Source organism: Ambystoma mexicanum, chromosome 3q (assembly GCF_040938575.1).
Source record: "Ambystoma mexicanum isolate Mex_15411 chromosome 3q, UKY_AmexF1_1, whole genome shotgun sequence".
In the NCBI taxonomy this organism is placed as follows: domain Eukaryota; kingdom Metazoa; phylum Chordata; class Amphibia; order Caudata; family Ambystomatidae; genus Ambystoma; species Ambystoma mexicanum.
Window position 1 is genome coordinate 712,519,478 of NC_090926.1, and position 288,358 is coordinate 712,807,835.

General features: G+C 45.8%; 1 protein-coding gene across 1 annotated transcript; it reads left to right on the forward strand.

The window, feature by feature from the left end:
• Positions 1 to 93,782: 93,782 nt before the first annotated feature.
• On the forward strand, positions 93,783 to 219,566 carry CD7 (CD7 molecule). The gene is made up of 4 exons (XM_069654623.1): positions 93,783 to 93,875; positions 125,115 to 125,465; positions 166,919 to 167,022; positions 214,853 to 219,566. Exons 1-4 carry the CDS (start codon positions 93,803 to 93,805, stop codon positions 215,078 to 215,080), a joined length of 756 nt encoding a protein of 251 aa, XP_069510724.1. The 5' UTR covers positions 93,783 to 93,802; the 3' UTR covers positions 215,081 to 219,566.
• Positions 219,567 to 288,358: the final 68,792 nt, after the last annotated feature.

Below are 288,358 nucleotides of genomic sequence, written 5' to 3' on the forward strand. Positions count from 1 at the left end.
GTCCTCTGCTGTGATTTGTGGGGTGCAGTCTGGTACCCCTAAAGAAGCAATCCCGGGTAAAGAAGATGCCCATTCTGATTGGATTTTATAGATTTTGTCCCTAATACATTGAGTTAGATTATCACATAAAATATGTGAAGGAATGAAGTTTATCGCTGGCACTATGCTCTTCTGCTTGAGAGATAACATTTGCTCTGATCTGAGATTGCCTAGTACAGGCCTAATACAGCAGGTCATGCCACAGGAAGTGAAAGAGGAAGACTTGAGGAATGTTCAGGATTGCACTTTGTTGCCCAGCAATGGAACGTATGTTACAGTGAGCACTGGATCACCTGCTCAATTCCCCACATATATTATTTTTAATGTCGGACTGGAATCAGCAGTGCCAGCCCAACAGGCAGTATGAGGGGGTGCACCATGAAGGAGGAGGGCTGCAAGGGGGATGATCATCCAATAATCACCACTAAGCTATGTGTTGTCCAGGGCAATTAATTTAAAAAATGCCACAATGCTAAATTCAGTGGGAGGATATATGTCAGACACTGTAATATGCAGCAGAAAACAAACATGGAACATGGTCAACTACACACCAATCAGTGTGTGATCATGTTGTCGAACAATGAGGTCCTGCTTTATTCAGGATTACAGTGAGGTTATTTGGGAAAGCCATGATTATAATCTAAAATCTGTGCAAACAGCCCTTGAATGACTGAAACAGCATCTTCCTTCCCAAAACCGTCTCATTTGTCACAGATATTAACTGCTGTATATTTCTTTGTTTCACTCAAAGGGCACCCCTTACAAACATCATTAATATTTACCTGAAGGGTAACATCTTGGTCAAAGGCTCTTGAGGCACCTTCTCCTCTTTTATAGATGCTTCCCGTGCCTCATCAATTTCCTTTCTTCTCCTGCTGTCCCCTCTCTTCCCTCCACGGCTCCCTTGGCTCCTCCTGCTGTCTACTCCTTGGCTACCTTTGCCTCTCCTCCTTCCTCTTATGAGCCTCCTCTGGCTTCTTCTACACCTCCGCAGGACATACCTCTGATCTGTACCCCTCCCCGGAAGTCTTTCAAGGATGGCAACCTCCTCCATATTGCCACTCTAAACTCTCGCTCAGCTGTCAAACACTCCTCTGACATCTGCCAACTCCTGGAGGAACTTGACCTCAATGTCCTCGGTCTCACCGAGTCATGGTTCATGGCCAGCTCTGTCACAAGCTTTGACACTCTCCTCCCTGATGGCTACAAGATCCTCTACATGCCCAGATCCAACCGTTCAGGAGGGGGTGTAGCCCTGATCTTCCCTGAGTGGATTCCTGCCTCCATCATTCCTACGCAGGCTCTACTCCTCTTTTGAATGCCTCATCTGCAGGCTCTCTGTTTCTGTCCTGGCCATTCCTTTACTGTGGTTACCATCTATTGGAAAACTGGTCAGATCTCCTCCTTCCTCTCTGAGTGGGCGGACCTCTCCTCTTCCCTCTTCATCTCACCACTCAACTCCTCCTTCTTGGAGACTTCAACATCCACCTGGATGCTTCCAGACCTTCCACTAGACTCTTTTGTGACCTCTGTGACTCTCTCTCTCTCTCTATTCTCTCTTCTGGCCCGACTCACTCTGCAGGGCACATGTTCTGATCTCTTCAGACCTTCCCCTTTCGATCTCTCTTACCACTCCGCTCTCCTGGAGTGATCACCTTCTCCTTTCCTCCCATCTCACCCTCTCTATCCCTCCGGCCAAGCCAACTCCAGCACTGCAACCTACCTTCTCGGTTATCCGACCCATGAAGTGTGTGTCAGTTGAGGCTTTTGCGCCACTTTCTCCCCCCTCGCTCCCCCATTGACTAATTCACACCCTGACACAGCCCTTTCCATGCTCCACTCTGCTATATCTGATACTGTCGATGTTCTTGTCCTTGTCATGAGGATCTGCTTGAAAACCAAAGCCAAGTGCAACTCTTGGTACGACTCTGACCTCGTCACCCTTAAACGCAAGTGCAGGGTGTCTGAGAGGAAATGGTGTGCTTCCGGTACATCCTCTGACAAACTGACCTGCCGCCTGCTCCAAAGCCAATATCTGCTCTCTGTCCGCACCAAGAAGAGAGCCCACATCCAAGCCAGCATCTCTGCGTCATCTAACAACTCGGCCAAACTCATTAAAATCTGCAAGGAGCTGGCCGATTCTGCTGCAGTCTCAACCTCTCCTGCCCCTTCCACACTCTCTGCACGTCCCTGGCTTCTCACTTCATATCTAAAACTCACGACATCCTGTCCTCTCTCTCTTCCTCTACCCCTCCTCCCTCTACTCCATGCTCTTCCTCTGACCCTTCTTCAGCCACTTCTCCTCTCTCCTTCTCTGACTTTACCCTTTTCTCCTCAGACAGGGTTTCTAGACAGGTCCGATCTATGAAAGTGTCATCAAAACAGGTTCACCCCTGTTCCTCCAAAACCACCAAGGACCAAATTGACACCATGGCTCCTGCCCTGGCTGATTTCTGCAACCACTCCTTCAATACTGGAATCTTCCCCTCCCCTATGAAGTACTCCCTTGTGCACCCTCGTCTTAAGAAACCCTCTGCAGTCCCCTCCTGCCCGGCTAACTTTTACCCAATCTCCATCATTCCTTTCCTGGGCAAACTCCTGGAAAAGCTGGCCATCTCCCAGCTTAATCTTCACACTGAATCTGTTGATTGTCTCCATGACCATAAGTCTGGCTTTCCGCAACATCTGTGAAGACCTGCTCTACAACCTTGATTCCAACACCCACTGTGTCCTCATCTTACTTTATCTCTCTTCTGCCTTTGACACGGTCAATCACCATGCCATCCTGCTCAACCGTCTCTGTGATAACCTGGGTATTACCGATCAGGCCCTGGCCTGGCTGGCCGCCTTCCTTTCTGATCAATCCTCAAAGGTCCACCTTGGGTCCTTCCTCTCCTCTATCTATATCTCTACCTGTGGTGAGACACAGGTGTCTAACCTATCTCCCTGGCTGTTCAACCAATACCTGGCACTTATTGCCCACCGCATTGCCGCTCCCTGCCTAAACTTTCAGTCCTATGCAGATGACACTCAACTCATTTTCAGGCTCCCTTCCGCCACCTCTTCTCCTTCTCTCATCTCTGACTGTTTGTCCGTCATCCAGGAGTTGTGTGCCGCCAATAATCTCTGCCTTAATGCCAGTAAAACTGAGATTCTCATCATCGGCACACCTGCTCCCTACATTCTTGTCACTCTCTGGCCAGCCTGTCTTGGCCCGCTTCCTGCTCTCACCTGTGAGGCTAAAAACCTCAGCGTCATCTTTGACTCCACACTTTCCTTCTCTCCTCACATCTCTGACGTCTCTAAGAAGTACCACTACCAGCTGCACCTCCTCAGAGGTATTCTTCCTTTCCTCTCCTTCTCCCAGAAGCTAACTGTCTCCAGAGCTCTGGTTCCCTCTAGGCAGGACTACTGCAAAAGCCCTTTTTCTAAATCTGCCTTCCTCTACTCTCCGCCCTCTGCAACTCATCCAAAAATGGACTGCGAGATTTGTCCTTGGCCTGAAGCCCATGTATCGTATCTCTCCAGGACTGAAATCTCTGTACTGGCTCCCAGTGGCGTTGAGGATTAAGTTCAAAACCCTCTGCATTGTCCACAAGGCCTTCTGGGGCCTGAGACCTCAATACCTTCAACTTTCTCTTCTTAAATATCTTCCTTCTCGAGCTCTTCGCTCCTTCGCTCCAGCTCCCTCAGGGTCAGTCGCTTCACCAAGCAGTGTGTTGGTGGTAGATCTCTGTCTTCGGCTGGGGCTTCCCTCTGGAACAGCCTCCCTGCCTCTCTGAAACTTGAGGAGAACCATCTCCGGTTCTGGAAGCAACTCAAGACCTTCCTCTTTGCTTCTGCTTTCTCTCCTCCTCCCCCTGCTGATCTCCTGGCTGAATCTGAAAGTGCACTGGTTACCTGGCTACCCTCTGATCTCGGGCCCAGGTCCCCTGCCCACCAGTTGCACACCTGCACTGCCACCCGGGCATCCTTTGCACTCTGGGATTGTTTCTGTATCCCTACAGCCCCTACTAGCACTTGACCCCTGATGCCTGCACTTACCCATGCACTTGCCACCAGCTGGCTGCACTTTTATTTATTGTCTTGATTTATTTTCTGTTATCCTATGTACTGCACTGCCCCTGCCCTGCACTTGCGCAATCTCAATGTCACCTGGCCTAGTAGGACCGTTTTCTGTCTTCCCTCTTTTTCCCCTCCCTTGCCTCGTCGTGCCTCCAAACACTTGTGTATAGGCGCATTATAAATGCCATATCATATCAGTGCCACCCCACATATCTGGGGGCAAGACACAGGCAAATTTAGGACTCAATATTTTGTTTTATTAAAGTACAATCAATGAAAAGGGGGTACCTAAGCATTATGCGGGAGAAGTCACCACAAAATTTCACAATCACATGTAGCTTGTCTACGAAAACGCAACTAAACTGCCTGCCTAAATCTCACTATTATTTACGCACAGGCATCCATTTTTTGTAATCAAATTAAATCTATATGTTTTATTCTGAATAGCAATATGCATTCTAGTACTCATTTTGCTGTTTTTCGGTCCCTGTATCAAAACTCTCTTGACTTAAAATCATTTCTAAAATACACATCAAATTATTGAGCTGTAGGTGGCTAGTATGTATGTGCTATTTCAAAGTATGTTTACAAAGAGTTGCATCAGAATTCTGCAGCTTTGGGTGTGAAAAAAGTGCTATCAAGTCAGTCAGGTCAGTCCACCCACCCAAGATAGGAAAATGTTTTTTTGCTTTTTATAAAAGGATTAGTACTACTCCCACTTCCCTTGTCATATCCCGTGTCACTAGTAGGACGCCCTTTCCCTTCTGTGCAATGTCAAGAGAGATGAGGGGGTGTTTTTATATTGGGATTATTTTGCATGAAAATGGAATTAGGTTAAACTCCACAAATTATTTTTAATTATCTACACATTTTGCAGATAATAATAATAATAATGATATGATGTGTTATTTATATAGCGCTTTACAGAGCACACATTTACATCAATATAACCCAAACGAAATTGCTACTCATTTATCGACCTCGGAAGGATGAAAAGCTGAGTTGACCATGCCGGGATTCGAACCTGCAGATCATGCTCAGATTGCAGCAGCGAGCGCTCAACTCATTAGGCTAGGGGGACGTGGCTACACGGCCACAAGCTAAGGCGTAATCTGTGAGCTTCCATGATCCGACAACGATCTGGCGAAAAATAGGCATTTAGGGGCCGATTCATGGAACAAACGTGTGCCGAAAATCTATGCGCAAGCAGGCGCAAGCAGGCGCAAGCAGGCGCAAGCGGAAAAAAAGAGGCGCAGGTGCACGCGTGCGATTCATGGAAGTCCCTGCGCGTGTCTTCCTCGGGATGTGCGCCAATCCCGTGCATGGCGCACACGTCACTGCAACATCGCGAAAGGCGTGCGCGACGCGCACAGTGAAAGCGCACAACCGCAGCGCACACACCAGAAAGTGGGCGGGACATGGGGCCTAACGCGCGGAATGGGGAACAACACGCGAAAATAAGGGCGTAACTGGGGATGTACTGCAGGGAAGCAGACGGAACGCCCACATGCACTCGAACCACACGTATTCATGGAATCGAATAGGGCAAAGCCACGCACAGCCAAAGACACGCACAAGCTGAAACACGGCCGCCACACGAAGGCAGGCGGTAGAGTCCCAGCGCATCAAAAAAGTGGCGCGCGGGAAGTTAAATACGCGATTGAGCGGGTACGTGGATTTCAGGGGTGCGCGAGAAATTCTACACGCGATTGGCCTGGGTACATGGATTTCAGGGGTGCGCGAGAAAATCTACACGCGATTGGCCTGGGTACGTGTATTACAGGGGTGCGCGAGAAAATCTACACGCGATTGGCCTGGGTACGTGTATTACAGGGGTGCGCAAGAAATGCTACACGCGATTGGCCTGGGTACGTGTATTACAGGGGTGCGCGAGAAATGCTACACACGATTGGCCTGGGTACGTGGATTTCAGGGGTGCGCGAGAAAATCTACACGCGATTGGCCTGGGTACGTGTATTACAGGGGTGCGCGAGAAAATCTACACACGATTGGCCTGGGTACGTGGATTTCAGGGGTGCGCGAGAAATGCTACACGCGATTGGCCTGGGTACGTGGATTTCAGGGGTGCGCGAGAAAATCTACACGCGATTGGCCTGGGTACGTGTATTACAGGGGTGCGCGAGAAATCCTACACGCGATTGGGCCTGTGCGAGTGGGGCAGTGTATTACGTGGGTGTGCGGGAAGTTGAAGAGGTGAATTGCCAGTGTGGGTCCTCCCAGGTCTCCCCTCTACCCCCTCCACGACCTCTGCAGGCAGCCCACACCACAGGGGATTACCATGCACCCCTGGTCATGTCCCGCAGGCAGCCCATCCACCATGGGCATGCCCCCCAGCCAAGCCACATGTCCCCTTGCACCCCCACCCCCCAGCACCGTGGGGCACCTGCCAGCAGGCCCCCAACCATGTCCCACTCATGTCCCCTTGCCCCCCCCCCAGTCACCAGGGGCAGCCTCCACCAGGCCCCCACCCATGTCTCCCACCACCCCCACCTCTCCAGTCACCAGGGGCAGCCGCCACCAGGCCCCCACTCATGTCCCCCTGCGCCCCCACCCCCCAGCACTGTGGGGCACCTGCCAGCAGGCCCCCAACCATGTCCCCTTGCACCCCCACCCCCCAGCAGGCCCCCACTCATGTCCCCCTGCACCCCCACCCCCCAGCACTGTGGGGCACCTGCCAGCAGGCCCCCAACCATGTCTCCCACCACCCCCACCCCTCCAGTCACCAGGGGCAGCCTCCACCAGGCCCCCACCCATGTCTCCCACCACCCCCACCCCTCCAGTCACCAGGGGCAGCCTCCACCAGGCCCCCAACCAAGTCTCCCACCACCCCCACCCCCCAGCAGGCCCCCACTCATGTACCCTTGCACCCCCACCCCCCAGCACTGTGGGGCACCTGCCAGCAGGCCCCCAACCATGTCCCACTCATGTCCACTTGCACCCCCACCCCCCAGCAGGCCCCCACTCATGTCCCCTTGCACCCCCACCCCCCAGCACTGTGGGGCACTTGCCAGCAGGCCCCCAACCATGTCCCACTCATGTCCCCTTGCACCCCCACCCCCCAGCACTGTGGGGCACCTGCCAGCAGGCCCACAACCATGTCCCCTTGCACCCCCACCCCCCAGCAGGCCCCCACTCATGTCCCCCTGCACCCCCACCCCCCAGCACTGTGGGGCACCTGCCAGCAGGCCCCCAACCATGTCTCCCACCACCCCCACCCCTCCAGTCACCAGGGGCAGCCTCCACCAGGCCCCCACTCATGTCCCCCTGCGCCCCCACCCCCCAGCACTGTGGGGCACCTGCCAGCAGGCCCCCAACCATGTCCCCTTGCACCCCCACCCCCCAGCAGGCCCCCACTCACGTCCCCCTGCACCCCCACCCCCCAGCACTGTGGGGCACCTGCCACCAGGCCCCCAACCATGTCTCCCACCACCCCCACCCCTCCAGTCACCAGGGGCAGCCTCCACCAGGCCCCCACTCATGTCCCCCTGCGCCCCCACCCCCCAGCACTGTGGGGCACCTGCCAGCAGGCCCCCAACCATGTCCCCTTGCACCCCCACCCCCCAGCAGGCCCCCACTCATGTCCCCCTGCACCCCTACCCCCCAGCACTGTGGGGCACCTGCCAGCAGGCCCCCAACCATGTCCCCTTGCAACCCCACCCCCCAGCAGGCCCCCAACCATGTCCCCTTGCACCCCCACCCCCCAGCAGGCCCCAACCATGTCTCCCACCACCCCCACCCCTCCAGTCACCAGGGGCAGCCTCCACCAGGCCCCCACCCATGTCTCCCACCACCCCCACCCCTCCAGTCACCAGGGGCAGCCTCCACAAGGCCCCCACCCATGTCTCCCACCACCCCCACAACCCAGTCACCAGGGGCAGACTCCACAAGGCCCCCACCCATGTCTCACACCACCCCCACCCCTCCAGTCACCAGGGGCAGCCTCCACCAGGCCCCCACCCATGTCTCCCACCACCCCCACCCCTCCAGTCACCAGGGGCAGCCTCCACAAGGCCCCCACCCATGTCTCCCACCACCCCCACCCCTCCAGTCACCAGGGGCAGCCTCCACCAGGCCCCCACCCATGTCTCCCACCACCCCCACCCCTCCAGTCACCAGGGGCAGCCTCCACCAGGCCCCCACCCATGTCTCCCACCACCCCCACCCCTCCAGTCACCAGGGGCAGCCTCCACAAGGCCCCCACCCATGTCTCCCACCACCCCCACCACCCAGTCACCAGGGGCAGCCTCCACAAGGCCCCCACCCATGTCTCACACCACCCCCACCCCTCCAGTCACCAGGGGCAGCCTCCACCAGGCCCCCACCCATGTCTCCCACCACCCCCACCCCTCCAGTCACCAGGGGCAGCCTCCACAAGGCCCCTACCCATGTCTCCCACCACCCCCACCCCTCCAGTCACCAGGGGCAGCCTCCACCAGGCCCCCACCCATGTCTCCCACCACCCCCACCCCTCCAGTCACCAGGGGCAGCCTCCACCAGGCCCCCACCCATGTCTCCCACCACCCCCACCCCTCCAGTCACCAGGGGCAGCCTCCACCAGGCCCCCACCCATGTCTCCCACCACCCCCACCCCTCCAGTCACCAGGGGCAGCCTCCACCAGGCCCCCACCCATGTCTCCCACCACCCCCACCCCTCCAGTCACCAGGGGCAGCCTCCACAAGGCCCCCACCCATGTCTCCCACCACCCCCACCCCTCCAGTCACCAGGGGCAGCCTCCACAAGGCCCCCACCCATGTCTCCCACCACCTACACCCCTCCAGTCACCAGGGGCAGCCTCCACCAGGCCCTCACTCATGTCCCCTTGCACCCCCACCCCCCAGCAGGCCCCCACTCATGTCCCCCTGCACCCCCACCCCCCAGCACTGTGGAGCACCTGCCAGCAGGCCCCCAACCATGTCCCACTCATGTCCCCTTGCACCCCCACCCCCCAGCACTGTGGGGCACCTGCCAGCAGGCCCCCAACCATGTCCCCTTGCACCCCCACCCCCCAGCAGGCCCCCACTCATGTCCCCTTGCACCCCCACCCCCCTGCAGGCCCCCACTCATGTCCCCCTGCCCCCAGGTCCTGACGAAACGCAATCATGGCAGTAATGGGCAGCATACCCAGCACAAACACCCAGCCAAGGATTGCATCCACCCACATAGTAGATGCAATTACATGATACAACCCCAATGGCAAGTATGTAAATGAACACATGTCTGTCACACACACATACACAATGGGTGCAAGTGAATGTCAAAACCCATATCATGACATGCATGAAACCAATGAGAAAATACCACAAATGTAAGTAATAAATATATGTATTAAAGATGAAAATGAAGTAAAGAAATAAAACACACAACAATGGGGATGACAAAACAAATGGTCCATGTCCGAGAACTAATAGAAAAAATCAAAAAACAAAGGAATCCAAAAACTAATGTAGTCCAAAGCAAAATAATGGGGGGAAAAAATAAGGAAAAACCATTGCCTCATGGTGAACACAAATATAAATCCAACAAATGTTTTCCAAACATCAAACTATGTACAAGAATAACCCAGGGTCCATGAGCCCAACACCATAAATGAAACCTACTACTACTAACTAATACAAAATATATATACAGAAAAGTGGCCATTGTCCGAGCGGTCCAAAAAAACCTTAAAAAATAAAGGAAACCTAACACTAACTAACTAAAGAACTATATACAATGGCAGCGGGCAAGTCCTGCGGCTCACTCTGTGATGTTGCTGGCCAGGGCATCATCGAACTCCATGTCGATGTCGCGGAGGCGGGACTCTGTCCTGGCCCCGAGGTCTCGCAGGGACAACCCCGTGTCCACCTCAAACTCCCTGCGAGCTTCCTCGAGGCACTCAGCCCGCCTCAACGCCCGACGCATGGAGAACTCCGCCCTGACCATGGTGAGCCGCTCCTCTTCCGCCCGCTGCCGCTCCGCACCTATCCGCTGGACCAACTGCTCCCACACGGAAGACACTGCCATCCCAGGGTTCTCCTGCCCTCCGGCCGATGCCTGCCCCTCTGATCTTGATGGCCCCGAGCCATGATGCCTCCCACGTCGAGCCTGCTGCTGCCTCCGACGCCACTGCCTCTGCCAGCACGACGGCATCCAGGCTGATGGAATCTACCGATGCCGTCGTGCACGTGCCCTGCCAGATGATGCCGGCACATCCTCCATCTGCAGGGGGACAGTTGCTGGTGTGTCCACCCCTGCTGGACCTTCGACTCCCGACTGTGGCAGGGATGGGGTCCCCACCGAGCTGGCTGCGTTGGTCGGGGCAGGTCCACAGGGGGCCCTGGTAGCATCTGGTCTGGAAGACGGCATGGAGCACGACTGGCGCATAGCCTCCACAGAGGAGGAGAGGGTCGCCAGAAGGCCACACACATGTAGGAAACCCCCGACCATGGCGGCTCCCAAATGGTTCACGTACGCACGGTGCTCTTCGTGATGATGTGCATGCTCCTCCCGGGAAGCATGCACCTCATCACGAATGCCAGCCGTGCGCAACGCGACACCAATCAGGACCCTCTCCACACGGCCAGGGGTCCCCTCGTCCGCAGGTAGAGGAGTGTCAGATGACATGGACATCTCCCCTACCTGCGGACGGGCCTGGGATGGGGCATCCCTGCTGGTGCATGGTGGTGCAGTCACAGTGTCAGGGACAGTGACATGCACAGGCACCTCCACGGCGACCTGTGCTGCCTCCTGCCCCTGGCCCTGGACTGCACCACTTGCACCAGCGGGGATGCCCCCACCAGGCCCCATGTGTGGCTCAGTAGCGGCCTCCTCCCCCTCTGTGGAAACCACCAACCTGGATGTCTCCACGCCGTCTTCCGCCGGTGCAAGCCCCTGTGGGGGCTCACCCACCCCTTCCGCTGCAGCCGTGGCGGCATCCCCGCCGCTCTGCTCCACAGCGCCTTCTCCGCCCTCTTCTTCACTTGCCACTGTGTAGAGGGAGACATAGAACACAAGCATCAGGGTACTGTACAATGGTCCCCTAGACAGGAAGCAACAGCAGATGAGTGGCACTGTCATACATCACTTCCATCATGTCCCTCCACAACACATGGGTCAGTGCAGGCAAAACACATACAGTAACAGGCATGGCGCATGCCATGGACATTGGCATACATGACCAAGGGACTCATGATTCATGCAATGTTGGTTTTAAACTCACATGCATCATGGGTCTTGCCATCACATGCACACACCTCACCGTAGTTCCATCCATCTGGCCTCGTACACCACAGACGCAGTGGATACAAGGATGACTAGGCTGCATCAGTGAATCTGAACATTGTCACAGACATGTGTCATGCATCCATGGCAGTTACAGGTCACAGACACGCATGTCAGACACACACACATGGACACCATACGTGTACATGGGACCAGCACCCATCCCTCACCCCCACCCATGTCCAGGAACAGAGACTGCCATGCTTCCATGTGTCCATTCCGCACAGAGCCCCCCCATGTTGCAATAGAACACATGCACCAACCATGTGGTTCACACATCACTGTACTCACATGCCTGACCATGATGTCCCTGCACACACACATACGTACATGGCCTATGTCACACATACAGGCAGGTATCAGACAACCAGCACACTGCAACATGCCCTGTCTCACACAGTAATGCTTGGCCACTTACCGGCCAACTCCAGATGGGTCTGCCTCCGAAGGATCTGGGCGTGGAGCGCTGGGTCTACGCGTTCCAGGACCCTCATCTGGATGTCACTCTGGCGTGCCCGGCCCCCCTCCGCGAGGCGCCGGGCCTTATTGAGGGTCCTGGACCTCAAGTCCTCCCAGCGCTTCTTGATGTGCTTGATGTCGCGGGTTGCCACCCCCTCCGCGTTGATGGCAACCACTACATCGTCCCAGATCCTCTCCCGTCCTTCCTTGTTGGCGCGTGGTCTTCCGAAGAGGGCATCATAATGCCCCAGGACATGCTCCACCAGGACACCAACTTCCTTCTCACTGAAGCTGGTGGCCCTCTGCCTCTCTGGCTGGGGGTCGCCACTGGTCTCAGATGGTGCTTGCCCCGACATGGCGACCCCCGAGGCAGGCGTGGGTGGGCAACTGGGTCCTGGGGCTGGGCTGTGGAGCGATGGTATCCCAGTCGGGAGTCTACTGTTCCAGCAGGGGTGGACACAGCAACTGGACCCCTGCAGATGGCTGATGTGCAGGCACCAAATGGCAGGGCACGGTGGCAGCAGGCAGGCAGGCAAGCAGGCAGGCAGCAGCAGATGGCACGTGGGAGGCTGCTCGGGGCACTGGGGGGCAGTGATTCGCCCTTCTGGGCAGGAGCGTGGTCTTCCGTGTGTATTCGCCTGGCCAGCTTGATACGGAGTGATTTGGCACGTGAAAAATCTGCACGTCAGCGTGTAATTCGAGGAAAGGCCCTTAGCGCGTAAGCGCGTCTGCACGCATACGCATTTTCATTGGACCAAAGGCCCTCAGCGCGTGAGCGCGTCTGTGACGTGTCGTGCGAGGGTGTATCCCTCATTGCACGTGATGACAGAACACACGTGGATTTCAACCAATCGCGTGTGAAAGTTCACGGCACCCCGGAACACACGTACCCAGGCCAATCGCGTGTAGATTTTCTCGCGCACCCCTGAAATCCACGTACCCAGGCCAATCGCGTGTAGCATTTCTCGCGCACCCCTGTAATACACGTACCCAGGCCAATCGCGTGTAGATTTTCTCGCGCACCCCTGTAATACACGTACCCAGGCCAATCGCGTGTAGATTTTCTCGCGCACCCCTGTAATACACGTACCCAGGCCAATCGCGTGTGGAACTACCCGCGCACCCGGAAACACACGTACCCAGGCTAATCGCGTGTGGAAAACTGCATGTCCGTGTGTAATGCGCGTAATCGTGCGTGAAAAACTGCACGTCCGCGTGTAATGCGCGTAATCGCGCGTGAAAAACTGCACGTCCGCATGTGACGTGACGCGCGCGTGCGTTTCCCTCAGCACGGGTTAAAGGTGAGCGGGCCCAGCAGTTCGCTGTACGTGCCTTCCGTGGAGACCGACGTGTGTTGCTGCTTCCAGTTGTTTCGCGCGCCATCTACTTCACAGCTCTCCAGGACGTATCTCTTCTTTTGGCGGGGGTATTGGCTACGCGTGTTTTTCTGCATCGCGCTAGTCAGACGGTGAGTCGCAAACGCTCCTTTTCCCACTGCGGGTGCCCCTGTGTATTGCACCCATTTTCGATGTCATCGTAGCCTGCGTGTCCCACGCGTACGCGTTATTCGTGTTACTGGGTGCCACCGCGTACTGCGGGAGGTTAAATCCACGCACGTAGGCTGCAGGGTTGCGTGCAGGGTTTTACTGCAGTTTTGGGGTGCCTGAGCGTTGCGTGACCCGTCACCACATCACCGGGGTCACATACAGCCTTGCAGGTGCAGGGGGGCTGTTAACATCTTGCTTCCCTCCCCCTTCACCCCAATTGCCCAGGTCAATTGTGCTGTACACCTCCCATTGGCACCACTCCATCTGTGCCAGCACTATTACATCTGTGCCATGGTTGGGAGGCCACCAAAGGTGAGGGGCGCCTCAGCTGGGCGTACTCCTCGTGGCGGGCGTGGTCGGGGACGTGGCCGTGGTGACCAGGGAGTAGGGGGACTCCAGGGTGTCCAGGGCAGCCACAGAGGGGGAAGAGGCAGGGGTGCGCCACTTGAGCACAATGTTGTGCCATGTGTTGGTGCAGCCATGCCACCACCCCCTGTGGTTCCGGGGGATGCAGCTCCTGCATCTGGCACTGGCACCCGTATGACCCGGCAGTCCGTTCCATCGACTGCCACGGGCCCAAAGGTAGCGGTAGCTGCAGGTGCAGCTGTGGACACCGCCACCCAGGCTCAGGGTCTGCCAGCGCAGGCTGCGTTGGCACTTGAAGAGCCCTTGGTAGATCTCCAACAGGACAGGGGGGAAACCATAGGGGCACGCCGGGCTGCTCAGACCAAGACACGTGTCCCTGGGGCAGTCATGTCATCTGCTGCCCCGAACAGCCGGGTGTTGGCAAGTGCAGGGGCAGATGCACCCAACAGCACCCCGGTTGTGAGTCTGCCAACCAGGACCATTGCGGTCAATGACCCTGCCACAGCTGATGTTGCTGCACAGGGTCCATTAGTGGGCACCCAGCTGCCACTGACACGAGTCAGGCCTTTGGTCATACCTCCACCTGCCACTCCCTCGGCTCAATCCACCGAACCCACTGGCCATACTGGTCAGGGCGGCATTAGCCAGCCAGGGTCTGCGCCACAGTCCAAGAGGAGGAAGGTTGCACCTGCAGCGCAGGCTGGGACCCCACACACAGCCACGACCTCCTGCACTTCGAGGAAGAAGCCTTTCTGTAAGCAGGAACTGGCCTTCCTCGTGGACTACGTGCGGGGACACAGCCGTGACATGCTAGTGGGTGCCAGTAGTCAGACTACGGCTGCCCAACGTGACACCCACTGGAAGCATGTTGCGGAACATGTCAGTTCATTCGGCCATGAGGTGCGCACGGCGCAGGAGTGCAAAAAGCGCTGGAATGACATCAAGCGCAGCACTAAGGCTAAGCGTGCCTCAAATTACAACTTGACTCTGGTGACTGGCGGTGGGCCTGCACCAGAGGAGGAAGAACTCACTCCGCATGAGGCTCTCGTTGCGGAGTTCATACCACCAGAATTGGTCGAAGGTGTGGGAGAGATGCTGGACTTTGATGCCCAGTCCAGTGAGTGTTGATGCGTAGTTGTTGAGGACGTGTGTGTTTCACTTGTGGGATGTGTTGTGCATGATTGCTGCTACATGTGACGTGTACATGGTTCTGATGTGTAAGTAATGCAATGCTACCGTCATGCATGTCTCCTCTGCCTGCATGCGGGACTCCATGTGGGCATGCTCCCTTGCCCCTCCTCCGCCACTCTGCACTCCAGTTCCACCTTTGCACTGGTCTGCTACATTCTTGCCAATGTGTAGTTTCTTGTTCATGTGTCCTGTGTAGATGCTAACTTCCAGCTTAGAAACTGCCACACATATGCTGTGTGGTACAGCCTTAGTACTCGATGCAGGGTATCCCACTTGTACTGTGCATGGGTCAGATGTCCCGCAGGGACATGAGTGCCCATTCATGCTCCATGTGCATTGCACGCATGCCCCTATGTGTCCTTGACTGGATGATCACTGTAATATGAGTCCTTGGTTACATACATTGCCTGCCATATTATCGGCCTCCCCATGTCAACTGTGGCTCAGTCCTGCGTTGCACACATGTTTAGGCTCTGACAATCTGTGTGGCTCACAGGCCTCAGCCTGTTCAATGGCCAATGACTCTGTCCAACTCTTGTCGTGTCTTCTTCACACGGGGCTGGCCTCCGGATCTTCCATCATGTGTCCTGCCCACTGTCCCAGCATCATTTGCAGTGTTGTAATTTGAATCATATTAAGCTGTTGATGCCAGTCAACACTGCTTGTCAATACACAGGTGTATGGGCAGCCTTTTGATACCATGCTAGGCATCCCTGCTTTGGTACTGGGGTGGAGGGGTGCTTGGCTGCTAGACATGGTACACATTGAATACACAATGCACGTGATGTCTGAATTTGACATTGCACTGCCTTCACATTTCCTGGCACACACCATGGAGTGCTTGTATATGTAGGTAGTGAGTGGCGTACACATTTTCAGCACTGCATAGACCCACTTCCATGCAAACTGCCACCTTTCAACAGGTCTGATCACAGTAGCTATTCAAAGTAGACACAGCATGCATGCCAGGTCATATGTTGTGTGTCACATGTCTGCCGGATGCCTTTGCTGTCGGTGTGTGTGTGTATTGTGTGCTTCTGACATGTGTAGTGACCTTTTCCTCTCTATTTTTCAGGTGATGACGCAATGGATGCAGAGGATGGCGTTGTCATGCCAGACACAGGGTTGGTAAGACCACATCAACCCGGCACTAGTGGGGGTCGTGGGGTGGTAGGCCACGAAAACCCCCAAGTGCTGCAGTCCATCCTGTCTCTGGCTGCCTATGAGTCCAGCCTTGATGACGACTCTGACGTCCATGTTGAGGTGGATGACCATCAAGTCCATGTGTCAGGGTTGAGTGATTCTGATGTGGACACTCCTCTGTCTGCGACACCTGCACTGAGGGATCAGACAGTCTTGGTTCCTCCGCCCGTGGTGGATCGGGACGCAGGGTCACCCTCCACACCAGTCACTGATGTGCCTGGGACATCACGTCGACGGGGGCATGTAGTCGTGCAGCCGCAGGCGGTGCCAACACAGCGAGGACCTCCGGTCCTTGGGTCCCGCAGGGGTCAAGCCCGGCAACGCGGTCGCCGCGCGCAACCGCTGTATACTGAGTGGGAGCAAGACATGACTGCCAATTCCGAACGGCAGGGGGCAGCAATGGAGAACATCGCTGACAGCATGGAGCATGTGGCCCGATCTGTGCTCCCCCCTGCTAGGCAGGTGCTTCTCCAGCAGCAGGCGGCACAGTCCACGGCCCGCTCGCTCAGGCTGGGCATGGCGGCCTCAGACAGGGCACGCCAGGCTGAAATGTCGTCTCTGCGTCAAGCAATTGCTGCTCACGCAGAGGCGCACATGGATGCCCTGAGGGAGGAGTATGCCTCCCTCAGATCCACTCTGGGTGTCCTTATGATGTCCCAGAGGCAGCAGGCAGAGGAGAGGTTTGCACAGCTTGAGCGCACCATCTCGGCTGAGCTACAGGCTTGCCAGGAGGTGCAGCGGTTGTCCAGCCAGGCCTTGCAGGAGGAACTCCGTGTTACACGTGCTACCTTGCAAGCGGAAGCACGTGTATCACGTGAGGTTCTGCATGCAGACCTATGTAACATCGCCACACAGAACCAGGCTCACCTGTCCGGCAGACTTGCTGCCGACGAAGGGCAAGCTGCGGCTAGGCGTGGCCAGGCTACTGTGCCACGTCCTCCTTTCCGGGATGAGCCAGACTCGGACGACCATCTATCTCCCACATAGGTCGTGCTGTGCAGGCGTTGAGCCCATGGAGGTATTTTTTTTTGGCTCAGCATCATCGCATGTGGATGTTGAGCAGCACCCTGTACCTCCCCCCTCCTGGGTGCCTCCCCTCCCCCCCGGGTCGTATGTGGCCATTTTTGATTTTTCGTTTAGTTTAGTTAGTTAAGTTTCTGTTTGATAGTTAGTTTAAATAGGTAATGTAGGTTTTCCATAGTTAGTGTAATTAGTTAATAGTTGAGTTAGTTTAAAATTTGTAGTCTATTGTGCTTTCATGTGACAGTGCGGTGCCTTGTGGTTTTTGAAGGCATCCACTGTCTGTTCCAGCTGGGCCCTTCATGGTTGTCTTGTGTATGTGTTTGCTGCTTGGGTTCCTTGACTCACATATGCCACTCCTGCCTCCCTTATCCATGGGCTCGCAAGGATGGTTCGGTGTTACAGAATTTTACACAAGGGCTTTGGACTGTCATATCTGTGGCATGTCTGGTGCTTTGTGACTTGTGTTGACACCCCTAGTGGGGATGATTTAGGTGTAATTGTCCACTGTTCAGCTTTTGCTAGATGGGGTGTGTCATGATTAATGTGGACATTGATTGCTATGCATTGTGTATTATGTCTCATTTCTTTCCTGTACACGTGCCTGTTGCAATTCATGCTGTAGATAGTGTTCCACACTTTGGAAGTCAAAGACGGACTGATGGTGTGATTTGTGATGTGACTCTCTGACATGGTCAAGTAATGAGATGCCTGATGAGACACACACAGATCACTTTGATGCATTAATCATTTGTTTCATGCACTTTCTGCAGGGGGATGAGGCACCAGAGCACCTTTGCCAGCAGACATGGCCCATTGGACGAAGGAATTCCTGACCCGTTTGTTGGTGCCCACATGCACATGTGTGCACGAGCAGAGCCACAGTGATTGCAGACCCACATCCTAGAACTGCTGACATGTTCCAAGGAACTCCAGGCAAGGTGAGCATCACAGGGGGGCCACGACACAGCAAAGCTTGCACCAGGCGAGTTGCACATGCAGGCTTAGTCACAGCACTGAGGGTGAGCTTAGACGAATATTGGTGTTGAAGCACACAATGCAGCTCAGATGTGTTTGTGGACTGATGGCTGTTGATAGTAGGGTTGTCTGGGACACATGCAGGGGCAGTGGCACATACCCTGCGGTACACCAATGTTCATTGAGGCACTTGTATCAACCATGTAGCCTTCCGAGACATGGAAAGGGGCAGCTCACAGGGACATACAGCAAGGGACATACTTGGGTGCAGTGCATGTCTATTCCACGTACTTCATGATAAATACACTGCCAACTTTGTTTTGGTCATGGTGGTACGCAACTTGCTCTGTAGTCATGGCTTGCCATATGGGTCTGTCTGCTTACCCAGGGAACATTGCATGTTGTGTGAATTGTGACACATTGGTGTTCCATTTGCCACGCACCCACCAGCGCCTGACTTACTGCATTGACTGTGTATGACCCGTCACAGGGGTGATGTTATATATGGGTACGAAGCATCGAGCACTGATTGTCTGTTTGTAGAGTAGTTTGTTGCTATGGGGCATGTTTTGTGTTGTGTTTTCGTGTAATTGACACATACAGGTTGTTGACTGTGTCTCTCTTTGCAGCATTGGAGTGCTCCTGTAACCGGCCCTGAAAGTGCGCAGGCAGGAGGCCAGTACTCAAAACCAGAGCTAGGTGTCTTGTTGTTTTCCTTACAAACTGCCCTGCATAGGCTTGCTGGGGAGTGTACTGATGCATGGATGTATGTGTGGTCCTATTTGGTATGTTTTTTTCCCTAATCACCCGTGATCCTATGCAATTATGAAACCTGTACCCTCTACCCGGTGTTCCTGCTTCCCGTGCCTATCCAAGCAACGTTCCCTGACCCTCTTTCCCCACTGGGGTTGCGGATGCCTGTGTAAGCCCCGAACTTGCAGGCGCCAAAACCCTAGAGGGGGTGGTTGGTTCGTACCACTCCTGAGCCTGGACTACAGAAGGCCATGACAATGATGTCCAAGTTTGTTTGGATTGTGTATGTGTTCATGCAGGTTGTACATTTTCGTGCATTCCCTAGTTTCATGTGTCATTCCTCCTCCCCTCACCTGCCACTCATTCCAGTCATCCAGTGTGTCTACACCTGTCCCGACTGCATATCCCTGAACCTCATTCCCCACCATGATCTCAGGGGCCTGTGTGAGTTTGACCTTGCAGGCACCCGGGACATGGTGTGGGTGGTTGTTTCATGAGACTCCCGCGCCTGTACAGGGGACCTGTGACAGTACACATCCATTCATGGTGCATCATCCTATGTCATGTACCACACATGTCTCACATCCTGTCGTGACATTGTTCTGCTGTGCTACCTTGGTTGTTGCATCATTGTGGTAGTACTTGGCGTTTGTGAGGTACTGCTACGTCAAGTCATCTACTGGAGGGTGTTTGGGTTCGTTTTCATGCCTTGGATTTTGTGATTTTGGAAATGAGTGTGGATTCTGAGGGTTCAGGCATCTTTTTACACACAAGGTGGGAGATGGACACGAAGGGTAAAGGTGATCCTGTGGCCAGGTGGAAATGAGGGTTGGAGGCTCCATGACCCAGGTGCAGTTGTTCAGTGGGTCATGGTCATTTGCGCGGGAGGGGGGGGGGTTGTTGATAGTTGCATTGCCCTGCAGTGTGATGGGAACTCTGACATTGTAATGTTGTTGTCCTATGTACATGTTGTGTTCTGCTGATCAATGCCTGTTCATGTGTTGTGTTTTCCTTTCAGGTGCGAGGGGATAGTTGTGGTTTGACATGCTGGGGTGTACACATGGTGGATGTTCACATGTGATGTGTAGGGAACACTGATGGTCACTTGAGTGCACATGCATATGTGGAGTGCATGTCCCTGCAGAACCACACACTTGCACTCGGATGCACTCCATGTACTCCCACCCTTGCATATCCACATGTACACTGTTTGCCTTCTGGTGCCCACTGTGTCCCGGCAGCACATGTTCTGTGACCGATTATGGTTCCAGTACATGCCAAATTTGATGTTTGATGTAGTCTGTCACTTAGATGTGATGCTCAGGGTGTGCATCACACGCAATGGCTGTTCACTGTGCTGTGCGCTGAGCAGTGTGATGCAGGAGTGGGACACTGCACACATGAGCTGCAGTGTTGATTTTGCAATGCATAATGTGCATATAGACAGGCATTCATTGTGATGTTACGTCTACGACTGTTGCAATGCATTTGGAAACGACTTATTTTGGGTGGGACATTTTGTTGGTCTGTCATTTCATCTGATTCCGGGTCAGGCATCATTGTCCGATGCCACTGTACATTTAGGACATGGCAATGTGTACCTTATTGTTACTGCGTCAGTGTATGGGTATTGCTTGCCATGTCATGTTGATGTTTGGGAGGGTTTGACTGACATGACAGTGATGGCCATGGCCTGTTTTGCAGGTGTGTGTGATGCACACCTTGCATGTCCAGGTCATCCGCTTCTCAGAGCAACTAGCTGGGGGTAGGTTTCTCTCCGCAGCAGGGCCCTCCCCCTGGAACAGACTTCCTGCCTGACTTGAACTTGAGGGGAACCATCTCCAGTTCTGGAAGCACCTCAAGACCTTCCTCTTTGCTTCTGCTTACTCTCTGCCTCTCCCTTGCAGAATTCTTCACTGGAACTGCACAGGAGCTGCTACTGGGACACTCTCACCAACCTCGGTCCCTGGCCCAGCCACTGTCCACTTGCACTGCCACCCTGGCAACCCCTGCAATGCAGTACTGTCTCTCTATCCCTACAGCCCTCCCTTCCCAGCACTTGTCTGCACTTATCTTTGCAGTTGCCACCAGGCGACCTATGTATTATTCTTTTGGCCTACTTCCCCTGTACTGGACTCCCCCCCACCCTTCCCCTTGCACTTTTCCCTTCCCCCTACCCCTGCACTTGCACAATCTCAATGACACCTGGCCTAGTAGTACCGTTCTCTGTGTTCCCTTGTTCCCCCCCCCGCCTCATTGCGCCTTGGAATACTTGTGTATGGCCCATGTCATGTCACATGTCATATGTGTGCATTTTGGTTGCACAGGATAGCTTGTGTTTAAGTAGCTAGGGATGCAGACGATGTGGCACTTCCATGGCAACTATCTCAGGGTGGTAGGGTTGTGACAGTTGACTGTCACTTTGTCATCATCGATTGTCACCTGGTATGTGCCAGGCCTGTGTGCACTCCGCAGGGGTGGGAGTTTAGGTGAAAAATGTGGCCACAAGCTGGGTCCGGGCTTCCTCGCCACGTGCCCTGTCCCCTCCCATGGGCAGCGCCTGTGCCTGTGGTTGGGGATGTGGGGGCACCACCATGTCCACCGGGACGCCCTGCCGTGTTGCAACATTGTGCAGGACACATGCTGCCACAATGATCCTGCACACTACTGGTGGTGCATAGAGTAGTTGCCCACCAGAGCGGTCAAGGGAGCGGAAACGTGACTTGAGCACTCCGAATGTGCGCTCCACTATGCCCCTGGTTGCAATATGGGCGGCGTTGTATCTTACCTGGGGTGGTGTGGTGGGGTTCCGGATTGGCGTCATCATGTGGTTGCTCAGAGGGTAGGCACTGTCCCCTGGGGAGGTGATAATAATTGAGATTATTAGGGTTGGGATATTTGTCTGTGTGTGACTTGCATGCATGTGCAAGGGCATTTGTACTGACCTAGGAGCCATGTGTCGCCATGCTGCCCAGCTTCCAGGGCCCGGCTCAGGGCGGACATTCTGTATATGAAACTGTCATGGGTGGAGCCAGGGTAGTTTGCATAGACAGAGGTGATGATTCCCTTTGCATCGCATACCACCTGTACATTGATGGAATGCCAGTGCTTGCGGTTTCGGTAGATGTGCTCAGTGGCCCTAGGTGGACGTAGGGCCACATGGGTGCAATCTATGGCACCGAGCACTTTGGGGAAGTGTGCCACCCTGAAAAAATCTAGGACAACGGCCTGCCTTTCTGCGGGTGTTCTGGGCATGTATATGTGCCTGCGGACTGAGGGGCGCGCTGTCATGATTGCCAGTACCTGGTGTAGGCAGCGTGACTGCGTGGCCTGTGAGACCCCCCCCACTATGGCAGTGGTCCGCTGAAACGACCCAGTGGCCAAAAAATGCAAGACATTGAGCAGCTTCTCCAAGGGGCTCAATGCTTGGGAGCAAAGGGCGGGGGATGTGAGGTCATCTTCCCACTCCCTGACCAGGTCTAGGATGATATGGGGTGGAAACCTAGACCTGCCGTAGACCTGGTCGTCAGGCATCCCAAAAAGGCTTGTCCGTGGTGCAAAAATGCGTGCCCTGGCTATTCTCCTCCTCCTGCGGTGTCCCACGATCAGTGCAGCAACAAATGGGGCATTCATCGTCGCTGTATATACGCGTTTGTTGTTTGCGCGCACTTTTATGCTGTCCGAGGGACGCCTCCGTGTGGGCGGACTCGTTGACGCCTGTGCACGTCTTTTGCCGTGCACGTGTTTCCCGTACTCGGGTGTCATCGCTTGTGATCGGAGGGGAGCGAGCGTACACGCGATTGGCCTGGGTACGTGTGTTTCCGGGTGCGCGGGTAGTTCCACACGCGATTGGCCTGGGTACGTGTATTACAGGGGTGCGCGAGAAAATCTACACGCGATTGGCCTGGGTACGTGTATTACAGGGGTGCGTGAGAAAATCTACACGCGATTGGCCTGGGTACGTGTATTACAGGGGTGCGCGAGAAATGCTACACGCGATTGGCCTGGGTACGTGGATTTCAGGGGTGCGCGAGAAAATCTACACGCGATTGGCCTGGGTACGTGTGTTCCGGGTGCCGTGAACTTTCACACGCGATTGGTTGAAATCCACGTGTGTTCTGTCATCAAGTGCAATGAGGGATACACCCACGCACGACACGTCACAGACGCGCTCACGCGCTGAGGGCCTTTGGTCCAATGAAAATGCGTATGCGTGCAGACGCGCTTACGCGCTAAGGGCCTTTCCTCGAATTACACGCTGACGTGCAGATTTTTCACGTGCCAAATCACTCCGTATCAAGCTGGCCAGGCGAATACATACGGAAGACCACGCTCCTGCCCAGAAGGGCGAATCACTGCCCCCCAGTGCCCCGAGCAGCCTCCCACGTGCCATCTGCTGCTGCCTGCCTGCTTGCCTGCCTGCCTGCTGCCACCGTGCCCTGCCATTTGGTGCCTGCACATCAGCCATCTGCAGGGGTCCAGTTGCTGTGTCCACCCCTGCTGGAACAGTAGACTCCCGACTGGGATACCATCGCTCCACAGCCCAGCCCCAGGACCCAGTTGCCCACCCACGCCTGCCTCGGGGGTCGCCATGTCGGGGCAAGCACCATCTGAGACCAGTGGCGACCCCCAGCCAGAGAGGCAGAGGGCCACCAGCTTCAGTGAGAAGGAAGTTGGTGTCCTGGTGGAGCATGTCCTGGGGCATTATGATGCCCTCTTCGGAAGACCATGCGCCAACAAGGAAGGACGGGAGAGGATCTGGGACGATGTAGTGGTTGCCATCAACGCGGAGGGGGTGGCAACCCGCGACATCAAGCACATCAAGAAGCGCTGGGAGGACTTGAGGTCCAGGACCCTCAATAAGGCCCGGCGCCTCGCGGAGGGGGGCCGGGCACGCCTGAGTGACATCCAGATGAGGGTCCTGGAACGCGTAGACCCAGCGCTCCACGCCCAGATCCTTCGGAGGCAGACCCATCTGGAGTTGGCCGGTAAGTGGCCAAGCATTACTGTGTGAGACAGGGCATGTTGCAGTGTGCTGGTTGTCTGATACCTGCCTGTATGTGTGACATAGGCCATGTACGTATGTGTGTGTGCAGGGACATCATGGTCAGGCATGTGAGTACAGTGATGTGTGAACCACATGGTTGGTGCATGTGTTCTATTGCAACATGGGGGGGCTCTGTGCGGAATGGACACATGGAAGCATGGCAGTCTCTGTTCCTGGACATGGGTGGGGGTGAGGGATGGGTGCTGGTCCCATGTACACGTATGGTGTCCATGTGTGTGTGTCTGACCTGCGTGTCTGTGACTTGTAACTGCCATGGATGCATGACACATGTCTGTGACAATGTTCAGATTCACTGATGCAGCCTAGTCATCCTTGTATCCACTGCGTCTGTGGTGTACGAGGCCAGATGGATGGAACTACGGTGAGGTGTGTGCATGTGATGGCAAGACCCATGATGCATGTGAGTTTAAAACCAACATTGCATGAATCATGAGTCCCTTGGTCATGTATGCCAATGTCCATGGCATGCGCCATGCCTGTTACTGTATGTGTTTTGCCTGCACTGACCCATGTGTTGTGGAGGGACATGATGGAAGTGATGTATGACAGTGCCACTCATCTGCTGTTGCTTCCTGTCTAGGGGACCATTGTACAGTACCCTGATGCTTGTGTTCTATGTCTCCCTCTACACAGTGGCAAGTGAAGAAGAGGGCGGAGAAAGCGCTGTGGAGCAGAGCGGCGGGGATGCCGCCACGGCTGCAGCGGAAGGGGTGGGTGAGCCCCCACAGGGGCTTGCACCGGCGGAAGACGGCGTGGAGACATCTAGGTTGGTGGTTTCCACAGAGGGGGAGGAGGCCGCTACTGAGCCACACATGGGGCCTGGTGGGGGCATCCCCGCTGGTGCAAGTGGTGCAGTCCAGGGCCAGGGGCAGGAGGCAGCACAGGTCGCCGTGGAGGTGCCTGTGCATGTCACTGTCCCTGACACTGTGACTGCACCACCATGCACCAGCAGGGATGCCCCATCCCAGGCCCGTCCGCAGGTAGGGGAGATGTCCATGTCATCTGACACTCCTCTACCTGCGGACGAGGGGACCCCTGGCCGTGTGGAGAGGGTCCTGATTGGTGTCGCGTTGCGCACGGCTGGCATTCGTGATGAGGTGCATGCTTCCCGGGAGGAGCATGCACATCATCACGAAGAGCACCGTGCGTACGTGAACCATTTGGGAGCCGCCATGGTCGGGGGTTTCCTACATGTGTGTGGCCTTCTGGCGACCCTCTCCTCCTCTGTGGAGGCTATGCGCCAGTCGTGCTCCATGCCGTCTTCCAGCCCAGATGCCACCAGGGCCCCCTGTGGACCTGCCCCGACCAACGCAGCCAGCTCGGTGGGGACCCCATCCCTGCCACAGTCGGGAGTCGAAGGTCCAGCAGGGGTGGACACACCAGCAACTGTCCCCCTGCAGATGGAGGATGTGCCGGCATCATCTGGCAGGGCACGTGCACGACGGCATTGGTGGATTCCATCAGCCTGGATGCCGTCGTGCTGGCAGAGGCAGTGGCGTCGGAGGCAGCAGCAGGCTCGACGTGGGAGGCATCATGGCTCGGGGCCATCAAGATCAGAGGGGCAGGCATCGGCCGGAGGGCAGGAGAACCCTGGGATGGCAGTGTCTTCCGTGTGGGAGCAGTTGGTCCAGCGGATAGGTGCGGAGCGGCAGCGGGCGGAAGAGGAGCGGCTCGCCATGGTCAGGGCGGAGTTCTCCATGCGTCGGGCGTTGAGGCGGGCTGAGTGCCTCGAGGAAGCTCGCAGGGAGTTTGAGGTGGACACGGGATTTTCCCTGCGAGACCTCGGGGCCAGGACAGAGTCCCGCCTCCGGGACATCGACATGGAGTTCGATGATGCCCTGGCCAGCAACATCACAGAGTGAGCCGCAGGACTTGCCCGCTGCCATTGTATATAGTTCTTTAGTTAGTTAGTGTTAGGTTTCCTTTATTTTTTAAGTTTTTTTTGGACCGCTCGGACAATGGCCACTTTTCTGTATATATATTTTTTATTAGTTAGTAGTGGTAGGTTTCATTTATGGTGTTGGGCTCATGGACCCTGGGTTATTCTTGTACATAGTTTGATGTTTGGAAAACATTTGTTGGATTTATATTTGTGTTCACCATGAGGCAATGGTTTTTCCTTATTTTTTCCCCCCATTATTTTGCTTTGGACTACATTAGTTTTTGGATTCCTTTGTTTTTTGATTTTTTCTATTAGTTCTCGGACATGGACCATTTGTTTTGTCATCCCCATTGTTGTGTGTTTTATTTCTTTACTTCATTTTCATCTTTAATACATATATTTATTACTTACATTTGTGGTATTTTCTCATTGGTTTCATGCATGTCATGATATGGGTTTTGACATTCACTTGCACCCATTGTGTATGTATGTGTGACAGACATGTGTTCATTTACATACTTGCCATTGGGGTTGTATCATGTAATTGCATCTACTATGTGGGTGGATGCAATCCTTGGCTGGGTGTTTGTGCTGGGTATGCTGCCCATTACTGCCATGATTGCGTTTTGTCAGGACCTGGGGGCAGGGGGACATGAGTGGGGGCCTGCAGGGGGGTGGGGGTGCAAGGGGACATGAGTGGGGGCCTGCTGGGGGGTGGGGGTGCAAGGGGACATGGTTGGGGGCCTGCTGGCAGGTGCCCCACAGTGCTGGGGGGTGGGGGTGCAAGGGGACATGAGTGGGACATGGTTGGGGGCCTGCTGGCAGGTGCCCCACAGTGCTGGGGGGTGGGGGTGCAGGGGGACATGAGTGGGGGCCTGCTGGGGGGTGGGGGTGCAAGGGGACATGGTTGGGGGCCTGCTGGCAGGTGCCCCACAGTGCTGGGGGGTGGGGGTGCAAGGGGACATGAGTGGGACATGGTTGGGGGCCTGCTGGCAGGTGCCCCACAGTGCTGGGGGGTGGGGGTGCAGGGGGACATGAGTGGGGGCCTGCTGGGGGGTGGGGGTGCAAGGGGACATGAGTGGGGGACTGCTGGGGGGTGGGGGTGCAAGGGGACATGAGTGGGGGCCTGCTGGGGGGTGGGGTGGTGGGAGACATGGGTGGGGGCCTGGTGGAGTCTGCCCCTGGTGACTGGAGGGGTGGGGGTGGTGGGAGACATGGGTGGGGGCCTGGTGGAGGCTGCCCCTGGTGACTGGAGGAGTGGGGGTGGTGGGAGACATGGGTGGGGGCCTGGTGGAGGCTGCCCCTGGTGACTGGAGGGGTGTGGGTGGTGGGAGACATGGGTGGGGGCCTTGTGGAGGCTGCCCCTGGTGACTGGGGGGTGGGGGTGGTGGGAGACATGGGTGGGGGCCTGGTGGAGGCTGCCCCTGGTGACAGGGGGGTGGGGTGGTGTGAGACATGGGTGGGGGCCTTGTGGAGGCTGCCCCTGGTGACTGGGGGGTGGGGGTGGTGGGAGACATGGGTGGGGGCCTTGTGGAGGCTGCCCCTGGTGACTGGGGGGTGGGGGTGGTGGGAGACATGGGTGGGGGCCTGGTGGAGGCTGCCCCTGGTGACTGGAGGAGTGGGGGTGGTGGGAGACATGGGTGGGGGCCTGGTGGAGGCTGCCCCTGGTGACTGGAGGGGTGGGGGTGGTGGGAGACATGGGTGGGGGCCTGGTGGAGGCTGCCCCTGGTGACTGGAGGGGTGGGGGTGGTGGGAGACATGGGTGGGGGCCTGGTGGAGGCTGCCCCTGGTGACTGGAGGGGTGGGGGTGGTGGGAGACATGGGTGGGGGCCTGGTGGAGGCTGCCCCTGGTGACTGGAGGGGTGGGGGTGGTGTGAGACATGGGTGGGGGCCTTGTGGAGGCTGCCCCTGGTGACTGGGGGGTGGGGGTGGTGGGAGACATGGGTGGGGGCCTTGTGGAGGCTGCCCCTGGTGACTGGAGGGGTGGGGGTGGTGGGAGACATGGTTGGGGGCATGCTGACAGGTGCCCCACAGTGCTGGGGGGTGGGGGTGCAGGGGGACATGAGTGGGGGCCTGGTGGAGGCTGCCCCTGGTGACTGGAGGGGTGGGGGTGGTGGGAGACATGGGTGGGGGCCTGGTGGAGGCTGCCCCTGGTGACTGGAGGGGTGGGGGTGGTGGGAGACATGGGTGGGGGCCTGGTGGAGGCTGCCCCTGGTGACTGGAGGGGTGGGGGTGGTGGGAGACATGGTTGGGGGCATGCTGGCAGGTGCCCCACAGTGCTGGGGGTGGGGGTGCAGGGGGACATGAGTGGGGGCCTGGTGGAGGCTGCCCCTGGTGACTGGAGGGGTGGGGGTGGTGGGAGACATGGGTGGGGGCCTGGTGGAGGCTGCCCCTGGTGACTGGAGGGGTGGGGGTGGTGGGAGACATGGATGGGGGCCTGGTGGAGGCTGCCCCTGGTGACTGGAGGGGTGGGGGTGGTGGGAGACATGGGTGGGGGCCTGGTGGAGGCTGCCCCTGGTGACTGGAGGGGTGGGGGTGGTGGGAGACATGGGTGGGGGCCTGGTGGAGGCTGCCCCTGGTGACTGGAGGGGTGGGGGTGGTGGGAGACATGGGTGGGGGCCTGGTGGAGGCTGCCCCTGGTGACTGGAGGGGTGGGGGTGGTGGGAGACATGGGTGGGGGCCTGGTGGAGGCTGCCCCTGGTGACTGGAGGGGTGGGGGTGGTGGGAGACATGGGTGGGGGCCTGGTGGAGGCTGCCCCTGGTGACTGGAGGGGTGGGGGTGGTGGGAGACATGGGTGGGGGCCTGGTGGAGGCTGCCCCTGGTGACTGGAGGGGTGGGGGTGGTGGGAGACATGGGTGGGGGCCTGGTGGAGGCTGCCCCTGGTGACTGGGGGGTGGGGGTGGTGTGAGACATGGGTGGGGGCCTGGTGGAGGCTGCCCCTGGTGACTGGGGGGTGGGGGTGGTGGGAGACATGGGTGGGGGCCTTGTGGAGGCTGCCCCTGGTGACTGGAGGGGTGGGGGTGGGGGTGGTGGGAGACATGGGTGGGGGCCTGGTGGGGGCTGCCCCTGGTGACTGGGGGGTGGGGGTGGTGTGAGACATGGGTGGGGGCCTTGTGGAGGCTGCCCCTGGTGACTGGGGGGTGGGGGTGGTGGGAGACATGGGTGGGGGCCTTGTGGAGGCTGCCCCTGGTGACTGGAGGGGTGGGGGCGGTGGGAGACATGGGTGGGGGCCTTGTGGAGGCTGCCCCTGGTGACTGGGGGGTGGGGGTGGTGGGAGACATGGGTGGGGGCCTGGTGGAGGCTGCCCCTGGTGACTGGGGGGTGGGGGTGGTGTGAGACATGGGTGGGGGCCTGGTGGAGGCTGCCCCTGGTGACTGGAGGGGTGGGGGTGGTGGGAGACATGGGTGGGGGCCTGGTGGAGGCTGCCCCTGGTGACTGGAGGGGTGGGGGTGGTGGGAGACATGGGTGGGGGCCTGGTGGAGGCTGCCCCTGGTGACTGGAGGGGTGGGGGTGGTGGGAGACATGGGTGGGGGCCTTGTGGAGGCTGCCCCTGGTGACTGGGGGGTGGGGGTGGTGGGAGACATGGGTGGGGGCCTGGTGGAGGCTGCCCCTGGTGACTGGAGGGGTGGGGGTGGTGGGAGACATGGGTGGGGGCCTGGTGGAGGCTGTCCCTGGTGACTGGAGGGGTGGGGGTGGTGGGAGACATGGGTGGGGGCCTGGTGGAGGCTGCCCCTGGTGACTGGAGGGGTGGGAGTGGTGGGAGACATGGGTGGGGGCCTTGTGGAGGCTGCCCCTGGTGACTGAAGGGGTGGGGGTGGTGGGAGACATGGGTGGGGGCCTGGTGGAGGCTGCCCCTGGTGACTGGAGGGGTGGGGGTGGTGGGAGACATGGGTGGGGGCCTTGTGGAGGCTGCCCCTGGTGACTGGATGGGTGGGGGTGGTGGGAGACATGGTTGGGGGCATGCTGGCAGGTGCCCCACAGTGCTGGGGGGTGGGGGTGCAGGGGGACATGAGTGGGGGCCTGGTGGAGGCTGCCCCTGGTGACTGGAGGGGTGGGGGTGTTGGGAGACATGGGTGGGGGCCTTGTGGAGGCTGCCCCTGGTGACTGGAGGGGTGGGGGTGGTGGGAGACATGGGTGGGGGCCTGGTGGAGGCTGCCCCTGGTGACTGGAGGGGTGGGGGTGGTGGGAGACATGTGTGGGGGCCTGGTGGAGGCTGCCCCTGGTGACTGGAGGGGTGGAGGTGGTGGGAGACATGGGTGGGGGCCTGGTGGAGGCTGCCCCTGGTGACTGGAGGGGTGGGGGTGGTGGGAGACATGGGTGGGGGCCTGGTGGAGGCTGCCCCTGGTGACTGGAGGGGTGGGGGTGGTGGGAGACATGGGTGAGGGCCTGGTGGAGGCTGCCCCTGGTGACTGGAGGGGTGGGGGTGGTGGGAGACATGGGTGGGGGCCTGGTGGAGGCTGCCCCTGGTGACTGGAGGGGTGGGGGTGGTGGGAGACATGGGTGGGGGCCTTGTGGAGGCTGCCCCTGGTGACTGGGGGGTGGGGGTGGTGGGAGACATGGGTGGGGGCCTGGTGGAGGCTGCCCCTGGTGACTGGAGGGGTGGGGGTGGTGGGAGACATGAGTGGGGGCCTGGTGGAGGCTGCCCCTGGTGACTGGAGGGGTGGGGGTGGTGTGAGACATGGGTGGGGGCCTTGTGGAGGCTGCCCCTGGTGACTGGGGGGTGGGGGTGGTGGGAGACATGGGTGGGGGCCTTGTGGAGGCTGCCCCTGGTGACTGGAGGGGTGGGGGTGGTGGGAGACATGGTTGGGGGCATGCTGGCAGGTGCCCCACAGTGCTGGGGGGTGGGGGTGCAGGGGGGCATGAGTGGGGGCCTGGTGGAGGCTGCCCCTGGTGACTGGAGGGTTGGGGGTGGTGGGAGACATGGGTTGGGGCCTGGTGGAGGCTGCCCCTGGTGACTGGAGGGGTGGGGTGGTGGGAGACATGGGTGGGGGCCTTGTGGAGGCTGCCCCTGGTGACTGGGCGGTGGGGGTGGTGGGAGACATGGGTGGGGGCCTGGTGGAGGCTGCCCCTGGTGACTGGAGGAGTGGGGGTGGTGGGAGACATGGGTGGGGGCCTGGTGGAGGCTGCCCCTGGTGACTGGAGGGGTGGGGGTGGTGGGAGACATGGGTGGGGGCCTGGTGGAGGCTGCCCCTGGTGACTGGAGGGGTGGGGGTGGTGGGAGACATGGGTGGGGGCCTTGTGGAGGCTGCCCCTGGTGACTGGAGGGGTGGGGGTGGTGGGAGACATGGGTGGGGGCCTGGTGGAGGCTGCCCCTGGTGACTGGAGGGGTGGGGGTGGTGGGAGACATGGGTGGGGGCCTGGTGGAGGCTGCCCCTGGTGACTGGAGGGGTGGGGGTGGTGGGAGACATGGGTGGGGGCCTGGTTGAGGCTGCCCCTGGTGACTGGAGGGGTGGGGGTGGTGGGAGACATGGGTGGGGGCCTGGTGGAAGCTGCCCCTGGTGACTGGAGGGGTGGGGGTGGTGGGAGACATGGGTGGGGGCCTGGTGGAGGCTGCCCCTGGTGAATGGAGGGGTGGGGGTGGTGGGAGACATGGGTGGGGGCCTGGTGGAGGCTGCCCCTGGTGACTGGAGGGGTGGGGGTGGTGGGAGACATGGTTGGGGGCCTGGTGGAGGCTGCCCCTGGTGACTGGAGGGGTGGGGGTGGTGGGAGACATGGGTGGGGGCCTGGTGGAGGCTGCCCCTGGTGACTGGAGGGGTGGGGGTGGTGTGAGACATGGGTGGGGGCCTTGTGGAGGCTGCCCCTGGTGACTGGAGGGGTGGGGGTGGTTGGAGGGGTGGGGGTGGTGTGAGACATGGGTGGGGGCCTTGTGGAGGCTGCCCCTGGTGACTGGAGGGGTGGGGGTGGTGGGAGGGGTGGGGGTGGTGGGAGACATGGTTGGGGGCATGCTGGCAGGTGCCCCACAGTGCTGGGGGGTGGGGGTGCAGGGGGACATGAGTGGGGGCCTGGTGGAGGCTGCCCCTGGTGACTGGAGGGGTGGGGGTGGTGGGAGACATGGGTGGGGGCCTGGTGGAGGCTGCCCCTGGTGACTGGAGGGGTGGGGGTGGTGGGAGACATGGGTGGGGGCCTGGTGGAGGCTGCCCCTGGTGACTGGAGGGGTGGGGGTGGTGGGAGACATGGGTGGGGGCCTGGTGGAGGCTGCCCCTGGTGACTGGAGGGGTGGGGGTGGTGGGAGACATGGGTGGGGGCCTGGTGGAGGCTGCCCCTGGTGACTGGAGGGGTGGGGGTGGTGGGAGACATGGGTGGGGGCCTGGTGGAGGCTGCCCCTGGTGACTGGAGTGGTGGGGGTGGTGGGAGACATGGGTGGGGGCCTGGTGGAGGCTGCCCCTGGTGACTGGAGGGGTGGGGGTGGTGGGAGACATGGTTGGGGGCCTGGTGGAGGCTGCCCCTGGTGACTGGGTGGTGGGGGTGGTGGGAGACATGGGTGGGGGCCTTGTGGAGGCTGCCCCTGGTGACTGGGGGGTGGGGGTGGTGTGAGACATGGGTGGGGGCCTTGTGGAGGCTGCCCCTGGTGACTGGAGGGGTGGGGGTGGTGGGAGACATGGGTGGGGGCCTGGTGGAGGCTGGCCCTGGTGACTGGAGGGGTGGGGGTGGTGTGAGACATGGGTGGGGGCCTGGTGGAGGCTGCCCCTGGTGACTGGAGGGGTGGGGGTGGTGGGAGACATGGGTGGGGGCCTGGTGGAGGCTGCCCCTGGTGACTGGGGGGTGGGGGTGCAAGGGGACATGAGTGGGACATGGTTGGGGGCCTGCTGGCAGGTGCCCCACGGTGCTGGGGGGTGGGGGTGCAAGGGGACATGTGGCTTGGCTGGGGGGCATGCCCATGGTGGATGGGCTGCCTGCGGGACATGACCAGGGGTGCAGGGTAGTCCCCTGTGGTGTGGGCTGCCTGCAGAGGTCGTGGAGGGGGTAGAGGGGAGACCTGGGAGGACCCACACTGGCAATTCACCTCTTCAACTTCCCGCACACCCACGTAATACACTGCCCCACTCGCACAGGCCCAATCGCGTGTAGGATTTCTCGCGCACCCCTGTAATACACGTACCCAGGCCAATCGCGTGTAGATTTTCTCGCGCACCCCTGAAATCCACGTACCCAGGCCAATCGCGTGTAGAATTTCTCGCGCACCCCTGAAATCCACGTACCCAGCCCAATCGCGTGTAGATTTTCTCGCGCACCCCTGAAATCCACGTACCCAGGCCAATCGCATGTAGAATTTCTCGCGCACCCCTGAAATCCACATACCCAGCCCAATCGCGTGTAGATTTTCTCGCGCACCCCTGAAATCCACGTACCCAGGCCAATCGCGTGTAGAATTTCTCGCGCACCCTGAAATCCACGTACCCAGCCCAATCGCGTGTAGATTTTCTCGCGCACGCCTGTAATACACGTACCCAGGCCAATCGCGTGTAGAATTTCTCGCGCACCCCTGAAATCCACGTACCCAGGCCAATCGCGTGTAGATTTTCTCGCGCACCCCTGTACTACACGTACCCAGGCCAATCGCGTGTAGATTTTCTCGCGCACCCCTGAAATCCACGTACCCAGCCCAATCGCGTGTAGATTTTCTCGCGCACCCCTGTAATACACGTACCCAGGCCAATCGCGTGTAGAATTTCTCGCGCACCCCTGTAATCCACGTACCCAAGCCAATCGCGTGTAGAATTTCTCGCGCACCCCAGAAATCCACGTACCCAGGCCAATCGCGTGTGGATTTTCTCGCGCACCCCTGTAATGCACGTACCCAGGCCTATCGCGTGTGGGGACACCCGCACACCCCTGAAATACACGCTCCCCGCTCTGCGTTTGCTGCTGCCCTTTGCGCTGGATTGGGGATTTTGATGGCTTTTCCCTGCGCGAGGGGCGTTCTTGGGGGCGTAACTGACGCTGCTGCAGGGTCGCTGCGCCACTCTGCGCCACAGCTGGTTGTGGATGTTGGAATCCATGAATACGCTGTGCGCCTGAATGTGTTTCGGCGCACGCGGCTGGCGCAGACTACCGCACGCGCACACTGTGCGCCAGCCGCGTGCGCCACTTGTGCGCCGAATTTTATGAATTGGCCCCTTTATGTACACAGAAACAAGTGGACCTGGAGCTACAGCAGGATGAACGGGAGGAGCATGCTGCAGAACAAAGCCCGAGAAGAATCGTGCTTGCAGGCAGGAATATAGAGGCTGAGATGTTTGGAAGATCCCTTGAACAAATAACTAAAATGGCGCCCATCCAATAGAAGAACAAAGGCTCAATGCAGAAGGGCAGCTGATGCAAAACAGAGCGCAGTTCCGTTTGGAAATCAGACATGGTGCATTAGATTGGAGCGGGAACATAGCGACCATAAGGACACACTGTAACGGGTGTGTGGAAGGCTGCTAATGCATAGGGGAATGCAACTCATCAGTGTTACATTGTGGCACCCGGCCGAGGCTGGGAAGCAGACAGACAGTCGAGGATAACAGCCAGCTGATTGACGCGTGACCTGGGGCACCGGTGAACTGCAGACAGCTGTATAGGTACATGTAGGAACGAACTGCATGAAGACAAAGGAATATGCACCTGAGGTGACACGCGACTCGTGCGTTGCAAGCAGAACACCAGGAGCTGCTCTACATTCGCCAGGAGAAACGGAACAGCGCCGGACAATATTGGGGCCAGAACGGCAGGACCGCTGGCAACAGAAGTACATGGCCCTCAGAGATGAACAGAAGCTAATGCGTGCAGTTGAGGAGAGCACCCTCTAGGAAGGAGCTCCCACGCAGTAAACAGAGGCAGTAGAAACTAAAAGAGGACGCTGGCAGGCGTGTGCATGAGGATGGAATAGTGCAGAAGGCACTCAGACCGTAGATGGCTAAGTAAGATCCCTCAAACACTGCGTGACTCACAAAGAAGTAGCAGGGACGAGACGGTCTACCAGAAGCAGATGGCAACAAGATCAGACGCCTGCAACAAAGGCGCATGAGCTGTATGGCCGCACGGTACAAAGCAGGAACCAGCCTCTGAAGCTAAGAATCGGGGAGGCGCCGCAGGGGAATGGAAGAGCCCAGCATTAGGACACCATAAGAAGCAAGGCAGAGTGGCCACCGCAGAGTCCTGATTGCAGCAGGAGGGGGCGAGTGCAAAACGTAATACAGCGGACCAAGTGGTCCTGAGGCAGACGCAATCAGGCAGTAACAAATAAACACTGGTACATAGATCCCCAGCATTCCCCCTCATAATAAGCAGGGAAAAAACAACAGGAAAAAAAAGTGCGAGGCGGATCATTAAAAGTGATACCAACAAAGGGCATGAGGCCTGGTGACTGATTATAGCCTGCAAGCCCAAAGAGCAGCAGATATCTGAGCAAACAAAGATGCTAGGGGAATAAGTCATACCCCAAAACACACAAAGGCGCCAAAGTGGGCCACACATCCAGTATTAGCCAACGTGCTCCAGAGACGCATTTCCCAGGAAATCCCCCAAATGGGCAGCAAACCAAGATGCACAGCAATTAGAGGAATGAAGCTCGAAGTTGGAAACAGCAAGAGGACCCAACAGGGCGCACTCGACCGCACTACCTAACGGAAGCTGGATGGACACTTGCTCTCCTCGCTCAAGATTCCTTAAATGCACGTTGAAGCGAGAACAAAAAAAGGAAATAAGCAGACGTCTAGAACATAGTAAAAGGACAAGCCACGTGATGATTTTGTAATATGCCTCGGGCCACAACGAGGTGAGGAGACCAAGGAGAGACAGTAAGGTGGCACAGGACAAGTAAAGAGCTTGAAAAACAAGCCTCCAGCTGCATCTCTCAAGGAGAAGAACATAGCAAGACTGGCCTAGGCACGGTGGGCAAGACACTGTGAAGGTGTAAATCAACAAGGTCCCGCCTAAGAATGCCAGACAGCATCCACCCCCACTGAGCACGGTGCCAGCAGCCAGCACCACCACAGATGCCGGGAAGAAAAAAGAGCACCAGAGAGAAGGCAATAGCGATGTCGTCTAAAGCAAACAATAATAAAGAAAAACAGACATCCATGGACACATTTACCAGACCGGTGCAAATGATGGAGGGAACAAAGTCGCAGCCACAAGAACCAAATGAAAGAGATACACAAGGATGAATGGACAAGCGAATATTGGTTGCTATAGTGTCCCAAGAATTCAAAATAGACACAATGCAGATAGACATAAATCCTTTGAGGCAAGACATCAGAGCATTGTCAGAACACACTGGGGCGCTAGAAAAAGAGGTGCAGGCCAATACCAACAGTTGCAAGGACAACACCTCGGATGTCTCCATCTTGAAACAGCAAGTACAGAACCTGGAAAACAGGGTGGAAGAAGCAATAGGCCGTGCAAGGCGCAATAACATGCAGATCATTGGGCTACCAGAAGGCAAGGAAGGTCAGAACCCAACCAAATACTTAGAGGACATGTTCCTGCAAGAAATAGGAGCGGGCACGCTCACCCAGGGATTCACAATGGAACGGGCACACAGAGCACTGACGAGGAGACCACAAACCGGTGCCCTGCCGAGGCCAATAATAGCCAAAATACTGAATTACAAGGATAGGGAGAAAATATCAGAACATTTTCGGAAAGGCGGCACCATCAATACAGATTCAGCATCCATCATAGCGTACCCGGACTACACCTTTTTGGTACAAAAGCAACGGATAAACTACCGAACGGTGAAAAGAAGACTGAGTGCCGCCCAACTCAAGTTACTGCTACGGTATCCGGCAAAGATGAAGGTGCTGTAGAAAGACCGAGCCCTGTTTTTTGAAACCCCAGAAGAGGTCAACAGTTGGTAGGATTCTCAGAATATGCCGTAAGAGCAGCAGAGAGGAACAACAAGGAAAGTGATAAGTGATACGTCGATGGGGACCCTAATGTACAACCCGAGGGGAGGAGGAGATAACAAGAGTGGTGGCTATAGAGACACTTGGACTATTAGATAATCATGCTTTCAGACCTATGACTATTAACGGAATGTGGGAGTAACATGTGCTGCATAAGAAAGGGCAGCGCAGGAACCGCTCTTATCCCCAGTAGGTTAGTTAGTTGTGATACTGGTAGCACAGTATCCACCTGCTGCGCTGTAAGTACCGGCAATGGGCCGAGAAAGGAGGGATAAGCAGGGATGCCTGAGATTCCATTTTTGAGCTGGGCAATTGTTAAGGTTAGTTCAGGGGGTTTGGGGGGAAGTTGGGGAAGTTATAAAGGGACAGGCCTACAGACATGCACAAGGAAATGAGAGGAGGAGGGTGGGAGATGGGATGGGAGGGCTGGAAACTGGATAAGATGGGTGCAATGAGGATAGCAACCTGGAATGTCAGGGGGCTACATAACTATATCAAACGTAATAAGGTTATGATGTACTTGAAATAACAGAAAATAGATATAGCACTGCTGCAAGAAACCCACCTAACCAAAGAAAACCAGGACGTGGTAATAAGGAAATGGAAAGGGGCAACCGTAGGAGCAACCTACTCAGCATACGCCAGATGGGTCATAATGGAGATAGCACCTCATGTCCCATCTAAGCTACTGCAGTCCACGATAGATAAAGACAGAAGGATGGTATTGATAAGGGGGTTGGTGGAAAATAAAGAAGTGTGCATTATCAATGTGTATGCCCCGAATCAAGATACTACAGCCTACTTCAGAACCCTGTATATGAAAATAAGCCCTTATATTGATGGAGCAGTGGGGTGGGGCTCTGACTTTAATTGTACTCTAGACCCATTGAAAAACAGGTCGGACAAGAAGTTGGCACACCCGACCCCGACAGCTAAAGCCCTAATTGCCATGTTACAAGCCTTTCGGTTGGTAGATGTATGGAGGCTGCGCCACCCACAAGATAGAGAATATTCACATTGTTCCGCCCCACAATATGTGTATACAAGGCTGGATTATATATTCATCAGTACAGACTTAATAAAGGAAGCGACACGAGCAGAATACATAGCTATGGTCCTATAAGATCATGCCCCGCTGGTGGTGACATGTCAGATCCTGCCACCCAGAGCCAGAATCCCGACATGGATACTCAATTATTAAAAGATACAGTGTTCCGAGAGGACCCGAGGGTGGAGATAGAAGAGTACTTTAAATACTACACAGGCTGTGTAGACTGTAAGAGGATTCAATTCAGCACTACAGCTAAGTTAACGCCTAGTCTAGAATACTGAATGAAAACCCTTATTGATATATCTTTAGGTCCAGTTCATGCGTTCTGGATGACTACCCTTATATAACACCCCTCTCTTGGAATCCCCCTGACCCCACTGAGCCAAGAAGTAGTTCTGTTTTGCAAGTTAAAAGGTTTATTTGATAAATTAAAATATATATATATATCACGCTTTATAATAAATTAATAATTGAATAGCACACTGAATCTGATATGATAAAGATCAACAACGGAGAATCTGGCACTAGCACACTTCTTATAATCAATAAGGAGTTGACATGAATGGATAAGGTAGCACACTGGTAAATAGGAACAAAAGTATAATGTGGTAGAGGATGCTTTATGTAAGCTCAGGTGGATGCAATATTCAATGAATGCAGTACAGAAAATACTCAATATGATTTCAACCAAACAATGTAATCACTTTTCTCTGGCTATTCACTCCCCCCCTCTTTATGCAATGCAAGGGAATGGAAGGAAGCACACAGTTCTCAGAAATGCAATCAATGTAATCAGTTCAATCCAGCAAGCTTAGACAACAGAAAACAGATAGGAGTTTTGAAATCACAGGCCCAAATTGCTTTGATATGTGCTGGCAATGAATTAAAAAAATATGCTAAACGCTTTTAATTCCCTTACAGAGGTTCAGGGTGAGTGGTATCTAGTTAATATTAGTCCAGGCTCACACTAGCAATGATGCAGGGATAGTTAGCAGGTTAAACGAATTTCTGGCAAATGGAAAGCAAACAGCAGCAGTTTTTACATGTGAAGAAATTGCAAATCGCGGTAAAATTCGCGGATGCGTGTTCCGCGATTGCGGTAAAACTACAAGGGGTAGGAATGTGGTTCTTGGTGCGATTCAAAGCTACGATTCTAAGCTATCAGAGGAAAGTTGCTGCAAGTCTCTAGCCCAAACGGTCGCGGAGATATGAGCGATTTAATAAAGGTCGTTTTTGGGTTTGCAAATTTCAAAAGCTCAAAATGACAAGTGCAGCTTGCAACTAGAAATGACAGGTGACAGCTTGGAGGCAGTTCTACTTAGGTTAAATAGATTGAATTAGATGAATTTAAACTAAGAGATTGGTTCTACACAGTTCTGCTGGGTACTCACACTATATTCTTGAATTAAATGGGCCTCATCACGGATCTGGTCAGGGTTTTAGACTGGGTTCTGGTCACTCTCTCTGCTGGTCTGGGTCTCTCTGGTCTGGTCTCTTAGTACAGCACTGCTTTCTCTCTGGTCTGGTCTCTTAGTACAGCACTGCTTTCTCTCTGGTCTGGTCTCTTAGTTCTGGATAGATTGATGAATTTGAAGTCTGGATCTCTGGATGTTGTATGGAGGTAAGTATGGATTTTTCCGGCAGAGCGTCCCGCTGCAGATGGATTTGGAAGGCCCCTATCTGTCCTGTCTGTCTGCTTTTATGTGTTTAGAATGTGGGCGTGTTCTAGCATCACTGACCCTACCTCTCTCTCAGCTTCTAATTGGTCAAACTTCCATTTATCATTTGATTGGGGAATGAACTGTGAGTCAGCGTGATGTCATTTTACAGCCTGCAGAAAGTCCACTCCTCCTGTCAACTTACACACAAATCTAGATTTGAAACAAATACATATTTGCAGAGGTACATATTGTTTTAAAATCATATGCACCCATCATGCATTACAGGAGGTATCCCCTGTTCAAACTCTGCTCTTCCTGGGAGCTTGCATTCAGAAATGGCACATATTTCACTTTTTAACTGATTTTTCAATTTCTGACATTGACCCAACTTTACATACATGTGCGCAGGGAGTAGGGACATTAACTGATGAAGTTTCAGATTTTTAACATGCATACATTTAGAGTTATATCCACTTTTCCGCTGACACCCCCCTGAACATGCCACCGGGTCGAAAAACCTCTTAAAATGTGGGCAGAAAAATCACAAGAATTATGGTGTCCTTTATAAAATTTTCACATGTCCGCTCTATGAGTTATTCATCTTTTTAAAGTTATGTTCTGGCTCCAAAGGGGTGTGGTTTACCCTCAGCACAAGGTTGAATTTCTGGTTAATCCAGTTCTGCCAAGCCAGCTTGCTCTCACAGGCAGTGCCCCTCCCAGCTCCTGCCAAGAGGAAGCTACATTTTACGACTGCGGTAATAAAAACCTTTGCCTGAGTGAAGAGGGCTTTGTTCACTCTCCTGCAGAGCACAGATAATTCAATTATCAGATAGATGGCATATCCTTAGTGTGGGCAGCAAAAGGAAGGTTGGCCTGGGAACACAGCTGTGACTCAAGTTTCCCTTCTGATGGGGGTAGTTGCCAGGCAGAATTCAGTTCCTTAAGCCAGGTTTCAGATAAAATGTCACTTTTTGTTCCCCAGTTCCTGCATTCAAATAAAACTAAACATTTTCACATATGCAGCTAGAAGGCTGATTCTAAGTTTAAAACTATGACATTTAAACAATTGCAACCTATGTGATACTCAAAAGTAGGTCACTCAGTCAATTTAAACATTTTCAATTTTAGTGTCTTTAAATCCAGTGCAACTTAAACTGCTGACTCCATAGCAGTTTTGTTATAAGCATTGTTTTGGGCTCTTCATTTCCCAGATTTTGTAGGCACACAACACTCCATTCTGCCAAATGTCTGCTGGTGTTCAGTAAATATTTTGCACATATTGCAATGTTTGAAATAGGCACTTTGGCTTGCCTTCAGAGAAACACAGGGTGGTTTTAAACTGCCGGCTTTTGGATAGTGGTGAGCACTGGTACTGCACCCATTTTTGGGATTTAAGAAAATGAATTCCCAACAATTCTAGGTTGCATTTGGCAATCAGCATTGCCATTCCCAATGGTTTCAGACTACTGTGTGGGTAGTCCAATGGTGGTTTTAGGCAGTGTCCTTCTGTGCCCATAACATCGGCAAAAATGAGTGGCAGCCTATTCTTCATGCATTTCCCTGTGCATTTTCTGGGAAGCTCTGGCCATCATGATGTTTTCATGTCAGTACTGCACAGTTTTGAGGTAGGGCTCGGATGCATGGGTAAATACATCCCACAAGCCCCCCTCTTGCGATGGCCATTCTATTTCACGAATGGGACTCGCAAGACCTGGGATGTTTCCTCATCTTCTTCCAATAGATGGCACAGTTCAGCATCTTCTTCTCCATCCGGTACTGATCGATCGGTTCTCCTCGCCGGTCCTGATGGGAAGATTGGGCGGTACCCCGGGCCCATTGGATCTTCGTTCCTGGTCTCCGGATTGCCCTCCTTGGCCCGTCTTCAGGTTTTCTTTCTCCTAGGACGACAAAGGAAGAGCGGCAATACCTACTCATAGACGTTTTTCCAACACTGTTGAGATAGTGGGGCAGCATATGCATTTCATCATAACGAAACATTACATTCTTATTTTGAAAAAAAAACAGTATAACTAAGAGACAGTTTCATGCAAATCACAATATTTTAGAGACTAGATGTGGTATGTTTTATGGTTGGAACTGAATTAGTCTGAGACAGTACCCGCTAGGATTCCAGAGGATTCCTCCAGTTGTTGCAGAGTGTGCCTGGGATGGCAACATTTCAACTGGTTTATGTGGACCCACTTGTCTTCCCCCGCTGCCAAAGGACCTTTGGGGATGTGGATTTTGTAGGCCACAGGGGAGATTTTGTCTATGATCTCGAATGGTCCCTTCCATGTAGGCAAAAATTTGCGCTGCTTGGCCTGGTTCCTTTGGAAGTTGTATAGATAGACCCGGTCTCCCACCTGATATTCCTTCCTGGAAGTTTTCAGGTCATAATGGGTCTTCATGCTATCAGCTGATCTTTCTAGATTCCGCTGAGCGTAAGCAAAAGCATGTTGAAGGTGTTTCCTTAAATTCTCCACATACTCATGAGTAGTGGAGGCATTTATTAGTGTCTGCTCTTGGGTCCTGTAGAGCAAATGCTGAGGAAGCACCATCTTGCGCCCAGTCATCAACTCAAATGGTGACATTTTGGTTGCAGATGAAGGGGTAGATCTGATGGCCATTAGGACCAGAGGTAATCGGATATCCCAACTTGGCCCAGAATCTGCCACAAACTTCTTTAATATGCTCACAATTGTCCGGTTATATCTCTCTACTGCCCCAGAAGAAGCTGGCCGATAAGCAATATGCAACTTCCTTTTGACCCCCAGTATCTCCCACATCTTTGTCATTACTTCACTGGTGAAGTGGCTACCTCTGTCTGACTCAATCCTTTGAGGTAGACCAAAACGGGAAAAGATGTGGTTAATCATCAAGGCAGCTGCCGGTTCTGCCTTGCAATTTGGGGCTGGGAGACATTCCACCCACTTGGTAAACAAGCATGTCACAGTCAACATGTACTTATTCCCCCTAGCCGAGCGAATCACAGGGCCTACAAAGTCGATTTGTAAATCTGACCATGGCAGTGTCATCCCCCGCTTTTGTAAAGGTGCCCGGTGTGTGAGGGATGTCGGCTGAAATTGTGCACACACAAGACAACCCTTCAAATATTGGTTGAGGTCCTGGCCCATGTGTGGCCAGTATGCCACCTCTCTTAAGATTTCCAGTGTTGTGTGAAACCCCCTATGACCGGCGGTGGCCGCATCATGGGCGTGACTTAACATCAGGCTTCGGAATGAGGTAGGAACCACCCACTGATCGTGGCCAGCTTTGGATTTCCTTACCAGCAAACCGTCTTGGATCCGGAACATTTTTGGACATTTCATCAACACTCTTAGGTCCTCTTTCCCAATGTAATCGGTATCCGTCAGGGGAAAGTTCTCAGGGTCCTCAAGGTGCTGGTAAAATTTACCAATAATTGGATCCCCCTTCTGAGCGGTAATCAAATCAGCATCAGGGGTCTCCTTACTCCATTGTGCAATAGAAAGGTCGTTGTGAGCATTTGTCTGGGACCTAGTGATGGCAGTGACCTGGATTTCCCCCAACAGGGACTCAATCTCAATTAGATCCCCTTGGATGGCCCCGGTTTTGGCCAGCTGATCAGCTAAGTCATTTCCAGTTTTGTCTGGTCCCTCTACTTTGGAATGACCCTTGATCTTTTTCCAATAGATGGTCATCTCATTCGAGGTGACCAGATCATCAATGTTTTGGATCAACTTCCCATGTTTCAAGGGTTTGTTGTTAGCACATAACATGCCTCTGGTTTTCCAATTAACCAGGTGCTCCACGAACCCGTTCCGTACATAATCCGAATCTGTGATTATGACCAGTTCGTGGAGTTGATGCTGGACAGCAGTGAGGATGGCCTGATGCACAGCCATCAATTCTGCCACCTGACTACTTCGGGGACCAATTTTGTATCCAGCGGAGGGTTCTGGGGACTCATTCACCCATGCATTCCCTACGCCAGCCACCAGTTCTTTCTCCCCGTTGTTGTCAACATGGTAAGAGCATCCATCCACATACACAGTGGGCATTCCCTCACACTTGTCTTCTTCAAAGACTTTGTGGGGGGAATTAAGGTATGCCTCCATGTTGTCCTTTATTTTTAGACTTTCGTCCTCGAGACAGTTTTCTCTGGCACAATCATGCAATTCAGCCAGACCTTGCGCGAGTGGACTCTTCTTGTTTTGGCCATATCTGACCTCCACAGGAAAGCCTTGCATTGACAGAATCCAGGAAGTAATTCGGGAATTACTCACATTTCCGGCCCGGATTCTGTCACTTTGGAGATATTGCAGAGGCTGGTGTGGAGTCTCCACTATGATGTGTTCCCCCTGGATAAACGGGCGGTAATTCTTCAATGCCCACACCGTTGCCAGGAGTGCCTTCTCACAATCGTTGAATTTTTCCTCCACAGAGGATAAAGTTTTGCTCGCATATGAGATTACTTTATTGACCTTGTCATGCTTTTGGTATAATACTGCCGTCAAGCACGTATTAGAGAACCCCGTCTCCAGGAAGAACTCCTTGTTTCTGACAGGGTAAGCTAGGCAAGGCGCTTGTGAGAGGCTTCTCTTGAGTTGTCTTACTGCCTCGGATTGTTCTGGACCCCATTCCCACTTGACCCCCCCCTTCAGGAGATGAATCAGGGGTCTGGTGATCTCTGCGTAGCCCTCAATGAACTTTCTGCTGTAATTAGTCAGTCCAAGGAGGCTCCTTAGTTCCCGCAGAGTTGTGGGGTCTTTCAGTTTCTGAAGTGCTTCCACTTTCTTTTCCTGGGGACAGAGGCCCTGAGGAGTAATCTCATGCCCCAAGAAATTAACACGGGTTCTACACCACTGTGCTTTCTGAAAGGAAAGTTTTGCTCCGGCGGCCCTCAACTGTGTCAGAACATAACGGATCTCCGCTATATGTTCCTCCACAGATGAACTTTTGATGAGGACATCATCTACATAAGCCAGGTTACCCCTTGCACCCAGGTCGGGCATGGCCTTATGTAGGAAAATATTGAATTCATTGCCGGAGTTGAGGTATCCGAAGGGAGTCCGGGTCCAGGTGTACTGCTGGCCCCCAAAGGTAAAAGCCAGCTTGTATTGGTCCTCCCTACTGACAGGCACAGTCCAGTATCCATTGGTCAGGTCTATTGCAGTGAATACCTGTGACCCCTGGATCTGGGCCAGCCCTTGGTCAATGTAGGGCAGAGGCCATCGGGAAGTATGGACCCGTTTGTTGAGCTCCCTAAGGTCGGCGCAGAGTCTCCACTGGCCGTTTGGCTTCAATATTCCCAGCACCGGATTATTGAAGGTGCTGTGGACGGGACGGATTATTCCCCGGGACTCAAGGTTCTTAATTATTTCAGTAAGGGATTCCATTGATGCGAGAGGCAAGCGATATTGCTTCACAAACACAGGAGTCATGCCAGGGTCCGTGGGGATTGTTGTTGTGTGGATGTCAGTGCGACCACAGTCATATGAGTCTATCGCAAAGAGATCTTGGAAATCCAAGAAAACTTGTTTCAACTTTTGCTTTTGTTCCAGAGTCACACAGGCATCAGCTAGGTTGACTCTCTCCTCCACCATCTGCCTGAAGCCTGGAAAGACTTCTGGTTTGGCTATTTCCGCGGCCTCCTCCAGCTGGGTGGAGAAGTCCATGGTCAGAGTGCTGATTTGGACCGGAGGCTTCAAGTGGGAAAGGCAGCCCTCATGTACCTGGAAGATCACCTCATCCCTCCTGAAGTCACACGTCACATCTTCCTTACCATAGGGGCAGGAAGTGTACACCAGGAAGTTCCCCCCATGCCGGGTGAAAATCCTGTCTGGTGTTGTATTGTCCTCACTGTCACTGTCAACACAGTCCTTGGGGATTGGTCCTAACAGATCATTTACAAGATCAATGGAGAAATGTTGGTCATCAACCGCCATTCCAATAATGGTGCCTGCGGCTAGAGTAATACTCTTTAAGTCGCTGTTATCCACCTCTATTGGAATGGTGTCATGTTCTATGTTGACTAATGGTGTTGGGTTTACCCCCAACCCTTGCTGTTGGAGAGAAGCATTTAGATGTATGTAAGCATCAGGGTTTTTCAATTCTTGTCCCCTTTTGACTTTCACTTCCAGGGAGAATTGTCGGGTCCTTTCCGGGATGGTGACTTCCTCTTTAACCTGAATTTCAACTGCATAAGGTAGCAATTGAGCTGACCTAAATGCTTTTTCTGGATCATCAAAGCCCATGGGATTATCCGCTAATCGGGACCAAGCTTTGAAGTTTATTAGGTCCAAACTAATGGCAAAGCGATTGAGAATGTCACTGCCTAAGTAAAAGGCGGCAGTGACGTCTCGCACGACCCAACAATTATGGACTATGCTCTTGTTGCCAATGGAGATTTTGAGCATACACCTGCTTGGCAGGAGATGTTTTGAATTGGGTGCTTCCAGGTCCATTTCCCATTTGTCTATCAGTTTGAAGGTGGGAATGGCTGGATCTTTTGGAAGTTGGCGAAACATGGCTTCGCTGATGAAGCTCTTACCGTTGTTCACACACACTCGAGCGAGAACAGAGTCCTTCCCATCATTTAACTGAACAGGGATGAACAACTGCTCTCCAATTTGCTGAATATCAGCCAGGCTTTGAGCTGATTTCACATCTTTCTGGACTATAGGAGTGGGAGTTTCAGATTGTGGATTGGTATAGAATTTCAGAGTGTTTCCTTCCAGCGTGGAATACCACCTTAAACTGGAAGGAAGGTTGATTTTCAGAAATAGAGAGGACCCCCCATCACCAGTCTGTTGTCCTACTGCTATTACTGTCACGTCTGGAATTTGGCTATTCTGGAAGTGAAATTCTACTTGGTCAGATTTTTGTTCAACCATGTGGCATGTGCCGTTTAAACTAACATGGTTGACACTCTGTTTTAATTTTATTGGTCGGCTAGTCTGGGTCCAGAGGACCTTGTTTACACAATCTATCAGGGGTGACAACCTTCTCAGGAGGTCATTCCCTAGTAAACAAGGGGTGCTCTCTGGGGTCACAACTATGACCGGGTGTTTCAACTTATGTCGCCCAATTTTAATGTCCAAATCTGCAGTCCCCTCAACAGGAATTTCCTTCCCGTCAAAGTTCTGGAGTTGTCCAGGAAGTGAGGTGAGAGGAATTTGGTAATTCTCTCCCCTTCCTGCATTCAGTTCATCAAAGGCCCTTCTGGACAGAAGGGTAGCTTGAGATCCAGTGTCCACCAGTGCCGAGATTGTACCCTGCCCCTGTACTTGTACCGGGGCATAGTATCTTCCCTCCTTCTCCTCAAGGGGGCACAGATAATGTACATTTTTGGACAACTGGTGGGCTAACTTTCTGGTTTTGGACATCGCTAGCGAAGAGATTTGGGCAGAATTCTGTGGAGAGTCTTGGGAATCTGAAAGAAAAAGTTGGCAACTGGAGATCAGAGCCATTGTGGGTTCCCCTGGTTCCGGTTCTGGGCCGCCCCCCCCTTTTTGGAGGCAGTCCCCAGTATGGGTTTAAACCAGGGGATTTTCTTGCTGTTGGTTCTGGGATGAGATGGTGGGCGGCGGTAGCTCAGTCTCCACATCTCCCCAGTCTGGATTTGCATTCTTAGGGACCCATTTTTCTTTGGGAGGAGTTCCCCCCTCTCTGAAGGAGAAGATCCTTTTCTCAGGATCCTCTGAGGATCCCTCTCCCTCAAATTGGAAGATCTGTACCTCCTCCTCAAACTGAGTCTGTTTGGGTCTTTTGTTTCTCCTACCCCCCCTCTGCTCCTTAGGAGGCAGACTTTCAGGGGCAAGAGATTTTGTTTCCGGTTCCTGGGTTTCCAGGGGCTGTTTACAAGTGAGGAAGGAAGCTTCCTCCAAGGCTTTACACCCCCCTTCCCTTTGTGCCTCCTCCCTGGGAACCGGTGAGTTATCGGGGTGCTGCCCCCGTCATTGTTCTGGAGCACCAGGTCCAGAGTTGGGTGCGTTCTGCGCCGGCACGCCCATCTGAGGGTTCTGCTGAGCCCTCAGTATGTGACCCAGATCCCGCGCCATGTTTTGAACCTGGCGCTCTAACTGGGAAACCCGCTCAGGCTGATACGGGGCCCTGTTTTCTCCCCTGGGCTGATCCCGGGAAGGGTAGCTGTCCCTCCTCTGGTAATACCCCGGGTTGGGAAGGTTTGGGTACCCCTCCACCCTTGGCCTCCCCTCTCCCGGATTCAGTGGTCTGGGCTCAGGGAATTGGGGAAAGAAGGATGGATGGTTTTGGGGCTGAAAGTCGGGTGGATATCTGGGGAAAAAGTTCTGCCCAGGGTTTGGTAAATTTCTGCCCTCCGGTGGGAAGTTTGGAGGGAAGTTCCCTGGGTTAGGTGCTTGGCTGGATCCCCCCCCTTGGGCTGGAGGAGTCCACACATAACCCAGGATGGGTCTGTTACCTTTGTAGCGAGGACTTACATAGTCAGGAGAGCGAGGGACCCCATTTGTGGGGCTGCCTCCCTGGCTCCCTGTCTGTGACTGGCCCGAGGACCTTCTGGGCCTAGCATTATTAGGTGCAGGTAGGTTTTTAGGCCCCCCCATCTCCAAATCCAAAACGGGGGTGACCTTTACCTCTGCCACCTTGGCAGCAGCAGGGGTGCTGTTGGCTTTGGGGTTTTTCTGGGCATTGCTTTTATTTTCTATGGGCTTCTGCACCTCATAGATCCGGGTAGCCTGTTCAATGACCCAGTCTAAAGATCTTTTCTCATGAAAATCTCTCACGAGCTGGGTCATTATATATTTGGGCAAGGCATGGAAAAACGTATTGACAAACTCTCTACTATCTGTGCGCACCCTTCTGGTGGTTTGCGCAAAAGCACGCTTTAACTCCTGCACAAATTCTCGTGGGGCCTGATCCTCCCCACATTGCAAATTGTAGGCCGCCTTGCGAGCCTCTTGAGGATTTCTGTGAACAGAAAAATGTTTCAGGATGGCCGCCTTATATGTGGACCATCTTAAATGATTTTGGTCCTCCAGCCCCGCAAAGAAACTGGAGTATTCCGGGGAGAATGTCCACTTTACATATTGAATACAGCTTTGGCTGTCCTTCAAATGGAAAGTCTCCATCATTTGTTCAAACAACTCTAAGTGCTCCCAAACAGAATACTTAGCGTTCTTATGGTAAGGCGTGATGACGCTCCTGATCGCCTTAATCTGCTTTAAGGGGTCCTTAAGCAAGGCCCTTTTTGCCTTATTGGCCTTTTTGGTTCGGGTAACCCTTGTCCATTCTTCCTCGGACTCAGAGGCACTGCTCCCAGAGGTTCCCGTCTGTTCTTCCAGGTTTTCCCGGATTCTGCGAGCCTGGGAATGGCTGGCAGAATGTGGGGACCTGGTCTCCTGTGTCCTGCGCAGTTCAGAGGAGTCTTCAGATTCCTCCTTGCTGCCAGGATTTGATGGGTACCCCCTCCACTGACCTAACTGGGCAGAGGTTTTCAGGATGTCCTTAATGGGCCTACTCTCCTGGGGTTCCCCATTGAACTGTACTGTACTTGGGTGCCCATACCCGGATGCCCACCCCTCCATTCCTGAGTGGTACTGGCCTATGAGCCCCATACTCTTAGCTGGATAGTGATCTGCCATCCCTGCGGCCCTGTGCTCATGTGCGCCAGGGGACATGGGGGTGGTAGAGTCCAGGGACTGGGGGAGATGAAGGCCCCTGGTGTTAGGGCTCCTGCGGTTATGGTCAGGAATCTCTCTTTCCCAGCGGACCTCATCTCTATCCGCCCCTGCTCCCTGTTGCAATGCAAGAGCCTGCATTTGTGCTTTCAGTTCCTCTGTTAAGGCCTTACTCGACTCTATCAGTTTCTCCTGCATCGCTACCTGTTGCTGGAGCCTATCATTGTGTTGACAGAGGGCCTCATTCTCCCTCTGTGCTTCCTGGTTGGTCCTGGAGAACTGGGCCAGTCTTTGCTGCAGGAGGTTTACCTCCTGGGCAATGTCCCTATTGGCCTGCTCCTTTCTTGCTAGAGCATCTTCCACCCTTCTGGTGTGCTCTACCAAGTTCTGGTTTTCTTTTTGGAGATCACCCAGCCCCTGGTGGGCCAGGTGATTTTCTTCCATTTTTCTTTTTAAATGGCAGACTTCCTGGCCTAAGGCGTCTCTTTCCTGACTAAGAGCCTGCATTTGTGCCACCAGGTCGTCCCTTTGCCTTTGGAAGGCACCAGCTTTCTGGCGCTCCTGATCAAACTCTGCCTGGGTATCCAGGTCTTTCAGAATCAGTTTATTGCTCTCCTCCTTCACTCTATCTAGGTGGCCTTGCAGGGTGACTACCTGCTTAGCACATGCCCTATTGAAGTCTAGCTTTTGCTCCAGCTTTTTCTGGCTTTGCAGTAGGGAGTCCAAACCTTCTTGGTGTTCCTTCTGCAAGGCCAGAAATCTGGTATCCTGTTCTGACTTTTCCTTTTGCAGCACATCCATATCCTCCTTTATTTTAGTGATGTACTGTCTGGTCTCATTTTCTGACTCCTGGCTTCTGTGCAGCCTTTGCTCAGAAGAGTCCAGATCAGATTGGGCCTTCTCTAACGCCATCTGTTGCCTTTTTGCCAGATCATGGCCTTCAGCACATTTATTCTGTATGGCTCCCATGTATAAATATAAATATGCCGCTATCCTAACAATCTTGTCGTGCTCATCTTTGGCCTTCGGAGCCATATATAGTTCACTCAGGGCCACGTGTAATGGACCCTGATCTCTATATATATCTGACCCTGTTTCAGTGACCTGTTGCGTGATGGCCTGCAACCAGACTGTTTGGTCCTGGTGAGTCCATTCACCTCTCACAAATAGTTTGTGTAAGAAGTGCTCTCTGGCTATTTTCATATCTACCAAGGTCGTCATTCTAGAGATTGGTCTCTGTCCTGACTTACGGAAGTTAGTATTTTAGTTTTGCAGAACAGAACTTTTCTTGGAGTGTCCCTTTTGAGGAATGCTTCACAGCGTAATGCAGCGTGGTGATCCGACTGGATGTATGTATCCCGTCAGTTAGCACACTGTATTAAGCTGCACAAATGGTAAATCTAACCCAACGTCTCGGCTCGAGCCCCCACTTTGTAAGAGGATTCAATTCAACACTACAGCTAAGTTAACGCCTAGTCTAGAATACTGAATGAAAACCCTTATTGATATATCTTTAGGTCCAGTTCATGCGTTCTGGATGACTACCCTTATATAACACCCCTCTCTTGGAATCCCCCTGACCCCACTGAGCCAAGAAGTAGTTCTGTTTTGCAAGTTAAAAGGTTTATTTGATAAATTAAAATATATATATATATCACGCTTTATAATAAATTAATAATTGAATAGCACACTGAATCTGATATGATAAAGATCAACAACGGAGAATCTGGCACTAGCACACTTCTTATAATCAATAAGGAGTTGACATGAATGGATAAGGTAGCACACTGGTAAATAGGAACAAAAGTATAATGTGGTAGAGGATGCTTTATGTAAGCTCAGGTGGATGCAATATTCAATGAATGCAGTACAGAAAATACTCAATATGATTTCAACCAAACAATGTAATCACTTTTCTCTGGCTATTCACTCCCCCCCTCTTTATGCAATGCAAGGGAATGGAAGGAAGCACACAGTTCTCAGAAATGCAATCAATGTAATCAGTTCAATCCAGCAAGCTTAGACAACAGAAAACAGATAGGAGTTTTGAAATCACAGGCCCAAATTGCTTTGATATGTGCTGGCAATGAATTAAAAAAATATGCTAAACGCTTTTAATTCCCTTACAGAGGTTCAGGGTGAGTGGTATCTAGTTAATATTAGTCCAGGCTCACACTAGCAATGATGCAGGGATAGTTAGCAGGTTAAACGAATTTCTGGCAAATGGAAAGCAAACAGCAGCAGTTTTTACATGTGAAGAAATTGCAAATCGCGGTAAAATTCGCGGATGCGTGTTCCGCGATTGCGGTAAAACTATAAGGGGTAGGAATGCGGTTCTTGGTGCGATTCAAAGCTACGATTCTAAGCTATCAGAGGAAAGTTACTGCAAGTCTCTAGCCCAAACGGTCGCGGAGATATGAGCGATTTAATAAAGGTCGTTTTTGGGTTTGCAAATTTCAAAAGCTCAAAATGACAAGTGCAGCTTGCAACTAGAAATGACAGGTGACAGCTAGGAGGCAGTTCTACTTAGGTTAAATAGATTGAATTAGATGAATTTAAACTAAGAGATTGGTTCTACACAGTTCTGCTGGGTACTCACACTATATTCTTGAATTAAATGGGCCTCATCACGGATCTGGTCAGGGTTTTAGACTGGGCTCTGGTCACTCTCTCTGCTGGTCTGGGTCTCTCTGGTCTGGTCTCTTAGTACAGCACTGTTTTCTCTCTGGTCTGGTCTCTTAGTACAGCACTGCTTTCTCTCTGGTCTGGTCTCTTAGTTCTGGATAGATTGATGAATTTGAAGTCTGGATCTCTGGATGTTGTATGGAGGTAAGTATGGATTTTTCCGGCAGAGCGTCCCGCTGCAGATGGATTTGGAAGGCCCCTATCTGTCCTGTCTGTCTGCTTTTATGTGTTTAGAATGTGGGTGTGTTCTAGCATCACTGACCCTACCTCTCTCTCAGCTTCTAATTGGTCAAACTTCCATTTATCATTTGATTGGGGAATGAACTGTGAGTCAGCGTGATGTCATTTTACAGCCTGCAGAAAGTCCACTCCTCCTGTCAACTTACACACAAATCTAGATTTGAAACAAATACATATTTGCAGAGGTACATATTGTTTTAAAATCATATGCACCCATCATGCATTACAGGAGGTATCCCCTGTTCAAACTCTGCTCTTCCTGGGAGCTTGCATTCAGAAATGGCACATATTTCACTTTTTAACTGATTTTTCAATTTCTGACATTGACCCAACTTTACATACATGTGCGCAGGGAGTAGGGACATTAACTGATGAAGTTTCAGATTTTTAACATGCATACATTTAGAGTTATATCCACTTTTCCGCTGACACCCCCCTGAACATGCCACCGGGTCGAAAAACCTCTTAAAATGTGGGCAGAAAAATCACAAGAATTATGGTGTCCTTTATAAAGTTTTCACATGTCCGCTCTATGAGTTATTCATCTTTTTAAAGTTATGTTCTGGCTCCAAAGGGGTGTGGTTTACCCTCAGCACAAGGTTGAATTTCTGGTTAATCCAGTTCTGCCAAGCCAGCTTGCTCTCACAGGCAGTGCCCCTCCCAGCTCCTGCCAAGAGGAAGCTACATTTTACGACTGCGGTAATAAAAACCTTTGCCTGAGTGAAGAGGGCTTTGTTCACTCTCCTGCAGAGCACAGATAATTCAATTATCAGATAGATGGCATATCCTTAGTGTGGGCAGCAAAAGGAAGGTTGGCCTGGGAACACAGCTGTGACTCAAGTTTCCCTTCTGATGGGGGTAGTTGCCAGGCAGAATTCAGTTCCTTAAGCCAGGTTTCAGATAAAATGTCACTTTTTGTTCCCCAGTTCCTGCATTCAAATAAAACTAAACATTTTCACATATGCAACTAGAAGGCTGATTCTAAGTTTAAAACTATGACATTTAAACAATTGCAACCTATGTGATACTCAAAAGTAGGTCACTCAGTCAATTTAAACATTTTCAATTTTAGTGTCTTTAAATCCAGTGCAACTTAAACTGCTGACTCCATAGCAGTTTTGTTATAAGCATTGTTTTGGGCTCTTCATTTCCCAGATTTTGTAGGCACACAACACTCCATTCTGCCAAATGTCTGCTGGTGTTCAGTAAATATTTTGCACATATTGCAATGTTTGAAATAGGCACTTTGGCTTGCCTTCAGAGAAACACAGGGTGGTTTTAAACTGCCGGCTTTTGGATAGTGGTGAGCACTGGTACTGCACCCATTTTTGGGATTTAAGAAAATGAATTCCCAACAATTCTAGGTTGCATTTGGCAATCAGCATTGCCATTCCCAATGGTTTCAGACTACTGTGTGGGTAGTCCAATGGTGGTTTTAGGCAGTGTCCTTCTGTGCCCATAACATCGGCAAAAATGAGTGGCAGCCTATTCTTCATGCATTTCCCTGTGCATTTTCTGGGAAGCTCTGGCCATCATGATGTTTTCATGTCAGTACTGCACAGTTTTGAGGTAGGGCTCGGATGCATGGGTAAATACATCCCACAAGACTCAGCTGGGACATTATGGGAGGCATTTAAGGTAGTAGTGAGTGGAGCGGCAATGGCTAAATCCAAGGGGTTGCAAAGCATCATAACAAGCGAACTGCAAAACGCAGAACGGAAGTTAGAAACGACAATGTGGGAGGGCACAAGATCCCCAGAGGAGGCCAAGACCATAACCCAATTACAACAAGAATGCAAAGACCCCTGGGAGAGACTAGGCAACCTAAGCTATAGGAAATATGTAGAGAGGCAGCATGCAGAAGGAGACAAACCGGGCAGATTATTAGCCTGGTTGTATAAAAGCGAGACCTCCAGGCAGACTATTAGAGCGATGCAAGGGATGGATGGGCAGATACGAGAAACCCAGGAAGGAGTAAACAAATCATTTTTGGAATACTACAAGCGACTGTAAGCAGATTCCACTGAAGGGGAAGAGATAGACATACGGGAAGCATTGACAGAGATTACACTCACCAAACGCGAGGAAGCAGAAAGAGAAAGTCTAGAAATCCTGATAACATCGGATGAGTTATAGCAAGTAATCAAGCTATTGCCCACCAGCAAGGCCCGAGGTGCAGATGGACTCCCTAGCAAATTTCATAAAGCTTAAGACAGAAATACTCCCCCCACTGCTAGCGATGCTCAACGAGGCGTTTAGTACAGGCACACTGCCCGAGACTCTACGTGAGGTGATTATTATTCCACTCCTTAACCCCAATACACCAGACACAAAATGTGAGTCCTACAGACCCCTCTCACTACACAATCAGGACAGTAAGATCCTGACGGTAGTGATGGCTAACAGGTTAAGACCAGTCATAAGCAAATGTATACACTCAGACCAAATGGGTTATGTTCCGCATAGGAATATAATCAACAATCTGCAGAGACTCCATCATGTCAGAGATAACACCCAGGAGGGCTTGCAAGAGGCATCAATAATTTCACTCGACGCAGTGAAAGCGTTCGACTCTGTTAAATGGTCCTGGCTGGTGGTTCTGGAGGAATACGGGGTTGGGCCTATATACCTGGGAAGGGTGCGATTATTGTACAGTGAGCCGGTAGAACGTGTCAAAACGGGCTCTAGTATTTCAGAACAATGGCAGCAAAGTAAGGGCGCCAGACAGGGATGCCCGTGGTCCCCGATGCTTTTTATACTAGTGTTGGAACCCTTAGCGGCGTATCTGAGGCAGCAATATGGGGAAGTTGGAATCACCAGCAAAGGAGGGCCACACTTGATATCACTGTATGAGGACAACATGCTAATGTAACTGTAATACCCAGAAGAGAACCTACAATACATTTTGGAGGTAATGGCAAGATACGTGAGGCCATCAGGTATAACAGTTAACCCACAAAAGTCAAGTATATTCCCCCTGGGGAGGTATGTAGGAACGCCTAAACACAAACTGCCAGTACTACCTGTAATATGCGAAACCGTGATGTTTATATATCTCGGTATAGATGTATATCACAACCCTGAAGACGAACCCAGATAGAATCCTGAAAAGGCGGTATCTAAAATAGAAAAAAGTATGGCATTTTAGGCCAAACTACCATTGTCCATGATGGGGAGAGCGGCATTACTAAAGATGGTGGTGCTGCCCAAGCTATTACATTATTTTGCAAGCATCCAACATGCAATACCCAAACGATTCTTCTCGAAACTACAGAGCATATGTATGGGGTTCATCTGGCATAATTCAAGGAATATAATAGCATTGTGGAAGCTACAAAATCCATATGAGCAAGGAGACATTAGATTGCCAAACTTTGAAGCATACTGTTTGGCTAGCCAGCTCCAATATGTAGCGAGGTGGCTTTCCTAAAAACAAACACTTAAGTCTGAACTGTTGAGTGCCGAAAGCACCCCTTATTTCTTGAACAAAAGAATGTGGTTAGCGAAACAAGGAAGGGCTGGAGAGGGCAGATTGCTGTGACTGGGAGGAAAAATGTGGCGTAGAGCTTGCCAAATGATAAATAATCTTACCCCGTGTGCCCCACAGATACCGCTAGTGGCGCTGGAAGGCATAGATGAACAAATTAGGCTGAACATCAGAAGGAAGTGGGAACCGGTGGGCATAGTATTGGTGGGGGATGTATGGTTAGACGTGAAGCCCAAGGAGTTCGATAAATTGGTGGAGGACACAGGATTACATCGGGGACAGCATATCACATATTCTCGGCTAGTGAGGATTATAATGGGAACGTGGCCTGAAGCGGTGCTGGAACTACAGCCAGATGCAGCGATAGAAACATTTTATGATGTGTCCAAAGGAGGCCATGAGTTTTCCTGTATATATGAGTTGCTGATGTCTAAGATAGGGAAAGAGATTGTCCAAATGAGATTAGAATGCAAAGAGGATGTGGGCGAATCAATGGAAGACGGGCTGTGGATAAGAGTGCAAGGACACCATAAAAAGGTATCGAGAAATGCACAATTGCAACAGATTAAGTTGTATATAACCCACAGAGCACACATGACTCCTAGGAAAATAGCTAAGTTCTACCACGCAGGTACACAGACATGTCCGAAATGTCGGGATGCAGATGCAGGAATGGTACATATGTTTTGGTTATGCCCCGAAATAGGTGGATTTTGGGGGGAGGTGGCCCAAATCATGGCAGAAGCAGAGATTAACCTAGATGTGAGCACCCCCTGGGCATGCCTTTAGGGGGGGTTCCTGAGGCCGCGTAGAGCTAAACATGTAACCAAATGCAAAGACCTAACGTATAAATTGGCCAAACGCAGAATAGCAATGAGCTGGAAAGTGCACATGAGACCGTAAGCACATGTCTGTTGGCAAGATCTAAAGAAATGGGAAAATGCAGAAACAAGGCTATGGCAAGAGATGACGGGGGGAGATGGGGAAGCAGAGGTTGAAACATTGGTCGCCTGGAGCCATTTAGTAGCTGCACTATCCATATCAGACTGGGATAGTCTGGGGAACGATAGTCCTGTAGGGGAGGAATAATGGCGGACAATACTGGGAGGGGTGGGAAGTGGAAGAGCGAGGTGAGAGGTAGGCCGGGGTGAGGAGGGAGTTACGTTTTGGGAAGGGAGAAAAATTGAAACATGTAACTGTACGTGTAAGTTATTTTGAACAACGGTTTATTGTGCTGTATGGTTATATGTTGAAAAACTAATAACACATTTTTTCATTAGGCTATGGTGCATGCGTATTCGAACCACAGCCCAATGTTGACTACATGTGAAAAAACAACAAGAATTCTTCTTATTTTATCTATCATTTAACACATGCACCCCTATAGGCACTGGGGCATATTCCCTGTTTTACACAACGCAGACAGAAAGCATGTTTGTTTTTATTTACATGTATTCTGCCTTCTCGTTAAGTACAAAGAAAACAGGCTGTAACTCAGAATAGAAAGCTACCATATCCTGTACTCTTTCTATGAATAACGATTTGTCAACCACTGCTCCTTGGGTGCAGAAATATTATCTTTTCTACATGCAGTCAAATCTCACTAGGCTTCCAATATAACAGTGAAGCAGTGTTGCATTTTGTGCAAAACACCAAGATATACTTTTTTGAATGAGCACCCCCTAATGGAAATTACCTCCCACTTCACTTTGAAGAATTATTTAAGGCACACAGCCAGCAGAAACCCTCAAATGTTCTCAGGGAATTCCAAGCATGCAGCTCTCTCCTGGTTTCATCCTCCTTTTGAGGAAAGCAGATCTGCCACTGGCTAGGCCTGTTCAATATCCCTCCCAGACAAGACCCTATCTTTCTGATCATAACAAGATTTAGCAATCATCTCGTGGGGATAGGCAGTGTTCATCCCTGCAGCTTTTAATTCTGGAGATATAATGCCTTTACTGTGAGTTTCTGCTTTTTATATTTTGCTATATTCCCACATGTCATGATTATGCCACACTATTTAATTGGTCCAAACTATTAATTGACTTTCCTTGTAGACAGACACTCCTATAGAATACACACACCAAATCTATATCGTTCATTATAACGTCTGTGCATGTAAAAAGAAAAAGGTGGGGGCCAATTTGCTTGTAATAATATTGAATTCTAATGACGTTTTTCTTTAATTTTTTCCCAAGTATCATGACACGTTGAGATAGCACATATGTCTTAACCCCTACCCCATTCATATATCTGCATATGCAGCATGAATGTGTGGCATATTGTTTCATAATATTATGAGTATTAATCATTTTAAGAATTATTGAAATCATTGGCAATTCAAATTTGGTTTAATCTGAAAGAAGTGTTTCTCATATTTGAAACACACATTTCGACTTGTTTTATGCAAAGTTGCAGTTTTATAAACACAATCATGTTTAAGTGCATGTTATAATGTTCTTTTAGGAGCAAAATATTTCTCACAGGCAGTGTTCCAACCTTCGATTCATGTCTGGGGAGGATGAAACAAATGCTAGCAGGCCTCTTTGCCAAAGATTGATGTGAGTGCTCTATGACAGGTCACTGTGTTATCCTTGAATTAGGCTACCCATATGGGCATGTGTTATGCCTTAATTGATGTCAAAGGTAATATTCTAAGTGCAAGAAGATGTGTCTGAAGCTCAGCCCTTAGAAAACAAGATTGATGTAATGAGGCAGAACACCATATTTTGGCTTCTTCTGGTATTTTAGCTTGTATTTATAAGAATATCTTATTATAGGATGGACTTACAAAGGTTGGGGCTGCTTATTAACTACAAGGGCCTTTTCAAAGGACCTATTGTTCTGTGAATTTAAAAGGTTTTTCATGGTTAAAGGCAAACACAGGTTATATCTTCCAGATGGTCAAGGCAAATCTTATGGAAATGTTAACCTCCCCGACATGGGAGCCTGAATGCAGGGCTGAAGTGAAAATTGATGTTTATCAGCGATTTCACTGGAAAAATAACAAGCATTGCCACAAGCCAACTCAGAGCATGGCATCTCTCTGTATACCTTAAACACGTATTTAGTTATATAGTAATCACAAACTGTAAGCCAATACAAAAAACATACTATGCCATGTTTGTTTGTTATTTGTAATTAGAGACAGACCTGGGGGTATCAGGGCACAGAAGAACAGGAAGTGGCATGAATACTTTCAGTTTATAGTTACACAGATACATAAGAGAAAAACGATGTTTGCAGATAGAATGCAGTAGAGATGCTTTGTGCCAAGTATATACATACAATAGGAATAATCAGTGTGTAATTACATCATTTACAGGGTTAAAGTTCAACATATAATAAACTTTGTAATAACCTTTTACAGTAAATAATTAGTAAATAGTGCAGAGAGGAATAGAGACGGTGGGCCAGTCACTGGGGCAAATTAGTTGTCTTTTTCTCTAAGCCATTTAATAAGGTTGTGTCTGAAGTTCAAAAACGTTTGGGCTACCTCAGGAAGGGAGGAGGGAGCTCCATAACTGAGCTGCTTTGACTGGGAAACTGCTCCCTCTGGCTTTGGTAAATTTAAACCTAGGTACGACAAGACAGTTTGTGTTAGCAGTCCTTTTGCCGTTGTTTAGGCATGCGTGGGTTAACGAGGCAGTTTTAAGCAGGATTTTGTCGCTAGTGGACAGCCATTTATTCTGTCTCCTTGCCTCTGAGATGTGCTCTTTTCTAGCAATGCCCTGTGCCACTCTCAAGGCATTATGCTGGAGAATTTGAATCTTGTTGACAATGTACTTCCTAGCCCCAAGGTATAGAGAGTTGCAGTACTCCGATTTGGACAAAATGAAAGCTTGGGCCATAATGGTACAACTGTTCTTAGAAAAGAACGGTTTCCCGGCTCTGATCAACTTACATGTGTATGCAGAGGCTTACACATAATTATGCCATGTACATAATACAGCATTTGTAACTCTGAATACATTCACAATTGGCAGTTTAAATAAAATGTCATCTTTTAAGCATATTTTCAATGGTATAAAGTTTAGAATCTACAGCAGAAAGGTGCTTCTTTGGAAAACATCGCAACATTCCTATAAAGTCACAGCATGATTCACTTAACTTTTGTCACTTGAAATGGGTATTTCTGTAACACAGGTTGTTACCTTAATTACATTTTGGACACATGTTGGCCTTCGTATTTTTGGATGTGCAGTTCTATGATTGGAAGGGTATGAAGCAGTACCTGTTGAAATATAAAACTGTCCTGTAGCTCACCAATCGTTTGGCTTTGTACATAGCGTGCAATCTTATTGTTCAAGTGCGACGGACAGAGATTGCGATGAATACAGAAAGTGTTTTACATTGGAGATGACAGCATTTCCTACTGTCAATTTACATTGATTTAAAACTCATTATTTGATCTACTTCATTCTATGCCATTTAGTAGGTGGTTTCTCATACGTAGCAGGTCACTGCCTACATCCCGCAGGTACACCACATTTGTATTAACTGAAAATGCATATATGTACACATGGTTATGAAACAAGGCATTAGTCCAGTGCCTAGCCAGTTTAAATTGAGGCAGTCTCCATTTGTCTTTGATTCTCGCCCCCGCTCATAGAATAACAGGCATCTGACCCAATACTCTCTTCTTACCCTGTTTGTCTCGATCCACATTTAATATTCACATCATTTTCTTTCTTGACTTGGCAATCCCAGAACTACTATTCTGGAGTTTGTTTTGTGTCAGAAATTAAATGTACCCCAAGGTAATAAAACCAGACACTGTTCACATGCTTACTTGCGCAAATCCTGGCGTTGCCACACAGTCAGATGTTACTTTTAGAGAATTACCTTCACTTACCTCTTCCTTCTTCTCCAGACACCTTAGGATTCACCCTCCTAATTTCTACAATCTGGATCCAAGGCCTACTTTGGTTGGATTAACATGCACCCTAGCTCTCACAATCACAAACATTCTTCTTTTAATCAGCCCCACCTGCAGTGGCACCCCTCTTTCTTGTATCTGTGCCCTCTTTCACCCACTGCTGCACCCATTCCTTTTCCTTTCCTCGACAGGAAATGGTCCAGACAGCCTAGACATAATCAGAGTGTACCAACTTCCAGACAAGCATCAGTGTTTTGAGATGACTAGGGTGGTTGTGCATTTCACTGTATAAAGGATTTCTTTTACAACATAACTAACCATCACCATTAAATGATTCCTATTTTTCCAAGTTCTTTGTCTGTTCGCCCATTCTCTTACCTTTTTCCCTTTTTATACTCTTCAAATCATGGTGTTGTTCCCCTGAGAGGGGCACATTACAACACTCTTTGGACAAGACTCCAAACTTTAATTCCCCAACTGCAGTGACTGGTGCAGTATAAAAGCTGAATAACACATCATAACACGTAAGAGTAGGTAATGTATGAAAACAGATAATTTGTGCTGTTTATTTCCCCATGCTTATGGTTACCTTCCCTTAGAGAGCAGAGACAAGGATAACAACACACGTACAAAAAAGGTAGCAGGCGCCCCTCTCTTGAAAGAACAAGGCATGATAACCTGTTCAGTGGTTATTAACCACATTGAGAATTCGCAGCCATTGCTTTTTGCTCACTGTACCTTCACAGATGGGAAATATCCATTTGCATATCAGTCTTTGTCCCGCCCACAAGGGCAGTCCAGCACCGAAATGCCATGGCAATTCCTTTCTGAACAAGAGTACCACCAGCAACCCCATACACGTGTTTCAGCCTTGTTAGGCATCATCAGTGAGGTGAAGCTGAGCCTCTCTAAGCACAGTGAGCAGGGAGTCCACGTCTGGTTGCCCCCAGGTAACCTAGGGCGACCAACCCCAAGTTCCTTTCAAAAATACAAAAAAGGTAGCAGGCGCCCCTCTCTCGAAAGAACAAGGCATGATAACCTGTTCAGTGGTTATTAACCACATTGAGAGTTCGCAGCCATTGCTTTTTGCTCACTGTACCTTCACAGACGGGAAATATCCATTTGCATATCAGTCTTTGTCCCGCCCACAAGGGCAGTCCAGCACCAAAATGCTATGGCAATTCCTTTCTGAACGAGAGTACCACCAGCAACCCCATACACGTGTTTCAGCCTTGTTGGGCATCATCACTGATGATCCCCAACAAGGGTGAAACACGTGTATGGGGTTGCTGGTGGTACTCTCGTTCAGGTTGGTACTACGTTTACACCATGGTGGATGGTGGATTTACCACCCCATTCCAAGGTGAGTGGGGCGGTAAATCCCCATTTCCCATTTTCCCTTCCCCATTCCCATTTTTGCCCCATAGGGCATAATGGGAGTGGGGAAGGCGCTAATTACGCCACCGTAAATTACGGTGGCGTAATTAGCATCATGGCAGGTTAGCGCCATGGATTTTAACGGCTGCTAAAAGCAGCCGTTAAAATCAGAATCAGGCGTTAAGGGTTAACGACGGCGTTAACCCTTAACGCCTGGGTCGTAATGAGGCCCTAATGTTACAAATTTTGTAAACCAAACTGGTCAAGTTCCAATAGAAAGGAAGCAGAAGGAAGAGGTTATTATAGTTCTGCATCTGTAATTCTTACATTTGTTATCTGAGGTGTGTCTGTGCGTGTGCTTGTGCAAATAAACGCCATCAGTGCTTAGTTGCAAATACCTAACTTTCAACTGCAAAATTATTTTGCAACCATAAGTAAAATAAAACATCACAAAAGCATATTTGTAAGTGAGAGCCTGTGCTGGAGCTATTGACAAGTGGTTCAAGTGTCCAGTGTGAGGAGACATTGGGAACCTATTATCTGTCCTCAAATATAGGTGCTGTCAGGGGCATATCACCATGTTGATTATTTGTCTTCAGCACCCCTGCCCTGACGTTCTGAGCCACTTCTGATCTGAAGGGACCTGAAGTACGTCAGAGACATCACACGCATTTAGATAATGGGTGGAGTCTGGGATTGCACAATTGATGTCCTTGTGTTATCAGCAGTGGCTTTCGTATGCATGAATCTTTAGGCATTTGACACTGATATGGGGCATGTCCAACCGAAAGACCCAATTCAGGTCCAATGAATTAATTAGCCAATCTGCTTCTGTTTCCAAGACAATGAAAGTCTGTGACACAATAAAGCTCCCTTTTAAACATGACTTTATATCCCTGATGTCTATTAGCCTGACATGCAAAACAAGGGATTTGCATACATGTGGATATCAATTCTTCTTAACATCATGCATAACAACAAGCCGGAAGATTGTGACCAACAATGACTATGTTAGGTAACTTTTTACACATATTTTTTTTGGACTGGCGATCATGTTTATTACGACATAGTGTAAATTGTATGTACAAAATGGATATGCATGCTTTTTGCGCTGCAGTATATTTTCCATCATTTGCATGGCACAGATGAGTATGTTATGTTATGTTGATTTGTACCACACACCGCTATTATATGCATGGTCTCTGGGTGCTCATGTGGCTCTGTATGAAAGTGGGGGGTGGGTTTAGGTTAGTGAGAGAAGAGGGATAAAATAGTGGTTGTGCTTTTCTATTGGTGTTTGCAGGACCAGGAGAAACTGGTGTCTGTGTGTGTTGACTTTCTGAGTGTGCTGTGTTTGTGTGCACTGGAGTTAATGTGTCCGGAGGGGCAACGTCCAGTGTTTGTTATTTGTGGCGGTTTGTTCTTGTGGTGGATGTGTGGCTTGTGTGTATGTGTGTAATAAGGCTAGTCCATATGGGCGTGTATGGTAAGTGGGAGGTATGGGGGAGAGGCCGGGCAGCAGAGATGGCTAGTAGTGCCTAAATTGAATAAAGTGATCATACCCAAAATACTTCCAATCGTAATACAGCGACTACACTCAAAATGCACCTAAATTCAAAACAGTGGATATACGCAATATACACTTAAGTTCAATACAGTAGCTATACTCAAAACTTCACCTAAATTCTATACAGTGGTTATACTCAAAATACACCTAAATTCAATACAGTGCCCATACTCAAAATGCATGTACAGTCAATATAGTTGCTATAGTCAAAATGCACCTCGGTTCAATACAGCTAAACTCAAAAACTCAGCTGAATTCAATAAAGTGGCTATCCTCAAAATGCACCTAAACACAATATTGTGGCTATACTTAATATGCACCTAAGCTCAATACAGTGGCTACACTCAAAATGCCAGCAACATTGAATACAGTGGGTATACTCAAAATACACCCAAGTTCAATACAGTGGCTGTATTCAAAACGTCAGCTAAATTGGTTTGAGGAGGGTAAGTGAATAATATGCCTGTGGTCCACCCTGTATTAAGTGGGTGGATATAGTGAATATGTATGTATCCTGGCTGTAGTGGCCTAACTGGTAGCGGGTCCCACTAAGGATGCCTGGTTTTACCAGACGTCCTTTGCGGGACCCGCAAGCAGACCTTGTAATGAGACAGTAGAGGGATAACGGTGCCGGCAGCTCTACAGGCGCCGTTAACCCTCTACCGCCTTCCTCGTAATGAGGCCCAATGTCTTTGTTGGATTCACTGGTTTTAATCTTGAGTGTCAGGGGTTCCCCTCTATTATGTGTTATTATTGTCTCTCTATCTTTGTTGACACATTGGTAAGAGTAGCCTCGTTAAGGAATCTGTACCTGATAGCCTCACATTCTTTATGGAACGTTGCGTCTGTGCTACAACTTCTCCTAGCTCTAGTGAATTCACCTGTGGGTATGTTGTTTATAGTGCTTTTCAGATGTGAGCTGTTTGCATGTAGTGTAGTGTTGGCCTCTGTCTTTTTTACAGTATATTTTGGGTTGGATCTTGCTTTCTTCAATGTAAATGCATAGATCTAAATAGTTAACCTCGTTTTTACTCTTTTCTCACATAAAAATAGTACAGAATTGTTTATGTTTACGAAGTCACAGTATTCATCGAATTGTGTAGCATTGCCTTCCATATAATAAACACATGATCAGTGTATCTTGGCAATTTAACAACATTCCTAGACAAATCTGGGCGAGTCGTTCCGTGTTTGTTTTCAAATTCTCTCACAAATATGTTAGCCAAAGCGGTGCAAAACTCGTGCCCATCACTATCCCTTGGATTAACTGCTACAGTTTGTCATTGAAAATGAAAACATTGCTTTTTGGTGCAAAGGCTAGTGAATCCTTTAACATTCCCACATATAGAAAGTAAGATGCTAATACATTTTGAAAGGTGTAATCGATATTGTGCAATGCTAGCTTGTGGTAAATAAGATTCCTAACTTCCCACCCCCACGCAGTACCACACATATAAATGCATTCCTTTCTTAATACAGCATACCAACTTACACACCGTAGGTACTGAAAAGATTATGAATTCCTGCATACAGAACCTTTTGAAAACAATGTATTTGAAACGCAGTGGAGGTGTGCTGAAGTTAGAGCACACTGACCAGGAACCCCTGGGTAAATATCAGTCAATACTGTGTTACAGTAGGATTTTCCTTACTCCAATTAAACACATTGCATGTAACAAAAAGGGCCTCTTTGCTCCACTAGTTTTACCAATTTTGGGTGCACCACGCACTATGTCACCAGGTGATCAGCAATATGGACAGCACTCACAAATAGGAGCTATTTGAAATGATCTCTAGTATACTGGCTAATACACACACTCCCTGTCCAGCAGGCCACTGCTTGACCCAACACCACTGGGCACTACTATGAGATATGAGCAAGACCATAGAGACACACCATTCCCATTGTTCTTTATCCCTCCGGTCTGTTTCTCCTCTTCTCCCTCTTTTGCCTCCCTTCCTCCATTGATGCACAGATGACAATGTATCACAAAATGGTAAATGACCTCATGAGTGCAAGCTTTCATTGTAATGTGATGTAGCAAACTAGTCATCTGTAATATTGCAAAACGTATGTAACGATTGTACTAATGCAATACCTGACCATAATATATTGTTAAATAACAGTTCAACATGACAAGATCATAAAAGCAAGCACTTACTGAGTACTGATGGTAAAGCATCTGTAATGAATGTAACAGGCTTCTCCGTTCCACAACAACTTGATTGTACTATTCAATGACTTGACAAAGCCTGCTGAAGGGAGAAACATTAGCACATGCCATCACCAGATTAATGTTGGCTATCATAGGCTTCTAACAAGGCCTTTACACAATTTAGGACTGGTCTTCAGTACCTATAGTTTTTTAAGGATTTTTCAATAAATTCCATAACATTTGGATATATAAAACAATTGTATTGTCTTGAATCCTAGCACTGCACTTTACCTAACTGCTTCCACACTTAACATACCTATATTTCACACTCAAAATGCACCTACATTCAATACATTGGCTACACTCAAAATGTACTTAAGTTCAATACAGTGGCTATAGTCAAGATTTCAGCTAAATTCAATAAAGTGGCTATCATCAAAATTCAGTTAAATTGAAACACACTGGATATACTTAACTATGCACTTAATTCTAATCAAGAGTTAGAAATATAGCATTGGTTATGCTACCAAATGTCTCTTACGTGGAAGTTGTAATGCCATGTAATGGGCATTTGTATAGCAGCTTTCATTATTGGTATGATCTCAATGCGCTGTAGGTTGAAGGCCCTTGGGGACCAAAGTCCAAGTATGGTAAATTCATCAGAGAGTTATAGAATGCTTGTGTGCATTTTAATCAATATGAAGGTAGGTGGGCTGGCCCATCCTAGCTAGCCACCCATGTTGAGCAGGCATGTTGGTGGCTTGTGGGTGGGTGCAAATAGGTAGTTTGGAGAGTATGGGAGAGTGATATTATGTTTGCAGGTAGACGAAATATTATCATGGGGGATATCTGCATCCTAATGGCAGAGGTGTTGTGTAAAATGTGTGAGGCGGTAGAGACATTTTTGGGTTCATTAGAAGTATGCCAGTCCAGAAATAAGGTGCTGATGACAATGTGAACCGGCACCTCTTGCGCACCGGCGTACTCCAAGTATGCCAGTAGGGTCAGTGAACTACCAGCAGGCCTGACCTGCCTGTAGTTCAGGTCCCTACCAGCAGATAATTCAATGGCACCGTTAATAATAAGTATGTTAGAGCAGTGCATGGGTGCTGATGGTAGTCTGGAGAGTACGTGAGAGAGATATTATGTGTTCAGCTAGGTATTGTTGCTGCTAAGCATCTTACTTATAATTCTAAAATTCTTGGGGCCAAATCAAGTCCACAAGAGATCTTTAATATTCTCTGGAACCTGGAAGGGAAAAATTCCAGGCCAGAAAATGAAAAAAGTGATGCCTGGTGCCAGGCTATCCAGGAAGAATTTGCCAGAAAAATTTTGGTACAGATTGTGCCTGGGCTATAGAGATTGTCAAAAGCGGATGATCCCTTGTTTGTTTTGTTTGGGCTCAGTGCAATTTGACAATCGTGCGTGCCAAACGTGTGAGGTGTTTTCCTCTGAAGTTGCCTGCTCTAGCACGGAGAGCGGAGATTAGAGCAGAGAGCAGATCGGAGAGCCGGATGAAGCTGCTGGGTGAAGCTGTGTAGTAGCTGTTTAGTAGTGTGAGTGCCATATACACGGCAACTATATATATAGCAGCTGCTTTCCTTCATCTACACTTTCACCTTTCTCAGCCTACTGCTCTTGCTTTCCCTCCTTTTGTCCCTTGTCCATGGTCTGTAGTTCTCCGTCCCCCCGTGGATCATGCCACATCGGGACTGAGGGATTGAGGGATTGTGGTCTCATAGTTAGCTGAGCCGCAGAAAGGACCACAGTTAGTTTGAGCAAAATAGTGCCGGCATTTTAGGTGCAACACTCGAGGATATTTGGAGGATCTTTGGAGGGACATTGTATGTGTACTGTGCACTGAGATCATTAACTCATTAACTCATCTAGATATCTTTGAGATATCATGGTGCGAGTGGGGAAGTGAGGAAGAAAGTCAGAACACAGTTTTGCATAGTTCTGCAGTTAATCTCACTTCGCTTTTCTGTTCACCCTGGGACTCTGGTTTCTTGCTGCTTCGCTCTGTGCCAATTGTCTTAGGCCTGCTTTGGGAGCTCAGCACTCGGCTGGCCTTGGCTCTGGCCCTCCCTGTTAAAACTCAAAATTTCGCTGGCAGAGGGGGGAAGTGAGTGAGGTGAGAACACAGTTTTTGCAATTTGTGGGTTTTGTGGATGAACCTTATGGCCGACACCATTGGTGAATCACCCACCATTGAAGGGGGTTCTCAGGTCTCTCAAGTCCCTGAGGTATCTCCTGATGCTAGCAAATGACGGACCCAGTGAACCTGAAATGCTCCGACTATCCAGCAAAGAACCCCCGCTGTATAAAGTGGGTTTGCCTGCAACGTATGCTGAAACTCCACAAAAACATTTCAGAGGCATCAAAAATCACTACCTATTTTCAATTATGCAATAAGGATTCCAGTGTTTGGGTTGTATGACCGTTGAAAAAGTCGCTATAGCCCTTACCTCTGAACCGCACGCCAGGGACATTCTTTCTGAATCCATTTCAGCACCTTTCCCAGCCACAGATACTGATTTGTGCGGAGCCACTGATGTTGCTTCACCTATTTTGACTATCCCCTCATCGGAGGAAGTGTCATTTGGTGCACGCCCCAGGGGGGACGTGGTGTGCTCGCCACACGTAAATACAGCAAGCAGCCCTTCTGAAGACTTAAAGTCCCCGGTGGAATCTTTTTCCACTTTCTGTAAGTCTGAGTTGTCGCTCAATGTCTCCCCTCGGCCATCGCCCCAACATGCAGACTCGTTGCTAGCTGCTGCCCCTTCCCACAACCTTGCTGAATTACAACCTGTCTCTGCACACAGAGAAAACAACATTCTTACTCCTGTTTCTAATTCTACGAGTTCTGACAATGACAGCAGTAGTTCTGCCACGTTATTCTATGCTTTTGAATCCACGCACTCTGACCCTTCCAGCAAATCCAATGTGACGAACGCCAAACTGGAAATCTTGACGCTGCACATTTTAAAAATCTTGGCCACTGTGGAGAGCCTGACTTCTACCCCGGCCAAGAATGAGTCTAAGTGGGCAGAGCTGCAGTTGTATTGTTCTCTTCCTTTTCCCACTCCCATGGATGCCATCTCTACCTCAAAGCTGCCGTCCTCAGTCGAGCTGCACATCACATTGGCACCTCGCGCCGGCAGCCTTCCTAAAGCTGAGTTGTTATCTGGCGTGGTTGCAGGCGTAATCCATTTCGCCAAAGGAAACGCCCGCGTGGGAGAACCAGGAATGTGTCTATGTATGAAGCTCTGGCAGAAAAAAAAGAAAAGAAAGGTTTAAACCTGTGTGCCCTTAAATAAGCCTTTGTTAGTTGCCGAGAAAAGCGCTTCCCTATCCAACTGTGCCGTGCTTGGTGGTGCTAGTCTGGATTCACTGTTGCCTTACTCTAATCCGGTTGCTCAATTCTCCAAAATCAGCCAAACTAGGGCAACTAATAAGGATATTACTACCAACACCAGCTTAGGCGTTAAGGCTACTTCTAGAAATGCGAAATTTGATTTTTCTGCCTTCGCCAAGCCCTCCTCGGATGTTGTGTGTGTCACTATGAAAATGCCAGCCAAGGAAGCAGCCCTTGCCCCGTCCTCTATTGAGGGTGATCTGACTACTTTGGCTGTAACAGCTGCCCCTCTGGCACCTGTAACATCGGCCCCTGTGGCTTCTGTTGAGGCCAGGGGATGCTTCTAACTATTTTGCACCTTCTTCCAGCGGGGACAAGGGTGACCTCTCACAATCAGCTGCCGAGTAATGTTAAATCCAAGGCTTTATTGTTTCAGTGTGTATTTGGTGAGAACAAGGAACACTTCCTAAATCAATTACGGCTACTCGACTTGTTCCACTGTATCATCCCTCTTTGCTTTATACAGAGCAATGATATTAGGACGGTCGACCTTTGTGACAATTGCCCCAAAGCAACAGCCGTCCCCCACTTTTATTCCCACAAAACTTTGGACTATGTTCTTGAGCGTGTAGCTTCATTCAATCGGCTAGGACATGAATGTGTGCCTATCGACTGTGAATATGGGAAAAGATTTTACCCTGTGGAATCAAACTCCGGCTTTTCAGCCCTCTGCCGCCCGTCCGCCTCTGCACCCAGCTTGCCTGCTGTGGCGGGGGTAGGGTGGCACGGTCGGGGGTAAAGTGTCATTGGGCATGGCTGACCAGGTTAGCAGCGCTGAGGGGGGCCCAGCACTTTAGCTCCTGCTATACCTTGTGCAGTGCAGTTTATTAGTTGGAACACTTGTGGACATGGACATCTTTTTGAAGAGGGTGGGCTTTTGGACAAATTGGAGTGTTTGTCATTAGTGGCCCTTCCAGGAAACCTGGTTGATTGACTCTGTTGTGGTGGATGGGTGGCAATTTGTGCATAAACTGGCTGTTAAAGGTCCCCATGGGCGGCCCAAAGGAGGACTCTTAGTGGGTGCTCGGAACATCTATACATTGTTGGAAATCCAAACTTGCTGTCCCAATTTTTTAATGGCCATGGTCACATCCCCACCAGGGGTGGAATGTAGGGAAATTGTAGGGAATTGTAGGGGAAATATCCAAACTTGCTGTCCCAATGTTTTAATGGCCAGGGTCACATCCCCACCAGGGGTGGAATGTAGGGAAATTGTAGGGAATTGTAGGGGAAATATTAACATCTATGACCCACCTTGCAGACAGCCACATAGTTTCTGTTTTGTCAGAGTTGGAAACTATATGTCAGTCCCCACTTAGCCTGGATTGTTTACTGTGATTTCAATTCCTGCATCCTGGCCTCTACTAGCCCTTCTAAGCAAGTTGTATCTCATTTGTCGTCCCCTGTTGATGACAGTTCGCTTGCCCGTTCCTGTAGCAGGGCTTTGGAATGGGCAACCCTCCTCTATTGTCAAGGACTTTCCATGATTAATGGTGCAACCCGCTCAGATGATCCTCCTAATTTCACCCGTTTTGGTGCCAATTCTAGCAGCATTTTGGATTAGGGCTTCCAATCCCATGGCGCAGGGCTGGTGGTCAACTTGGGGATTCGTCTACGGCTTGAGAGTGATCATTCTTGTCTCGTCATGTTTTTGAATTTTGCCGAACCACCACTGGCTCTTGTGCCTACAGGCAATTTAACGGTGAACTCCTCTTTAACTCATATTTCTTGTAATGAAAAGAGTTTGGCTGTGTCCTCAGTATTCTTATGAGTTTCATTGGATGCTTTTATCAGTCGTTCCTATCATGATGTTCTTGATGGTGGTGGCCCCAGTCCTCCTGAAGTTATTTCTGACTTTGGTGAAGTGATTGGCTCCTTGGTTGATCATGTTTTCAGAAAGAATGCCAGTCGGAGTACTAGATCCACTACTCAGTGACGTAACCACTGGTATCATTACGATGGCAGAGTAGTCTCTAAGAGGAGGGACTTGCTCAAGGTGCTGCGTAGCATCACGAAAATTCAACTTCAGCCAAATATCTGTGCGCTACATCTAAATAAAGCCAAGCGCCCATATCAGAAATGGCTAAGGTCGCATTGATATAACCAGGAGTGCACCCGGTGGTGGGGTATGTTGGAGGCCACTTTATCTAACGGTGGTCACAGATTTTGGGAGTTGGTAAATGGTGACCTCTGTGAGCGTGAACTTCTGGGTGCTCCTGAATCTGTGTGGGTTGAACATGTGGAGAAAACACTAGGTGGATCACTGGCAAGCGAAAACATGGTGGTAGGCATTGATGCCAGCCACATGGCACTACTGTACTAACTCGGCAAACATCTTGAGTATTATTACCAACTTTAATCCTTTGCGTGCTCCTGGCACCGATGGCATCTGTAGCAAAGTGGTTAAGAGCAATGCAGGCACCTGGCTGTGGCACTGGATTGCCTGTTTAGGAGCATTGGCGAGTCTCAAATTATCCCTCATTCTTGGGGGGACAGCATCATAGTCTCCATTTAGAAAAAGGGTGATCGTTCTCTCCCTAGTAACTGCCGGCTTCTGGCGATGCTCGATGTGTCTTCTAAGATCTTTGCTTGGCTGCTTCTCGATGACTTGTGCCTTTGGGCCAATGAGGCTAACCTCATCCTGCTTAACCAAACAGGGCTCCAATGTGGCTCAAGTATGTCGACTAATTGCCTTGCATTGCAAGCTGTAATCCAACAGGCATGGTCAACCCACCAGTGCCCCGTATATATGCCATTTTCATTGATTACAGAGCCGTCTTCAATACTGTAAATCGGGATAATCTTTGGCGGAAATTGTCAGCTTGGAATGTTCCAGCAGGGCTCTTGTCATGAAAATCCAGCTTCATACGTGCACTCGGGTCAGGATCCTACTGGAACAAACTGGGCCCTTCTCCGCCTGGATTCTGACGACTCGGGCCTGAAAAAGGGCTGTAGTCTTGCCCCTTTCTTGTTTATTATGAACCTTGCAGATATGGGGCCCGCCCTGCAGAACTCTAAGTGGATTCCTCCAAAGTTGGGTGATTTTCCCTTAAAGTGTCTTGGCTATGCCGACAACATCATCCTTTTATATCTAACCCCAGCAGGATTGCAGGCATCACTTGACTCTTTAAAGAGGTCCTCTGATGCTTTGGACATTACGGTTAACATTCAGAAAACCAAGATTCTGGTGTTCCATCCACCTACGCATCGTAGGATTACTATCCACTGGAGCCTCAATGGTATTCCCCTTGAGGTGGTTATGGAATACAAGTACCAGGGGATAAATGCTGAGGAAGTTCTGTGGAGCAATTCTCCTCTTGCCCACATCAAGGTTAGATGTGCCCAGATAATTGGATCAGTTGGGAGACTAGCACGCATTAGTGTGATTACTCAGCTGGAATCCTGTCTCAGCTATATTTGGATAAGAGTAGCCATATTCTATTGTACAGTGCTGAATGGTGGCACTCAGGGGTCAGATCACAAGTTGCTGTGCTCGAATTCATGATGCTTAAGAGACTATTCTGCTGCCTCAGCACCATTTTTTGATCTTATGCACATTTCAAAATGGCCATGAAAAAGGTGGTTGAAGCACACTTTCGTGAACTGTACATTGAACAGCTGCTACCAAAACATAATAGCCGACTGTTCATTGAGTACATTTTGGCCAGGACTAACACCCCGAAGTATATCGAGCAATTTGTGGGCAATTCACTGATATGGGATTATCTGAAGCTGAAAACTAACTCTGTTAGAACTTTGGAGGTAATGGGCATGGGATAATATCCCTAGCCCTTTACGGCTATGTAGGTTATGTGGTAGTGTAAGCTTGGAAACTGTGCAGCACTTGATGTTTCAGTGCGAATCGACCAAAGCCCAACGAGCAGTGGCCAGGTTAGAAACTGGTTTAGATCAGTCAATTTCTGAAGAGACAATATGGGAACCATGAGCAATGTGTTGTGTTTTTTACCATTTTATGGAAAAAAGTAGCATTTCCCTTGCCTACCCTTGGCTAGTAGGTCAGAAACTAGTTTGACTTTGTATTATTTTAATTTTTGTTTCCTTCCTCTTTCATGTGTTTTTCCCTTCCTTTCTTTCTTCTCATGTGTTAAAAAGTTGTTTGTAATAACTTCTGTATAACATGGTAAATAAAAAAAATATTTTTTAAAAAAAGGTCACTTGTTCCAGCAATAGCAAGGCACTTTTGCCCTATTACAAATGTGCCTTTTGTTTTAAAGATTCTGGACAAAGTAGTATATTTGCAAATGGAAGAGTTTTGTGAAACTCCCAGATTCTAGGAACTCTTCAATCTGGCTTTAGGTCTGGCTTTGGTACTGAGACAGCCCCCCTGGGCCTTCAATCGAATATTCTTGACATCATTGACCAAGGTCAAATGGCTTTATTGTTGCTTTTTGACCCATCAGCCTCTTTTGAGCTGGTAGACCATGCATTACTTATAAAAGACTGGTTGATGTGGGACTATGTTCTGAGTCAGCCTCAAATTAGATAAAGTATTTTCTGGGTCCGCGGAGAGTTATGACAATTATGACATGTAAGACGAAGGAAGATGAAGACCCTATTACTTACATTCAGTATATTAAGTGGAAATGGCAACTTGAAACTTGTGAGCCGTGGGAAAATATGGTGGCATTATTTTACCACATTTTATGTCAGGGGTTGCCTGAGCCAATACAGAGATAAGTGAAGAAACAAGTGGGAATGGAAGTGAAACTGTGGTCTGAGATACAGCTGAGGATAGTACATCACTGTCGGGTGCTACAAGAGAAAAATAGGAAGAAAGAAGAGACTGGAAAAATCGAGGAAGCCAAATTAGTTCAGAAGAAATTGTCCAAATTTGCCATAGAAGGGGCAGTATTGACACGTGGAGAAGGATTGGGAATGCAGGAAGCAATGGGAACATGGCAGGCGATAATCAGCGCCCAATGGACCAAGGTGGATATGAGTTTTTGCCACGAGGCAGAGGTATGGGCTATGAGAAAGAGGAGGAGCATTCCAAAATAATCAAGGTGGGTTTCATAACACACAGAATGAGAATCAGAGTACCCAGGAAGGATTTAACCAAAACGGACTTGTCAGACAGGCACCCCAGGAGGATGGACTTGAGGGATGACAGGGCAAATTGCGCGCATATGTGGGAGCCAAGGGTATGTACAGAATGGCCAATTTTCAAGAGGGCGGACAGTTTATCCTTCACCATATAGCACACAAACTAGGGAAGGGTTTGCCCAAGATCACACGGTGTATCAGACACAAGCGCTGCAAGTACAGCAGGTACAACAGCAAGAGCGAGTGCAAAAGAATCCACCACAAGGGCAGTCGCAACAGGCCCCCATGCAGACACAGCAGCATGCAAACACAGGACAAGTGCTGACACCCAGAATAGGAGGTGTTACTGTGGTAGGAGGAAATCCTTTCACGGGGACGGGAATGAGCCTGTACCCACAATAGAACAGTTCACACAGTGACTTGATGTGTTCAGTATTCTCTGTGACACCTTACCCCCAAGAGGAACCAATGGTCGATGTGACGATAGGAGACAAATCCTTTTCTTTTCTCGTAGACACTGGGGCTACTCCTTCATGTATATGAGAGGGAAAATATCCAATGTCGGAGATTGCCATGAATGCTCATGGGTTCTCTGGAGCTACGAGTCGAGTTCCTTTTACTGATGAATTATCAGTCTCTATAGGAGAGTGTGACATGTCTGTTCCTTTGTTATATTTACAAGAGACACCCATTAACATTTTGGGAAGAGATTTAATGACAAAACTTAACATGACAATTTCATTCACTGATCTGGGAATAGTGTGTTCCACTCCGGGAATACACTATTTAAATGTGGGTGAATTTATACTGGGGTTCTCAGGGTAAGTGGCTCTGCGAGGCTTTCCAGTAGATCCAGAGGTTTTTCTAAATGGGGTGAGCATTCTACTGACATGGCGACCTGGCTTAGTGGGAAAATATGTGAGGATACCTGACGAGTTCTTGTTTAGACCGCGAATACCTATGGATGAAGAGGGGGGACAGACTATCCATATAGAATAAAAAGCAGCCATAGTACGAAGGGAAATGGCAATGCTCGAAGGAGTAGATGATGAGGGTAGACCATGGATAACAATAATAGCTCTCGAAAAAGGGTACAGATTGACTGACATTACCGATGACGACATGTTTACAGAGGATCAAACAGACAATGAAGTGGTGTTCTTCATGAGCATCACATACTGGATGAGGATAGAAAAGAGGGAAGTCCCATAGTTAATGGCGATAATGCGCCAGAGTCCAGCTTATTTTCAGGAAGATTTGGAGAAGATGCCAAGCATCCTTTGGACCACAGTCCCTTTTGACGTAGGTTTATTAAAGGCAATAGGGGAACATAAAATAAAGCTGAAGCCAGGAGAAATTTTATCTCGAACAAGACAGTACCCCATGTCTCAAGAGGCTGATGAAGGTATATTTCAGACTATTTCGGCACTGATGAAACAAGGAATTCTGGTGCCATCGGAATGGTTGTGTGACACTGCGGTGTGTGCGATCAAAACATCTAAAGGAGGGTCGTGGAGATTTATACACGATATGAGACAGATTAACCAGATTGAAGAGGCAGAGTTTCCTTTAGTTCCTAATCCGACGATGACACTATGCAGTATCCTAGTGGAAGCTCGATATTTCACGGTGATCGATTTGAAGGATGCGTTTTTCTAGATCCCGTTGCACAGAGTTCACAAGACTTGACTTCCTTTAAGTTTCGCCAAACTCGACTGAAACATACTCGTTTGCCCGAGAGGTACTGTGAGTCCCCATCAATCTTTAATAGAGTCCTACAGATGGATTTAGGCAATATTGATCTTAAGAGTGTGGTGATACAGTACAAGGATGATATTTTAATTTGTAGCATTACGGAAGTTGAGTGCAGCAAGATTATATTAAGTTGATGACTATTCTAGCAGACAATGGATATAAGGTAAACAAGGAGAAGTTACAGTACTGCTAAGAAGAGGTGTTATGCATAGGGCAGTTGCTTTCACATGAAGGAAAGAAGGTGACAGCTGAAAGAGATGAGACTATTATGAAAACCTTGAAGTCAAAAACAGTGAAACATGCAAACATTTCTGGGGCTATACAACTATGTTAGTGCCTGGTTGTTTAATTACAATTCATATACAAGACCACATTTGCAAGCTTTAAAGAAAGTACAAGTGGATAAAGTAAAAATATAATGGACGGAAAAAATGGAGGAAGGGTTTGAGGAGTTGAAAAAAGCAATTTGTACAGACCCTGTTTTGGGAATTACCAACTATGCAGAGGAATCTTATCTGTTTTCGTAAACAAGTGGGACAGTCATTACAGCCGTGCTTACACAGAGAACTACATTGGGGTACAAGCCTTTAGCATATTACAGTGGGATTTTAGACACAGTTATGAGAGGACACTTCCCTTGCAAACAGTCATTGGCAGCCGCCACATTTGCAATTGAGAAGTCTACAAGTATTGTGAGGGGCTGCTCTATGACTCTCTTTGTGTAGCATGCTCTATTCACCATTTTAGAGAAGTCCAAAAGCACATTGACATCCCAAAGAGCTTCAGTTTATGAGGTAATGATTTTGAATCCAACTATTAAAATTGTAAAACGTAAAATAGTGAGTCTTGCCACGTTTATAGCTGTGCCAATAGCAGATGACGATTATGTGTATGACTGTGCTAATTATGTTGTATTTTATGATGATATACCCATGTAAAGGAAAATGCTCTCTTAAATGAAGGTTCTTCGAAAATTAATCAGACTAGTGGGGAAAGGCATTCAGGTGCAGCAGTAGTAAGAAACAGGTGAAAGGGAATTTGAAGTTTTAGCAAGTGCAAGGCTACCGTCTCACTTTTCAGCACGAGCAGCAGAATTAATAGCGCTTATTGTCACACTCGAGAAACACGAAGGGCAAGAAGTGACAGTGTATAGTGACTCTGACTACCTGAAATCAAGCATACATGCAGGGTTAGCATGTTAGAAAAGGAGGAGCTATCTTTGTGCGTACGGCACGCCAGTGCAGCATGGATCCTTATTGGACAGGCTTATTAAGGCACTACAACTCCCAGCGGCCATAGCGGTCATTAAGTGTGCAGCTCACACTAAGCGAACAGATTTATCTGTTGCAGGAATGTAGCTGCAGACGAAGAAGCCAAACGGGTAGCATATTCTCCAGATATTTTGAGTTTTGATACTGAGAACATTAAGGAGAAAATAGTCAAAACTGTGTTAGTACAAGAAGGGTTTAATAAATTGTCAATGACCCAATTAATGGAGATTCTAGGGAGAGCACCGCAGAAAGAGCGGGAATTATGGAACAAAGAGGGTGTTTTTTTTTATCCTCCACTGAAGCCTTATGGTGTCAAGATAGCACTGGAAAGCTGGTGATGTCAGTAGCATTATTAAATGTTGTGCTTGAACAGCTGCATTACCCCAGGAGAATCTTGCTGCTAAGATTGTGGAAGACTGGTTCATTCCGAATTTGTTGGAACACATTGCACTATTTATATTGAAAAGCATTGTGTGTCAAATGCTTACTGCTGGGCATACACAGAGAGCAATGTGGGAGACTGAACGGCCTCCTTAAAGAAAGGATTGCCAAGACTAATTTGACTTTGAAGAAGGGATGGCTGTACCGCCTGACCTTTGCTTTATATGCCCTTTGGAATCAGCCAGGATCCGACCACCATCTCACCCCTCAGGAACTAGTGACAGGGAGGTGAATGAGAATGCCTCTAACTCCTCCATCTAGAAGTAGAAGTGATGTCCAGAGTGTAGCTAAAACTTTAGTTGATGAACTGCATGATTATTTGACATGTATGACCTCTAGCATCTCTCTCATTTCAGATCAACTCAAGCACCAGGGCGGTCGGTCTTAGAACACAGATGAAGACAATTCAACAACCAGCCCTATTGAACTTTTATCGGCACCCAAGTTGTATGTTGGTGATCTAGTGCTCATCAAAAATGTTAAGAGAAAGTGGCATGAATCGCATTTTAATCACCTCATGCATTAAAAATATAACCCCTTCAGCTGTAAAGGCCCACGGAAGACTAGCTTGGCTTCACTTAAATGACATAAAGGCCTATAAAGGTTAGAACGGCCCTCCATCCGTTACTGATCCAGAAGCAAGAAAACAAGATGAATTTCAGCATGTGCAGACTTGATCGATGACAAAGAAGAAAGACGACAAAGAAACGATTTGTGAATGATGCAGATTTAGTTTGGACTAAAACTGAGGCGATAGTGCTTATAGATATTTTAGCAGGAGTACAAAGACTTGCAGTGAGTTTTAGTAGGCCAAAAATGAACTCTCGAAACACATTGAAGCATCGAAATTATGCCTAAATGTCAGTTCTTGATCAGAAATTGGAAACGAGATCAGTATCCAGATTCATTTCGGGGTGCATACCTGTTCTAAGAAGTTAACCTATGGTACTCACTGATAGTGATGTGCCTAGGCTTGTGCTTGCTGTGTTCATATTTGTACTTCAACCTTATACTGCTGTTGTCAGAAGAGACGTTGATATTCACACTTTTTTTACAGGATCCTAAGAATGAACCTGTGATTAGAAGGATTCTCATTGCTATCATTGAACAGATTTTGCAATTGCATGCATAAAATAATCTGAGTGTATTAAAGATGAGGAATTTGAAAGCTGGAACTGTTCTAGAGAATGAACAAATACCAAAATGTCACAAAAGGTGGTTGCCTATGTTTCGGTGTATAATGTATGAATGCACAATTACACTCTAGGGGCCTCATTACGACCTCGGCAGTAGCCATGCCGCTATTGGCGGCATGGCTGCCGCCAAAATTGCATCCGGGTCCTCTGAATGAGGAATTACCGGGCCATTCCGAGTTCGGAAGGCCCGGTAATTCCTCCCTCCAAGGACCCGGACCCGGTCCTTCCCCATTCCCATTTCAGCCTCTATAGGGCTGAATGGGAGAGGGAGCAAACAACGTGCCATTATGAGTTGGCCCGTTGTTTGCTCCCTCTTTCCCTCGCGGGACCCGGTAAGCATGCCTGGTTTGACCAGGCGGTGCTTCCTGGGTCCCGCGAGGGGACCTCGTAATGAGGCGGTACGGGGTAAACGGCGCCGGCACCTTTTACGGCGCCATTTACCCCATACCGCCAGGGTCGTAATGAGGCCCTATGTCTTTCTATTTCTCCTCTTTTACAGTCTCTATCATACTAGTATTACCACTGAGGTACAGGCCACTATGGTTCTCCCACTATGAGAACTGCCTTTGGTTCATTTACTTCCACTGACACAGTGGCCCCTAAGGTTCCCCCCATTAGGGGAACTGATTTTGATTTGCTTCATGAGTATTACACAACTGTTACATTCGCAAGACATAAAAGAAGTGCAGAGGAAGATAATGAGGGGATAAATATCTTTCTAGACAATGCAGCACACTTGGTTTATAACATGTGTCTTCAGCATATGAACAATGTGGGACAGAAAACATCTAAGGAAAGTTGCTACGTCAACTCTGTCTTACCCTATGCAATGAATGCAGCGCAAACTTTCATTTCCATAGACATTCCAGAACACAATGCCAGGTGCCTCGTTCATTTTACAGCATGCATGACCAGAGGACAATTCCAGGGAAGTAGGGCTACTTTGAGATGGAGATCGAAATGGTCATTTCTGTTTCAGGATGATTAATATCAAGACTTCACAGATGGAAAAACAACCTGGATGGGAGATCAAGATGCTTGTGTATCCTGAAGAAGGACAGGAAGAGGTGGTTGTGAAAGACATGAGGAGAATGGAATGCCCTGATATAACAGAGATAGCCGGATCGCCTGGATGTTGGGAACAAATTCAAGTCTTAATCTATGGACAAGTGGGGTCCAAAAAGGGATGGGAAGGAGTACTGATGTCCTTTGCAGCTCATCTACTGAAGTCAGAATATGTGCAAGAGGTACAGAGAGTAAACAATGGATGTTTGAACTCATGGGCTAAGCATGCCAAACTGTTGACATGGGTAAAAGATGGATCAGGTGCAATGATTGTGATCCCATTGGCAAATTTGACAATGTGCTTCCAAAGAGAAGGAAGAAATCATGTGGGAGTAAAGGCTGCAAAACTACATTTCACGTTTCCAGAATGGGAGCTGGGACAGCTGTCCTGAAGGATTGATATTGGGCTTGTGGGCCTAGGGCCTACATGAAGCTGCCCAAGGACTGGGGAGGAACGTGTTCCTTGGTGCTCATCCATGTTCCAGCATTAGTGATTCCTCAGAGCAACCTGATCATTGGAGAGTTCCCAAAGGTAGATGCCCATTTGAGAAAGAGAAGGCGCTTGAATGTCTCAATCAAACCAGAAGAGAGAACTACTTCTCAGATAAGTTAATAGAAGCCTTTGAATCCATTCCATATGAACACAGGTTGTTCAGCAAAAGTGCTTCAATATTCACAACTATCTTCATGGCTTGGATACAGATGATGGACAATGCCAAATGGTTACAAATTACCAGATGGGAGCTTCTTCAGACAATCAACACAACCATAAAGGGATTCAATGCTATCAAAGAAGAGCTGAGGACCGTACAACTGATGACCCTACATAACAGATATGTCTTTGACATGATCACAACGATGGAAGGAGGAGTTGGCACCAAAATTGGGCCATCAAGTTGTACATTCACACCTTCTCATGATGAAGAGAATGGGACCTTGACAGAGGCCATAATGAAGTTGACAAACATGCATAAAAAGATGAAAGGCGAGACAGAGGCCATTGCAGATGACAGTTGGTTTGCTTCCATATTCTCATGGATTCCGCAGTGGATGGCAAACATCTTCAAGCTTCTTGGAGCACTATTACTCTTGGTGATGTTTGGTTTCTGTGTGATCAAAATAATAATGACCCAGTGTAAGACGACAGCAAAGAAAGTAGTAGGAATCAAGATCATGATCGATGTCGAATCAGGGTTTGCACCCAAGGAATTGACAGATGAAGATGTTAGAAAATACGTAGGGGCCAGCATCGTGGCACCTGAGGGAACAAAGTCACAAGAAGTATGTGAGGCAATGGGTTTAATGTAATCCGAATGGACAGTGCAGCTACATGACCTGGAGTGTGGATGAACATGTCAAATCAGCCGGCACCCTGAGGGGGTTGAAGACGATCTAGACTCCAAAGAAGCACTTCTTTAAGAGAAAATATCAAGATGTGGAAACTGGTGTGGAGGTGGTTGAGGACTCGACCAGAGGGGTGGGAGTGTAGAGGAGCAGCTGCATGCCTCTGCTGGAAATACCGCCCCCCCTACCTACTCTATGTTGGGATCCTGAGATTGTGCCATGCTTGACAGAAGCAGTTGTGACCATACAACAGCGAATATACGAAAGAAAGTACCCTCTGAGAAAACCCTATCAGATGTATTCACAAATAGAAAATAAGTTGGTTACGTCACACGAGACGAACATGATGCACTGAGGATACTCGCTGAAGAAAATGTAAGGACCTTATAGAAACTGACAACGAAGTAAAGAATCGAGTAAACTTTCATATGCGAAAAGAAGATTGCATATGTGTAACACACTGCACAAAATGCAAGCCGTTCAATAACTGTACAGATACAGGAACGCAAGTACATTAAGTAATCTTAGAAGCTGGCTATATGTAGTGAGTAGACTGCAGGTGGACATCAGTGTCATGAATTTAGTAAGCCTGGACCCATGGAGAAGAAAAGCCGAGAACTGTGTCGCAGCAAGAATTAGCTGAGATTGTGGATACAAATGGCAATGCTGTTTGGCCTGGTATCAAAGTCAAAGCAGCCAAGGCTGTGAACGTGAGAAGCTGAATCATCCCTTGTTAAGGTGCAAAGAAAGAACACCAAGCGTGTCAAGTTTTATTCATTCAAGACATTTAAATGCTAAAAAATTGTCCAAATCTTGGTCTCTGGTCACGTGAGCCAAGGATGGAAATAGAGTTGAGCTTGGAGTCCTTATATTGCCAGTGACGAGAATATTCTGCAAGGCTAAGTTCAAAGACAATCTTCATGGCAGAAGACATGGGTGATGAGAGACGATGGGCTAATTGGGTGGGGAGGTAAAGTCAAGTCCACCTCCTGGCACCCGGGTTTGAGCTTTCGTGCTGCTAAGTGAACCGAATGTTCCAAACAATGCACGAGCGTGCCAACCAGTATTGTAGAGGGCCATATAACGAAGGGCCTCATAGTTTGAAAGCCAATGATATATTGTGCACCTAACAGTGTTGAAGGTTACATGTTTTAGAGGTAGTCATAAATTGTCCACCTGACAGTAGATATCTAATCAAAATGGCAACTTGTGTAAAAAGTATACTTAGATGCTCCCCTTGAGACTAACATAACTCTCCGTAGGTTTTTTTCATTTGCCATATAGTAGGACATCACATATGATGCATTTTTAGTATATAAATGTGTTTTTTTATGTGAAATGAACCAAGAGACTCGAGCAAACGTCCGTTGATGTTGGTTGTAACTCCCTGTTTTAGACAATTGACATGAAAACAGCAAACTTTGCCATCTTCCAGAGTTGGTTCAATTATTTGGTGTTAGAGTTATTCTGCATCCTATCCATTGCATGCACGTTACCCAAAGGGCTGTAAGCTCACTGCCACCTCCTCTCATCCGCAGCATCAAAGGTACTTTAGTATGTAACACTGTTGTGCGAGGCTAGACTTTTTGTAAATGGTGTGCCCTTTGATTTGTGTTTCCCAGGAAATCTCTTACTGGGGGACTGTCTTGCTGGAGAGCGGTGTTGTTCAACCACACAAATGATTAAATAAAGGCAGCCCATTGGACTCCAATCCTGTTGGGTGCAGCTGAGACTGCCCTTCTCGAAAGAATACACACACAGCCTATCCAAAGCTCTCCTGGGCTCACAGTGTTGGCACATGTATGATACCAATCAGATGGGGCTTTAATAATTATGAGAAATTATGAGCCACCATACCCTAAACTAAGTAATGGCATATTCTTAAAATGTACCACTGCCACCAGGTTAGTATCTCTCGTAATTATGAGGTTTATGTGCTACAGTGACTTGGCTGCCACTGGAGAGAAGGAGCTAAAGATCAGGTGTCCTATGAAGAAGGGCACTTGTGCATTCTATGCTTTTGGCAGGGAGCTCATGAAAAGGGGGGTCTGATTAGCAGGCTGCACTTTCTGAGGTGAAATTACCACATCATGTTGTGAAATAATAAAAAAGAAAAAGAAATCCAGGGCTTCTCCACTTTTTCCAGATGGTAATTCCTCACACTCACTGATTATTTCTGGGATACCCTGAAATCTATCAGGTCTCAGTGCTTTCATACCTGTGCAAAAGGGAGCTGAGCATACACTCTCTGCAGACTCCAGTGGGACGCTATCCTTTAATTATCTATGGAATATCTGCAGCTACACTGTGATGAGCCACTGACTTCTGCAAGTGCATGATACAGTTAGTTATAGGTGTTTCCTGATGGTACTATTGGGCGCCTTGGTGACCCCACCATACACCAATGCAATCTAGCAGCACCCTTCATCGCAAGAGGGCTAAAGATTTTTGTAGACCACAATTGCAACCAGACCCTTTTTACCATCCACCGTTGACAGTGCAATTTACTGGTGTCTGCAGACTCCAGATGGATTTCCTTATCAAGCACATTATCTATGTACGTGATTGCATATCTTCTGCCTCGTAATCAGGTGTGAAATCCCCTTCACAAGTCAAACACAAAACGAAAATCCATAGCAAATCATGAACATTGAATGATGCGAAGTCCATATCTCACATTATGTGACATCTAGTACATATGCACTCTAACCAACCAAGTGAGTACATTTTCAAAGTCACCGCGGAAGACAGTGATAAGGAAGGGACGAAGAAGAGGAAAACAAAGGATAGGGAATAGAAAGGTTTAGGGTATGTAGACCAAACCAGTGCCATGAAATATTCATGAACAGGAAGCTTAAAGTACCACAAAGTCTGCCCATCCTGGCACTCAACCAAAGTTGTTGCATTTGCATTGGAAATATGCCTTATTCAAGACCCTTGAATAAGATGCATTCTAAATCAGCATCACATCAATAACAAGGCGTGCCCGAAATGTATGTTTGACTATAGAAACCATAAAAAGCGGCCTCTGACTATGCAAGTACTAAATACAACCAAGATGTCCTTCTGACAGCATCAACCTGGTATTGCGGGTCTTTCCCATCGCAATTGCTTATTTTCATTAAGAGAGTCATGCAGCCAATCGGGAGGTTTACCGATGCAGCCACACAGCTAAGTATGAGCACCAACATGGTTGCTGTTTACTCCCTGAAGCATCTCCTCAAATCACGTGGACATTATTAAGCATTTCACATTTCACATCACTTATAAATGTGAAGTTGTATTGTTCTGAATTATTTTGAAGATGCATAAAATAATACCCAAACGGAGTTTGTTTGAGGGCTGGCTGCAAACACAGGAATCGTTTGCATCTATAAACTCTGGCTCTCGTGGCATCACACCAGAAGTAGAGATGGTTGCCCTTCCACATAATTTGATCTCTCGTATTTAGCATTTTTTTTAGGACTGCCCTCCACTGAAGATGCTCCTGGAAGGCAATCATCAACCCCTCGAAGTAGACCCCTTAGCTGAACCTGAGACAGGGGCATCATTGATACCTAAGAAATCTGCAGCCTGTTAATTTATGGCAGATTGAGTATTCATTGGGAGAACCTTTGGGATGAATGTGGCCAGCAAGGGAGCAGTATTGTACCCTTCAGTATTCTACAGAAGGTCATACAGGCGCTGGTTGTTTCATGGACTTTTGACCTCCATTTCTACATGTAGTCTTCAGCTCCTTGAGTTCCACCTCCAGCTTGGAGAAACTTGGGTGCAAAGCCTGGAGTTTAATGGTACACTACTCACCCTCCATTTAACCTCAATGTATTGATTTCTATTTTACTTCTGATAGATTTCAAGTGCTCATTGGTCATCTCCATAAATGACTGAATGCCCACCACCGTTTTTCAGCTTTCTTTCACAGCCTGGATGTGGAGGTGGTTCAGCTGGTGACACAGGAAGGTTATTTTCCACCCTCCAGTGGTCTGCAGTGCCAAATTATTACACTATGTTCTGATTTGTGGAGGATGTATTTCCTCCAAAGTTCGCTGAATGCCTAACGCCATCTTTTCAAAATACTTATATCTATGGCACGCACTAAGTGAAGAAACACTGCAGTCCACTACAGCATCGAGGTAGGGAGAGAAACAGCAGCAACGCCCAAAACACCAGAAAGTGTTCTTCAGCGACTTCTCAGACCCTCGACAAGGTTTCCCACACTAAAATGTGCCCACAATATAATGTTTTACTTTTCAAATAAATATCATGATTGGTGTCTTGGTCAATAAGCAAATCACTGCAGTCCGATCAATGCACCATCACAAATGTTCAAGTGCTGTGCATGGTGCACAGCATATCAACGACGTAGGCTAGCTGCCACTACATAGGCACGGGAGCTGCTCACTAATTGGTGTACTTGCTCATAGACCAGGGTAGCTGCACACAGAAGAAAAAAAAAGAGAAAGAAATTAAGAGAGTTGAGACCACTTTATAATGAGCAAAGGCATGTTCTGTCTGTTCTATCGCCTTCACCAGCCTCTCATAACAGATAGGGCACTTGCCTAAAGATGTCTGCTGCCAATATAGCGCAGTGAATGACCTTTCAATTAATCTTTAATCAATGAGTAGTGCCTTGTTTAAAGAACATAGTAAGACTTATCTCCTTCACTATTTCCTCAATCTGTACCTCATTTGCAATTCACTGTAACAATCCCCTTTCTCTATAATATGCTCAATCTTTAAGTGCCCCAACCCCCCTCTGGTCCCCCTTGATGTCGCTGTATACCCACAGCCCCTCTGGTCCCCGTGATCTCTCGCTGTACCCCCCAGTCCCTCTGGCCCCTCCATGCTGCTGGTGTTTGCCCCTACCCCTGGACACCCACGATGTCGCTGTGTACCCCAGCCCCTCTGGTCCTCGTGTACCATTCCCTCCTGTCTGTGTCTTGGCACTTGCACTGTCTGGGTGTCTCTAGACCGATTGCATTAGCTAGACTTCACATCTGTGCTGTTCATGGCCTGTGGAAGTGTCTTTGCGTTTTCCCTTGTTCCCTCCCTTGTCACCGAGCGCATTTGAAGCGCATTGTGTTTGGAGGCTGTGTAGATGAACCATCATATCATATCATATTACTATGCTTACTCTCTACTCTACACCATCACACAATTAGAATGCAGCTATCCCCTCGATCAATTCGGCCTAGCTGATCACAATCGAACACTATTCCATGAACACCTCATCATTCTAATAAAACGCAGCTGTATCCCAAGAAAAAAACAGCCTAGCTGCTCACGTAAGTGTCCCACAGGCCTAACGCAGCCAGAACCCAGTCTTGGTGTCCACCCGCCAGACTGCACACATTGAACCATTACCAATACCCCCACACCTAATGCTAGAATGCAGCTACCATCAAGCAATTACATCAGCTGCCCACTTATCTGGTGCACCCAATCACCCTTCGACACCCTACTCTTTCAACTGACCTGGACTAGGGTCCCCAAGGGCATTCAACCTACAAGTGCTTTGCGGTCATACCAATGATATATAAAGCACTATATAAATGCCAAATAACATAACATAACATCAATGCCTGCTGACCGATAAAGGTGCAAATAAAATAGTGTAACAATGCAATCTGAATAAGTAAATGGTGGGCACCATGCACATCCTATAGCAGAATGCTATGTGGTTAGGGTACAATTGCGCAAGCTCATTTGATTTTTATGAACATAAAATTATGTGAGTAATTCGATTTCTGAAAGGGAGGTCGGCTAAACAAAGCCGCATTTTCGAAATCCTCCATGCCAACATTAGAGTGCCTTGCTGTAACCAGTCTACTGACATCCACAACACCAGCTCTTCAGTGGTACAGTGCAGGTTCAAAAGTCACCCGTGCATCGCTAACAGCTGATGGTATACAACGTCCATCCAGGAGAGGTGGCATTTTAAGTGTCTACACCTATGATTTAAATTCTGACGATTGTGTAATTTTGAATGCCTGGTGACATATAAATCTGTAAATATAGACATGCCTGGTTTGGCATGGTATCTGCTAAAATCCCAACATTATTAAGCCATGTCACATTGATATCACACTAGTATGAACTCTGTGAACAGGGCTCGCCTCTGAATGGACTGAAGAGTATTGGTGTCTGGGCTCACTGTTTCCACAGCTAGCATGTGCAATAATAGCTAAGATGTGGCTGCTTTAATTCGCCAGCAGGGAAGGTACACTTCCCGCAGGGAGAGGAAATGTCCCCCAGCAGGTCTCCTGGGATCAGTACGTCAGAGGCAGCACTGCCATAATTAAGACAACCTCACCCCACAGTGCTGATCACTGAAGGTCATTTGAAGCCAGTAGGCATGGGAAAGGAGTGGAGATAGCATTTCCAGAGAGGGACGTTAGGCCTACATAAGTGTCCTAGCATCATGCATTCTGTTAGGCCTCTGTTTCCTTTCCTGCCCACTCGATTTCCTGCAAGAAAGGTACTCTGGGTTTGATGCCATAAGGCAAAGGACACTTGCTGCAACAGCAGAGATTGGACCCCTTACAACAAGTTTGATTTCGACAAACCCGCTGTGGAATGTTGTCTGTGAAAGGTGAGGGGCATCCCCTCATGCTTTGATGTATATTTGCACCATCAAGAGAGGACACACACACTTTTGGACCTCTTTTGTGAGTGTAGTCCATTCCAAAGTCCTCTGCCATAGAGGTGAAGACAGAAAGGCAGAAGGCATCTAAGACATAGGAACACTGTGTTCCCTAACTGTCCTGCGGGGCCACTGCAGTGAAATGATGTTGGCCAACGCCTCTCTCTGCCTGCTGCACTGGAACCATGTTCCTGCTTGGCTGGGAAGATCCTCTGTATGTGCCACCCAGGCACCCTGTATTGGAAGTGCAATGAAAGGAGTTATTTGAACCTGAAGCCCTTGGATTAAAAGAAACTCCTGGCTCTCCCTACACCTCAGAACCGCCTTGATGCCGGTTTGGGCACCTTCGACACAATCCAAGCAGCTGAAAGGAAATCGTTGGAGTCACCATGGATCTCTGTGCTCAACGTTCTCTGCATCTCCATCTTCGGTCAATGCCAACACCGGAGCTATGCTTAGCGTTTTAGTGTCCACAACTCAACATTGCCTGATGACGAGCTTTTTCAAGTTCTAAGTCTACACTATGCAGTGCCCCGATGCAGAGAAGATCCAGCTGAGCAGACTCACCGACAAAAGCAATTCTGTGCTGCTCCGCCGATGCGGACATCAAGCCTTCGAGTGCCATTGAACCAACGCCACTCATCATTCCCAAGTTTCAAGCTGCAATCCAATGCAGCTGCCAAACAGCAACGCATTATTAGGGCTTGTTGACACTGCACCACAACTCAACACCTGCCCAGTACTGAAACTGCACAGATGCCCGATTAGACATTGAAAAACCTGGATCAATGCGGTTGAGCCACGAAGACAAGAAAAAAAGTACTGTGAGCAAGCTCTGTCCTCTTGGTCCACTCCAATTTTGGGACCATACTGAGTGTAAACCCGTCTCTGCCTACGTCTTCTAATACTTTGTTGAGTATTGACATTGTGCCAATTAAGTGCCTGAACACACCAGCTCATCTACCCAGAATTCCATTCTACAACAGTTTGCATTTTCTGTGTCTTCGGTCCAGGAATGTTTTTTTGCTAGTCTTTTTAATTGGTTGAATACTTTTTATTGTTTGATTTAACGTCGATTTTGTTATAGAACATTCATTAGACACTGCAATTTATGTATTTGTTTTGCAACTATTATTAGCTCATCGCCCATTTGAAGATATAGCCTGGCTTCAGCCTGAGCTACCACATAAGCAACTGGAAGTATAACTATAAGACTGTGCCTATTTCACCGTTATGATTGGTCACACTATTGGTTTAATAGTATTGTGGTCCTGAGAAGGCGATATAGCCACAACTCATGTGCTCCTTTAGAACAGTAGTCATTTTGTCACACACCCACATCCTGAAACCACACTCACAGAAATCTGGAGTAGCAGGAAGCATGCACCAAATTGTCCACCTCTAGCCGCCATACCAATGTAACTCCTTGGCCCTCAGGGACTTCAATTGGGGGTCACTGGCGGTCCCAAATGTGACCCCTGGAAACTCCTGTGTGACCCCTGGCTCTGCGACCCCTGGTTAATGGTTGCAGAGAGAAACCGAAAGTAAAGAGGGCTCTGAAGTGAGAGCCCTCTTTACAGTCATATCTTTTTGAAGTGAGCCTGACTTCAAAAATATTTTTTTTTGCCATAATGGAAACCGTAGCAGAAGCAATTTCTTTTTGTAGTCAGAATGACTTCAAAAAGAACCTCCACCGCCCACAGGACATGGAATGTTCTGGCTCCCCTGCTCTGCGCATGACAGGAACGAGAGCTGGCTCCTTGCGTGCATGGAGCATGGGAGACAGCGCAGCAATGGGTTTTTGAAAAAGTTATGAATATGTTTTTTGTGTAAATGTGTGTGCGTGCGTGCATGAAAGTGTGTGAGTGTATGTATATGTATATTAGGCAATGCGTGTGAGTGAGTGCATGATGTATGGGTGGCTGGGCGTATGAGTAAATGGTGGGTGGGTGAAGTGTAAATGAGCATGTGAATGGTGTGCTTGTGTTCAATACCTAGATTACTTACATGTAATCTTCATTACTCCTAGTCCTACTCTTCCTCATCCAAGTACTTGCATGTGAAGGATTTTGCCTTATTCGTAAGTACTGGGATGAGGAAGAGGGACGTGGAGGTAATGCTCTGCCAAAGGGTTGATTTTTGGGTTGGGGGAGAAGAGTGGGAGGGAGAGGAGACATGTCAGGAGGGTGATGCGCCATAATGTAATGGGCATCCATGATAAAGCAGGCATGACATGTCTTGTTAGTGACTAGACTCACAATTTTAGTCTAGTCATTTTTTGTAATGTGCATGACATTATTACAGGGCATCTATAATAAAGAAAGCACAATAAGTGTTATTACTTGTATAGATTGGCATTTGGGTGCAGTCAGTCTCATAATTTCTTACTGCGTCATGGCATGTTTGTCTGGGCATCTATAATCAAGTAAGCATCAGAAGTGTTATTACCGGGGCGGGAAGAGCAACCAATCAGCTTTCTTGGATTGCGGGCTGAATCCCAAGATCCGAGACCGCTTTCCAAGCAAACGGACGGCTGCTTCCACCGCAACACCATCTTCTTCCCCACCCTGCCTTCCCTTCATGTTAAATTTCCTGTCCCTCCCATCCCCATTCAGCCGCGACAAGCTGCTGCCGCTCTGTTTCCCTTCTGAAGGCCATGGAAATGGTAGAGTGGCTCTGTATGCAGCCCCGCCTTCCTGATCCATGACAGCCATCTTAAAAAAAAGTATTTTCTTTCAATGAATGGGGCACTGCAAAACATCCCGTTCATTGAAATAAAATACATTGCTTTTAGCCCCTCTGTTACTGGTTTCGCAACCTCTGTTGCTAATAGCAGCAATCACCCATTCCACTGGTGGGAACGGGGGTAATGGCACCGGGGACCCTTGTTAAAGGCCTGAGCATAGCGAGGGCCTGTTAACACGGGCCACGGGCTGTTACCACTCGTTCCAGCCCCTTGGAATGGTTGAATATTGCTTAATTATATGCATTTTGCTGCAGCTAGACTAGTCATTTCTTACTTTGTCTTGACATTTTGTACTGGGCATCTCTGATAAATCAATCATGATAAGTGTAATTACCGCACATGTGCAACCAGTCCTTACTGTGACACTGTATGTTTTTTTCAGCAGCTATGATAAAGTAAGCATGATAAGTGTAATTGCATAGTCTTTTTAAATTTTATTTGATGATTGTTCTTTTATCGCACGTTTAATACCGGAGACCAGTATCTAAGTACAAGCCCACGATTGAAACCTGTGTTGCTATGCGTTGTCCTGCTTCCAAGACACACACGTTGTCCCTGAGCTAACCTCCTGGCTATTATTTGCTTTTTGGTGCTACCAGTCTAGTTATGTCTTACTGTGGCAAGGCATTTTTTACTGTGCATCATCAAGGCTACAGTAAACATGATATGTTTTATTACATGCCTGGCCTACATTGTGCAGCCAGTTTTTATATGCTTTCTTATTGTGGCATTGAATTCTTAATCGCAAAGCTGTTAGATAGCTCTGCGGGTTGATCACTCGCTCCTGCTATCTGTGTGTGATCTGCAGGTTGCAGGTTCAAATTCTGGCAAGGCCAACTCAGCCTTTCATTCTACCGAGGTTGATAAATGAGTACCAACTTCGGTTGGGATGATAATTGTATATACATATGTGCTATGTACAGAGCTCTGGTGAAATTGCTATTTAAATAACAAATAATTATCATTAATTAAATGCTCCTGTACACTAAAAGTGACTTGCATATATTGGATTTTTGGATACTGTATTATCTCAGCAACTGGCAATGTAGGGGATCTGCTTTTCATAAAATGACAATACCTGACATGCAGCTATAATTGGCATATTATGGAAGTAACCGGCCATACAATGCTAAAGTGGCATATCTGTGGCAGTGCCTCTGCCTATTTTCTTGTGTGTTTACAGTTTATTAAAAACGTTAACACATTTTTAACCATATACTTCAAAACTCTTAGTGCATTACAAATGGCAAAAAACTACTTAGGACACAACGTTCTCAAATGAAAAATGACAGAAATTAATACATTCAACACAATACAATATAATAGCATACACTATATACCCATCAGTGCCTCCCTTTCCAACCCCCATGTTTACATATTCCACCTATCCGACAAATTACTCCCTTCCCTATTTCATTACGGTGGACTAATCGAGAAAATATTTTTGCCCAACTATTGTGTATCATTAATAAAATATTCACTAAAGCAATGGTCATTGAGATCGAGTATCCATACAAGAGCCTAGCCGACATGGCTTCACTGTTTAAATCCTCTAATCTCCTTATGAACTTTCAGAACCACTTTTTCCTGCACCCTAGTGCTGTGCTACAGTCAATCAACCAATGTTTTAGCGTTTCTGACTCCACCAGTGTTTTACAGAGCCAACAATGTCTTTCTTGCCAAGGAATCCCTCTTGTGGGATCCTACCTTTGTAGGGAGCATAGTTAGTTATGATGAAAGTGCATAAGAATTTAACAATACTTATGCCCTGGGATTTCAGCAAGAATCAGGTCGCAACACTACCCAAAGTGGCTCAATGTTGTGTCATAATTACTGCATAAAGATATATTCAAATCTTCAAATAGCAAACCCTGATGGTGGAACCAATATTGCCTTGGTCTATGATGTGTGATTGGGTTTAAACTTGTCATTTCATGACCCAATCCATGGCATATGAAGGCAGCATGCTTGTTAAAATGTGGTTTCTATCTAAAATATTGGTATTTGGTATTTTAAAATGTGTGCGTTCATGTACTTTCTTTACGCACGCAAGCCAATTACGGTGATGTCACCAGGGTTAAAGATGAACGGATGGCATCTGGGTCAAGGGTCAATTGACATCACTTCCTGTGATTTCATAACATCTGTGACATCACGTTCACTACCCCTGGTATTTTGTTGAATATACGTTGCTGTTGGCCCTTTCAGTGCCACACCTCCATGCAACTACCCCTAGAGGACAGGATAAAAGGGTGATTAGCTGCTCCAGGCTAGCTTCATGCACCAACCCCTATCTGCAGTTTAAGTGTCTGTGGTACTAGTAAGTATACTCATGTTCTGTTTCCTCACAGATTTCCACCTGCCATTTTCTGAACGTCGGTGGGACTCAGATCTGTGGTAATATGGCCGTGATTAGCTGTACATTATCCCCACATTCACACGGTCAAGAAACCACTGGTCGGAAGACAAAGTGCAGCTCAAGGAAAACAATCACTTGCTGGTTGGACCAGACCTCAGAGAGGAGCAGCCATCTTAGCACAGCTCACAGCTGCCCCCTGCAAAATCATGAAAAACTGGCATGCATCATCAACATACTGGCATTGGACTTTCCTTCATCAGAGACGGAATCTTTCATCTTTGACACCCGGGGTTCTATTATTCAATAACCACTCATGTTACTAACACGAATAGAAGAGTCTTCTATCCTGTCCCACACTGGAGACTCCTCACACTCCTTGCTTTCTTTCTTGCCACTGATTTTCTTTCACCCACTCTTCTATTCACACTGTCTTATTGCTATTAACTCTTGCCTTCTCCCTAACAGGTTGCACGTTGACAGGAATTACAGATGGCCGTGTTTTCTTCTAATCAGTATGATCATGTTCTGGGAAATGTTTAAATAATCATTCTATGGTATATTGAAATGTGGCACAAAATATACCTTTTCAAGTTTCAGTTTAAGTCATTACTCGGCTGCAATGCTGCAATAGCACTGTTGTGACATGGAAAATGGTGTGTGAAGAATTTGGATTTGTCATTGACTGAAAACGTGTTACTGTTTAGTGTAAAGTGGTAAAAAACTAGTCTCCTCTGACGTTTTCTGGCTTTAGACATGTATTATTTTTAGGTACAAACTAAAAACATTCAGCATTGGGCTGAAATAGTTCAGAAAGGATTATTCATTCGTGAACTGACTTTACTGTCTTCACACTTTTTGCAATGTGTCATTATGTTACCATCACTGATGGAGAGGAAGTCCGAAGGTTGGTTTTGTGGCCGCACGGGGAGGGGAGTACGATGTGGGGTGTCACAATGCGGGATTTCTTCAGTGTAAGAGCAGAGAGGTGAGCAACACTTGTATCTTGCCTCATAATGAAGTTGAATCGCAGATGCCCGGTCTCGGTGTGCTCCATTCTTCTGCTCCTGTGCAGCTTCTCCCACACAGGTCTGTATGGCGTTTCGATGCATGGCATGCCTTGATCATGTGCTGGGCATCCATTTAGGAAAAGTCGGCTCTGAATTTCAACTTGCTCTTTAAACATTTATTTTTAACTCTAGAAAAGTTATGCGTCAGAGAGAGTTTCTGCTCATCTGCAAATTCTTTATGGGGCAAAATAGGTATTTCTGTGATCTGTCGTCTTCATAAGACTTCTAGGAGTTTGGCTCTGAAATGGTCAATTTAAATGGATATGTTAAAAAGAAACTTTTCCCCAATACTCTAAATCATCCTGTCAAGCATACTCTAAACGTGAGGAAGCACGGGTCCCTTATAACTGCTGAGGATGATCAGCAAGAAATGGAAGGAATATTTCTGAATCCCACATGGAGATTGTTATTGTTCTCCTCTCAGCCAATCAGAATGTTTAAAACACAGTTAATAACTACTGCTATTGCTAGCATTGTGTGCATTCCCTCTTCAAAAGCAGATGGAGAAACAACAATGCAGTTGCCAACAAATATGTATTTCAACAAGACACTTCTTGTACATCACTGCTTTTTTTTGCTGCAACACTCTATTTAATACACCAAAGACAAAGCTGAACTATCAAAAATGATTTCACTTTTCAATGAATGCTAATTTAAGACCTGCTCCAGTTTTTCCAGGGTTTCAATTAAATTGCTTAAATCATGAAGAAACCCATGATATTTACATACTGCAATATAAAACCACATTTAATTTACTAACTTAGTTTGTCTATTTACTTTAGTCACTATTGATTTTTTACTTCAACACCAAAACTTCAAAGCATGTATTCCTACCACCACTACGTGCTAATAACCTTATAGACCTCAGGAGGGGTAATTATCACTTGGGATAATGATGCTTCTCCAACCTTTGGGCCACAGCTTTGCCTCGGGCCATTACTTGTTGGCAGGTCTTTATACAGTGATAATGACCCCTCCTTCAGTCTATAAGGATTTACTATTCCCTACACTAGACCACATAACAGCTGAGATCAGATCATGAAACATCATGGGGGTCTCAATGTTTGAACCGCTGCTAATTGCTATTGTTGCAAATTAGAAATGCATTTTATACGGAACTACATGAGCGTTCAGAGTAATACAACAGGAACACTGCACCGGTGTAAGTGTAATTAGCAAATTACACTAGTGAAAAACGCATCTTTGGATTCATTTTTCCAGAAGGATAATGTTTGTTCTGATCATTGTTATTTGACATGGTGCAAAACATTTTTCAATGTGAGTGTGCCATTATATATGGTATAGGTACCCCCTACCATACTTTATAAGGATATTGCAAGTCATCAAGGTGTTTTGTGACCAGATAGACGAACGAACCTGAAGGCTGAGTTCCTTTATAAGGTCACAGAACTCCAAGGTGACTTGGGATATCCTTTTTTGTATGGTGGGGGATATCGTATTCCTTGCCATTCATGGCCACAGACTGTCATTTCCTTTAACACCTTATCTCTTGCATAATATATCATAAGAGAATCAATATGGAATCTGTTTGGATTTTTCTTTAAAGTAAAATGTAGCTCCCAATGTATTTGTTGTTAGAGCAGTTTAGTAAAAGGTATTGGACATATGTTTTCATTGCATGCTTTAAAATAAGTAATACCATGCAGATTCGTGTTCCCATGTGTTAAAATACAGCAGTGCACACATCAAACATTCTACCATAAATAGTTACTTCTTAATTAATGGCACCAAAGTGTCACAGAACACTATTCTGCAAGCAAGGAATTTGAACAGCATTTTATGGCTTTAATTAAGTACTGCAGGGATAGCTGTAATGTTCTCTGCTGCCTCAAGCAACAGGCACTGTTATGTCACATTGAGGTGTACAAACTTATCACAGTGCAATTTCTGATGTCATTTTCTTATTAGAGGTCAGCTGTGATGTCACAACTAGCCTATAGTAAAAACATTATTTCCAGGCTTTTATTATGCAAGTTTTGCCCTTGTGCTACTTGCACCAGTGCAATGGTTCTTTAATACCAGCCATATTTTTCAGAGATTGGCTTCTCTCACATTTCTCTTTCAGCCTAACCATACATCATTCCTAAATTGCATTGTTACGTTCACACGTATGTGTTGTGCTCTAACATACAATTTTGAATATGAACTCTGCCTGGTGCTTTACAACAGTATATACCAATGGAGTCCGCCGGTTCAAATGCTGGTCGCACCAAAATAGAACAGAGCTTTACATGGAGGAGTAAATGGGGGGGGGGGGCGGTGTGTGTGTGTGTGTGTGTGTGTGCGCGCGCCTGCGCGTGCGTGCGTGCGTGTGCGTGTGTGTGTGTTAGGATTACTGAGCATGCGAATTAGAATGGCAGATAGTGTTAACATGTTCCTGTGCACAAAGTGATCTCTTTTAAAACCAACCACGTTGTTTCTATCAAACAATAGATATGTTACCAAATCACCAAATCAGAAGAACAATTACCTGCATAAACATGTGTATTACTATAGAATTATGCAAATAAAAGGGCTAAATATCCAGCTAGTCGCGGTAAAAGACACAGGTGATGTTTGTCAGGTACTAGCGTTCATTTGAAAATAGGAACACTGTGCACGGCGCATGGCCATAGATTTTTGAATGACCCCCTGTGGCTGTGGCTAGACCAACAGCCAGGCCTTGGTGACCGTTGGCAGATACAATCCTACCTAAGCGTTAGAGAGAAGATGCAGGGAGTGCAACTGTGTCGATGTAATGCCATCGACACCCTGAACCTTTGCTAAAGCTTCAGGTCATGACCAGATGGTACAGCAGGCAGGATCACTGTGCTTTTCACTTGGGCACAGTAACTGTTGAGCACAGGCCATGGCCAATATGCACTGGCCTTGTGGGCAGTGCTGAGAGTCACTGTGCCCAGAGCATTGGTAAATCCAATGTTCTAAATGTTATGGTTGTGAACATTGGTAGTGTAGATAGAGTAGTGTTATAATTGTTGTACCATTAGGTGGCCCATAAAACGACCTTTTCTTAAACCTATGTGTAAAAACAGTCTTTTTAATACTTTTTTTTTTGCATATTTCATACGGACCAGGAGGATAGCTCTGCAGCAACGTAGTTGTCTTGGAAGCAATACAAAGCAGAGAAACACAGTTTCAAATCACAGTCCTGCACTTAGAGACAGGTTTCTGATATTAAGTTCACTATAAAAAGATTAATTAATCAATACCATGGTCTCTAGGGCATGCTGAAACTGCTTTATTTAAACTGATTCCTGCTTTCCCTTTTTTATATCAAATCATTCAGATGCGTTTTCATTGCTGCCTTTGCCCTCTGTTGAATAAAACAAATTGAGAACATGGGCAAAGTGCCATCCTTTTTTACATGTCCCATTCAAGGCATATGTAAGGGACAATTCCAAGCCAAAAAATATTTAAATGTTAAATGGCAAGATCAAGACTAAATGGAAAACCGCATTGTTCAGTCTTGGCCATCACCCAATGTTTCTGGAATCACCATTTATACACACATATTTATCTTCAAACAGTGAAGATTGTATTTGTGAGTGGCATCTCGAGAAATGCGAGCGTCAGGAAGTGGTTGAAGCTGTGAGGATGAAGTACGTCATGCTGAGCAATACTTAGGTAAACTGATTAATTGAAGGAGACATATGTAAAATCCTACTTTTTCTGAAATTGCAAAGCATTTCTTTTGTGGACAATGTTAACTATACACATGAGAATATAATATAATTCAAACAAGGTAAAATGGAAAAAACAACATTTAACCAACATGAAAATTACCAAAGGAAATATGTATTACATATACAATACATTTAAACCTGTTACGTTTTAACTATTATCCAAGTACACAATATTATGTTGGCCTATTTTGTAAATGCCACCTTAATAACATCCAAGTAAACGTGTATTATACATCATTAGGTTTAAGGCATGTCCAAAGGTGATTTATTTTATTTCTTTGTATATGTTGTATAAAAATCCTTTACAATTCAACAAAACAGTCATATAAATTTCATGATGAAAATACATAGTACAAGGATATAGACTAAATAAATGTCATTCTGATCACTACGTATTGCTATAAAAACATTTCCATATACACAGACTTATCCTATTTCATATTAACATAATATCTCAGGTCAATGTCCGATAAAATGCATTCTTTGGGAGGATTCCAAAATGCTTTAATACAGTCAGCTTAAGAGGCGCGACCAGCACTGGATCTGCAAGTATTATGTTGCTAGCGTCTGTGTCTTTTTGCAGATTTTCAGTACTTAATATATAACAGAATACCAAAAAGTACGTTCTTCTGAAAAAATTACAAAGTGCTCAAGTTCAGTGAGTTTAGAAAAACAGCCATGGCTAACCCACCTGTCGTTGTATTACAGCTGACACCACTTTTCCACATATTTTCATTATTGTCCCATTTAATAGAAAAAAAAAAAAACAGTTTCTTAAAATATACCAAAGTTTTCGACTTCAATGCTGGCATACTAGTAATAAGTGCCTTACAGTTTTGATACTTTCTTTATCTTCACAGAATCGACACTCAGCATCGGCAATGCAAATCTCTTTTGTTAGCAACACATTTCAACGAAATTGCATTAAAATCGCTCAATTAAAACGAGTAGGGAATAAATGCAGGTATGGAGCAACAATAGCTCTCTTTTTGTACTCATGCAGAGGTGTGTCAACGACCAGTATATATGTAAAGAATCTATTGTGTTGATCCAATCCCCTTTATAAAGTGCGTTGTTTTACCTCTCATGGTTAGCGATCAAGGCCTCCATATCAAGATTAAGTTTGCTCAGAAAACTTTCACAATGTTCCCTTAGGTTACAAATGCGCTGTGACGAGCCACCCAAATCATGCTGCAGTTCCATACAGATCTTAATTTCGGCATACAGTGACTCATTAGTCGGGAAATTTATTTTACGGAACAAAGACAATAGTTGACACTGAACATGCACCCTAAGCGATAGCAACCCCATTTCAAAGTGAAAAGAAGACAGTGGGACTGTGTTAGAAATATTCAACATTCGTCTCCACATAGCAGCTTCTATTGTACCCAACCCGTGATAAACAACTTTGGGCCATAGTTCCATCCCGTAAATCGATTTCGGCACAACACTCCCTTCGTAGAAGTCTATCACTGTTTTTATTGAGAAGCAGCCATACTTTCTATCGACTTTCAACAGCTGGTTGGACAAGGATGCAGCCTTCTGGGCAAGGGTAAGGCGAATTTTCAGAAAAGACAGCTGAGCTGAGATATGGAAGCCCAGATATACAACACTTGTAGTGCATATTACCACAGTGTTTTCAAATGACCAGTTATAAGAGCTGGATTTCTTGGCCCTAGACAACGCAAAACTTCTTGTTTTGCTTGGGTTAATCATAAGCCCATTGTCTGTAGCATACTTTAAAAAGGCCAGCAAGAGCCTCTGCAGCCCGATCCTCATGTTGTCAAAGAGCAAGAAGTTGTTAGCTTAAGCCATCCAGGATATCTTAAGGAGCCGATTTTTGGGGACATGAATGCAAAGGGTGTCAGATGTTCACCAACATCCGATACACATAAATTGAAGAGGCAGGGGGCCGAAATGCACCTCTGTCTCAAGCTGGAATTAGTTCTAATTGTTCTGAAAAGACCCCCTTCTTTGTTCAATCTCACCCTGATTCACCCAGTTGTCTAGTTTCGACCAGAGACTAGCACGATCAATTCTGTGGAATGCTGCTGTGAGGTCTATCAAGGCAACATAGGTAAACCAGGTTTTATCTGCCCATGCTCTCTCCTGGATGTCTCTTAATACTAGATCCTTAATGTTGGTCGAATGGCCCTTTCTAAATCCGGTATGGTGCCTGCTCAACCTTCCCATAGAGCATGCCCAATCCTCCAAGTGCTGCAACAAGAGGGACACAAAGATCTTGCTATCCACATTGATCAGGGTGATCCGTCGATAGTTCTTAGAATCTGTCCTTGCACCACTCTTGTAGATTAGGACCACAAAAGAAGTCCACCACGACTCTGGGAAGCAGCCCTTATCTGCAATACTCCTAAACAAATCTATCAAAGCTTGGCAGGGGGGTCCTCCTTCAGAATATTGTTGGTTAAGCCATTTGGCCCGGGGGCCCTTGAAGGCTTGCTTGATTTTATTGCATCCAGAACCTCATTGGCTCAAATCCTAAGGGTTCATCCCTTGCCCAATTGGTTTATTGGGAAAGCCGTGGTCATATCCCTAAAACCCACTGATCAAACTTCTCAAAATGCTTAACCCAGCAGTCATCAGGTAATGTGTTTAAGTGCAAAATGGCAGTCGAGTGCTCCTGAATGTTAACTAAATCCCAGAAGGAACCCGCATCCCTCCTAATGAGGACCTGCAGCATTTTTACTGCGTCCCTCTGGAGCAACTTTGAATGTTGACATTTGTATAAACTCTTATAGTTCTGTTTAATTGTCTTACACTTGCTCACTTTCATATCAGTGTAGAGAATATCGTTTTTCATTTCTCTAATAGATTTCCTCATGTCCCTTCTCCTATCTGTGAGGTGTTCATCAAAGGCGTGGAGATGAATGTTTCACTTTGCTTTCCCACTGATGGCTACTGTTCTACTCATTATGTTGTTTTCCAAATCAGCCAAAAAAGTATCAAAGTTATCCACGTTAAAAACTGCTAATTTCCATTCAGCGTGGATTCCTCCATGTTCTTATTAAGTTATTATTCAGGTTCCTTTTATCCAGCGAATCCTTTGTTAACTCTTAGGTTTGCTGGTCACTGCCTAGTCTACTACAGAGGAGCTGAATAAAATCAGTCCTCACCATACAATGATCGCTCCAACTATATGTTATAATCTCTAGCTCTGCGGAGTTACTGAACAAAAAGTGATATACAAAAACATAGTTCAGAGTGGAATGACTAGCTCCACAGTGCCATGTTGGCTGGCGGCACTCTTCTCCCTTCACCCTTCCATTCAGAAACCGAAGACCCACAGTTGATAAAGCTACACGCCACTTCCTGCCTGCCTGTGCTTTAAAATCTGCAGCCACCATATCAGAGGAAATATCCCAGGCTTCCTCCTTGGTATCCAGTGCAAGACACGCTGTGTTTATTTTGCACGCTAATAGGACATGACCCCTACTATTCCAACACTGCCAGGTTACTATACAATCTAAAATACTTCACATGAGCTCATCCAAATTACTCATTCCCTTACGCCAGTATATATTCATTAACAGGAATTGTGTTTGGTCCCCTGATTTGAATAGTTCAATTGCCATTGCAAAAGGGAGCTGAGCATACACTCTCTGCAGACTCCAGTGGAACGCTATCCTTTAATTATCTATGGAATATCTGCAGCTACACTGTGACGAGCCCCTGACTTCTGCAAGTGCATGATACAGTTAGTTATAGGTGTTTCCTGATGGTACTATTGGGCGCCTTGGTGACCCCACCATACACCAACGCAATCTAGCAGCACCCTTCATCGCAAGAGGGCTAAAGATTTTTGTAGACCACAATTGCAACCAGACCCTTTTTACCATCCACAGTTGACAGTGCAATTTACTGGTGTCTGCAGACTCCAGATGGATTTCCTTATTAAGCACATTATCTATGTACGTGATTGCATATCTTCTGCCTCGTAATCAGGTGTGAAATCCCCTTCACAAGTCAAACACAAAACGAAAATCCATAGCAAATCATGAACATTGAATGATGCGAAGTCCATATCTCACATTATGTGACATCTAGTACATATGCACTCTAACCAACCAAGTGAGAACATTTTCAAAGTCACCGCGGGAGACAGGGATAAGGAAGGGACAAAGAAGAGAAAAACAAGGGATAGGGAATAGAAAGGTTTAGGCTATGTAGACGAAACCAGTGCTCCAATTGGGAGATTTGAAACCTCCTCTGTGATTGACCCCTGTGCAGAACAAATCACATTTAGCAGACCACCGGCAGCACAGCCTCCACAACTCGGCATGGTGGCTGGAGAAAATAAATCTGGTGTGATGCCATCCAAGTTTCCTACAAAAAGGCACAATTACATTGTTTTAGTAAAGTAAGGACATAGCTCCCACATTTGAAAGCAAATGCAAACTACCTCAATAGTTCCATGATATGAATTTCAATTGATCCATACTGCTGGTAGAACTGCGATCAGTAAGGAGATCATGGACAAGCAAGCCATAATCACCCTCTCCAACTCACCGCCTGTCACTAGAACACACACCACACCTCCATTCCAGATATCTCAGCATTAGAAACAACCATTATCCTAAGAAACCTCAAACCGTCCAACTACAAAGGAGACATGTGCCCAGTAGCCATCATCAAAGATTACTCCAAAGCTTATGCCCCTTTCATCACCAAATTTATCAACACCTCATTCTCTGACAACTTGGTCCCTGCCAGCCTTAAAGAATCCTGGGTCCTCCCCCTACTGAAAAGACCATCTCTTGTCCCAAAGGGGCCTAACAACGAATGCCCAATCAGTACAGTTCCCTTCCTGCTTAAGATCCTGGACCGAGCTGCATACATTCAGATCCAACACTACTTGGAATTGAACCAGATCCTATTAGTTCGACAATCTGGCTTCCGCCAGGTCATGGTACTGAATCAGCCCTATTGGATTTAAAAATCCAACTGGATGCCTTAAGCGATGAGGGCACCCCAGCCATCCTCCTCCTACTGGATCTCTTGGCTGCTTTTGACCTGGTAGACCATGACACAACCTCTGTTAACTTTACCCATGAGGTTATCGCTTGGATTGCATCCTTACCTAGAGGGTAGATTCATAAGAGTCTTCTCAGACACTGCGAGTGCCCAAATCCATCCCCATACCGTGTGGCGTCCCTCAAGCCTCCTGCATCTCCCCATCATTGTACAACATATTCACCAAACCCCTATTTGACCTTCTGGATGACATCAGCATATCCTATACAAATTATGCCGATGACATCCAAATACTCCTTTAAATGAGCATCACATTGACAGGAGCCAGCAGTAACAACTAACCAAATGAAAGGCTGCCAATTTCTCGCTATGTTCATGGAACACAAGAGGGCACTGGCATCTCTTTCGAGCAACTAATCAATATCTCATAAATGCCCAAATTATCTGTATCCAAGAATCCTGGTTACTTGAACAACCAGTATGTGATGGATACACAATACTAATGAATCCAGCAATAAAAAGAACAAAAGGCTGCCCGTCCTCAGGTCTTCTAACCATGAATAAAATTGCTGAGAACATGAAAATACTAGAATCCAGAAACTTGAACCCATGGGTGCAAGTTACTATACTCAAACAGACCCGAATTAACCCTAGGCCTAATATTGAGAAGACAAGCCCCCACAAGAATGTTGGGGACTAATGAACGTTTACTGGAACCCTATTGCCATAGCAGATGACACGTTCATAGACTCAGTATTCACAGCAATAGATCTAGCAGCAGTGAATTATCCTAACATAGAATTTATCATCTGCAGCGACTTAAATCTGTACCTATTTGACAGTCAAGGTCACATACTTGACGATAACATGATCTCCCTGCAGGCAAGACTGTGGAAGAAAGAAACATCATCTAGAAATCTAAGCTGCACAGACAGCACGGATCCAAAACCTGGAACACAACCACGACCTGGGCTCGTCGCCTGACAACGGCAATCATTGAGTATATATTCATGTCCAAAAGAATTTATGACAAGATCAAGACAAGCGACAACAAGAAATCAGAGAACAGGTCCACTTCATTGTGATAAAATCCTGGCTTGGTTGCAATCCAACTAATGAAAACATTTCTTTACCTCCTCTGGCAATCAACTCTGGACTGAATAGGCTTAGAATAAAGCAAAAGACAGTTGACAAACTGCCGAACATTTTCCAAAATACCAGCCTTGAAGTCCTCCAGAAATTGAATTATGCTTGACTACTTGAACCTTTTAAACAGACGATACAACTCAAATGAACTGCTACTAGAAATCACATCCATGCCTATAACCCAAAGGTGGTTGAGAAAAAAAAAGAACTCCGGAGATGCATAAGAGCGATAAAACTGCAGAACCATACGGACAAATTAAATCTCGTCAAATTGGCTAAACAACGATATAAAAACTGGTTGAAGAACCACAAAATGATAATCCAACAGGATGATGCTGAAAAAATGCTATTTTCACTGAAAATCGAAACACAAGACAGCTGTGGTCACTACTAACCTGCCAATCCAAGAAACCAGACCAGTTGATCACCAACGTTACAGAGGAGAGTTGGATTAGACACTTCACAAATCTCTATAAAGCAAGGATCTCGCAAGATGACACCACTCTGACCGACAATGATCAAAATTGGGAATTCGACAGGGAGACAAGTAACATCCAGAATGCAATACAGAAGTTAAATTCCTCCCGAGCACCAGGTCCTGACGGCCTTTTGAATGAGATGATTAAAACAAACCCTGACGTCTGGAGAAGATATGCTGCAGCATCTTTGAATTAATTTAGAAGACGAATAACATCCCGCCAACATGGCAACAAGCAATCATGATCCCTGTCTAGAAAGCGGGGGCCACGAAAGATCTTCGAAACTACCACCCTATTGCTTTATTGGACCTCCTTGGAAAGATATTTGCAAAAGTGCTCCTTGGACACTTAAATAATTGGGCAGTCAAAGAAAAACGATATGCAGTAAGACAAACTGGATTCGTCAAATACATTGGAACAATCAGTCTCTTCCTGCTGAATTCATTAAAACAGGAAGCTATTAAATCCTGACCTTCAACTTTCGCTGCGTTTGTAGACTTAAAGTTAGCGTTCGACATGGTGAGCAGATACGCCCTATGGAAAAAGCTAAGTTCGTGGTGGTGTCCCTCTGCCATACTCAAACCAATCAAGCTGCTCTATTCGAACACGTTGATCAGATCAGAATGTCCAAGGAAGGAACATATAAAAACTTTAAATGGACTCAAACAGGGCTCCCCGTTGGCAGCCATCCTTTTCAACTTGTTCACAGCGGACTACGAGGAATATATATCTACACCTACGATAAACCCGCCAAAACTGAATACCATACCCATATCATGTATGATGTATGCCGATGATATTGTCTTGCTAGCAAAAACACCAGGAGGGCTACAGACTGCGCTGAATAAGTCGGAAGAATACATAACCAACAACCAAATGGAAATAAACTTTGAAAAAACGAAAGTCATATCTCTCTCGCGACAAACGAAGAGGAAGTCAAATACTATGGGCCTCATTATACGGTAGGCGGTGAGCCATGGCGCCATGGCGCTATTAGCTATTAGCGCCATGGCTCATGCCGGTAAAATACCGGCACCGCCTTGGCGGAAAGGAGATTTACCGCCCCATTCCAAGGTTGGAGGGGCGGTAAATCCCCCTTCTGCCATTGCCCTTCCCCATTCCCATTTCTGCCCCATAGGGCTCAATGGGAATGGGGAAGGCGCTAATTACGGCAGCGCAATTTTGCGGTGCCGTAATTAGCTCCGAGGTCCCTTATCGGGTTGGATTTTAACGCCTGCAAAAAGCAGGCGTTAAATCCCCCAACCCGCAAAGGGACCTCGTAGTAAGGCGGTAGGGATTTACTGGTACCGGTATTTTACCGGTACCGGTAAATCCCTATCGCCATCCGTGTAATGAGGCCCTATATCTTTTTTTCTTGGGAACCAAAAATTACATCAAGTGAAAACATACAAATATCTAGGAGTGTGGCTCAATCAATCTCCTGTTGAAAAAGAATGAACCCAGCATCTAAAAGTAAAAGCGTTATCACTGGCCCACCAAGCCTGAATGCTCCATCAGTAATTCGGGAAATTCTCTCTGACACCACTAATAACCTTCTACAGACAAAAAGTGATAGCCATATTAGTCTATGGCGGGGAGACCATGATCAATATAGAGGACTCGACATGGCAACAACTCGAGGGCATCTTCTGGAGAAAAGCACTAACCATCATTCCCGATGCCCCGTATTCGTTTTGAACTAGCCCTCCAATCCCTATCTTCAATTATTACATGGAAACAACTCGACCTTTACCGGAAAATAGTAACTGACAAAACTTACCAGCACTGGACATCTTCCTGTTGAAACACAGCGGAAACATCAAACAACCACTGGCTATATGGAAAAAATGTGTAGATTCCAAAAGAGAAATAGCAGAAATATCGATTGACACACAAATGCAAAAAGCACAAAAGAGAATTGCAGATAACGATTGGATCGTAACAAATGAGCTAAATGCCCATATCAACACAATCTCCCAGGCCGATTCGACCAGAAATCCCTGAACAAGCTACGGACTTTCCTGAAATTATTTCCATCACACGGCATTCGCGAAACCTTCATGAGATTACCGCTAAATATCTTGCCGACACGTGAAATCCTGGCAGCAAGGAAAATGATACCGTATGACCACAAATACTGCTGCTTATGTAATGACAATGAATCAACAGAATTGCTGCAACATCTCATCATGATATGCCTGGCATTGACCGAAAAAAGAAACCAATACAGAGAAATGTTCCTTAAGAATCAGATTCAGCTCTCCTCTAAAGACAGATGAGCCCAAATACTTTTGGGAAATAAAAAAAAATTATTTACACAATCGTGAAATATTGGAGCAACATTATGGACTCCCCTGAAATTTTAAATAAGATGAAAGAAAGAAACACTCATAGCTCCTCTCCTCGTCTGCGGAAAGACATTCCTCTTTACTGGAAATATTGACTTAGTTTCAGTGGAAATGTATTTAGAAATGTAATGATGCCAATGGAAGATGAAAGATTTGTGTATCAAACCATATCATTTTAATTAAAATAAAATAAAAAAAACTCCTTTCCCTGTCTGGCTCTTACATCAAAGATTTCCTCAGGCTCTACAAAGTGTACGCTACCTTCCAAACCTCGATGGTCACAAATGTCTTATGCCGGAATGAGATCTTGTTGGCAGGCTCTCCCTCCATGTTGCAGAAGCTCAGCCCGCAGTATACCGCTTTCAGAATAGATGGAATCCAAATTCCAGTATCAACATCGGTAAAAACACTGGGCATCTACCTGATGCCTCTATAACAGTCACCAAACAAGTGAGTGCGGTGGCCTCCTCAGCAGCTTACACTGCCAAACTTATCAATTCAGAGACAATTTCTGTCAACCAAAAGCTGCCTAACCATTGCAAGAGCAATCACCGGGACGAGACTGGCTATTGCAATGTCCTCTTTGCTGAGACCTCCAAACGGAACATCAATAAGCTGCAGATTATTCAAAATAACTATCTCAGAGCTGCTCTAAATATTCCCAAAAGAGAAAAAATATCCTGTGCCAGAAAAAAGGCACATTGGCTCCCCATTAGGGAAAGGATCATCTTCAAAACTTTGTCAATTACCCACAGATGCCTGAGCAACACTGGCCCCCAATATCTGGCTAAGAAAATCGAATGATCAAAATCCTGCAGACCGGAAATGTCCCTCCAGGCAAATCGGCTGGTCCTCCCCAAAGTAAAAATAGCCAAAAGAGGTGGAGTGAGCTTCCCATCGGTGGCCGCGGACCAATGGAACACCCTCCTCCCAGAACTAAGAGCAGAAGACTCATACTGGGCTTTCCGCAAGGCCCTGAAAACCTGGCTATTTGTCAGTAATCCTTCTCAGTGACAACCCATGACTACCACTCCAATCTGTACTGTTACTGTTACCGCGCTGGTGTATCATGGGTGGTATGACACTCCTCTATTGAAACTCTTTGTATCATGTAACAGCACCCTGATGCCTCAGGGTATTGGCGCTTTACACATCTAAAAAAAAAGTACCACTATCTTTCCATAGAGTTGATGTAACTCCCGATCAATCCACCTGGCACCTGCACGGGACTTGTATTATCTAAGAGGTCTGATACCTTTTGGATCTGAGTGTCATTTAAGTTCATAGTTACCCTCAGGTCGCAGAGTCCGTTCAGCCCCTTTTGCTCCCCCATGGGTTCATCCCAATGATCAATCCTAAAGACCAGGTGTCTCAATTTCTGACATTCAGAAATAACCAGCTACTTAACAATATGAAAGACAAAGTATAAGATACAACTATTAGTGTTTACTCTGTCTGGAAACTCTACTCTTTCAATGTCCAGGGAAGACAGGGCTCTCAGACTTAGAATTTCATAGAAAATTAATAGACCATTATATCTATTCAAGCAAACCAGATATTATCATCAAATGCACAAGTTAGGGATAATTTATTGTTCACATTGTTTCCAGTGTAAGTTGTTCCCTCAGGGTGAATCAGAGACCTCCTATCGGGTGTGAAATGCAAATGCTTGGCTCCCAACTCCCTTGCATCTGTACTCCTGGCACACCTTAATACACTAAAAGGAGTATTGTTAACCCTATGCAAAGTATTGTGGTTTGCAATTTGGTCACTGCCACTTACCAGGCCAGTGATGCCCCTAAAGTCGGAAGGTCCTGTCACCTTCCACTGTATGCCACTAGTTGAAGGAATAGGCTAAGGTACTGAGCCATTGGTTTTAGAACCATTTGCACGACTGGGCCAATACAATTTCCTCAGAAACCTATCTGTATTTATAGGGAACGGGTTAAAGGTGTGTTTGTTTTCACATATAAGGATCAGATGGTACAGAAAGTAAACCTTTAGAAGCTGATGGATCAATTTCTGTTTGTGTTATCACTGCTGGAGGGCAGCCTCTACCTAGGAGTATCTCTAAACATTGAAGGTTTGTACTCCCACACAGAGAATCGTGCCTCAGTACTAAGTCCGCCTGAGCCACCACATCAGACAATGTTCAGACTCCCCCCTTAGTAACCTCATCGTAATGCACATCACCACTGCACCAAAGCAATTTCCTCCTCACAATTCTTTCCGCCCCTAACCCCTTCATCATGTATTTCCAGCGCACTTACATTGGCACTATATACACTCTCTTCCAACACCGTAGTCATTGGTGGGTCAGCACTCTTTTTTTTACTTGCTCAAACTTGCTGCCTGACAAAGACATTGTTAAATTTCTTACAGATTTATGCGATGATACAGATTCATTTTTACCAAGTTTTTAGTTTTTCTGTTTCTTGTTCTTTTTCCCCCCATCTAAAGTTTCTGTTGGCCTACTTTGTCTACTAGTACCCCATATGTCATGCTCCTCCACCACCAGTGTTTCAGTATCTGCTGCCCACGATCTCACCCCCCCCTAGAAGAAAGTGCTGCAACCACCCTCTCTATAGTGGTGGGGTGGCACGATCCTTCTCCCTCGTCTGTTTCCTCACCTATTTCTATCGGGCTGTCGTTTAGGTTTTGCTCAACACTTGCTGCTGCATGGAAAGTAGAGAGGGGGCAAAATAGTGGGGTGGGGAGCCTCTCCCGATAAATCCAATATTTGATAGCACTTAAAATCAAAGTATGAACTTGGAACTCATTATAGATGTTATCGTACAACTCTACAAATGAACTGAGCAACATATTAAGTTTGATGACAGTTGGAGAAGTAAGTCAGATTCTTTTATCGACTTCCCAAAGGGTATGGTGCAAAGCAGTCCCCCCCTCGGCGAAAGTCCTCATCCTCTATTAGCCTTGACAGACGGTCAATGATTGGACTATTTTCCAAGAATGTTAGTTTGGTGAGGGATCCTATAAGTGAAGAATCACATGTCTGTTGTACAACACTCTCCAAAGGAGGCAGATCTGCTTCTAGCATAACCAAGTCCACAAACTTTATCATACTTAGATCATTCATATGTGAATGGTCCATGGTTGCCATTGCCCTAATGGCAACAATCGCCCTTATTTCTGGACAGTAACCAGTTCTATGGAAAAGTATGTTGTTTTCTGTCTGGCAATCTGTGAAAGGTCAGGATAAGCAGTAGAGGCGGCTACTTGAATTGAGTATAGGTTTAGGTGTTCTTCCCCAAGCAGGCTTAGCCACCTATTGCACATCCTGCGAGTCCATCCCATCTGTGCAAGGTCTTTCTTCTCCTACATGGTTCAGTAACACATCCTCTATCTCATCTTCCTGGTGGACGGAACCGTTTAATTCAGTCCCATCCGCAGTCTGGCCAACGTCTGCTGTGGCTTCATTTGCAGTGTGGTTTCCTTGCAGTGAGGCCTCATTTTGGCCTCTTAGCCACATATGCGAGGCCATGCCCTGACTGTTTTAGTTCTTGGGGTTTAGAGTGCAATTACGCTTGCACTCATGCCGCTGCTCATTACACTGCTTTTTCTAGTTGTGATGATGCTCAGCTCAAAGGGATTTACTCCGCAGTCGCTGTTGCATCTCCTTTATCACCTCTGTTATGTTGTGTTGGCAGCTATAATATGATGTAGTATGCCGATGCGTGCAATCCTTAAACTGCTGCACAAGAAGGGGAAAAGTAAGTAAGCTCCCTTCACATGTGCACTGAAAAGTAAATGCGTGAATGTGTGTGAATATGGAGATATCTCCAAGACAGGAGCCAAATAAGCTTCATACAAGTGTCAAATCACACCCGATACTCAGCACTACTGTTATAACTTATTATAGTTAAATACTGGCGGCCAGATAAAAAGGGAGAGCAGGGGATATTCAGTCCAGGCAAACAAGCAAGGGAGGGCCTTCTGTGTATCCTCCAGTGATACACAGCTGAAACACACTGCAGCAGCAGCACTGTTGCTCCCTGAGGAGTGGGTCTCTCCTGCTCACCTGCACCTGCTCCAAGAATGCCTCACAGCATTTTAGTGCCATTCTCCACAATATTCTCCACAAGGATCTCCATGGTCCCTGGGAACCTTACACTTGGTAGCACTGTTCAGCACTCCGGATCTCCAGCTAGCAGCTTGCCACTGTCACCACTCTTTTTCGGTACTGCTCCACTCAGCTCTAACTTGCAGCAAACCAGCTGGTTTGCTGTGACATGGTTAGGTTTGAGTAAAAGACCTCGTAGTGTCAAGCCGCACCGTGGGAAAACAGTGACGAGTGGAGCATAAATGGCTGCTTCTGACACCTCAAGTTGCAGTCACCATCATTTATGTCCGAAGTGTGCATACACTTAGTGACTCACAGCCTAAAGTCACTACAAAATATCAAGGCAGCGAAGAGTCCTACAGACCAGCTCTGCAGAAACAGTGTAGCAAGCGTTCTGGAAAACACCCTATTAAATTATCAAACAAAACAGTACTGTTGAAAAAACGATTTAAAAAACTGTCATATAATCAATTTTGTTAAAATTAAATAGATTTTTTTAAAATCTAATGATATCCGAGTGATTTACCTACATTTAACATTATAGCAATTAAACCCCATCCGCCAGGCCGGATCGGATGTTAATGGCCAGGGCCCAAGTGTAAAGGAGGTCCCAAGCCCGATTTGCACCCCTACCGCCCATTTTGAAGTACCAGGAACATTCACGCCTAAATATGTGACGTATGATGAGCAAATAAACCAGCAGAGAGCCGCAGTGGGGCTCTGTCCAGTACCTATCATACTGACAGCACATATTGAAGTACCGACACCTAAGAAAACCTGGATAGTGAGGTACCCATTGAGAAAATCATACCGACAAATGAGACAGAATGACGAGTGTCAACATGCAATACCTGAAGAAGACAAAATGATACTAAAAGAAGACAAATGTTGACATCACAAGAACCTGGACTGACTCACAAATAGAAGATATGATGAACTGTGAATGATGAAAACAGACGAAAACACCATGGATAGGTGATATCCCGAATCTAAAGTGAAATAAGTGATGTCAAATGTTAGAAACTTATGCCATGAGCGTGATGAGGATATTCAACCATTTTACACATGTACATATGCACAGTAACCGCAAGCAGCTAAGAAAATTGTGAGGCTTGCTTAAGCTTAGTAGTAAGATAAATTGCGGCAAGCGCCACCTATACATATCTACCTCAAAAGGAGCACTTTATACAAGTATACTTCCACTATGCACAAGAGCAGAATTAACCAAAGGTTATTAAAGGTCTCAAGAGGAGAGCCTCGCAGCAAGCAAATCGAGAATTAAAGACAGAGACAAACTCAGACGAAGACAAGTCATGCCAAGAAGCCAATGTCGTATCGGCTGAAATATACCCACACTAGATACAATAAATGAGAGAAGAACAGAGTAGCCTTAACTTTTCCAGACCAAGAAGCAGTCTCGAGGCCAAAATACAAAGAAATAATTGACACATGACCACTGACGTGATGATTGATTGTTGCAATATTTGGAGGGAGTGTGGGGGTGCAGACAAACTCCCTGCACCTGTCCGACTATTCGGCATGCTGCTAAGATAGTGGAAACGTATGAGAGGGGTTGATGCCAACCCAATCATAGTGGACCAAGTAATCCAGGCTCCTATAGTTAGTAGAACCAATGAGGTGTCGTACTTTTAGTGACGTCTACAGTAGCCATCTTTAAGGAATGGCTTAGATGCCCCACTTGACACTATTTATCTGATCCCCTCACTTCGTTACCATATACAGATATAACACCTATATTAAAGTTACCTTCCTAGAACCAATCAAGTTGCATGCTAAATTTTGAGATATTACACGTCAGTGATGACAAATTTTTAGTATAAATGATGTTTTTTTTTAATGAAATTAAGTGGAGTTGAAGCGAGAAGGAAGATTGAGCGATTGCTGATATTCATAAACTCCCCGTTTTTTGTACTTGTCATTAAACGGACTCCTTTTGCCAAACTATCGAGTTGTCATTATTGATTTGATGCGAGAGTATTAATCTGCATCCCCATCCATCTCGAGGGTGCTGCTACTCATCTTAAAATGCTCTGGGGCACCCCCAGCTCTATGGGCCAGCTGGGGTCCCAGTGCCCACTTGGTAGCAGAGATGGATGGTTATCGATTAGATAAGACACCCATTGATCGTTGACATAAGTAACTCTAGGTCCATGGCAATATCACGAGTCCTTTGCCATCCGGCTAAGTAGACCGAGAGGTTCCCCGTAGATAGTGGTTAATTTAAAGTGCAAAACCTACAGGTTGATGTCTGAAGGAACCTGTGCTTTCCTCCACGAACCTCACCCCACTTCTGCAAGCAGCTAATCGAGCGAAAAGCAAGGAGACGCGGTAACGAAGGCGGTGATACCGAGCATCCAGAGAGGAAAAAATGTGAACAGTGAGTGAAAAAGACTAAATATTTTGGCAAACAGTTGCATGCCTTAGAACAAGTAAGGGAAGGTAATGGATGGAGGTGGGACAAAAATAACATCAGAGTAAGAGTAGAATGTATATATATATATATATATGGGGAAGAGATGTTGACTCGAGGGTGGCCGAACAATAGATAAAGATACCAGGAGGTTACCCGAGCATAGAGGATGCCAGGAGGTTACCCGAGCAGAGAGAAGATACGCCCAAATCCCTATGCTTTAATATAGCAGTTAGAAGAAGCCTGTATTTAAAGTCCTGAATGAATAGGGCGCAGTAGGAGACCAGAATCGATGAAAGAGGCGATCTGAAGGAAATGGGCTTACACTCCATGTTGGAGTAAATGATAGGGGCATGAGATTTGTGTAGCCTGCCGGAGTCTGTCTAGTCTGTTACATCTGTCTTATTTATTTTTTTGCCTCTGATGTCACGAGGTAAGAACATTTTTGGGGGAAACAGCATGAAAATTACACGATTGTATAGATAGGATGTTGAATAACATGAATTGATGGTTGTTGTTTGAAAAAGTAAAAAGACATTTCTTGTGAAAAAACTGGATTGGAGCTTGCAACGATTAGTGCTCGCTCATATTATTGATTGAGTTTAAGAAACGTGAAACGTAATAAAGTGTTGTATGAGGAGAAGATAAATAATTTTAAGCATGGAAATACACTTGTGCAAACAGTTGCCAAAACATGCACCTAAGTTGAAGAAGTACAGTGCAGAATGTATTAAAGGAACTGCCCACAAAATGTTTATGCCATGGCCCTAGGGTGGATTGCTATCTAAAACGGTGCTGCAACACATGACGACATATTTTTATGCCATATACACCGGAAAAAGTTAGATAAATGCCTAGCTAGTGTAGAGTTTTGGAAGATGTACCAAGAGGATAAGGTGGAGGAGCGGCCGTTAGATTGGATAATTAACATATACACAGAGGGGGGTGAAACCCTTCCGCACCACCCGCCCCTTATGAAACAAAAAGTGAAGCCAGTAAAGACGAAGGATTATATCTGTTGAGGGAACTTAAAGCAGCCATGGGATATAGTAACCCGGCATATGAGTCACCTACGCAAAGTAGTGACGAAAGCACAGAGAAAGACAGAGATAGAGATATCACCTCCAAAGTCCCAATGGACAAGGAGAGGCATGAGAAAGAAAAAGGAGATCAAGCACAAGCAAGTACATCTCTAGATATGAGTAGAGAGGGAAAGAGATGGAAAGGAGATGAGGACAGAACTGATGAGATGGCATTCACACAGAACAAATGAATGGGAGGTCAGATTTTATTGAAACTCGATGGTGAAGGCATTGAAGACGTGAGACAAAAGTGAGAGTCAGATGATTCAAAAAGACAAGAGAAGGAAAAGGAAAAATGATTCAGAGACGAAAGAATTAGGAAAAAAGATAGACAGAGGCGAGAGCAGTTGTATTGCGAAGAGCAATAAAAGAAATGCGATCATAAGCCAAGAGCAGGTAATGATCAGGACAGGCAAGAACAATGAAGAATAGAAGAAGAACAAAAGATACGGTCGAAGAGAATAAAAAGACGAAGGAATGAGGAAATACGAAGGGCAAATGAATGTAGAGATGCGAAGAAGCTGGAAGAAGATAGGATCAGAGAGGAATCGAGGAAGCGCAGAGAGTTCGATGACGACAAGAACGTAAGCAAAGATAGAGTGTACGGGATCTTGAATATCTGGAAAGAGAGGTTACAAAACCCAATCCAGTAGTAGACTGGGAGGACATAGAAGAATTCTTTCCTGAGTACGATTCAGTACCAGGCACATCTAGGGCAAATATTGAATATGAATTCAACACCAGAAGCATCCGGGAAACCATTGATAGAATATGTGACTAAATGGGGCTAGAACAGTGACCCCCAAGGGAGAGAAAAGGACGAGTGTCTTGAGAGCACTCAGTTGTATGACACTGAGGACACCTCCTGAAGTAGCAGAAATAGAGAGCTCTCCTTAGATAGGTTGACACTAAATAGGAATGAGGAAGATGAGAGGAGTTACACGAGTTGGGCACAGACAATATCAGCGCAGAAAGAGAGGAATATGAAGAAAAGGAAGACGAGAGAAGACGCGAAAAATGCTTCTCGAGGGGAAAGGGAATAAGATGATCAGATTCTAGCGAGTCTGCACCTAAGGTATCAGAGTCAGCCACACAATCGAAATGACACAAATGAGTATCTTGTGGTCAGAAGGGGGTGTCTCCACCACCATACGTGAGCAGACTAAGGACATTGCCAGGTAGACGGCGCTGCGGGACTATTACCCCTGCAGTGGATAGAAAAATGATGAGGGAGGAAAAGGAGTACCATGTGTTACAATTCCTGTTGCTCGAGAAAGGAGGAACAAGGCCACAGTATATACCCTGGCCACACATGGATCAAGAAAATCTGAAAATAAGCTTCCAATGTTGACATCGGGAGCCGGAAAGTGGATACATGAGCTAGAATAGATGACGGGAGGCAATACGTTATCTATAGGGGATATTAAGGGTCTTTTAACCACCATACTTGGTGAGAGAGCTGACGATGTGTGGACACGAGCAGGTTATACTGGCGTGACTACAGTTAATACTGCACATGATGGAGCTCCATTTAACAATTGCAGAGCTGCAGTATGGAAAGCATTATGATTGCTATACCCGGATACTTCTGACATGGGAGCTATAATGACATGAAAAATGAAAGAGTCAGAGGATCCTTTGCTTTACATCCAGAATTTCCAAGCATCGTGGGTACTTGAAACGCGGGAATCTTGGGCGAAATCTATACCCGTGATTTACCATATACTATGCCAAGAGCTGCCAGAACAGGTACAGAAGCAGCTCAACGAATTGGTAGGGATCGAGGCCAAACCGTCGTCAGAAATACAATTGACCATAGCTCACTATTGCAGGCTGCTAGAAAAAGAGCCTGCACGAAAAGCTGAAGAGGCAAAATGAGTGCAGAAAAAATTGTCAAACTATGCCATTGAAGGGGCAATGATAACTAGCACAGACATATCGAACATACAGCAGGTCAATAATCAACAGCAGGGTAATCAGGGCAGTAATGGGTTTTACCCCAGAGGGAGAGGCTTTTGAGGAAGAGGAAGGCAGAGTATTTAGGGAGGTTTCCAAGGTAATCAGGGGGTTTTCAAAACATGCAAAATGGCAATCACGATATGTCAAATGGGCAAATAATCAGACCACTGCCTATATGTTGGACGTGTGGGATGACATGGCATCTAGCACGCACATGCAGAAGTCAAGGCATGGTGCAAAATGATCAAGGAACTAGAATAGGAATGGTGAATCCACCTGTGTTTTTACAGCAGGGTGGAAATGGAGTTGCACAAAATCACACAGTGCAACAGCAAGCGCCAGGAGCAGAGCAAAGCTTGCAACCTCAGAACTTGATACATTTTCCACAAGGACAGTCTCAATAGTCACCAATGCAACAGTCACAGACAACAAGTGCAGGGCAGGCATTGAACACTGGAATAAGAGCCAACACTGGTGATGGAGGAAGTTCATACACGCAGCATGGGACAAAGTTTTATATGGATTAGGAAAGCTCACTGGGAAACCTGATGTGTTCTATCCTATCAGTGACAGCAGACCCTCATGAGGAACCAAGGGTAGATGTCGTTATAGGGCATAAAGAATATTCCTTCTCAGTTGACACAGGTGCAACACTCTTGTGCATACGTGAAGGCAAGCTTTCCTTGTCCGGCGATGCCATAAATACTCAAGGCTTCACAGGAGCAACCAGTCATGTTCCTTTTACAAAAGAACTTCCATTCTCTATAGGAGAATGTGACATGAATGTGCCACTACCATATTCAAGGCAAACCCCAGTAAATGTATTGGGACAAGGCCTAATGACGAAGTTAAACATGACAATCTTGTTCACGGAGAAGGGTATAGTATGTTCTACTCCAGAAATGCATTATTTGAACGTATGCGAAATGATTAGAGCATACACAGGACAATCAGCCATGAGAGCAGTTCTATTGGAACCAGAAATATTTGCATATGGAATACGCATATTAATGGCAGGGCTACCAGGCCTTGTAGGCAAAACCATGAGAACCCCAGATGAGTTTCTGTTTAGGCCAAGAATATCTATGCACGAGGAAACGGGACAAGTGTTTCTCTTGGCAATACACACAGCCATAGTGCAAGGAAAAATGGCTTTGGTTGATGGTTGTGATGACAAAGGTAGACAATGGTGCACAGTAATCGCCATTGAGGAAAAGTACAGATTGACTGACGTCACTGATGACGATCTGCTTGGCGAACAAACAGGTGTAGATGAAACATCAGTTGAGGTAAATCTCGTTTTCTGGGTGAGAAAGATCACAAGAGAAGTGCTCCAGAAAATGATGCTGGCACAAAAACGTCCTGAATATTTTGATGATGACATGGCCCAGGTGCCTGTCTCAGTATGGACCACAGGCCTCTATGACATAGGCTTGTTAAAAGGAGTAGGAGAAGTAAAGATTATATTGAAACCAGGAGCAATTTTACACAAACCACAATAGTATCCCATGCCTAGGGAAGCAGATGAAGGGATTTGTGAGATCCCGAATCTAAAGTGAAATAAGTGATGTCAAATGTTAGAAATGTATGCCATAAGCGTGATGAGGATATTCAACCACTTTACATGTGTACATATGCACAGTAACCGCAAGAAGCTAAGAAAATTGTGAGGCTTGCTTAAGCTTAGTAGTAAGATAGATTGCGGCAAGCGCCACCTATATATATCTACCTCAAAAGGAGCACTTTATACAAGTATACTTCCACTATGTACAAGAGCAGAATTAACCAAAGGTTATTAAAGGTCTCAAGAGGAGAGCCTCGCAGCAAGCAAATCGAGAATTAAAGACAGAGACAAACTCAGACAAAGGCAAGTCATGCCAAGAAGCCAATGTCGCATCGGCTGAAATATACCCACAGTAGATACAATTAATGAAGAGAAGAACAGAGTATCCTGTTCTGGAAGGTCAAGATAAGCCACAGAGGCAGATGGCTGGCAAAATGAAATCAAATGTACGAATTGCATGAAGAATAAGACAATTTCACTGTGTCGAAATCACGTGACCGAGCAAGCAGAAGGGATGACTCTTTCACACCTACGCATGGACTTGTGCCATGCCCAGATGCCTTAAATTTTCCAGACCAAGAAGCATGACCACTGAAGTGATGATTGATTGTTGCAATAATTGGAGGGAGGCAGGGGGTGCAGACGAACTCCCTGCACCTGTCCGACTATTCTGCATGCTGCTAAGCTAGTGGAAAGTTATGAGTGGGGTTGATGCCAATCCAATTATAGTGGACCAAGTAATCTAGGGTCCTATAGTTAGTAGAACCAATGAGACTTTGTACTTTTAGTGACATCTACAGTAGCCATTTTTAAGGTAGGGCTTGGATGCCCCACCTGACACTGTTTATCCAATCCCCTCACTTCGTTACCTTATACAGACATAATACCTATATTAAAGTTACCTTCCTAGAACCGATCAAGTTGCATGCTAAGTTTTGAGATATTACACGTCAGTGATGATGAGTTTTTAGTATAAATTATGTGTTTTTAATGAAATTAAGTGGAGTTGAAGCGAGAAGGAAGATCGAGCGATTGCTGATATTCATAAACTCCCAGTTTTTTGTACTTGTCATTAAACGGACTCCCTTTGCCAAACTAACGAGTTTTCATTATTGATTTGATGTGAGAGTATTAATCTGCATCCCCATCCATCGCAAGGGTGCTGCTACTCATCGTAAAGTGCTGTGGGACACCCCCAGCTCTACTGAACAGTAAATGTGTGAATGTGTTTGAATGTGGAGATATCTCCAAGACAGGAGCCAAATAAGCTACAGACAAAGGTCAAGTCACACCCGATACTCAGCACTACTGTTATAACTTATTATAGTTAAATACTGGCTGCTAGATGAAAAGGGAGATCAGGGGATATTCAGCCCAGGCAAACAAGCGGTTGTAGGTCATTTGGTCAAAAACCAAATGATCGAACGCCATTTGATCGAGAGTCAAATGGTCGAAAAAATGGTCAATTTTTTTTAACAAAACGAAAAGAATATATAAATAAAGAAATAAAAAAATTCGACCATTTTTTTTTCGACCATTTGACTTTCGATCAAATGGTCATTCGATCTTTTATTTTCGACCATTTGACCGGACACCCAAATAAGCAAGTGGGGGCCTACTGTATATCCTCCAGTGATACACAGCTGAAATACACTTCAGCAGCAGCACCGTTGCCCCCTAAGGAGTGGGTCTCTCCTGCTCACCTGCACCTGCTCCAAGAATGCCTCACAGCATTATAGTGCCAATCTCCACAATATTCTCCACAAGGATCTCCACAGTCCCCTGGGAGCCCCTGGGAACATTACACTTGTTAGCACTGTTCAGCGCTAACAGCTTGCCACTGTCGCCACTCTTTTTCGGTACTGCTCCGCTCAGCTCTTACTTCCAGCAAACCAGCTGGTTCGCTGTGACATGGTTAGGTTCGAGTAAAAGACCTCGTAGTGTCAAGCCGCACCGTGGGAAAACAGTGACGAGTGGAGCATAAATGGCTGCTTCTGACACCTCAAGTTGCAAACACCATCATTCATGTCCAAAGTGTGCCTACACTTAGTGACTGACAGCCTAAAGTCACTACAAAATATCAAGGCAGCGAAGAGTCCTATAGACCAGCTCTGCAGAAACAGTGTAGCAAGCGCTCTGGAAAACACCCTAAGAAATTATCAACCAAAACAGTACTGTTGAAAAAACTATTTTAAAAAAACAATCACATAATCAATTTTGTTCAAATTAAATTGATTTTTTTAAATCTAATGATATCCGAGTGATTTACCTACATTTAACATTATAGCAATTAAACCCCATCCGCCAGGACGGATCGGATGTTAATGTCCAGGGCCCAAGTTATAGGACTGAGTGCTGCGGGGACCTTAACGATTGGCTCAAGCAGCGTGACCTCCTAATCCGTTCCAGCAGATCGGGTATTATTGCTATTAGGACCCCAGGTTTTCAATTCGGAGCCCAGTCGTGTTTGAATGAATGGGACACCTTGCCACATCCCGTTCTTTCAAACAAAATACTTACCCAAGATGGCCATAGTGGAGCTGGAAGAGGGTGAGGGTTGGGTTAAGATGGCAGGGAAGCAGCCATCTGGGTGCTTGCAACGTGTTTGGAATTGTTTGTTTCAGCCTGTGATCCGAGCAACCTGATGGTTGGCTCCACCACCCCGGGTGCTAAAAAACCCATAGTGATGAAGAACCTAGTGCCTACCAGGTGGTAACAGAATGCAGCCTGAGTTTATCACTCGTGCCTTTAACGAGGGCCCCTGGACATTACCACCTTGTATGCCTGGGTTCATCGTCATTAAGGCAATTTGCCCATGTGTACTTTCCTACACGAGTGCTATTGATGTTTAAAAAAACCTAAATAAATGACATTGCATTGCTGCACGGCGCACGTGGCACCACAGTTTGCAAGTCCGTTTTCTATGACTGTCATTTTATCAACAAGGAAATGGACCTGGTAGATTACGGTGCTGTGACATGCCGAACCGCAAAGTGAGTTTCTTTTTTTCTATTTAACACTCTGAGCATTTATATTGTTCCTAAGGTGAGGGGAAACATGGAATGTAAGGAGGAGCGAGGAAGGGAAGGGGCTGCTAGCCCACAGCACTCAGCTGCACGCAACGTGCACTTACACCGGAGTAACACGCCTACATTACAAGCATCCTGATTGGCCAGTGCCCTCTTCAAGAGTGCTAATATATTTTTGCTTACAGACATAACATAATTCATATGTTAATATACATATATTACATTACATATATTGCCCTGGCCATCATCATCAATTCAACACATTCCAAGAATGTGAGACACTTATATCGGTAATAGAATGTTCTGGTGGTTGACAAAAAAGGAGATTTTTAATTCAATATAAATTCTCAAAAATGTGATTCTTTCACATGTGGTGTCCTACAATAATTTGGCACGTTTGCGTATATCCTTCATTAGGAGACACTGCTTTCTTTAAATTGTCTGGAAAAATTCACAGCATAATCATGTACATCAGAGAACGAAAAACGAATTCTAGGAGGGGGCCCTACAAGATGGAAGCCTACGAAGAGCAAGAGATCAGAGAGATTGCCTTTGATGAGTAGCTATAATGATGTTAACCTGGTATTTAACCCACAACAACAGGAGAAGAAATAAACTGTTGATGTTAGGGGAACAGAATGGTCCTGGAGGATCAGACTTGACCAAGTCACCTAAGGGCCAAGGCCCAAGGAATCAGACATTAGTGTATACCTCTGGAACAAAGACCCCAAGAACCAAAATAGATATGATGTTTTCTTTTGTTTGTGTCCTGTTTTTCAGGCACCAGACCCAAAAGAACTGGGAAAAATCCATTCATTGTGTCGAAGAGAAACTATCTTGACATAAACTGTGAGCGGCTGTGTTTTGTCGAGCCTTTAACTTCACACCTTGGATGAACTTTATCCCAGGGGGACAACCCTAAACGTTACTGACTTTGAGCTTTGTGAATTTCCACTCCCCTATCTGTTCTCTTGCCCTCACTCTGATCTTGGAGACGTGTGCCATCTAGGTCTGCCCTTTTACTCCTACCCTAGTGTACAGCACAATTAACCTTTGTATTCATGCATCGTCGTCTTATGAGTCCCCTGGCAATCTTCTCTGCGTAACAAACCCTTTTAGAAGGACGAAGCCAGCAAACCCATGCTTGCAAGGAGAGAATGATGCAAACAGATTTTCAAATACAAGACTAAATCTAAATCCTTGAGATGCTTTGACAGAGACTCAAAAGGCACAATCAACTCCTGGAGACGATGACTTAAACCTCTGTGCTGCATTGGATCCACTGTGATTGCTTAATCCTCCAACAAGCTGATGGCACCTGCGCAGACGTTCACTCCTCCTACAGTTGATGATTTACTCGAGTACCGTTTGAATCCAGTTCTGGAAAACATTAGTAGTGCAGGCTGAATTTCCTTAGTTCCCAGTAGATCAGTAGGCGGCTTCTTGAAAGACTTTGTTTCTGCTGTATGGTATACAGCATGAAAGCATCAGTAAGGCTGAAGAAATCCTATTGCTATCCGAGGCCTTTCAATAAAACAGCGCAGTGCAGTGTGGGAAAAGTCATGCTTGTGTGCACAATAGTCTACAACGCAGCTTCACAGATGTTCAAAACTGCACATTCTGGTTCCAAATCTTTGAACCGATCAGCATCATGTATGGTGGTGGAGGTAGTATTGACAAAAGAGTGCACATGCCTATTGGAGGTCATCAAGTAGACAGGCACGAGGCACCTTGACAAATATCATGCTGAAAAGTTCTGATTCTGGTTGCAGGCCACATATTAGACCAGAATATGCATTGTGGTGAGTCTAAATCTGAAAGTGCAGGCTCTGTTTCCAGGTCTTGTATTGCACTGGCACACGACACTACGAAGACTGTAGTATTTAAAAGTATGGATTTTGGTTAAAGCACATCTGCATAGTGTATTCTGACGTGGGGATTAATGATTTTATTTTGCGTTTGCCAAATGACAAAGAATCTTGGAAAAATACCTTGATTTGCCTCGACAGAATTGGAACAATATTACACTCAATGTTCACCACATGCACAATTCCTGAAAGCCATGCCTAATGGACATGTCCTGGAAGTCACTACACTTCACTCACCAGGCATCTCCTGCATGACAGCCTGACCCCATTTATTTATTTATTTATTTATTGGTCACTTGTTAGGTGCTTATACAATTAGCTAAATTGTTTCAAAGCGCATACAGGGCAAAACAGGGTGGGGACAGGGAACAATGAATTACAGAAAAGGACAAATAATTGCATTAATAGTAAACAAATAATTAGAATAAAGGGAAGGGGGGACAAACCTACTGTATCTTCTGAACACTCACAAGGTGCAAGAGCAGAGGGGAGATGGGTGAGGGATAAGGTGCTATGATGCTCATGGAGATGTGCTCAGGGTAAGTGCTAAGAGGAGAAGAATGTAAGTGCAATGACCGATGATTGGGTGACCCAAGTAAGTGCAGTAGAAAGACTGTGGCTGGGATGAGAGATTTGGGGAGTTCATGGCCCCGTGGACACATAAGGCCTCTGCTCATCAGTCACGCTGCTGTAAGATTAGCAGGGAAGAGAGGAGGAGAAGGATGAGGTAAATACGAAGGTCTTGAGGCTTTCTCTGAACTTAAGGAGGTCTTGCTCAAGATGCAGAGGGAAAGGGAGGCTGTTCCACAGGAGGAAACAGCCGAGGAAAGTGATCACCCACTGGCTCTCTTTTTAGCAAAGCCCATAACACGCAGAAAGTTGGTCCCAGAGGAACAGAGGATTCTAGAAGGAGAGTATTTGGTCAGGAAGCATTGAAGATAGAGTGGTCACTGGCCTCAGATAGCCTTGTGTATGATACAGAGGGATTTGAATTTTATCTGTGATACAACCGGGAGCCAGTGAAGGCTTTGTAGGGCAGGAGAGATTGGGCTTGAGGCCAAGGATAAGTCTTGCTGCCCTATTCTGGGTTGCTGGAGGGGTCACAAGGTTGAGGAAGGAAGATTAAGGAGGAGACTATTGCAGTAGTCTAGCCTGGAGAGAACCAGAGCACGGGTAACATTGAGTCTCTGGGGGAAGGTGAGGAATGGTAAAATCCCTTTGAGAAGGAAGAGCTGAAAGTGGTACTTCTTGACAATGTCCTGAATATGAGCGATAAAGGAAAGGGAGGAGTCGAAGATGGCTCAGAGATTCCTTGCCACAGTGGAGGGGGTGAGCGGGTGCCCATGGATGAAGGATAGAGTGCATGTAAGAAGTATAGTGCAGGGGACCCAATAGGGAGAATCTCTGGTTTTGCTGGCATTGAAGCAGAGGACATTGGCAGTGCATGAGGCCTGGATGGGAGAGAGGCAGTCAGGGATGAAGTAGGGTGCAAGGGTGTCAGTGGGAAGTTTGAATAACACACTGGCATAACACACTTGGCTCAGGGCGGGAGAATGGTGAAATGCAGATGAAACAGTGAACTATTCAGCCCTCTCAGTCTTACCCATAAACCCACCCATCCATACTCTCACTGGTTGAGGATGAGGAAGTAGGCATAGGGGTATAGACGGATGTTTGGGAAGAGATGACACATTCAGAGATGGCAGGGGAAGATTGCCAGCCACTGAGGAAATGGATGGTTGGCTAACTTCTTTCCACCTTGCCACTTGTGCCACTTCACTGGTTGTTCAGAAATGTCCCTTCACTGAAAAACTGGTGCACCTTTTGCACGACTAGTTTCTGTATGCCAGAACCCTGTTGTGGTGTTCTCTGCTTTTTCAATACTGAAGCTCAGCCGCACCTTAAAATAACATAGGTTGCGAGGTACATGTTAAGATAAATGACAATGTATAGCAACACGAAACAATCGCCACTCGCGGTTTGACAAGAGACGGGAACTCACATGGGTCAGTTTACTACACAACTCTACAACATGAGCCCTCGTTAACCCCAGTCCCTACCTCCAAATTCTGACGGGCCTCCCTTAGCACGTTACACTACACACACAGACAACATCGCATGTGGCAACTTTAGACCCCCCAGCGTGACACTAACCTATTGCAAAGCTCCCACCTTAAGGTTCATCACACCACAAACCTGAATCAGAGGCCAACATACTGTACTGTGTAAAATCACGACATCTGCCCTCTGGATAGAGCAACCACCCAAGTGTCATCATCACAAATATCATAGAATCAGGCTGGAACTCAGAACTTGTGTACTTCTGGCATGCACTCCTCAACACCACAGGGTACTTACCTTCCCCTATATGATACAATTACGCAAAACCTCCCCCTTTTCTTAGAGTTACACACAAATGGGCAACCAAAATGGCGGGGGCAGGGGGAGAGCGGAGGCTATACATCAACAATTTCATTTTATTACATGAGTCAGAATAAAATGCAGAAGCAATTTTCCATATCTGGGTACATAATTAATTTTTTTTTGTTTTTTTTGTCGGTCTCTGTTTCTTTAGGGGAAGGCTGTGAAGTGAAAATCAACCAATCGCCCACCTTCATTTTCGTCAGTGAAGGTGCTTCGATCACGATAACCTGCGTGACCACTGTGGCTGGGAAGCAGTCCGGGATGAATGTGAAACGGCGCCACAGGGAGCTGATGTACTTTAACCAAAAGTCTCAATTGTTCAGCAGGGATGGAAATGAATTTTCTGATCGGGCTGATGTCTCCGGAACATCAGCAAACTTGACAATAACACTGCACAATCTGCGGAAAGACGACTCTGATTTCTACCTGTGCGACTGCGTGGTGGGAGAATACATACCCACCGACCATGTCTGTGGAGGAGGGACGGTGCTGATTGTAACAGGTAACAGAGTGATTGTATTGACTCTTTAAAAAACATAATACATTGAATTTGTCCTACTGACCGCTCAAGCTGGTGCTTCGTGGAAAGCCGTATAAATCAGGGATGCGTTAGCTACTATCATTATTTAATATTGCGATCCTATCCCTCTCCTTAGATATTGCAGGTGTTCGTATGTGTGCAGTCCTCAGCCCTTCACACTCTGAGGGTGGGTGCTACTTCAAAATGTTTAAAACAACACGAGGGCAGAACACATCTGCTTATAGTTATTCCTCTACAGCACAGAGATGTTCCCCGTCTCCAAGAGAGACAAGGTAGTTGGAAAAGACAGAAAGGAAAGAGCGATTTTCTTGCTAATACTGCCTAATACGTGCCTAATATCAGATTGCACGTGCGTTTACTGCTTATCTACTAGGGACAGTATAAGGAAATAAAGTGATGTTTTTAACAATTATTAACTCCTTCAACCTTTGCAATCCCTTGACCACACTCTTCCATGTGCATTAATGCATGGATAGGCAAAAAAGTGTTAAAAAAAGAACACCTAAGGCATATGATCAGTAGTCTATTGTGGGTACATAGTGATTTAATAGCCCGTAGTTTATTTGAATAACCCTAGGAGTACTTGGGTTAAAAAACACAAGAAGAAGAACCTAATCACAAAGGTGTGTCTAAAGAAAGGCAAACACCTATTGGGAAAAGGCAGAAGACAAACAACACGTCCTCACTCACTGTTGTTTAGTAATTCTTCTAAACAGGGAGTGTGGAAGGGTAAAAGGTTGCTCAACAAATAGATAGGCAAGCTTTGGCCTCCTGGATCTAGCAACAACCGTCTGTCTACCTGTTTCAGTGGAACTGATGTTGATAAAGCCACTTTCATCAGGACAATCTTCACTAGGATTCTGGTACAATCTACACACAGTGACCAGAAATCTTGAGTATAATGTACTTTACCACTCTTCAAATGCCATGGACTGGGGAAGCTCAAGAAGGAATCTGGAAACAAGGAACATAATCCAGGGTCACTTCACTGCTGCAGTTCCAAAGTTATTGGCTAAAGAATATGCAAATTATTACATGCAATTCTTGCAAGTACGGTATCGTGGCAGATCTTATAGCTGTCATCTCTTAAAGTATCTACTCTAGTGAGTAGCAGTAAAGGATTAAAGGATTAGGGCACAAACCTTGAGGTGGCTCCAGGTGAGATTCGTATTATGTAAGTAAATTATTTACGGAAGCATTCCCATGTCCTATGGAGTCGGTATCTTCATATGGTGACGCTCTACATGGGGGGGCAGAAAGGAGGTGTCCTGTCAATTGCATCCTTATGGTTTAACGCAGTTTTGTAAGATACGTTTATGGTATCTCAAAGGCTCATAATCATGTCCGTTTTGTTATGCGGAACAAGCATATATATCCATGTTGTATCAGAACCGTTGTTCATCTATAATACGGATATCTACCTTCTGTTGAACATTGACATCATGTCATAGGTAGATTAGTGTAAGGTGTCCTGTTTTTTGAGCATACAACGTTCGGACAAAACAAACATACTGAGTGTTGCACAAAGTGAATCCGATGCCCGTGGCCCTGTTGTTCAGGCCAGCTTTTTTACTGCGGCATAGAGACGGATTGTCAAGGACATCAAAAAGTACTTGTTGAATCAGGTGCCCATCATACAGAACGCTGGTCCGAGTAGTTGCACGGTTTCGTGATCGTCGCTGGCAGTGTCTGATTTGATTACTTGGTTGTCATAGTGATTAGAACACGTGACTGTGTCACGTGTGGCCAGAAAATGCTGGTTCTCAATGGAGATTGTCGTACTTGAAAGAAACAATTCAATCACATGTGAAGGGAATCACCTGCAGATGCAGTTTAGCGCACTGTGACTCTTTGTCATACCCGGAAGTCAGGCAGATCTTGGTGCCAGACACTTTTAATATCAGCTAATGGACGCATCTCATATATTCGGTATTGATTAGGGACAAGGTGCTAGGGAGAGCTATTAAACCACAGGGATGTAGCTCTCTTTTTATTTCTTTGTATCTTTTTGTTAAACACCCAGTTGGGTTGGGCTAATGCTCTAGGCATGATTATTGAAAAGTCTGAATGGGTAAATAGGTGATTAGATGTTAAAACCCAGGGTGGACAGTATAGATATTATAAATATGCCCTTCCCAAAGGTTTCATTACATACTAGGTCATTATGCGGGTGTTACTGTTGTAGGCATTGATCTGTCTGTTTTGTCTAATTTAACACTGATAAGGACTGCCAGGGTATAGTATCATTAAGTCCGTTCTGGTTTGTTCTTAAACGGAATATCCAGTTTTGCTCACGTTTGAGGAGCATGTTGACAATATTTCCCCCTTCGTCTAAGGCACTTGACCCTTTCAATGATGTTCCATTCTATGTCTTGAGCCTAATGTCTCATCTGTTGAAAATGTCCAACCGGGGGGGCATTTTCCCGGTTAGTCCTGATACAAGACATATGTTCCTGTATTCTTTTTTTGACAGGTCTACTTGTCATACCAATATACAGGAGTTGGCAAGGACATTTAATCATATAAATGACATTGGAGGTGTTGCAATTAGTTAATGAGTTTTGTCTCCACAGGATTTTTTGGCCCAGTTGTAATGTTTTGGTACATTTTGTAAAGGTGCAAACATTGCACTGATTGCACAGGGAGTGTCCCAATGGTGCTGCGGTATCCCAGAGAGTGGGTTGCTGTGTATTGCTCTCAGGTGGTTGGTAAGAATGTATCAATGCATCTCAAAGATTATTTCTCTTTTTTATGTCGAATCTCGGTGCGGGCAGATTTACTGAGCCCACATTTAGTATTGGCCAAAGTTTGATGACTTCTTTTTTGATACAATTGATTTTGTTTGCATAACTGAATACTGCTTTGATTGTTTGTGGGACCTCCGGGCGGGTCCGCTGTTGCAGGGTTATGTCGCGTGGGATGTTCCTGGCCCGTTTTCTCGCTTGGTTAATTGTCTTTTTTGGGTAACCTCTTTCCAGGAGCCAGTTCGTCAGGACATGAGATTGAGTATCATACTCTTGAAGGCTAGAACAGTTCCTTCTATACCGCAAAAACTGGCAAAAACAGCAGATTATCAGGCAGGCCTTTGGGATGAAACTAGAGTATTCCAAAAGCGAGTTGCAGTCTGTAGGTTTTCTAAAGACCGAAGTACTCAATCTGCCATGTTCTGCTCATATCTTGACATCAAGGAACTGTATCACATCTTTTGTGATCCTGTGTGTACATTTCAAGTATCTGTTCCTAGAGTTGAGCCAGATCACGTATTCACCAAAGGAAGTTTCATCACTGGTGAAAATGGCTAGAACGTCATCTATATACCGGGTCCACAAAGTGACCTGGGATCAAAAAGGATTAGTATCTAGATAGATGTGTTTTTCCTCAAAGTGTGCAAAAAAGAGATTAGCCAATGAGGGGCAAAGGTGGCTCCCATTGTGGTGCCTGAGCATTGCTGGAAAAAACGGTCCTTATACAGAAAGACATTTTTTGTAAGGGCTATTTCTGCTAGTTGTAGAATAAACTATATTGGCATCTCAATGGGAGGATTTATCTCCTGAAGGACTTTTTCTACAATGTGTAATGTCTCTGTCTGGTGTATATTGGTATACAGAGCTTCTATATCTAAAGTGACAAGAAACTGGGTATCTGGGTTAAATGATAAATCATTTAGCATATTCAAGATGTTGGGGTGTCTTTTAAGTAATACTGCATTTTGTGAATTTCTGTTCTCAAAATAAAATCTACAAATTCTGAAAGGGGCTCTAAGATGGATTGGATTCCGGCCACTATAGGTCGTCCCAGAAGAGGAAGAATCCCCTTATGTACTTTGGGCAAGGCGTAAAACGCTGGTATTTGGGGAAATTTGGGGCATAGAAAAGTGGCTTCTTTTCCACTGATATGGCCTTCACATGCAACTTCTTCAACTAGGCCTGTAATGAGAGTGTGGAGGGTTTCCGTCGGGTCATGGGGGAGAATTTGATAGTGTTCTCTGCTGTTAAGTATGGATGCCACCATTAGGTCATAATCCCTGATTTTCATTACAACGATCGCTCCTCCTTTGTCTGCTTGTTTGATTATCACTTTGCTGTTGTTACTTAGATTCCGTAAGGCGGTGCGCTCTTCTTTAGAGATGTTCTGAAAGCCAAATTTGTCTTCTTTTTCAACTTGTTCCAATTTCTCGAGGATGGCCTTTTCAAAGGTGATGGATTCTGCTGAAATGGTTTGGGGATAGAATGTGGATTTGGGAGAAGACCAGTGGTGCCTTTTTCCTTGTCTCTATCCAGATTGGTGTCTTGTTCGCAAAAGAATTGGCTGAGTCAGATTTTCCTCATAAGTTTTGAAAAGTCAATCCTTGTCTGGAAGGCATCATAGTGCGTTGTAGGCACAAAGCTAAGTCCTTTTTTGAGGACTTTCACCTCAGAGTTTGACGGAGGGTGTCTAGATAAATTCATTACTAATAATTATGTTGTTGCAGTAACCCTTTCCCCCTGCTTCTCGTGATCCTGGGGTAGCCTTGATCGTGTCCTCTCCCGCAACTTCCTCCTCTTTGCCTTGATATAAAAAAGGGCTCCTTGGGGCATTATGTCCTCTCTGATTGGAATTGTCTTGAAATTGGACCCTCCTCTCTCCTGATTGGTCTTGATTACGAGAACTATTCCTCTCAATACCCCTTGTGGTACCCAGTCTACTGTCATCGTCAGAGCTCCCACTGGAGAAACACCTCGCTGCTGGGGTATATTGTCTTTGGTTTTGCCTCAGTTGTCTCCATCTGCTATTTTGATTGAATGTTTGCTGTGGCTACTTCAAAATGAACAGGGAAGACAAGGTTTGGCGACAGACCTGTATGAATGAATGAATTCATGAATTAATTAGTTCAGTCAAATAAACATACATTTTCAGAGGGTAATGAGTAGAGAAAGTTATTGCAAAACTTGACCTGGAGGAAGATTAGCTTTTAGGTCACTATGGAGGAAAGATAAGGCAGTGCTTGGTGGCAAATATACTATTCTAATAATCTGAGGGATCTGTAAGCTTGGAAAATGGATCTGTTTGGAAGAGAGTGGATTTCATTTTTTAGTTAGCTGAGGGCGGACCTATGGCATCTCGATGAATTTCAGTTTAGCACAGGCCTCCACTGGAAACCAGTGCAATGCCCTTCTGGCAGTGGTGATTGGTATGGCAGCAAGTTGTGCCATTCAAAGTTAAGCCAGCTCTTTATTTCCTATTTACAAGTATTATCTATTGATGTAGTAAAGTCTCAGATTGATTGTGAACCATATAAGAATGACCCCCAAACTCTGCAGATATCCAGTCAGACTCATGTCTCAGCCGAGAAAGCAGACAAATGTGATTGTCCTGAGTGGATCAGCTGATAATGCTTGCTCAAATAATAGCCCTAAGGCATTTGACCTTAGTCTGATCATTAGAAAAGTGTAAGGGTCCATTTCAGAGGCCATGTACAATTAGACAAGTTTTGTTTGATGTAGGAACAACAGATTTCCTAAAAGCACCATATACTGTGATAGAAAGAATGTGCTGCACTGGCATCAAAGCCTCAGCTTTTGCAGTGCCCGGCAAATGCAGAATACTTTTACACAAGCAACATCTTTTGGCTCTGGCAACGCTTGTTTTTAACAGGATTTCAGTGAAGGACCAACATAGTGCTTCTATTCTGTTCTATTCTATTCTAAAGTATTTTTGTATAGAAACCACATGCCTGCAGGCCTCAGGGCGCTCACTTGACCAAAACAACAGAAAACAAAAAGCAGTGTGAGGGAATGTAGACGTATGAGAAAGAGGAATGAGAAAGAGGGACATTGAGGGAAATGCTTATAAATGGAGTGGCTGAAGGCAGACCTGGTTAAGACATTTTTATTACACCAGTAGTGGGTTTACAGATTATGCCATTAACTCTCAAAAGACTGCTTTGCTTTGAAAAAACACTGGCAGAAACTTTGAGTGCAAAGTTTGATGGTAACATTTGATTTAGGCAAGCTCAATGAGTTCTCATGAGTATGTGTTTTGTGTGGGCAGGGAAGGAACTGGGTGGGAATGGTTATAGGGATCGGCGTGGCCATGGGCAGTCAATGGGTGGGAGAATAACCCAACTACACCTACAAGCTGTGGGTCCCTCCTCATATGCCATTTCTCCCTATTAGTACTTTAATGCAATAGTTTCAGCAAAGAGGTGGCGGTAAGTGCTACCCAAACTAAATCGTTGATAGAATATGCCGACACCTTTTACGGAGCCATTAACCCCTTACTGCCTGGGTCATAATGAGGCCATATCTCCATCAGGAGGTCCAGTGTCCCTGATCTTGATCTGCGAACCGTCAGTTTACGGTTGTTACCATGACTCCCTTCCTTCTACTGATGTCAATCTTGAATAGCCATTGTGAGAGGGATAAAACCAGCCAAGTCATGTCGCTGGACACATCACGCCAGATACGATATGCAACATATCAGTTTGTCAGTAGTACTAGAAACAACGTAGATGTCCAAATATGTTTAATCCAAATATTTGTGCTTTAATAACGACTTATCCATCCAATGAAGCATTCCTTTGGGGAAGGGCGACGTGACTATAATTTGGTGAAAATCGAATTTGAAGGATTTTGGTTTAAAAATTCTTTATTAGCGAATTCAAAACACCTCTTTTTACCTTAAAAGTTCACACTGGGGAAAAGGCTAAAATAAATTGATTCACTACAAAAACAAAACAAATTATCAAGGAAGATAATCAATTTCACAGTTGAAAACATATTTCCTTTAAAACAAATTGATGCTTAATTTACTAAACTTAATCCATTGCAAAGTTCTATGGCATTCTCTGTGTGTTCCCTCAGATTTTTCTATGAACATGATTCGGAGGGAGAGATAAGCAACAACAAAACACAAATCATTTTCGCAACCCTAACTACCTCAAACTACAGGCAAAAATCTAGACACCTTTTTTCTTGGTATTGATATTTATAAATTTGACCAATAATAGTTTTTTTTTTTTTTTTTCTTGAAAGTAAGAGCATGATATTACCCAACCAACTTGCCATTTATGTGAAAAGTGTGTCTTATGTCAGGCTGGTGAATCCCCTACAGCACAATAGCGCGTGACGAAGCGCCAATAGAGCTGGCAGGCCAGAATTGTGCCCCAGCTTCTGTGAAAGATTCATTATTTAGGAATTCTTTCAGCGGGCCAATCAAAACAGCTGAGCTTCAGCGTGCCAGTGAGACCCTTGTCTTCCTGTCCTGATGAAAGGTCAAGCTCACTTCCCGAGGCTCTGTGGGTTGTGCTTGGCTGTTATAGGGAGAAACAAGTCTGGCCTACTTGAGCTGTGACTAGGAGAGTGTGTGCTGTAACCACTGACAGCATTTCCTATAGGTCTATTGACATTTTGTTGCGTTTTTGTGTGATTTTTTGTGTATTGTACTTCTTTTGTTAGGTTTTTAAAATTTGACTCCCTTTGGGAACAATTTCCCTTTGCCCCTTGCAGATCACATACAAAAATCTCTCTCACTTACCGTCCCTCTACCTCCCCCATAAAAACGAAAAAAAGAATAGAAAAAATCCCTTTGTGAATACACATTGTACATCCCTTTGTGCCTGTTAGTATTTTAAAGCTTTTTTCTTACAACAGCCAAAATGAAGAAAAATAGAAACTCACTGTGCAACCCATGGCGGATATTCACTTCCTCACTGCCTGCTCAAAACCCAGAATCTAACGTCAAACATAATCAGGAGCTCGAACCCACTGAGGACTACGCATAACATGGTGTATGATGAGCAGACTGGAAGGAACGCATCACAGAAAATAAGTAATCATCTCATGCACCATCTGTACTCTAAGAGTACCAGTCTGAGGAAGGAGTTAAATAATCTCACAGCAACACCATGAGAACAAATAAATGGCCTGGCACCTCAACTTGACTATGTACTCAAAAAGAACTATACAAAAAAAAAAAAACATTCTTTCTTCGTTCAGAATAAGAGGAAACTCCATGACTTACAAGAAATGACGCATGATACTTTCGCTCATGGTACTTTCCGGGGACAGGAAATGGTCACGGCATGCCTTCAAACAGTGACCCAAAAACCGAAAAGAATCAAAACTGAGAATCAAATGGCGTATATCACTACCAGGCAATATCCGTAATTAATCTTTTAGAGTATGGACTTACTTATGCTAAACAATCTGTACTCTCCAATATACTAAAGCAAAACAAAAAGTGGATGGCTAAAAGATTGTGAATTCATCTTAACCTCTGGCATTGCTCTGGGTAACCCTCCAGACCATTGTTCTTCACCTGCCAAGCCAACACAAAAGGGGAATAACCGTATACAAATCAGGCTTAGTCCCACCACAAAAGCGGCAGTCCAGCCTGAACTGCTAGGTCATATCCATTCTGCACGAGACCCCAAGCATCCCCAGACATGTTTCAGCCTCACTGAACATCATCAGTGAGGAGAAGCTTGGGTCTCTAGGCCCAGTATGCACAGAACTCACGTCTGGGCATACCCGTCCCACTCAGGGTCACTAAAACATAACAACAGAGGTGATGGCTGGAAGGGTTTGAATAAATCTTAACCTCTGTGATTGCTCTGGGCAACCCTCCAGACCATCAAGCATTGCCTGCCAAACCATTACAAAAGGAGAAAGACCATATGCAAATCAGGTTTGGTCCCACTCCAAAAGGGGCAGTCCAGGCCAAACTGCTTGGTCACATAGCTTCTGCATGAGACCACACACATCCCCTGACATGTTTTGGACTCATTTGCATATGGCCTTTTCCTTTTGTCCCATGTCAGTTATTGAAGGCCCATTAATACCATCAATCATGTTCTTGACATTCCCTGTGTAGTTAGCAACATTTGAGCCTATTGATGTTCCTCCTGATGCCTGCATTATTTCTTGAATTAAAAGCTCAAGTGACGCAGCAAAGTATCCTTGCACATTTATCTTTGTGTTGTTTGCTATGATTCATCCTCCACTCTTGTTCCTAAAAAGGTGAACTTTTACCTTGAAATATGAGTCCATAAAGGAATTAAGCCAGTAATCAATGTTCATTGTAAATCCAACCACCCATGTATCACCATGTCATGATATGAACAGATCCCTTACCAGCTTTGTCAAATCCACATCACCCGCCCAGGCACAAGCCCTACCATGTTGAACATACTCAGATCAAGCAGGTACACCCGAGGGAGAATCTCACTGAGCGACACAATGTGGTTGCTAACTTGCTTTTTGGCCTTTTTGAGAGGTCATAGTGCAGAGCAGACAGACAGCAGCTGCCACTAACACAGTCTCAAAAATGTCTAGGGCTCTGTTTTCAGTGTTGCACTAATCTGTGAGGACAATGCACTAATTACATAGACAGTGCACTGATCACATAGACTGTCCAACAAGTGCAAAGCAGATTTCCAACAGGTGGCCGCAGAGGCCTTCAGATTGTTGACAGCAATTTTGTGTTAGCTGGTCGAGGAATGGAAGGCCTAAAGTTTGATGATGCCTATGGAGTGAAAGATGTGGCCACAGTTCACATGTCCTTGGTGAAGTGGAATTGTGGCTCACAATCTGCTAAATTACCCACTCCAATGTAGCCATAATCTCATTGTACTTCTCAAGGGTAAACAGATTTCCCATGCAGACCCAGAATCTAGGGTTTTCTTCAAAGTGTATGGCACACAGTATATTGCCAACATTGTAGCCACGTTAGCATTGACTGGGTGGTGTTTGTAATGCGACTTGTGATATTTGTTTTCGTGCTCAAATTCTCACACACTACCCTGACACAATAGGGGATCAGTGCTATGCATTATTCAGGTATTGTGGTCACTGTATGGTGACTCAAACCATGATCTAGTTGTAGTGTTTTCAGGGGCAATTGTGCAAACTGTTGGTGGTATGTTACTTGTCTGATGGAATGAGGGGGGTTCCCGTCAGTAATTGTGCTTGTTTCAATGCCTGTGTATGATGCCACCGTATATGGGACATCATATATGTGGTTACTAAGTTGATTCATGCCTGCTCTTGACATGGTTTTTTCTAGAAAAGTATAAAAGTGGCCAGATTTGGTTGCTGTTGTTCTATGTCAAGAGCTGCTATACTTTTGGCTTTTGTTGTGGATTAGCAAAAAACAGGCAGTGCTCATCTGTGTACCCAGATACTAGTAGTGTTCCGGGTGCCATTTAATGATGTGATGTACTTTTTGCACATTCCTGGCCAAACACTGAGGGATTGTTTTCTTTGCCTTGATCATCGTCCATGCCTTTGTTATCAACAATTTGTGTGAATTGTCAGTGAAATGGGCAGTTGAGATAGAGGCCTGGCATGTTCAATATTCTCTCACTGTTAAACTAAACCAGGAGTTGTTCTTCCCTGATCCTCAGGCTTTGTGGATGTTCATTGCAATGATGCAGTACCCATGCATTTTCTTGTCATGGTGCATATTTCCCAGAGCGAATTGTGAAAGGCATTTGGAATGTGGGTTGGCAGATACATTGAATTGGCCAAATGCAATTCTGGCTTGTCCAGTGCACATCGCAAGTGTTTTTGCAGGAGAGAAAGAACATGAACACCATGACTTCCTCTTTTTCTGGGTCATTTGGGTGCAGACATATTGTCCCAAAGTCCCAAATATGTTGTTCGCACACTGACTAGTGTATCCTCCACCTTCCCGGATCTCTGAGGCATCCTAACATAAATTTCTTTTGAGCATGACTCTCTCACAAGCCATGCTCAGGGATTTTCTGCTCCTCCTGCTATTCCTACCAGGCATCAAGCAATGATGGCAAGTGAAAGACAGACAATAAATGGTAGATCATCCGCCTCTCCAAATCTCTGCCTCTTCCACCCCAAAAATCACACATGAATGAGTCTTGCAAAGGTTTCCCTCATGGATTCATTGCCTCTACTGGGAAGAAAAAAGCTGGAGACTGTTTTCTTTTTTTATGGCACCTGTGCAACTTACGATTTTGTACACAATGGATGTCTGGTTTACCATTATGCCACCAACATTTACTGCTACTTTCTTCAGATTCCTAGAGGTGTCACACAATATCAAGAGTCACTGCTGTGCATCGTACTGTTAACCATTTCAAATAACTGATTGAGTCAAACAGCACCATGTAAGCAACACCTACCCTACACTTAACTCTCTGAGTCTCCAGTGACTCACTAAATCTCTCTACCCTGCTCCCGACTTGACTTCTCAATCTCCACTTCAGCTTATTTCACCCTTCCCTAAACGTCCTAAGCCTGCCATCAGAAATTACTTCCTTCCTCTCCGAAAATTGCCTAAATCTGAAAATGAGCTCCAACCACATGTCTCCCCTCTTAAAAATGTTGAACAAAGTTCAACCTGGTTGAATCACATGGAATTGAGTATATTCAAGGTTCTATCTGTATAGTTTGCACAGACCTAAAGGCCAACTCAAACTGTTTTGTTTCCTTACATACTATCTTGTCTGATTTTAATTGTCTTGTTTTTCATCATTCAGATTGCATTATTAAGTCCGATTTTAATTGTGGAATATATCATTACGTTTGTTTATTACTGTATATATTTTATTGTGTTTCGACACATCTTTCTCAAGGCTGATATCACTACACAATAACAATGGTACCAATTCATGTTTGCAATGTCAAAATTGGAAAATAAAGTGTACATACCATGATCATGGTTATGGGCAGGAAACCAATACAATGAGGTAATAAAACAAACACAATAGGAAAGTAGTAATCAATAGCATTGTCAATCAATCACCCGAAACCAAATATTTAGCATGTCAGGTATCCATCTTTCTTAGTAGCCTCTTGATTTGATACTGCAATTACCAAGTGACACAAAATTACATGTAATTTGTAGTTTATGTAAGGACATGTATGGGATTATTGCCAGCTTATAATATACAGCATTTTGTTGCCAGCATATAATATATAGCATTTTTGCCAGCATACAATATACAGCATTTTTGCCACCATACAATATACAGTAGAGAAACACAGCCAGGCCCAGTTTAAAACTGCAGGCATTCAGAAAAAGAAAAAAAATACAGTGTACTGCCAGTTAAAATAAAGAGATGCGCAATTCATCTTGGATGTTTCATGTATGGAAACTGCATTAGAATACATAACTGATTAACTGTGCACTAACATTACTAAAGTACACATTTTCAACTTCTCTAACATTATAATGCAGTCTTCTGTGCACAATGAAATACAATCCATGTTTTGGGTGCACTGTTTGAAATTAATCTTTCCATGAGGAAGTGCACACTAGCGTTTTCTTCAGAGAACAGAAATATGTAAAATATGTAAAATGCAGGAAGGAAAATGAAACAGTTGCTCTGGAAATGAAGTCTTCATTGTATTGAAAAACGAAAGCTGGCACAGGGCACATCCTTTTTACTCTGATTGGTAGAAATTGTAGGTGGATAAGCCACGTCAACAGAGGGCTGAATAAGAGTTTTCCTAAGAAATAAAGTGAGGGGAGTTGGTAGTTCATGCTGGGACCAAGAGATGGACGATGCCTTATATGCCAAACTCCATGTGGGCTGAGCACTGGCTATGAGATAGAGAGCTGGCAGCCCCCCATATACGAGGGAGTTTGGCACTAAATCAGGGTCTGCGAAGACAGCGTGGTCGTGCGGGAACTTCAGATTTCATTGGCCTTGGTAAAATAAGTGCGAAGTAAGGAAAGGATAGCATGCCATATGTGTGTTGCTAGGATTTATTGCAGTGCAGGGAGGTTAGGAAAAAATGGTATGTTTTTTTCTTTCTCTATGTTCAAAGTGCGGGAACATAAATTTGTGTTTGCAAAATACATGCTTGTTTCTGTTGTTCTTTATATCTTGCAGGTGATGCTGTAAATATCATGTGGTAAGATTTTGCGGCTTGTAAATGCCATGTAATTTATTTATTTATTTATTTATTTATTTATTCGCATTTGTTTATTTGTTTAGCGCACAGGCAGCCCAATGGGCATCGTGGCGCCTGTTACAGAAATGAAAATGACTTGTTTCACATACATTGAAGTCATTACTTAGTTGCAAGAGAAGAAAACAGAAGATATGAAGATGACTTGTTGTACATACATTGAAATAATTTCTTAGTTGCAAGAGAAGAGAAGTAGCTACAGGAGAGGAAGAGGAGAGAGGAGGAGGAGAGAGCAAACAACATGAGGGGAGGGAATTAGTTAAACAAGGTGGTTTTCAGCTTTTTTCGGAAGGCAGAGAGAGAGGTTTCTGCTCCAAGTGTGCTAGGTAGTGCGTTCCATAGCTTAGGGGCAATGTAGAGGAAACTTATTCCACCTGCTCTAGCTCGATTGATGCGTGGGACCTTAAGTTGGTTGGAGTGGCATTGCCTAGTTGGTCTGGTGGAGAGAGACTTGGTTAGCGTATCAGACAGGTATGATGGTGCGGACAGGTTGATACATTTGTGTGCGGTGGTAAGTGTTTTGAATGTAATGCGCTCTTTGACAGGAAGCCAGTGTGCTGCCTTTCTGGCTTGCGTGATGTGGTCCCTTTTAGGTATATTGAGGGCAGCTCTTAGAGCATTATTCTGTGTGGTTTGGAGTTTATTGAGATTGGAGTTGGAGGTGCCAGCCAGTAGCGCATTACAATAATCTAGCTTGGCTCCAATGGTGGCTCTGGCAATAGAAAGGCAATTATCTTTAGTTAGGAAAGGTTTGATGGCATTAATGAGCTTAGTGCTCAAGGCGGAGGCTGAAACAATGGAGTTGACTTGTTTGTCCATAGAAAGAGAGGCGTCGATGTGGACTCCTAGTGTTTTTACAGAAGGTAGAACTGGGATGACACAATTGTCTATGCAGAAATTGGTGTAAAGTGGGTCGAGGTTAGTGAGAGTGGATTTTTGCCCCAGGATGAAAATTTCAGTCTTGTCTCCGTTGAGACATAGGCCGTTAGTGGCCATCCATGCTTGGATCATGGCGTATATGTTCTGGAGGGTGGCTGCATCCTGATGGTATAGTCCTGTGAGTGGGAGGAGTACTTGGGTATCGTCCGCGTAGTTGGTGTATGCGATCCCAAGAGCATCCAGTTTGTCAAAGAGTGGCTTGGTAAACAGATTATAAAGGGTAGGAGCCGTACATGAGCCCTGAGGGACTCCATACCTGATGGTGGTAGGCTCTGCATTAGCTATATTAGAGAACACTTTCATTAGTCTTCTTTCGAGGAAGGAGGTGCTCCAGTTTGTGGCTTGTTTGGAGAAATGTGCGGCCTGAGTAGGATGGTTCATAAGGATGGCATGATCGACTAAATCAAATGCCGCCGAGAGGTCTAGGAGGAGCAGAAGGGCCGGCTTGCCTTTGTCTAGAATTAGGGTAATTTGGTTCTTCAGATCTAGTAGAGCGGTTTCAGTGCCATGACCTTTGCGGAATCCAGACTGCCTTTTACCTAGGATAGTGGTGTTTTCCAGGTAGGACTGTATCTGCATGTGTGCTGCTTTATCTAGGATTTTCAAAAGAAATGGGACCGTGGTAATGGGCCGGTAGTTGTTAGGTTGGGTAGGATCCATGGTTGGTTTCTTTAAGAGCGGACGCACCCATGCCTCTTTAAGGCTGTCAGGGACTAAGCCTGTCTTGAATGAGGTGTTAATGAAAGCTGTGATGATCGCTGTGAGGGGTGCCGCACACTCTTTAATGATGTTGGGGGGCATATATCGCCTTTGCATTGAGATGGTTTGAGCTGTTTGAGGATGTGGAGAGCATCTGCTTCGGTGATTGGAGAAAAATTGAATTGGGGGGTGTTCTTGCCTTTAGCGGTATTGGCGGACTGGGTCTGTTGGGGGTGAAGAGCCTTAAAGTGTTCTGCTATTTTGTTTTGAAGAAGGTCTATTTTATTTAACATCGCTGTTTGGATGCTATTACACCAGGCTTCGTCCTTAACAATCTCATCTGTACAGATTGGGGGGACGGTGAGCTCTTTAAAGATGGTTAAAAGCTCTTTTGAGCGGGAGATAGCTTCCAGGATACGTTTATTGTAGGTTTCTGACTTGGCCTTAAATATGGCACCTTTGTATTTTTTAGAAATGCAAAGAAAGTCTACTTTGGTGGCCTCACAGGGATTGGCCTGCCAAGTTTTGAGGGCTTGGCGCTTACATTGGCGTAGCTTTAATAGGTCCTCCATGAACCATGAGTTGGAGTGAAACGATTTTTTTTCTTTTTTGTTTTCAAGAGGAGCTGCGGAGTTGATGGCATGGGTGAGAGTGTCTTTAAAGATATCTGCTAGAATGTTGGGGTCAGAGGAGAAAGGAGGTGCTAGGCATGGGTTGTTGAGAAGGGGACGTATATTGTCTGCTGTAAGTTTTTTGGCACTTCTGGCTAACTTGGCCGGTGCGGATATAAGTGGTTTGGAGTATACGGATATGGGGATGCAGAATTGAAGGCAGTGTGATCAGACCATGGGAGGGATGTGTTGGAGTTGAGGGTGGAGCCACAGTTGTGATCTGCCACCCAATCTAAGATACGGCCTTTATTATGGGTAGGGGCAGTAACTATCTGTGTGAATCCTAGATCTGTGAGGTTTCTGGCGAGAGTGGTAGCTGCTTTGTCAAGTTTATCATTGTATCCAAGGTTTAGGTCTCCTAGAAGCAGAGTTCTGGAAGTTTGTTTGATGTTTTTACCAAGGAGATGGTTGACTATGCCTGTGAAGTTATTGACAGGGCCTGGGGGTCTATATATGACATGAATGTTAACTGTATCTTTAGGGGAGAGGGTGAGTTTGGCTGAGAGGATGTCAGTAGTGTCTTCCCCGGTAGTGGGAGTCTGTCTTAGTGCTAGGGAGTCTTTGAAAATGAGTGCGACCCCACCTCCCGTTTTAGCTATTCTGTCCTGTCTTAAGATAGAGTAACCTGGCGGTACAGCTAGGCTGATAGTAGGGCCAGAAGCGGAATGCAACCAAGTTTCTGTTATGGCTAACATATCTAGGTCTTGGCTGGTAATAGTATCATTGACTTCTAGAGCGTGGGCGTTGAGTGAGCGAGCATTTAGTAGCGCACATTTAAGGTGTTGGAACGTTTTAGATTGTAGTGGCTTGAGGTCGGTGGTTGGAGTGAGTTTATTGGTAGTATGAGAAGGCTTGTTGGACATGTGAAGTATGGGAGAAGCGGGCGTCGGAGCCTTGTTGAGGTGCTTGTGGGTGGTGGTATATGGCGGGCGGCGGGATTTTGCCTGCGTGCGTGAACCTAGGCGTGAGTTCCTGAGTGTTACCTGCATGGGTGTGGAGGGGAGTGCTAAAGGTAATACAAATTGTATATAAAAACAACTGAGACTTTAGTCTCATTCATGCATCTGTGAATTATTTATGTAAGTGAAGCATAGAGGGGATGTTTATATCAGTGCAGTAGTGCATTTACCAATTTACCACTGCAGCTGTAATAGCAAACAAGAGAAAGTCAGTATTAAATATCTACAAGGTAGGAAGATGTGTGTGTGTAAAATCTAATGGGGGTCATTACGACCCTGGCGTTAAGGGTTTAACGGCGCCGTAAAAGGTGTCGGCGCTGTTAAAACCTTAACGCCTGATTACGAGGTCCCTTGGCGGGACCTGACCTTAACGGCTGGTTTTACCAGCCGTTAAAGTAGGGTGCCGCAAAGGGACCTCGGTGCTAATTACGGTACCACAATTTGCGGTACCGTACTTAGCGCCTTCCCCAGTCCCATTGAGCCTATGGGGCAAAAATGGGAATGGGGAAGGGCCATGGTGAAATGGGGAAATACCGCCCCGCCAACCTTGGAATGGGGCGGTATTTCCCCATTCCACCATGGTGGACTCGTTACAACACCGGCACCAACCATGGTGCTAATAGCGCCATGGTTTAGCGCCGGTGTTGTAATGAGGGCCAATGAGTGATTCCTTCCTTGCATGTTGAAGGGAAGGGGTGCCTAATCTGGCACTTAGATTACTGGATGTACATAAGACAGTAATACCAGCCGCAAACTATAGGTGGAGTCTTGAATAAACTCATTGGGTTCTCCGAAGTGTTCTAAGTCTGGGGCTCTCTAGAGGCGACTAGAAGACATTCTAATAAAAAGGAAAGGTGTGTTTATGATGGGGTTGTAGTATATTAAAAAAAAACAGGCTCACCACTATACCCTAAAAATGAGGTAATTATGAAAATACCAAAAAATAAGACCCCACTAAAATTACCACCAATATAAGCTAACCATATATAGGGCCTGATCACGACTTTGGCAGTAACCCTTAAATCCGGCGGTAGCGCTATTACTGCCGGATTTAAGGGTCCGCCAAATCAGGCCTTCGGCGGATTTCGCCCCAGCTCTGAGCTGCCGAAAATTCACGCGGGAAATCTGCCAGCGGTAAGAGCACGAATTTTCCCATTGAACCAATCCCGAATGGGCTCAATGGGGAATGGGGAATTACATTACCGCCAAACTCGTGGTCCGGCGCTATTAGCGCCGTGGAGTTCGGCGGTAGGGCTAATACCGCCAGCGATAATACCACAGGCGTTACTGCCAAAGTCATGATCAGGCCCATATTCACCAAAATAGAGTAATACCAAACCCACTCTAAGTGTAAGGCCAATTTACTGCCAATTTACCACCAAGATTTTACGGTAAGGAAAAGGCCACCAAATCCCAAATTTACCCCAATAAGACAAAATCTCTTTCAGTCTCTATTATGGATAAAGGAAGCACCCAAGATCTCAAACTGACTCTCCGACGTATAGAATCCAAATGTATCTGTAATTTACAAAGTACAACGGAGGGACCAATGATAATCCATATAGAATGCAATGTGTTCATTTTAACAGCCCTTTTTCAAAATTGTATCATTCTCTGCATATATTGCACTGTGTAATGATCGACTTCATGCATTAAGTTAACAGTATATCACAGGAGCTGATACAGGCAAGCAATGTTATTTTTACACATTTCTCATGTATATTCTTAATAACCAATTAGTAAATGCATACTGATGATTTTTTCTGTTGGAATGATCAACTATCTATTCAAGTTATTAGAATAGAAGTTTATGTGTATACTTCTTTGTCTGCCCAGAATATATTCCAGTGTTTTTTGAATGTTTTAAAGGACTTTAATAGGAGCATGTATTAATAAACTGAACAAGGTCCTGTTTGTTATCATTACTTCTGTTTGATGTTTTTTGGTTTTAGTATATCCTTTCTCTTCATTTTCATGACTTACTTCAGATTGCAAATCATGTCTTTTTTGCATCTCCTTGCTGTAAATCTTTGGATAACTCTTTATGCTTCTATCTGAAGCTTAATGAGATTGATGTGATTCCTTCTTGCCCCGATTAATTCTCCTTTTGTAATATTCATGATGGCACTTTGTCTGTGACAAATAGATGCAAGTGCCCGGGAGTTGATTTCTAATTTTTTGGGGGAATGTTTTAATCACAATCCTTTTGTCTAAAATCTACAATCATGATTGATAGATCTAAAATGAGTATTGATGTGTTGCTTGACATAATTTCAGCTGATATTCGTTTACTATCCACTTCATCAAGCTATTGTCAATATAATGCTTCCATAGACGGACGTATCTCTCCAACCCAGTAGGCGGACATAGGGTGTGATATATTTCATACTGGCCCATGAGTAGGTCCCCATATTTTTGATTCTCCTATTCCTGTAGTTCCCATGCTCTTGGTTTAACAAATTGTTCTCTTTTTTTATTCGCCTCTTTCCTTCTATCTGCTCTTCTGCACTCTTTCCTTTCTGTGCTTGATCTCTGTGTGCATGATACATCCTATGTGTCTTTCTTTTATCTATTACTTGCATCCTACTCTTGCTGATTTATTTTCATCCTGATTCTTGTTCTTCCATTGTTTCATCTGTCATTTCTTCCATGCTGATATCATATGAAATGTCATTTATAATGTGCCTGTACACAAGTGTTTCTAGGCGTGACACGACCAGCGAGGGAAGACAGAGTGATGACAAGACAAATGACTCATTCAGAGCGTGCAAGTGCGACAACGCAAAGTGCATGGAGAAGGTAGGAGGGGGAAGTGCGAGGAAGAGGGAAGGAGGGAAGTGCAATCATGGCAGCATTGCTCTTAGTAAGTGCAGCCACGGCAGCGAGGTTCCTGGTACATGCAAGGAGGCAGGGTATTTTGGGTAACAGTACAGCCCCTAATTGTTCAGTAGGCCCGTAGGTAGTGTGGGGGAGACTAATCATGGAGGAACCTGGCACCCAGTAGACTCTGAGGTTAGCCAAGCAACCAGTCGGTGTAGAAGACAGCTAAGTCAGCAGAGGGGAGAGAGAGAGAGAAAGCAGATGAGAAAAGGATGGTCTTGTGCTTCTTCTGGGAACTTCAGGTGGTCCGGCTCAAGTTTGCAAGGGGAAGAGAGGCCATTCCAGAGGGAAGCACCTGCAGGCAAGAGAGATCTACGCCCCACGCTCTGCCTCAAGTAGCATCTGACCCTTTGAGAGTTTGAGGCAGCTGAACGAAGGGATCGAGAAGGAAGGTATTTTGGAAGAGAAAGTTGGATGCAGTGCATGCCCTGCCCATAGGAAGCCTTGTGGATGAAGCAGAGGGCCTTGACGTGATCCTTGTAGCCAACAGGATCCAGTGGAGAGATTTTAGGGCTGGAGAGATATGGTCCCTGAGCTTGAGGCCAAGGATACGTCTTGCAGTCCTGTTCTGTATTAGTTGCAGAGGGCAGAGAGTAGTGGAAGGCAGACTGAAAAAGAGAAAGAGCGAGAGAAAGAGAAAGAGGATGTTGCAGTAGTCAAGCCTAGAGAGAACCAGGTCTCTGGAGACAGTGAGCTTCTGGGGGAAAGTGAGAAAAGAAAGAATGCCTCTGAGGAGGTGCAGTTGGTAGTGGGCCTTCTCTGCTGCACTCTATCTTTTCATCAACTTTCACCTTCTATTAGACCTCTGCAATCATGGCTTTCCTCTTCATTGCCAACTAATAGGAAGCATTTACGTAAACCTCAACTCACCACATTGTGTATTGCTGCTTCTTAATACTCCCTTGTCCCCACATGCACCAGCTTCTTGATTGAATTATTTTCAATCTGCTTTTGAAGGGCTTCTTCTTTTACTTATAAGGTTGACAATTCGTATTCCCCCTTTCCTCTAGCTTTTCCTCCCACACCGCTTATTCCCTTCTGTCTCATCTACATTTCCATCTATTTCTTCCCACGCTGACAACTCAGTACAGGCTAAACCTTCTGCTTGAGAGAGTGAGAACACTCTCTTCACCGCAATCCTTCTAACACTTAGATGTTCTTCTTCGCCCTTTCTCATCATTATTGTTGCACTGCCTTATCTATATTTTTATACTGAACTGCCGTATCTATGGGCCTCATTACACGGAAGGCGGTAAGGGTTAACGGTCACCGGTAATGCTACCGGTTTTACATTTTTTGGCATTCATACCATAGCCAAACACCCTAGAGGTGGAAACAGAGAATTGCCATTGAGGCAATTGGAAACTAAATGCATTTTGGACCTAGAAACTAAAAAACCAAGAGGTCACAATTTGGATGAAGAACTCTATACTTTTTTAGGAACTTAATTATGTTTTCTATAGATGTTCTTCTCCTTATATGATACCATTTTGTTTATGCATTTTCCTTTTGCGACTTTTATAACCATTTGATGAGCAAACTAATTTTCTCGTGTTCCACCTTTATTGATTGATTGACTCTTTGTATTGTGTTCTGTAGGACATTTACTTCTCTATTACTTTGAATGCATAGGTTGACATTTAGCTGTGCACATGAATTCTGGTTGAAGTGTGTGTCCAAGAGGTTCGATAGTCACAATGCTGGGTTATTATTGTAATTTGTACATTTTGTACATTTCGCGCTCTTCTACCTTTCTCTCTTCTTCTTTCTCTTTCTTTGTTTCCTTCAAATTGGGCCATGTGTCTCCTCCCCCTGGGCCGCCAAGGTTTTTTAATACTGGAGTGTTTACAAGTGATCGCACTGTTTATGTAATTGGGCAACCTTTTTGATTTACATCTTAGGTTGGTTTATTGTGATCATTGGTTTATGATATTTTTTGGTAAACCTCTTGCATAACAGAGGAAAATATGAAGCCTAGGTTTTAAAACTAGGGCACACGTTGTTTTGTCCTATTTTAACATTGAATTTATTTTTCTGTTCCTTGGATCAGTGCATATAGGCTCACAACATTTAGGGATATACTGTTTTTTGGTATTGTCTTCTCTCCCTTGTTTTTTAAATATTACTCAATAATCTTCCCTTTTAGATTCCATTACACTTGTAGGTTTTTCCTGTGCACACTTGGGTTTGACTTTGTGGGACCCTGCAGCTTTGTTGCTCATGTTGCCTTATGTCAATATTGCTTTAAGGATAGGAATCCAGGTTGACTAGAAAAACAGGCACCATATACCTGGTTGCTTTTTTGCACAGGTCTATTGTCTGTTGCTGACCATATGTTCACATGCACTAAGCACTCCATAATGTAAATGCACTATGCACTTTATAGGATACAACAAAATTGAGGATCATATCCATAACAATGCTGCTTTGCACATTTGCACAGGGAAGCTGGTAGATACCATCATCCAGCAATGAAGCAGGCACTTTATTTATTGATGCCAGTAATAGAGGTTTTTCCTCCATGGATACCTTCTCGTTCATCATTATTTATTAACGTTGAACGATATCAGAGTTAGCATTTACTTTGGGGCTATTAACGCCTCCAGTGTTTTCATATATTTTTTATATTTCATAAGCTTTTATGTTTTGCTTAACATTACGTGCTGAACGGGTAAAATGCTATTCCATTATATTTTTAAGAGCAACATTTTTGAACAGCAGTTTTCAGAGTTCCACTGCCCGTATATTTTTGGGCATACGATTGAAAAAACATGTTAAAACGATAACACAAGAGGCATGCATAGATCATTAATGCTTGATAAACGGTTTGCAATTATGCATTTTGAGAAATGTTTTGCATTACGCATTTACACCTTCCATGTATGTAATTGTTTGCATTGGCTCGGTTATCAGTCTATGTTAACAGAAACCGTCACGTTATCAAGCAAAGTGCTCAAAATAAGTTTGACATGTTTTTATTATGGGAAATCGGCAGCCTTTTGTCCATGTTAAGATGTCTGCCTTGTTGGAATCGGGATAGCAGTTAACTATTTTGGAGACATTCCTTACTGAGTACTGGGGATAGAGATGTATGAACCTATATATAGTCACCTTGTCTATGTTTGCACTTTCCTACGTGATCAAGCGGTTTGTTTACCGTGAAACGCGTTGTATTCTGTGCTTTTTTCTCATCCATGCTGACTTGAAAAATAAAGGTATGTCAGTCTGGACGAACTTTGGTCTTTCTGCCTCAGTATAGAGAGTCATCTTGGCTTTCTCTATTTGTTTTTGGGAGTGCATTCCGTCAACTTCATCCCGTCTCCATCACGGATCGGGTAATGGGTTCCTTTTAAGTATTTTCACGCCGCTGGAAAAACGGCGTTGGATTTTGCACCCGCCTTGTATTTGAAGCGCGGCACGGTGTACTCCTTTTTTTTTCCATTTGTGTCACCGTGCAGGACGCTCCGGTTTTTCCCAGACCACATGGTGCAGTGAAGCAACGGATTGGTGCAGGGCGTGACACTGCACAGCGCGTGTGTCCATTCTTGGTACCATCGTCTTTTCTATTTTGGAGCTGCACGGCATCGGGGAATTCCGTTTTAGGCATCTGTATGCGCCTCTGAGATTTAAGGGCTGCAGCAGCAAGAACAGAAACTTTTTTCTAGGTGAGGCATATACCACATCCAGACTACCCTGATAAGCAATCAAAAATGATGTCACAGATGGATAAGGAAACTGCCAGAAGGGAACAGGCAGCTTCTCTGTTTTGCGAGAAACAAGTAACCACCAGTGCAGGGAAACCGAAGGGACCGCAGGCGGAGGCACCGCCCAATACAGAGGTGAAACTATTGAGAGAATTGGAGAAATTACAGCGACGGGAAATTTCGAAGTGGTGGGAGGAGTTCTCATTGCAAAATTATGTAGACGTAGGGAGAGTCCCTAGAGGTCTGCGCATCCTCACCACACCTACTTTTGATGAACAAGATCCTGAAATGCTGCAAGAGTGGGGAGAGGCTAGTGGGTTATGCTCCGTTACCTTCCTGAAGATTCTTATCAAATATGCAGGAACGGACAGAAAGAAGATCCTGTCGAGAATACAGGAAGTGGAGGATCAGCTGAAATCTATTGATCCTAGTGCAGAGGGCAAAGCCATAAGAATCAATATGGAAAAGGGTTACAAAACGTTTGAGGATGACATCAAGTTGCGCAAACAACGTAAATTCATACGCGACAAGGATGATTATGAAAAAGGAAGAGTATTTACCTTCGCCAAACGTTTTGATACCCTGAGGCTTAAATTACCCATTGGCCCACAACCAACAGTGACGGAGATCCCGGCCGCTTGCTCATCCTCCGAAGTGGACACTACAGAAAGTGAAAGTGAACAACCTACACGTAAATTGAATTTTTTAGAAGAGATGCAGCTGTTGGGGATGGACGTATGGAACAGCAACAAAAAACCAAGAGGCAGAGGCCGGGGAAAATCAATGGTGCAAAGAGGAGGAAGAAAACGAGGAGGGGCAACAGGCTCGGAAACCGATGACAAGGACCAGTTAGCACGGAAGACCCGCTCTGGAACCAAGAACTTATAAAACCCAATATGGAGCAACAAGACATGTCTATAATAAACCTCTCCTCTCACACACTCTCCACAGACCATCAAAAAGTGTTACGACTTGGCCTCAATTTTTGCCCTACAAGCTATTATAACTATGCCGAGACGCGCATAGATTTTGACAAATACATGCGCAAAGTACGGCTCAAAAAGTTTTTTGCCATGAATCCGCCCAAACCAACGGCTCAAGAAATACCAGGGGGGTACACTCCAGTTACCATTGAGGTTATGCCAACATTCGGCAATCTGATTAGCCTGGGATCAGATTGCATATTATCCGAGGACAATAGTGATATAGACTGGGATTCCATGAATATACACACAGATTGGCCAGGGACCAGTCTATTAAGGTGCAAATCCAGATTTAATCCAATGTTTAATCCAGGAGGACATATTGAGGCATTCCAGGATTTAGTGATAAACGATCTGAAAAGACTCAGGAAGACCAAATGGAACCATAAAGGAAACCTTACTCATCACGAACAAAATGTTCTGAAAGATCTCAGTACTTTATCTGACTGTATTATCAAACCTTCAGATAAGGGCACGAACATTGTTGTGATGAACCGTGTCCATTACATCAAGGAGGCTTCAAGACAATTGAATGACCATTCCTGCTATGCCAAATTGGAAAAAGACCCCACTGCAGGTATGACCACGAAACTTTTTGACTTGCTGAATACATATAGGGAAAAGGGGCTACTAGAGGACGATATGTGTAAATTTTTGCATCCGAGATTCCCTGTCATGCCTACAATCTACTTTTTGCCTAAAACACACAAGAGCATGAGGAAACCCCCAGGACGTCCCATTGTGACACTCTGTGGGGCACTGTACGAGAACACCTCCAAATTTGTAGACGAGACTTTGATGTCTTTTGTGACCACTCTACCATCGTATTTGAGAGACACCAAAGATTTTCTGAACAAAATAGAAGGCATCACTTGGGAATCCACATATCTACTCACTACCTTAGATGTAGTATCCCTGTATACCTCCATCAGACACGCAGATGGTCTACGAGCGTGTGAATATTTCCTTCATACTAGGTCCATGAACTTTTTGTCACACAGTCGTATGATATTAGACATGATCCATCTCTGTCTGACAAATAATTGTTTTTTATTCAACAGAGAATTCTATGTGCAGCTTCAGGGCACAGCCATGGGGACCACATTTGCCCCCTCCTATGCCAACTTGTTTATGGGATGGTGGGAAAAGTTTGTTGTTTGGGGCACAGAGTACAATGTGTATACAGCCAAAATAATACTCTGGTTGCTGTACATAGATGATCTATTCATCATCTGGGATGGCACCAGCTCAGAGTGGTTAGAATTCATCAAGAAGTTGAATATCAATGAATTAAATCTTCAGTTTACGGAAAGCCACAACAAGACTGCTATCGTGTATCTCGATATTCTTGTTAAGGTGGCTCAGGAAGAACTTATTACAGAACTTTACCGTAAACCGACAAGCTCAAATATACCGCTGCATGCGAAAAGTAATCATCCTACTTCTCTGAAATGGTCTATACCATATGGCGAATTTATTCGCATTAGAAGAAATTGTTCCAAACTGGAGACGTTTGATGCAGAATGTGCACACATGGCTCTCAATTTCAAACAACGGGGATATCCTAAACGAATACTTGAAAGAGCTTTTCATAAAGCTAGGGACCAAGACCGTTCCTCACTGTTAACAACTAAAGTGCAGCCACCATCAGATGACCAAACAAGTGAGACTCGACTTATACTCACTTATGGCACTAATTCCCAGCATATACGACGGATTATGCGTAAACATTGGCATATCCTACAACTGGATGAACATCTAGGAACGATCTTGGGAGATAAGATGAACATTACATTTCGACGCTCTGTCTCCCTTAAGGATAATCTTGTCTCTAGCTTTATGAGTCCATCTATTTCTGCCCTATCGTATTTTGACTTCAACCTGACCAGAGTTTCACCTCAGGGTAGTCACAACGTTTGGAAACACTAATTGGAGAGAAAAATGTTAAATGAACGCTCTGGAATGCCTTAGAATTGAGGTCATATTGTGGTCCACCAGGAGATTATCTGTTGCACCAAACTGATCTGTGTTATGGCGAGCTTCAAAGCAGATTATGGGCCTTTAAACCTGTGCATGGCAATCAACCCAACCGGATGTTGGACTCTCTGTACACAGAACAAAGAATTTAAGTCATTTCACTCACATTCATGATTGTATTTTTCATTTTGCTTTAAATAAGTTTAAATGGTAACTTTGATACAAAATGCAAAAGCTAATAATAATTATAACTTTTCAATGGTTAGAAGAAGGAACCAGAAACCAACTGTGTTTTGTAGATTTAAAACATTTTGATCTGACACCAAATCTGACATTTATTTGATGTTTAATAATTGATAGCATTAATATTTAGAAGGATGATGACCGAATATGCTATGTAGTCAAGCCACATCTTCAAACATGTTCCTGTAAATATAGATGCCAATTATGTTGTTTTTATTGAGTTGGTATGTTGCTTTCATGTATCATGAATGAAAACAAAACTGCTGTCAAAAACATCAGGAATGTTTTTCAACACATTTTTATGACAAGTATGACCCAATCAAGAAAAGGGAGGATACATTTGATAGGAGTGTCTGACTGTTTGGCTTAAACCAATCACACAGTGCAACCTTATTTGGACATAGCCTGAGAATTCTGGATACTTTAAAAACAGTTTGAGCACATAACAGGGAACAGCTGTATGGAGGATGAACACCTTTTACCGTTAGATGAATGCTGACGCTGGATATTATTAGAATTGGGCTTTGTTAATGAGCGACTCGAACCAACTTTACCATTTGCAAATGTGACTTTATATTTAATGTGGAGATGAATTTTTGAAGTCAAGTATTTTTATATAATGACATACAATTGGTAGAAATGTACTTCAAATGCCTATTCTATGTTAGTCAGAACTATATATATATATATATATATATATATATATATATATATATATATTCACTGAAGAAACATTGTTAAAGGGACACTATGTTTATGTTGCACTAATAAATACCTGTAATATTCACTGAAAAAACTTTGTTAAAGGGACATTATGCTAAAGTTGCACTAATAAAAACCTATGAAGGTTACAAGTAAAACCGAAAAACCTCATAAATTCGCCAGTTATGGCAAGTTAAGCATCCATAACTCATGTCACCACCGTGCACTGCTAAGACTAACACCCAGGACATCAAAGATGGCATCACAAATGTCATTGATGACATCACTGATGACATCATATATCTGGGCCACTTGTTTTTGTTAACTGACATATCTAGGCCAGGTGGTTTTGTTCACAGACAGAATATTAACATTCAAAAGCTGCTATATAGCTAGATGTTAAGCTTATCATATGTTCTAAAGTACTTTCCTTAGGGTTTGGTCTCAGCTCAGGGTGCACATGCATGGGGCAATAAGCATGCCTCAAGCACACAATTCATTTGTATACATGCAGATAAACTTTAATGTTATTAATATTTTCTGATGATGCTGTTTCTATCTTCCTTACTTTAGTTTCCCTTGTATGTGCCTCTGATTTGTATGCATTTTTGGTCTTCATATGAAGTGTTTGTACTAGCACAAGTGTGAAGTATTTCTTGAATTGTTAGCTATTTATTCTATGTTTAACATTACTTAAAACTCTGAAAAGGTATTATTCATTATTTTACTATCGAAATTACCAGATTAAAAATATTGTACTTCTATATTGCACGCTACAGCCATTGCCTATGTGTATGTATGATTACGTTCCTGTATTAACGACAAAACTCCAATATAATATTTTGTTTAGATGCGTACATTCTTTAATACATAAAGTACTCCATGATAGGTCTCCTAATTAATTACCTCTGATATCTTTCTACCACCTTTGTCAACACAACCCCTTGTAGTAACTTTTGATCACAATTAATGTAATATGTCATGTCATCAGTGATGTCATAAATTACATTTGTGATGTCATCTTTGATGACCTGGGTGTTAGTGTTAGCAGTGCACGGTGGTAGCGTGAGTTATGGTTGCCTAGCTTACCATGACTGGTACGTTTTTGTTTTTTCAGTTTTACTTGTAATCATAACGTCCCTTTAACAAAGTGTTTTCACTGAATTTCATGGGTTTATACCAGTGCACCCTAATTTGCTAAAACCTCCTAATATTATAATTACCCTAAATATAGCAGCATTTTCGGACCATCTAGAAAGTGTTACCGTAAAACTGTGCCATTTCCCACCTTCTAGCAACATTTTGTAACTTTCTGCAAACTTTTCCACAGTTTTTTGTTCATCGACGTTTGCGAACGACTGACGTCATCGCAGACTTTCCAGACAGGGTCACGTGACCATGCAAATGCATGATTTGATGATGTATTTGCAAACCGGTGCGCACTTCGAGAATGGGTCCGTGCTACGTGAACAGTTTGAAACTGCATTTTCAGCTGATTTAGGAAGTTTCAAGCTGAAAACGTACCCCTGCACAGCTCCGATATCTATTCTTGCTGAGTTTCCATCAACAATCAAGGAGAGAACATATGCTTGGAAGAATATTAGCACAACTGCTATTTAACTCCAGAAATGGCATAAGCCATGGCCTTTCCTCCTTCCCAGGAGCTACCACCACCAAAACCACCACCATCACCTCCACCACTGGAGGGTCTAGACAACAGAAAATGCGCAATGATGCTTAGAAGATTCAAGAGGTCCAGGAAGATGAGGTAGAGGAAATGCCTACCTCCAGCACCCAGAAAGAATCATTGGTGTGGCAGTTCTTTACCACTTTTGGTGGTGTATCAAAGGCTAAGGCTACCAATGCCAAATGCACTGAGTTCAACATTGTACTCAGTCACGGACAATCTGGTCAGTACTCCTACTGGACCACCTCCATGTGCCATCACACCAAATCCAACCACCAAGATGCTCTGAGAAAGGCTGTTGTTTTCTCAGGAAGTAGTAGGCTGTCTTCCTGTACCTCATTTTCCTCAAGCAATACTACCACCACACAAGCTACTCCTGTGGCGCACAAAATTCCATGAGCTACCTTGCAACCCATATAAGAGGCTGTTGATCCATATCTTTCAAAGACAACATTACTCTGTATATACTGCAATGCACTACTCTGCAGGGGGGAGCAGTTATGAAGTGCTTTGAAGGCTGTAATAAAGGAGCATGAGAAACACTGCCCCCTACCTTAGATTTAATGCACACCCAATATCTTCTCTTGTTCACCTGCCCCTCCATATCTGTGGTGGGCACCCCTTCCCTTATTTCCCGCCCCACCTTACTTCGTAGCCACTCCTGCAAAAAAATCAAAATAAAAAACACCCCAAAAAAGGTTCTTTTAGGAACCATCTTTTACAGTTAAAAAATAGAAGTAAAAAAATAAGCTTATAGACTCCATCTACTTTACATTTTTCAGCAAAGTAGTTAGACTCAATAGGATTCTCCAACATACCTATTAGCATTTCCTACTATGCAAGTTGAAATAATGGACCATTTTATGCTAGAGAAAAATTAAAAAGCACAGAAACCATTTTCTGTCCCAAATACCTTTCTCTAGCATAAAATAAGGACCATAATCCGTGGACCTTCATGACTATCCGAGGTCTCCACGGTCCCCCCTCCAGGCCATGCATCATTAAAAAAACAGGATTGTACGTGCAGACAACAAATTGTTGTTGTGGCTTCGTCGGTATTGTTTAAGGCGACAGAATTATGCAAAAGAAAAAGAAATGGAAATATTCTTGTCCTTTATAATTTCTGATGTGTCGCGTCTCACTGAGTTGTGGTTTGAAAAGCCACTCAAAACCTAGACAGCACGCGATTGAACGCATTTATCACAAAGCGAAGGGATCAAGCACATCGACTGCTTGAGACTTACCGGACTCTCCATATAGGGAACAAAAATCTATTAAGTGACAATAATGCCCTGATTTGAAAAAGGCTGGTTCTTGAGCCGAAACACGTGTCATAAGCAAGGGCAATTGTTTAAATAAAACCAACAACTGGTTTTTCAATACTAACTTGGCGCAGTCTCGTTTCTGAGTATCCTCCATATTGTACGTGCACACCAGCGCACAAAACAGCCCTTCTAGCCTTTTCACTGTTTTATTTTTTACACTCCCTCATTGCCTGCTTTCAAACAGTCACACATCTATTCATCAATCAGTTCAATGCCCTGAATCAGCAGTAATGTTATGTTATGCCAGCATTTTAATTGAGTTATGGACAAACCCAAAGAGACTAAGCATAGGTTCCTAGCACCTGGGGAACTGGAATGGCAGATAAATGCATTTCTGGGTGAAGTATAAATAACACTGATATAAAACTTGATGAAAATATGCAAACTCGTTGTGGGCATATGGGTAGCCATTTGCACAATTTTAAATATTATGTTTCTCTAAAAATGACAAAATTGTGCCAAAGGGTGATGCAACATCACACAGAGTCGGCGATCAAACTGTCCGATTCCCGTTAAAATATAGAATCTGCATATCTGTTTCTTATGATGGTGTATAAAATGGATTTGAAGTTTTGTTCCATAACCTATTTTTGTAAAAAGTAACTCTGGGGAAACAAAGGAAGTCATAAATGCACACACATAAAATGATGTCATTTCCCCTCAACCAATCAGCCCGGAGGGAGGAAGGAACACCAGTAGCATGACCTATCCCGGTAGAGGGGTAGGTCCAGAGTACTTCTGCCCAGATTGTAAAATTCTTTGATGTCACTTTGCCTATATAAGCAGGAGACAGGGAAACCCTAGGGACAAGCAACTGGAAACCAGACCCCAAGATCCAGGAAAGCAGGGATACATCCCACTATCCAGATTCAAAAACTCAAAAACCAGATCTAGAGGCAGCTGATTTAGGCAGAACCACCCCTCCAGATCCAGCCATAACCAATAATCCAGGGAGAAAGGAGGAAAGGCAGCTGACCCTTCCCGTTGTCCACAGTGACCTGACCTTGCCCAATTGATCCCCTCCAGGAGAGCCCAGCTGTCCCTGTAACCAGATTGCTTGACCCTGTTGTCCCAGTGACCAGATCCCTTGGCCCTGCTGTCCTGAGACCTTGCTGGCTGTCCAAAGTCCCAAACTCAAGCTTACCTTGTAAGTATCACCAAACCCAGTCCCAAAAACTGCATATCCACTCTTTTAATTTTGCACGTACAGAAAATCCCATTGAAAGTCCCATATTGCATACCCCTCTCTTTTGAATCTTGGCTCTCCTATTCAAATCCTATTGAAATCCCAGTCAAATCCCAAATTGCTAGTATCATCTGTTCACCTTTTCCATAGAAGAATCTGTGTTAGTCTATGTTTGCTAGCGTATTCCTTATGATAATTCTTCCAGTTATCTGTGTAAGTCCCTAGTATTATTTGAAGTAACTCAATGAATTTTCCCATTGAAAATTCACGTTCATTTTTGTTGCCTTTCGAAAGTAACAATTTTGCCAAGTGTTTTTACTAAGTATAGCCATTAAAATATAGTCTCAACTGAAATAGTCTAGTATAACAAAAACCGAATTTGCATGTGTATTTTGCCTTTCTCTAAATTCCGATTTGCACTTTTCCAATAAAAAACACAAACAGAATCCCATTAAGAATATTCCCTTTCCCTCAGAATCCTGTCTGTTATGTGCCTTGTTTTCTCATCCTAAAACCAATTTCTGATTTTAACAGCTAAGCCCCTTTTCTTAGCTGCTCGTCATTTTAAAGCCCATTTAAAATAAGAAATTGCAATCCTGCTGCGTGTCTTTTATTCTGCATTGCTTTCCTCCCAAAATCGATTTTCTTACCTGTGTCACGTTGCTTTGGTGCCCTGATCAGTAGTCTGTAAGCTTCCTTGTCTCTTTAGTGCAGCCACACGAATTTCTGTCAAGCTATCATACCGCAATTGTAAACTGATATACAAGTATCAAGTAAAATCTGAGTATGCCATTTTGCTCCTTTTTCTAGGTTTTCAATTCCTTTCGTGCCTCCCATTCGGGGGTGATGGGTTGAATTTAAAAAACGTTTTTTTCCCTCATCATACTGCCTCCTTGCCGCTACTTTCCATCCACAAAGAAGTTTGTTAGTAGGTATTTGGGGGAAGTGTTGCAGGGGGCGTGCATGACGTGTGTGCCATCTGTCATTTTGAATAGTGATTTTGCTTCTGTTTTCTATTAAAGGGTTATGTAGATGATGTTAGGAATTTTAATTAATTATGTAGTAGGATTGTTGCATTGTATAGCCACAGTAGTGATGACTGCTGTCCTAACTTTGATTTGCTTGATTGTTTTTGAATTCTAAAAATTCTAAAAATGTATAAATATTTCATTGTTGCACACCGGTCTGGTTCATAGTCCATTGCGACACAGGGTATTTGTTAAGGTGGGTGTGAGACAGGTTGGGTGGCTTCTCAAAGTAGAATCTGAGGATAAATAAAGATAAAAAGCATTTGTATTGTGCACCACATTCATTGTCAGTGGAAAAAGTCCCTGGCTGGAGTGAGCCGTGTTCTAAAACAGTTACAACATCAATGAACTTAAAATCCCGAGATGCACTCTGACTCAGACCTCCAAATGTGCTTTTCATATGGCAGCCCCAGGGCCTGGAGTGCCATCCCTCCTGACATTACAGCATTGAGCTCTACAGCCCTATTCAACAAAAAACATAAGACCTTGTCATTTCAATAGTTTTCTGACTTTTTCCTAGACTGGGCGGCATATAGATTGTCTGTTTGTTTGTTGTGCCCTTAAGCCTCTGGGTACCCAGGTGCGTCTTACAAATATATTAAAGTGAAGTAAAGTAAATTGCCTTCATGGATGACAGAATGCATTAATAATAGTGTTGATGAATATTGGTTTGAGAGTGAGAATGTATTTAATATCTAATTACCAAAGTACATTGATAACTAATAGTGCTATTACTGGATTTTATTGAAGGTTAAAATGTAGTTGCTATGTTTTATATAAGGTTTATAATGCAGTGCGAAACATGTGTTATACCCTAAAACACACTTATATGAATAATGAATACTTAAATAAGGAAATAACATGTCAGGCGAGGGAGGAGTCTAAAAGGAAGATATGGTGATATCATCGAGGGTTTGACCTTTCTCCATTATTTAACAAGGCCACAATGACGGCTATCTTTTGGCTCATTGCAAAAAACTATCTGTAGTAACCCCCTTAAAGATTATGGTGAACAATGGAACCCACATTGCTTCTCTATCTTTAAGCATGCCCAAAAGGACCAAACTCAACCTGTGAGCTTTCCAGCTGTGTTACAGAAAAAGGGTTGTACATACTTCTGCATCTTGAAAGCCTGCATCTGAGTGCTATCTGATGTGTTGGAAGGGATAGGCTAAGAAATCCTATCAGTGGAGCTCGAGAAAGAAGTAACGTGATTAATACATTACAGAGAAATGATCTCATCATTACTAGGCCCTGCAAATGTAGAAAAGTGTCCTAATTTACAAGAGATCATCTTCCAGAAAACTGCATACATCTCCTTTTTGTACAAGCTGTTCAGATTCCTGTTTTAAGGCCTCTTTACCCTCTGCAATAGCCTGTTTCAGTTGTGCCTACCCACTGCCACTTCATTAGGGTCTCTTAGTATATTCTTCAGGACTTGCACAAGAAGGTGTTTGCATTGCTTGAGGTCTTTAGTACAATATCTAGATGTGACTGTTCCTCGAGCGGCCCAGGGCTGTAAAATGCAACCTGCCTTCGTGATAGTGCCTTAGGCCCTTGAGGGATATCCTGGAGACAACCAGCCCAAGACCAGAGGAAACAATTGTATTTGACTTTTAATGAATTCATCTTTTATAATGCACTTAATACCAGATACCAGTCTCTAAGTAGAGGACCGGGATTCAAACCTGTGCTGCTCTGCATTGTCTTGCTTCTAAGACAATCACTTTGCCCCTGAGCTATCCTCTCTGCCCATTTTTTTAATTTTAACGTCTCCACTTCAGGCACTTCAAACCAGGGTTAGAACTTAGTAGGTTCACAAAGTTTTCCTACGAGAGCCAGTCAAAATGCAAAAAGGCCCCTTAAAAGGGAATACTAGCGGATAGTGCTAGCTTTCATCTCATGTATTACACTATGATCCAAACCTATTGCACTGGAGATCCTACAACTAGGATGGGGATGACATGTGAGGAGGGACACAGAGCGTGTGAGTGTTATTTTGATTATTTACTCACCCATTGACAGCCCATGGCCATGCTAAAACCTATAGCCATGTGTGAAAACAAAGTGAAAATATCGAGGCTGAGTACCCCAAAGGAAATACACCGAACACAGGTTACAAAGGAACATACAAAGATCTTTAATTTATACTGAACAGTTTCAAGGACAAAACAATCAGATAGCTATCGGCCCTCAGTACAACACAGCTAACTCCAGCATGGTTCGGTGTGCTCAGCGAGTAGGACTGTACATTAGAATTAGTCGCACTTTTATACCCTTTGCGAACATGATGTCCAACCCTACTGCGGGTTAATATTCCTCTAATACATTACTGATCTAGGGTTCATGCCGAGTTCACACATCTATATGCTTAAGGTTTGCCTTTAATGCATTCGCCAACAAGTCTACACGGTAACAGTGTATTTTAGGATTCCTCATAGAGTCTTCTCAAACATTAATACATTGTAGTTAAACAGGTGTTCTCAGTTCAGTATTTGGATACATTGTTCTTAACATATGCTCGCGGATTAGTTTCATTGGCACGAGTAATCCTTTACACACAGCTCAGCGAAGGACAAGGACTCAGTTCACGACCCCAACAAGTGGCCTGCAGGCAAGTTACATATTAGTTGTACACAGAGGTAAAGACGGCCATGTTGTATTTCAGAATAACATTGTCCACCATTTTAACTCACAGGGTGACTTTACAGAGAGAACCTAAAATGGCAGATTGACCTAAAATGGCGGTTTACATTGATTCTAAGGTCAGGACCTTGCAACACGGATTTCTTCGCAAGTGGCTTACAAGCAGCTTGGCGTAGGCCAATATACATACAGTCATTGCAATAGGAGGCACAATATAATTTCCCGTTTGACAAACCCTCCTTTTGGCCTATGCCAAGTGCTAAACTACTTCTGATCTCTTTGCAAACAACTCCATGCATCATCGTCCATGCACCCTGAATCGCTGTCAGAAATATCTATTGCCATCAGATCATTCGCTAAAATTTCTTTTAACACATATTCCTTGGAGGTTTTATCTGGGGCATTCACTTTATGTCCTATTGTACCTATCGCCTGTGCGCAACATCCCCCTAGCATCAAACATATACTAGGTAAACACTGGATACAACAACAAAGGAACAACAGAATTCCCAAAATGATCAGTAAGACCGAAAGTACCTTCCAACCCCAAGATCGCAAGAAGTCCCAGAACCAAGCACTAAGATCCCAGTTTCCCTCGGGAAAATGCACTTCTGAACTAAGGACGTGCAGATTCTGTATTGCTTTGAAGATAGTTGGGGAGGAATCTGGCACGAAAACACAGCAAGCGGACCCCACTAATTTACACACTCCACCACGTTCAGCCAAAATGACATCTAATGCCATCCGGTTCTGGAGCGCTACTAGTCTTAGCACTTTCTGTTCTAATGCCATATTATAGAGTATGTCCGTGGTCCGGTTGATGGTTCTCTCCAGTACTCTCACTAGTCTTCTGATGTCTTCGGAATTCGCTATCTGCCCCCAAAATGGCACAAATGATTTTGCCACATCTCCCAAGACCTGTGCTGGAGTGTCACCATTCTCGTCTCGCCGTGGACGAGCCTTTGAAACCTCTACTGTACTAGCTATGAACACCCCAGGTAACAGGATCCCTAAATAACAGGTTCCCTGCCAATCCCTGGGTAACCATGGAAATGCTACTTTACCGCAAACAAAGTAGACAGGTTGGCCTACATACAAAGGTCTGTCTTCCCCAGTCAATTTTGCAACGTTGGCACAACCTTTACAATCTCCCATTGACTGAGTACCATTCCTCTGTATGCAGAAAGAAACTGAATCAGGCTATGGTTAACAGTGTAAGAAGGAGGTATGGCATCGTTATTGCCTATCGGAGCCATCTTGAAGGAAATCAAAGATTGAAAGGAACGAGACAGTCTCTCAGAAGGCCTAATGGAAGTGCCATTGAGCTTACTCCTATTTGCGAAAAGCGAGCATCACAGGGGAGTCAGAACACGTTTCTCAAACTCATTCAAATTAGTGCCATCAGAGTTCCCCGAGATGCTATCGTTCCAACGGCCAAAGAACAGTGCTCTAAGAGAAGTGTAACAAGCAGTTGTCAAAGGTAAAGGATGGATATACCAACCTAGCTCCTTATCCCCATGTTGCGGTAAATGCGAACAGACCCAACAGTTCGACCTATTAAAGTGGCATGTGCAGCATTCATAATAAGTAACAGAGTATTGTTATGATACCTTTGTCTATGCTGGGAGTCCCTAGGGGACAGAGTACACAAATGTACGAAGTGAGTAGAAACAGTGGGTACATTTTCAGTCGGTAACAAGGACTCTAAAGGATGAGTTTCCTCGAGGTACCATAGGCCTAAGACAGTGACTATTATAAAACCAAATATTATTATAAAAACACAGCAATACGTTTTTGGGGCCCAAGTGCTTTGTCCATTATCCCGGCTGGTCACACAATCATTTACAAGTCCCATATGAGCGGTAGCGGTGGCAGGCATTGTAGACCTCAAACAGAAACCCCCTACTGTAGATGTTAGGACTCTCTGTGTAACCTTGAGGTGCACGAGTAAATGTAAGCGAGCGTCCCCCTAAGGTGAACGTGAACAAGTATCTACTGTCCTTGTGTATAGGAATACTAAAGAAAGCATTCTTCAGATCCACAACACTAAAGTAAGTAGCTGTAGCTGGAAATCATGGTTAATATTGTCGTCACATCAGGCACAATTGGAAATTGCGGAGCAACGACTTTATTAATGGCACGTAAACCAATTATGAAACGGAATGGAATTGCATTATCGCCTTTTTTGTACACGGGTAAAATCGGACTATTGCACAAACTACCTGAAATTTCCTCAATTACCCTGCGATGCACAAAATTGGAAACAATGCATTTCAAAGCTTGCTCACCCTCAACTGAAATCTTATACTGTGGAATGTGTGGCACCTCAATTCCATGTTTCAAGACTATTATAAAAGGCTCAATCTGCAAAACACTGACATCATTGTCGTCAATTGCCCATAAGCACTCTGGTACATCAATGAATTCTGGCGGCAAAGGTCTGGTTAGGAATTGAGAGACAGATAGTTGCTGTGGTGAAATCGTCAAACGCACTCCGTCAGAAGAACAATGAATTACCGCATTTAATTCTTTCAACAGATTCAACCCCTGCAAATTCTCTCCACAATTGGAAGTCAACAGAAAAGGACAGTGGTCCGTAAAGGAACCCAAAGAGATAGGTACCGGCGAAGAAACTGGACAAACAACTGGGACTTCGCCTGCCAAGTGCTGTCAGAAGACATCATTTGTGACTGGATGTCAGGCACAAATTTGTCCACAAATAATCTTTTCCCAGACTCTGTGCCTAAGTCTTGCCCGCTGAAATCCGAGAATACCTGTTCGAACCGATTAAAGAACTCAGTAGCACCCTCAGACTTCCCTTGGACACAGGCCATAAGCTTGTCCCAGATAATCCTCTTTTTGGGAATTATAGTTTTCAATTTTGCAATTATTCTATCAGGCAAAGTTAGTATCACCTGGGGCGGTCTCTCACCAGCTGGCCTTTCTCCATCGAGTCTAGTTATGTTAGCCCATGTATCTCCCAACCCAGGTACGTCGTCTATAGTCCTAACTTGTTTCCACAAATCTACGGGCAGAAGTACACGAAATAACAAATCAATGTCACACAGGGTGAATACTGAGGACTGCAAGACAGACTCTATTTCTTAATAGAATCCTGTCGGATTTTTCCTAATGTCAGGAATAGATTGTTTAATAGTATTCACTTCCTGTCTTTTAAACGGGACGTGAACAAACTGTGATACATAATGTGCAGGAATGTTCACAGCAGCCATACCCGCCGCAGCATCGGCCTCAATCTAAACCTTCGGGACAAATGTCGGAGGAACCTCTCTCATAGGCAACTGAGAAGTAGGCAACTCCAAACGCTTACTAAGCAACAGAGCTAACTCGAGCGCTAAAGCAGTCAAAGAAGTGGCAAGTGAAAAAGCTCTCTTATAAATACTCATTAACTCTATGGGACAACTAATCTTTCTCTTCACACAATCATCCTGTAGGTACTCTATCATTACCTGTATCACTTTCCTCTGCATTTCCGGCGTATACTGACTGTATGTATCATATACCTCAACTGGAGTTACCGACATATCTGAGATCCATCTAATCGCGTCTTCCGTACAAATTCGTACTTCCTCAGATATCGATTTTCGACAAGGAAGGAACCGTTTCTGTACATACATACTTTCCCCCTCGTCATCCTCATTCTGTAACCTTTCCAACTCCTTTCTATACTCAAATATCCTCTCGACATGCTCATTTACTTTCTCCACAGGGTCTCTTGAAAACGCTAAAGTGTTTAGATCCCTCAACCCTTGCGGGAGATCTGTATTATTTAATTTGCCCCACATTACACATAAATGAACCCCTAAACCTTCAATGAAAACATTTTTCTCAGGAAAATTAGCCATATTAGAAAGTGTGGCAAAAACATTAGCTTGATCATCTCTCTCCATACAATGCTTAGCCCATGCAATCAATTCATGTTTCTTTGCTGGAGGTACAGTATTACGACAACCCTTGACCCCGCACCCTGATCGACTACAAGTGGTACGAGACCACTTGGAAGAGGGGGAGAAGGCAAATTCAATGGAGGTACTGTTACTGGTGCAATAGGAAGAGGTGGAGGAACAGGTGGAAGAACAACAATTGGAGGAAGAGAGACATTAGGAGGAGCAGGAACAACAGGCAGAGCAGAAATAGCAGGAATAACAGCAGGAAGAGGCACAACAGCAGGAAGAGGAACATACGGAGGTGGCGCAGTGGCACCAGGCCTTCGCTCATTTAACAATTTGTCAATGAATTCATCACAAACATGGAAATCTTTAAAAGGATAGATTTTCTGAATGCCAAGTCAAAAAGCCCTATCCATATTCCTAGCTGACTCCGACTGTTTATCTTGGTCATACAACAAGGCTTTTTCGGCGTTCGTTTTATGACGGCACGCATGTTTTTCCCTACTCTTAAGTTGCTGCAAAGCTTCTTTTTCCCAATTCTGCAAAACAACGAATGCCGCAGGTCTAGCCTTTTTCTTTAATAGAATTGACTGTAGATACTCAATACGAGGGATTTCAAAACTACCATTGATTGGCCACTGAAGTTCGGAGGCATGTCTGGTTTGTCTGTGCCAAATATCATTAAACACTATACTTCCAATGCTATACTTACAGTACATAGTACAAGCCGGCGACCCCTCCTGTGGTGCCGGACGGCTAAATTCCAAAGATTGTCTATCGCTGTGGAATAATGCCCTGAAACAGGTACACAATTTCCCAGGCATATCAAAATATTGGTGTTACCTGGTCAATAATTGTGTCTGCAGATACAATACGCCAAAATCAAATTATCAGGATACTTAAGAATCGGGTCACGACTCACCTGATCAATCCTAAGGAGGTCAAATTCTTTTTTCTAACAAATACTACCTTGTGTTTGGTGATTTCGGCAAAACTGCCCGCCTCGATAAGTGGACCCTCGTCAAGATGCCTTCTCGACCACAAGCTAATCGTCCAGGGATCGGGTCGTGCAGTGCTGCTGAGGTGTCACGTCTCGTTTAGAAGGGACCCCCTTCACCATCCGATCCCGGTCAGTCCGATAGCGTGTGTCAACCTTCGACAATCCGGCATCAATCTTGAGGGTCCCTATTCGGGCACCAACTGTGAAAACAAAGTGAAAATATCGAGGCTGAGTACCCCAAAAGGAAATACACTGAACACAGGTTACAAAGGAACATACAAAGATCTTTAATTTATACTGAACAGTTTCAAAGGACAAAACAATCAGATAGCTATCGGCCCTCAGTACAACACAACGAACTCCAGCATGGTTCGGTGTGCTCAGCGAATGGGACTGTACATTAGAATTAGTTGCACTTTTATATCCTTTGCGAACATGATGTCCAACTCTACTGCGGGTTAATATTCCTCTAATACATTACTGATCTAGGGTTCATGCCGAGTTCACACATCTATATGCTTAGAGTTTGCCTTTAATGCATTCGCCAACAAGTCTACACGGTAACAGTGTATTTTAAGATTCCTCATAGAGTCTTCTCAAACATTAATACATTGTAGTTAAACAAGTGTTCTCAGTTCAGTATTTGGAAACATTGTTCTTAACATATGCTTGCGGATTAGTTTCATTGGCATGAGTAATCCTTTAAACACAGGTCAGCGAAGGACAAGGTCTCAGTTCACAACCCCACCAAGTGGCCTGCAGGCAAGTTACATATTAGTTGTACGCAGAGGTCAAGACGGCCATGTTGTATTTCGGAATGACATTTTAACTCACAGGGTGACGTTACAGAGAGAACCTAAAATGGCGGATTCACCTAAAATGGCGGTTTACATTGATTCTAAGGTCAAGACCTTGCAACACGGATTTCTTCGCAATTGGCTTACAAGCAGCTTGGTGTAGGCCAATATACATACATTCATTGCAATAGGAGGCACGATATAATTTCCCGTTTGACACATGCCCACCCACTATCTGCACCTCCTTGTCCAAAACGCATTCTCCTGTGATCCCTTTGAGCTCGCTCTAACAAATAGTAGACATCACACTTTGGCAAACCAGTGTTATTTCTACGCACTCTGCTGAGAGTTAATGACTTAATTAGAGCTGTATATATGCTGCTCATGTATCTGTTCCTTGTACTGTACTCCTGTTTAAAGCAAGCATTGAAAAAGTCAATAGTTTGGGCTGGGCATAGGAATTAGATCGTATTCGCCAGACACAGGTACTCACACCATTTCACAGCGTATGACCAGGCAGTATTATTTTTGCAGTGCCTGGTAAATGTCTATCCCATGCCAGCACAGAACTGTTGGCTATTCGAATGTTTCTCTTCATTGAAGTCATCCATGAATGGCCAATCTTCACCCCAGTCCAGCAAATTACAAATAATAGAAGAATGTCTGTTGGTTCGGAAAGTAAACCATAATGGATTATCAGAGGAAAACCTGCTGCTCACTGATTGAAGGCCAGGTTCTAATTGAGAAGGTTGGAATGATCTAGAAGAGGTGATCATGCATGATCTTGTTGGCCTAACTTGCTTTCTCGCAAGGCAATTACCATAAAGCTATTCCACCATGCACAGGACCGGAGAGCACGCTGTTGCAGCTTGCAGCACTGTTCTGGGTTGCACTGTTAGCAGCCAGTAATCCACCTTAACTGTCCTCTTCTGGGCATACAAAGGACGTGATTCTGGCCAAGGCACCCCGGCGCTTTCCCTTTATGCTCCATTATGCTTCCTTTATGCTCAGCCTGTTTTGCAGGGCAGTGTTTTCCGTATAGTGAAATTGTGCCTCAGGGAGAGGAGGATTAGAAGGGGCCATTTCACATTTAGTTGTAAATATACATGATGTCCTAGAAATGACCTTCCATTGTGACTTTTCAGGTGAAGAGGTGAATGCCTGGACCTGGCAGAACTCCTTACTCCTCACTTTGGCTTTTGTGATCCTGATCGTGTGTGCTGTCATCATCATCAAATACAAGAGTAAAGTAAGTACAACACAATGGCTGTCACAGTTATGTGTAATCAGATGGGTGTGCGTGTAAGTGCAACTCATAAGGTGTTGATGAATGGTAGAGCCCAATTTAACTAATAAGGACAATGGGATATTGCCGATGGTAAGTACACCACAAAGTGTGTTGTGAATAAGTATAACCCAACTGTTGCTGGTGGTAAGAAAAAGCCAACGGATGGTGGTTGGTTGCACTCAACAGTTGCTGCATGTGCCACTTTATGACCACAGCACATAGTTATGATCGCAAACATGGAGATCTCTGAAACTTTGTGAGTCGTGTTATTAAATGCTGTCAAGGTGATTGTTTCTTTCAGAATAGGTGCTGCTTTTGAGCCACCCAACCTCTTCTCCTGTCCCATCGCATCCTCCGCCAGATTTCACATTATGCTTGCCATCTGTGTGCTGACTCATGAGCAATATAGCATGCCCAGACATTGTTTTGCAGAGCAAGGAAGATGGTGCTGAACTTTGCTGTTACTAGCACCTGCAGTCACATGCCTGTTGAGCTTAGTGGAATGTCCACTTAGGCACTCTGGCCATTCAACTATTGCCTCTTTTGGGCTTTTAAGGAAGAGAATTCTAGAAAAGAGACGGGTGCATGCTGTAGGTCCATGTTCACAGTACACAGCTAGGGTATGCTACCTATTATGGGATAGGGGTCAGACCTTATTATCCATTACTACAGCGTGGAATTACTATGGTTACCTGTGAGCTCTACTAGCCCTAACAGATGTAGTGTTCTGCTCTGTGCTGCAGGGGGTGGCAATGCACCATCACGGCTTCCTGAGTCCACAGCAGGAGGTCCATGTAGGTGAGAGGGCAGCTGCAGAGGGGAGTGACATAAGAAATTAGGTTTAGGCGGTGTGATGATGGGGTTTGTGGGTAGTGGGTGCAGGCTGGCAGGGAACATAGCTCCACTACTTCTTTTCGTGCACTTCGACCACTGATTACATGCAGTGAGGATTTGGGTTTCATTAGGGTGCAGATGCACAGAATTCGCCTGCATGCAGTTGTGTAGACCGCAGCATTAGGGGAGTACTCTTCAAATTCTGTGCTTGAAACCAAAATAAGATAAATATCCTCTGCATAAATAGGGGCCACAACTCCGAATTGGAGGGGCTACGAGATAGATACGAAAGAGAAGGGTACACTTTCTTATTGAAACATCTGCTTTGTCACTTATGTTCCACCGACCTTCAAGATACAAACATCTATATAGCATGTGAATTATTCCACCTCATTTAATTGGGTCCTGCATGATACTTGCACCAGTATGCACCCCCCCCACACACACACACATACACATACATTTGCAGCGGGTGTTTCACTCAAACATGATTCCTACCCAATTCTATTATGCTGCACCACTAGTTACCAAGACCACATCTCCTTAGCCATGCTTTTATGGGCATTCACCGAAATATTCTTGAGTAAAGCTTTAGTCCTCCTCCCTCAACCACTTTTTTCACCACAAATAAATGTCTATGGGACTCTTTTTCATCAGGGGTGTAACGTAAAGAACATGCGGAAAAGCTTTTCGTAAGGCGAGCATTCCAGGCAACATTAACTCACTTTGCATGGCAAAGCACACATGTAGGCCACCTTTTGCCCAGCACTTTTGCATTCTGCTGTGCAAATGACGAAAGTTTGGTGGCGGTGAGCCGCGAATGTGTATGTCAACACGTAATGGCTACTCGCCGGTAAATTACTAATTTCAAGAACATAAACTCCTGTGTCTTACTGAAGGAGTCAAACTGTTCGACTAGAGGAAGACAGTAGATGTTTCATCACTCTAAATCATCAGGGCTAATTTGGAGAAAGGACTGTGCAGGGGACTGAGCAGAGGTCCAAGGGAGCAATTGGAGCACAGCACATTAAATTGTTAATCAAAAAAGCGAAGTGAGTTAATGGTAACCTTCAAGTCACTGGTTCGAAGCCAAGCAGAGATGACCCAGCCAATCCTCTTTTTCAGAGAGAATAAGGTGAGCAGCACCACTTAGGTGGCTGGAAAATATCAGAGAGATTTTATGGCAGGTCATTGTATATGAAGGATGGATGGGATGGAGACAGAATCATTCAGAAACTCAGAACAAGCTACTATCGACCAGCTACCTCCTTTTGTTGGACCTGTTGGCCGCCTTTCGACATGATTCACCATGAGATTTTGATAGCAAGTCTAGAGGAGGCAGGGCTTTCCGGGGTAGTGCTAGACTGGTTTTGAACCTTTCTGTTTTCATGTTCCTAGACAGTCTCTCGTTACCCGTATCGTTCATCCATGGTTGCGGTCACTTGTGGGATTCCACAGGGCTCAGCTCTATCCCCTCTGCTTTTCAACCTGTATATTCACCCTTTGATGGCTCTCATTCACTCGTATGGTTTTAGGGTTTTCTTGTATGTGGATGACACCCAAATTCTGTTTCGATTGGATAATAGTCAGGTAGAGGTGAGAGCAAGATTAGAGAAGTGTTTGGAATCAGTTTGGGTCTGTATGGTGGCAAACTGGCTCAAGTGAATGGCGGAAAAATGGAGGTGCTGGTCACTGGCCCGATAGAAGCCGCCAGGGGATGGACCGACGACTTCTGGCCATCGTCACGTGGCCCCTTGCTAGAGCCAGCCAAAATAGTCCGAAATTTGGGTATAACGATACCGGAATCTTTGTCTGTGGAGACTCAGATGAACACGGTATGTGGATCAGGGTTTGTAAAACTTAAACAACTGAAGACAGTTCTCCCTTTTGTTCCTGACAAATTCCACCCCCAGATAGTGGCCGCATGCGTAAACGGAAGCCTGGATTACTGCAATGCCATATATCTGGCACAACCATCCTTCCTTATCCAGCGCCTGCAGATGCTGCAAAACACAGCTGTGCACCTGGTTACACATATTCCGGCAGGAACAGGAGTAACGAGGGCTCAGCAATCCCTCCACTGGCTACTGATCGAAGCCAGGGTCAAATTTAAAGTCCTGTGCATGATGCACCAAGCCCTGAATGGCAACGCTTGTTTGGCCATTCAGGAGAAACTGCACAGCTATACCCCAACGCGGTCCATGGGATCCTCCAATGCAGCACTTCTGCAGATACCTAAATATAGGAGGGAGCGTCTAGGTGTCCAGGCCTTATCAGTGGTGGGGCCTGAACGTTGGTATTCTTTGCCTCTCCATTTGATAACTACTGTGGACCTTCTCCCTTTTAAACAAAACCTAAAAACGTTTCTCTTCCGGTAAGGATTGGTCTCAGTTCCGGTCATCCTTTCTCGGCCCTACGGGTGGTGCTGCTTGTCAAGCGCCATGATGCCTTCGGTGAAAGTGTGCTATACAAGTAGGTGATTGATTGACTGATTGTTTGATTATTTGATCAAGGTGATCACTGATGTCCTTAACTCCCTCAATGATGGTCATCCTTCACTCCTGGTTCACCTTGACTATGTTCGACATAGTAGACCACCAGACACTCAACGACATCAGCAAAACTGTCCTCAGCTGGTTCAAATCCTACCCTGCTAATTGTCACCAATTCATCTAAATGTATTCCTCGAGATCACCAAATCTACCCATCATCTGTGGAGTCCTGCAAGGGTCCATCCTCTCCCACTTACTCCTTTACGTGGCACCACTCTGAACGCTCCTGGCAACAACCAACATCAACATCCAGCATTATGCGGATGGCACAAAGCTCCAGCAAAGACATCCATATGCTCAAGGCCTGCTCACATTCATTTATGTAGTTCTTGATGTCCAGTGCTTACCTGAAACTCAATCCCTCCAACACCAGATTTCTACTGCTGACCCCCAGCACTGAACACTGTGACATCAACAACTGGCTCCAACTGGATCCCCATTTTGTACCTCAAGGGTTTCAACCTCCGGCTGATAACCTGTGCCAAGTCCCTTGGTGTAATGAAGTGACTCTCAAGCCTTCTTAGATAGACTTGTAAGGTTTATTACAGCTTCTCAGGACACCTTCACAAGCAGTTACATAGTCCTTAAGTAAGTTGCTTTAATAGGACAGAAACACTGGCGGTCCATCACCCAGGCAGAGGGATGACCAACTGACCAAGGCTAGAACCTTCACTCACACCTTCCAACACTCAGATATCAACACCCCACATGAAATCACAACATTCCTGCTTACCCAGACAAGCCTTACACAACACATCTCCCCCCTTTACATTAACACACTACACACACCAAGCACTACCCAACACATACAAAACACCACAAGACAACCTCCACTCACACCGACACACCCCATCCACACCGACTCGGATGACCAGGGCAAGCACACAGCATGAGCACTAATGCTCTGCCACTCAACATATTACCGATGCACTGGCCAGACACACCAAGACCAACAACTAAATATCACTAGCACACTCTGGACCCTGAAACACAACCGCTTGCATACAAAAGAATGCAAAAGAATAAAATAGATGTGGTACAGGACCATTAGGTCGAAATATATATGTGACTCCTCATGCACATCACCACAGAAGTGCCCTCACAAAAACCGGGGGCGCTACCACCCGTCACATATACCTCTTTATACCATGCATGACTACCAACGCAGTCACACCCCGACTGACTGGGGGCGCTAAAACCCAGCAATAATAGCTATAAACCATGCATGACTATCATCACAGTCACACCCCGACTGTCTGGGGGCGCTACCACCCAGCAATTATAGCTACTAACCCTGCATGACTTCTACTACAGTCACACCCGACTAAGACTGGGGCCGCTACCACACAGAAATTATAATATGAACCCTATGTGACTCCTAACGCAGTCATCCCAAGACACACACTATCATACCTACCCATTCACACCAGTGGAGATGAGCCAGAGGCGATACCCCTAGAAATCAACATTGCAAGGCGCTGCCACCCAAATGGCTAGCAGCACACTCATCCCCACCATACAGGAAATTGGACCAGAGGCGCTACCCCCATCTTAACCAATCTCCTCTCCATGCAGTTGACTTATACCCACACTCAACCATATGACAACACAGACCTCCTTAACAATAACGTACATGCTGCAGCAAACTATTATTTTGCCATTAAATGACATAGAGTCATGACTTTAGCTAACTTAAATTACTGAACCTAAAAGTCCATGTCGCATTGGCCCAACCTAAAAACCTGAAAATCCTCAAATATGTTAGCACTACAATACACTTGCAACTTCACTCACCACGCACTTTTAGCAATAGTGCATAATTAAAGTCCATGGGTGGAATTCACACCCCTAAGAACTTGCAAATCCTCAAAATAGTTGTAAACAAGCTAATGTACATTAAACATCACCCGACTGCATACACTGTTATGCACAAGAATTACTGTTAGCACATCCAGCAAGTCACCATACCCATTCTCTGAGATACCCCGCCGTAGCGTATTCCAACCTGCATTATACCAAAACTTGCTTTTCAATCACAAATTGAAGACATTATCCTTATCTCCAACACAGCAAAAGAATACATGCATTTTGTCGCTGCTTCACACAACCAGATACTTGCGGTTAAGTCAATCCATTGCAGATTGTACATGAAAAACACCATGCATTCCGCATCCCGCTTGCCACACCATTCCAGCTTTGATCTGCTTTGATCATTATTGACAACAGCTCCACTGTGGGCAAAACTGTTGATCCAACCATTGATCCAGGTCACCATGCCAATCCAGGGTCTAATTACTTTATGCAGGTCCCGTTGTCCACCGGACCTATACGTCCCGATGCTTCCAATAGTGAAACGCTCCTCAATACCTTCTTCCGACGCAGATGTCCCGCTCTTGACAACATGAGAGTGACATCACTTGAACCGCTCAACAACCTACCATCGGCCCCAGCAGTCCATTTCCTACGCACACTGGTTGCACGTTGTAGGGTGCCTTACTCTTGTCTACTGAAGACATCAGGAACAGACTACATTGTGTGATTTCCTTGGGTCTCTTACTCAGAAGTCTTGTTCTTTTTACTGGACCTACGAAGCGCCAGCCGCGGTCCCTCACAACACGTAGGTCGGACCGGTAATCCATACATAGACATGGAATCATGTCGGCATTCCACACTTCCACCAACTCCTGTAGAAGCATGCTGAGGTCACCATTGAAGGGCGGACCCCAGCCCAACACGGACAACTCTTCTTCAACCCTCACCAGTGCTGTGATACGCTCGTATTAGCGTTATGCACCACCAGCACCCACCTTCTCAGTACACTTATCCTGGGAGATTATAATCCATTAAGAGCACTACCAGAGAGTTCATGACTAAACAGTTCACCGTTGCTCCTAATGATTCACGCAGATGCATTGCTTACAGTCCAGCAAACTAACACAGATATCATATGAATTTGTGTGTCACCAGATTAATCCGGCTGACCAATAGATGGTTGCTCCCTCTCCCGCTTATGGAACTCAAGTGCCCACGTAATCCTGCTCATGGGGGGACAACTTCCCTTTCACCAGGGTATGGGATAGCTTACTTTTTCAGCCCCAGTAGTTAGCTCTCCTTGATTCATGAGCAGCCTATTCCTCCAGTTGTGGGGCACATCCCTTGTAAACACCTGGACTCTGTTCTCCACCTCCCCCTCTTTCAACCCTGGGTGATGGGCCTTACTTGGTAGTCTTTGTGGGCAGTGGGTCCTCTTTCCTTTCCTTATACACCCCCTGCAGCAGATTGTCCATCACGTATGTTCCTACTCAAGACCGACTCGTCGCCAATGTTATGAAGAGACTCTCAAGCCTTCTTAGATAGACTTGTAAGGTTTATTACAGCTTCTCAGGACACCTTCACAAGCAGTTTCATAGTCCTTAAGTAAGTTGCATTAATCGGACAGAAACACTGGCGACCCATCACCCAGGCAGAGGGATGACCAACTGACCAAGGCTAGAACCTTCACTCACACCTTCCAACACTCAGACATCAACACTCCACATGACATCACAACATTCCTGCTTACCCAGGCAAGCCATACACAACACTTGGGATCTACATCAACAGACACCTCTCCTTCCCAGAGCACATAGCAAGGAAGACACAAGTACCAGCTTTCCCTCCTGCGGAAAACAAGCCCTTCATCTCAGCAAGCAACTTAGAATCTGCTGTCCAAGCCTTGCTGCACTCCCACCTGGATTTTGGACAGGCCCTTCTGGAAGGCCTGATGGCAACCACACTGGTACCTCTGAAATGTCTCCCATATGGTGCAGCATGACTTATCAAAAGACTCTGAAAATGTGACCACTTCACTCTGACCCGTATTGAATTGCGCTGGCTCCCATAGCAAGCATGTATCGCCTTCAAATCCTGCTGCATCATCTGCAAACCTATTGCCCTAACGTCACTAAACTACCTCACTGAGAAGCTCAGCAGCACCAGAGGCATTCGATCCCTAGAAACAAGGGCATATGAAGACTTGAACTCCGCAGTTGCAGGAATGAAAGAACCAAAGGACATGCCTTTTCTGTCTGAGACACTGGAACCTCCTCTCCATCGACACTAGACTCATGCCCTTGCTTCTGTATTTCAGGAAGAAACTCAAGACCTTCCTCTTCAAGGAATGGCTCCCACTAACATCTAGATCCAAACATCCTCCACTCCCCACCTAGCCTGAAGCTGAGTGATCTGCTTCCTCCTGTTTCCCCTACTTGCTGGCAAATTGTCGACTTACCTCCTTCCTCATTGTTAGCTCTCCACTGCCATGTATCTCTGCTACCCTCAACATGTACTTCACCCCACGACTTGTAAAGTGATCCGTTGCTTTCTGAAGTTAGGTCTGTGCTCTATGAATAACCTAATTATTCAGGAATAATAACAACAACAACAACAACAACAACAACAATAATAATAATAATAATAATAATAATAATAATAATAATAATAATAATAATAACAATAATAATAATAATAATAATAGAATTTATTTTTAAAAAAGACATTCATCTTTAACGCATAGCGTGCAGTACAAATCACTCCTCAATCCACAGGCATGGAGCTGAACAAAACATGTGTTGGAAACCTCTGGGTTACAGATCGCAGTCCCAGCAGGGTAGCTTAGTGGGCTCATGGATCAGACAAAGGGTCTGGGTACTGTCAGCAAGCCAGAAGTTACAATTCAATTAAAATACCTCTGTGGGCAAGGTACCAGCTGCGAAGACCTGTGTGCAATCTTCAGTCCACAAGTTCTAATGAGAATCGCATAGTTCATTGGGTTGCTTGCCTGCTGCTCTGAGAAACAGCAGGAAACAAACTCAGAAAGAAAGTTCAAGAGTTTGGTGTACCTGCTGCAGATATTTATTTTTACCCTAATGATCTCACATTGAGATCTATGCAGGGACAGCTCAGTCTTTCATTTTTCAGTGTTAAGTAAAATGAAAAATCAAAACAGCTGGTATTAAAGGTCATTCCTCAAATATTTTATGGATCTGTTCTTGTCTTCTCGTCTCTGCTTTGCGCTAAGAAAGGTCTGTGCACGCTGGTACCTACTACTGATATTTGAGCCTAACCCTCAGGTTACATGTTTGAATCTGGCATAAGCAATTGTGGTGACGTCACAGCATGCAGACGCGAACGCATGAAGGCAAGGAGTGTACCCGAGGACAGCACAGAGAGCTGGGAGAAGGAAGCTCCAAATGGAGCTCCCAGATAAAGAGTGCATGTCTGTGCACGTTGAGACAATTATATTTATGACGTAATGATCACCTCCTGTGTCCTGAGTTAGATTAAGCCTGCGTTTTGAGCAGCCTGATTGGTGGACTCACCCGCATAGGGTGCGATTACCTTGATAGATGTTGGCTTGACCTGGTCATCAACTAGCTGGGCCTGTCAGAACCCTCCCACAGGGCTTGTTTTGAAGTCCATTGTAACACTGAGGTAGAGGCGCTTGGCCTCCTCTAGTTTTGAGAACATAAGCGTGATCACTGCTCTGATTTATTTACTAATTTATTGGTCATTTTTATAGCACATATACACTGAACAAGCGTTTCAAATCGCTCCATTGCAGGGAAGGAGAGAAGATAAGCAAACAGAATTGACATTCTTAATAGGCATTGGAACATTCAGAAGGGAAGGTATTATGTATTTGTAGGTACAACATAGCACAAAGTCAAATACAAACTGATTACAACATATGACATAATTATTGTACATTCCGAGTTCGGAGGGCCCGTTAATTCCTCCTTCTAAGAACCCGGACCCGGACCTTCCCCATTCCCATTTCAGCCCTCATAGGGCTGAATGGGAATGGGCGAAGGAGCAAACAACGGGCCGATTACGAGCGGCCTGTTGTTTGCTCCCTCCTCCCCTCGCGGGATCCGCTCTGCACGTCTGGTAAAACCAGACGTGCAGATCTGGTCCCACAAGGGGACCTCGTAATCAGGCAGGACGGGGTTGACAGCGCCGGCACCTTTACCGGCACCGCTAACCCCGTCAGGCCTGTGTTATAATGAGGCCCAATGAGTCCATCATACAGTGTGCCTGACAGTTTTTCTGATAGTGATAAGTGCATGAGACATGTAGTAGGAGAGAAAGGAGGGCAGGCAGAGACACACTAGATACAGAGACTGAAAGTGACTGCAGATGTAAAGAGGAAGTAGAAAAGGGGGGGCTGTGATGCAGAATCCTGTCCAGACTCTAGGAGGCCTAGTAGTTAAGGAGGGCACAACTGCAGAGCAATAGGTGGGGCTGCCAGGAATATATGCAAAAGAATCATAATGAGTACAGCGCATAAAAAGGGCACAGGATGTAAAAAGCACACCCACAAAAACGATTTTAAACAGAGCACAATGCAATGCAAAATGGATGCAGTGAGGTAAAAGGCACCCACCACCTAGATTCGAATTTAAACAGAGCACAATGCAATGCAAAATTGATGCAGTGATGTAAAAGAACAAAACACCTAGATTCGAGCTCAAACCACAGGGGGTTCAAAATTAAACAGAGCACAATGCAATGCAAAATGCATGCAGCGATGTAAAAGGCTCTGATTCTCTTCATAAAGGTCAGGAAAGACATGAACCAGATCATTCAAAATAAAAGAAATGATGGATTTTGGTGGGAGTACACTGCCCATCAGGAGTCTGAAGTTTTCGACCACAGTCGTAGGCAGAGGGCAAATTGCCATTTTTTTGCAGACCAGGAGTCTGGTGTGGGGCTGGGTAGTGTGTTACCACAACTCATAAACTTGGCTTTCGTTGGGGAAATAAATGACAGCGTAGTCTTTGTTGGTTGGTATGAACTGTCTGATTAGAAATTCAATTAAAAGAATACAAAATATTGTGACTTCCTCAAACACATCCACAAGTATGATAAGTGTGATGGCTCAACAGCTGTACAGTGAAGAAGCAGTAAGAGATGGCACCCATTTTGCTGGGGGAAATGTGAGATAAAGACCAATTTGAATAGCGGTCAGTGTCTAATACTTATCAGGCAACACGAGACCAGTGAATGCTGTCAGGGATCCTGACAGCAAAGGACGTTCCAGACACCCATGCTACCTGACACCAAAGGACGCTACGAGACAACCCAGTGCCCAAAGAATGCCAACAGACAACGCAAAACCAAAAAACACTAGCACACCCCCCAAGATCAAATAACACTACCGAACATAAAATTCTGGCCAGTAGCCCAACTACCTTTGCCTAATGAACCTTTACCCATCTTTGCCATGAAAAGACAAAATATTTGAAGGACCAATTGGTTCATGCATCTCCACAAAAAAGCTCCAGATCGACAACTAGAGGTTGGGACCTTCGGCCTCTCATGGGCCACTTTCCATGTGGCTCTTGTTCAGTCTGCAAGCTGGTCTATAAAACCAAAGCCTTCACTGTTGACGGTAAAACATGGCACCTTCGATACCATACTAAGTGTAAAACCCCATGGGCCATTTACTGTATTGAGTGCCCTTGTGGGCTTAAATACATTGACAAAACATCGCAGCCAGTTCATACACGCATCACGGAACATCTTTCCCGCATTCGGTGTAAATCCAGTACTTCCCCTCTAGTCAGTCATTTTATGCAACAAGGCCACTCCCCGGATGACATCTGATGGTGGGTTATCGATGTGGTCAAAGATGCGCTGAACCCACATCGCAAATTGGCCAACAACGAAGCCCAGTGGATTTTCATCCTGGACACCATAGAGCGGGGGCTCAATGAAGCATTCCCCATATGGTAGCCACTGCTATTTGTGGCACTTTTTGATCTATGCCTGGTGCCTGCTCTGGACAGACAGCCCTTCCCTTTAAATTATTTTCAGTAACAGTTTTGCAGACCATCCCTTCAGTCACTTGACTCATGCATTCATTCCTGACTACATATTCTGACCCAGATTGCACGGTCTGTTAAAATCTGTTCTGACGCTACCTGGGCCAGTGCAGTCCCTATGTCCTGAGCACTGTGTTTTTTCACGTGCTTATTCAAACCTATTTACAGGTCTTTTGCACACTTTAATCTTTCCCATGTAGATGGGCGTGTTCCTATATTTTGGACTTTATCTGTCACTTTATTGAGGCTCCGTTATTTTGATATTTACATAACTTTTTCTACGCAGCACGTCCTCTTTCTATGTCCATGGCTGTAGACATCCCTACACTGCACCCCATTGGCTCTCAACCCCGATGCACCGTATGAATTTTCACACAGTCAGGAGTCTCACTTGCGGCGGACCGTATGTGACCGCTGTTGCATTTCAGTAATAATCATCGCGTATCACAGGTGAGATTGTGCTCAAACTGCTAGTCCGGCAATAATTCACATGCAACTCTTTTGACGGCTATAACCGTGAGACACTCGCATGCTGACCGAGATCTTCTTTTCTTTCGGCTCGCCTTGACTTTTTATAGAATCAGCGATGAGAAACTCCAATAGCCCTAGTCTCCGTGTGCAAACGATTGTTCCTACGGACACAAACAGCGTCCACAGTTTCTGGTAAGCAACACAAGACTGTGGTCTAGAATAGCCAAGTATTGTGCCTTTGTTTATTCATGCTGGCACTGCCCTAGTATGTCCGTGTCCCTTTAGGTCTCTGTATCGACCCAATGAGATGCACTCCCAATTCTGACTGTGCTAATCTTCAATACAGCCTTTTCATCATGCTACACAGTCTATGACTGAGACGGCACCTACGAATGAAGATTCCCCCTGCTAATAGCGCAGGGAGCTCTTGATTCTATTAAAGACAAGGAGGCGAGCATTAAACTTCATCTTCTCTTTACTCTTAATCTCCAGCAGTTTCAACAAATAAATAACTTTTACCAAAAAATAACATCTTTTTTTTTTTTTAACTTTTATTTTTGCTGGCAGTGGTAGTTGACATACACACACAACAGATCGGTAGTATGGTCTTCAAGCATGACAAGGTACATTGCACTGGGATGTTCACAAACAGCAGTATACATTTTCAGACAAAGATCGGCTAAAAGACATATTAGGGAGCACAATATACAGAAACGGGGTCTAGGGTGAGCTGTCCGCCAAAGAGGTAGCGTCAAGGGCGTTAAGATAGCTGTTGAAGGCAGTCCAAATGTTTTTGGGCCGGGACCGGCCTGGAAGGGTAGTGATGTAGTCCCCCTCGCAATTACGGGCCCAGGTCACCAAATTTAGCCATTTCTGGAAGGTAGGGGGGCCGAACAGTTCCAGTTTTGAAGGATACATTTTTTAGCAATTGCACAACATACGTTTAGCAGCCTGGCCTCTCCTCTGGCGCCCTCTTCAACCCACAGTCCAAACAACACCCCCATCGGATCAGGCTCGAGCACCGCATCGCAGAAACCAGACATGGTTTTAATAATCTCATCCCAGAATGGGGCCAGGTTAGAGCAGTCCCAGAACATGTGGAGATGACCGGCATCTTCCGCCCCGCAACGGGGGCAAAGTCGCGTGTCGGAGTGGGCGAATTTGGAAAGTCTGCGTGGGGTATAGTATAGCCTATTCAGCAATTTGTACTGTATAGTGCGATGTCGAAAATTAAGGGAGACCCTACTGGTGTGGGAGCACATTTTACCCCACAATTGTTCTGAAATGACAACCCCCAGTTCAGAGGCCCAGTCCTCTCTCGCCTTGGAGGGCGGTGTTGCTGAAGCAGTGAGCAGGAGTTTGTACAGTGATGAGACCACTCCCCGCGCCCCCCCGGAGTTGGCAATATAGGAGATGGCAGGGTGGTCTGGGGGTTCGCTGGGGAAAACGGGCCAAGCCGCCCGGAATGCGGCACGGAGTCGGTAATACTGTAGTAGCTCAAGTGGCGAGCCCGAGTGGCCTGGCTTCCACGTCTGTGGCGTTATGATTACCCCATCCGGGTAGAAGTCAGTAAGGGCCAGATAACCCAGGTCCCGCCAGTGCCGTGCCAGGGCTGAGTCATTCGTGGGTTCCAAACCGGGGACCCGCCATGCGGGGAGTCATTTGTAGTAAGGGTGAGCTTCGGGGCCTGCAGCGAATATCCGCCTCCAGGCCAATAAGGTGGTCTGGACAGGGTCTATGGGAGAGTCAGGCTCATATCTCCGATGCAGGTGTAGGGACATAATGTTAGCACCGGAGGCAGCAAGGATTTCAAGCTTGACATGCGGGCGAGAAGGAGGGCCAGGATACCAGTACGTGGCAAACTGTGCCTGCGCCGCGGTCCAATAACTCATCAAGTCAGGGGCCGCGAACCCGCCCCTGTCATAGGGAAGGGTCATAGCGCCCCACTTTTTCCGCACGGCGCCAGAATGCCACAAGAACTGGGCACACAGCTTGTGTAGATCAGTGAAGTACCTACTTCCAGGCCAGATGGGAACATTAGTAAACGTGTACAGGAACTTAGGGAGCAGTATCATCTTGACCAGTGACAGCCGCCCGGCTAGTGATAAGGGAAGAGAGCGCCAGCGCTCTAGTTTGGCTTCGGCTAGTGCAGCCATTGTCACATAGTTGTCAGCCAGAAGAGCCTCCCTAGCCAAGGACACATGAACCCCCAGATATTTGATCCCGTTGGGAGACCACCTGAGCGGGTATTCAGTGGCCGGCTGAAGTGTGGAGTGCGTGAGGGGGAAAAGTTCGGACTTGGTGTAATTAATCGTGAAGCCTGAGAATGTCCCGATGCGGGTGATGTCCCGGAGGAGAGGGTCAAGGTGGAGATCAGGGTCCCTGACGAACAGCAGGACATCGTCCGCGTATAGGGAGACGACCTCGGGGGTGCCCTGGAGACGTATCCCCCCGCGCATGTGCCGTTCCCTGATAAAGTCCCCCATAGGCTCAATGGCAAGAGCGAACAGAATTGGGGAGAATGGGCAACCCTGGCGGGTACCCCGAAAGAGAGGAAACAGAGTAGAAGTTTGAGAGTTAACGCGGACTCTGGCAACCGGGGAGGTGTATAATAATCTGATGTAGGAGATCATCCCAGGACCTATGCCCATGGCCTCCAGGACCAACCACATGTATTTCCAGGAAACCATGTCAAACGCCTTCTGGGCATCCAAGGTTACCGCCACCGCACTCACGTTCTGGTCAATGCGGGCCATCACGTTGAGAAGCCGTCGAATATTGTGTGATGTGGACCTACCAGGGACAAAACCGGATTGGTCCTCATGAACCATATAAGGCATGACCGGGAGAAAGCGATTGGCAATCACCTTGGCGAAGATCTTCGTATCCAGGTTCATAAGTGAGAGGGGGCGATATGAACCACATTCATCAGGCGGCTTGCCAGGCTTAAGGAGAACCGTGATGACAGCCTCACGTAGGGATGGGGGAAGAGAGCCCAGGCGCAGGGATTCATTCCAGACCTCGAGCAATTCAGGGCCCAGTATGGCCACATGCTCCTAAAAGAATTCGGCCGTAAACCCGTCGGGGCCCGGTGCTTTCCCCTTCGGGAGGCTGGAAATGGCCTCTACAATTTCATTCAGGGTAAAGGGGGAGTCCAACTGTTCCCTTGTAGCATGGGAGACGATAGTGGTGGGGATCTGGGCGAGAAGCTCGCGCATCTGAAATTCGCTATGTTCGGGAGGTTGCGAGTACAGTTCGGAGTAAAAGTCTGTAAAGATCTCCAAAATGTGCTGGTCAGACCACTGGATCAACCCATTGCCACCCTTGATGCAGGTAATTTGGGCTGGGCCCCATTCCCCCCTGGCCAAAGCGGCCAGAGTTTTGCCAGGTCTGTCCCCCTCACCGTATTTCTGCGCCGCCTGAGGTCGGCTGAAGTACTGCACCTCCCTGATGGCCTGCTCGTTGAAAAACTTGAGTTCCTCACTTATCTGGGAAAGGATGACAGGGTCAACAGAGGCAGGGTGGGCCCGCTCAAGATCTCGCAGTTTGGCTTCAGAGCGCGACAGGGAGGCCTTTATGGACTTGAGAACCCCGGACTCCCTAGAAATGGCTGCCCCCCGGATGAAAACCTTGAAGGCGTCCCAATGGACCCCCCGGGTGGTGTCCTGTGGTAAGTTGAATTCAAAGTAGGACCGGATATCTGACAGAATGTCTGCTTTGAAGACTATATCCTGCAGGGCGGCTGATTTAAAGCGCCAAGTATTCATGGTGGGAGCTAGAATACCCATATTGATAGTCAGTATGACCGGTGAATGATCAGACAGAGTACGTGCAAGTATACGAATCTCTGAAACCCCACCCATCAGTTGGCCCGACAGTAGGATCAGATCAATTCTAGAAGAGCTATCATGTACCGATGAATAATATGTGTATTCCCGCGTTACCGGATGAAGAGCTCTCCAACTGTCCAGGATGTCAAGTGACTTGCAGTGTGCCAAAAGCCTGCGCGATGCACTCGCTAAGGGTCTGGGGGCGGAGCCAGTCCTGTCCACGGCAGGGTTTAAAATAAAGTTCATATCACCACCCCAAATGATCTGTACACCCACGTATCCCAGGAGTATGAACACTACCTGGTCAATAAATTCGGGGGAGTCTACATTGGGGCCATAGGTATTCACGAGTAGATAATCTCTGTTGGCGATGGCGCAGTGCAGGATAATGTATCTCCCCCCCGGGTCAATATAGCTCCTGTGAAGAGCGAATTTAAGAGACTTGTGGATTAGTGTCAGCACTCCACGGGCCCTTGTAGAATAAGTCGTGAAGTACCTGAGGGGTCCCCAGGTGGGCGCAATGCTTCTGGCCAACGGGCCAGTGGAGTGTGTTTCCTGCAGGAGTAACACCTTGCAGTGGTGCCTATTGGCGTAAGCCACGATCCTGCGACCCTTAGTGTAGTTACTGAGGCCGCGAACATTCCATGTCATTATCGTCACAGCCATACTAGTACCCCAATCATTAAAATCCCTAGACTGGGAAACCAAGGATAGTGATCCAATGTCAGAGGACGCCGGGTCCCCCGTCCCCCAGCACCGGACCCCAGTACTCCGGTCACCAGTTCCCCCAATGTCAGAGTGGCCATGACTGAAGCGGACACGTACATCTCGACAGACTTAGTGAACATCCCACCACAGTTGTTGAAATACAGAAACAGGATGATGCATAATTAGACAATCGCGATCCGATGCGTGGCTAGCTGCCAGCCCACCACTGCCATTTTCGAAAACATGTCCCCAATCCCCACCCCAGCCACATCCCACCCTCACTGCCCACCCCCAACTTGCAGTGTGAATCCCCTACCCTCCCCCGCAGGTGTCTCCAGCTAGCCCGACACTCCCAAAAACATGGAGGTCGGGGGGCGAAATCCAACAGGGATGACACCCTTCCCGTGCCCAACAGGGGCACCAAAGCAGCGACAACCAACAAACCAAGAACATTGCAAATGCAGCGAGGTGTGCTGTAGCCATGTGGGCGGCTTTGTGGACAGATATGTAGGACAGCAACGCCGTCAGTAGCAGGTTCTGCGGTAACCGGATCAAAAGACAGGCCTCCGTAGCCAGCCGAGCACCTCGCCCGGTTAGGCGCTTAGGGGGCCTGAAACCATAGGACTGTTGTGAGTCGTTTCAATGATCACGTTCCGATTGAAGGATAACCTGGACGAAAAAGAGATAGCCGATCAGTGTGTGGCATCGGCTCAGACAACTTCAGCCGGAGCTCCCGCCGGGTTGGGAAGCGGCAGGTGCGCCTCGATGAATTTCACCGCTTCCTCTGGTACAGTGAAGAAGTACAGTTTCCCATTATGTGTGATTTTGAGACGAGCTGGAAACAGGATAGCATAGGGGACATTCCGTTCTCTGAGTAGTTTCTTGACTCCAATGAAGTGGCGCCTCTCTTGCTGGACCGCTACAGAGAAGTCCGGAAAGATTCTCACTGTGTGTGACTCGAAGCGCAGATCTCCCTTCTCTCGGGCCAGGCGGAGGATAAGATCTCTGTCTCTATAGTTGAGAATCCTGGCTATGATGGGTCTGGGGATGTCACCCGGCCTGGGTCTGGGAGACAGAGCCCGATGGGCGCGCTCAACAGTGAAGTATGGGGACATGGCAGGGTCGCCCAGGAGGGTCTTCAACAACGATTCGACCGCGTCTTCCATGCAACCCTTTAAGGCATTTTCAGGGACTCCAATAATACACAGATTGTTCCTGCGGGAGCGCGACTCGAGGTCATCACACTTTGCTTTCACATTCCGCATATCTCGAGCCAGTGACGCCACAGTATCCTGTAGCGCATGTATAGCATCCTCGTTAGTTGATATACGGTTTTCAGCGTCCGTGATTCTGGTCCCCGCCTGATCCACCCGTGTCTTTAAAGAGGCAACATTGGCATTGATGTCGTCAAGTTTCTCGTGAAAGGAAGCAAAGTTTTTTGCTATAGCTTCTTGATCGTGGTCAGGTCAGGGGCCGCAGGAGAAGGACAAACGTTGATCTCCAGCTCCTCAGAAATAGGTAAGTCCTGGTCAGCCTCCCCCCTCGGGACAGCTTTAGCGAATCTATCCATGGCACCCCCCTTGGAGGACCCCTTGATCTTGCTAGGCATCGTGGGTTGGTGCAGGTAGTGGTCCCAATAACAGAGAAAAGAGTGCGGAGCCTATGCCTGGGGGGAGAACCGCGGTCGCAGCGGCTTCCCGGGGTAAAGGAGATCAGGGCTCAGCGGTGGCTGATTAGGGTGTGTTGGTGTTGGGCAGCTCCCAAGGTCCACACCTTGGAGAAGCCCGGGCCGCAGAGGCAGCCGACCAGGGAAACGGATCCAAGGGGGGGGCGCCGCAAGGAACCCCCCCGCCACACCGCCGGCACCACGAGCAAGTCACTAGCGGGGACGTGGTGAGCAATGTCCACTTCGAGTCAGCAGGCAGCGGTGTAATGATGGGTCCTCCAACGGGCCGCAGTCCGCCCAGGACAGGGGGGAGGGGCCGGGCCAGCGCCGCGGCTCCAACTATGGCGGCGAACACAACCGCAGCGGGGATGTAGGGCCCTCAGGCAGCCGCCTCTTACCTTCCGGGGGCGCACCCCCCCGATCCTCCAGCAAGGGACCGCAGCGGAGATCCGCCCACAGCCGGTGGAGGGCCGGGACACGCTCCGCGTCGGCTCTGGCCGCAAGCTCTCAGTCGGGCCGCTCCCCAGGGGGGCCAGGCACAGGACGCCTGGAAGCCGCCGGGGCTCCGATCGGGCCGCAGTCCGCCCGATCGAGCGCCCGGGAGAGGTGCCAGGCCCTGGGAAGGGGGAGGGCCTCGGGCCGACGCCGCGTACACCGCGGGGGAGAGGGCCGGAGTCTAGCCGCCCGATCCAAGACCCCGCACTGGATCACCCGGGGTCGTAGAGGAGCCGGAATTTCACCAGGCAGAGGCGCTGAAGCGCTGGGCAAAAGTAGTGAGAAGATGAGCGTACAACGCACAGTGTAGCCGCAGATGTAGAAGGATATCGCCCAGTCCCACATGGAGCTCAAGAGCTAGGCAGCCATCTTGGGCTGCTCCACAGCGCCACCTTTTTTTTTTTTTACTTTTTTTTTAAACGTCAAGTCCCATCATTCCTGTAGTCTCAGTCTCGTGGCCATGTCACATAGTCCTTCCTCTTCTTGTGTTCCTCCTCTTCTTTGACTGCTTCGAACTGCAATCTTCTGTAAACTCAATCGCCAACGGGGCCCACTTAAACTCTGAACTTCTTGCTTTATGCCGAATCGGTCTCTCATCTCTGAACTTGCGAACTCGTTCCGATCAACTCAGTCTTTTCTTGAATGCTTTCAGCCGTTCTTTTGCTCATCCCCTAATATCAGAAATAATAATAGCCATATGTTAGGGCAGGAAATACACACCCTATTTCAGGAGGAAATGATCATAATGGTTATTTGTAATACATCACTTTATTGACTTTATTAAAGGGATGGTCTAGTAAAAAATTTTATTTAAAAAATAGATAGGCCACATAAAAAAAAAATACTAGCATCCTCCGTTTTAAAACTTCCTATGTAAAATTTTGAGCTATTCAAGCTCAAAATTAGAAAAAGCAAGCACAGGGGCGCAGCCATTTTGTGAAATGGAGGCCCTCCTGTGCTGGCTTTTGCTTTTGCGGCACTAATGAAGGAAAAGCCAGCCAGCTGTAGTAAACAAAGTCTACCGCTGGGTGGCTTTCCCTTCATTAGTGCCGGGACTCGGAGAACGCGGACCGGAGAAAAGAGCAGGAACGCTGCAGCTGAATCTTGGTAAGTGCTATTTATTTTTTTTACAAAAAATAAGCACTAGCACTAGCTGCGTTTTTTTTTCTAAGTTTTCCGGGCTGGAGGAGCCCAGAAAACTTAGAAATAAAACCGCAGCTTTAAAAACGTTGTATTTATGTTTGCAGTCGCTTTTGAAGCAACAGCAAACATAAATACAACGTTATTGTGTTGGAAAACGCTGCGTTTTTTTTTCCAAGTTTCTCAGGCTCCTCCGGCTCGGAGGAGCCTGAGAAACTCGGAAAGAAAAACTGCAGCGTTTTCCAACATAACCGCGTTGTATCTGCCTGAATCTGCTTTACCATTTGGGGCTCTCGGGCTCCCCACGGGGAGCCCGAGAGCCCCAAATGGAAAAGCAGATTCAGGCAGACACAACGCGGCATTGCGGAAAACAACCGCGTTGTGTCTGCCTGAATCTGCTTTTCCATTTGGGGCTCTCGGGCTCCCCACGGGGAGCCCGAGAGCCCCAAATGGAAAAGCAGATTCAGGCAGACACAACGCGGCATTGCGGAAAACAACCGCGTTGTGTCTGCCTGAATCTGCTTTTCCATTTGGGGCTCTCGGGCTCCCCCGAGAGCCCCAAATGGAAAAGCAGATTCAGGCAGACACAACGCGGCATTGCGGAAAACAACTGCGTTGTGTCTGCCTGAATCTGCTTTCCCATTTGGGGCTCTCGGGCTCGGAGCCCGAGAGCCCCAAATGGGAAAGCAGATTTAGGCAGACAACGCAGCATTTAGCATTTCCCATTTGGGGCTCTCGGGCTCCCCACGGGGAGCCCGAGAGCCCCAAATGGGAAATCAGCTGCAGGTAGAAACACTACGCGGCATGTAAACATAACCGCGTGTGTTTCTGCCTGCTGTGGCTTTCACTTTGGGTCTCCGGTGCTCCCCTGGGAGCACCGGAGACCCAAAGTGATAGCCACAGCAGGCAGAAACACACGCGGTTGTGTTGGAAAACGCTGCGGTTTTTCTTTCCAAGTTTCTCAGGCTCCTCCGAGCCGGTCCTGCAGGAAGGCATCCACTCCGGCTGCTGCTGGGTCCAATCTCCAGCTGAAGAACCTTTCCTTCTGTGCGTTCAGTCTGGACGCAAACAGATCTGTGTGTATTGGTCCCCAACGTTCTTTCAGCTGGTGGAATATCTCCCGGTCCAGCATCCAATCGCTGGAGTTCCAGTCTGCTATTACATTCAACGAACCCGGTATGTATTTGGCTACCACTGAGATCCCTGACTCTAGGCAGGAGTGCCAAAATCTTTGGCTATTTCCGCTAATAACTTGGATCTCGTCCCTCCTAAGTGATTGATGTATTTGACTGCTGAAATGTTGTCCATTTTCAACAGAATACAAGAATTCACTTTTCCTTTCGTAAAAGCCTTGATTGCAAAGGATCCGGCTAACAGTTCCAGACAGTTGATGTGTAACTGGAGTTCTTCTGTGCTCCACCTTCCTCCTGTCTGGAGGTCTCTGCATCGGGCTCCCCAGCCTGCTCTGCTGGCGTCCGATTCTATTATTAAGTCTAGACGGTCGCCGAAGATGGCTCTCCCGTTCCATGCTTCCATGTTTGCCAACCACCACTCTAGCTCTGTTCTGGATTCCTGATCTATGTGTACTAGCTGGTGATAATGTAGACCTTGCTGCAGGTGTCTTATCTTCAGTCTTTGCAGGGCTTGATAGTGTAGAGGCCCTGGAAATATCACCTGTATCGATGCTGCTAGTAAGCCTACTACTCACGCTATTGTGCGAAGTGATATGACTGTTTTGCTGAGACATGTTCTTATTTCTCTTTTTATGTCTCTTATCTTTCTGCTTGGAAGTTCTAGGGTTGCTGTCCTGGTGCCAATAATAAACCCTAGGAATTCTAACCTCCTTGTTGGTTTCATCTCTGAGTTCTCCCGATTCACTAAGAATCCAAGGGAGGACAAGAGCTTCACTACCCAGTCAGTCTGGTAGAGGAGTGTCTCTCTGCCGTTGGCCATCAGCAGAATATCATCTAGATATATAATCATACATATTCCTTTCTCTTCTGTTGCTACTTGCTTCATGATCTTCATGAATGCCCATGGCGCTGATGCCAGTCCAAACAGCATTGTGCCCGTCCCAGTCGAATGCTAGAAAGGGATGAAATCTCTTTGCACCGGTATGATGAGGTAGGTATCTTTCAGGTCTATCCGTACTAGCCACTCGCCCTGTCTGAGTGTGTCTCTGAGCTGGTGGGTCCCCTCCATCTTGAAATGGTTGTAGACCACCCATCTGTTCATGTTTTTCAGATTTATTACTGGCCTTACTTTGTCCTTTCGGTGGACCAGAAACATATTGCTCACAAATTTTGGGTGTGATTCGCATGGCTCGATCACCCGCTTCTCCGCTAGGCTCTGCAGTTCTGTGTGTAATAACACTTTCTCTGTCTGCGTCGCGGCTATTGGACGGGGGGATTGACATTGAGCGGGGGACTCTGTAAACTCTATGCGCATGTCTTTCGCTGTCTGCAGGCGTCGCTGGAAAGTGAGCTCCAATTCTCCCAGAATACCACTGTCCTCCCCCCAACTGGTGGGTATGTAAAAACTCTCACCTGTGGGGAAGTATTGTCCTCTTCCCTGTCCTCTACTTCGTCTTCCTCTAGGGAAACGGCCTGTCAGCAGGAAGAAGGAGTCTGGCTGTCGGTTCTCCCAATACTGGGTTCTATTGCCTTGAGGCCTTCTGAATGTTTGATAGCGATTGGTCGCTCTTGCCTCTGGACCGACCGGTCCCACCAAAAACTCTTCCGGGGAAGATTTTCTTCATGGACGCTTGCGCCTTCTCTAGGGAAGTATAGGTTCCCACGAATCTTCCCATTTCTTTGCCAAAAGTCTCTCCAAACAAAAACCCTTGTGCTGCCTCGCCTGCCTCATATGATGACAGGTCTCCCAGTTTGTGGTCGATTTTGAGCAGGAGCCCTCTCCTGCATTCGGATGGTATTGTGGGATGTTTCTACCCACGCATCCAAGCCCTACAACATCGCGGGCAGCAGAAACATTAGAGTGGCCACCGGAAAGCATACTGCTTGCCAGAATTCATCCAAAAATGCACTGTAAAAAACTGAAAAATAGGCTGCCACCCACTTTTGCCTATATTAGTGAGCACAGGAGGTCACTGCCTAAAGCCACCATTGGGCTACACACACAGTAGCCTGAAACCATTTTGGAATAGCAATACTGATTGGCAAAAGCAACCCAGAGCTGTTGGGAATTCATTTTCTTGATGTCAAAAATTGCTAAAATCATGGCTCACCAAAACCACTAAAAAGGTCCCACATCCTTGTTGGGGGGTCAACATCATTCTCCCGCAAGAATCTACATGAATCTGAGGTCCACAGAAGTGTATCTATATTTGAACAAAGTATATTTTGAGGATTACTTACTGGTAAGACAGCTGTCAAAAATAGGTGCAGTACCGGTGCTCGCCACTGACCGGTGCTGGTGATCTAAATTCCGACAGGAGACCTGTATTTCAGAAGCTAAACAGTAACCTGAGTTAGCTGAGACTTCAAAAGGCTTGCTTTTTCATGAGAACTCTTCACACCTAGTCTTCTCAGCAACAAGGCAGGAAATCGCATGGTCCTGTTAATCAGATGGAGAGTGGCACCCTGGTATGCTAGCAGGAACACAAGACAATGGATTCTTTCAGCTGAATAGGATATGCTGATTTGGGTGGAACTGTCCACACTGCTCTAGGAAAAACAAGACATGTGACCTCTGAGTCAAGCCAAGTTTCTAGGGGCGGGGACAAACCAATGGGTGTACTGAAGTGAAGGCAAATATATGTTTTATAAGAATACTGATAACTAATTGTAACCAGCTGATAGAAATGTACAATTTAGAGATTCTTAAAATGTCACCTTCACTCACAGTTGAAGACGAAGTTGGACACTGTGGGATGTTCTAGGGCCAAGCCCCGTAATTATTAATATTGTGGATGGGGTGCTTATGCTAGAAACCTAAGAACTTCCAGTAATATGCTCAGAGAGGGTGTGTACCTCTGTGTAAGATTTGGTGCAAAACCAATATTGCAAAATCCACTAAAATCGCGAATAAGTTGTCATTTCTGAAACCAAGCTCTTAGAAAGAGCAGGGTTGAACAGAGACCTGTTTTAATTAATTTGTGATGTACACATGTATTCTCAACAACTTGCATATCTGGGAAGCATGTTTGATTATGAAAAATTGATTTTCTTGAGAAACCAAAAGGGAGTGTTCTTTCCTTCAGCCATAAAGATGATACCTGATGACTCATTCTGACTCACTACTCCCTTCTCCAGTCAGAGGATAGTAAATCCTTTAACCTATCAGGATCCTCAGAGGGTTGGGCATAGTAAGGCAGCCTCCACACCCCCTTTGAGAACACATAAAAAGAGACTGCTGAGACCCAGATAGACACACTCATTTTTCCACTACTCATCGATTCCTGCCCAGCACACTGCCCTACCATATCCAGACAAAAACTCCAGACTCCTGAGGCTCCAGGCTCCAGAACTTAGACTCCAGATAGACTCCAGAACTCTATAACTAAACTCTAGAACCTTGGAGAAAAGAGGCCTAATCCACAAGCTGAATCCTGTTCAGAGGCCCCAGAATCCAGCAACCTAACCAAACTATTCAACAGCCTTGCCGTGCTGTTCGCTTCTGGCCCAGAACCCCGTGCCGAGAACCAAGATCCAGAGAGAGCAGTGCTGTATCCAGACCGACCAGACCAGACCGCTGTGCAATGCCGATAGCAGACCTTATAGTTGTTCCGTAATCGCACTTTACGCACTCAGAAAAAGTGCTGAGAATTGAAAAATTAGCTCCTGTCAAAATTGCTGTCTTTTGCTTGCAACTGCTGAATTTCATTTTCAACCTGATAATCACTCATGAATCATTGCTAGTGTTGACCTGTCCCAATTCAAAGTCACTATCACCTACCCAGAATCTCCTTTAGTGAATTAAAATCATTTTTAGCATAATTTTCACTTCATTGCAATCACATTTAAAAGTATTTTTGCCTGTTTAACAGCATACCGGTTTTCTCTAAGCTTGCTGGGGGGAACTGGAATTTGAACTGCATTTTGATTGTATTCCTGAAAACTGTGTGCTCGTCTTTCCATCTCTTTATATTGCCTAACGGGGGGAGTGAGTTGTCACACGTGAAAAAGTGATCATATTATCTCTTCTTGAAACCATATCAAGTTTATTTTTGTGCTGCATTCTTTCCCATCTTGCATTTCCTTGAAACCATACAAGTAGTCTCTGCTACCTTATTCTTTCTATACCAACTCCTCATTGATTAAAGAGAGTGTTCTCTTGTAATATTACCCATTGTTGATCACTATTATATTCATAAGTGTGTTATCAAATATTAATGTATTCATAAAAGTGTGATATATATATTGTTTCATTTTTCCAATAAACCTTTTAATTTGCAAAACAAACCTACTTCTTGGCTCAGTGAGGTCAGGGGGATTCAACGAGAGGGGCGTTATATAAGGGTTCATCATCCAGATTTAAGAACTTGACATACAAATATATAAATGAGGGCTTCCATTGGGCATCCCAGACTAGGCATTGACTTAGTTGGATTGCTGGATTGAAGTCACTTACAGTATTGCGCAATTCGCAGTGCCTAGGAGGGATACGGCCCTCTGATCCCAGTTTGCCAGGACTCCTGGGTCTACCTCCTCTCCTGTGTCCTTTGCCCGCTCGGCTAAGTCCATAATTTTGGCTAGAGGCCCAGCTAGGCCGAGGACTTTTTCTTGGCAACTTTTCTGCAAGCAATCTATCCCTTTAGTGGAGTCTCTGTTGGACTTAGAGACAAAAGATAACATCGTTGGGTCAAGTTCTGGGGCTTCTGCTACTTTGCCCGATAGTTCAGGTCTAGGACATTCTTCTCTCATCCTCTGTCTAACGTCCTCCTCTAGTGCCTTCCACAAACTTAGCATCATGTACTTTGCTACCCTCGGAGAGGGCACCCATTCGGATGATTTTGGGTTCCTGATGTCTTCAGGATGGAACATGTCAGAGGTTTCTTCCTCTTCTAGATTGTGGAGTTTTCTCAGCCTTTTCTTCAGCAGAGGTTGACTTCCCTTGCCCCCTTCGTTATCTGCCTCCTCCTGTGAGGTCGAAGGGGATTCTGGTGGTTCCTCTTCAGGGAAAACCTCCTCTGAATTGCCCATATTTCAGTCCCCTGGGTAGGGGGTCTCGAGGCTCGGTACCTGTGATTTTCTCATGAACGCTTCTCTTAGTCTATTGAAAGATTCTGAAGCCTCTGGGGCTATTGTACCTGCCCCTTCCATCTGGCCCAGGGGGTGAGAAGAGTCTGTGCTCTTCCGGGCCTCTGTCTTGTAGGGGTCTGACTCCCTGAGCCACTGCCTCCGTGAGTGAATGCCCCAAGCACTTCCTTAAACTATAGGCTATGTCGTCTACTTGATAGACTGCCTCCTGTTCTTCCGCACTCCACTCAAAATTAGCCATGTTAGTGCTGTTAGGTGCCTTAGTAATACCTTTTTTAGGAGCAGTGGCACATCCACTGATCCACTCTTGTGAGGCTACACATGTCTGCACTGAGTGAGATGCTGTGCAGTTGTTTCCAGGGCCGCTCCTTCTGTCCCTCGTGTAAAGATACACTTTCTTCTCTGATTTATGACTCAATTAGAATGTTAGACAAGCTTATTGCTGCTCTGTAGCATCTCGTACTGAGATCCTGCTTCTGATACGAAGCTTCACACAGAGTTTCCCATTTGGCTCCACCCCCCCAGGAGTGGGGGCTCCTAGAAGCGAGCATAGAGCTCTTTGATTGGCCTCTTGTCTCTGAGCACGGCCCCACCCTCGCAAGGGAGGGGGTCGCTCGCTTATCGTGAGCGCGAGCTGCTGGCACTCGCTCGCGCCCACGCTCTTCCCCCACAAAGATGGGGGCTGGTAGCCTGTGGCATACGCGGTCGGGACGGGATTTCCCGCTCGCGTCACTAGCTCCGCCCCCGCAAGAGTGGGGGCTGCCCGCTCCTAGGCGCAAACGCAGCGTTGCGGGCTTCTATGTGAGGGGATCGGCAGGCACCTGGTGTGCTGAGTAGTGCGGCACGGGGCCGCCGACTCCTTTCCCTGGAATGCTCAGAAAAACTTAACGTTACAGCGCTGCGCTCCTATGGGGCCTATCTATCATCCCCATATCTTCAATAAACTTGCTATTATCCCTGTATTGTGCTCACATCTAGTCTAAGCACATAACATTACGGAGCTTATATAAATCGGTACTCATCTCTGGAGAGCAGGAAAAGAAGAGGAGGAACACAGGAAGAGAAAGGACAAGGTCACATGGCCAAGAGACTGAGACTACAGGAATGATGGGACTTGAAGTTTTTGAAAAAAAAAAAAGATGTTCTTTTTTGATAAAAGTTATTTATTTGTTGAAACTGCTGGAGAGTAAAATTAAAGAGAAGATGAAGCTTAATGCAGCTCCTGTCTAATCTTTCTGCAATGCAATACTAATAGTTCCTATTAGTCTAAGGATTGTCGGTAGGTTACTCAGACACCTTCCTACAGTCTGCCACTTTGGCATACAACTTCTTTCCTCTCTTCTTTTTTCAGACCGCTCCTAATCATATTTCCTCCGCAACTTGTATGCATCACCGGGTAGAGCACGGTTAATCTCTTTTTGAATATCTAGGGGTCTATGCTGCACTGACCTCGGACAGGCCCAACCTTTTTCCTGCACTTACTTTCAAAGACTAGTGAAGGTATATCGCCTAAATTCTAATGATATAGGAGACACGCCACAGATAAATCCTTGCTTGGCTCGGTTACTCAGCATAACACTTCTACCAATAACTTTTCTGCATTCAGATGGTCCCTATTTTAACCTAATGGCACCTGCTTAGCCCTGTCTCCACAACTCTTGGAACTGGTATTCCCAGTTCATCGCTACATACCTGTAATAGCTTTGCTCTTCTCCTTTTTTTCCTAGGGGCTGAATAAAGAAACCTACCTGACGATAGTGGTGTACTTGTTTTGTCTACCATCGAAAGGCCTGTATGCCACTACACTAGCCTGGGGACCATTCCACATCCCTCATACTAGATCTGGTGGTGTACCACACATATAACAATGAACTAATGCAGATGGCATAGGCTTTGTTCTTTGTATCAGCCTCACCCTGGAATTCAGTACCAGACGGATTCACTCAGCTATTGATTTTCTACTCTGCCTGCTTGTATAGCAGGATGGTATGAAATAATTGGTTACCAAGTAGTCAGGGACAGAGAGTTACACTCGTTCCGTGAACACTGTCTTGTACTTCTCGTACACATTTCAGTTTGCTCTATAGCGTGTAACCATTATATGTATGAGCACATTATTTAAATGTATATGCTGGTTAGCGAATCTGCTTTGAATATAATTTCTTTATTTCACCATCAATGCTTTTTCTTTTAACTATCAGCTCCACACTGGCAAATCTAGCCCATATAAGTGCATATTTTTAGAAATGCACTATATTTGTTTAGTTTTGCATCTGATTATCTACTGACTATCTTATGTTTGTTAGTTAATTTGTTTGTCTATGATTGACCACCCTATTCCTGTTTGGTAATGTGTCTCTTTATGAATATATTTCTGTAACATTTTAATAATTAAAACTTGCTTTTTGCTCAATCTATTCATTATTCGCTGGATTTTTTGCTTTATGATTTTTACTGTGTATGTCAACAGTTCAATAGGCTCCATCTGCGTTCAAACTGTGTGTTTTAATCCTGATCAAGTTTATACATGCCTTGAGTCTACAAATCACTTTAAAATGTTCATGATTTTGCAGGGAACACCTTGTAGTTATAGTCCTTTTTCCACTCCATTCAGTTCCCGTAGCATCTGAAGTTCCTCTTTTGTTCTTACCAAAAGATGCTACCAAACATCCATATTAATAGACAAATTGAGATCAAAGAATGCTGCCAGACACCGGTACATCAAAGGACATTACCAGACACCCATGCTACCAGACACCCTGACACCAAAGGATGCTACAAGACAACCCAGAGAACAAAGGACGCTACCGGACACCCTAGTGCCCAAAGGATGCTACAAGACAACCAGAAACCAAAATACACTACCAGACACCCCAAGATCAAAGGACACTACCAGAAACCAAAGGATACTGCCATGCACCCATATTACCAGACACATTGAGACCAAAGCATGCTGCCAGACACCCAGAAAGCAAAGGTTGTTACCAGACAATCCAGAGACCCAATGACACTACCAAATAACCAAGACCAAAGGACACTACCTGAGACGAAAGAACGCTACCAGACACCCATGCTACCAGACACCGCTGTTACCAGACATCCTAACTCCAAAGGACGCTATCAGACAACCCAGGGAACAAAGAACGCTGCAAGACAACCCAGTGCCGACAGGATGCTACCAGACCACCGAGTCCCCAAAGGATGCTATGAAACCAAAAGACACTACCAGACACCCTCTTTCCTCACGTTCCAGCAGAAACTCAATGTCTCCAGAGCTCTGGTTCTCTCAAGAATGGATTACTGCAACAGCCTCATCATTAGCCTTCCTCTTTCCTCCCTCCGCCCTCTTCAACTAATCCAGAACAGGACTGCAAGATGTATCATTGGCCTCAAGTCCAGGGACCATATCTCTCGAGTCCTAAATTCGCACCACTGGCTCCCGGTGGTTGCAAGGATCAAGTTGAAGACCCTGTGCATCATTCACAAGTCTTTCTGGGGACAGGGCCCTTAATGCATCCAACTCTCTGTCCCTAAATACTTCCCTGCTAGAATCCTTCGGTCCTCTAGCTCCAACTTTCTGCAGATCAGATTTTTCTCCAAGCAAACATTGGGGGGTAGATCTCTTTCTTCGGCAGGAGGCTCACTCTGGAACAGTCTCCCTGCCCCTCTATGACTTGAGCTGGATCTCTTTAAGTTCAAAAAACCTCTCAAGACCTTCCTTTATTCTTCCTCCTTCTCTCTCCCCCGTCCCTTGCTAGTCTTCACCTGCCGCTGCGACTGGTTGCCTGTGACCCTTATAAGTCTTACAAGGGTCAGGCCCTCCTTCAAACAATCTTCCCCCGCATTCCTTTACTAGCACTTGTCCTCAGGCTCCCTTCCCTGACTAGACACTGAATCTGGTCCATCTGCATGCTCGCACTTTTCACCACTACCCCTTCCTCCCCTGGCACTTGCTCTCTTGGGCTGCCCCTACCCCTTACCCATCCCCTTGGGACCCGTCCCTCCTGCACTTCTCCCTCAAACCCTCTTCCTTTCCCATCCCTTGCCCTGACCTGTCCCCTCCCCCTGCACTTCATGTTACTGCAGTTGCACAATCCAAATGTCACAAGACCTAGTAGGATCACTATTGTTTTCTCCTCTGCCTCCCCCTGCTTTTTTGTCTTGTGGCACCTGGAAACACATCTTCCTATATAGGTGTCATACAATGTTCAATAAATAAATACAGATCAAAGGACAGTACCAGACACAAATGGATACTCACATGCACCCATGTTACTAGACACATCAAGACCAAAGGATGCTGCCCGACACCCAGAAACCAAATGATGTTACCAGAGAGCCCAGCTCCCAAAGGATGCTACCAGACAACCCAAAACCAAAGCACACTAACAAATACCAAAGGATACTACCATGCACCCATATTACCAGCCACACAGAGACCAAATGATGTTACCAAACAATCTGAGACAAAAAGGATGCTACCAGACACTGATGCTACCAAACACTGTGACATCAAAGGTTGTTACTAGGTAACCCAGCTCCCAAAGTATGCTACCAGACAACCCAAAACCAAAGGACACTACCAGATACCAAAGGACACTACCATGAACCCATATTACCAGCCACACAGAGACCAAAGGATGCTGCCAGACATCCAGAAACCATTACTAGACAACCCAGAGACAAAAGACACTACCAGAAAAGCTGAGACCTAAGGATACTACCAGACAAACATATTACCAGACACACTGAGACCAAACTATGGTGCTAGACACCAAGAAACCAAAGGACGCTACGAGTGTGACCAAATTATGCTACCAGACACCAAAGGATGCTATCAGACAACCAGAGACCAAAGGACACTACCAGATACTCAGGCTACCAGAAACCAAAGGACGGAACCAGGCACCCTTGCTGCCAGACAACCCAAAGACCAAAGAATGCTCTCAGACACCTATTGACTAAAGGATGCTACCAGACACTGTGGGACCAAATAAAGCTACCAGATGTCCATAGACCAACAAATGTTACCAGACACCAAGGAACCAAAGGATGCTACCAAACAACCCCGGGACTAAAAGACGCTACCAGACAACCCAGGGAACACCCGATGCTACCAGGAAACCCAGGAATCAAAGAGCTCTACTGGACAACCCAGATACTAAAATAGGCTACCAGACACCCCTGCAATCAAAAGATGCTACCAGTTACCCCAGCAACCAAATGGTGCTGCTAGGCAACCCAGCAACCAAAGGATGCTACCAGACAACCCAGAGACCAACAAATGCTACCAGACACCCATTGACTGTAGGATGCTAACAGACACCTAGCGACCAAAGGATTCTACCAGGCAACCCAGGGACTAAAATACGCTACTACAAATCCCATGAACCAAACAACGCTACCAGATAGCCATGCTACCAGACAACCCACAGACCAAAGGCTGTTACCAGACACCCAAGGACCAAAGAATGCTACAAGACAATTCAGGGACCAAATGATGCTACCAGACAACCGAAGGACTAAACAACACTACCAGACGACTCAGAGGTAAAAGGACCCTATAAGACACTCCAGAGACTAAAAGAGGCTACCAGACACAAAAGCAGCCAAAGGATGCTCCCAGACACCCCAGCAACCAAAGGACAATTCCAGGCAGCCCAGCACGCAAAGACAACCCTGAGACCAAAGAACGCTACCAGAGAACCCAGGGAACACAGGGAACCCAGGGATCAAAGGACTCTACCAGACACCTGAAAACCAAAACCCAGTGACAAAAGGATGCTGTCAGAAAACCCAGAGACTAAATAATTCTACTATACAACCTAGCAACAATACCAGACAACCAAGCAACCAAAGGATGCTGCAGACACACAGGAGACCAATGGATGCCATCAGGCATCCAAGAGACCAATGGATGCCACGAGACACCCAGAGACCGATGGATGCAATCTGACAAGCAGAGACTGATGGATGCCATCAGACACCCAGAGACCAATGGATGCCACCTGACACCCAGTGACTGATGAATGCCATTAGAAACCCAAAGACTGATGGGTGCTATCAGACTCACAGAGAGCGATGGATGCCATCAGACTCCCAGAGACCAATGGATGCCACCTGACACCCTGTGACTGATGAATGCCATTAGAAACCCAGAGACCGATGGGTGCCATCAGACTCCCAGAGAGCGATGGATGCCATCAGACTCCCAGAGACCGATGGATGCCACCAGATAAACAAAGAGCAATTGATGTCATCAGACACCCAGAGACGGATGGATGCCATCAGACACTCAGAGACCAATGGAAATGTCTGAAATCCTGTGATGAATGGATGTTATGAAACACCAAGAGGCAAATAGACACAACCACCCACCCATAAAACAGGCACAATAAGAAATGTAAATACTAATTCCTGGATTGTCTAACGTTTGTGGGTGGTCACTGGAACATAGACCCACCAGATGCACAATGATGAGCTAAAGTTGGAAAACTTATCTCCTCTATCGGGTTCTCCTACCAACTCTTTGCAGACGACACCCAAATCTTCTCTTTTCCTGAACTCTCCTCTGATCCCTCTATCAAAATAACCAACTGTTTGTCTATCATTAAACATGGGATTTGTAAGTATAATTGTAATTGGTTATTAATAACACATTTAATACCCAAAGCGCGGACCCCGGATCGCACCTGTGTTGCTCTGCGTTTTTTGCTTCCAAGATGAGCGCGCTGCCTCTGAGCTACCCTCCTGGGATGGCTTTGCACTCTCTGATGTTAAACTCTACCAAAACAGAGATACTCTTCCTTCTGCCAAATACTCCCTCATCTCATCAGCTGCCTATCCATTTCCCACCTGATAGTCTCCCCTACTCCTCTTCAGCTAGAAACATCAGTGTCATCTATGACTCTTCTCACACCTTCTCTACTTTCTTCTCCAAAACTGCAATGGCGGCTCGCCTCAACCTCCTAAATATTAGGAACATCAGGCACCTCCTTCCGTTTAACACTGCCAAGCATCGCTTATCCACTCTGATCTTCTCTAAATTGGACAATTGGGCTAGCATCCTCTTTGGTCTCCCCAACCATGGTTTCTGTCCTCTCAAGATGATCATTAAGTTTGCTACCAGGACTCACTCTAAACTCCCTGACTTCACACCTAATTCCGTGTACCGTCACCAGGCAGGATGGCTGGCACCACAAAACAGGGCCAGAAATGTCTTCTCCTGGTTCACAAATATATCCACAGTAAGGCACCACTGTATAAATCCTCCTGTGAACAACCCTGCAAGCCTTCTCGCAATCACCGCTCTGCCTCCATGACTACCCTTGTGGCACCTTGTCTTCCCTGTTGTGCTTCCATGCACTTCCTCTCTTTCGTTCTTCTTGCTCCACTTGCATGGAATTCTCTTTCCCCAGACATTTGAGAAACAGACCCGATTGGTTCAAAACCAAACTGAAAGCCTACCGCCTCGCTGCCGGGTTCCCCTCTTAACCTACCTCTCATCTGCCTTCTAGCTAACAATTTCCCCTGGCCTCTAACCTGTCTTTATCGCTCACTTTCTCCGCCTCCACTCTAGCACTTCATCCATCATGGTCACATCCTTAACACAGCTGGCCGTACCACTTACCTGCAGTTAAAAATGTCTAATGTTGATTGTCCTTAATGTAAGTCCACCCATCCATTTTCCCCAGTGATTGTTCCATCTACATAATGTCACTCAAACTCATCCCATTGTAAGAAGCTCACTCCTTCCCATCAAATCGGATATCTTATCTATTGTACGGTCTTTTGTGATCAAAAGAGCACTGTTCTTCCCTGCATATAAGTAAATAAAATATAAAAATAAATAGATCAAGTACACTGAAGATGCACAACAGATGATTCCTGTAGCAATACCTGTGAAGTAGGAAATCATAATAAAAAACCAATTACTTAATGCCAGTTATGGTTCTTTTTTATGGCGAGAGGCTTCCTATCAGAGTTGCACATCTTTGAAATAATTGTAGGCAGACTGGATCAAGAAAAGCCACCAGCATGAAGGCTTCCCCAAAAATGTCATGGGCACCACTATTGCTGGAAGTGATGTGGGTTTATATATATATATATATATATGTATGCACATACAACCTTATACCGCCCTTCTACCCAATTGCCCCTGTTCTAATGTGGCTGAAAGATACAATAGAACTGCCATAAAAAGAGAACCACATAATGTACATCCAGAAGCTAATACATTATTCAAACGAGAGGTAGCAGGAAAGACTGAGGACTGGCAGAAAGACCGAACCCATCAAAAAGAACATGATCGAAGGCAAGGGATTTGTTCTTCTAATGGATACTTCCCCTCCCATGGCATCCTCATCTTTGAGAGACTCCCAAAGCAGTCACAGAAAACAGGATGGCAGTCAAAAGATTTCCAAGGATCCATTCATTAATAAGACAAAGAACTGTTGCAAGGCCACACATCAAAAGTGGCTTCCTACCAGTCAGAAATGTTAGGCAGAATGATACAGGGGTGACCAATTAGCAGCCTGGCAGATGTCCCGCAACAGAACACCCCATTGCAGAGGAGTGATGGGTGCCCGACCCCGGCTGAATGGGCCCTGTTTTCACAAACATCTGGTTTTGCCAGTTAAAACAGGTTTCCCTGTACATGACAATACAGTAGGAAATACCTTGATTGCTAATGACCTTATGCTTTCATGGGCCAACACACCTGGTGGCCGACCTGTTCTCCTTGGACAGAGCTACATGAATGCTGAGCACTCTCTGAGGGTAAAGATGATGAAAACTCAGTCTGAAGAGCATGGAGGAGGGAAAAGCATGGGGAGATTAATTTTCTCAAGGAGACAGATATCTAAAACCACCACTGGACATAAAGAGAGTCTCACGTTCAAAGTTACCTTCCTTTAATCAAATACAAGTAAGTGAGTTCCCATACAGAGTGTATGCATCTCACTATTAGTGAGCCCTAGTGAGGCTGATCAGGTAAACAGTGTTCACCATCAAAGAGTCCTAAGTATATAGTTTCACTGATTCTTGACTAATGCCTCTCTTCTTATGAGTGATTTTATTACTCTCCTCTCTTAGGGCTGTACACCTTTCCTTGCAGAGGCTTTCTTTATTTTGATTGTGATGAGTAGGATTACTTGTATAACAATTATCCTTCCATACCCTTTGGTTTACTGTTATTGTCCCTTTGTTTTGTCTAAGACAGATCTGAGGTTCTCACAATGATTCTCATTCACTTATATGGCTTTCCTTGGTGATCGCACCTCCCTTGCTCCCTCGCCTGGCACTACTCCTCTCCCCCCTGCACTTGCACCATCTGAATGACGCAAGGCCTAGTAAGATTGTTCTTTTGTCCTCCCTATGTCTCCCTACCTTGGCTTGTCATGCCTAGAAACACTTATGTACAGGCACATTATAAATGACTCATCATTATCATATCTGTTAGGGAGAATACTCCAGAATGGCTAATTTCCCTTACATACTGAGTCCCTCAGCAGCTTTGCTGGATTTCTAGGATTTATTTTTTTCACCTGGTAAGAGTGTGAGCCCTTTTTCCCACTCTTACATGTGTTTTGCTGTGTGTGTTTAACATTTTTGTGTTCATAGACTGTGGAGCCTCACCCACTCCACAGGCATCATCTTTTTACTGTGTGTTACACAGCACTTTCAGTACAGTGACACAGGGTTGTCTTTTTGACTTCCCAACTCAGGCTCTATTTTCTGGGACTGACTACTGTCTCCCAGAACATATAAAGTTGGCATTAACTTCATTAGCCTCTGTAAAACCACAGACCCACTACAAACCATCTTTTTGTCTGTTTAGCTTGGAGCATTGTTTCACTCCCTTTTCATCAAGACTTGGCTGGTGGCAGTGGTAACTACCCTATTTTTCCTACCGCGGTTATCTTAAATAACCTTGGTATTGTTTTAGGCTATCTTGGTAGCTTCGAACTTAAACCTTCTAGACCATATATCTTTCATTACGGTTCTGGCTGGGTTTATTCACTATTTCTTTTTGTAAAAGTATTTCTCGTGTTTTACTCTGCGCACCAAACCAGATTTGGTTCTTTTGTTCACTGTCTTTTTATGGGCTTCTACGCAGAAGCCCTCCTTAGGGGCCTGTATGTCTGGTGGCGACAGGATGTGAGGGAGGGGTTTAGTACTCCCTGCCCAGGGTCTCCTTGGAGACCCATGTCGCACTCTGAACTGATTGGCTGTGGTGACTGTCCTGGCAGGACAGCCACCCTGCTGTGTGATTGACAGCAGGCTGTGTGAATGAGGGAAAACTGCATAAAAAGCAGGTCTCTGGGTATGGAAAGGCAGAGTCGCCACTGGAAAGAAATAACCGATGAGGAGCTGACGGAAGAGGACCCTTACCACGAATGAACTGCCCGGTGAAGCCCTGCTGCAGGTCGGAATCCTCGAACACCAACGACAGAAAAGATCCTCCAGGAATCTTCTTCCCCTGAGCTGGTGGGACCAACCAGTTTGCCCAAACTGAATTCAATGTACAGAGCTACAGTGGTCTGGATAGCCAGGAAGGTCAGACCCTGCTTGGGTTTTAAGGAGCACACCTTTTATTTTCTGCTTTTGCTCTGCTGCTGGTTTCTTCCTTGGGCAGTGCAGGACCCTCCAGTCTTCCTACTTCATGTCAGTCCGACAGTCGCTTCAGGAACCGTGAGCCTGCAGAAACTGCCAGGAACGTCCGCCTCAGCTACAGCTTCTATCCATTTAAAGGTACTCTGCAAATCCGGTTGTTTGGTTCGTTCAGCTGCGGTGAAAGTGTGTGAAATCTTTCTCCAATCCGAGGGCTTGCCCTTCTCTACTCTTTAAGCTAACTTTTCTGCCGACCAACTTCATCCGGAACTCTTGGCAAAGACTTAACCTCGAACTACCCTGAGCTGTGTGTTCTTCAGCAAAAGGCTTTTGTCCTATTGACTTTGGCCCTAAGCCTTTTTGATTTGATTCCATCACTGTAGTTCTCTTTCTTTCTAGATTGCCCTGCTTACTTACCTGTTGGTGCTGGTCAATTTCTGCCTAACTTTGTCTTTCCCTCCCTTTTAAATTTCTGGAGTGCCATTTTGCTCCTACTTCATTTGTGAGCTTAACTTGTCTGGAACCTATTGGGAGTGTTGTGGTGTATTAAGAGTGTGATTTTTAAACTGCTTTACTTTGTGAAATGTTATAAAACTGATGTGTAAATAAATGTATATTCTTTTACTCAGAAACCTTGAGTCAGTGTTTGTTTTAATCATAGTAATTGCTGTCCTTTGTGTAACTATCGATACTGCTCACTTGCTCTTGTGATAAGTCTGGCTGCTCAGCCATCGCTACCACTTTTACTGTGTAGTACGGGCTTGTACAAAAGGTGAATTTGTACTGTCACTTGTAGTCTTAATTGTGTGTGGTGTTCGCAAAGGGTACTGCATATAATTCTGCCTACCAATATCATATCATATTGTCTCTTTATTCTAAATGGGACGAATATAATCATTCCTGTAATGAGTCTCATACACTTCTCTTGCTTTCTCTATAATCATCTCTTTACTCTGACTGAGACGAGCATGAACACTTTGATAGTGATTGTCTGTTACTTCACTTGCTCTTGCTGTTATCGTCTCTGTATCTTGACTGAGACGATTAGGAACACTTTTGTAATTATTCTCATTCACTTCACTTTCGCTCACTGCTATAGTCTCTTTACCTTGACTGAGACGAGTAAGAACACTTTTGTAATGATTCTCCTTCACTTCACTTTCTCTCACTGCTATCATCTCTTTATCTTGACTGAGATGAGAAAGGACACATTTAATGATTCTCTTCAATTCAGTTGCTCTCTGTTATTTTCTCTCTATTGTGGCTGAGACGAGTATGATTGTTTGGATAATGATTCTTCATTTTCCTACCAGTTCTCCTGCTTTCCCTGCTTCCTGTAGACCTTAGTGATAATGTGAGAGGGGGTTATTTTTGGTCGGGTTGGGTTTCCCTCTTCCCTTGGCAGACTTCTTGTCTTCTTTTGGACTCTCGTATTCACAATATCATCTAGGATGGCGTTCCGGTGTCCCATGTACCGGGACATTACGTGCTCCTGCCGCGTAGTAGTCTCAGTGTCATTACTAGGGCTGCTGGTCCACCACGGTCCCTCTGTGGTCATGTCACCACTCACTTCTTCTCTTACCCTCCAGCTTCCAGGACGTGCCACATCCAGTACTCCTTGCTTGGGCATGGCTGGCTAGCCGATTCGTAACTAGCGGGCTCTTTCAAGTTCCTAGCTCCTCCCCTTCTTGCTATGCCAGCGTCCTGGGATTTCCCCAGCTTAACTCTGTATCTCTCTCTCTCTCTCTGCATTCAGCAACCTCTGATTCTCTTGCCAGCTCCTCCTCATCCCAGTTAAATTGTGTTTTCAATTTAAAGGGACATCCACATGTTCAGTTCCACTATAACACATGTGTGTTCTTTTTTCATATGCATCTTGGTAGAATATGTCTGAAGAGAGAATCTTGTCAGAATCTTTAGGGAGTTCATCACAGGAATAGGAGTCCTTATCCCCACAAGTGGAGTCTCTCCCACAGAGGTCCCACCTGCCTCGAACCCAAGGGAGTGTGTTGTGGAGCTGGCTCACCTCCCTAGCCTAACGGTGGTTGGAGGCTCCCCCATTCAGGAGAAGGGATACATTCCCACAACTCGTCAGACAAGATAATGGGCCTCATTACGACCCAGGAGGTAACCATGGCGCTATTAGCGCCATGGTTGCCGCCGGAACCTTACCTATTCCGCCATGGTGAATGGAGCAATTACCGCCCCATTCCAAGGTTGGCGGGGGCGATAATTCCCCATTCACCATGGCCCTTCCCCATTCCCGTTTTTGCCCCCATAGGGCTCAATGGGAATGGGGAAGGCGGTAATAACGGTACCGCAAATTGCGGTATCGTTATTACCTCCAAAGTCCCTTTGCGGGGTCCTGTCCTTAATGCCTGGCAAAACCAGGCATTAAGGGAGGACCCGCAAAGGCACCTCGGAATAGGGCGGTAAGGGATTACCGGCACCAGTGCCCTTACCGGTACCGGTAATCCGTTATCGCCTGGGTTGTAATGAGGCCCAATATATTTTACCATTATGGACAGTGCCTTACTCTTTCCATACCATTTTGATCTATACCTACACTACAGTATATGCATCCAAGCTAACTCTACCACCCCCATTACTCATGTGTCCCCCCCTTCCCTTTGTCACCTTTGTCTTCTGGTCTATCTCCGGCTTCACCCACTGTTCCCAATTCCAGCTTACCTCTTTCCACATTGACGTACAGGCTACTTTGCTATGATAGGAAACAAGGGATACATGAGTAAGTAGATAATTAGCTTACAGAACTAATACCATTAGTGACAGATTGTCACTTTGGAGTTAGACTAGAACCATGTTGAGAGATTCACTAGTAGTGGGATGCAGAAGCTAAAAAAATAGAAGAGAAAATGCTACAATGGAAGGCACTCACACTGGAAGAAATATTAAATATATCACGCAGTGTAGAAGAAAGTATGATTCACAAGCAGAAGGAACACAAGGCGAATCAATAAAAAGAAGTAATGCAAGTGATTGAAGTAAGTTGGAAAACTAACAGAACAAAAAGAATAGAAAACAATGACGGAAATGAGTACCACAAACATGAAGAGTCAAGATAGCAATAGGAATGCTTCAGATGTGGCATGATCAGACACCCAGCCCATGATAGCAAATGCACTGCCATTGGGAGAAAGTGTGCGAAATGCTGCATAAATAGGCCACTTCACGAGAATGTGCAAGAACAAGTCAGTAAAGCAAGTAGGAAGAGAAGAAAGTGAAAGCAAAGAATTAGAGGAAGAACATGAATCAAGGCCAGCAAGGATATATAGTATCAATACCCTCAGAAAGAGAAGGAAGAAAGAAAAAATACACTACCAAGAATGATTAGGAGTCAAGTGCATATGAATGATGGCTGACACAGGGTCAGATCTCACACTCATATCCGAAGAAAAGTATGAACAGAGTCGGAAGGAAAAAGTACTGCATTGAAGAAATCCAAGTCAAGGCTATGGGGCTTATGGGGAAAAAGAAATCAAAACCTTAGGATACTTACTGAAATACAATTCAAAGGCAGAAATAACAAAGGAAGAGCGTTTGTCACTGACACAGGTGATGCATTGCTAGTCTGTCCTCAGCAAGCCAAATGATATTAGATGCCAATGCGACTGTGCAAGACATGGCAGTATTGAGTATGAGGAAGCAAGACATATTACACAGTTATGGTTAAGTTGCTCATCTAATAGGAAGAGCACTTTTTGGGTGGCTTATAACTTTGCTCCCCCTGGACGAATCCTCTCCACATTTTGCAAAAGAAACTATATATGGCCCACTCTGAATTTTTTTTGTTGCAAAGTTTGGTGAGGTTTGGTCAAGGAGGGGCAAAGTTATAGGGGGGGTCCTAAAGTGAGTTTGATGTCATCAATGATATTTGTGATGTCATCTTTGATGTCCTGGGTGTTAGTCTTAGCAGTGCACGGTGGTGGCACGAGTGTTGGTTGCTTAGCTTACCATAACTGGTGAAGTTCAGGGGTTTTTTGATTTTACTTGTAACCATAACGCCCTTTTAACAACGTTTTTTCATTGAATATATATATATATATATATATATATATATATATATATATATATATATATATATATATATATATATATATATATATATATATATATTTGAATGTGCAATAGGAACACGTATAGGGCACACAATCAAAATGTGAGAAGGAGCCACACCAGCCAAAGAAAAGGTGAGACCAGAGCCAGTCACATTGAAAGAGAAGAGCTATAGTTGCTTCTGAAGGAGCTATTGGAAGAGAACATACTAGAAAGAGCTAAGGTCACATAATGGCCAAGCCCTGTCGTAATGACACAGGAAGGGACCGGACAAACTAAGAATGTGCATTGACCCTATAGTATTGAACCAGGAAGTAGTGAGTGACAATGTTCCCTTCCTATATACATATCGGAGATGATGCAATCACTAAAAAGAGTCGCAACATTCTCGATATGGTGAGTGCACACCACCATGTGAAACTGCACCCAAGGTGGAAACTGTTGATGGATTTTGTGACACCATATGGCACATATCAATACAAGCGCATGCCCTTTAGTTTGTTCTCAGCGGTGTCACAGTTTGAAAGAATCATGACCAAACACTCCAAGGCATAAACATTGTCAATTTCTTTCAAGGAGACATATTGATAATGGTAATTGGTAATGGTCCTAGAGAAGGTCCTCGTAAGACTGAAATAAAAAAGTTCAGATTGAAGAAAGAAAAATGCGAACTTCACAAAGACAAGTTCGACTTTCTGGGATAAACCGTCACGGCAGCAGGGATGGAGCACAAAGATAGCCTACGGCAAGTGATAGCTCAAGTGCCAGAAGCACGAAATAAGGAAACGTTGAAATCCTTCACGGGAACGGCCGAGAACTGTGCAAAGTTGGTGAGAAAGGTTTCCAACAAAACTGAAGACTTAAGAAAATTGTTGAGAAAAGGGGCGAATATGATTGGAGATAGTAGTGCATGACTCCATTTAAAGAGATAAAAACAGACATATCACAAGCCCCAATTCTGAAGCCATTTAATACAATGAACGATTCTACAATAGCAGCGGATGCAAGCGCATTTGGAATAGGGGCGGCGCTAATGCAACACATACCAAATGAAACGTGTACAGTAGCTTTTGCTTCAAAGGCACTAACAATCACAGAATAGCACTGCAACGTGATAGCAAAGGAGATTCTGGTGTGCACATGGGTGGGACATCACTTTAGGATGTATTTGTGGGGTTGAAGATTCAAGTTCTGGACAGAATATAAGCCTTTAGTAAACATACTAGGACCCCAACATCGAGGCTATCAGACTCCGAGACTGTCAAGATTATCATCGAAGATGCAAAAATCTTTGTGTTTTGTAATTAAAGTTTGTAAAAAACGAATTGTTACAATAAAAAAAAAAAAAAAAATCGAACATATACCCAGATGAGAGAGCGGGCAAGCAGATTGCCTATCAAGATTATCGCAGACCACGGGCAAATAAGAAACACAAGGAAGAGTGCATAGTAGCATATGTAAAAGAACAAACAGATCAACTGAGCCAAATGATATTGGAAGAATGGTACAGAGAAGCAAGAGAAGATGAAAACATACAGAGAGCAATGAAATATGCAAAGAAAGGTTGGCCAGGAGAAAGAACACTTATGCCAGAATTATATGAGCATGAGTAATTTCTCATGAGAGGGAACAAGCAAATAGCTCCACCCAGTCTTAGGAACAGTATCACAATGCTAGGCCATGAAGGACACATAGGGAAGCCTCTCACAAAAAGGCAGATAAGGGAACAATACTGTTGGCCTCAAATGGACAATAAGACAGAAGGTACACTGATAAACTAGCTCTATGCAAGGAAGGGGACAAGAGAATGGCACCACTTGAAAATGTAGAATGGCCGGAAGAAGTGCAGGACTTACTTGTTGTAGATTTCATAAGGGTAATGGAACACCTCTGGTTGAACACAAATATGTCACAGTCATAGCGGTTTATGCTTTGAAATGGTTGGAAGTGCACTTCATGACTAAATCAACCATAACATGCTTTCCGGAAGTATTTAAGAGAGAAGGATACCCAAAATGCATGGTCACCGACAACAGTGCAGTTTGTATCTGAAGAAACACACATGATGCAAAGAAAGCAGTTAGAAATCATATACGTCACAAGAACTCCATGCTATATCACCCACAAGGAAATTGACAATTGGAGAGAATGAATAGATATGTAAAAGAAATCATCCAAGCAGACTTCCGAGGAGGTTTAGATTGTCAAGAAGTGAGCAAAAGCATAGCAGCCCATAGTAGGACTCCTAATAGTGTCACCGGAGTATCACGATGCCAAAAAACGACTATCCCCATCTTGGATTACAATAAATTGTAGGGCCAGCGGAAAAGAAACTGAGGGAAGCATAAGCAAGAGTGAAAGAAACTCAAAGGAAAAAAAGGGATTACATGATGCGAGGAAAGCAGTCAAAAGACAAGACATATATATTGAGGATATTGGGTTCAAACCTGCATGCCTCACAAATACAGATGGACTATGTCTAGGTACAGCACAACCATTCAGATATCTAAAGTGTATGAGTACTGTATGCAAACAACAGATGGGCAAAATGGAATTGAGTCAGAGAAGTACTGTACAGTCATAAAGAAATAGAAGACAGGGCAAGAAGAGCAGACAATCAGAATGAGATGGCTGAAGAGGAGTACAAGAACAAAGATATTAGAGGAGTGTAAAGAAGTCACAAAAACGTGAAGAAATACTGCCAATACCATCACAGGGACAGAGTGAAGGGATGCTGTAATAGAGGACCTGGAACACACGGAGAATCTTAAGACACCAGAAAGAGCAAGAACAGAAGTAGAAAAAGGTGTTTACCAGTGGACGCACAAAGAAAAAAGACCACCAGGGTCCAGATTACAGAAACAAAGGTGCACCATAGTAGCGCTAGGGCAAAAATTGCTAAAGTGGCGCTAGGGCAAAAATTGCTCAAGTGAAAAAAGACATGCACTTTCATTGCATTTTTACACCAGGGCAAAGTTTGCCCTGGTACTAATGCCATTCTATACTAGCACTAGTGCAAACTTTGCCCTGGTGCTAAAATACACAGATTTTTATTTTACACCAGAGACATTGTAACCCTAATGCTTATAACATGAAAAATGGCACTTCTCATGATTCAAAGCTTGTTTTTTTTTTTTTTTTACCATGGCCCCAATGTTTTTTTGTACAATTTGCCCTAGTGTTAATAAGGTGCAAATTTGCAATTGGACCGTTGCAAGGTTTCTGTAATTTGGCCTCAGAAACATACAAATATTTCATAATGGACTAAACGTTCTTTAGTTTACAGAAAGGGATAATGTTGTGACTTAAGCATGTGCTGTGTCACTGCATGCAGGCGTGACAACGCGAAGGCGATCAGCATGCTAGAGGACAGTGCACTGAGCTGGGGGAAGGGAGCTCTGAATGGGGCTCCCAGAGAAAGCATGCATGTCTCTGCAATTTAAGAGACAATTATATTTATGATGTATGTTATGTCATGTTATGTTTTGTTATGTTAAGACTGTTTATAGAGCGCACATACACCCAATGGCCGCGGAGATGGAACGGCCACCAAAATGAGCAAAGTTGAAGCGAGGAACCACCTATGATGTGAGGTCAGATCTTAGCCTGTAAATATTCAGTTGCAAAACCATAAAAAAGCAGGATGGACCAATCAAAGAACTTTGAACTGGAATCATTTAACAACCAGAAGGCAATGGAGTTGATGAAGAACAGGAGAGATGTGCATCCAGCTAGCCATGGAAGTGGCGGCTCCAGCCTCAGAGTTTGGTAACACCTGAAACCGGCGAGTCAGAGAAGCAGGCTGGTCGAGGAGCAAAGAGTTGCAATAGTCCAAGGAAGAAAGAACTAAGGAAGCAACCACAGGGGTGAAAGAAAAGGTAGAACCTTACGGAGAACTTTACGTTGGAAAAAACGTTTTTGGCAGATGGAAGAAATGTAATAAATATATGCTATGGTCATCTCCTGTGTCCTGAACCATGTGTAAAAGGAATCCTCCCTACAGCAATAACCCCTCTAAAGGATAAATATGTCAGTGCCTACTCAGATTTGTAACCTGTGACCATAACACTAAATGCAGATTTTTGCTTTTGGGCTGTGCTTTATCATTGAGCTTCTGTTTCCCAGCTGAAGATGCGGAGGTCATTTCTTGCCTGTCCAGAGCATTTGTCAGACCAGGTCTCTGGAATTACACTTTTTAAACCCTTAAGTGAACGACTTCATGAAGAAACTGTTATGAGCAGTAGATATTTCGCTGTTTAAATGAGCAGGCACGGTCAAAATCTGAAAGGGACTTGCAAGTCAATTCCTCAAAATCAGCGATACTTGTCTGCGCCACTGACTACAAGCAGATAGCTATCCCAAAAATGCATGCTAATACAAATATAATACCAAGAGTGTCTGCTTTTTACTATCTCGGGATCCGCTTCTCCGCTTGCTTAACAGGGCTTGGTCATATGAAAAAACAAGCTGCGGGGATGACACAAGCTCTGGGAGGTGTCACTGTTTTTAACAAAATGTACAACGCTCAACAAATAGACAAAAGGTCTAAAGACTGTATTGGAGAAAAGTATGGTTCTACGCTCAGGGGTCTTGTAAATCTGGCCTCCCTACAAACGCTTGAGAATGATATTATCAAGAGTTTTAGGATTACTTAGATCTGCCGCTAATGATGATACTCATGTAGGACCAGGAGGTACGGCGTACTTTCATCGCGGGATGTTTTTTTGCGCGTTTTTTTACTGCGATTTCTTTGCCAACAAAAACTCACCAGATTTTTTTGGGTGGGTTGGGAAAATATATATATTGGGTGTGGGTGTTCGGGGATATATAAAGAAATTAAGTTGATGGGGCTTCGGGGGGGCGGGGAATCGGCAGCAAAAAAGCCAGCGAAAAAACATCCCGCGATGAAATGACATGGAACCAACTAGGACTAGGTTTGCTGGAAGATGAGTTGGCCCTTGAACCAGGGCACCATTGGCTACATATGTGGTCTGGCACAAAAGCCGACCTTACTCAATTCCTAATTAGGAAGATATTAAACAAGGAAAAAGGAAACGCGATCCCTTGGTTCAACTACATTAGGCAAATGCTAACATCTATTAATGCACAAAGTCCCTTTAACCAGCCTTATGTTTCGGATCGCACTATGACACTTGTCTTAGAGAGCGCTTGTGCTTTCATATGTGAGAACTAAGAGAAAGCGCCGAGACTATGAAACATTCTAAATGTACACATCTGGTGCTCTCCTCTACAACTCAACGTGATAATTTAATCTGGAGTCATCAGGCCTTTGACAGAACTTTAATTACTAGAGTGAGATTGAACTGCATACCACTGAATGCATGCATGCACTGCCGAAAGGAAAGGTACTCCTGACTGCCTACTTTGTAGCAGCATTTGCGAGGATGTAATGCACTTTGTGTTCTTCTGCCCTGCAAACTCACGAGTGAAGGCGAGAACATTACTCCTGATTGTGGTTGATGCTGGTTTTTACCAATGTTGCTCGCCCTGCACTGTGTTGTTATATTTTAAGAGCTGAACCTCAATCGGTGGGCTGGGTCTGATTGTCTTATCTCAGGCAAGTCTTGATATTAGAAAACGCTTTTTGTTGTGGAATCCACTATGTTGTATCTTTTTACACTTTTGTACTCTCATATAATGTATGTGTTCTTGATATTGCTGTATGTTTGATTTAATATCTAATCTGAAATAAACTTAAAACTTGTATATACAACAAGCATTGGCATTGCCAACAGTTTGGTCCTTTGCGTAGGCATGGGAAAGGCACTTACCAGGCACTGCTGTAATGATATTAACTGGCCATTGATGGTAACAGATGCAAAATGGAGTGAGTACCTGGGAATCCAAATAGCAGTGCCCAGCATACACCTACTACCAATACACAGCCGAAACTGTTGGTTTTGCCAAGGATTGTTTTAGCAGAACAAATGGAGGGGCTGAAGACAGACCAGGTTAAGACATTTTTATTACACCAGTAGCATGTTTACAACACCAATTAAGTCATGAACTCTGCGAAGACTGCTTTAAGAAAACACTTGAAGGCACTTCTAGTGCAAAGTTTAATGGTAAATCTTGATTAAAGCAAGCTCAATGAGTTACCATGAGGAGTTGTTTTGGTTGAGATGGGGCAGGAACTGGGTGGCAATGGCCATAGGGATTACCATGGCCATGGGCAGTCAATTGGTGTGCATAATCAAGAAACACCTACAAGCTTTGTGTCCCTCTTCATATGCAATGTGTGCTGTCTGGTCATTTGGTCGACAGAAAATTGGTCGACAGACAAATGGTCAACACAATTTGGTCGAAAGACAAATGGTGGATTTTTTTTTTTATTTATATTTTTCAGGTTTTCGTTTAGAAAAAAAGGGTTTTTAAGCAAAAAAAGGGGGTTGGGGAGAACCCCCCAAAAAAAAAAAAAAAAATTGAAACTACCAAAAAAAAAAAAAATTCGACCATTTGTCTTTCGGTTGGAGGCGTGTTTAAGTGTTCGTGATGTGAACTAAACTATCCAAAAGGTAAATCTGTGCAAGATAAGAGCAGCAAAACCTAAATGTTATATAGTATGGGGCAAAGATTAGTAGACAAATGCAAAGATTGCACTCCCTCCAAAGCACTACTCAAAAACGATAGCTCTGAACATAATAGTGTACGTGATTGGGCTGTACGTTTGGAGATCATGCATTAGCCTTTGCTCTGTAATGTATGACTTCAAATTAATAATTGAGCCATTCAGAACTCTTTGCTAATGTAATATTAAGGTAGAAGTGAAATATCAAAGTATATCACTGAAGAGCAATGGGATACATAGACTTAGTTATTGAAACATACCCCAGTAAGGTAGCTCACATAGCCACCAGTTGCCTGATGTTTGTCTCTGTGGTTTGCATCTCAGCAGAGACAACTCAACCCTTTGTAATATGTGATAGGAACATATTTAAATCACTATTATAACGTAATCATAATAGCATCAAATATTAATACATAATAAATGATATAAATAGATAATACTAATTATAATATGGGATAATATTACATTTACATTTCAAAGTTGTGCAAACCCTCTGCTGTGCACAGGTAGGCAGCCCTTTATTCTGGTTTATGTATAACACCTAATGATATGAAAAGGGGCACACTGGAATATAACATGCAAAGTGATATATTGATCTGGCCCTTTCTCTTCATCTGTCAATCCCTTCTAGTGTATATTTGTCCCCGTCAACCGAGTCTAACGCCTTAAAGTAAACCTGTCAGCAGAGCGCAGTACAGCTCCAATCCCTTGTTCATGTTCTTTGTCTTTTTTTAGAGGAAGCAAGGCAACTGGTCGCGGCAAGAGGACCACCCCCGCAACACTGTGTACGAAGATATGACTCGCTTCTCCCGGTGCAACACCATGACCCGGCCTCTCGTCGCCAATGCGCAGAATCCAATGTGCAACAACATCCTGGATAACTCTCCTCCTGGCAGCCATTATGTGAGGAATATGCCCAAGGGGGTCAGCCACGGATCTGCAAATATGCCCTGCCATGCGTGACCCAACTGATCTGGCCTCTATGTTGCGCATAAAGCAATAGTCAGAAGATGTGCTCCTGTTGTGCTCCAGCTTGGGAGCATTGCTTACAGTCCTCCCTGCACAAGAGAAAGAGAAGAGGGACAGAAGCAGTATGGGCTACATGAACAATGGCGGAATTCACGAATGCTTCTGTAGGTTACTAAGGATGGGAAGGATCAATACATTGCAGAATTAGCTGTTCTATATATAGGGCTCATTAATTGCTACATCAACTGCCTGAAGAAACAAAGCCAATTATAGCCAGCTGATAAATTGCTCCAAAAAGTCTATTTTTTCCAAAGATTATTTTTAAGTCACATTGAATGACTCTTTTTTTCTTTTCTTTTTTTGTAAACTTTTATTGATGTATGTCTGAGATAAGGCAGCATTCAAACATTACCGGTCATACAGGCTTACAAAAATTTGCCGGTCAATCGTCGAACCTTTCAGGCTGGTACACATATCAATTTTTAACAATAGAATAGGCATAACTCAAAACACACGGCAAACTGTGGCATGAGCTCTTTCCTTCATACGATCATAGCTGTATCCCACAACTATTACAATGATTTCTTCACAATACCGAGAAATGCTTTAGCATCGAGGGTCTGTAAAAGTGGTGCTCCCTATCCCTCACCAATTTGTGGAACGGAAGCCACCTGCATGTTTTCCTGAATGGACCCATTTAATACCGCGCTTATCTTTTCCATAGCCACCACATTACCATATCCACACTAACCATAGAGCCAGACCTGGCCCTACAACTGCCTTCCATTGGTGTGCCAAGTCCATTCTAGCAGCATTAAGCATGTGAGTCATCAAGACTGCTTGTGCCCGCTCACTGCGTAAACTCCCTCCTCCACCACCCCCAAGAGAATCACAGTCGGCGCTAGTGGTAGTTGCACCCCAGCCATGTCCTTTATCTGCCCGAGGATCTCTTTCCAGAAAATTCCTGTTTTCGGGCAGGACCACCACATGTGGAGCAAATCCCCAGTCTCTGCACAATTCCTCCAACATAGAGGCAAGTAATTGGTGTAAATATTGTGGAGCCTCTCTGGCGTTAAATACCATTGGAAACAGTGTTTGTGATCTATCTCTTTAATTGTGGAACACCTCGATACCCTATGGGCCCTTCTCCAAATTTTCTCCCACATTTAGATGAGAATCTCCACTCCCATGTCCTTTTCCCATTTCTCCATGTATCGCAACTTGTCCTCTTGGCCCGCTGTCTCTAAAAGCATGCAGATTCTAGAGACCCTCTTTTGTTTAACTCCCTAGACATTTGCAATCCTATCGGGTGTCTAGTACCTGCTGCTCTAACCTCCTTATGTGAGATCCAATGTCGGAGCTGCATGTAGTGGAGCCACTCCCCCTCACCTATCCGAAATTTAGCATGTCTTCAAATGAGAGGGGGGAACCCTCCCCATACAGCTCTGCTAGTGTCAATGTAAAGGACTCACCCCACTTGTTCCAAAATATGCCGGAGCAAATGGGGCTGACGTCTGGATTATCCCTCACAGGCGTGTAGAGACCCAGTCCAGTGTTCAGGCCCCTGCATCACAAGGTCTGGTTCCAGTAGCACAGCGCACACTTTCAAGATCAGGAACCTCCCCTCCTGGCCCCTATGGAGGAAACTCATCTGAAATGTGACGCCATCGCCGATGAGTTGTCCCACCCCTTTTTGCTTGACTCCAGCGGATGCATAATATTGCTGGGGAAACCACCTGTGTTTCAGGCACCTTTCATCAGGAGCTTACAGATTTGTTTCCTGGAGCAAAACTATAGAAGAACTCATTTTATATACTCGTTTTAGGATAGACCTGCACATTGAGGGCTAGTTAAGACCCTGAACGTTCAGAGTAAGAAATATTACATCAATCGTTACATGTTCCCTGGTTCCCCCGGCCCTCAGCACCCCACATTATAGCGTGCTCAGCATGTTCTTTTGGTATAAGCCTTAGCCACATGCCACAGCAAACTTTCAACAAAAACCAAAACTCCCCTAAATCCACTGTCCCATCAATCCCTCCCTGCCAAACTCCCAGAACACACCCCATGGTATAGACCCAACAACCCTGGCATCATAGGGCTATTATCTGTTAACCCCCCACCATTCAGCCTGGAGTGATCAGCAGAAATAATGTTTCTCAGTGAAGCACCCCACCACCAAATTTCACCACCGGGAATCAATGTCCGTCAATTGTCAATTTCCCCCCAGAACCAATATGGCCTTCAGAGATATCACCACCCCAGGAGAAAACAGGGGTCCACAGTCCCCCACCCATCACATAGATCCCACAGGAATACCACCCCGGTCTCAGGTGGCTAACAATGCTAAAGACCCTTTCCCCTTCTGTTTAGGATAAGGACGAGCAGGACGCCAACCCTCCTTCCCGGGAATCTGCGTGCCTGTCCCCTCAGCAGTCTCATGCAGCATTTCCTTCCTCTGACAGTTCAACCCCACCCATCAGCCCAGCAGCTTCATCTCCCTTGGTGCTATTATAGGTTTTTCCGCCATAGTCAAAACACAACCCAGAGGGTAAGGTCCACCTGTACTGCACTCCCTTGTCACGCAGCCAGTCGCTCACCACTCGTAAGATCTCCACCATTGCAAAGTCACCTGGGCCAGATCTTGATAGATCCTTATGGAGGCATCCCAGCACCTGATCACATCTGGGAACCTTGCTGCACCCTTAATTCTTTCCTTCATCTGAAATGGGTGGAACGTGGTTAGGACGTCAGGAGCAGGTTTTTAGTTGCATTGATGGAGCATCCCTGCTGGGTTACTACGACTCTTAATTGGTTTACACACAAACTCCAAAATTAGGGTTCTGCTGAACCTAGAGGGAATATTTTCTAGAAGTACTTGAACCTCGAGAGGTGTCATACAGGGTTGTGTTCTTGCAGCCTGCCTGTTCAACCTCTACATGTCTGAGGCAAATGCCTAGATAAGGTAGGATTAGCAACTCCTGAAGTCCACTTGGCTTGCCTATGCGGATGATTTTTTAATATTTCATACAACACCAATTGGTCTGCAGTGGCTGATTAATGCCTTTACAGCATTTGCAACAGCCCATAATCTGAAAGTTAATTCCCTTAAAACCAATGTAGTTTCCTGCGTGAACAAAAAGAAAATGAATACCAGAAGGTTTAATTGGTGTGTGGGATCTGAGGTGCTTGAGAGAGTGGACAGTTTTATTTATTTGTGATTTCCTATTCATGTAATAGAAAAGAAGGTTCTTATTAAGGAGTGGCTAACCTCTCGAGTGTCTAGTATACGTAATCAACTCATATGAATAGACATAAGGTAAATTCTCTTTCCTGCGCTGTATCACATTTTGTAAGCAGAAAATTGTGCTGAAACTCCTATACAGCATTGAGATCCTTCCATGCTGAGTTTTGGAGTTTCTCCCCATTATTGAGGGAAAATTATGGAGGAGAATTTAGCATGTTCCAAATTGTGTTCCGAAGGTCACTGTGAGATATGAATTAGGTCTTTTCTCCCTAAAGAGTCATGCACAATGGATATTTTTGTCACTGTATTATAAGATATTGAGCTCAACGGTCATTTCTTGCCTTTACAAAGATCTGAAAAAGACCATTGCAGAAGAGGGGATACATTCTTATGGGAATTTTCAGATGCTTGTTTGGGAATTTTGGCTAGTTTGCTGGTTGTCTCCTAATGACCTGATTGAAACTCCAGTCATGTAAAGAAGATCTTGTTTAGGCAGGACTGGGCGTTAATGCTCGATTCTCTTCACTCATGTGAATCCTTGTACCATCTAAGATTTGATTTTAAAGTACTGGGGTAACTGCGCTCCATCTCACCATCTATCCCCATCCCTCAGTACAATGACTACCAGATTCAGATGGAATCTCATTCCAACTAAGGAGATACAGACCTGTTGCAATCTGGTATCGACATCAATCACCTGATGTCACTTCTGCAATAGTCTAACTCTGGTTGAGACGCTGGAACATTTGCTAACAGTCTGCCCTGCACTCGTGTTGGGGGGGGGGGGGGTAAACGTGAGGTTTATTTTACGAGATTTGCCTCACTGTTGGCCCTGAATAACCTTGACACGTTTTAGCATTTCTGTTTGGCAGGCTGCACAACCTCCCTGGTTCTAGCATTGCCCGGCTATTTAAGAGCACTGAACTTGGAAAAAATATTGGAGGGTTTTCTTTTTCCTTCTTTTTAACAGCTTCAACCTGATTGACTAATTTATTTTGTGTCATTTTTACCCTCATCAAAGGAGATTTTTTATTCTAGTGATCCATGCTATTAATTATAGTCTAGCAAACGGTTTCTCTTTTTCGTATTTAGATGTGTAAATGCATTTACTGTTTTATCATGTTTTATCCTCTTAAATGTTCTTAAAACTTTGTTATTGATTGTGTAATTGTTTATTATGTTAAAGGTTAGATAATAACCATATGACAATAAAATAAAATATAATAAATGTACCTGGCTGGCCTCTCCTTGGACACAACAGTATCCCTCTTCATATGCCATTTCTCCCTAGCTATACTGCAAAAATATTGGTTTATAGGTGGCGATTAAAAGTTATCTTAAAGCAAAACTAACAACGGGTAGAGCATTAGGTTGCACCTGTAATCATTCTTCTATGCATATTCCATTAAGTTCTTAAAGTACAAATACATTTCACACAGTAAGCCATAAACAGACAATGGTCTTCTGTAAACATCATTCTAACAATACAAGTATGCTAGTCCAAGATGTAGGCGTTTTACAGGCATCTTTGGGTACTGCACCTACAACGTTTAACATTTTACATGCAGTTGATATGATTCTATGAACAAATGAAGACTAAGAATTATAGGTTGTACATGGTGTAAAAATAATCAAAATTGTAAGCAGGCTATCATCAAATGCACACATTCTACAGACGGTTCTAAGCAGCCATCCCTTCTCTCTGAGCAGCAACTGTACTGTTATCTGTGCAACACTATCCGCTGCTGATGAAACGACGAGCACAGTCACCTGGCCTGTGTCTGTAAACTGCACAAAGGCTTGTGCAAATTACCCACATTGATCATTATGGCAACTAAAATCATGTGTAAACAACTACAAGGAACACAATTGTACCCAAGAAAACTCACAATAGCTCTAAAGTACAGTACTCTGCATGTTATGATAAAGCCACAGCTGTGTATTTTATTTATTTATTTATTTATTGTGATATAGTTTAAATTATAAACTTTACACAAAACATAAAATAAATATCGTATTAATGAAACATAATCCAATCTCATAACATAAAAATAAAACATATCAAGAAAACAAATGAAGAAAAAAAAAGTTAAAATATAAAATAGAGGTAAGAAAGATCATCTTCATAAAACGGATATACACCACACAATTATCTATAAAATAACTATTAGGATACAATTATTCGATCAATACAGTTGCTTAAAGTGTTATATCCAGTCTAACTTCAATCCTCAGCCAGACAGTATACAAAGCTGTCAACAGACGCATACTGTTAGAATTAATGCAGTGGTTCCAGAAAAGGTCATCCTTGATATACTCATTATCATGAACATAACTACCCAGCAGGGGATTAAATGTACTAGCCATCTCAGGGCATTCAGTCAAGAGATGCTTTGCGTTTCCAACTGATCTTGAACTTTACGTAGACGGCATAGTCGCAATGTAACAGCCATCTTAGCTTTTCTTCTCGTAACCATCATCATAGGGAGTTGCTCCAATCTAAGTAACAGGATAAACCGTCTAAGTCTAACTGATGGACAGATATTCAGATATCTCTGTCATAGAGTCTATGTTGGACAAATTTATAACTACTCAAACTCCTCAGATGTTCAAAATTCTCAGTCCAATCCCAGAGGTCTATACGTTTACAGAGTGCTCTTTGAGCTTTTTCTGAGTAACCCCCCTCTTTATTTTGCCACCCAATTTCAAGGTACAATTTGGTCATCTGAGCAATAGTTGTAGTGCTCGAATTCTCCCTGGCCATTTCTTGATGGACTGCTGTTAGTAATCCATTACTAGTGTCACAAGTCATTTTTAGATATAGTGAAGCACGCTTCTTCAGTACTAGCGCCTTAAGAGAGATCAAGCCCAATTCTAGTCTTATTATGGCCAATGGTATACAGGGGGCTAGGCCAAGAATACTGCACCAAAATTTCCCTTGTATCACCTGTAACCAACCTAGATCTATCTCCAGTAAGGCTTCTAAACATATATTATGGCCGGGGAAAAGGCCTGTATGTACAACTGCCGAATGCCCCACAGCGTAAAGCCACTCTGCTTTACAGTAAACCTGTAGAACAAGGTAGTCATTGCGCTGCTCTAATTGTGCGCACTTGTTTACAGGCCAAATAGTCGACAGTGACTTCAAAATCTATACCCAAGTACCGATATTGAGGAACATGGGTAATATTCACCAAATCTACCTTAAGTGATACATGGTATACTCTCTTTTTAGTGTATCTCATGACCTTTGTTTTCCCTAGATTAATACTCAGGCCATTCACCTCAGCATACTCCCAGAGTGCCGCCGCAGATCTGCGTATGCCACTAATGGTATAGTCAAAAATCACCAGGTCGTCGGCATACGCTAAAACAGTGCAGAAGGCTTTACCGATTTTAGGAGGGCAGTTGTTTACGGCAGCTATTGCTTCGGGAATATCATACACGTAAAGATTGTCGATAAGGGGTGCTGTAGCACAGCCTTGCTTCACACCCCTATTGTGTGTGATATTAGCAGTAGTGTGGCCTTCTTGATCTAATTTCAGTTTTACTGTATTATTTTGATGTAGAAGTCTTAGGTAGTATATAAGACCTCTCGGACAGCCCATTATATTCCATTTCCACCACAAACGGCTTCTGGGAAAAGAATCAAAGGCCGCCGAAAAGTCTATATATAAAGCATATAAAGGAGGGGCCCCTAATCTTAGAGCTCTAGTTCGTAAAATGTCCATAATCATAATATTATGGGAGGTGGAGTATCCCTGTCTAAACCCACTCTGGAATTTGGACAATACTCCAGAACCCTCAGCCCATGCTTGTAGCTCTTTTAGCAGAAGTGAGGCAAATATTTTCCCAGTGGCATCTAACATTGAGAGCAGCCTGTAATTACTGGGGTCAAGTCTATTTCCCTTTTTAAACACGGGGATTAAAATTGCCATTTTCCAAGAACAAGGTATTTTACCAGATTTTATGATTTTCTCAAATAATATACTCAATAGGCTAGCCAAAAAAATGGGGTGCGATTTGATAACTATATTAGATAGTCCATTAGGTCCCGGTGCTTGTGACGATTTTATCTCTTTTATTTTATTAAAAATAGATTCATATGATATATCAAATGGAGCTACCAATGGAGGACTATCCAATACTGTTAATTTATTGTCCTCAGCATTCCGATTTTCCAAACATTTTTCCCAGACTCTGGTTTCAATAGGGTTGGTCAATATCCCATTTTGCGTGCCTCGTGCCTCACCCAGCAGGGACCAGATGTTGTGTGTATTCCCTTCACATATGGCCTTCACCATTTTTTGCCAGGCCAGTAATCTATCTGCTCTTCAGCATTGATGGCCGCTCTATATCTGTTTTTAATCCCTCTAACTGTTACATAATATCTCTCTCCAAGGGCCACATCTTTTTTAGCCTTACGAAGCTCCGCTCTGAGAGATCTTTTCATATCTCTGATGGCTTTATCGTAAGGCAATTTTTTTCCCTCTGTACTTATCATTGACCCCACTGGCGACGCTGCATGCTTTTCTGCAAAAGCCTGAACCCAGTTCTCTATGTCGTCAATTGACAGTTCGTTAAAATTAGGGAGCTTGCTGTCGTCTACCATCCCCAGGGCCACAATTGCCAGGGAGATATTTTTATCCGACCAAGAAATCCTAGTACCGGATTTATTGGTTTTTACCATACCTATATTGTTGGAGGCCTGCTCTCTAGGAATACTGATCTCACATTTCAAAGCGGCATGGTCGCTCCATTCATTAGTGATCACTGTCATATCCATCACCAGTTGCTGGATCCTGGGACACACAAATATATAATCCAATGTACTATATGAATTCTCATTTGACCAAGTGTGGTGTCCGGGATAGTCACTAGTTGTTCTGCCATTAAGCATTTCCATGTCCCAGGACTCAAACAAATATTCCCACACTCCACCCTCAGGATCCTTTTTATTATGGGCCATAGCTCCTCTTTTTCTTAGTCTAGGGTTCTGCATTTTACTCTCGTACCCTAACATGTGGCAATTAAAGTCACCAACAACAATTATTCCTGTGTCACTAGATGTATAAAGCCGCTCAGCTAATAGATCCTGGAGAGAGTCCTGCCATTGTTCGCTTAGCTTCACCCCAGGTGGATTGTATAAACTCACTAGCAAAAAAGAGCCCCTAGGGTTCTTAAAGTCCGGAATTATTTCGACTGCTATCATGTTACTTTCAGAGTTGCAGTCAATCTGTCTCGAACCCATTGTATTGGCCACCCCTATAATGAGACCACCATAAGGCCTGCCTTTTTCTCCCCTTTTTGCTGCCGCCTGATATAGCACAAAACCATCCATTATTAAAGGATCAATGGCCCAAGTTTCTTGTAAACAAAAGCAGCTATATTTATCCAATAACTTTGTTGAACCCTCCGGGGATAGGAGATGAGCAAAGCCTCTGCAGTTCCAAGATAGTAAGGTTAAATCTCATTGGTTAGAAATGATCACAGGAAGCGTATCTTCTAGCCATTTTAAGACTTGTTGAACTTCAGATGCAGCAATCTTCTTTCTCTTAGGTAAACCTGGATGATCTACTGTTACCAGGGCCATTTCTGCTTCTACCATAGGACAGTCCGGGTCAACCTCGTTAAGATCAGCGTCAACTTCAACATCCACTGCTTTTAGTTCCTCTTTGTAGTTCCTTAGCAATTCAGCTGTAGCCAGGAACTTACAGTGTAATGCAGATACTTTAGGGTTATCTTATACATGCAGTCATGCATATTTTCAGCATTCCTCGGGCAAAGCTGGGAAAGGTCTCGGCATCTACAACTATTCTCCTAGAAGATAAGGATATTTTAAATGCAATATTGTTTCACAAAGAGCTGGGAACATTCTAGCTGCAATTATACATGGTGTCTGTACATGCAAGACAACTCAGTGAATGAAGCTCTGCCCTTGCACATGTTTGCTCTCAGGCGTGTGTTGATCTCTCCACTTACATGCACCCCTCCAAGGCCCCAGACTCAACCACGTGGACATAACAGAGCTGTCAACCCCATCCCTGAAGGGAAGAAATGTTGGCATGTGCTCTGTAGTGATATATGTATGGGCGACCCTTAAAACAGGGTATTGTATTCCCTCCCCAATCAAAAGTGCCTCGGATAATATTCCAGTGATGTAATTCAACCTTGTCCTGTCTACATCTCATATAGAGCCACATATATCCCCCCCACCAGCTTATTGGTTCTTGATCTGGATTGGACAACTATGGTCCTTTCCTACCCCAAGGCCTAGCCTCCTGTCTGTGGATGAGGAGTTAAGGATTAAGTTATGGGAAGTGTCAGTCCACCCCTTTAACAGATTACCATTTTTCACTCAAAAAATCCCTACATGGCAACTTTCTCTGATCTGTAAATAAACCCAACAATATGTATAGATTTACAATGTTCCTATTATGCCATAATTAATGAAGTGACTACCATGTCTACACGAGGTTGCAGGTTTGAGCAGCAGTTTTCCGTGGTTTATTCACAAATAATACAAGTCAGTGTCACCAAATTTTACTTGCAGTTATATGATTCCCTAAACTACTACCTCCCAAGGTTTCTGCTTCATACCATTTCCTGGGAGCTACAAACACATTTTAAGTTGTGACTTTGTTTCCAAATGTCAAATGTTGATTATAGTTGTGGCAAAAAAATGCATTGTCCTCAGCTTTACAGTGATATTTAAATGAGTTCTGTGCACCTTATTATTCCTGAGAAAAACAATAAACTCTGATTCTGCATACACTCATATAGCCACCTCTGAATTATTGCAAGTTATATGCATATTTTTACTTCAAGTACATTCTTCTCTTCCTCTGTTGACTGTGGCTCAATGTAAACCATAATTCACTCTTGTGAAGTCAGAGGTCCGCTGGAGTGCCCTTATCATTCAGGCCATATGATATACCCTATGCTAGCTCACCATCATGAGACAGTTCTGCAACATTTCATTTGTCATCCAAATCCTGGGCCACACCTCAAATTGAATTTAAATCCTTAATTTTAAAGAGAGGTTCCTTCCACACATGGGTCTTCTGTTTATCTATGGGGTCATCTGCTAACCCCATAAAGCATGCAGACTGACCCAGCTCCACTCACTAATCTTGCTCTTTGACCTTCAAAAGGTCCGGGGCAGAGTTTCAACTTTGCATCTAGTGGGGGAGGGGGATGAACATGTCTTAACATCTCTTCTGAAAATGTCTTTTTGAGCTGAACTGAGCTCTTCTGGCACAGAAAACTAGCACTTTGAATACTACATTGTATCACACATGAGGACTTTGAATATCTCACATCATGACATCAATGTTCCCTTCACATTTTAATATATATTTGAGTGATTCAGCTCAAAGAGTTTCAATGGTAAACTATTCCCTTTTACACATGCTGCATTTTAGCATCAGTCACCTTTAATGAAAAGTATGCCTCTTTCTTTGAAAACAGCATTCTGATATGTGGCAAATGCGAGTAAAATGCAGCCTTCTTGTCTGTCAGCTCACAGTGAGTGTTCCAGGTTCTGCACTTGTTAGGCCCATTTAATTCTATTTCTCTGGAAACAGAATTTTGATCTTGCAGTCATCTTATGCATGGTTTCATTGCTCTGCAATGTAAGCCCAAGGTAGTCAAATGCAGTTTCCTTTTTGTGTCGGGCTGGATTTGAACCCCAAACCTCTCATAATCCTGACACAGCCTCCCATCTCACTGGCAGCAAACTAGTACCAAGGACCCACCTTTTCTAACCATGAGGTTTGAGGTAAAAAAGTCAAACCTTTCTCTTTTGTCTCTCCTTTCAATCATGTCTGTTCGTCAAAGAGAGGCCCTCCTCTCTGAATGTGCAGCATTCAGCAAACTGCCTCAGACCCAGGAAAATGTTCTGTTCACCACTGCTCAGGGACGATGGTTCCAGGTCCATGCCCAGACGTGAGGTAAAGAAGGGGGAGACTGCGAAATGGTTGCCGCTCCACAGCGCAATCCCCCATGGGAAGAAGTGTACAGCAAATTGGTGCAGTAAAACACAAGCTTTACTCTACTGCCGCAGGGAGAGTTCTTTCATCACTCCCACACCACGGATCAACAGAAAGACTCTCACTGCTCTTTAGCTGCTCACTGCCAGGTCTGAGTGCACGCTGGGCTGCCATCTTGTCATCACTCATCTGTGCACCTCATCCTCAGGGCTGTTACAGCTCTGCTGCACAGAAGTCACCACTTTTTACCCCATGTACTCCCGCCTCCACTATTCTGACACAGTATAGTGTCCATTGCGGCAGTCTTCTGTACCCCCGGGAGTTATAGGCCTGGGCCATCACAGTCCATGCTTAGAGTAACTAAATTAACCGCCAACCATAGTGCCGCTTGACTCCACCCCAGGATGACAAATTCTGAAGATGACATTGAATCCTGATCTGAATCCCCAAGCACAATACATTAAATGTCAATATTGTCACATGTGCACACAGGGTAGAAACACACCAAGAGTTTTATCAACTCTTGCACAAGAGGATGTCAGACACAATAACATTTGTGGCTGCTCCTAGAGGAGTAAAACTCACACCAAAAGTGTATGCACTGGTCCCATAGGCGAGAGCAACAAAGCTTCCACTGGAAAGAGTTACAGTCACCGGTTTATCTCCATAGCTCCCTCACAAGTGGGAGTCTCAAAACTGAAATGGAGAGAGGAGTTGTGTGATGCACCCACGCTCCACCAGGCCTGAATGTAGTATCTCCAGCCCAACCTATATCTTTCAGATCTCAAAGTACCAAGGGGACATGGACATTGCGGACATCACTTTATATAAGATCATATATCTCAAAATAACAGTGTGGAACTAGTTGAGAATCATTGCTAAATCTCAGCAAAGCATGCTTGCCACAATATAGACCCACATCGTGTGTTACTCACAGCAACATTGTTCACTATCTTTTAAGGGTTGTGCTCACTACAAAGAGCACAGACCATACCAGGATAATGGTAAAGGGTGTCTCTTTCACTGCTTTAAGGGATATTGAATGTAACCTTGCAGACCTACTGAGGGTGTTGTGTTAAGTCAAGGGTCTGCAACCTGTGGCTCTCTGGATGTTTTGGACAACAATTGTCAGGATTTCTCCTCTTTGATTTTGCCAGCTAGGGAGGATGGAAGTTGTAGTCCAAAACATCTGGAGAGCCAAAGTTTACGGACCCTATGTTAGGGGCACAGTTCACACTCTCATTCTCACTCTCATACCCAGTTTCATCCTGTCCTCATGCTGAATCTAAAAGTTCAGAACCTTCAGTTGTCATTCAGTTCAGATTCATGAAATTAAGTCTCTTATTATGATAAAATAATGTAGAAATCAAACCCCAGTAAGGGGCATACATGGCCGGTAATGGTACGACAACTCAAGACTAGGCAGGTGAGAGCTGTGGGTCGTTTCTGGCCAGTATGCCCCCCTGCTGTGGCGTGATTGCTATTTGCACCCAAAGTTTGCCCGCAATGCATAAAGTGCATTTTATTTCTCAGGATATTGGTTGCGCTTATTGCCAATTGCCTGAGGAACCCCCCCCCCCAAAACGAAGTCAATATTCTGGTTGCCAGTAGTCGTAGGTGTGCCTGGACCTGAGCTCAAATCTTCAGTCCAGCAGGTAAGTGGGCAAGGAAGGGGTTTGGTTTGGGCGTTGGGAGGTAGAGAGACAACAGGGAGAGACTCCCCACATTAAAACAAAAGATGGTGCCACTTAGGGAAGGGCCTCCGATGGCTAGAAACAGCGAGCAGAGACTGTGTATTCTTGCCAGCTGTTCCAACCACCTGATTGGCTGAGCGCCCTTCCCTGGGAGCGAATAAAGATATCATTTTTGTCATCACCCTTCATTGGTGTTGTTGAAGGCAAAGTCTACTTTCACTCATGTTCTTTCTGCCCAGGCATTTAATATCAAAAGTTCTATCCCGAAAAAGCCACAAATTACAGGGGATATACTGAAGTGCTATTTAGTTTCCCATGGCAGCACTTCAGGTCAACAAGCACAACCATATTACCCAAGAATTGACAAGTCAAATGCTTTCCTTTTCTGCTGATATCTGCCTCTCTCAACACTGGTTCATGATGTATTGAGATGTTTAGTATGTTTGGACGGACACAATATGAATCATTCACATTGGTTTCATGCAGAGATGTCCAGTGTTTATCTTAGAATTCACAGAATAATAAGTGTGAAAAAAAGAAAAAAAGCTATCATGGTTGACTTGACCCATTCCACTAAAACTTGGCATGTAGATCACCACATTTTACTATTATTATTATTATTATTATTATTATTATTATTATTATTGTATTTATTGAGCGTGGACCTAGTTTTCTATTTCTATTTCTATTTCTATTTATGTGCTTATAAAGCACCGAAAGCGCCGCAGGCATCGGGGTGCATTACATAAAACACATAGGTAACAAACAAGACTATAACACTCAAGCCAACGCTGACTACAGAACCGGGAGAATTTCTATTTGAAAATATGTGTTTTAAGGTTCTTTCTGAAAACCTGGTGATTTGGTTCAAGTCGAAGAAGTAGGGGTAGGTTGTTCCAATTTTTTGCTGCCTGAATAGGGAAGGCTCTAACCGAGCCAGTTTTGCTCGGCTGTAGGGCGGCACTGAAATCCTGCATTGAGCCTCAGATCTCAATGCACGATTCAGGATGTATAGTGAGATTTTTTTTCTTAAGATATGCCTTTGCAGTGCCGTATAACCACCTGTGTACTAATGTCAAGGTTTTAAACTTGATCCTATCTTCGATTTTAAGCCAGTGTAGAGTTTTCATTTACATGGAAATGTGATCCTTTTTCTTCATGCCTTTGTTGATACGTACAGCATTGTTTTCCATGGTCTGCCATCTCTCTATACAGTACTTACAGGCCCCAAGCATGAGAGAGTTTCCATAATCCAATCAAGACAAAATAACTGCCCTAGCAATAGTGGCCGTGTTTTTCTCGTTCAGAAATTCAGAAATGGACGGATGGATGTAAGCGGAGACAGTAGGAATAATTCTTGTGTAGATTGTGAACCTGCGCCTCTGCTCCCAGAGATGCCTCCATTATCAATCTGAGGGTTTTCATCTGCCCGGACACTTGAATGCATGTGTCCTTGATATGAAAAGATTCATAATCTGGTGCTAATTAGCGGGCTTGAGGGGAACCAAAGATCTCCGTCTTCTTACTGTTGAGGCACATACAGTTGCCCTCCACCCAGTTTTCTATGACATTATACAGTGTGGAGATGTTGGCGCTATCCTTCAGATAGTCACCCTCCAGCTCAACCACCAACTGGGTATCGTCGGCGTAGTTTGTAAAAATCGCGCCAACGCTTTCCAGTAATTCGCATAGGCATTGCATGTAAAAATTTAAAAGAAGGGGAGATAAACCGGCTCCTTAAGGAACCTGATAACTAATGTGGGCTGCCTTGGAGAATGTACCCCTCAACTGATTTGTTGCCTCGTGGTCTGATAGAAAAGATGTCAACCATGCCAAGGCTTCTTTAGAGCAGCTGGCAATTTTATCCAGGACCTGTTGTAATAATTGGTGGTCTACTAAATCAAATTTTGATCTTAAGTCAAGTAGCATTATTAACACTATTTTACCCTTCTCAAGGCTGCTAAGCATGTGTGTCTGCAAAGCGAGCATGGTGGTCTCCGTACTGTGTGCAGTACGGAAACCCGAATGTTGCTCATGCAAGATGGATGTAGCTTCGACATGCTTCTGAAGTTGGGCTTTTGCTATTTTATCCAGGATCTTAAGAACAAAGTTGCAATTAGTAATGGGTCGCAAAATGCCTGGATCCTTGGGGTCGAAGCCTGGCTTCTTGATAAGTGGAGTAATGGTGACTGCTTTTATACACTTGGGCACAATGCCTTCTTTAAATGATGCATTGACTACTTTGGTCAGGACGGGGGAGAAGATTTTCTTAGTAGCAAGCACTCTGACCATCTCCTCTTTGGAGATGGAATGAAAGTGAAAATTAGCTAATCCCCTCTCCTGGGTTCCTCAACGGGTACAGATACCTGCTAGTAGGGGTTTCCCTGGCAGATATTATAATATCTCTAGCTTTCTGGATTTTAGAGGCAAAAGCCCTTTGCACCAACTCGCAGTCATCCAGCATGTGGTCAAAGGGAGGAGATAGGACCTTAGGTTTTTCTATAGACTTGAGGATTTCTAATAATTTGCCGGTGGAATTAGGTGCAGATGCTATCAAATCATTATAATGGTTTGTTTTAGCATCTCTCATGCCCTTTCTATAGCGCAAGTCCGCACATTTCCATTCTTCTTTATTGGCCGGTGTCCTGTGTTTAAGCCACTTCTTTTCCAAACCTCTTTTTTCTATTTTATGCTTGGTAAGATCACTATGAAACCATTTCTGGTGGTTACTATTTTTCCTTACCAACTTTAGTTTCAGTGGCGTGAATTGTTCCACTAATTCTGAGAGCGAGTCAGAGTAAAGCCGCAGCACATCCTCACATGAATCCCTTTCCTGGAAGTTGTCACAAATCATTTTTAGACATTGTTCCAATTGAGCAGGCCCTAAGTTTTTAAAGTTTCGGCTTTGGACCTTTACATGTGGGTTGAGGGATTATTTTAGGGGATAATTCATTTGTATCTCAAATATGACCTTAGAGTGGTCAGACCAGATACAGGGTGAAGTTGCAACCATCTCTGATTTAAGATTTTGAGTCACAATCCAGTCTAGCTTGTTTCCGTTCGTTGTCATGGGTTCATTATTTATTGCCTTGAAATCCATATTGTTCAAGGTTTTCTCAAGAAGGAGGGCCTCCTTGTCCAGGTGATTCCCTCGCCATCTGTTACGGTCACCTAAAAGCAATGTAGCTGTGTTGGTAGACTTCAAATTGTTTGGCTGCTGTGTTAATTCATTACAGAAATCTGAGCTGAGGGATGGCGGTCTGTAAATTACTATAAAATTAATATAGTCATTCTGTGTCGGTGAGAATTTGAGATGGAATGTGTTTCACATCCAGTGCATGAGATAAAGGCCTTGAACAAATGGATAGAATCTCTAACTATTGCTGCAACACCTCCCCTGACTCCAGTGTCTCTATTCTTATTGTAGATGGTGAACCCCTCTGGAACCGCTATATCGCACACCGGACAAAGGGGGTCTTGGAGCCAAGTCTCTGTGAGGAATAAGATGTCCAGCTCCTCCTCCATTATGAGGTTGTGTACACTTCTGGCATGTTTACTCAAAGAGCGAGCATTCCACAGACATACTTTAAGGGCCTTTCTATCATTCTTCTTATGTATCCATTTGGCTGAAATTTATATGTTCCCCGAGGCATGGGGGCTGATAGAAACTGGGTCAAGAGACTGGGTAGCCGCGACTTCAGCAGGCATAACCTGCTCCAGCTTTGGGATGAAACAGAGCAATGACAACATAAAACAGAGGAAAGACAAGGTGAGGGAAACAGAGATACAAGGGATTGGGGAGCTAACAATGGGGGAGGGTAGGGTGGCAATTTGGCACCAAGTGATCTACAAACAACCACAAATCTCAGATGGGTAGGTAGTGAAGGGTGTGTGAACCTAGGTGTTAGGGGGCATTCTGTGAAGATGAGGGTCATGAGATCCTTCCTGAAATGCTGAAGCGAGGGAGTGCGTCTGGTGTTGACAGGGAAGAGGTTCCAGAGTATTGAGCCATAAAATAGAGTAGTGCCATCTTATGGTTGATTCCTTCCTGAACAGGCAGAGTACAGGTCTTCACATGTCCATGTTTCTCAAGGATTGTAGGTAGCTGGAGATGCTGAGTTTATCAGGAGTGTAGCTTGGGGACTTCAGATTGACAGCTGTGTAGACAATGCACTAGGATCTTTGAAGAGTTGCATATGCCATCAGTTTCAATAGTATTGTCAGGTGTCCAAATATAAAGCAGTTCGGAGGTGAACATCAATGATTTCTCTTTTACAAATCTAAGGGATATTGGCGCTGGCACCTAGGGAATTGGAAGGGTGCTTGATACTGGATTTAATCTTCGATGGTTAGACACAGCAGCATCAGCCTATGGAGAGGACACAGAAGTACAATCATGATGCGAGATAACGATGATGCTGATAAAACCAACAGGCATGTGAAAGAACTGCTATACTCTTCTCACTGCTGCTCTAGTCTGCTTTAGTGATCTGAAGTGGGGGCAGGCAAATGGTGTTTGAATACATTAAGCATGGGCAGAACTTGTGAGGATATATCAGGGCTGTTGCACTCAATAAATGTGTAGTCTAATGTTTATAACTCTTCATTGATGTTACACAATTTCTACCTCTGCTTGTGAATGTTGTCCAGGCCCTCTGATGTAATCCCATCACCATGAGGTTGACAAAATGGGCACAGGACCTCTTTGCCTGAGGAACTCTTAAGAAATTCTCCACCTTCCCTTCCCATCAGCATGATCGACTCCTACCTCCCAATTACAATTCTGTGCTTGCTGATGGTAATGCATCCTACCGCCTCTCCTGGGTATGACACTTGTTCCTCGGCAGCCCGACCATCCCATTCTTACTTTTATTATCATGGTGAGGCCCTGCAGTTGCAAAGTAATTCATTTTGCCCAGTCTTGATGAAAAGTAGGAGAAAAAGATATGACTGTCGTAATCGCTCAATTCACAGGTGCTGGATGAAGATGAAGACCACTGGTAACTGCTGCTCTTTTTGATCCTCCACATTATAATTAAATGCACCACCCCAAAACAGATGCAAAATCAAATCTAGAGGATAGGAGTGGGATCAGATCTTTTCCCAGTGTTGCAGGTCGTCATAAACAATGAATGAACACTAATAAGCTATTCACTGTCAGTTGCCCCTCTCGGCACTGTTATCACCACCACTTTGTCATGATACCTTTATCACAGGCTCCTTGGCGAAATTTCATCAAGGCTTGGTAGCATGCCAGGCAGTACATCTGAAAAGCTTGGTATCATGCCACGAGTAAACAAACACTCTCACACCTTTTTCAGAAACCAAAGGTAATTTAGAAGCAATGATAACCACAACACTCTTTTGTATTTGTTATATTTTTGTTATATTATATTTCATCAAAAACATCCAACACGTAAGAACTACTTATTACACATGGGCGCACATGCAGAATATCATTTAAAAAAGGAAAAAAAATATATCAACACAGCTTTGCAGAAACGCAGCTTTCATAATTCATCATTACATTTATATTCACATGTTATCGGCATGCTTTTAAAATCCATTGACAACACCTACCCCATAACATTGCACAAGACATGCATTCGTTATACGCAACCTTGGAACTATCAATGGCAAGTTTTAGCACTTCTACATTACAATGTAAAACTACCCCATGCTCAACAAGTTACAATTTATGCGCAGGCAAACACAGTTGTACTTCGGTACCTCAAGAACAAATGAGCTCTTGCCCTTTTGTGTTCAGTTTGACACTTCACTAATTTGATTATGGGAGATAGCCTAATTAAATATCTTTTTTTTATTACCAATACTTACCAAGACCTTAGTGTTGAAGCCTCTGCCTGCTTTGGCGAAAGCCCTTTTTTCACAGGTGCTATCTCTCGCTGCCAAAATCTGATGCCTACAGCGTCACAATGATTCCTCAGCCCAGCGCCCAGCACCCGGATCCCGCCTATGCATCTCTTTTCTCCCAGGAGCCTTCGCTGTCACACCTCAGCCAGCTGGCCAACAACACCAATCCGACTTCCTTAATTTTCATTTTTCCTCCTTCGCCTTCTCTCTCTGTTCGTGCTTTTTGTGTATCCAACACCTTTCTTTCTCTTCCTTTCAGCTTTAAAGCTCTCTTCTGTTCACCTCCACTCTACCTATATTTCCCTGTGGATTCTTTACTGTTTCTCTTCCTATTCTGAAATACCACTGTGATGTCATTTATGATGTCTCTGGTCAATCACCACTCCCTTTTAGACACAACCCCTGGGAAATGGTAAGCCTTTTCTGGTCTTTTCTATGATGACTCCTGCACAGCAATCTTGTCCAACATGCCACTGAGCCTGGATGAATGTGAAGCAAAATGTCCTTTCTGATTCCTGACTGATACCAGCCAGAACAATTACATTTTTCTTTCCAGAGCACATTCTGCTGTCTCACTGGACTCTGAATCCAGCATCAGCAAAACGCATCGCTGTTCAGTTATTCAAATTTGCATTTATTTCCTAAATTAACATTGCAGTGTGAATGTTTGTGCACCTGCAACCTGCAACACAGCCTATGGCTGAAGCAAGCCCACTCTGGCTCCAAAACAAATTGCTAATATCAGTAGTGTTAAAATAAGTATTTTTAATAGTTTGTTATCTTGAAGTTGTTATCGCTAATGACATAAACTATGATAAACATCTGCTAAAATTCTCTACTAAGTCTCCCTAAAGGCCATAGCATCTTTTCTGATGGTATGCCCAAACAGTGCATATACTGTAGGAATGTGCAGCTATGGCATGCTCGTAATGTGATCAAGCTCTTGATAAATGGTAGAGCTTTTGCAACAGGTATGGTGGGGTCCTTTGTGGGCAATACTGAGTGCAAATATCAGAGGTTGGTGATGGGAATGATTTGATGGGGGTGGTAGGATGAGGTCACACTCCAGAAGGAACAGCTGTTTCTTCAAAATTGTACCTATGTTGAAGTACTTCCACAATAATGATGATGAGCGCTTTCATGGACCGGGGTCATGCTCCAGAACAAAAGGATGTTTCTTGCAAGTAGTTCCTATTGAATAGAAGGTCCACAGTAGGATAATGTGGGCTTTTGTGGAGTGCCAGCATTATCCAGTGGAAAGAGTTGTTTAATTTAATTGTCCTATGTGCGATTTAGTTTGCAAAAGAAATTGCATACACTTTGTGGAGTGGGGTATAACTCGAAGAAAACAAACTGGTTGAAGAGGGAGACCCGAGAACACCCATCCGTGCCCCCACATTCTGGTCAGGAAGAAGAGGTAGAAATGCTTTCCACCATTCATCTTAAGTTGCCCAAATCCCGAGTGCACCAATGATCGACAAGTACACGGAAAGGTAACCCATTAGCCACTCATACCGGCCGAATACAATGCAAGTCTTCCTGAGTGTGGGAGAAGAGCCAGTGATCATGGTCAGAGACACCTATATGGACAGCCTTGAATAAGCACCAAGAAGCCATGGTATTGACGTCATTAGTGACACCATAACATAGCAGTGTTAGACATGAAGCACATGAGCAGTCCGCACTGCACCACATAAATACACACTCATCACTCATATACATGAAGAACATGAGTGTACAGTTCTATAGCTAGAGGACAGATACACATACATAATGTCAATGCTTTTATTATTTTTGCCATTAGCCAAATGCAGTAACGTGGAACTGCAAGGCACAAGAAATCCTGAGAAAGCTTGCTGATGCTTGGAGCTAATGTTTGTGTGGATATAGGGGAGTGCATATGGAAGATGATCGAACATCGTATAGGTAATCCATAGGGAATATCGTATAGCATAGTATAGCATGCACAATGTAGAAACCGAATTATAGGCAAGATGCATGAGATAGGCCCGCAGCCAAGATCAGAGATATAAAGAAACATTCCAATCCCCAGACAACAAAGAAACCAGCTGCAGAGAAACAGAAAACATCCTCATAATTATGAGTTGCAGAGCTCAAATGTGTGGTCTCTAAACATGTGGTGCAGTCGAGCAAGACAATGGACAGTCATCAACAGTGGAGCCGGTCTCAGCATACCTGACGCAGATTGCAACAAGTGTTGCTACCGTGAGGAGAATATTCTCAAAAGGCACGGTGGTGTACACAAGTTACAATACAGACACATGATCGTTCACATCACTTTGAAGTGGTGCACAGCAAGCTGATAACTCGTTCGAGTCCCGGGCCTGGGGGCAGCCGCTCTAACCAATCACAGTTTAGTATTCCAGGGGTGGATGGCAAGGGGCACAACAAATGGTGAGCCCACTACTCTGCAACAATGTAATAGAATAGTTTTTAGGGACAGGACAGGCCAGCCACCTGACATGTAAGAGCCAGTAGAATAACAGCTATAGGTAACCGTATAGGTTATTAGACTTTCGATACCCAATCCCTCACACCGATAGTTTTTTTTGTAGAAGGGCCCAAGTGATAATGCTAGAGTCATAAAAAACCGGCCTCTGTGCCTTGTAACTTTGTGAGGTACCGTAATCTTTCAGTGTTCCTGTATTGTTCACAGATGGTTTTATTTGCAATGAACTGCAGTTGTACTTGCCGTCTGACTGAGTCGTCTGTTCATCCTTGGGGAGGGAGTTAGGCCCTCCGAGTCCACGGACCCCCAACATCACTCTGGCATACCTGGGAGTTCTCTCTAACAAGTTGGTGGCAGAGCTGAGGGTTGGCTGCATCAGCCCAGCACAAAGTCGTCTCCTCTGCCTCGGAACCTGAAAGGCTGCAGGACCCTTGCTTATTTCAAGAAACATGGGGAACTTGTACCTATGGAAAGGCCGTCAGTAGCCAGCTTGGAAAGTATCCTGCCAGAAAGTCAGCGGGGAGACCAGGCATACACGGTTGGGGAAGTGGCACTTTCTGGAGGACACAACAGTCGAGCAGCACCAGCAGACCACAGAGTGTTGGTATTGAACCAGTCACACAGCAACTGTGGGTGTGAGGGAAGGTATCGAGTATTGTGGTGTATTGTCTAGTATCATTGAGTATTGTTGAAATATTGTCTAGCATTGTTAAAGTTATCAGGGACAGGAGCGGAGGTAGACGTCAGTATTTGTGAGCGGGGCATATCTGAGTTTAGAGGTAAATGGTTCTGGTGAATTACCTAGACTATTGACTCGTGGACATGGATAACGGGAGTTATGTAAATAGTGGATTTTCTGTGGGTTAGGTGTTTCAGCTCAGATCATAGATGATGGTATCCCTATAAGGTTTAGCAGGGGAGCTGGCCTACATTGCATGAAGGTGAGTTGACTGAGATGCTTTGCACACGAGGCGACGCAGCGGGCACAGTTTGATCGCAAGAGAATATTGGTATACTATGCCTGGAGGCGGGACAACAGCTGTGGGGTTTGTGTTGGGGTTTTGTGCATTTTGGGAGTAACGGGTTGTAGCAGTGTGCGTGCAGTATTTGAGTTTTCAGCACTACACAGTTAGCAAATTGGTGACGTCACCCGTATGTTTGTGCATAGGATACGGAAAGTAATAGACGGTGAGGAGCTAGCATTGGAAACTTGGGATTGGCAGACGAGGTGAATGAGCACACGGAAGGCGCATGTGCAAGATTGTGGGTGCGCCTGAGGAGGCAACACATTTGTAAAGGGGCGGTGAGCGGAGCACAGCCTGTTAGGTGTGGAGCCAGAGAGGCTCCTAGTAAAGTAATAACATTGTGATTACGTTGTGTTCCTGCATTAACAGCAGACAATCAAAACCCTCAATTTCAGGTCAGGTAAACGCAAGAGCAATGTATCAAGGGAAGTGCGGGAGGACACGCCCCTCCAGCACCTGTGTAAAACGCTCCCACCCTATCGGGAGAAAATATGCAAATATAGCATAGAATGGTCTAAAGGTACCAAGGGGAAGTTAACTAAACCATGGCCACCTTGCATACGTTTCTCCAAAGATGTGCAGCAATCACTACTTACACACATACAGGGCTCCTACAAGGGGAAGAAGTTAACAAGCTGCATGGCCAAATTCAAACTCTGCCAATTATTCTAGGAGGGAGGGGAGATGCAGTGTGGTGTCAGTGGATGCTGAACCAGCAGGAGGTGCAGGGGCCAACAGCCCTGGCTCCCACTCCCCTAAACGTCCCTCTGAGTGTAGTTGCTGATGACACCGACGATGAGCAAGGGATGTATCCCTCACGAGAATTAAGAGCTGCAGATGGGTATTCAAATCCGGTATATAAACTACCACCATATACTAGGGAAGAGGGGCCGAGAGGTGCAGGACAGCTGATCACTGAGTGGGGATCTGACAGTGAGGTGCAGAAGGGCAAAAGGGAGGGGCTAAGGGGAATAGCCATGGGTGAATGTTTAGGGTGACAGATTCTCCTAAAGATAGATGGGAAGACCGAAGGGGAAGCAGAAAGGGCTACTATGGCAATGGAAGGGTTGAGGGAGAGTGCGCAAATGTCAGATTGGTCTTAAATAATGGAGCAAAAGGACAGGAAGAAGAAGGAAAGAGAAGCGGGATTAGAAAGAGAGGACAAGGAGAGGAGACAAGAGGAAGAGAAAGAGCAGGTCCAGAGAGAAAGAGAAGAAGGGGTAAAGAGGGATCACAGAGAGTGGAAGAGAGAGGAACGGGAGCAGCGGGACAGACTGATAAGGGAAGTAGAACAGATCGAGAGACAGAGGGAGATAGCAGAATAGGAAAAATGCAAGTTGCTGGAGAGAGAACAAATGAAGTTGCAGGTCGACAGATTGGCAAGGGAACGCAAATGCAAGGTGGCAGACGAGTGAGCAATAAGGGCGCTAAGGACACAAGGGATAGCAGATAAGGGAAGCAACAGCATTGGGGGGGGCAGACGCGCAGAGTCAGACAGCACAACCTCAGGGAAGAGAGCAGGCCTAAGGGCCTGGGTGGGAGGCAGCAGATACGACTTGAGAGACATAAACATTGACTTGTAGGCTAGCACGGACACACCTACTAGAAGACTGAGCTTCATAGGCAACTATTGTAGTAACATGGGCTTAGTCCGACAATGAGGGATGAAACAGTGAGGAGGACAGGGGGGAGCAGAGTAGGTCCCGATCAATGGGAACAAGCCCAGACAAGGGAGTGACGTGGGGAAAAGGGACAGATACAGAGGGAAAAGACAAACGCATACCAGGATCAGTGGACAAACTCTGTAACTTCGATGACGTAGGACCATACATAGACAGGCTTAGGCACCTCCTAGGATGAAGGAAGGGGGAGACAGCTATAGTGTGCTCAAGGGGAAGTGTCCCGGAAGGACACAATGACAACAACAGACTACCCATAATGGAACCAATAGTTGTGTACACTGACATTAGGAACAGGAACACGGACAGACAGGTTAGGCTGACCAGGAGCGTGCATGGGGAGGTAGGATTCACACAGATGCCCCTGCTAGAAAAGGGAGTGGAGCGACCTCAGTATATACCATGGACACACAGTGACAAAGAGAACATACGGTGCAGGCTACCCTCTTTGAGCATGGGTGCAGGAAAATGAATTAATGAGATGGAACGAATGACACTTAGAGCAGAGGTTAGCAGTGGGAAATGTAAAGGGAATTCTAGTGGCGATCCTAGGAGATGCTGCTGATGACGTATGGAAGAGGGCAGGGTTCCCCTGTGTGATGACACAGAACACGGCACACAATGGTTCACCATTTGCAAACTGCAGAGCTGCATTATGGCGATCACTGAAGACACAATACCAGACTCCTCTGACATTGGGGCAATTTTGTCCCAAATGATGCATTGGGATGAAGACCCTGTAGAATACATCCAGGCGATCTAAGAGCTTTGGCAATTTGAAACTCAAGAACTGTGGGATAAAACAGTAGCAGTGTTCTACCATATATTATGCCAGGGGCTGCCAGAACCAGTACAAAAGCAACTAAAGAAGTTGATAGGCATGGAAGCAAGGGCTTGACCAGAAAGACAGCTTACAATCATTCACCATTTTATGTTATTGCAAGAGAAGCTTAAGAAAAAGGAGGAAGACAGAAAGATAGACAAGGCGAAGTTAGTGCAGAAAAAACTATGAAAGTACGCCATAGGAGGGGCGGTACTGGCGAGTGCAAGCACATAGGAGACACAGCAACCGCAGCAGCAGTATACGCAGCCGCCCATGTGGGTAGGGTTCATGGGGTGGGGTCACATGCAGCAAGGATTTAGAGGAAGAGGGGGCCATCAAGAGGCCGTGGGTATGGACCACAAAAACAACACTTCACAACTAAGGGGGATTTCCAGGAGGGGTTTGAGGGTACGCACGGCAAGGCCCTGGGGATTACGGCGTGGTTTCCAAAGTCAAGGGAGGGAGCCACCACAGTGTTTGTCATGTGGGCAGCTGTGACACATTTTGAAAGCTTGCAGGAACAGGGGGATGCAGCAGAGTTGGGGAGGAGTATGCCAGCAGACATATCAGGGGGATCACAGTGAATATTATTTGCAGGATCAGACACAGATACAGCAAGGACAGACACAGGGGATGCCCCAGCAGGCACAACAGCCAATGACACAAATACAACAGAGTCAGCCACCTGTACCGCAGATGAAGGCACCCGTACAATTGATGCAAGCACCCATACCGCAAAATTTACAAGCAGCACACATTTGAGGAGGCACACAGCAGGTGTCACAAATGAAGAACAACATACAGCAAAATGACAGCACAGGCCCACTCATGGGCTCTAAGAGCACAGTATCCATTAGGAAACTGTGATGGGTCACAATGATAGGGAACAACCCATTTACAGGAAACAGAATGTCCAAGTACCCTCAATAGGACAGCCCGGAGAAAGAGTTGTTGTGGTCCATCCTGTCTATCACACCCAACCCTTCCTAGGAACCTCACATAGGGGTGGCGATAGGTGACAAGACTTTTTTCCTTTCTTGTAGATACAGCAGCGACTAGATCCTGCAATAGGGAAGGAGCAATTACATTGTCAGGCAATGCCATGAATACTCAAGGATTCTCTGGGACTCAGGAAGTGGTCCCTATCACAGACGATATCTCTTTATCTATAGGAGAACATGATTTATCTCTGCCTATACTATACTCTCGACAGACACCTGTAAATATACTGGGATGAGACATTATGAGCAGATTGAACATCACACTTTCATTCACAGACAAGGGGATAGTTTGCTCCACACCAGGAATTCAAATGTTCAATGTAAGAGGGATCATTCAAGCTTATTGTGGGCAGAAGGTAAAGAGGGGGGTGCCAGTGGAAGAGGAACTTTTTCCAGTATGAATGTGATATGGCAATTTCATGGCTCCCAGGGATTGGAGGGAAGATGTGGCAAATGCCAAATGATTACTTGTTCAGACCCGAGATCCCAATGTACGAGTATGAAGGGGCGATAGTGCCAATAGAGATTGAGGCAGTAGTTCTGAGGGATGAGTGGTTAGCAATACATGGAATGGACGACACAGTTCAGTCGTGACGAGCAGTGATCGCAGTGGCAGAGGGTGCAGGCTAACCACAGTGACAGAAGAACAATTATTCAGAGATGAACAATCAGAACACCATATGGTGTTTGAGATGAGTTTGACATACTGGCTGAGGATACACAACAGGGAGGTGCCACAGAAGATGCCAATGGCGCTGGAGGCACCCCCATATGTCTGTGAGGAGGATCTGGCCAAGGTACACAGCACCCTATGATGTTGGGCGTCTGAAAGGAATTGGGGGAGTCAAGCTAAAGCTGAAACCAGGAGCAATTCTACCCATAGTAAAGCAGTACCCACTTTCAAAGGTGGCAGATGAGGGCATTTATAAGATGATTGCAGCACTAGTGGAAAGAGGCATCGTAGTACCTCAGAGTCCCCATGCAACATGGCTGTGTACCCTGTCAAGAAAACACAGGGGGAGTTGTGGTGTTTTATCCAGGACTCACACTCCCTGAACCACATTGTAGAAGCAGAGTATCCTCTGGTCCCAAATCCAGTGACAGTTTTGTGCAGCGTTCTGGCAGAAGCCACCTGTTTTGTTGTCATAGAATTAAGAAATGTATTTCTTTTCAGTACCCTTACTCCCACACTCACAAGACTTCACTTCCTTTACGTATAGAAACCAGAAGAGGAAACATACAAGGCTCCCACAAGGGCACTTCAAGTCACATCTATATTCAACAGGGTCCTCCAGGTGGACCTAGGCAACGTATAAATGGAAAGCACGGTTTTGCAGTACGTACATGACATTTTGATTTGCAGCAGGACAGAAAACAGGGGTAGAAATGACTCAGTGCACATGCTGACAGTGTTGACAGACAAGGGGTGCAAGGTGGACAAGGGCAAACTACAGTACTGTCAGAAAGAGGTACTATACAGGACAGCCAAATCCACGACAGTAAGAGAAATGCAGCAGTTCTTCGGGGTTGTGCAATTACTGCAGAGCATGGGTACTCGGCTACAGTATATACACAAGGCCATTACTGGGTGCTCTAAAGGAAGCACAGAAGGGACACAATACGCTGAACTGTAGGGAGGAGATGACTGAGGCATTCAATACACTAAAAGAAGCAATATGCACAGCTCCCATGTTAGGGATCCCAGACTACAAAGGTTCAGGCAGCACATGTAAAGATGGGTGAATTAATAAAGAATGTGTTCATGCTGTTGTGTCTCCTTATTCCCAGTGGAGTTGTTGCCTTTATATTTTGGTGGATTTCATTTGTTGCTAGTGCTATTGCTGTATCCGCTACTAACCGAAACAGGTAGAACAACCATGTCAGGTGGAGAGGGGAGCACTGCAGACCTGTTAAGGAGAGGTAAGCACAGTGCTGACACAGACATGAAAGGGGTAAATCTCTATATCAGCTAAGGAAACCACCGGGGAGAGCTGGTATCTATGTTCATTAATCCCATATGCCATAAGTGTCTCCAGAAGGTTCATAGTGACTGAAATACCAGCAGCAAGAGCTCAATGTCTGATGTACCTGTCGATGGTAACAACTTGAGGAAGATTTCAGGTGAAGACAGCAACGTTGAGGTGGATGTCTCGAGCAACATTCCTGTAGGAAGACAATTCCATAAAAACACGAGACATGTTGAACAATTACTGCCAGTTAGATGAAGCAATACAATACATAACGGATGGGCCTGAGAAAGGAGAGACAAAGACAGTAACATTGAAGGAACTGCCATGTCCATAGACAAGAGTGAAGGAGATAGGAGGAGAACCTGGGTGCTGGGAACAACCACAGATACTGGTTTATGGTCAATTGTACACAAAGAATGGATGGAAGGATAGAGTGGTGGGGACATAGGCACTCACCCTAGCACAATCACCTGTGAACAAGGTACACAAAGAAAAAGACAAGTGGAGAATGAAGCTGGACCAATGCCTATAATACCCCTGAAGGCACCAGCACTATGTTACCAGAATTCAGGGTGAGGTGGAAGTTGGCACTACTGGGCATGCAGATTCAATGCATACAAGAAGTTGCCACCCAACTGGGGAGGAGTTTGCTTGTTGATGCACATCAACATGCCATCCTTGGTCATGCCACAATAGGAGGTGAAACTCGATGAGTTCCCGAAAATGGACACTAACAAATGGAAGAAGAGGTCTGTGTAAGAAAAATGGATAAGCAAGAAGGAGAAGCATGCTCAATTAAGTAGACTAAAGAGAGGAGGTAATTAATTCTCAGAAGCATCAGAAACAGCTCTGGATGAAGTGCCAGTGGAGCACAGACTGCTCAGCAGCACACAAATGTTCTTCGCATCAGTAATACCATCCATACAGACATATATGAAGGCGAAATGGCTGCAGATAACCTGTTGGGAACTGATGGTAACGATAAACTCCCCGGTGAATGGGTTCAAAGCAATAAAGGAAGAGCTCCGAGCAGTAAGGTTGGTGGTGCTCCGGAACAGATATGTTCTGGATTTACTGACTGCAATGGAAGGAGGAGTTTGGGCAAAAATTAGGAGTTCCTGTTGCACATTTAACCCTGCCAATGATGAAGACAACAGGACCCTAACAGAGGTGGTAACACAGCTATCCCAGGAGCATGTCAAAATGAAAGAAGAAGCAAAGGGGACTGCAAAATATCAGAGTTGGATAGCATACATATGGTCAGACGGACTAAAGGTGATACTGGGAGCACTAATGCTGGGAGGAGTGATCATGTGTGGGGTGAAGACTTGCCTCACCCAGTGCCACAAGAGAGCAGAAGAAACTATTGGAATGAAGGTTTTGATGAGTGTGAACATAGGAGGTGCAAGAGACATGATTGTGGAATAAAGAGACAGGCTAAGGGTACGTACAGTGAACTGTCAGTTATTCCAACACAAGGCAATGAAGCTAGACAACCCATTCGATGTGAAGTACTATGAAGAAACATTGGTGTGGTGCAACCCAGAAAGAGCATGCAGCTATATGGAATGGACTTTCGATGATCATGTAAATCACTATGGACACCTCAGAGGAATTATGAAGATATGGCAGCCGAGAGCAAAAGGATTGAGTTATAGAGATGTGGTCAACGGGTCGACCAGAGAGAGGCTGAAGAGGGGATCCTGATACCACCCCTCCATGCCCCCAGGTTCTGGTCAGGATGAAGAGGTAGAAATGGTCACCCCCATTCATCTGTTGTTGCATGAATCCTGAGTGCACCAATGATCGACGAACACTGAAAGGTACCCCATTAGCCAGCCGTAGAAGCTGAATACAATGCAAGTCTTCCTGAATGTGGGAGAAGAGCCAGTGATCATAGACAGAGACTCCTATATGGACAGCCTTGACTAAACACCAACCAGCCATGATACTGACATCATTAGTGACACCACGACATAGCAGCGTGAGACATGAAGCACATGTGCAGTCCGCACTGCATCACATAAACACACACTCGTATTCATGAAGAACATGAGCGTGCAGTTCTATAGCTAGAGGACAGATACACATACATACTGTTAATGCTTTTATTATTTTTGACATTAGCAGTAACGCAGATCCTGAACAAGCTTACTGGTGCTTGGAGCTAATGTTCGTGTGGATATACAGGAGTATATATGGAACTTGAATGAACCATGTATAGGTAAGCCATAGGGAACGCAGTACAGCATGCATAATGTAGAAACCACATTATTAGGTTTAGGACAATGACAGCAGGCCTCAAGCCTCTGTGCAGGAGACAAAGAGAGCTGACTAAGGCTGCACAGAGAGCAAGACGCGTGAGATATGAAGACACATTCCAATCCCAAAGGGACCAGCTGCAGAGAAACAGAATAAATCCTCATAATTATGAGCTTCAGAGCTCAAATGTGTGGTCTCTAAACACATGATTCAGCCGAGTAAGACAATTGACATTAAACAACGGTGAGAAAGAGGAGCTGGTCTCAGCATACCAGACGCAGGTTGCAACAAATGTTGTACACAAGTTACAATACAGACACATAATTGTTCACATCACCTTTAAGAGCTGTACAGCGAGCTGAGAACTTGTTCGAGTCCCAAGCCTGGGGGCAGCCGCTCTAAACAATCACAGTTTAGTATTCTAGTGGAGGGGCACGAACCAATGGTGAGCCCACTACTCTGCATCAATGTAATAGAATAGTTATTGGGGACGGGACAGGCCAGCCAACTGACATGTAAGAGCCAGTAGAATAACAGCTATAGGTGACAATATAGATTATTAGACTCTCGATATCCAATCCCTCACATCGAGCGGTTTTTTGGAGAAGGGCTCAAGTGATTACACCAAGTTCACACAAAACCGGGCTGCACGCCGTGGGGGTTTTTGTGAGGTACCAGAATCCTTCTGTATTCTTGTAATTATCCCTGTTAGTTTTATTTGCAATAAAACACAGATGTGTTTGCCATCTGACTGAGTCCTCCATTCATTCCTGGGGAGGGAGTTAATCCCTCCGAGTCCGCAGACCCCCAGCATCGCCCTGACATACCTGGGAGTCCTCCCTAACATGGTTCTTGGAAGTCGTTTTAGTCTGGCAGTGTATTTCCAGTAGTGATGGTGGTGACCTCCTTGGAGTACAGATAATCATAAGTTGATGCAGCTGTTTCCTGGAAGTTGTTTTAGTCTGTTAGTGTATTTCCAGTATTAATTGGTGGCAGCTCAGTTGGAGTGGAGGCAATCACTAGAAAAAATCAGCTGTTTTTGGTAGTTGTCTCAAGCTGGTAGTGTATTTCTAGTAGAAATGGTGGCGGCATCCTTGGGGTGAAGACAATCACCAGTCGAAGCAGCTGTTAGTATTAGCGGTCTCAAGCTGGTAGTCTATTTTCTAATAGTAATGGTGGAGACTTTCTTGGGGTGAAGACAATTACTAGTAAAAACATGTTTCTGAGAGTTCTCTCAAGCTGGTACTGTATTTCCAGTAGTAATGGTGGATACTTCTTAGGAGTGGAGCCAATGACCAGTAGAAGCAGTTTTTGATAGTTGTCTCAAGCTGGTAGTGTATTTCCAGTAGTAATAGCAGTGGCTTTCTTGGTGTGGAGACAATCACTAGATGAAGCATCTGTTTTTTAGAGTTGTCTCAAGCTGGTAGTTTATGTCCAGTAGTAATGGTTAAGGCCTCCTTGAAGTGGAGACAATCACTAGTAGAAGCAGTTGTTTTTGAGAGTTGTTTCAACCTGTCATTTTTTTCCAATAGTAATAAACGTTGCTCCCTGTAATGGAGTCAAGCACGAGCAGAAGCAGTTGTTTCTTGGCAGATGCTCACATGTGACAAGTCATACTCCAGGAAAAGCATAGATAGCTTGTAATGAATTTGCTGTGTTATATGTTTTGTTATTTAAAAAAAAAAAAAACAGGGAAAGCAATGCATTTGTGGCACACAAACACTTCGAAAATGGACATTGATAACAGAGCAGAAGACATTAGTCTTTACAATGGGGTGAGATAATGTGACTTGAAGACAACATGTTGCAAGGGAAGGTGGAAACATAAACCACTGGGGACAGAATGACAGGATGCTGGATGAAGTGCTGAATTAAGATTGGAGGGTTGATGGAAAAGTGCTCTAGGGTTGTCCATGAACTGTAGGGAGAGAGGGTTATGCAGTAACATAGAGAGCTAGGAAACTGGTTCTTCAGAAAGAAGGACAGCTTTGACTATGGATTTAAATAGAGGTAGAGTTGGAAATGTATGGAGAGGGTTATGAAGAGCATTCCAGATTAGGGGTGCTAGGGAGTGAGAGTGGAAATGACAGGGGGCACAGGAGGCTTGAGTGGTGGCATGGAGGTGTGCCAAGGATGATCTTAATGAGCAAGGAGTAGAGTAGGGAGTGAGATGAGAAGATAGGTAGGGTGGGATGAGTCCATACATAGTTCTGAAGATGATGAGAAGAAGGGTATACGTATCCCTTTCTTTCATCGGTAGCCAGACAACCTGGTGATGGGCAGAGGATGTAGAGGTAAAATGAGAAAGGTTGAAAAGTTTGTGGACTGAGAAGTTGAGGACTTTGTCCAGAGGTTTAGAAAGCATAGTTGCGATGGACATAGAGTAGTCAGATCACAGTAGTCATGGCGCAGTAGTCAGATCTATAAAGGACTAAGAAGGAAATGAGCTGTTTAGCAAGATGACACATTTTTCTGATATTGATGAGATTGAGCCTGTCTTTGCTGACAGATTTAGAGATGAAGAGCGAGACGTTGTGTGATGTGTGAAGATGACATCAAAGTTACGAGCGAAAGCAGAGAAAGGAAGATAGTAAAGAGAGAAGAGAAAAGGAGTGGGAGAGGAGGAGCAAGCCTATTTGACTGGAAAGTAGAGAATTGTAATCTTATTTATTTATTTTTACTTTTGTATAGCACACTAAGTCCTCAGGCATCAAGGTGCTTGTTCTTGACCAATTACTTGTAAAAACAAAGGAAGAAAAAATACAGGAAATACCAGGGGTCAAGAACATTACACACAGTTGTAGGGAAGGATCATGGGTGCAAAGGAACAACGTTTATGCAAAGAGTAGCATTTCTAGCTAATTCCTGGAAGGCCTAAAGGGAGTGTTGAGCTTGCAGGGTTGAAGGGAGTAAGTTCCACTGTTTGGCTGTGATGGTTGGGAAGCTTGAGCCTCCAGTTTTCTGATAGAGTTGGGGGGAGCTTCATGTGAAAGACATCACTGAGTTTTGATAGAGTCTTGAATCTGATCCTTTTGTGGATGGGGAGCCAATGTGCATTTCTTTTTGCTGCACTGATGTGATGGAGTTTGGGTATGTTCAGTAAAGCTCTGAGGGCATTGTTCTGTTTGTCCTGCAACTTTCTAATGTTGAGTTCAGAGGTACCTGCGAAGAGTGTGTTGCAATAGTAAGGCAGGTCTCTGTGGAAAAGAAGGGTCTGGCTGCATCTTAGTGGAGTTGAGCATGAGCGAGTGAGACGCCATCCGATATTTGATGGCAGAGAGACAGTTTGAAATCTATGACAACAGCTCTGATAAAGAGTGAAATTAGAAGAAGATTTGAGTGTCGTCAATGAAGAATTGATAGGAGAAGCCATAAGAGGAGATCAGGGTGTTTTGAAAATGATCCTTTCCTTGTTCAGGAGCCAATGGGCATTCTTCTTGCTTCAGTGATGTGTGCCCTTTTGGGAATGTTGAGAGCCACTCGAATGGCATTATTTTGGATCACTTGTAGTTTGTAAATGTTATATGCAGAAGTGCCCACAAATAGGACGTTGCAATAGTCCAATCTTGCTCCGATGATGGCTCTTGTGATTGTGAGGCAGTTTGCTGAGACAATGAATGGTCTAGCAGCATGAATAAGCTATGAGGTGTAGACAGCTGATGTCACATTGGCGTTTACTTGGCGTTTCATAGTGAGCGTGGAGTCTAGGTAGATGCCTAGAGTCTTCAGCGAGGTGGAGACCGGTATCTGCAGATTTCAATGTTAAAGTTCAGATAAGAGGACTAAGGTTTTTTGTCACTGAAGGGGGCCCTACCAGCAAGACCTCTGTTTGTTCGTCATTTAAACACAGGCCATTGGTTGCCATCCAGGTTTGGATGAGGGAGTAAGTTGTGTTCAGAGTGTTAGAATCTTTGAGGCAGTTGCCCGTGAGGGGTAGCAGAATTTGCATGTCATTAGCATAAGGGTCAAAGTGTTACAATGAAGGGTTACACCATAATGGAAATAAAGGCAGCCAATTGGCTGCAGCTTTCTTCTTTACTCTTTCATCTCCTCTAGCTGTGGAACAGCTGGGAATCGCCCCACTTCACACAAATCTTATGTGAGTAGTCACAGATTGCACGTGTTTATGAAATCACACAAATTCCTGCAAAATTACCCAAAGCTTATTCAGAGTTGTACGAGTACATAGCATATACATGTCTAAGTTTTAGAACGTTTGCTAACAGAGGCCCATGTATGGCTTTTACTAACATGCCTCCATTATGACCAGGCCATTATGATTTGTCAATACCAAGACATACTCAGTGCACCTCAGTCCAAAACTGTGGCACCTCTTACATTTGTTTCCCGGGACCCATCACATTTCAGTGGTGCTCTGTATTAGAACAAATGCTCTTTTAAACGCTTGTAAAGTTTGATGGTGACATTAATCTCTGCAGCTGGGAGCAAGAAGGCTTTCCTTGGGTTTTGTGGAGGGGACTTCAACCTTTGGAAATCCAAATGTTTTCGACTACTAGTCCCATCATCCTGGCCAGCACAGGCAATTGCTCTAGATCATGCGAAAGAGCAGCAGATCGCAGAACCTGGGTATAGCAGAGGAAGGATGTGTGAGCTCATGTAAGGGCCACCACCAACCGGTTGCATGTGATTATAACGAATACAAAAACAGAGAGGCATTTTATAACGGAACTTTTATTTGGGGAGTACCCTTACATCCCCTGCTTCCATATGTTTGTAACCCCGCCCCCAAACCCTCCCCACCCGTTTTAACCCCTTAACCCACCCATCATATATATATTTAATAACAAAGTGGCATTTTTTCTTTTTAAAAATGTTCGTCATCAAATACCTCTCTGTTTTGTATTCGATATAATCACTGGATACCCACTAAACCCGTGACTGCATTCTTCAACCTAGAGGTGCCTCCTCTTCTGATCCAGGGCTGAGATCCACACACACACAAATCGTACGATGCAGCCACAGGTTTCTCAAGATGGCCCGGGCCTGCAGTTACACGTTCAGCCAGGTAGGATTCGTGTGTAGCTTCAACCAGTTCACAGTCTGGCTCTTACACTATAAATGCGATACTGAAAGCGCTGCAGTGCAACGCGATGTGAACAGAATTGCCTGATGGACTGGCTCTATGTGCCACCGGACATGGGGCGACCTGAGAAGCACCATACCTCAATTCATATTCACATCGCCCTTCATTATTCCAGTACCTGGACCCCAAAGCAGTTAGGCCAGTGCCTATCAACCCACGACTAAAGCGTGAACTTGCTACTGTTCTGAAGTGTTCACATTTCTTACTTGTGATATTAACAAACAACCAAGTGTGGTTTTTCTAGAAGAAATTGATAGGCGTTATGAAACCCTTGCGTGCATCTTTTTTTGTTTTTGCATCCTGTTTCCACCTCACTATTCTAGCCCACCATCACTCCATCCGCCCACCAGTCGTGGTTGTTGTGACCACTGAGCTTTTTGCACATGTTTGTCTGACTGAGCTGCAGCCTTTGCTGATTTTTTAAACCGCGCTTATTAAAATAAGCAGCATTTCACCAAATGACATCGCACATATAGAAATGATTGACCATAATGGAGAGGATTCCTGCACATGACAAAGGAAACAAACAGTGGTGAAGTCAATAGTTTTGGTGTTCACTGCTTCTCTTGGAATTTTGCATTCATAGGTACCAGGGTGAAAGGAGGAGAGTGCAACGTTTTAAAGGAGGGTGTGATAAGCGGTGCATGTGTGCAAGAGAATGAGAAGGGCAATATAGCAAGGGATGAAGCTCAGAGAGGGTGCCAGCTAAGATGATCAAGAGGAAATAGGAGGGAGAAAGGGCGAGAGGGTAAGAAATAAAAGAGGGAGCGTGAGAGGAAGGATGAGAGAAGGTGGGGTGGTTGGGTTGGGGAACAGAGGCGGTAGGGCGGGTGGGGCTAGAGAGAGAGAGAGTAGGGTGCATAGGTGGGGTAAAGAGAGATGGGATAGGGCTCAGTAGAGAGAGAGGGGGGAAGGGTGGGTGGGGCTAGATAAAGAGGTAGGGTGGATGCTGGTAGAGAGAGGGGGTAGGGTGGGATGGGACAGGGCAGTGAAATGAGTGGGCCAGGTGGATGGGGGTAGAGTGGGTGGAGGTGGAGCAGGTATGGGGGTAGAGAGAGTAAGGGTGGGGAGGGGGGTTGGGGTAGAGAGAGTGGGGGTGGGTGGTTGTTACAGAGAACTGGTGTGTAGGGAGAGTGGGGTAGAGAGAGTCAGTGTGGTAGTGATAGTGGAGGTAGCATGTATCGATGGTGGTAGAGTGGGAATAAGGTGGTTTCATGGGGTAGAGCGGGTGAGGATTGAGAAGGTGGAGTGGGTGCAGTGAAGAAAGTGGGGTGTGGTGAATGGGTGTTAGAGAGATTTGGTATGGGGTAGAGGGAGTGGGTGCGGGGGTAAAGATAGTGGGGTTGGGGCAGGCGGATGGGCATAGAAAGGTTGGGGGTTGGGTGAGTGGTTGCATTGGGTGGATGGGCGTTAGGTAGAATCTGAGTCGGGTGGGGTGGGATAGGGAGAGTGGGGGTTTTGAGGGTTGAGATAGTTGGATAGGGTGGGTTGTTGGGAGTAAAGAGTGTGCATAGGGTGCATGGGGTATGGTATGTGGGTGGGGCAAAGAGAGTGGGGTTTTGGTGGGGGCAATGAGAGTGTGGGTTCGCAGAGACAATGAGGATAGGGTGGGTGGGTTGAGATATAGAGAATGGCGTAGGGTGGGTGGGGCAGAAAGAGTGAGGACAGTGTGTGTATCGGTAAAGAGAGTGATGTAGGGTGGATAGTGGGGGTCGAGAGTGTGAAGGTAGGGTCGGGGGGTAGAGAGAGTGGATGTACGGTGGTGGATGGGGTAAAGAGCGTGTGGATAGGGTGGGTGAGTTAGTGAGAGTGGGGATTGGGTGGATGGGTGGAGTTAGAGAGATTAGGGGTTGGGTGGGTTGGTGGGAGGAGAGAGTGGGGCTCGGGTGGCTGGGGGGTATAGAGAGGATGAGTATGTAGATAGAGTGGAGGGCTGGGGGTAGATAATGGGGTTAAAGGTTTGGAGAGTGGTGGGAGACTTGGTCAGTGGGATAAAAACAGTGAGGGGTGGGGCTTGAGAGAATGGCGGTGGGGCTAGAGTGAGTGGGGGTAGCGGGGTAGGGTAGGGAGAGGGGGTGTGGGTAGGTGGTGGTAGAGAAAATGGAGAGGTCAGGGGTAGGTGTAGAGAGAGTGGTGAAATGGTGGGGTAGAGAGAGTGGGGGTAGGGTGGGCGGGTGGTTTGGGGTAAAGAGAGTGGGGTGAATGGGTGGTGGTAGATGTTTGGGGGAGAAAACATGAAGTACAAAGCAGTCTCGGGAGGATTTGTCAACAATAGCCCTAAATAGCCCAAACAAGACACAGCCAGTACACAAATTGGTGGAGGGGTGGGTGGGTGCTATGAGATATAGGGGGAATGGTGTGGGAGGGGGTAGAGAGGGTGGGGGTTGCGGTAGAGTGAGTGGAGGGTGGGTGTGGGTAGAGTGAGAGTAGTGTGGGAGGGTGGTGGTAGCGAGAGTCCGGGTAGAGTGTGGGTAGAGAGAGTGGGTTGTAGAGAGAGTGTGAGTGTGGAGATATTTAGGGGCTGGGTGGGTGGTGCTAAGGATTGGGGTGTGGGAATGTGTGGGTGGAGCGAGTGGGGGTGGGTGGGTAAGGGTAGAGAGTGTGGCAGATGGGAGTTGGGCTAGAGAGAGTGGGGATAAAGGGTGAGGGTAGATAGAGTGGGGGTGGGGTGGGTGAGTTGGCTGGGGTAGAGAGAGTGGGGGTGTCTGGGTTGGGGTAGAGAAAGTGATGTGGGGTGGTTGATGGTCGTTTTCTGGGGGTGCATAATGCATGAAGTACAAAGCAGCCTCAGGAGGATTTGTCAAAAGTAGCTCAAAATAGTCCAAACAAACCCCAACCAGCACACGTAATGTGAGTGGTGTGGGAGGGGGAAGAGAAAGTAGGGGGTGGGAGTAGAGTGAAGGTTAGTATATAAAGAGAGATGGGAAGTGGGGGTAGAGAGTGTGAGGGTTGGGTTTAGGAGTGGGGATGATGGTAGAGAGAGTGGGGTGTGTGCGGGGCTGTGCACAGAGTGGGGGCTGGGTGGGGGGGGAAATCATGGGGGACTAGAGATTGCGGGCTTGGGAATGTGAGGGTAGAGTGACTGGAGGATTAGTGGGTTGGTGGGTGGCTGGGTGAGGGTAGATAGAGTGGACTGGCCAAAGACAGTGGAGGGGTGGGTGTGAGAGTAGAGAGAGTGGGGGGGCTCAATGTGGCTAGCGAAAGTGAGGTGCGTGACTGATTTGGGATAGAGAGAGTGGTAGTTGTTGGCAGTAGATAGAGTGGAGGTGGGGATAGAGAGAGTGGAGCTATGGTGAAAGGGTAGGGGTAGAGTGAGTGAGGGTGGGAAGGAGGGGTGAGGGTGATAGTAGAAAGAGTGGGGGTGGTTGGGAGTAGAGGTAGGAGGGTGGGGGTAGTGATAGTTGGTGGTGGGGGTTAGGGTAGAGACAGTGGTGCTGGGGTCAGTGAGTGGTGGAGTTAGAAAGAGTAGGAGCAGGGTGGGTGGGTGGTGGAAGTCGGTTGGAGGCAGAAAACATGAAGTGCAAAGCCACCTCGGGAGGATTTGTTTAGCCCACGATAGCCCAAACAAAACCCAACCAACACACTTAATGGGATGGGCGATTGTTGGGGTTAAAGAGAGTGGGAGTTTGGTGAGTGGGGATAGAGAGACTGGAGGTAGAGAGTCTGGAAATGGGGTGGGTGTAGAGAGGCAACATCAGCAGGACTAACAAAAATCAGATCTGCAGTCGAAAATAGCGCTAAATTGCTGAAAAAACTGTACATGTCTATAATTTCCCAATTTCAAAATGAGTGGAAAATTGCCCAATTTCGTAACCTTACAAATCTCAGCACTGCTCGGAAATGGAAATCCCAGTGCCCAACTTTCTTCTTACAAAGATGCTGATTGGAGCAAATATTTTTATGGAACTCCTACCGCGGAGGAGTTTGGAAAAATTAATTTGAGTGATTTGGGATTCTATGCCATGGCATTGCTGGTGGCTACGCAAACCAGATCATTCTCAGTTCAGAAACCCCCTTCCCTCTCTTTTTTCTCTAACAATGGTTTTGCAATGGATTTGCCAAAACCAAAGAATATTCCCCCATTGAATGAGCAGTAATGCTGACATAATATTATTGCCAGTGGGTTGACTATCACACAGACTGTTAGCAAGTGGTAAGGGACCAAATGTTTTCTTTCAGGAGTACATTTCACAAGGCTTTGGGAAAAGCAATACATTGTTATGTTATGTTAATGACATTTATAATGCGCACGTTCACCCAAAGGCATTTTGGAGAGAGAAATGCACAGCCCGACAGCAATGGTCCCCAGGAATTAGCAGAAAAGTACAGTTTTAAGCAGGCACCGGAAAGCAGATAATTCTCAGTCAGCCTTAACTTAAGAGGAAGACTGTTCCAGAGTTTACTAGCCGCCACTGAAAAAGCGTGACCACCAACTCTCTGAAGGTGTAATCTTGGAATCTGAATCAGCCGTTCCTGGCTAGAACGAAGAGCACGACTGGGCATATAAGGTAGAAATGTATCCTGAAGAAAGTCAGAGCCCACATGATAGTATTCTCGATGGAACAGGCAAAGAGCACTAAATGCTATCCTCTGTTTCACAGGAAGCCAGTGCAGAGCTGCAGTACAGGACTAATATGGGAGCCATATGGTGTTGCAGTGGCCGTTCGGGCAGCCAAATTTTGTACCAGTTGGAGCCGATGGATTAAACCAGCTGGTTGGGCCAGATATAATGTGTTACAATAACCAATCCTACTGGAGATAAGGGAAGAGACAACAAGGGGGTGCAAAAAAGGCTGGACCTAGCGAAGAACCCTCAACATGAAGTGCTCAGTTTGGCAGACTGCACTAACCTGTGAGGCCATGGACAAGGATGCAGACAGATAGACCCAGGTTTTTTCACCACCGTCACTGGAGTAGGGAAAGCACCCAGTGAGCCAGGCCAAAAGGAAGTAGAGCAGGAACGAGAATCGGGAGTGGCACGCACCACCATGGCCTCAGTCTTGTCCCCGTTAAGTTTAAGCCAATTGGCACTCATCCAAACTCCCATGGCCGCTAGGCCATTATAAAAATGGGACGACATTGCACTGTGGTCCAGATCTAATCGGATGAGGATCTAAGTGTCGTCCGCGTATGAGTAACACCTAATGCCATGGGAGTGGATGAGGGAAACCAAAGGTTGAAGGTAGATGTTAAATAAAATTGGAGACAAGACAGAGCCCTGGGGGACACCACAGGACAGAGAATACATGGAGGAAAGAAAAGGAGGTAAAGAAACTGATTGGCCCCTCTCAGATAAAAAAGAAGCAAACCACTCCAGGACAGGACCTGAGAAGCCAATGGAGGCCAGGTGGGATAGGGGAAGAGAGTGATTGACAGTGTCGAAGGCTACCAAGAGATTGAGTAAAATAAGGGACCCTACTCCCCCTCCATCAACCAGCCTGACCATGTTGTCCATAATGGATAGCAAGACGCTCTCGGCCCCCCTCTTGGGGCAAAAGCCTGACTGAAAGGAGTCAAGTACAGAAGAAGACTCAAGAAAAGCAGAAAGAAGTGGTGAAATAAGAGCCTCATGAAGTTTCATGAAAAAGGGAAGTAGTGAAATAGGACGGAAATTAGAAAGGACTGAAGCATCCAGTGACGGTTTCTTGAGGAGAAGAACCGCAATAGCCTGCTTAAGTTCTGACGGAATAAAGCCAGAGCAACATGAGTGGTTAACCGCCCGAGTCACCAAGGAGATCATTTCAGAAAGAAGATCCTTCAAGTCAAATAAAGGCACAGGGTTAGAAGGTGCTGCAGATTTCTATGTAGAAACATTGTAGGTTGTGAGTAAGGTACTGCACAATAAAAACAGTAATGACCAAGTGAATAGTTTGGGATATTATATGGGGAAAACATCTCTGAGTTCACACGCACAGACAAACGTATCAGATGGTGGAGAGTTCAAGGGGCTGCTGACAGATATTGGAGACAGGGTTCAAGAGGGGTGGATGAATTAAGACAAATGTGAGGGTTGATGAATGAATGAGAGCAGGGACGCTATGCAATGAATGATTATGACATAGGTGAATGGGTAATAAAAGAATTTGAACTTGGGTGATTTAATGAAAGTGTAAGTAACCATGATAGTGTGAGGATGTATGGACAGAGAAATGCATAACTGTGATATGGATGAGTAGATTATTAAATAAGTATATAGGGATGGATAAGTTAATGTGGTGATTGGTGAATCAAAGAGGGTGTGTAGATGGATGAGTGAGTGTGAAAATAAGAGTGCTTAGCCATCAGCAAGACTGCATCACAAGACCTCCCCACCTTTTACCATGCAATGACCAAGATGTTCAAATATGTAAGGCACAACATGTGAGGAAACGAGGCAACAGCACATTCGAAAACTTAATAAAAGCCCAAACATGGCAGCATGCATGACCTTTTTTCATCAGTATGCCGATAAGCCATTGAATTTGTGAAGAGAATGGCAGATGCAAATCTCAGCTGATCATTCTCCCAAAAGTAATGGCCTGTGATGTAAGCAGTTCACACTGTCATGTCCGACTCGCATGGTAGTGTTTCAGTTTTTGGTGCCATGTGGTGCGGATGGTTCTTGAGTGGGTACCAGTATTCCAAATGATTCAAAGTCAGTGGCAACTAGTAAACATGTTCAACTGTAGGGCATTCATACTTCCATTACATTAGTCTAGGAGACAGAGTAGAGTGAGGGACTCTCTAATGCAGGATAAGAGCTGAGGGAACAGTAATTAGGGATATTTGCACAGCAAATAGTTGCAAGGCAAAAAGCCAAAAGTTATGCCAAAACCATGGAAGTTCACACATATAATTTTACCCGATGAACAATAGGGATTTCTATGGCCTTCAACATGGAAGAAATTAACCAATGTGCATGCTCTTGTTATGTAGTTTAATTGTGCCCTTGCTTTCAAGTGGAGGCGGGCATGGTAGGAATTGGAGAACTAGAGATACATTATGAATGGAGTATCAGTATTTTTCAGCCAATCAGGATCTGCCTAACTCTGTCATGCAAAGGCCACAGAAAAACCAGATTCTATGAATGTTGTAAAGCAAGAAAATCATGTTTTGTGATAGTTGCACAGAATAAAACTGCCATTGGCATGGCCTCAAATTGTTTCAGGCTGTATGTGAGTTAGGAAGACTGTATTTAGAGCATATATGATAAACAATGCACTGTATCACGAAAGAAGGATATCCCATCTATGCTAACAGGAAAATTACCATTTTAGCAGATCTAAATAGAATAATCCCTTTATATTAGCCTTTTCATGTGTTGGTGCTATGTGGTTTGCTATGTCACTACCAGTAGGCAAGCTAACATCTCCTATGCTTTCCACTCTGCAAACTCACATGCACAACAACAACAAAAAACATTTAACCACTGGGCACCCAGGGCACGGAACACCTTACCACTTCACATCCGCACTGCATCGTCCATCACCACTTTCAGAAAGAACCCCAAACTATACCAGTTTCCCCAAATAGAACCCTGCCCTCCTCCACCCCATCTCTTGTCCATCCGAATCTTCCTAGCCTTTCCTGAAAACAGTTTGTAACTTATTTGTTCAAATCCCCCCTTTTCAAACTTTAAAGCATGTAAGGCACTCCGAGACCCTGTGGATAGGACCAGCACTAAAGAAAAATTTAAATAAAATTAAATATACATACAATATAAGATAGCTGGCCCTAATCTGGTGTGGTACTCCACCGTCTAATAAGGATTGCAGCACGAAAGAATGATCGACAAAGAATCGAAAGCCCACACTAAACTGTAGTGATATTTTGGATAAGGGTGCCTTGCCAAAAGGACTTACAACATTACTATTGCAATACGTTTTGGCATAAATGACACAGCTTCATACATTTCTCAAAGACCAACAAAGAAGAAAGCTGTCCCCTGGAGGCATTCCAGGGAGAAATGGGCGTTTCGGTGTTTAAGTGTGGAAAAGGTACAAAAACCTAAATGTTCACAGTTCACCTTTTGAGGTCCTCTGTATTTCCCCCTAGCCGGTCCAGTGCAAAAACTCATGCTTGCATGAGGTCCCTGGCACAGGGGGTACGGAACTTACTGCCCCCTCAATAAGGATAAGTATACATGCCTAGGACCAAAACAGGACCTTTATTATGGTGTATGTTGTTTTCGGGGCATTGATAATGTTAACCTATACTTGAAATTTCTAAGTATATGTTTATATACGTGTGCACATGCATGACGCGTGGAAGGGAAATGTGATGAGCAATTATTTATATGTGTTTCATGACAAGGTGTCAATACGTCCAGAATGAAGTATTGCAAGTCAGACCAACACATGTTTTGCTTCATTGATCTTTAAGCAATCCCTTTCTAGACTTCAATAATCTTTATCTTTTTTTATATTTCTTTTTCGTATTCATTTGATTAAAATGTGTATCTTTTTGTTTAATTGATTTCTTTTAGCATGATAATCTTAAGTACCAATAATAAAACCAAATAAAAAAATTGGCATTCATTTGTGTCAATGTTTATGTAGAATGGTACGCAACTGGTTTTTGAGGCCATTTCTCTTATACAAATCAGCAGTCAATCTGTTGATTGTCATTTCGACTGATCAGTTTAGCAGTAAGCCATAGGCTCCATAAACCGAGTACAGAAAACTCCACAATTATGATCAGGAATGTTCCTCTCTGTTGATTTGAATCATATTAAAGTATAATGTCTCTATGTATCTAACAGCACCTTGACAAGGTAGATAAATAGACCCTAATGCATGAACCTTATAATGTTTTAACTTGATTTGCGCTTTCAGGAAAGGCACATTAGTCCAAATCCTTTTGCTGTATATAGATTCGATTGAATCCAATTAGCAGCTATACCGCAATCAAAAGGTATTCACTCCCTGCAGTGATGTCACAACAGAGGATTATGAAAGTCATATTCCTGTGTGGTGACATCATAGGTGTTCTTGCCCCTCTCAGAGAAAGGAAATGCTGACTCCATTCAATGGTGAGGCTGCACAGCGCATCTCCATTGTCACTGCTCATATGCTGTGCATGGGGACACTCTACAAAAGGCTCCCTCTGTCCCTCCGCCATTACAGAGAGCCCACCTACATTACCCAGCCAGGCAATGCTGCAAAACAGCAATCAAGCTCCTAGTTGCAGACAAATCTTCTTTTGCACCCAGTTCAACGTCGCCCCACACAATCTACTTGGAAGCTGTAAGAATTAAGAAATATACCTTACGTAGCATAACATTATTCATGACTAGCAACAGATGGGAAATACTCCATCTCTGTGTTCTGACTCACATCAGAGCCAACTAGAGGGTTCTTCTTAAGACTGTGGAGCATTTCACCATAATTGATAGCCACCCATGTGCCATGTACCAGACTTGCATTGTTTCCTCCAATAGTAACAACTCAAGGGGCAGTGTTGGGATGCAAGTGCAATGCCCCAACTATGGAAAGAGGTTTAGGCTGCGTAAATTGAATTAGCAAGAAGATCTGGTCAGTTAGTGTCAGAATTCTGTCAGAATTTTGCCGTTTGGCGGTTCTGCACACGTGTTATTTGTAGTTAGCGTTGGCACATTTTACAGAGCATCACAGGGCCGTAGACAATGAAAGAAGGAACAGCAATGTAATAACGTTGTGTATTATATTTAGAGGTTAGAGCCAGGGCATGTTTAATAGTTTTGTATTTAGTTGTAGTGATTGATGTTATGATTTGGTTGCACTAAGGAGATCTTAGAATATGCTATTTCATTTTATATTTAGGAAAGGTTGTAGTAGCAGGTGAAAAGGAAGTGTCCAACAGTGAGATTAGGGTAACATGAGGACTGTCTGCCATGTGAGCTTGTGTTTGTCATTTTGAGTTAGGCCTCTGGTAGTTAGAGAATTAAGGTGGCTTTTGGAACTTTTGCTTTTTCCATTCAATTAGAGTTTATGCATCCATTCAATTAGAGTTTATGCATCCATTCAATTAGAGTTTATGCATCCTCCCTCCAGCAAGTGTGCAGACAGCCAAGGTTATGGAGGAAAGGAGATGTGGAGCGCAGAGAGCAGTTAATTGTGCCAGACCGAGCGACTCACATGAGCTGGAACAGAATATTGATTTCTGACTATTAGATTAGTGCTGCAGCTTTGAAGGATGAATCCTATGAGAACAAGGCCTGGTGTCGGGCACTGCTAAAATGTCGAGCTAGGTCTGGAGCAATTAGGTTTGGAGCAATAGTGCCCCCATGGAAAAGAGGCACTAGGACTCATTACAACTTTGCCGATCCAGAAACTACAGTGCCGGTAAGCTTACTGGCACTGTTCATTCCAGGTCTGACTTGCCGGGTGGACCTGCACCCACCCACAGACTTTCACGGAAGCACTGGCACCATTAGAACCGGTGCCAGTGTTTCCTTGGTCCCCATTCCCATAGAGTCCTATGGGACTCTATAATGGGGAACAAGATATTACTGGTGCCTGACTTTCCGGCCACCAGGGTTGTAATACCCCAGTGTTACCAGCAAGCCAGGCGCCAGTAACTGTTTATTGGTCTGGCGGCTACCTTCCGGTTTTACCGGCACGGTTACCGCAGGACCCGTAATGAGGCCCAGTGTCTTGACTGTTTTTTTTTTTTTTATAAAGCACCCAGTTCCCAAGAGAAAGGTGGGGGGTGTGCCAGGAATGCAACATATTCTAAGACAGGAGTCGGAAAAGATTATGCCAAGTAGTACAGCTGCAAGGTCAAAGAAGAAATCTGGCAGTGCCAAATTGTCTGGTTTTATGAGGAAGCCCAGGAATTATTACCAGGTGGGGTTGACCTCATTGTTCATATTCCCCCCTGATTGGATCCTCTCGGGAGTATGCACATCACAAGTTGTCCAAACTTGACGTGTCAAATAAGGAGAGTACATTATTTCAACAATTTACTTGAATATAGTGGACCAATCACATCACAGTGTTTTCTTGAAAGGGGTTTTATTTAGATGTGCACAATCAATGCGGTGATGAACTATTGGAGATGGTTAGATTTCTGTTTTAGCCAATGGGGAATGTGGGACGATGCTGTATCTGTTAAGCTTTGCTTATGTTAATTTGCAGTCTTTCGCTATAAAAGATTTGACCTGAAATGGGTGTGTCAAATGTAATTTCAGTTTTTAGTTCTATGGGACGACTACCATGCATGTGATAAAACATTGTTTTCCTTGGTAACAGTGCACTTATTATTGACCCCCTTTTTGGAGTGATTTTTATTGATCGTTTTTTTAGCCTACCCTACACTGGGTTTGCAGTTTGGAATCTCGACACTGTTGTTTTAGCACACATGCATTTTCTCTTCTGACAGTAACACCCGGGCTGGGTTAGCAGGCTGGAATCTCGCCACTGCATTTTTTCTTCCAACAGTATCTCCACAGGTGGGTTTGCAGTTTGGAATCTTGTCACTGTTGTGCCCTGCCACACTTTCATTTTCTCTTCCCACAGTGCTTCCAGGTGTGGGTTTGCAGTCTTGACTCTCACTACTGTAGGGTTCTGCCACACTTGCATTTTCTTTTCCCTCATGGTTTCCAGAGATTGGCTGACATCTTCATAGCATCTCACCACCATAGTGTATTGCAGTACCTGCATAGTGCTTCGCAAGGTATTCCAACTGGAGGCGTGTTGCAATGAATATCCTCACTGTTCTGTGTCTTCCCACACTTGCACTGCCTGACTAGGGTTCCCAACTTAGATTGCTGCTCTAAACCTTGCCACTGTTTGTATTTTGCCACCTCTGCTTTTAGCCAGACTAATTTATACCAGATTAGACTAACAATGTGAAGATCATAACTGACTGTGTTCTGACATGCTTGAAATTGGCCTGACTAGGGCTTGTAAACTTGATTGCTACTTTGAAGCTTGCCACTGTTTGTACTCCACCGCATTCATTTCTGCCTGACTAGAGTTCCCAGTTTAGACTGCTGCTTCAAAGCATGCCGCCGTTTGCATTTCACCACATTTACTTTTGCCTGAATATGGCTACTAATTTAGACTGCTGCTTTCAATCCCACCAATGTCTGTACTTTGCCACACCTGCACTGCCTGACTAGGCTCCCCAGTTGAGACAGCTGCTTTGGATCTCACCAATGTCTGTACTTTGCCACACCTGCACTGCCTTACTAGGCTCCCCAGTTTAGACTGCTGCTTTGGATCTCACCAATGTCTGTACTTTGCCACAGCTGCACTGCCTGACTAGGCTCCCCAGTTTAGACTGCTGCTTTGGATCTCACCAATGTCTGTACTTTGCCACACCTGCACTGCCTGACTAGGCTCCCCAGTTGAGACTGCTGCTTTGGATCTCACCAATGTCTGTACTTTGCCACACCTGCACTGCCTGACTAGGCTCCCCAGTTGAGACAGCTGCTTTGGATCTCACCAATGTCTGTACTTTGCCACACCTGCACTGCCTGACTAGGCTCCCCAGTTTAGACTGCTGCTTTGGATCTCACCAATGTCTGTACTTTGCCACACCTGCACTGCCTGACTAGGCTCCCCAGTTGAGACTGCTGCTTTGGATCTCACCAATGTCTGTACTTTGCCACACCTGCACTGCCTGACTAGGCTCCCCAGTTGAGACTGCTGCTTTGGATCTCACCAATGTCTGTACTTTGCCACACCTGCACTGCCTGACTAGGCTCCCCAGTTTAGACTGCTGCTTTGGATCTCACCAATGTCTGTACTTTGCCACACCTGCACTGCCTGACTAGGCTCCCCAGTTTAGACTGCTGCTTTGGATCTCACCAATGTCTGTACTTTGCCACACCTGCACTGCCTGACTAGGCTCCCCAGTTTAGACTGCTGCTTTGGATCTCACCAATGTCTGTACTTTGCCACACCTGCACTGCCTGACTAGGCTCCCCAGTTTAGACAGCTGCTTTGGATCTCACCAATGTCTGTACTTTGCCACACCTGCACTGCCTGACTAGGCTCCCCAGTTTAGACTGCTGCTTTGGATCTCACCAATGTCTGTACTTTGCCACACCTGCACTGCCTGACTAGGCTCCCCAGTTTAGACTGCTGCTTTGGATCTCACCAATGTCTGTACTTTGCCACACCTGCACTGCCTGACTAGGCTCCCCAGTTTAGACTGCTGCTTTGGATCTCACCAATGTCTGTACTTTGCCACACCTGCACTGCCTGACTAGGCTCCCCAGTTTAGACTGCTGCTTTGGATCTCACCAATGTCTGTACTTTGCCACACCTGCACTGCCTGACTAGGCTCCCCAGTTTAGACAGCTGCTTTGGATCTCACCAATGTCTGTACTTTGCCACACCTGCACTGCCTGACTAGGCTCCCCAGTTGAGACTGCTGCTTTGGATCTCACCAATGTCTGTACTTTGCCACACCTGCACTGCCTGACTAGGCTCCCCAGTTTAGACAGCTGCTTTGGATCTCACCAATGTCTGTACTTTGCCACACCTGCACTGCCTGACTAGGCTCCCCAGTTTAGACAGCTGCTTTGGATCTCACCAATGTCTGTACTTTGCCACACCTGCACTGCCTGACTAGGCTCCCCAGTTTAGACAGCTGCTTTGGATCTCACCAATGTCTGTACTTTGCCACACCTGCACTGCCTGACTAGGCTCCCCAGTTTAGACTGCTGCTTTGGATCTCACCAATGTCTGTACTTTGCCACACCTGCACTGCCTGACTAGGCTCCCCAGTTTAGACTGCTGCTTTGGATCTCACCAATGTCTGTACTTTGCCACACCTGCACTGCCTGACTAGGCTCCCCAGTTGAGACTGCTGCTTTGGATCTCACCAATGTCTGTACTTTGCCACACCTGCACTGCCTGACTAGGCTCCCCAGTTTAGACAGCTGCTTTGGATCTCACCAATGTCTGTACTTTGCCACACCTGCACTGCCTGACTAGGCTCCCCAGTTTAGACAGCTGCTTTGGATCTCACCAATGTCTGTACTTTGCCACACCTGCACTGCCTGACTAGGCTCCCCAGTTTAGACAGCTGCTTTGGATCTCACCAATGTCTGTACTTTGCCACACCTGCACTGCCTGACTAGGCTCCCCAGTTTAGACTGCTGCTTTGGATCTCACCAATGTCTGTACTTTGCCACACCTGCACTGCCTGACTAGGCTCCCCAGTTTAGACTGCTGCTTTGGATCTCACCAATGTCTGTACTTTGCCACACCTGCACTGCCTGACTAGGCTCCCCAGTTTAGACTGCTGCTTTGGATCTCACCAATGTCTGTACTTTGCCACACCTGCACTGCCTGACTAGGCTCCCCAGTTTAGACAGCTGCTTTGGATCTCACCAATGTCTGTACTTTGCCACACCTGCACTGCCTGACTAGGCTCCCCAGTTTAGACTGCTGCTTTGGATCTCACCAATGTCTGTACTTTGCCACACCTGCACTGCCTGACTAGGCTCCCCAGTTTAGACTGCTGCTTTGGATCTCACCAATGTCTGTACTTTGCCACACCTGCACTGCCTGACTAGGCTCCCCAGTTTAGACTGCTGCTTTGGATCTCACCAATGTCTGTACTTTGCCACACCTGCACTGCCTGACTAGGCTCCCCAGTTTAGACAGCTGCTTTGGATCTCACCAATGTCTGTACTTTGCCACACCTGCACTGCCTGACTAGGCTCCCCAGTTTAGACTGCTGCTTTGGATCTCACCAATGTCTGTACTTTGCCACACCTGCACTGCCTGACTAGGCTCCCCAGTTTAGACTGCTGCTTTGGATCTCACCAATGTCTGTACTTTGCCACACCTGCACTGCCTGACTAGGCTCCCCAGTTTAGACTGCTGCTTTGGATCTCACCAATGTCTGTACTTTGCCACACCTGCACTGCCTGACTAGGCTCCCCAGTTTAGACTGCTGCTTTGGATCTCACCAATGTCTGTACTTTGCCACACCTGCACTGCCTGACTAGGCTCCCCAGTTTAGACAGCTGCTTTGGATCTCACCAATGTCTGTACTTTGCCACACCTGCACTGCCTGACTAGGCTCCCCAGTTGAGACTGCTGCTTTGGATCTCACCAATGTCTGTACTTTGCCACACCTGCACTGCCTGACTAGGCTCCCCAGTTTAGACAGCTGCTTTGGATCTCACCAATGTCTGTACTTTGCCACACCTGCACTGCCTGACTAGGCTCCCCAGTTTAGACAGCTGCTTTGGATCTCACCAATGTCTGTACTTTGCCACACCTGCACTGCCTGACTAGGCTCCCCAGTTTAGACAGCTGCTTTGGATCTCACCAATGTCTGTACTTTGCCACACCTGCACTGCCTGACTAGGCTCCCCAGTTTAGACTGCTGCTTTGGATCTCACCAATGTCTGTACTTTGCCACACCTGCACTGCCTGACTAGGCTCCCCAGTTTAGACTGCTGCTTTGGATCTCACCAATGTCTGTACTTTGCCACACCTGCACTGCCTGACTAGGCTCCCCAGTTGAGACTGCTGCTTTGGATCTCACCAATGTCTGTACTTTGCCACACCTGCACTGCCTGACTAGGCTCCCCAGTTGAGACAGCTGCTTTGGATCTCACCAATGTCTGTACTTTGCCACACCTGCACTGCCTGACTAGGCTCCCCAGTTTAGACAGCTGCTTTGGATCTCACCAATGTCTGTACTTTGCCACACCTGCACTGCCTGACTAGGCTCCCCAGTTTAGACAGCTGCTTTGGATCTCACCAATGTCTGTACTTTGCCACACCTGCACTGCCTGACTAGGCTCCCCAGTTTAGACTGCTGCTTTGGATCTCACCAATGTCTGTACTTTGCCACACCTGCACTGCCTGACTAGGCTCCCCAGTTTAGACTGCTGCTTTGGATCTCACCAATGTCTGTACTTTGCCACACCTGCACTGCCTGACTAGGCTCCCCAGTTGAGACTGATGCTTTGGATCTCGCCTACTTGCATTTTGCCAAATTGGCTTTTTGCCAGACTAAGGTTCCAGTTCAGATTGCTGTTTTGAATCTTGCCATAGTGGGTATTTCACCACATTCGCCTTTTTGCCAGATTAATTCTCCCAATTTAGATTACTGCTGTGAAGACTCTCACTGATTGTGTGTGCCGAGCTTGAATTTGGCCTGATTAGGACTCCTAATCTAGACTGCAATTTAAAGCTTGCCACTGTTAGTATTTTGCCACACTGGCACTTTTGATTTAAACATTTGCCATCCCTGCTGGTGCTGCTATGCGCTTTCACCCACTCCCCCTCCCTGTGTCCCTGCTTCCTGGCTCACCTTTCCCACCTCTTTCTCTCCCGCCCACCATGATCCCATTGGCCAGCAGGCCTTAATAGTGCTTATAGCTAGACAGCCTCTGATGTGGCAGCCCCCTTCGCAAAGGACCCTGAGGCTAAGAACAGCTCCAGTGGAAGCAGCTCTAATAGGTGTCTGCCCGGGAAGCAAGAAGCCTGCATCCGTCAACCTGCTGCGACAAATCCGGAAAGTTGAATCTACATGTTTTGTATTGTGCTGTGTTAAAAAAATGCCTTTTTTTCACCCTTCTAGTAAAGTTGAATATGGGTGTTTTGTATGCTGTGTTAAAAAACGTAGCCTTTTTCCACCTTCTAGGAAAGTTGAATCTGGGTGTTTGCATTCTAGTAACTATAGCACTTTAGGCTCCCTCCCACTCTAGACCCCCCAGAAGGCGTGCTGTTCATTGGTGTGTGTTACTTGTTCTCCTCCTGTGTCTTCCTTTGTGAATCCCAACCACCCACATGCCAAGCTGTGTGCTACAGTGCTGTGCGTCTCTCTCTCTCTCTCTTCCCTCAGGCCCTTCACCTCCAACCTACCACCTTTGTACCCTATATGGTGCTTGCTGTTTCTCCCATCTTCTCCAACTGCTACTCTATCTCTCATCCTATACCTCTCACAAAGTCTAGAAGGAAGAAGATCAACAGCGACATCCTGGTTACCAATCTGGGCCTCCCTATTGCTGATACCTACACCAGTGCTTCCTCCAGAGAGACCCTTTCCGACATCTTCTTGGTTGTTTCCTCTCCAGGCCTTTGGACCCCTCATATGGTCTGTGTTCTCTCCCCTTTTTCCTCCTTTCAAATAATGGTGGAACAAGGTGGGAGGCCCTCCTGGCTCCCTTACACTCCACCAATACCATCATTAATGTCTATTTGAATGTCACCATGTTAGTCCAGGGCCCTCAGCCCAATCTCCACCTTTTCCGTAGGTGTTTTTCGGTATCTGGTAAATCCATCAATGGACTTTCCATCGAATTCATTTGCATCGAGGGATTTGCATCAAAAAAATATGCATCAAATGCATGTTTTTAAAGGGTAAAGGGATCATTTTTTTAAAGGGTAAAAAACAGGGCATTGGGGGGGTCCCCATTAAAAAAAAAATGTTTTAATAGCATTTGATTGTCATTTTTTCATTGCAAGAAATTCAATGGAAATGTCCCTTGATCCAAAAAATGTGATGGAAAGACCATAAACGATCTTTTCCGCATCTTATCAACTTCCTTCGCCCGATACTTCTACCTACACACCTCTGGCTCCTTTGCCACCTCCTCCTTCTGTTTCCTAGCTGGCACCCACCTCCTCCTCTCTGTCTACTCTGCCATCTCCTTCTTCCTCCTCTACTCACTCTCAGGCCCCTCTACCACCTCCACAGGGCATACCTCATGCCTGTACCCCTCCACGAAAGTCTTTCAAATGTGGCAATCTGCTCCATGTCGCTACTCTCAACTCTCGCTCTGCTGTCAAACACTCCTCCAACATCTGCTGACTCCTCAAAGAACTTGATCTGGATGTCCTCGGTCTCACCGAGACATGGTTCACAGCTAGCTCTGTTACAAGTATTGACACTCTCCTACCTGATGGCTACAAGATCATCTCCAAACCCAGAACTAACCATCCAGGAGATGGAGTAGCCCTGATCTTCCCTGAGTGGATTCCTGCCTCTGTCATTCCTATGCAGGCCTACTCCTCCTTTGAATGCCTGGTCTGCAGGCTGTGTATCTCTTTTGGCCTTTCACTCACTGTGGCCAACACATACCGGCCACCTGACCAGGTCGCCCTCTTCCTATCTGAGTGGGCCAACTTCTGCTCCTCTCTTCTTGCCTATACCTCTCAACTCCTCCTCTAAGATCTCAACATCCACCTGGCTGCTTCTAACCCCTCCTCTGGGCTCTTTCACAATCTCTGTGAATCTCTCTCTTTCTAGTTTACCCTCCAGCCCCACATACTCTGCTGGGCACACCCTGGATGTCATCAACACTTCTGACATCCCCTCTCTAACCCTCTCACCAGTCCTCTATCTTGGACTGACAACTTTATTCGCTCCTCCCACCTGATGCTCTCTGTCTCCCAGGTGAAGGTAACACCGGCACTGCCACCCACCTTCTCGGTCATCTGGCCCATGAAGCATTTGCCAGTGGAGGCCTTCACCACCACTTTCTCTCCACCTCCTGCACCTGTGGCTGACTCACACTCTGACACAGCCCTCTCTAACCTCCTTCTATCTATCTCTAACACTCTGGATGTCCTTGCCACAGTCATGAGGATCTGTTTGAAGCCCACTTCCAAGTGCAACTCTTGTACGACTCCGACCTCGCCACCCTTAAACACAAGTGTAGGGTGGCTGAGAGGAAGTGGAGGGCATCAGGCACATCCTGTGACAAACTGGCTTTCTGCCTGCTCCAAAGGTAATACAGATTATCTGTCCTGTACAGGAAGAGAGCCTACATCCAAACTTTGGTCTCTGCGGGCTCTAAAAACATGGCTGAACTGTTCAAAATCTGCAAAGTGCTTGCCAGACATGCTGCAGTCTTCACCTCTCCTGTTCCCTTCCAGGCCCTTTGCACGGCACTGGCATCTCACTTCCCCACTAAAACTCAGGACATCCTGTCCTCTCTCCCTTCCTCCTCTCCCTGTACTCTTTCCCCTTATTCACTCCCGACAAAGTTTCTAGACAAGTCTGATCTATGAAAGTGTCATCCAAGCAGGTGCTCCCATGCTACTCCCGAACCATCAAGGAACAAATCGACACCCTCGCCTGCAGCCATGGCTGATTTCTGCAATCACTCTTTTGCCACTGGAATTTACCCTGTGTCCTAAAGCACTCCCTTGTGCACCCCCTCCTTAAGAAGTCTTCTGATGACCTTTCCTCACTGGAAAATGACTTCCCGATCTCTATCACTCCTTTCCTGGGCAGACTCCTGGAAAAACTGGCCATTTTCCAGCTTGCTCTCAGTACTAAATCTGTTGCTTTTCTCCATGACCATCAGTCCGGCATAGAGCAGCCAGAAGCATGGAAACTGCTTTCCTGAACACCTGTGAAGACCTGCTCTCTAATCTCGACTCTAGCGTTCCCTCTGCCTCACCCTCCTTGACCTTTCCACTGCTTTCAAACGGTCAACCACACCATTCTGAGCAATTGTCTCTGTGGCAACCAGGGCATCACGGATCAGGCCGTAGACTGGTTGACCTCCTTACTCTCAGATCGACCCACCTAGGTCCAACTAGGGTCCTTTCTCTCCACCACCTTTCTCTCCTCTTGTGGTGTTCCCCAGGGCTCTAACCTCTCACACTGACTCTTCAACCTTTACTTGGCACCTCTGGCCCACCGCATCTCTATAATTTCTCCTAACTTTCAGTGTTATGCAGATGACACTCAGCTCTCCTACAGGCTCCCCACTGCCTCCTCTCCTCTCTCACTCATTCCTGACTGTCTATCCGCGATTCAGGAATGGTGTGCCTCCAACAATCTCTGCCTTAATGCCAGTAGGACCAAGAACCTTCTCATTGGGGTCCCTGCTCCCGCTTTCCCCCTTTCACTCTGGCTGCCCACCTTGGCCCTGCTTCCGACGCCTTTCTGCGCGGCAAAAAACCTTGCTGTCATCTTCGACTCCATCCTCACCTTCTCCCTTCACATCACAAACTCTTTAAGAAGTCTCACTACCAGCCCCCCCCAGAGGTATTCTGCCTGTTCTCACTTTTCCCCAGAAGCTCACTGTCTCCAGTGAACTGGTTCTTTCTAGGCTGGACTACTGCAACAGCCTCTTTCTAAATTGTCCTTCCTCTACTCATCGCCCTCTGCAACTATTCCAGAATAGAACTGTGAGACTTGTCCTTGGCCTCAAGACCAGGGATAGTATCTCTCCAGACTTGAGATCTCTCCACTGGCTCCCGGTGGCTTGAAGGTTCAAGTTCAAGACACTCTTTGAGCATTTGATGCTTCTCCAGGCAGAGAGAGGGGGTAGATCTCTCTCCTCGGCTGATGCCTCCCTCTGGAACAGCCTCCCTGTCACTCTCAAACTTGAGCAGGACCACTTCAGGTTCCGGAAGCAACTGAACACCTTCCTTTTCGCTTCTGCTTTTTCTCTCCCCCGCCCCTGCTGATGTTCTTGTTGTTCTGTGCTAACTGGTTACCTGGCCACCCTCTGAACCTTATGGGGATCAGGCTCCTTCACGACCAGTAGCCACATGCACTGCTTCCGGGCGTACCACGCACTAGGGACTGTATCTGCAACCCTAAAGTCCTTGCTCCTCACACTTACTTAGAGCCGGCCACCCCAGTAGCACTTACTTGAGCATGATTATTGCACTCTCCCCTTTTCTGCCCTGGCACTTCTCCCCTCCCTTCCCCTTGCACTTGCATGATCTGAATGACAGAAGGCCTAGTAAAACCGTTGTTTTGTCCCCTTTGTCATCCCCTTCCTTGTCTTGTCGCACCTAGAAACACTTGTGTACAGGCACATTATAAATGATTTATCATATCATATCATATCATATAAATCCCCCAACCAACAAGACCACACCACAACAAGAATCGTACCAGGAAAGACTGATGCACAAGAAACAGCCAAACCAGAACAAACCAAATGGAAGAAGGCCAACCATCTCAAAACACTACACCTGTGACCAAACCAACACAAGGAAGAGCACACATAGCCGCTCAACAGATGAGAGTGCTTTGCTGGAACAAGGGCAAAATAACTCTACTTATCGCACTACCTATCAATTTACCACCCACTAGCACGACCAACCATCAATTAGAACTGTAAGCAAATAAGGAGGATCGCCGGAAACACAACAGACATACAAGAAGTCCACAGAAGCACAACTGAGTGAAACAATCCCAACACACCATTTGTCATAAAATTGGTGTGAGACAGAAAATCATCAAGGCAAGCAGAACGATGACCTGGTTGAAAACATAAACCCAAAATGCAACCTTCTTGACCTACTAAATGAAGAAACAGACAAAACAAAACCAAAGGCACAATCTGATGGAAAAATGTATCCATTTCCCCCCAAATTACTAACCACACCGCCAAAAGACAAACAAAACACAGAAAACAAACAGATAAAATGCAACCTAGTCAATGCAAGAATAATGTCAAAACACACAACAGAATTATATGAAGTACTAAGCGATATAGGGACAGGCATCCTATTTCTCACTGAAACCTAACTCAAAACATCAAGGTAATAGCACACAATTCCCTACGCAACAACTTCAAATTGAAACAAGCCAACCAAGAAGGGAAAAGTGGAGTAGGTCTCGCTGTTGCATGCAAGGACCTGCTAGAAATGACAACAGCACCACCACTAAACATCCCAAACTGCAAATCAATCCTCTTTCACTTGGCTTTAGAATCACCAAACCAACCTATCATTCCTATTCATCCACAGGCACGACATACAACTCTACTTTCATGGACATAATTGTGGACGCCATCACCAACATCACTATCAAACATGATCACCTGATCATACTGGGTGATTTCAACATCTGGTTTGAAGAAAAAATCATTGATTCACCCAAAATTCTAGCAAATCAGCTAGCAACAATGCATCTACAAGAATTGGTTAAGGGAGCGACACACATAACAGAACACCCTCTAGATGCAATTTTCTGCAACAAAAACCTGGTCACGACGGCACCCACAAAGCAAATCCTCTGTAGAGACCCACCCGCCAACATAAATATGAACTAACCTCCCAAAAATCCTCCAATTCGGAAAAGAAACAGGAAATCTATAAACATTACTGACCTAAACCCCAGACTGGAAGCCACAAACCATCAGTCACCATCTTGGACTCACCCAGCATAAAAGAAAAAAATAAAATAATCCAAAAATGGATCAAGAGAACAACTGATGATATTTCACCTGAAAAAACATTAATCACATCACAAAAGAAAACATTATTGAAGAAAAGTAACAGGGAACGTGAACAAGAATGGAGGAAAAACTATGATAAACAGAACAAAATCACATTCCGAAGACAGATACGACCATGCAAAGTGGAAATACTCAAAGCAAAAAAGACATTACAACAAACGAATCACAAACTCAAGCAAAACCAGAAAGAGATGATTAACAACATCCACAAGCTAGGAAACCCAACAGCATGCAACAACACACCCATGCCATTACATAAAATGATGCAATGACCTTGCAGGCCACTGCAAAATTTTAATAAAAAACATCCAGCAAGTCATTAAGAGTATGCCTAAAAACACCATCAACCCCCTAACCAGCCAATTCAAGGACCATTCTACAAGGCTAAACAACTACCCATCAATTTCGACAGAAAAACTGAACAGCTGGTGAGCAAAAGCAACAGAGTCGCCGCTCCAGCTGACCCCTACCGATCAGACCTATAGAAGACTAGCCTCACCCAGAAAACACCTGCAGATATTTCCTCAACCACTCATTAGCAACAGAAACTGTGTGACAAGCCTTACAATTAGGATACATCAAGCCTCTCTTTAAAGATCCATTGGGAAACACTGATGACCTAACCAACTATCGACCAATCTCAAACATTCCATGCCCGCCGAAACTCCTAGAGGTATGAACAAGTCCTGGAACATGTAGAAAGCAATCAGATACTAGACCAGGCACAAGCATGCTTTAGACACACGAAAGGAACGGAAACTGCATTATTATCAATATGGGGTGACCTAAAAATCAACACATACTCCAATGTTAAATCATCACTAATACTACTTGATCTATCAGCAGCCTTCAACGCATTCAGCCACAAAAGACTCATAAAAAAATGGAAGATATAGGAATCCGCAGCACAGGGTTACATTGGCTAAAATCCTTAATTGCAGAAAGAACAGAAACAACATGGCTAACCCCCTTCAAATCAACAACCCACGCAGTCCCACAAGGCCCATCCTTCTCATTACTGTATTCAACATCTACATGACCCCTTTCATCAACCTCATCAAAAGACACAGCCCCATCTGCTACAATTATGCAGACAACACCCAAATCATCTACAAAATCTATGCTAGTGAAGAACAAAACCGAACCCTTACCAACTGCCTCAGAGAAATAAACCATTGGATAGGTACCAACAGCCTTAAACTCCACCCTGACAAAACAGAAATGATGATGGCACCCAACGACCCGTTGAACCAACACCACATTCTATGGCTACTGAAATGGGAAACCAGCAGGAACCATCCAAAGTTGGAAATATTCTCAGAATATTAAAAAGGGCAATGACTTAACACTCGAACCGCAAGTCAACGCAATTGTAAAGAAATGCTTCTTCCACCCACAAACAATCAAGTGGATACTCCCCTTTTCACCTTTCCACATAAAACAATTTCCATAATTTCTCTTGTCATGTCAAGAATAGACCAGGCCAGCAGCATCTATCTCGGAATACCAGACTACCTAATGAAAACACTACAACAAATGCAGAATGCAACAGCAAGACTACTCTTCAGGCTCGCTAAAATAGAGAACACAACACACCAGCACTGAGATCCCTACATTGGCTCCCAGTCTTTTTTGTTTTTTTTGTTTTTTGTTTTGTGTTATTGTTACAGTTGATAAATCAGCTTTTCAATATAAGCGCTACACAATTTTTTTTTACATCAATTTATTAATAAAAATACTAATGTTCACAATTCCTAAAGTATTTACACTAAAAATCCAATTTTTCCACACAAACAAGAAAAAATGCTAAAATCACATTTCATAATGTTTCAGAAACAAACACAGTGGCTCCCAGTCAAAAAACACACTTTCTTCAAAACGCTTGAATTACACATAGAGCATTCTATCACCAAGGAGAAGAATTCCTACAAGAAAGAATTTCCATCTACAAACCAAACCGAACATGGAGTTCAAGCAACGACATTCACCTCGAACCTAAACAATACCCAAAGCATACATTTGGGGGAACAGCTTTCTCCTGCATTGTGGCAAAACTTAAATTTGGCAGACAGAGGCCCTTATTACAACCCCGGCGCTAAACCATGGCGCTATTAGCACCATGGTTGGTGCCGGTGTTATAATGAGTCCGTCATGGTGAAATGGGGAAATACCGCCCCATTCCAAGGTTGGCAGGGCGGTATTTCCCCATTTCACCATGGCCCTTCGCCATTCCCATTTTTGCCCCGTAGGGTAGAATGGGACTGGGGAAGGCGCTAAGTACGGTACTGCAAATTGCGGTACCGCAATTAGCACCTAGGTCCCTTTGCGGCACACTACTTTAACGACTGGTAAAACCAGCCGTTAAGGTCGGGTCCCGCAAAGGGACCTCGTAATCAGGCATTAAGGGTTTAACGGCGCCGACACCTTTTACGGCGCCGTGAAACCCTTAATGCCAGGGTCGTAATGACCCCCAGAATGTACAATGGATCCCTAATGGGTCCATCTTCTTTATGCTGGTGGATAACATAGAGATCTCCAGAATTTGCACCGGCATGAAAATCAATGCCTGTGCAAATAATGGAGCTTTTATATGGCATAGAGTAAAGGAGGCAGCAGACGTGCAAGTTGCGTTCCACTTCCACCCCTCCTGTCCACTATACCAATGCATGAAAATGTGGCGTGGCATGATTGAAAGGCATAAAAACATTGGATTTTGCACCTTTCAATCACGCCACGACACATACAAAAATGTGCTCCTACCTGTGAACAGTAACGATCAAGAGAGAGGCTTATCCTTAGAAGAGACATTAGAAAATGTGTCAGAAAGGGCAAAGCCAAGAGTAAGCTATTACCATGTTGTTCTTTTGTCTATTTGCCTCCTTTTCACGGTTTTTAAAGTGCAGGCACAATGATGTCTACCCTTGTTTCACCCCTTGTAGGCTTTTACCTAATAATTTCTATACTAAAGATAAAGATGCTATACCCACATTTGCAGGTGTGGTGGGCATTGCTTCAATCCCATACTCTGTCATGATGGTGGCTTACTTATCGAGTAGCGTGTATCATACAGCTGTGGAAGATTGATGCACAGCAACAGTGTGGGAATTATGTGGATAGCAGCATTATTCGTTCAGCTCATCAGCAACATGACCCACAGACCTTCAATTCCAGCTTGATCTAGGGGTGGTAAGCCATGACTGAGGAGTCAGAGGCGTACCCCACAGAGGCTCCCACTTCGAAACAGACAGTTGACTGACTTGGGAAATGTTCCTGCCATACCAGAGCCACCGAATGTCGAGGATGATGAATGGCGCATGGCACAGCTAAAAGGATGGTTAAGTGTTTTATTTATTGGAAACACTACATCAAACTGCTGTGCAAAGAGCATATGGATGGCTGGGTGTTTTCAATGTTTACAAAGGCACGATACAGTCATTTAAGAAGGGGTGCGATGGGGAAGGAGCAAGGAACTTCACAGGGCAGATGGCATGCAGTTCTGCTGAAAAGACTTTGGGATTGTAGAGTGTGAGGGGGTAGAGGTCTTCACTCCGGATTCTTACTACTTCAAGGCACTGTAACAGGTGGTATTGTTACAAATTTTACCCAATCTATTAGTACTAAACTTATCAACCTCAAAAGCATGAAGGCCTCAGGCGGCATTCCTGGAATTCAAACCTGTGTCCTGCACACTCAACACAGATGTCCAGGCAGAGCTATCTTTCAAGGATAGGGTGCACATATGGTTCGCTGAAGAAGTGTCCAGTATTTGTTTGGAAATCAGAATAAGCTCTAGCACTTAGACTCCAATTGTAATTTCAATTTTAAATTCAATATGTGCACCCCGGGAAGAATGCTCATACAGTCCGATGCCTGGAACTGCTGTTGTCCACCCATGTTCCACTTGCCACTGACGCCTCTTTCCTGGGTGCTGGCAAGATTTTTTTTAGGTGCCTCAGCCCGCCAAATCTCCTTCCCATGCCTCTTCGGCACCCATACCATCCCCAACCCACCTTCCCTCTCAACGTGCTCCATGGGGGTTCCTTCTTGAATTCCAACAATCCATCCCTTGTCAGCGCTGGGCCGATGCTACCAAAATAGAAAAGGGTTGTAGGCCTGTTTGTATGTACGATGGTGGTGACCATCTTTGTTTTTCTTTTTTTGTCAGGAGATCGTCTCATGCTATGCATGCAGAGTCCCTCTCCTGACAAAACAAAAATGTCAAGTTTTACCCGGGTGTCAACAGCAATCTCTTTACCCGAGGACTTCTGTTCCACGTACACTTTCCTGTAGAGCTTATAGGGCCAGAGTACCCCATCGTTCAGCACAACTAAAACACTTCACAAATTATTTCTACAAATCACTTAACCTTAATCATCTTCCTGGGACTCAGAGAAACTCTTGCAAACAATTCTAGGACTAGGAAACATGAAAAATACTCCAATCATTGAACCAACATCCATCAATATGTGTTTCTGATGATATCGCTCTTTATACATCGCCTGTCATGTGACATAGTTGTGTATGAAGTTCCTTGCACACTCACTGACCACCCCAATTCAACAAAGTTACTGTGTTCCTCCAGGTTCCCTCCCTTTGAGTCGTGCAAATGGTGACACCTCCCTGGCCCTCTGTGGGATCGTACAGTATCCCCTTAAAAAAATCTTTCTACTTCAATGTACATACAGCTGTATGCCACTCTTGATCACACAATCATTCCTCATAGCTAATCCATTTGATTGGTGAAGGTAGAGCATGCTCGGACTAAAGCACATTTAGCCAGTAATTTATTTGCCTCACTTGAATAGAAGTGTAGATCAACATTGGTAACATTTTCCCTAGTCAACCCTTTCGTGAAAAAAGCTTCCTCCATGAATATGATATGATAAGTCATTTCTAACTTTTCTAGGTGCGACTAAACAAAGGAGGGAAGAGAGAGGGAGGAAAAGACAACGATCTTACTAGGCCTTGTGTCATTCAGATCGTGCAAGTGTGAAAACGAAAAGTGCAAGTGGAAAGGGAGGGGGGACGTGCAATGGAGAGGAGAGGGGAAAACAGCTCTAAGTATGTGCAATCAGGGCAGCGCAGCTCTGGGTAGTAAAAGAAGAACAAGGAACTGTATGGTTACAGTTATAGGTCCTAAGTGCATGGTAGGCCCGGAGGCAGTGCACGGGTGACTGAACAAGAAAGAGCCTGGTGCCCAGTGAGACTCTGAGCATAGCCAAGTAGCCATTCGGTACAGGGATAGGTCAGCAGGGGAGTGAGAGAGAGAAAGCAGAGGAGAAGAGGATGGTTTTGAACTACTTTGGGAACTTCAGGTGATCCAAGTTTGAGTGGGCCAGGGAGGCTATTCCAGAGGGAGGCACCTGCAGAATAGAGAGATCTACCCCCCACTCTCTGCCTGGAGAAGCATCTAACACTTAGAGAGTTGGTGGTAGCTGAGCAAAGGGCTCAAGAAGGAAGGTATTTTGGAAGAGAGCGTTGGATGTAGTGTGGGCCCCATATAATCCCAAGACATCACTGGGTGTTCGTATATCCCCCTAGAATGGTAACATTTTAAGCGGCTCCGGCCACACAAAGCGCACTCTCTCCAGTGCAAAAGCTGGTGTCCAACACTCGGAATTGCTCCAGGAGCAGCATTACCATCAGCATACATAACGTCGTCTGCATCAGAGGTGGAGCGCACTCCCCCTGCTAACCCTTCATGATCCCTCATCACCTGGAAGCACTCTGCACCTTTAAAAGGGAAATCCACAAGACTTCTGCTACGTTGCACGCTTGTCCCTCAGGTGCATCTTGAATCGGATTGGATGCACAATATTTTGTATTCCTTCAAAATGACTGTGCTGCTTGTGGTGTAACAGGCCACCATCAACTTGCTTCCTGTTTACCTGGTAGCTTAGCAATGGGTAACACAGCTCACATTTAAATGCACCCCAATGCTGGAAGGCGTTAGCTGGCCCCTGTAGGCAAGGCCTGTAGAGAACTCCCCTGTCTGTGCCTCTCAGTGCCGGAAGTGCGGCAGGGCAGATCAGACCCACTCAGCGACCATTTACACTGAACTTTAACGCCTACCCGAGGAATTACACGCCTGCTACTGCTTGACTCTCTCTACAATCAAGATTTGCGTAAAGCGCGTTTGCCCTACTCACGGAAAAACACCATGAGCCAACTCCAGATTAATGTATTGCAATCTACTACACATAATAACTGTATAGTATTCCTTATACTGTAAGAGGCTGCACACGGTGGTTAAGTAACTGAGCATCGCCCTGTTCTTTTAAGGTCATTATGACCTTCCTTGCTGGAACTGGTGTGTAACCAAATGACTATATGTGCAATGCTATTAAGTTTGTAGTAGGCCATTATAACAGTAATCTGGGCCCACAAGTAGTCCTACTAGTAATCAGTATGCTCACACAACCCTTGTACATGTCATTGTTATAATCACTATACCCTGTGTCTTGACTATCATTTGTGTAGGCACCTTTTGATGAGATTACAACCTCAAACATACTCTTAGATTAACCCCAAAACTTCCTTGACCACTTAATATCCTACTGCTTCTAGTAGCCACAACACATGTTAGACTATCAAACAGATAGTATTGTTAGCCTTTGATGTATATTGATGAAGTATTGACATATAATCAGTTCCTGAGTTGTTACTAAAGTGCCGCCTTGTTAAACATATGCCATACCTACTTTCATTTTACTGAATAATCAAGTTACACACTACAACTTAGCCAGCACCAGGTAATGTCCTCTAAAACCGATTTTCTACGCCTTAATTCCTTTCTCATGACCTGCCCAGACCAGAACGTGCCAATCACCCTAAGGATAACTTTAACCAGGTCTAGGTCGCTTCCTCTAGCTCACTCCATACTGCCTACCAAATGCCTCCCTGCATTTCAACAGTTCAACAACTTTGCTCAAACTACACTAGAGACAACACCTAATGAGAACTCTCCATTACGCAAACCCAGTGGATCCTAAAATTTGCCACTCACCCTACACCTAATCTACCTTGTCCTCTCAGCATTAGGAAACATTAGACTCAGATCGCAAGGTACAAAGACCCCACCGTCTGATACTCGCCTCAATAAAATGTTTTACCGCAAGAACCTCCATGGGACTTTCAATGACCACATCAAACCAAGGAGTCAGAAACACAATAGCTCCTTTTACACTTCTAGTCCCACTACGAGCTCAACTAGTTCCCCACTTCTTGGCATTTGTCTTGATTCCTCTGATCAATGTCCAACACCAATAATAGACTTGTTGCACAACAAGATTCAACATACGCTCACCCCATTGCATGTACCTGTCTCACGGCAACACTGAGACACCTAACTCAGAGCTCCCTTTTATCAACGATGCACTCATTAACGGGAGATCTCTTATAGCACATGCACTTGATATTGCTGATCTCATCCTGACCAACAAACTGTATATCCTAGCTATCTCAGAAACATGGCTGCATGCAGAAGAGGGCCTGACCCTCTCATTAGCCATACCAGATGACTACACAATCCTCAGAACAGATAGAGAAAATTCTAGAGGTGGTGGTGTAGCACTTATTGCGAAAAAACAACTGGGCTTAAGAGAAACCCCCAACCAACCTTTCCCTTCGGGGAACTCCTCTCCATGAAATTACCTCTCACTGCCACCTCAACTTTGACTAAACACCTTATATACATACCCACAGGCCCAACATCATCTCTGGATGAAGATATAACTCAACTTCTCACTAGTAATGCCAAACTAGAGTTCAAAATGATCCTACAAGGAGACCTTAACTTAGGACTAAACAACCCTAAAGATGACAATGCCACAGCACTAGCCAATACAATAACAGAACTAGGCTTCCGGAACCGTATTACCAACCCCTCCCATAATAAGGGTAGAACACTTGATTGGATAGCAGATCTAAACTGCAATACACAAATTCTCTTGAATACCCCTTGCACCTGGTCTGATCCTATGTGATCGCCTTCACTATCCAGGACTACCCTATCCCAGACCATGGCCACAGTATGGCATCTCCAGCCCTTACCAGGTACATACGTAATATTGCAGCAGAAAGATTAGTACTGTTACTTCACTGTTATCACCAGCCAACCCAACTTTGACAACTTAGACCCTGTAGCAATGGTAGAGTTGTACAACCAAACCCTCTCTCAGGCTGTAGACAAAGTGGTGCCATTAAAAATGCGTAAAGCTAAACAGCTTACTCACCTAAACACTTGGTACGCTACTAACCTAAAAAACCTACTCAGTATCAAGAGAGCAGCTGAAGGGATTTGGAGAAAAAAACTTCTACTATGAAAAAAGAGAAATGTCTCACTGCCTCAAATAACTACAAAGACACCATCCACCAAACAGAAAGTGCCACTTACAACAAAAAAAGCATAAATGCAAAATCAGGTACCAAAGAAATATTTGCCTTTCTCAGAGAATTAGAATCTGCAGTGACATCGTAGGAACCCTGCACTAAAGACTCTACTTAATGCTTGAACATCCAAAAAGCACTGCTGGACAAAATCTCTCTTCCTCAATCAAAAATCGAAGCAAAAAAACGTAGCCTGCCTTCTGACTCCGAACATTTTGAGAACTTAGATTCCACCCCGAATTGGCCTACTCCTTTTGAGTTTGCCCCTGTTTCGGTATCTGAAGTAATATAAATAATCAGGAGCCTCAAACCATCAAGATGTCAAGGAGACATACGTCCAGCCATGATCATCAAAGATGTGGTATTGGAGCTTGCCCCGTTTATCACTACCTTAATAAATGCATCCTTTGATTCTAGTACAGTCCCGACTAACCTCAAGGGGGATGCCTGGGTCCTCACACTTCTAAAGAAACCTACACTAGACAATAACACCCCTACTAACTATCAGCCCATAACCTCTGTACCCTTCCTACTTAAAATCTTGGATAGGACAGCCGACCTGCAAATTTAAAATTAGCCAAAATCTAATAATCTCTTGGGCCTTCACCAGTCATGCTTCAGACCAGGTTGCAGTAAATAATCAGCTCTCATAGATCTTAAAATATAAATGGACGAGTTAAAGGACAAAGGTTACAAGGCTCTCCTTTTCCTATTAGACCTATCAGCGGCCTTTGACTTGGTCAATCACAATGTCCTTTGGAAACACCTGACATCAGCGGAACACTTTTCCGCTAAAGCTTCATCCTGGATTCAATCTTTCCTTTCCAATAGAACAATGAGGGTATTCGCCACTACGGCAACAGCAGACCTGCCACAGTTCTGTGTGGAGTACCTCAGGGATTGTGTGTTTCCCCCACTTTGTACAACATTTTTACAAAGCCTCTATTTGACAACCTTGACAGTTTGGGTGTTACCTACACTAACTATGCAGATGAGACCCAAATCCTCATTCCTATCACAGGTTCCTACGTTACTGACACTAAACTATTGAATGAAATATACCAAACCATACAGGCATGGGTGGCCATTCATGGCCTCTGTCTGAATGATGACAAAACTGAGATTCTATTGATCGGATCCAAAAATCGATTAAACAAATTTCCTGAACAATTCAAATCCTTTGTTATTGATAACATCACTATTAAAGTCCCAAAAGAAGTCGAAACTCTAGGTATCTACCTTGAATCGACACTCTCACCAACCAAACAAATCAATGCTACAGCTTCCACAGTGGCTTTTACTGCTAAACGTATTGCCGCCTGTAGGCCATTCCCCTCTCCTGATAGCTGCATTACCTTGGCCAGAGCCCTCATATTTTCGAGATTGGACTGCTGCCATGCCCTATATATTGGGGCAAATAGCCACAATCTAAATAAACTACAAGTGCTACAGAACAACGCACTAAGAGCGTCACTTAACATCCCTAGAGCCAACCACATCACTTTTGCCAGACAAAATGCCCACTGGCTACCAGTGAACGAGAGAATCGCCTTCAAAAAGCTATCACTAACCCACAAATGCCTTTCGAATAAAGCCCCCAAATACCTAAATAGCAGGTTTACTAGAAACCAATCTAACAGACCTCTCAGGTCAACCAACTAAGGATACCCAGATACAAACTAGAAAAAGCAGCGGGTAAAAGTTTCCCAGTCCTAGCCGCCAAACTCCGGAATGCCTTGCCTTTAGACCTAAGAGTTGAGCCAGCCATCTGGTTCTTCTGCAAAAAACTGAAAACATGGCTGTCTGCACAGGGACAATAACGATTCTGTTTATCCCCTCAAACACAAACCTGCTAGTGGTCATCTTGCAGCGTTTGTGGATTGACTACAACATTTTAATGTTTCATATTATTGGCACAATGGCATACGTAGGGAACCTATTGTATCTCCCTTATTGCAACTGTGTTGTGTTTATGTATTATAATTGTATCTCCTTTATAGTAACTGTGTTATGGTGATGCATTATAATTGTATCTCCTTTACAGTAACTGTGTTATGCTTGATATATTATAATTTGCTTCCCTTATCAAATTATCGATCTTGCTACATGTGATGAAACGTCCTGTAACACAATTGTAACCTTCAAACTTGTGCCCAGATACTTCTGGGTTAGGTGCGCTATATAAATAAACAAATAAATGAATAAATAAATTATAATTATGATTGTACTAAAATGTATGGTAATGCCCAATGCTGTCCGGAGCAGGTGTATGTCATGGTTGAATCTGGACACTCATAGGAGACAGTGTGGCCTCATTCAAGGACTTTGTCTTGAAACTGTCAGTGCAAAGCAATCATTATCACAATATATGCTTAACATGTTTGTCCAATTCGGCCAAACCAATGAAATACCTTCACTATTTGTGTTCATCATGTTCCTACCTAGATGACCATTATGGGATAATGTGGTGACACATTTGTGACCATAAATCACTTTTGCATTTTAATTTTTGTTTTTATTTATTGCGCATTTGTAAGGCAAGTAAATTTGTACATCAAGTAAATTGTGTTTCAAAGCGCCCACAGGGCAACAAGGGAGGGAACATGACAATGAGAAGCAAATGAACAGTGAAAGAAAGAGGCAGACCTACTAGGCCTTGTGAGCATTCAGAACGGGCAAGTGGTGCAGAGAAAGAAGGGATGAGGGAGAGGGGGGAAAGTGGTAGGTGTACCAAGAGTGCAGTGGTAGGAAATAAGTAGCTGTTGATGAGTGGTCGGCTGTCAATAAATAAGTAATTGCAGGCCTGAGGTAGCATAGGCCAGTGGGTGCTGAGGCAAGTGCTGGGAACGTGCAGAGTCTGAAAAGCGATTGGGTGTGGGAGGCAAAGACTCAGCAGGGCACATAAGGGTCCTGGTCACCAATCTCATCAACTGTGGGGTTTAGTAGAGGAGGGGGAAAGGGAAGGAGGAGCTGAACAGGAGTAAGTGAGGAGCTTCTGGAATTTGAGAAGATCCGGCTCAAGATGAAGAGGAAGGGGGATGTTGTTTCATAGGATGGAGCCTGCCGAGGAAAGAGATTGGCCACCAGCTCACGGTTTAGCGAAGCCCTTGACACACAGTGAGTTGGTGCCAGAGGAAAGTATAGATCTAGAAGCAGTGTATTTAGTGAGAGCCAGTTGTAGATAGCATGGCCCCCAGCACCAGGCAGCCTTATGGATGATGCAGAGGGATTTAAACCGAGAGTCAGTGGAGAGATTTTAGGGCTGGAGAGATGCAGTCCCTGGACTTGAAGCCAAGGATAAGTCTTGCAGCCCTATTCTGGATTAGCTGGAGGGGTTATAGAGAAGAGGAGGGTAGATTGAGGAAAAGGCTATTACAGGAGTCTAGCCTAGAGAGAACCAGAACTCTAGAGCATCTTGGGGAAAGTGAGGAAATAAATAATTCCTTTGAGGTTGTGGAGTTGAAAGTGGGCCTTCTTGGCAAGGTGCTGAATGTGAGGGAAGAAGGACAGAGAGGTTTTGAAGATGACTCCAAGGTTTATGGCTTCAGATGTAGGAGAACGGGGAGAGCCCATAGAGGATGGCCCGAGTGAGGGGAAGTAAGAGGCAGCAGGAGTCCCAATAGGAAGGATCTCAATCTTGCTGAAGTTGAAGCAGAGATCATTGGAAGTGCACAAGGACTGGATGGCAGATCGATGGGAAGTATGAAGAAGAGTTGTGTGTCATCTGCATAACAGTGGAAATTGGGGGGAATGGTGGAAATGTGGTGTGCAAGTGGAGCAAGATAGGTGTTAAAGAGCCAGGGAAAAAGGTTGAAGCCCTGGGTGACACCATAGGTGGAGATAGAGGTGGGGCCGGAGAAAGCGTCCAGAATAACCTTGGATGGGCGGTCATTGAGGAAGCAGGTCAGCCAGTCCAGTAACCGATCTGAGATACCCAGGGTATCGTGGAGCCATTTTATGAGGATGCAAACGTTGACCCTATCAAATGCAGAGGAGACATCAAGTAGAACGGGAACAGCTGGAGAGATGGAGTCAAGAGATGCAAGCAGTTCCTTGCAGGTGTTCAGAAGAGCAATTTCCATGCCTGTGGATGCTCGGAAATCCAGATTACTGGTTGTGTAGGCAACCAGCAGGTTCAGTGTGTTGGGTTAGTTGGGGAGAGCATCTTCTCCAAGAGTGCCCCAAGGAAGGGGGTGATATATATGGGGTGGTAGTTGGCTGGACAAGACAGGTCTGCAGAGGTTTTTTTTCAGGAGGGGGTGCACAAGGGAGTGCTTGAAGGAAGAGGGGAAAGATCCAGTAGCAAGAGAGTGGTTGCAGAAATCAGCAAATGCAGGGGCAAGAGAGCCAATATTGTCCTTAAAGGTTATGGAGGAACAGGGAAGACCTGTTTGGAGGAGACCTTCGTGGAGCGGACAACTCTGGTGACCTCATTGGGTGTGATAGGAGAGAAAGAGGTGAGATAGACAGAGGGGAGATAGGAGGCAATAGGAGACAAGGGGGGGGGGGTGAGAGGGACACAATGGTGCTCAGCATGCCCTGAGTTTTTGGAGTGAAGTGTGTGGCTAGTTCATTGCAGAGTTCAGCCGTATTATTGGATGCACCAGAGATGCGAGCCTGGATGTGGACCTTTTTCTTGGAGAGGATGAAGATTCAGTATTGCCTTTGGAGCAGGCGACAGGCCAGTTTGTCAGAGGCTGAGCCTGAGGTCTGCCACTTCAGTTCTGCAGCTCTGCACTTCAGAGTTGTACCAGGTGTTAAGCTTGGAGGCATGTTTCATGCAGATCCTCGTGACTGGGACAAGAATGTCAAGGGTATTACTTGATGGCAAGATGGAGTTTGCTGAGAGCAGAGTCAGAGATAGAGTCTGGAGTGGGAGATATGGGGGGATGAAGGTGGTTGCGAAGGCAGCAGCTGACACTCATTTAATTGGACGGATGTTCATGAATGAGGTTGGCAGGGTTGGGGAAGGTGTGTTCACAGGGCCAAGAGGACCCAACTGAGAGCAAAGGAGAGAGTGGTCTGACCAAGAGAGCAGGATGATCAGTGGGGTGGGGGGTGAGTGAAGGATCAGTGTGGATGAAGACATCAAGAGTGTATCCAGCCAAATGGGTAGGACCAGAAGGGAAAATGGAGAGGGAGAGGGAGGTGCAGAGGTCACAGAAGATGCCATGATTAGGAAGTCATGGTGGATGTTCACCCAGGAGAAGGAGATTAGAAGTGGTTGTGAGGAAAGAGGAGGAGCAATCATCCCATTCAGAGACGAACAGAGTGGTAGAGCCAGGTGGCCTGTAGATAGTGACAATGGTCAGAGAAGAGGTGCACGAGATTACCAGCTTGAAAACCAGGCTCTCGAAGGACGAATAGAGCTGGGTGGGTATGAGGGAAGAAGGGACCCAGGCAGGGAAGATCCTAGCAACCCCACCACCAGCACGGTTAGGGGCAGGCTTGGAGATCATCTTATAGCCATCAGGAAGTCAAAGGCATTGACTGATATGATATTGAACCACGTTTCGGTAAGAGCAAGGATATCGAGGTCAAGGTCTTCAAGGAGGAGGCAGATGTCGCCAGAGTGTCTGATGGCAGAACAAGCATTAAGTGTGTCTAGATACAAGAGGTACAGGGGCATGGGAGGGATTCAGGGGTGTGGTACACCAGTTGGAGGAGGGGGATAGAGAGTGTGTAGGAAGGTGTAACAGGTGTGTGAAGGAGGTTAATGAGGGACAGCAGGCACTGGTCAAAGAGGAGGAGGTTGTGTTGAGGACCCTGAACCAAGATAGTCCCAGTGTGATAGACATTAATGAAACACCTGGAGGTTGAGAAGCCTGCCAAGAGTACTCCCCATCTAGTGAAACCATTAATGGGTGAAGATATGTGAGGAGAGAGAGCCGAGATGAGGAATCCATAGGTCACGAGAGGAGACAGAAAAAAGGATGTCAGTGAAGATCTGTCTGGAAATTGTGTCGATAGGTAGGCCAGGGTTACTGGTCAGGATATCTTTTTTAAGCTTTTTCCTTTCAGGCTTTGTGAGAGAGAGGATAGGCGTTAGTATGGCAGTAAGAAAAGATTGGGGGAATGGTGAGTGCCGTAGAGGTGGTGATAGGGGAAAGAAAGAGGAGATGCTGCACAGCACAGTACAAGCAACGACTCACCAGGTGGCCTTGTAGCCAAGCAAAGAAAGAGAACAGATGCCCTGGGAATACTTTAGTACTGCAGATGGGTACAGAGATATTATAAAAACACACCACACTTCGAGTTTGCAAAAGAGATACAAACAAAATGCAATGCAAAAAGTGGTGCAGAGATCTTAAAAAACACACCAGACTTCGAGTTTGCACAAGAGGCACACAATGCAATGCAAAATGGGATGCAGAGATGTTAAGAAACATACCAGGATTCGATTTTGCACCACCAAATGCAATGTAAAATAGGGTGCAGAGATGTTAAAACAGGGCTTCAAGTTTTCACAAGGGACACAAAAATTGGCGAAAGAAGGGATGAGTGAGAATAAGTAAGGCAAGGAAGGAAGAAAGGGTTGTGGAAACTGTCGCAGGAGGTGGTTGTCCCAGAGGCGCACCCTGAAGGCAGGAGGATTATTAGGAACACCTATGCTAAGTGGATTAGACTCCAGAAGTATTCTAGAGAATGCCAAAAGTGGCGCGACCTGGTGATTACTACAATTAACAACGACACAAGGAAATTCTGGCAGATTGTCAATGGCCAAGGCTCTCCTCCGTCTGATCTCAACGGCGTCCCTGAGTATGAATGGATTGCCTGTATTACATCTGCTCTGAGACACTCCCAATTGAGACAGCCCCTAGGGAAATGGGGCACTGGACGTTTGGGAAAGACGCAGAGGAGGTTGCTGGGTTCATTGGTGCTAGCAAATCCTCCAGAGCTCCGAGGCCGAATGGCCTTTGCAATTTGATCATCAAGGCTGATATTCCCCTCTGGGAAAGGGGCCTCCACCATCTATTTAGCTGTAGTGACATTACCCAGATTCTCCCCTAGCTGATCTCCGCAATAATCGCCTTTGACCATGTTGGACGTTTCATCCAAGGACTTTGCGTGGATCTTATTGGATGAGCTGACCAATTGGGCAGAGGTTAATAACATCAGCCATCGGAATCAGACTGGCTTCAGAAAGGGCTGCTGTCAACATACTGGCCCTTTCAACCATTGGCAAGGAAGCATGGATAATTCGCAAGAGACCTATATACGCTGCATTTATGGATGAATGTGCTGCTTTCGACACAGTTGATTGTGCCAGGCTGTGGTTAATGCTATGTAGCTGGGGGATTCCATCTGGCTTGTTAAAGATGATTATGCTGTTGCATGCTGAAACCCATGTTAAAAAAAGGTTGGAGGGCCATGGGGGAACCTCGGCCTGGATTCACACGGATGTCGGCCTGAAGCAGGGCTGTATCTTGGCCCCCATTCTTTTCAACTTATATCTGTTTTATACCCATGCATGTTGATATGGTGGTAATATGGATGTGGTATGCAGATGACATCGTCGGCTTGGACCTCACGCCGGATGGCCTGAACTCTTTGAGGGTAAATACTGCCAAAACCAATTAAGATCATGGTC

Excerpts from the sequence above, each read along its gene's own strand:
- CD7 (XM_069654623.1), top strand. The coding sequence starts at position 93,803 with ATGAAGTTGAATCGCAGATGCCCGGTCTCGGTGTGCTCCATTCTTCTG. Across the intron at positions 125,466-166,918 it reads GACGGTGCTGATTGTAACAG|GTGAAGAGGTGAATGCCTGG; the intron begins GTAACAGAGTGA and ends GTGACTTTTCAG. Across the intron at positions 167,023-214,852 it reads TCATCAAATACAAGAGTAAA|AGGAAGCAAGGCAACTGGTC; the intron begins GTAAGTACAACA and ends GTCTTTTTTTAG.